Genomic DNA, 288,358 nt, shown 5'->3' on the forward strand with positions numbered 1-288,358 from the left:
GCGCATTTTTTACGCCACTGGTGCGTCACAAAAAGTGACGTACCGGCGGCGTAAAAATGACGCACAGCCTCATAAATGAGGCCCCTACAGTGCAGTGGCCGCAAAGCCATACAGACATCTCATGTGGCATTATTAGCCAGATTGGGTTAATGGGCAGCCTGCCCCCTACAGGCGAGCCATGTAAGTAAGTCACTTCTGCTGGGGCAGAGCGGTTTGCAAAGGTAGGCAACAATAAATGGTGCAGCCAGTGTGGCACCGGGTCCCACGGGTGTGAGTGAGAGGACCAAAGTGCCTTCAACTGCCTGAGGTGTATTTAACATCCGATCAAGTTTTGATCTTATGTGTGGCTGGCCCTGTCTCGTGCCTGAATCTGTTTATTATTTCCCAGTGAGGGACGGTGTATTAGAGCAAACTGTTAGTCCTGACTAGAAGAGTGCAGAGGACACGAGAGACTGTTCTGTATAGAATGTAATAAATGATGGGAAGGAATAGAGTTGAAGAAAAGGAATGAGAGCAAGCAGAGGAGAAAAAGAATAGCAAAACAGTAGAGCAGAGAGCAAAGGGCGGAAGGAAGGAGGGAGGGAGGGAGGGAGGAAGGAAGGAAGGAAGGAAGGAAGGAAGGAAGGAAGGAAGGAAGGAAGGAAGGAAGGAAGGAAGGAAGGAAGGAAGGAAGGAAGGAAGGAAGGAAGGAAGGAAGGAAGGAAGGGAGGGAGGGAGGGAGGGAGGGAGGGAGGGAGGGAGGGAGGGAGGGAGGGAGAGAGGAGTGAGAGAATTGATTTTGGAAATAGAGAAATGGGAGGAGAAAGAAAAAGAGAAGCTAAGACAGAGAATGGAAGTAAAGCAAAGTAACTGGAAAGGGACAGAAAGAAAGAAAAGCAAACGGATGGGAGAGGGACTTATAAATGGAATCTGCATGCAAGGACGGCCATGCTGTCAAAGCAAGTGTGGCACAGCCAAGCCCTCTGGCAGTGAGCAGAACACCTGCTGCTTTACTATACGTTGGCACCCTGACCTACATGGAGGATGATTAGGGGGCTGATAACGGCAGCAGAACTTCGGCCCCCCACCTAGATGGCAGAGGTAAAAAATTAATACTTTTTAGGGATAGAAATTATAAATACATAATAAATATTATAGTACATATAATAAAGTACACTTTATTAAGGACAGAAATAATTTCGCTAAATTTGCTCAAACACTCCTGGTCTTGGTTGGTAGGCATCAAAATGTAGATGGGGGCCCAATATGTCCCCTGTGTGCATTGGGTGGGGGGGGTTACACCCCCCTAAAAAATATATTATATGGTAAATAGTTGGGTACAGGTGCTTTCAGTCGGGGACGTGAAGTGTCTGTGGGATTTCACTCTGGATTTTAACAGTAACACGCAGACAAAAACACAGCCATGCACACTCTCTCTCTCTTGTCTCTGTCTTGAAACTTAATTAGTTTGAAAATTATTGTATTTCAAGTACCCTACCAATCCGCACTCCACTCTCTTTCCTTTGCATTGTAAGCCCCTCTCATGTCGTGCTTGTCCTATAATGTAGTTTAACATTATATTTCAGTGTGATTGTTGGGAAATCTGAAGCTCACCCCCCCCCCCAAATCCTACTGTCCAAGGTGCGCCCCTGCCCAACCTATTGCAGTCGAAGGAGAGCACCGACTGTCTGATGCATCTGACACGGTCTACCACTTTTGGGCCCCACCTTCACGCACCACTTCCAGTGCCTAATTTGAAATAGTGGTTGCGGGTTGGGCCCACAGGCACTATTTTTTGGGAACCAGCACTTATTTTTCCTCACTACACTTTGACCTAGAGAAAAGAGAGAGATAAACAGAAAAGAGGAGAACTAGAAAGACAGAAAAACAGTGACAAATTAAGAAAGCAGTGATGAAAAAGAACCTGCATGAGTGACATAAAGGGGATATAAGAAAGAGGTATGAGATGAAATCAAGGCTACACAGCCGTGGTCTTCAGCAATCCCAACATTTGTCAGCGCTGGCTGAGGGCTTCTGCGAAAAACTTTGGGTACCATCACTTACTATTTTATAAAATGAAGCACAGAGTCTGCTTCCTTTTATAACCCAATCCCTCTCCACAGCAAAAAGCAGAGAATACATTGGTTTAACACTAAGGGCCTCATTAGGATGTCAGGCGGACCACCACAGACAGGCCATCGGTGGCAGGCTGTCTGACATGCAGAGAAATAGTCCAACCACCGGATTAAGATACCGGCAGTCAGAGTGCAGCAGGCGGGGTGAAAGACCGCCACCTCTAACAAGCTCAAGGAGCCTGCCACGGCAGCGGTCGGACTGTAATCCTACAATGAAGGCAGTTCATGAGCAGGCACTGCCATAGGGATTAAGATGCTCATTTGCCATAGCCTTTTCATAGCGGTGCCACCGCCATGGGAAGGCTGTCGGAAAGGGACTATGGGGACCCTAGAAGAGGCCCCATCCCCGTGGGCCTCTGCTGTGTGCCAAACATTCATGCATCATGTGCCAGGTATTACATGGTGCCTGGCACATGGTGCATGGATGTTTAAAAACATTCCTTTTACTACTGCGGCTTGTGCTGCTACCCTTTTCCAGGCTGCAGCACAAGCTGCAATAGTGAAAGGCATGTTTATGACCGCCTACACAGCGCTCACGTAATAATATGGCGGGTGGAGCCATCGACTACTGGTCGACCGGTCTCCCTCCCGCTACGATGGCAGTTGGAAGCTCGTCTGACCGCCATCATAATGAGTCTAATGAGTCTCCTACGTCACAGTGATCAGCTGTGATTGCTAAATATGGCAAACAACAAAGTGGTTTTTTTCGTCTTAGTGTAGCAAAAGATTGAAAAATACTGGTTGGGATTCTCTGCATATATTTTCTAATGCTCATGAATGGAGAGGAGGGTGAGAACTAATTGGGGTGATTGTCTTAAAATAATATGCACCACTGTGCTAACGAAATTAAAAATATTTACTTTTTTAATGAATTTTTTTTTAAATAGGTCACTTTATTGGCCATTTGACCACAGAGTCGAAGAGTGAGACGACGCATCCTGAATAAGGTGCAATGCATTTCCTGAACCTCAATTTCTGCCATCATCTGCCTATGCCATATGGATGAAAGATCCACTCTAGTTAGGGATTGTGATTAAAAAAAAGTAGATGACCTAAGCTTAATTCACCGTTGACAACTGTTTCTTGGTCGAGCATCTGTGAATATCTCATTTACATATCCTTGAAGTATAGTTTACGAACTCGCAAATACATTAATATTAGGAGGAAGAATATATTTATGTATATTGAATATAAAATAGCATGAGGCATTTCCTCCTAAAAGAGGAAGTCAGCCATACTAAGATTGATAGAAGTATGTTATTTCTGCATCTACAAATCCAGGGAGGAATGAGAGAGACAATGGGGTTTCATTAAGCCTAGGGCCTAGTTTGCTACTCTATCCTTTATGCAAAAGTAATAATATAAGAAGAGCATAGCTATTTTGGATACTGGCAAGTCACATACAAAATCCTGGCTCCCTGCTGCCATGGTACATTTACGCTATGTTCTAACTTAAAAAAATTAAGTAGCCTCATTCCTACTTTTATTTTGGGGATCTCTTTACCCACATAACAGGGAAAGTTGAAAATCACACTAGCAAAGGCTGTTTGTATTTAAGCACCTGGCCAGATTCCTCTGATCCGCCATCCAGACCCACATTTCTCTAACACAAACACTCCTCTTTTGGAAGTCCCTAACATTGTCTATTTGCCTCAGCAATGACTTCAGTGCCATTGTTCTCTGATTTGAGTCCCCATGCCACATGATTGACGTGAGAGTTGGGTCTTCAGGAAGTTGAGAAAAAGCCTAGATTAACACTTTCTCTCTCTCACCACTGCTAATGTATCTTACATGCTATAGAACTCCCTCGCCTGATAGTGCCAGTAAAATTAATATGAACATTTAACAGAACCTATGGAGTTCAATCACATAACAACGGAACCTATGGAGATCTATCCGGTAAACTACTCATAAATCCAACAACTCACAAAGTGACAAAGTGATCCCAAGAGCTTACTAAGGAGGTCACATTTGTAGATAAATTCATGGACAATAGATAATAGATGTGAGGGGGGTGTTATGGAAAAACAAAGCTATTTATGTACGATGACAACAGCTTGGTTTGTGTTCTTTGGAAATAAACATTTGCACAGAAGCATGTCGGCATTCATTTAGATTAAAGAAAAGCACTCTAAATTATATTCATAGCTTATGCTGGAACTATGCGGAAATCACTAGGGGGTATGCATGTATTGTTTTACCAATCCAATTTTATAGGGTTGGAGTTAGACCATTTGAAGAAGGAGGAGGGAATTTAGGGGCTCCTTTTTATATATGGCCTAGCAATAATCAGCACTTGCCTGGTCTCATTATGGTCTAGGAAATACCCAATAGCTCTGCCCAGTTCTTCCCTCTGGGACAGCCAACTAAAGAGACTACTGGTTTTATTACCCCACTGAAAGACTCTTCTGTGTGAGGTCTGGGTGCCCTGAATGAACTCACGGAGTCAAACAGGTCTTCAAAGTAGTTTTTTTAGAATTTCCCTGAAGCTCATGAGTCAGCCTTTAAAGGTGACTTCGACATTAGGAGTGGTTTTTAGAGGAGCTTCCACTGATCCTCGTTTGTATCTAAATATGGCAGTCTCCATCCTAAGATATGGCATCCGGTGGTACTCTGTAGCAAGCATGCACTACGACTCCATCTCCATCTTCCCTCACAGCCCGAGCACAAATTACATGGTGGAATGGTAATAGAGGCCCCTAGCCTGTTTATGTACTCAATATTAATATTAATAGAATAGAAAGTAAATTCTTTACCATTAAAGTTGATGTGGCACCATATATTTCGGAGGCCAATGATTTAAGGAATCTGTTGTGTCGTAGTAAGGAGTTCCAGTAGTCTTGGTTAGGTTGCAGATGATAAGTTTATTAATCTTAGATCTTGACATGGGTTTTCCAGTATATAATCAAAGCCCCACCAGGAGCAGCCTCTCTGCTGCTCAGCCCAGGATCCAACTGACAGTCCCACTCTCAGCATACCAAACATTCCAGTGACATCACATTCCCACTAACATTCCACTCACACTGGCTGAACAGCAGAGGCAGAGAAACAGTGAAGATGTAAAGTAGAAACCTTAGATATAACAGAATCTGAGTGATAATACTTGCTTCTATGCAGAACTGTAAAAGACATACAGATGATTGACGGATTGCAGAGAAAATCAGACATTCACCCCCAGTCAAGAGATCTGGGTTACATCCATCGTTCTTTTGCTCACCTATGCAGAACTGCATTGTCCATTAAAGTCTCCTTTACATTTCATCCCCTCAGGGGTTTAGGAGCTGAGCCAGGACAGAAACAATATTCTCCTAGAACAGGGCAGAGCAAAGACACAGACAGTGTATAAACATTAACTTTATTGGTTTCCTATGTATGAGAGGTGACATAACTATGTGTCTTTTAGAAGAACCACATCTAGAATAGGAAAGATGACTCTCACTGACTGCTGGGCAAAATGGACTGAATTACTCGTGAGAGCATCTTGGAACAGGAACTGTTCCTTTAAGAGTCAATCAGTTGTCTTGCTTCAGAGCAGAGAGATCTTTTGCCTTTTGTAGTAATGTGGCAGCATCAGAAAACTCAGCAGACCAGTTGGAATTGCATTCTGAGAAACAGCCCTTGCTGAAGACAGACCTCATGTCTAGAAGTCTGCCCTGAGGACCTGCGGGCTGTAGAAGAAATAGGGAGTGACTTTCCAAGCATCGAAAAACCTTTTGTCTACATTCCAGAGGACCAGGACAAGGTGCTGAGGAGATCCCATGGAGGGTGTACCCTCGACAGGCATAGGTTTGCTCCCTTTGGAGCTTTTTTTCCCCTGCTGAAAAAGGACTCAAACAATTGGCTTGCTTCAAAGCAGGGAGCCCTTCTACTTTTTGTATTCCTTTGGCAGCATCAGAAAACCCAGAAGGGCAGTATTGAATTGAGAAAAACAGCCCTTGATGGAAAGATACCTGATTCCTAGAAGTATGCTCTGAGGACATGGGGCTGTAGGAGAGATCAGTAGGGACTTTCCTAGCATAAAGAAACTCCCAGGGAGGGTGCACCCTCGGCAGGCCAGACAAAGGGTCACTCCATTTGGAGCATTACCCTCTTGAAGAAAAAACTTCAGCTTGACCTCATGGTGAAGGTGTAGGGCCTTGTGGAACACTAAAAAGCAATATGTGGCAAGCGAGGAGTAATTGATACACAATATGGAGTGACAGAACTGTGTCAACAGAGCCACTGTAAGTGTGGGCATTATTATCAGTCCGCCGTAGGGACTGTTGCCAACTGAGGAGAGATGGCGTATTGTGCATTTGACTCAGAATGTACTTGATGTGGAGAAATATAGGGGCTGCCGTAGGGAATCGTTGTAACAGCACACAAATATGGCAGTCATATAGTAAAACATTCAGTAGAGGACAGCTACAGTCCTTTGTCGGTGGCGGTCGTAAGAAACCCTCCAATGGGAGTGATGTTGTGACTTTTTAAAGATCCAAACTTGTGTGTGGCATTTCGTATTTTACTTCAAAAGCCTTGAGAAAGACAATAAAGCCGAAATCCGTCTGCTTGAATTAAAGAAATTACTGTCTTACCCCGTGAGTGACCTGTAATTTTCTTGGGAGCGCACATACATATATAAATGCATATATATATATATATATATATATATATATATATATATATATATATATATATATATATATATATTTGCTCAAAAGATTCTCAAACCGCTGTCGCGCGGAAAAAGAGATAGCAGCACTCCAAGGGTATATGCACAAGGTTTATTTCAAGAACGCGCTTTCGGCAAAGCAAGCACCAGCCCACGAGTGCGGTCGGCAGGTGTACACGGAGCGGGAATATATATATATATATATATATATATATATATATATATATATATATATATATATATATATATATACATATATATATATATATATATATATATATATATATATACATATATATATATATATATATATATATATACATATGTTTGTGTGTGTGTGTGTGTATATTAAATATATGTTTCCAATGTGGTCCTAATGAAACTGGTGCGCTCATCTCAGCTGGTGCATGCGTGTGGGGTAGATCATCGTCCTCAAGGTTAAATTTAAGCAACAAATAAAATTCATTGGTGCAAGTAGTAGTAGTGGTAGATGGTGGTGGTAGTGGTAAATATCTCAAGTAGTGGTAGATATTTAGATATTTTACATTTTCCCACTACTCACTAGGTCACTTCCATATTTACTGCTAAAGAATATATGTACATGCATGAAAATCTCTTACCCCTTAGAGGAGATCTCTGAACAGAAAAAATGAGCGAGGTAGAGGTCTTGGCACTATTTGCTATTTCTAGTACATGAGTACACCTAGTGTAGTAGTACTTTACATACTCCCAAATGCAGTTTGTGAATCTGGTTCACAGTATCTGCAACAAAAAGTGTCAGCTTTCAAATTCAATTTATGAATCTTTAGAGGAGTCCAAAAACATTGCATGACAACATTTTTGGAGTGAATATTCTCCTAAAATTCTGGCTAAATTTTGCATTGTTCTAACAACAGTTTGGCCTAACTATGGTAGAGATATTAACGCCTTCCCAATCTAGCCTGTAATTTTTAGAAACTATGTAAATTACTGTCATTAGCACCTTTAAATATTCCAGAAGCTGAAGTTTTATAACACGCAGGATTACTTAATGAGTTTGTAGGGATATTTACCTTTCCCCTAGAACATGAGCTTTAGGGCCTTAGTCTGACTTTGGCGTGGCGGCGGGGTGGCAGCGAGTCGCCACACCAGTTCCCCAGTACCACACCTCCAAAGGCATTTGAGACCACCCGCCAGATTCCGACTGGAATCCAGGTCGGGCGGTCCTCCAGCGGATGGCCTGCAGCAGTGCAGTGCTAACGCTCATACGTGAGCCATAGCAAGGCATCGCAAGGGGAACGCCATTGCCCGCTCCTGCATGGACTTTTAAGTTCATGTGCGGGTGCCCCCCTGCATGCATCCCTGATGCTGAGGCCACATGGGGCCCTGTAAGCCCCCCTTTATTTCCTCATCTCCACACTTTTCATGGCGGGCTTACTGCCATGAAAACTGTGGCAGTGAGGAAACTCCTAATATGCTTTGTGTTGCCGCAGAGGCACCACCAGCATATTAGGGTCCTCAGACTGCTGCAAGACCACCCGGGATCACGGATCCCTGGCAGAAGCATCGGTTCCATGGCGGTCCGACTGCTCTACTTGTAATAGGATGGTTGGACTACCGGTGCGGAGGTAGCTGCACCGCCACTGTGGGTTTGGTTGTCAAACTCATAATAAGGCTCTAAGTCAACAAAGGTAGTAAAATCTTACAAACATGTTGAATGTTTGGACAAACATGACGTTACATCAAATGCGTAAATCTGATTGAGGCTAATAACCAAGATTGTACTTTAGACCTACAAGGCATGAGAAGAACCTGTAAGGGGTAATGGTTGATGCCTCCTTTTTTTGAAGACCCAAAAAGACCTGTGTTCATTTCTGAGATCTGAAAATCCAAAACCACCTTTATAAATGGTCATATTTCAGTTTTTGGACAATTATTACACCACAGTTTCAGCCCCGGGCAGTATTAAGAAGCAAGTATTCAAGAGTATTATAAAACATGTTGGTTGAATGGTAATTTCATGTTACTAAGGTGTTAAAGTTTGTATTAAAGGTTTATCTATACTGCATAATGCAATAGTCAAGAAAGCAAATAGCATGTGCCTGTTCCAAAGGCCTATGCATGTAGACAGAATACTGTCCCGACTAGGACAATATGGGCCATATGTAGGTAAATGACATTTACCGATTTGTAAATACCGAATTTTACCGATTCGGTATTTACAAATCGGTAAATGCCATGTCGGTATTTTTACCGAAATACTTACCGAATCGGTAACATTCGGTAATTACCGAATCGGTATTTACCGATTCGGTAATTGCCATTGATTCCCCTGTTGCACCCTGGATTCAGGCTTGTGTGCCATGTGACACACATACATGCCCTAAGGCAGGTATCTCCTTAGGGCATGTATGTGTGTCACATGGCACAGGTGTACATGCACAGATGTGCATGTACACAGGAATTCGTTATTTACCACCAAATAGAATTTGATGGTAAATAACGAATTATTGAGGGCCTGTGGCACTGTTTTCAGTGCCACCTACATCCCATATTACCGAATCTTTACCGATTCGGTAATTTACAGAGTCGGTAAATTTACCCAATCGGTAAATTTACAGATTCGGTAATATTTTGGCCACCAACATCTGAAACTCAAAATACCGGTCGGTAACGTCCGAAATCGGCTGTTACCGACCGGTATTTGGCCACCTACATATGGCCCTATATGTTATATTGTAGACCCAGCCACAACACATTTTTGCAACTTAAGTTCGAACTAGCCACATTCAACAACTAATTGGCAATGCCTAGGTTCCCCTTGTAAGCCATAAACAACATCTCAAACACCTTCAGTTTCAGTTGGTTTTTCGTTACGTCAAGGGTCCGACCCTTTAAGATTAAGACGCCGTTGCTTACGATTCGTGCTGGACGATGCTGTCATTACTGGTTCGTTGGTGACTTAGTGGTTTTAGAAGACTCTTCGGAGAGGTTTACCTACCTTGCCACGAACAACAGAACTTTGATAAATACTTGTAATTGGAGAACTGCAATAGCTGCTTTTACTTACTCTTTTGGTCTTAAAGAATCATCGTATTGCATTAGCCCTGAGGAAGTCCGTGGCTTATACCACTAAAGACGAAACACGTGTTGGCAGCTAGGATTGTTTGTGGAGAAGTGCTGTGAAATAAATGAAGACAAGAAGATCGTCTCAACATTGATTTACTAAGGACTTTAACTGTTGATGAACCAAGCTCAAGATATATTTGTGTTTTGTCCCTTTAAGATTGATCCTGAATCTAAAGAGAAGGCCAGGTGGTACGGAAGCATGGTGGTGGCATGCCGGCCGCTCCCGTAACTCCAAAACTCTTAATCAGGTCCTATGTGTGCAATATCATTAATAACTTAAAATGTGCACACATGCTCTTTCCCTTAAAAACATGTATCTTAATAACGTAGAGAATCGCAAGAAAGTGAACCATGTATTCAGAGCACATTGACTTATAATCTGTGAACATATGCTGCTATTTAAAATCAAAGAAGACTGTTGGAGCAGAAATCCCACGGTAATCTCTCTTTGGAAAATCTAGGAAATGTGGCACCATTACCTCTGATTACCGTTACCCTTGTTTCCACATAAGGTCAATAGATCTTTGCCAGGGTTTATGACCAGGTATCTCCTACATAAGCATGAGCAATTAATCATCAAATGCAAATAAACATTTTAACCAATAATGAGAGTTGTGAGCAGTTTTAAATTGATTTATTTTCCAATCAAAATGTAAGAATCTCTGACTCTTCACTTAGTAGTCAGGTATCAGAATTGATAACAGAAAATTAAGTTAGTACAAGCATAACATAATTTGCAAACAGTGTATTCCATAAAGGAAATAATTCAAATTCTATGACAATGAGGCACAAATGATGTCAGTCAGAACTCATGAAAAGTTCAAGAAGCAAGAGTGAATTAGCACAACGCTATATCAATCATTCATAATTGCAGAATCTCCCATGAAGAGAAATAATGCATACAGCAAATAAGCCTTGGCAAAGCCAGTTAGTCAAAGCACAAAGCTTGGGGATGTGACCAAAGTCAGAATGGAACTAAACCTACATCTAATCTGCCTACGTCTTCCTACGTTCTGGTCTCCGTCAAGGTCTGCCCTCATCTACAAATCACTTCTGCTCTCCTCCCTTCATTTGTACGTCGGAGTCTGAAACTCCTCTGCAGCCTTGCGTCTCTAAATCTTTCTGTCTGTCTCTCTGAAAGGGCTCCGAAAGTCTTCCTGCAAGTATTCTGAAAAGTGTCCTGAAACTTCTAACTTGGAACGTGTTTACCTAACAATAATGTTACAAAGCATGTAGCGTGACTTTGTCGTCCTCCAACTGGAATCCAGCATTCTCCAAAAGGATGCCTTCACCCAACAGCTTGTACTTGTCCATGAATGCGAAGTTGAGAGCCTGGGTTGGGAAGTACCAGATGACATTGGCCAGGTTTCCGCACCAGAAAGAGATGAAACCCTGCTCCTTGGGATACGGGTCACACAGTCCATGATTCCCTTGTATTGCTTGTCTGCGGTGATCTGCTTACTGGCATGTTGGACCTGCAGTAACAGCTTGACCCTCCTGATAGGTGCCACTGCGGTCTTGGAGATGGCTGCGGCCACTCCGCTGGCCAGAAAGTCCTTGTCAAAGGAAATAGCAGCATCTGCCATGGTGAGGGTTGGTGATTATTACTGAGTTGTACAGTACACTTTGTTCTACCCCGGATGGTTCGAGGTCTACAGGTCCAACGGCTGGGAGGAAAACTGGCGAAATGCAGCAGATTTCATACATCATCTCTCAGACAGGCAAAGATCCTTCCCACTGCAAACTCTGCATCTTATTTAATACAATTTCATCTCCTAACCTTCCATTAAAAAAGACATTTAATTTCTAACTGAACACATAACATGAGCTGCAAAAGAACCTTTTTAATTAAGCAAGAAACATTCAACATGGTAATGTATTTTTGAAATAGGTGTGTTTCCTATTTTCTATTCTCACTAAAGCAAAGAATTAAATGAGGCTTTGTTTAACATTTCCAGCAACTACAGAGATAAAGCTCCAACCGAGGTCACAGCTGTAAATTATGTCCCTGTTCTCTTCACACAGAGAGAAATTCCTTTGCTTATTTTTAAGGCCAAAAGAAACTAACAGAGCAACAGCTGAATCAGGAGCTGGTTCTGTTTTCTACATCATAAAATGCCGCTAATTCTAATACAAGCTATTTTCTACTAATGCACATTTAACACTTTCACAAGTTAGAGTCACATTTTCATAGTGAGAACAAAATCTAACTAAACACCTTTAAATCAAGCTATGAATTGTTTGAACATTGGTTACATAAATTGGTAAATGGAAAACGTCTGACTAAAGTCTGTGAATTTCAGAGCTCATGTTTTCACTTTGTGGCACAAAATGCCTGTGTATGTCACTTTTCAAATGCAGTTTCATTTCTGAAGCAAAGGCAGTTTTTCCATTAGTGATGACAGATTTTAAAGCACATGTTTAGGCTCTTTCAAAGACCTAGAGAATATATCACAAAAGGGGGCAATGTGAGATGTAGAAAGGAACAATTTATTATTATCAAAGCAGTAACCCTAATAGAAGCAATTGCATTCAGCACAATGGAGTGGAAAATACAGCGCCCACCTAAAAACTACATATTCCTTACAAAAAAAGTGTAAAGCGTTGCAAATTCATAAATTTACTAGAAACATGAATACCCTTCGTTCTCAAATTTGTCACAAAAAACAATGACAAAGAAAAACAAATTGCAGTACAAGACACAATTGTCTTCCAATTACCATCATGAGCAAAATGACATCACTCAACCTAAGAGACAGTCCAACCAACTAATACTCTCAAGTAGGCACAGCAGAAATACAGCGACCATTGCCATGGCAGCCAGTCAAAAGGGGGCTGAAGATTTCCAAATTGTGGGGCTGATTTATAGTTTTGCAGACAAGGTACGCTGTTACAAACGCAATGGAATACTCTACCAGTCATACCCTCAGCCTGTCTCACTCATTTACAGACAGGCAGACATTAAGTATTCCTTCATCTGATTCCCCATTGGCTCCATCATGGAAATATTTCCTCCCAATGCACAATGTAGAAGAAGCCATCAGAGGAAGGACATTACACTGTGGAGCCTATTTAGATTAGCCAGAGTAGTGTCTTTTGTGTCCTGTCTATCACTGTCAGCTCTGTGTACAACCCCATGCGAATGCTCTACCCTCGCTGGGTTGGGTGCATTGCCTGAGTTCATGAGTTATACGCAAACCCCTACAAGCACCCTATCTCCCACAGCACACAGCCTTCTGGCATCCGCAGCACTCAGTTGGTCCCACAGTCCTGCCCATACTCAGGCAGATTTACTGACTTTGTCAAGGAGTAACAACAGCCAAATATTAAAAGTGTGCCTATTGGCTATATTAAGGGGTGAGCATATCAATATACACAAAGCAGAACTATCATCCTTGTCCAAAAAACATCAATATTTGTAATCAAATATATATTTTAGTAATTCACACAATGCTATATTTAATAATAGTGATTATTATAACAATTTTTAATAACATTTTCATAAAAGAAATTACATCACATTATGTGGTTATTTGTTGTAAAATATTTTTTATGATAGCATTTTGTGGTCTGAAAAACATTGAAAAAAAGACTCAGAGAATTTTTTTTTATTTAAAAAATAAAAGCAAAATGTCTCTCAGTCTTTCTTCTGACATTTTTCAGCCCACAAAATGGAATCATACAAACAACCACAAAAGGGCTTTGCCCTGCAGTTAAAGAGCATGTAGCTCCAGCTAAGAGTACTTAAAACAAATATGGTAAGTTCTCCTGAGGTCATGGATTTAATGACGCTGGATACTTAAAAGTTTTTTTAAATATTCCTTAGTGGCTGCTGCACTCCTTGCAGCCAACGCCCCCACAATAGTTAAAAAATGCTTGGTGGTGCCCCTCCTAGGGACATTACAAAGCTATAATAAAATCTGCAAAGATCTCCCACGGCATTATTTAAGGAGCAGTAAATAATAAGCAAATAGCTCCTGATGCTCATTTAGTCACTTCTGTAAAGAAAATATTATTGTGTGTGTTCCAGTCCCCACCCAAGACACCAACAGTATAAATTTTGTTTAGGGCCCGCAGAGGAGCCCAACGGCCCCTGCAGCCCCAGCCGGCACCCTGGGTTGCAATTCAGTATCTAGGGTGGGGGTCCGCATGGCCCCTCTCCTAGATCCATTGAATGGCCCAGGTCACCCATCACCTGGGGCTGGCTCAGGTATGATGTCCTGGGAAACCCACCTCTGGGATACTGTCTTTTCCCTGCAAAACAGTGCGGGCAGGGTAAGAGTAATGTACTCCCACTGGGCAGGAGCACACATGTGCTCCTGCCCAATAGAAGAACATTACTCTTTCACTGTCTGCACTCTCAGGCAGCCAAATCCTGTGAATTGCTTCCACCCCACAAAAGCAAAGCCAAAACTACTCTAATGGGGTGGGAACAATGACAGATGCCGCTGCACCATCCATATGATTGCAAGCAGGGGAGCTGGTGGACTGCTGGGGCCATGGGCTTCCCCCATGGCGCTCAACATGGGACCAGCTGTGGGGTGCCCTGGGTTTTTAAAAAACAATAAGGAAAACTGCCAGCTCCTGCAGGAGCAGTGAGCCGGCTGAGCCACAGGGGCTTCCCAGGAGCTCCCCTCACATCCCCCAACAAAGTTGTTGGTCTGGGGTGCTCCAGAGGTGCACTGGGCCACACTTTTTCTAAAAATGCGCAGCCTCGGAATATTGGGCTGCTTGCAAGTACCAGTCAAGGCCGTGGGGACCCTGGGGCCCCACCCACAGCCTCCTATAAAAAAAAACTGTGGGTGTTGCAGAAGGGACCAAGACACCCATTAGAATTTTAACAAAAAGTGAATTGTAAATGAGCTGCCCAGCTGCTCATTAAAATTCACTGCTCCTTCAAGGAGCACCCGGTAATGCCCTGCAAGGGCTATTTACACATTTTCTGATTTTGGTGATGTCCCTGGAATGTTTTGGTGGCTACACTAAGTTCTGCAGCCCCCTGTCATTAGGAAAAAAACAGTAAGTCTCCTTGCGCAATGAAACCATAACTCCAGCAAAACTTATCATATTTTATTTTTAAAGCACTTCCTAAGCTAGTACTTTTGTTCTACAGCTGGACGTGCAGCACCCTCTAGAGGCTGATAATATGGCTACATTTTATGTGGCCTGACGTTGCATACGAAAAAGAAACAGATCCTTGTGGTTGTTTCTATGATTGTATTTTTGAGGATGAAAAATATTAAAAGAAAGTTCAGAGTAATTTTTATTTCTTTAATGATTGTTTTAAAAAAATATGTCTCTGACGATTTTCACTCTTTTTCGCAAAATAAAAACTATGTAACAATAAAGAATCACAATCATGCATTTTAATAAACTGTTAATAAATAGTAATCAATATTAATAAACATTGCATTGTGGGTATTATCGAAAGATATATTCTATCATATTACTGCCATTCTGAATCATGTCATTCAAATCACTCTCAGTAATATTTTCCAGTTTCCAATCTGTAAAATGCGTAAAATTAATTTTCATAGTTGATTATGTCTTCAAACTGGAAGAAAAGTAATACTAATGCAAGTAGTTTGCTGCATAGTTTCATTCAAAAAGATAATTTCTCTAAGGGTCATATACGCTGGAAATAAGGTGGCAACCCCATACATTTGACAACCGTTAGATGCCCTGCACACTTCTCATCAATATTCTCCTTCCAATCAATAAAGCCTTGTTCTCTAAAAGAATATATAAACTGTGGCGAATATCTACCCCAAATATGAGTGATCAAAATCTTTTTAAACTGTTCAGTTTCATGGAAATAATAATAAGCAGATGGGTCTTTATTATTAAAATAGGAAAGCTTGTTTTTAAAATGTTTAGTACTGTTAATTGGGGGAGTTCCACAGACTTCCATGAGTGTTTAATCAAATGTAATTGTGCCCATAATTATGAAAACAGAACAGTTCCTGGTGGTTACCTACATCAAGACAAAGATCTTCATTGTCCAATGAACTTAAATAGGAAGAGAGCTGTTTAACAGCATTGATGTCCCATGAACTTGTAAATGGACTTGGTGTGACAATGTCATTCATTAAAATTCTCAAAACTGTATGGAATTTGAATCATTTCTGTAGGGTCTAGAATAGGTAGCTAGTGAACATGAACTGATGTTAGTAGAAATAATGTCTCTTTTAGCTCTGTGCAATGAGTAGTGTGGTTCCATCTTTTCTATCACAGGTGATGGTGTCATACTTTCAAGAAGATAGTGCTCATGCACCATCAACAAACGAATAATTAGCATGGTAATACCCAATAGAAACAATGATATTGTGACGAATATAAAAAAAATAGGACCATGATTGGCAGATATATGTCTCATTGCCCCAGCAACTGGGAAGAATCCATTAGTAGCATCAAATAATTATAGAAGTTGGGTCAGAAGGAGGCAATATGGCCACCGCACTCGTGGTCGAGTAAGCTGGCTTCTAACCCCTGATCGATTCCCCCCTCCTACCTTCTTGCTTGGACGGGCTGGTGTCCACGGCTGAATTTCTCCTTGCCTGGCATGATCTGGAGGCTGTGTTTGAAGCGCTTCAAGCTGCCGGTGCCTTCAAGGTTCGTCAACGCGGGTCCTTTGTTTTCCTGGATTCAGTCGACTCATGCAGCACTCCCGATGCCTCTGAAGACTATGAGAGGTGTTAAGAGTCACGGACCACCCACAGTGATGAACACCGTGGAGGCAATAGGTGTAGGGGCTGGAGCAGGAGCCGGAGCTCAGAGGGCCGCCAGAAGTGTGTCTGTCGACTCTGGAGAGCCGATTCTGTAAACAGGCTCCTCCGTCCGCTGCAAGAAAACGGTGCTGGCATTCTTTCAGACCCAGACAGCAAAGACCAGAAAGCTACAGGTTGGCGAGATGGATGCTGATGAGACTGCAGCTAAGGCCAGCGTGATGACTGAGGGGACCCCCTCGCTGAACCCGGAAGTAACTCACCAGTTCACCTCTCCAATCTCTCTCTGTTTCAAAGAGGTGAGTGATGGAAGTGGGGTGACTGAGGAGGAGTGCAGGGGGGCTCCGAGCTTGGGGGAAACCCTGACATTGTTGTGGGATCTCTTGTTGGAGGGGGATCAGGGTATACTTTGCCAGTAATCCCCCACCCGAAGGACCTCTCTTGAGAGTGAATGCTTGCAAGTATCCCGATCAGAAATGGGGACCTTCAATAGATCCCCTGATGGTACTAGACCCAGGGGAATAGCCACATCAGGGAGCTCTAAATCCTCAATTTGGGGGGACAAAGCTTGTAGCTGGGACAATCCGGGACCTATAAAAGAGGTGGACTTTGGAGATAAGTTTTACTAAATGTCTGACTCCTCTAACTCTTCAGGCGATGAGAGCCTGGGAAAGGGCTGGAGAGGAGAAGACACAGTGACGGGAGTGACACAAGCAGCCTACACGTAGAAGAGGGGATACAGGTGGCAAATCCGCAACCAGCCCTTCAACTGTCCGAAAACAGAATAATATGGAGAGACGCCATGACTAAGTTGAAGGGGCCCGTTGGCTCGCTAGTATGGGACTACTCCTTTTCCCCTAATTAGGGGAAAGGTAGAGATGTGGGTTTCGGAGAGTTGGCTACCAGGATCGGGACGTGGGAAAATCCAGAAGAAATCTTGTGCTTCATCATCTATCAGAGCATTGTGGCTCACAGGGAGGAGACTCAGACGAAGAGCCTAACGACCCAAGGTGCGTGCCGCAAGTTCCAGAACTGTATCTGCACAGTTGCGAAGTCCAGTTCAGAATTCGGAGTAAGGATTGGGGAGGCAGAAGCCCGGATCTCAACACTGGAGGACGAGCTTGTCATCCAAAGAACCCGCACAAATTCTCTATGCACAGAAGGACAATACTATCTGGAAGTTCACTGACCTGGAAAATCGTGCAAGAAGGAACCATTTGAGAGTCCTGGGTATTCTTGAAGGCATGGAGGGAATGGACATCCTGAATTTTATTGTAGAACTCTTTACAGAGGCATTCCAGGAACTTACACAGTGGGACTGGAAGTTGGAGGTTCAGAGGGCGCACAGATTCCCTTTCAACCAGCATAAGAGATATGGACAGTCCATAACCAAACCCAGAGCTATCCTTATATGTTTGAATAACTTTTGGGCCCAGGAAGCTATTTATGATCTAGCTAGACCAGATAGTTTTTCACCTTCAAAGTCCAAGCAAAAGAATATCTGCAATCAATTTAAAATAGATAATAGGATAATGCATGTATGAAGTTGATCTGGCTCAGTAGATATCTACTCCGGGAGGCCAGATGTTTTTCCCCTCGCTTTTTTCTAGGGGGAGAAATGGGGGGTTTTCAGCTTCTCATCACCGAGGACCTTTGGTCCTTTGGCCACACTAAGTGGGGGGGAAGAGGGGGAGGGTGTCACAGAGGGTTGGGGGATGCTGGGAGGGGCTTGCGGGGGTTTGGGACAGAAGGAGGGGGTAGATTCGGGGAGAAAGAGGGAAAAATAAAAAAGAAGACATAGTGGAAGCAGGTGGAGCATCGTGCATTAATTGGGAATGGAAAAAGGGTGGGAAAATGTGAGAAAATTAATAATATGAAGGACGAGAAAATTCAGATGGAGAAGGGATTTGAGAGTATCTGGAGGGACAGCCACTGCTTTGGGAATGGGCAAGATAAATATATGTACCATCAATGCGTCAAATGATAGGATCAAATGAGCAAGGATTGCTGAGGTTCTTAGAACACAAGGGTCTGATTTAATTTGTCAGCAGCAAACACACATCCCATGGGGGGAGCAGGATATCTTGACGATCAAAGGCTATACCTTGGCAGCGTGCTCCACTCAAACCTGTAATATAAGGGGGGTCGCTATTCATATTAGAAATGGCATGGGGTCTGGCACACGGTATTGGAGGATAAATAGTGCAGATGGACGATTGTGTCACTACCCTTAGGATTGACAGTTTGCACTATTTATGGATCAAACCAGGATGACTCAAAAGTGTTTAATGACTTAGAAGTTGAGTTGCCATCCTAGTGAGAACCATTAGTCATTTGTGGGGATCTGAATATAAATTTGGAGGTGAGCAGGGGTTTAATGTCTAAATACAATGGGAGGAGGCCATCAGTATATAAAGCTTTCCGTGTCCGAAAAAGAAGTTATAATTTAGTGGATGTGTGGGCTGATAAGAACCCCACAGATCCGGGGTTTACTTATTTTTCATATTCCCATAGTAAATATGTTAGTTTAGATTTTTTTTATCATCTTCTATGTGTAATGTTGCAGGAATTAAGAAGCTACCTAAACTGCTCTCTGACCATAACCCATTAATTTTAGACTGGGCAATACAACCAGATGTACGAGCTCAGCCCAAGTTGACATTTGACAGAAAATTGCTTTTCAATGTCTCCTTCATACAGCACGCAGTGGATTGTACAATATTTTGATGCGAACCGGTATAGAACTTCTCGTGGTGTGGTCTGGGACAGTTTTAAGGCTGTCTAGCGGGGCGAAGTTATTAGTTTTGTTGGGAAGAATAGGCAATTGGAAAAGGATGAAATGGAGGGTTTGATTGATAGACTTGCATTTCTAGAAAAGGACCATACTCTAGCAATCAGTCAAAATCAACAGGCAACAGCATCAGCCCCGCAGCAAGAAATAGTGATGATTAAAGCTGAAATTAGAAGCTATTACAATAGGAGGTGTGCAGCAGCGTATCAGGCACATAAAAAAGTTAGCTATGAATATGGAGAATCTGTTGGCAAACTACTATCGATCCGCACAAAACAGAAGTTAGCTAGGATAATATTTCAGGAATTAAAGGGCAGGATGGATGGCATGTCGCAAGCTTAAAAGATATTATTAAAGTATTTGAATGCTTCTATCAGGATTTATACAGGCAGGAGGACACTCACCCTTCCTCTCCCAATCAGATTGATAGTATGGGGGACCCACACAGGAGTGATGATGAGATGCGACAGATTTAGAGGCGGAAATTACAGTGGAAGAAGTTGTAAAAGCCCTACATTCTATGGCCTCAGGAAAGGTGGCAGGTCCTGATGAAATCCTCTTAGAACTTTATAAGGTATTCCAGCTGGAGCTAGCTCCTTTACTCCTAGATTTGTTTATTGGGGTACAACATAGTGGGATTCCACTGGTTTCTTGGCAAGGGACGGACATAGTCATCTTTTTAAAAAAGATAAACCCTCAAATAATCCGGCTTCCTATTGATCTACATCGCTCATCAATTCAGATACCAAGCTTTATTCTAAAAAATAAGTAGGATCATAGCTCACCTATTTTCCCCCTGGCAACATGGTTTTATTCCTGGGAGGGGCACCACCAGATCATATTAGGAGCACTATTGCTTTTATTGATGCAACAGAAGTGCTGGGGGAGAAGATGGCCTTGATTCTCTTGGATTCAGAAAAGGCCTTTGACCGAGTGTCCTGGCAGCATTTATGGGGAATCCTTGCATATAAGGGGTTAGGCCCAGGTCTTATTACAGCTATATGAGCAATGTATTCTAGACCATACACCAAGTTGCAAGTCATGGGCCAAGAGTCAGGTTGCATACAGGTTGCCAGGGGGACAAGGCAGTGTTGCCCTTGCTCTCCAATCTTGTTTGCCTTATACATCGATCCGTTTACTCAGCAATTACTTCAAAACCGATGTATAAAACCAGTAGGTATCAATGGTTTTGACACCAAGGTAATGGCATATGCAGATGATATCACAATCGTGACTTCAGACCCTGAGATGGCGATGTTAGATATAGAAAGGTTGGCTGGGGAATATGGCAGGACATCAGGATACCTATTGAATGCAGGGAAAACGCAGATTGTCTACAATTCCAATATTATTTTTATGGATCCTATCTGGTTGGACGTAGCAGTTTATCTCGGGGTCAGAGTCAGCAGTAGGGTCAGTTCCGTGTGCTCAATAAATCTGAGTCCCATGTTTAATACGATCAGTACAGACACAAAAATGCCGGGACAGGCTACATCTCACGATAATTGGAAGATGCAACATTCTCAAAATGATGATCTTCCCTGAGATGTTGTATCTGATCGGCTCCATCCCTTTGGAGATTGAAGGGTATTTGCTAAAACATTAGACTCTATCTTTATCAGCTTTATCTGGCGATATAAGAAAACTTGGTGATCTTTAAAGTTATTAACTCTACCACAAGATCATGAAGGATGGGCGGTCCCCAATATGCTTTGTTACTATTATGCTACTTTCTTACAGCAGATGGATTTTCAACCTTATTATTCCGCCGGCTAAACTTTTTAGTTGGGGCAAGAGGGAGGACGATAAATGCCCAAGATGTGCTCATGGGCCAGCCGTTCTGATGCATATTTTTTGTGTGGGAAGCTGTCACTTCTAATAGAAGGGATTGAGGTGTTTCTGTATGAAGCATTGGGAAGGAGAGTTGGCAGAAGCCCATTACTGATGCTTTTGGGTGATGATAGTAGTGTGCAACTTGATAACCCCCGGTGAACTTTACATTTATTGTGGTTGTTGTTGCTCAGCTGCTTATCACCACTCAGTGGAAAGATGTTGAGCCCCCTACCCATCAGGCTTGGTTAGGTCACTTACTCGCTATTTATAATCTTGACAGAACACTATATAACTGTAAGAGTAGCCGTACCAGTAAGAGAGGTCATAAGATCTGGGTTCCAATGACCAAGTGGCTCAGAAGGCGCAGCGGTGGCAGGGATTGGTTAGACTCTGTTCTTTATGAGAGGGCTGACTGATCTAGAAGTTCTGGGAAGAGTACTGTGAATAAGATCTTGGGTAATAGCTATACCTATTATATGTTGCATTGGCCTTAACTATCTATTTCACTGTGTTGTCTTCTTCTTGTGTAAATGAAAAGTACAAGAAATGTATATCTTATTTATGATAAAATTTCCCACATATATTAATTTGCGATGCCCTAATGTTTGATTTACAATCAGTATTATTATTATTTTTTTAAATAATAATTGTAGAAGTTGACATATCTCCTACTTCTTGGAGAGAAGGAAGAAACACAGCTACAGTTTCAGGATTTGGATTGAGCTCATGTCAAAATATTGTAATTTTTTGCATTAATTGATAGAGGTTCTTTCTGTGATGCACATAAGGATCCAATTGTAGCAATAAAAGTTGATTTTGCAGCAGGTTCAATTGTTAAAGATGTTGCTTGCACAACATCCAGATAAGAACGTGATGATGGGTGTTAAGATGAAGAAGAGAGACTCAAGATATATCAGCTGTTTAGCAAATGTGGGGGAAACACACAAGAGTGTTAAAACTGCCCTTACACACAGCAAGCTGTGTCATGTTACATCATAGCCGTTACAAAAATGCGGTTTCCCAATACTGGTCATGGACCTGGGTTCAATGTGGTACAAAAGACAATGGTTCTAGACCTTTTATTTTATTCGATATGTATCAAATCTACACTTATTGTTGAAAAACAATTTTTTGAGCATGCAAAATGTTAGCTCACATTAGTAAATACAGTAAATAGACTAAAAGTGCAACAACCAAGGTATATTTCACCAAAAGTTTATTCCAAATTATAAGGTGAACAGGAGATTAATTACTGAACCAAACAAGGGGGGGAAAGGCGGGAAAAGGTTGCTCCAGTGGAACGTGCGGAAAGAGAAAGTGCTCTAGTGTGTAAGCAGTGAAAAATAATTTCAGATAGTGTGGTAGGGCACATTTAAAAACATTTTTATGCTGGACTGATAGACAATTCTCAGTCTTCGGTAGCCTGGCCACACAAGGATACATTTGTGTATTTGTAATTGAATGTAAAAGAACCTTGATTGTCTAAATGTGGCCAGGCTACCAAAGAATGAGAATTGCTATCAGTCCAGCATAAAAATGTTTTAAATGTCCCCTACAACACTATCTGAAATTCTTTTTCACAGCTTCCACAGTAGAGCACTTTCTCTTTCTGCACGTTCCATTGGAGCAACCTTTTCCCCCCACTTCCCCTCCTTGTTTGGTTCAGTGTGTAATCTACTGTTCACCTTATAATTTGGAATAAACTCTCAGTGAAATATACCATGCTTCATCATAGGGCTGCTAACACACCTCCGCGCAGACCAACGCAGGAGGCGGAGCAATAGGGAGGGGGAAGACAATACAACACAAAGTGACAATGATATGGGACCACAAGTGAAGAAAGGTGCAGATATAGTGATTAAAACTGGTACCAGGGAGTTCCTATTATAGTTTTAATATTGGGTACCCTGACCAGAGTAAAATAGTCACGTCAGGACCAGTGGATGGTGGAATGGGGAGCTTATAATGAGGCACCAACTCCTCCACTCCACAAAACCTTTGACATGTTTCAGATGGCTAAATGTAATACCCTGGCTTTCATCAAGACTCACAACAATATGATCCCTTGGGTACTAACCCTACCTCCTTACTTTTATTATTATTATTATTATTATTATTATTATTATTATTATTATTATTATTATTATTATTATTATTACCATTATTATTATTATTATTATGAGTATTATTATTATTATTGTTGTTATTATTATTAGTATACTAATTTGTAATGCTTCATAGAGAGATATTCTGTCTCCAGCTTTTTGGCTCAGATTGTGGTGATTACTTTATTGTAGCCCCAAAATGAACACACTGCATTGGCAACTGGGATTACACTCTGAAAAAGCAACAGTTGCAGGGCCCTCCCCTCTAGAGTGTGGTTGGTCTCCATTTTCTTTGAACAGTGTTCCTCTTTTTCTTGTTTGGGTCTAACCAGATTAAAGCGGATATGGCGGTTTAGCAAGGACAGCATTTGAAATGTACACATGGTGCTTTAATAGTCTAATAATATAAGATCCCATGCCTCTTACTATGGCTAGTATTACCTGGGTTCTTTTATTCCGGATTGACATGCAATGCAGCATCACGCACAGAGACTGCTGTGTACTAATGAGGTTGAAGATGTGTTACGGACACTTTTCTAGATTGGCTTTATCTGAATACTGGACAAGGAGAGGCCCAATATGGACAGACTGAGAGTGTTCTGCATAGTATTGTAGTTTGAATAACTTTGACCCATGCCTGTTACTTTGCCTTGTGTTTAGGGTGCTTGGCTTACAATGGATATAGCTTTCATGGTTACTAATTAGGACTTTGTACCTACAGCAGCTCTGCTGTAACATGTGCATGACTTGAGTGATCATGACTCCTATCACACTAATCTAATCATTACAAGCTTTAGTACAGTTTATTTTACACATCAGTTTATCCATTACGGGAAAGTGACCACGTAAGTATATGGTTCAAGTTCAGGTCTTACATAGAGTACATTCTATACACTAGTTTATGCATGTTGTTTTCGTTGCAGTTGTTGATATACATATGAACATTGAATGACATTAGTTAGCAGTAGACAAATAAGCCCTGAAATTCCTGAAGAGATTTATGCACATAGTATTACAACATTGAATGATTGTCTATACACTGCAGTTATGAACTGGATTAGGGCCCCTTTTTTATCAATGTTCTTCTTTCCTTTTTAGGTGCATAGACCTTAGTCCTGATAGGACCCATCAATCGGGCTATAGTGTGATTGACTCACCTGGGATACCCCTAAACACGTTTGACAAAATGTTTCCTGTTCTGAAGTATCATAGCAAGCAAGGATGTGAATATTTTTTTATGTGATTTTTGCATATAATATCTCTTGCACAAATCGAGGTAAATGATTTGAGACAGGCAGAAGGTCCACAGTATATGCTCAGCTTATATTTCAGTAAAGGTAAATGTCATTTTCACAAAGCCCGGGTAAGACTGGGAACCAAAAGCAGCCCTGGCAAATTCTGTCAGACCACCCCCATACTCCATGTGGCAAGCAGGCACAGCATGCGAGCCCAACCACTGCAAAAGGAGTTGGGGGTGGTTCTCCCCCAAGAAATGTTTAAAGTTCAAAAAGTTTTATTAGATTTTAAGGCAGTAAATAAATAGTAAAACATAATAAAAAGTGATACAGGTGATGAGTATCGATAAAGAGTAATATAACAATGGGGACCAGGTTACAAAAATTCATCAGATAAGTTGCATATAATTATTGTAAAAAACAAAGAAGTAGTGATCAGAATAATAAAAATCATCAACAGTATCACTATGCAATAGAAAAAGGAGAAATAGCAAGAGAAAGGAGAAAAAGGAGAAAGAAAAGATAAAGGAAAAGAGGAAGAAAGCAGGGAAGGAAGAGAGAGGGAAGAGAAGATAGAGAAACGAGCTCATCCTGTGGGGCTCTACAAACAAACACACAAGACACACTCAATCAGGTAACACAAAGGGATATTGAGCAACCAAACTTTTCGAGGCTAAATCCATAAATGCATCCAAAGCTCTCCAAACACCACTAGAAATCGAAGGAGAGAGATGGGCCTCATCAACCGAGGTGTGTGCACTTCTCAAAAAAGAAACCCATGCCCACCAGGTATGGTATGAGACTGAGGAAAAACACTTCCATTCCATAAGAATCACTTTGACAGCAACAGTTAATAGAAGATATAGTAATTGTAAATCTAAGGAATCTAGAGGCAACGGGATTGGAGAGGCCAAAGGACCCAGCATAATCATGGGAAAGGAGAGCTGGAATTGAACATCAAATATTAACATAAGATGCTTATGCACCATATCCCAAAAGGATTGCAGAAGAGAACATTCAAAAAACATATGTGGAAAATTATCAGCCGTTAAGCCACAACTCCAACAGAGGTCATTCTCCTTCAGAGACAGGGAATGCAAGCGAATTGGAGTCCAATGAAGGAGATTGATAGAAAAGAACTTAGACTGAATTAAAGAAGGGGCAATTTTATTACGCAGAGACAACTTCCCAATTAACTGCTAGGAGTCTGGTGAAATATGTTGTGTAAGATCATGAGCAAAATGACGCAACCATTTTTGTTGGGTAACAGTATGCTGGACAGAAGTGTTGGAAGAGAGAAATGTATACATTTTAGAAGCTACATGACCAGTTTAGTAGCCCAATAAGACATCAACTTGTGATCAATAACAATTTTTATCTTAGAATTACGCCAAATTGAGGACCATCGTGATTTGTGAAGAGGAATAGCGACTCTCTTGTCTACCAGCCGGACTGCAGCAATGGTATCTAAGATAATCGAACGAGAAAACGGAATAGATAAAGTAGAAGTGGTTAAAAACGAAGAAGGTGGCAAAGGGGCAGAGAGCTCCTGTTCAATTAACATCCAGGTAGGCATATGAGCAGGAACCAAAGAAAACCAAAGCGCTCCTTGAGAAGCTAAAAAAGCAACTTGGTATTTCTCCCAATCAGGAAAATTACAACCCCCATATCGTAAGGCTTTCTCAAAAACTTGTAAGCAATTCTAGCTCTCTTGTCATTCCAGAGAAATTTGGAGGTAATGACATCCATCTCATGAAAAAAAGAAGAGGATAATTTCACCGGGAGCGTAGATGATACAAAATTAATGATAGGTGTTATCATCATTTTCAAAGTTTGTAGCCGACCCCACCACGAAATATGTTTCGGAGACCAGGTGTCTAAAAGACGACGTACTTTGGTTATAGTCTGGGCTTCATTATACGCTACATTATCATAAAGGGTGCCACAAAACCAAATCCCTAAATATTTAAGCTGTTTAGATTGCCACTTAAAACCTGCAGGACCCATATGCGCAGGGAAACAATAAGCATTCAAGGGGAACATCTCTGTTTTGTCTCTATTAAGGGTATAACCAGAAACATTAGAAAAAAGAGAGATGGTATCAGTAATGGCGGGAATGGCCAATACTATATCCTCAGAGAAGATAAGAACATCGTCCGCATAAGCAGCTGTCTTCATACAATGGGAACCGAATTTAAAACCTTTAATGTCTGGGTGGAGATCAATCAATCGGAGGAGCGGGTCGATAGACAGTAAAAACAAAAGCTGGGATAAAGGACAGCCTTGTCTGGTGCCTTGGCAAAGGTTAAAAAAAGACGATATAGCCCCATTTACTCTAATGTTGGCTCTAGGTTGAGCATAAAGGGACATAACCATATGAACAAAAGAATCCCCAAGGTTATGCGCAAGTAGAACAGCACGTAGAAGAGGCCAAGAAACCTTGTCAAAGGCCTTTTCGGCATCAAGGGCCAAAGCTGCAGCCGGAAGAGTAGAACGTTTAGCCAAACCCAGAATATGGCAAAAGGTACGAATGTTGTCCCTGGCAAGTCTACCCTTGACAAACCCCGTCTGAGATGGGTGGACAAGCTTAGGGATATAAGACTCCAAGCGTCTGGCCAAAATCTTGGCAAAAATCTTAGCCTCCATATTAAGAAGGGAAATAGGGCGGAAATTCTTGGGATCAGAATGATCCTTACCCTCTTTTGGAATCACCACAATAGTGGCGTCCGCTGCCGAACCCGAAACCGACCCCCCTTGAATAAAGGCCTCAAAAACTGACTTAAGGCGAGGAACAACAGAGGGAAGAAAGGTCTTATAGAACAAAATTGGGAAACCGTCAGGACCAGGAGCTTTCCCAGACCGAGTAGTTTTGATTGCAGCAATAATTTCCTCAGAAGTAATCGAGCCACCCAATTTGCTACTATCCTCCACCGACACAGATTGTATAGGAATTGTCTTTAAAAATTCTTGACATTGTGAAAAAGATGCCTGATTAGTGGGAGTATAGAGCTTACTGTAAAAATCTCGGAATACATCAAGAATCTCTGTGGTTTGAAATTTTTTGATACCAGAGCTATCATTGATAAATGAGATCTGAGATGATTGAAAAGAAGATTCCTGAAACTTCAACGTAGCCGCCAAAATTTTACCTGCTCGGTTTTTTAAAAGTAGGCGTTTAGATTTCTGAGCTTGTACCCCTATATGAGCTCTTTTTGTAACAATAGTGTTGTAGGAATACTTCAAATTCTTAATGGTCTGTAAGCATTTGTTGTCCTTAGAATTGCGATAAAGAGATTCTTGCTTTTTGATTTCATCCTCTAAATCAGCAAGTTCCTTTTTGATGGCAGCATTTCTGCTCGCCATACGCTTAATAATGTGACCGCGAAGAGTGCATTTAAAAGCATCCCACAAGACTATTGGAGAAGAAACTGAGCCTTCATTATCAGTGAAAAAAGTATCAATTTCTTTGGAAATGACTCATCATGCAAAAGCTCAGTATTGAATTTCCAAGAGCGAGGACGCGATTTAGAAGCAAAGGACAGAAGAGTAAAGGAAACAGCCGCGTGATCAGAGACAAGAATAGGATGAATGTACGGGGAAGAGGAAGACTGCACAAGAGACGAATGGACCAAAAGATAGTCAATACGAGAGAAACTAGAATGGGGAGAGGAAAAAAAAGGAAAAGTCACTACCTGTAGGATTATGAAGACGCCAAATATCTTGGAGATGAGTCAAAGAACACATATTCGTCATTTGCTTATGAGCTTTAGGGGGACGGAAGTTAAATGCAGAACTTCTATCTAACAGGGGATCCATTGGTAAATTAAAATCTCCACCCACAATTAGATTACCCTTATGCGGTGTATCAGCTAATGTTTTAGTAATTGTTTGCCAAAATGAGGGGTCATCAATGTTTGGAGCATAGATATTCATAACATAAAGATCATCCGTACCATCAGAAAACTTGGATAGTAACCATCTGCCCTCCGAATCATGTTCAGTAGAGATCACGGATAGACCAGAATTCCTAGAAATTAACGTTATCACACCATTCTTTTTGCCCAAGGCCTCCGAGCAAGCAACGTCAAGAACCCAATACTTCTTCAAAAACAAGGCCTCCTTGGAGGATACTTTCGTTTCTTGTAAGAGTATCAAATCTGAAGATAAGGATTTACAGTAATCTAGAATTTTTGATCTTTTCACCGGATGATTCAATCCTCTAACATTAAGGGACAACACATTCAAGCCCGGCATATTCCTACCAGAAAAGATAAATCATAATACGTAGATAACAAAAAAGAGAAACGAACGACAACAGAAGACCACCAACGCCGTATTACAAACAACAAATAAGGAGAATAAAGTCTCCATCCGATATTTGGGGTATCAGAAGGTCTACAAAATCCAGCTAAGTTTCTAGTGTTCTATGCTATGCTGCTTGCGAGAAGGGAGGTATGCAGAAAATGGAAAGACTCTTCACTCCCTATATTTAGGGATTGGCAATCTTCAGTCTTGCAGACCTCCCGCATGGACTTGGCTAGATCTGGCAATCATAACAAAAGGGCGTTTTGATATCTACTTTCTTAGCTTCATTGATTCATCCGGGGTTTTTTTTTTTTTTCCCCGGGTCCTATGATTGATCTCCTATGGTACTTAAATATTTTATAGCAATGGAACAGCCGCTAACTGGTTCATGCCCGGCCCCGCTTGGCTGCTAAATTACCCCAAGGTTTGCCGCAGACCGGTAAATCATTGACTTTGTGCCTACCTGGAATACGGATGACAGCTGAGGGAAAAATGGCCCCCAGAAGACTCGTGTCCCTTCCAGTTTACGAAATAAACTGAGACAGCTGTTTTTGTAAATTCCTTTTGGCACTTTGTCTATATGGTGGTTATGAGGACAAAAAAAAAAGAAAAAAAAAAAAAAAAAATAAGGAGAACCCCAACAAGAAATTCATGAAGAGAAGAAAGAAGGGAAAAAGGAGAAAAGTGAAAGAAGTATTTGAAAAGAGAAAGAAAAGCATAGAGGAAAAGAAAAAAAGAGACTCGCTAGGGTAGGTCCATAAGGGACCAAACTCATACTGTCGTGTATTTCTATAGGTTCTGAATCGATCCCCCTATTCCTGACCCTATTCTGGTTAAACTACCTAGCTAGTTAACTAACAGTCAGCCCATGAGGCAAGAAATTCCCCATGATGCAGATACCGTTATCTGACGCAGTCACACTACGGCACAGGAACGTGTTATCTGATTAGGTCATAACGCTTGAGATCTAATTAGACAAGCGATATTCCTCCAGCCCCTGATAAGGCATACGACGTTCTCATAACAAATCAAACCTATGACAACCTGGATAATCCGTGCGGCCATTGTTTTGATTTCACAGAGAACTTTAGTAAAGAATGTGCTAACGAGCAAGTCGTATGACATCTTTATTGACGTACCTATGTCCATCCTTACGTCAATCCCGGCACCTTTAAGGTATAAATATTGCCGATCTTGCCCTATGCAAGACACACGCGTGGTGACAAGACGGAGCAGCCACACTTGCCGAAGCCGAGAGCAGAAGCAGACCCCGCAGGCAGCAGCCCCGCCTTCCTGACGCGCTGAGAGACGCGCTGCTATCTCAAGCCGAGAGACCCAGCACCGGCGCTTCCGGGTAGCCCTCGCAGGCAGCCTGGAATATCGAGAGCAGAGAAAGAGATACCATTCCTCATTCATCCTAAATTCCAGGTACAGAACTGAATAACCCCTCCTAGAGAATTCTTTAGTTATTCACTTGGCAAAAACAAACTTAACTTAAACTGTAACTTTCTATTCCCGCCCACGCATTAGACTTAGGTCAGGTACACGGGGTAGGCGTATTTAGAAACACCAGTTGAGTACGTTTAGTCAAATATATATGTGTATGTAAATATATTTTAATCATTTTAAACATCATATGGCTCAGAAACCATATCAATGTTTTTACAGTATTATTTTATACTATTGCTTTTAATGTATGCACTTTACTTAACTATAAGTATCGCAATAATATCGATCCATTTCTCTTGTACGAGAAAAGAGACTGATCAATAAATAACACCTTTTATTGAACACGCCCGTCTCTTCCTTTTCTCTACATTCTGATGAGACTAAGAACGCACGTACTGACTGAGTAAAATAATTGCCTTGTGCTCACACGACTCTCGAGATTGACTCTTGATTAGGGGAGAGCAAAGTTGTCATGTTCTATGGTTGTCAGAAACTAAATCCCTTCTTGTCTAATCAGGGAAGTTAATCCTTCCTTGAACATTCGAGAAAGTTTCTAGCGAACTCTGAGCTTAGCTGGCAAACCCAAAAATTAAGTCTAGTATCGACAGTAGTAGACCTAGTTAACGTCTGGCCTAGGCCTTTACTGCTGTAGGTACTATTCCAATGCGCAGAGCCTATTGGGAAAATAGGAACCACACTACATGGCGCCCAACGCGTTTGGAAAGGGCGATAAAACTAACGTAAGACATTTAGAGTAACTCAGTCGTGCTTTCTCACTCAGACCCCTTTTTCCAAAATACTCCAAAGACGTCTGGAGTGGGTGAAAGGTTATTATATCCTCCAAAACCTCGCAGGAGGGAACTCCTATGTATGGTTCTTGGTCTAGTCAACGTTGAAGGATAAAACAGTTCCAGAATATTGTGCATCTAATCTCTGTTTCCATAAAGAAACCTGATCTGCAAATAAAAATAATACCATCCTGTCAGTAAAATGGGAGACAGTGATGGAGAAAGAGAGGCAATTAGATTAGCTACTGAAATAGCAGATGCTGATGCTACCATGCAAACAGCAGACCCGGATATAATACTCATCCAGGTCGCCAAAAGGAGATCTATAACCTTAAAACTTATAGAAAATGGACTGACACCTAGAGGTGGCACAGTCATATTCGTAATTGAGGCACACGAATATCGGCAGACAGAGGTATACTATACATGGATACATTTTCCAGCAGCAAATGCTGTAACAAAGTACTTCCACTATTACAAAGTAGAGGAACCTCCTGAAACGTACACTCCTTTCGAGGAGGTGGAAGTACCACTCAAATTCCAAGAGCATTTGCTCTTATTTGATGGCGCCCTAAAACATAATAATCACATTACAAGGCTCGGTCCTTTAGGAAGACCAGGAGCAACGTGGCCGGTCTTAGCCGGATACACACCACATCCAGACATCGACGAGATGACTGCACCAGAGCTATTAATACAGCTAAAACAACTACTAAAAATTCACAGACAATTAGTTCAGTATGTAATGCGGACTTCTACAATTCAGCCAGCGATTAAACTACCACAGCTGACCTCTCACCAGGGGAACACAAATAAAATTACACCACAGAACATCCAATCCTGCCTAGGTAAGGTTCCAGCTAAAAGGGAACAGATACCATTCTGGTTGGCACAGAAAATCACCCAAATAGAGGCGGTGTTTCCTGACACCACCCCGCTAGAAAAACACAGGATTCTGACTATATGTCTCCCAATGGGAATCGCACCACACATTGAGGACTGTGACACTTGGGGTACAGTCTTTGCTTCCATCTACACAAAAACGCACGGTGTTCCATCCATTTCGGTAATACCAGATGTGCTAAAACAAATTCAAGATGAATATGGTCCAGAACCTGCTTTAACTCTTGGTATGAAATTACTGAAAGACTTCAAGCAGGTCTCGGCTATATTACTAGCCAACATAAAGGGTGAAGCAGCAAACGTGGCGATCCGCCAGAGGTTAAAAGAGACAGATATAGCAGACCAACCAGCTGAAATTGCCAGAATCATAGAAAAATCCTATGAAGAACTAGGCAGAGATAGTCTAGGTGGAATACCAGTAAAACCGCAACTGACTACAAGTCCAGAAAAAATGTTTTTTAATAATAATAATAATTCACCAAAAAAGAACTGGGATGGGAACAAACAATCCAATCCTAAAGAAAAGAAATTCCAGTCCAGAGGAAGGTCTCCTAGGCGAAGAGAGAAATCTCCAAACCCGAGACAAAGGTCACCTCAGAGTGAACCCTCTGGGAATAGATATAACCTTAGAAATAGGGATAATATTAAAAAACCTGATAGATATCAAGACATTGATACACGTCCCTCTCAATCTTTTCAGAATTCCTCGCAGAAATCGGAAAGAAGAGGACGATCAGAAGAGCACGCCAAGTCCAAAGACAAGGAACCTGCTCAACTGAAAAAGAAATCACAATTTCCAAAAAAGAAGGTAGCCAGTATCAAGGTAGTTAACAATGCCGAAAATACTGAGGACACAATTGAAAAACGGAGAGTGGGCCCAGACAATGCTAGACAGCGCAGCAGAGGTGAGCATAGCTCGCAAATTCCTTATGAATCATCTGGAGACAGTGGACACGAATGAATACCTTCAAGTGGAAACTGCAGATACCAGAGTTAGCAAGCCCCACAAAATATACGAGATAACATTACGTATAGAGGGAGATAAGACTAGGAAAATAAGGGGACTATTTTGGGATAACCTATCCAAGGGCTATGACATCCTTCTAGCTGAAAAAGACTGGCCACCGGAGTTTGTCAGGGAGTGCCCTCATGGCGAAGAAGTAATTATGCCTGCCTTCTCGAATCAAATACCGATTCATAAAAAATACACACTTGCTAGAAAGTGGGCAGTGGCCTTAGCACCTGCTTTATATAAAAATCACGTAGGATGGGATGAGGATTCTCCTCCTCACAAAGTCCAGTTAAAATCACAACCAACTGCACAAAGGCAGTACCCAATTAAGCAAGAAGCTAAAAAACAAGTAAATGAAATACTAGATCAGCTAGAATACCAAGGGGTGATTGAAACTTGCACCTCACAAATGAACAATCCTTTGTTTCCGGTCTCCAAACCAGACAATTCGTACCGTCTAGTTTTGGATTACCGACACCTTAACACATGTTGCAAAACTTTTGCAGTGCAAAACTCACACAGTGCTGCACTAATGAATAACATAGTGCGCAAAAAATACAAAACAACCTTGGACATCTCCAACGGATTCTTTTGTCAAAACATAGCACCAGAGAGCAGATATTTAACTGCATTCTCAGTAAATGGCACTCAAAAACAATTCTGTCGGTTAGCCCAGGGGTACAAGAATAGCCCGGGGGTATTCTCAGCGAGAGTAACAGAATTACTACAACAATATGATGATGAAGCATTATCTTATGTCGATGACATTTACTTAACAGATGATGACTTGGAAACTCACTTGAAAAGAGTGAACACCATAATACTTGGTTTCGCTGCAGAGGGTTACAAATTCAACTTCAAAAAGTCCAGAATTGCCCATCTGACGGTCCTATTCTTAGGATATGAGTTATCAAGTAAAGGCAAAAGCCTGGCAGACAATTTCCTAGAGAAATGTGCCGTAATCCAAGCTCCTAAAACACTAAAAAACCTACAGTCAATTCTAGGCTTCCTAAATTTCAGAAGAACTTACATTGCTAATTACGCAGAAAGGGTCAAGCCCCTTTACGATCTAATTAAACCAGACTTTAAAAGATCCAGTTGGACTCAAACTCACACAGAAATTTTGAGATCCTTACAAACAGACATGCTAATTAAAACAAAATTAGAAACCCGTGATAATACACGCAACCTTGTGATCCGAGTCATCCCAGGGAAATGCGGATACACATACCTGACCTCTAATGAGGGAGAAAAGGTACCAATTGCATTCAAATCACATTTGTACACAAAAGCTGAACAGAGATTCAGCAACAAAGGAAAAATGGTTCAAGCAGTTCAAACCGCAATAGCTAGAGAAAAAGACATAGCTGATGGTCGACATATCACAGTCAGAACAGCTGAATCAGCCTTCGAGGCATTAACAACACCGTGTAATTTACCAACAACAACATTGGATCCAGATTGGTTGCAATGGGTAAATTCAATCACAACGGACAAAGTATACTACTTCTTTGATCCAGAACTAGAAGAATTGAAAAATCTAAAATATGAAAAAACGTATCCTCTGCCAATCGACATTCTGCCTCTAAGACATTACGCCTGTGTAATCTATACAGACGGACATGCTCAACCCTCCGTTTGGGGAGAACATGCATACAATCCCACATGTGAGATTACAAAAGAAGTGTGGCACGGAGGTAAACTAAGACCTCTATTAACAAAATCACACTCAGTAGAAACTAATTCAGAACTGCAAACTGAAATATTAGCTTTGAAAATGGCGCTAGATAATGCGGATCGCGAATTCCCGACGCTTATAGTGTCAGATTCATATTTCTGCGTCAAAGCATATAACAAGGATTTGCAGACATGGATTCAGAACGGTTACAAAGATGACACAGATGCACCAATAAAGCAGAGACTTCTCTGGGAACAAATAGCTCTTTTGAAGAAAGAACTACCAAAGACTCACGTGACTCACTCACTGAGTCATCAACGTGATGGCGTTCACGTTGTGGGGAATTCATTGGCTGAGACAGCCGCAGCGGCAGCCACTAAATCGGCTCCCGTAGATCGAAAAAAGCGTACATTAAAATACATTGACGGCGAAACATTGCTGGCGGTGAAAACGTCATCAAAAGGCGACTGCTCAGCGTTACCGATCAACTATCCACTCAATTATACATACATAATCGATGCAAACTCCGTCCCTTTTGCTCGAATCCCTGGAGTGGGGGATAGAGTGATTCCAAACATGGACAGGAGAAACTTGTTAATCGCAGACGCACACATGGGCGAGGGTCACAGACACCTTAAATTAAAAGATTCTCTGGAAGAATTACAATCACGGTACTGGTGGCCAGGCATGAGCCTGCACTACACCATGTTTGTAAAAAACTGCCCAAACTGCAACAGAGATCGCAGTGGGGAGAGAAGCAGTTTAATACCTCGTCGTATCAAGGCATATAACATCTCCACTAAAAAGAATGGCTTGCGATTAACATATACAGGCTAGTTCCCACTTATAATGTAGATCCACAGCACTCGGCTGACGTCCGGACTGTTATACAAGATTTGCGAGTCTAAATGGCATATACGCTAAGAGCATGCTACGTTCGACCATTTTTTTTTTCTTTTTCTCAGGCAATCCAGCCTGGGGGGGGAAAGAATGGCCAAATGAGCACAGCCCAGCGGGAATCTTCTCACTTCCTTCCTGAGGGTATGGGATGGTGTAAAGAAAAAACCAAGACAGAAAGCAATCTATAATAGAAAGGATACTAGGTTCGGGAGCTTGGTGGGTCAAACATCTAATAAGTGTCCAACGTAGTCTAAATAACTTGCCAAGAAATTCTCTGAAGGGATTCAGTCCGTACGAATTATTATTCGGAACTAGGATGTTGATCTCTGACCTTGATAGTCAGACTTCAGTGGTAATAGAAAAAACCTTTGATGTCAAAGACCGTTTGGCTATTTTGCAGGACTTAAACAAAACAAGAAAAGACCTGAGCAACATACAGTTGAAACAACAGCCAACAACCACTGAAGAATCACCACCTGTCCCAGCAAGACCTGTCTGGATTCCAAAAGTCGGGGATCTAGTCAGGGAAAAGATCGCGGTAAAGAAGGAATTTGGGCCTTCTTACAGAAAAGCAGTTCCTGTCTTGTCTGTCAACGGGACAAGATCAGTTGTACTACCGCCACTTGCTGGAAAAAAGGAGAACCGAGTTGTATCCATCGACCTGGTAAAACCACAACATGTGGCCGATAACAAACAGTATGCCAAGTGGACTCCCAATAAGTAGCAGAACACCAAGGTTTGCTACCAGTACAGAGGTCCTATCAAAGAGGCTCATCACATTCGAAACGCCTACAGAAGAACAACAAGGACTATGCAACAATGCAATAGAACTTAGACCTCTGAAAACCCAAATAAAGACATTTAGTAGAGACACACCAATCTATACAGAAGTACCAAGTGAAAATGCAAGAAACAAAAATCCTGAACCAATTGGAACAATTGACAGAACTGCATCCGGTTACTTCATCAACTTCGATGATTCCTCTGACGGTTTCAGCGAACAAAAGACACAGCCATCATCAAAATCCTTTAAAGACAAAGCGAAGGAACTTTTGAAACAACTAAAAGAAACATATCTGATTTCTCCATGGATTGAATTTTGGGTGGGTTTTGGTGCATTTATCCTCATACTTTGGCTCATCATGGTATTTACCTTGGGACGCTTCATTGAGGGAAAATATGCTAAAATGGACACAGCAAGTTAGAACATCAACTTGGTCCTCAAACCACACACATCTTCACACGTCGAGAAACGAGAACTTTCTTCAGAACTTTCTTCAGCCAACTTCACAGCAATTCCAATACCTGGTGGGGTAGCCTGGGACAACACTGACTATGAAATTTATGGTCCGGTCGAGATCCTGAAATATCCACACCAAATCAAGATCTCTTTGAGTGACTTTGCAAAACCAAACTCATTTGCTGATGATTGGGACTTTGAAAGTATTAACAATATGATGTCTGACTTAGTAATGTCTGCTAAATTTACAAAACATGATTATTTGCAGGGTTCTACAAATTATGATAGTATGTATTGCTATAACCACTATGGTAACCATTTCTTGCATAAATCTGCACAACCTAGAAATGTTTTAAGTTATAATCAATGGGAACATTGTGCTACACCTCCAAAAGGGAGCTCTAGAACCGTATATGACAAATATTCATATTTTTCAGGTTTTAACATAACTAATGCTGAAACATTTTATTACAAATTGTCAAACAAGACAGGGATGAAAACCATGATAACCAACACAAAATTGATATATTCGGATTCTTTCTTTGAAAAAATGAATACTTTTGGATTTGATTATTGGGACAAACATGTTGATTTGAAAAGTGTTTGGGGTACAAAAGAATGGCAAGTACAGGGTTTAGAAGCTTTGTTTAGAGCCTGCATGATCCCAGAACAAATGATATTTTTAAATGACACCGTCCAACAAACCACCTGTCTTGGCCTAGCAAAAATCAAAGATTTAAATAACCTATCTATTCCAAAGCCAACAATGTTTAGCAATAACTCTGATACAGATGAAGGAATAGACATAAACCATATACTTAACCAAAACAGAACACATCCTGATTGGAAACAATGGTTGATCTGGCCCACAGATACAAATAACTGTCAAGATAGATTCCTGAATAAAACACAGGGTTTCAAAATGACCAGGCCAGACCCTAGATATCCCCAAAGACATCACCCAGGGATAATAACAACCTACAGTGTGGGCAAATTATGCCTTCAATGGCTACAAACTTCCACACTGCCTGAAATTAAGCAACACCTAACTTTACTTACTGATGGTGCTGACTTGCGTGATTTCATACTGGGACCACGCAAACAGCGTCATAAGCGTTTCATAGCAGCCTCTGTATATGCAGCATACAATGAGGCCTGGAAGGTTACTCAAATTGAGACAGCAGAAAGAATACGGGAAATTGACCGTATTAATTTGGAAAAATCACTTTCTGTAGTGGACAATGGGTTAATGACTCTGTCCTCCAGAATTTTTTCATTGGACAGCATTGTGTCTTCAGCAATCGATATATTATCGCAAGACTTACTATTATTACAACATGGTCAGTCACAATTGCGTTCTATTGTACAGCTTGGTTGGACGTTACAAAATCTGCGTTCAGGCTATGTGCCTTGGCGTTTAATCAACACAACGTCACTATTCCAAATCTTTAACCTTACTGATAGACAAATCGGTATGGCGCAGAAGGGTGCTGATTAGACAATCTTGAGCATTGAAAAACTAGAAAGATTACCAATGACAATGTCAGAACGACCTGTCAGTGAATGGATAATACACGGAATCATAAATATTCCAATCTCAACCTTCAGGTTTCAATACTGCCAAAAATATATACAGGCTGGCATGTACGAGAAATTGGGAAAAGGGTACCTTAAAACAACTTGGAATCTGCCCTATTCACATGCATGTGTCAGTAACAAAGGACAGAAAGTGTTTCTTAGTGGCAACAATTGTGCTATGTCACTGAGCGGCACGCTTCTGTGTAACGGTATTAGTTTGCACGGAGCCTGTGAAGGGAATTCATACAACCTTTCATGTCACCAGCAAGGCGCACCTGCAACTGAAATAGAACCATTCTTTCAAAGACTCTATAATGGGAGTTACATTCTTATTGTAGACCGCAGATGCTGTAGTCTTATGCCCGGGACTCCTTATCTCGTCACTACGACGGCGAAGGTCAAGTGCTGTGGACGTTCTTTGTTCCCCAGCTCCTTTCCAGACAGGGAGGCAAGGGCATGGCCCGGTCTGAAAATTACTTCTATTCGAATAGACACTTTAAGCAGAATGAAAACAGTGCTTCTTCAGACGCCTACAAGGCTCACGTCATCTAAAGAAACGTATGATCTACAAGTCGCAAGGACGACTGCAGAGATACATACATTATTATCAACCAATTCCCCCGTACATTTCGCGGAAATCCTGAGCGAAATCTTAAATATTTCTGATACCACAGGGGTCTCAAAGGTATTTAAGACAGTATTTTCGATGGCATTAACACCATTCAAAGCCATACTGGGTATTTTTCCAGACTTCGTCCATTCGATTTTTGGCGGACTTCCCCTGATCCTAGGACTAATTGCAGGAATCCTATTCCTAGTCCTTATTTTTCGTTATGGCAACCCATGTCACAGAACAAAATCTCACGACAATGGAAGATACGATCCTAGCCATTGGATACCGGGACCGGATATCAAAAATCCTGGGACTCTCCCGGCTTAGAGACCTAAACATGACTTGGTTTCTATCATTTCGACCAATGTGGCAAAGGTGTGTTTTACCTGTACTAAGGTGTCTGCTATGCGGAGAAGAATGCGTGTTAGACACCTGTCTGACGCTACAATCGGATGCGCCAGTGGATGCAGATACACTGTTGGTTCCTACCAAGGTTCACGCACTGTGCTGCCCTCAAAGGCTGCCAATTCTGATGACGGCATTCCTGGAATCTTCACCACTGCGATTGAAGAGTAGTGAAGTTCAAGATGAAAGCAGCATCGAACAGGTACGACCTTCTGTCAGCAATGCAAATCAGAATGTCAATGGAGACAATCATGCGCATGAATGCATGGTTACCCCTATTTCCGACTTAGTGGAACTTTCCCATGAAGCTGTTGACAGTTTTTTCGAAAGCCTGAATGATATGATGTTCTCTCCGGAACAGAAATAGAGACTTTTGAGTAAACTCGCACACGGCGTTCCCTGAATTCGGCCTTCAACTTTAAAAATAAAGTCACATGAACAATTACAATCCAGTTCACGGACAGCAACTTTTTTCAGCAAGCCCCTAAAATATTTTTCTATATATTTTTTCCCGGGACACTGATCTTCTGCTTAAAGTAAGAAACTATTCCTAGAGAACTAAGATTTCTATTTTTTTAGATTCTTTATAGACTTTATATAGACTTTAGCTGCCCACTGGTATGTTCACAATATATTTTATGTGATGAAATGGTTTCGACTTTTTTCTGTATAGCCATATTAAGAGCCATTTCATGTGTATTTATCATATACCAACAAACAATAATGCATAACAATGCGTGTTTACTTTTGCATTTGATTCATAGCTTAAGTGCATACGATATATATGACTGCAATTTTTCAGTATATTTGAAAATTTCAAAATGCATTTATGTATTTTGGGGTGGTAAGGTATACACTATACTCTATAGTATGTTGTACTATGTTATACTATGCATAGATTAGTAGATATGACCATAGTTAGCGTGGAGTGGGTGTCGTGTATTTCTATAGGTTCTGAATCGATCCCCCTATTCCTGACCCTATTCTGGTTAAACTACCTAGCTAGTTAACTAACAGTCAGCCCATGAGGCAAGAAATTCCCCATGATGCAGATACCGTTATCTGACGCAGTCACACTACGGCACAGGAACGTGTTATCTGATTAGGTCATAACGCTTGAGATCTAATTAGACAAGCGATATTCCTCCAGCCCCTGATAAGGCATACGACGTTCTATAACAAATCAAACCTATGACAACCTGGATAATCCGTGCGGCCATTGTTTTGATTTCACAGAGAACTTTAGTAAAGAATGTGCTAACGAGCAAGTCGTATGACATCTTTATTGACGTACCTATGTCCATCCTTACGTCAATCCCGGCACCTTTAAGGTATAAATATTGCCGATCTTGCCCTATGCAAGACACACGCGTGGTGACAAGACGGAGCAGCCACACTTGCCGAAGCCGAGAGCAGAAGCAGACCCCGCAGGCAGCAGCCCCGCCTTCCTGACGCGCTGAGAGACGCGCTGCTATCTCAAGCCGAGAGACCCAGCACCGGCGCTTCCGGGTAGCCCTCGCAGGCAGCCTGGAATATCGAGAGCAGAGAAAGAGATACCATTCCTCATTCATCCTAAATTCCAGGTACAGAACTGAATAACCCCTCCTAGAGAATTCTTTAGTTATTCACTTGGCAAAAACAAACTTAACTTAAACTGTAACTTTCTATTCCCGCCCACGCATTAGACTTAGGTCAGGTACACGGGGTAGGCGTATTTAGAAACACCAGTTGAGTACGTTTAGTCAAATATATATGTGTATGTAAATATATTTTAATCATTTTAAACATCATATGGCTCAGAAACCATATCAATGTTTTTACAGTATTATTTTATACTATTGCTTTTAATGTATGCACTTTACTTAACTATAAGTATCGCAATAATATCGATCCATTTCTCTTGTACGAGAAAAGAGACTGATCAATAAATAACACCTTTTATTGAACACGCCCGTCTCTTCCTTTTCTCTACATTCTGATGAGACTAAGAACGCACGTACTGACTGAGTAAAATAATTGCCTTGTGCTCACACGACTCTCGAGATTGACTCTTGATTAGGGGAGAGCAAAGTTGTCATGTTCTATGGTTGTCAGAAACTAAATCCCTTCTTGTCTAATCAGGGAAGTTAATCCTTCCTTGAACATTCGAGAAAGTTTCTAGCGAACTCTGAGCTTAGCTGGCAAACCCAAAAATTAAGTCTAGTATCGACAGTAGTAGACCTAGTTAACGTCTGGCCTAGGCCTTTACTGCTGTAGGTACTATTCCAATGCGCAGAGCCTATTGGGAAAATAGGAACTACACTACAATACCAGGGGGAACATGTGAAGGGAAACATAGGACCGTCAGGAAGATCAGTCGATAAAATTGTAGATCCCAGACTGAAGAAAAGGAAGAAACAAGCAAGGCATCCAAAAGCGAGAAAAGTAGGCCTAAAAATAAAATATAAGCCAGGGGAAGAAGAACTACAAGAAACAGGTAGAGAATAAACGAGCCTGGTCAATGACCGAATAAAGGCAAGAAAATACAATATAAGGCATATCAAAGAACAAGCTTATAAATAGAAGTTAAAATGAACTAGAAGAAACTTATCTAAGAGTCAAATAAACCAATGGAGATAAATATAAAATCCATACAAAAAACAGAGAAGTAAGCATGAAATGCATTAAGTGTTGAGAACCACAAGCTAGTAAATATAAAAATGGAGGGGATGGAGTACATGGTAAACGATGCTAGCAATAATTGTGAAAATTGCAATAAGCGGCTAATATATTAACAGGCAATAACATATGTGAGCAAGAATAAAACCTGCAACTTGAAAAAAAACAATACGGAGATAGAAACAGAACATAACCAATTGACAAGAAGAAATTACTAAGAGAGGAGCCATAAAGTAGTATCAATACAACCAAATATAAAAGAGGCAAACGAAAGGAGTGAGCACAAAGAGATAAATCTGACAAGAGCGGAACGATCGGCTGACAAAAACAAACAAAGAAGCATACACCATAAAAGGAAGAAACAAATATCGGAGAATATGAGAGGCAGAAACAAGGAGCCAGGAACCACCAACAACATGGAAGGTTACCAAAAAAGACTAAATAAAACGTACAAACAGCGGATACATCAAACAAAGAACATAAGTTGTTCCAAAAGAGGAAACCAAGCGGATAATAACAAGAATGAGTCAACATGACAGCTGACAAGTTACGGACAACTCAGCTGGAAAACGAGTATCGAATCGACGACCAACATATGAAGTGAAAAAAAAAACAGCGACACATGTCAAACAACAAGACGCATTAAACCACGTGAGGCAATAAAGACAGAAAGTTAAGACCCAGAGGGCCAGGATCTGGAGAAGAATCCATCTGTATCGGAGAATATGAGAGGCAGAAACAAGGAACCAGGAACCACCAACATCAAGGAAGAGTACAAAAAAAAAAAAAGACAAAATAAACACGTTTAAACAGCGGATACGTCAAACAAAGAACATAAGTTGTTCCAAAAGAGGAAACCAAGCGGATAATAACAAGAACGAGTCAACATGACAGCTGACAAGTTACGGACAAATCAGCTGGAAGACGAATATCGAATCAACGACCAACATATGAGGCGAAAAACAGCAACACATGTCAAACAGCAAGACGCACTAAACTACGTGAGTCAACAAAGATAGAAATTCAAGACCCAGAGGGCCCAGGAGTTGGAGAAGAATCCATCTGTGATTCAGATTGGTTATCCAGGAAAAAGGAAAGGTCAGCAGGTTCATCAAAAATCCGGTAACGTCCCTTGAAAGTTATGCGAAACTTGGAAGGACCAGCAAAGGAAAAGGGGATATTCATGTCTAACAGACGTTTTCGCAAATTGAGAAATCCTTTCCTTCGAATGACAGTGTCTCTGGCAAAATCCTGGGAGATAGCAATCCGATGACCTTCCCAGGACACCGACTTAACTTTCCTCATGTGAGCCAAAATCTGTTCTGAATGCTGATGACGCAACGGTTTAAAGATGACTGCCCTCGGATAGGTGGAGGATTTGGGTTTGAACGTAGGTACTCGATGAGCTCTCTCAATTTCAAAATCTCTCTGAAAGGAGATTTGTAGGGTAGAAGGAAGCCACTTGGCTAGGAAGTCAATCATTGAGGAGGCTGACTTCTCTGCATCTTCAGGAAGACCAAAAATACGCAGGTTACTCCTCCGATTACGGTCCTCCTGCTCGGTAAGGTCTCTGCGCAAAGCCACCATCGAACGTTCCATCTGTTGAAGAGATTTCGAGTGTTGGTGTGTAGTATCCTCCACCCCACTGATACGGGATTCAGCATTCGTAACCCTGACAGATAAGGCTTTAAAGTCATTTCTGATAGCAGCCACCTCCACTTGCAATAGGTCGGTATTAGTCTTAGTAGACTGCGCAATATCATGAACAACATTTAAGCGCGCCAAAATAGCCTTCAAAGTGGTGTTAGCATCTTTCTGAGAAGACTCAGGAATGGGGGACTGTTGTTTAGATCTTTTTAAAGTCCCTTTAGAGTCTTTAGCAGTGGGAGAAGGCCCCATGGTGTCCGCCATATGAGCAAAGCACAATAGACCGCTCCAAAAATTTACCACAATAAATATGTGACGTGAGATAAATAGCAAGGATTAAAAAAAAAAGCCAAAAAAAGAAAGAATACCTCACCAAATGTCACTCATATTAAGCTCCTTAAGCACAAAGTAAGCCCATGACGTCAGCTCACAAAATGGCAAACAGGAGCAATTGAGGGGAAAGAAGAAGCCATGAAAACACCCCCAGAGCGCAAAAAAAACCACCTTTTCCGAATATCAAGTAACCTAGAAATCAGGTAACTCAGCACAAATCCTCAGGTGAAGCAAGGAATTCCCATTAGCGAGTAGAGGGAGGTGAACACTGGTAGTCAGAGAGCAACATAAGGCAATAATCACATAATGCGCCTGTACGCAGGAAAAGCACTCCAGAGGACCACCAATATATAAAAATAACAATTGTCACCTCAGGTCATCCTGTCGTACTCGCTGCGCTCTAGAACAGTGCTCCGGTGTCAAAGAAACGAGCGACGCCACCGCAAAAACAAAATGGCGGCCGCTCACAGAAATGCCGGTACCGAGGTTCCAGACAAGAAGAAGGACAGTTCCTGTCGTCGTCCGCTTTTGCAGCTTAAATGACAACACTCACGGCACCTTCCGACACCTCATACTGGATTTGTGAAAGAAACAGCCTCGAGCGGTATCCTCAAATCGTCCCGACAGCCGCTGTCTCCCTGGAGCTCAAGCGCGACCCGCCATCTCATAGCGGCGCGCAAGCCACGCCCCCTCCCCAAGAAATGTTTGAAATAAATTGCAAATATAGTGCGTTTTACAGCACATATTTGTTTAGTATCAAACCTCATCCAATCATTGATTGGATGGATGGAGACTGGACTTAGGGTTGTGTGGCTCAATGATTGAATAGTTGATGGTGAAGAGTGGGTCGATTATGTCAAGAATTGAAGACAATGAACTAGGCCTTTTAGCTATGTTGAGCAAATGGCCTAAATGCACTGACCAAGGGTGGGTGCTCTGTTTTTCATTTTAGCTTCCACATTAAAACATCACCTTCACAACTACTACTACCAATCCTTAAGAAATATGCATTGCTTGGATGTATTTAACACTGTACACTAAATTAGCGCCTCAGAGAATAAAGCATACATTATTAGGATGTGATCTAAAATGGAAGAGAGAATGAGATAACAATGCAGTGGCTGAAATGCGCAATGATCTTACATCAATCCCTGCTTCCACTTGTACCAGATTGTGTGGTCCTAGGCAATTACTCGTTCCACAGTGCCTCCTTTTCTCCTTCATTACATGAGAGTGACTTGAAATACATCAGTTTAAGGTGTGTGAACCACAAAAGCAAAATACTATATTGTTATCCCATCTGTAGTAACACCATAGGCCACATTTTGGCAAGGAAAACAAGATAGCTTTCCTCTTTGTTTACTAATTGCATCGTCATCAGGGTGGTGGTGGGAGCTTGGAAGTTTATAAGTTCTTGATTACAAACTGTCACTTTCTACAACTGCCACTCAATACAATGATTTAATTTTATAATGTAAACTGAATTGCTTTGCAGAGACCACATTATAAAGAAATACACTCTTTTGAAATTTGAAGAGTCTTTTTCATATATGTACTGGACTCTCTGAGCTAAACAACACCAGCTCCATTACACGCTCTGCTTCCCAAAGCCATGAAGGTCAGCACTGCTCGTGGTGTCCCAGCAGGAGACAGGAAGCACCCAAATGCAAAAACAAATGGTTTTGAAGCACGCATTAAAACCAATTTATGTGCATTTTATATTTTCACAGAGCCGATGCGTTGCTGGTAGGAAACACAGCCAGCCTGTCCCCAGCATTAAAAGGCCCCAAGCAGCAGTAAAACCAGACCCCCCACCCCGTGCAAGCCCACTAGGAAAACGCCTGGTGGTGCCCAGTAGCGCCAATCCAGGCCTGCACAAAGTAACACTTGTTAGAATAGAAATAGAAAGCAAAGTTGGCATATTCCTGGTAAAATATCTCTGCTTGATGGGAATACTGAAGGAAAGCATTTTGGGAGAAGGAGTAATGTAGGGTGTAGGAAATGTAATATGCACACAGGAGAAGTGCTAAGTAGGTAAATCATCAACATGGAGTTAGACAATGTTTTTCCACCCATATTCAGTGGCAGTGGCAAATGACTCGCCACTTTTGTCCCACTTTCTTCACCTTGAAAACTTACTAATGAGTCGGCCTGGCCAAAGTTTTAGTTACGCTGATATAATCTTGTATACTTTGTGGGATTTTCCATTCCACTTGTTATGTAAAAATCCTGAAATTGTGGCATTTCGCCACGTTATGTCATTTTAAATCTGTTCAGGAAAAGAAATTACACGGGAACTAACAACATGAATGAAGAGAACGCGGGGGCGCTAGGTGGCGCCAAACCAAGATGGCCGCACTGGTGTGAGGCTCTCACCAGACCGAGCACCTATTCCAATCCTGCAGTGATCCTGACCGTAGATTTCGGTACTATCACCGCTGTGCTGTGTCCGCGGCACTTTGCGGCACCCGACAGTGCTTCACACACCCGAGAAATCCTGCTGCCCGCGGAGATAGAGGCCGGAGAACCCGGGGCGGGCTGCTGCGCTGGAGTGGAGCTTCCTGGGCGACGGCTCACCCGGGCACGACAGTCCGAGGCTTCGCGGCCTGTGCGGGGCTACCGGAGGAAGCCTGTTCCCCCTCCCGGGGATATCGACTTGCCTGAGGGATCGGAGGATGCTGAGGGGCTGCCGGAGGTGAGAGTCACCTGCATTCTGCGCCCCCCCCCGGCGCTGTAGTCACATTAGGGCGCGCCTGACCTGGTGGGGACGGGGGCCGAGTCTCTGCTTGCAGCCCTCCGCGTCGGCGGCCGAGCCGCTTCCCGCCTCTGTCTGTGGTACCGCACATCTGCAGCGCCGCGCGGGGGGGCCACGGGGGTCTGCCCGACCCGAGACGTTGCCCTCCTCACTGCCGGGCCGTCTGAAGGCTCCCCGATCTGCAGCCAGACCGCCCAGTGCAGATTACACGTGGCCATTGGACATCCTGCAGCAGCAGCACCGGGTGACCTACCCCTTCTGCGACGCCTTCACCGACCTAGCCCATGACCACGTGGGGCCCCAGTGTTCACTCCACCTGCAGGGCAGAAGCGCTGGCAAGGCCTGCCCTAATGATTAATACGCCTACAGCGCCCCTTCACCCCATCTGAGACGGACCGCAAGGACGACGTCCCCCCACCCCCACGCATAGTACACGGCGCTGGCCCGGCTGCCTCCCCAGACCTGGACACTGCGCATCTGGTCTCTACACCCCGAACTGCTGTGAGGGGGGGCGGATCGGTACAGAGCTTGAGCTGCCGGTGGCCATTGCGTGGGACGTCGGTCCGCAATTCAGCCGCTTTCCTAGTCCATAGTCCTCTGGTGTTTGGGACATCGTGCGCTTCTTGACCCGCGTCTTGCCACCCTGTTAAGTTGCAGCGGCCCCCTCCCTTTCTTTTCCGCCGGAACCCTCCTGTGCACTGGCGGCCATCTCTGCCACTGTATCGCGGACACCCAGACGGGACATGGGCCGCAATGATGCCAGACAGTCCAAAATACCTTTTGAGACCAAGAAAACGTCCAAAACTACGCCGGAGTCGGAGGGTAGTCCTACCGCCACAGCCCCTCAGGAAGAAGACTGGAAGACGCTCCTATTAGGCTTGAAGCAGAGCCTTTCAACGATAGACTCCAAAATTGATAACATAAATACGCGCATGGACAGTGTAGTGACCAAGCTGGAGCAACATGACACACGCATCAAAGAGACTGAAGAAAGGATCTCGGTGCTGGAGGACGGGACTACCTCTACTAGCAAGCAGGTCACTCAGATGGACAGGCTGCTTAAAATAATAGCTGACAAAAACGAGGATTTGGAAGCGAGGTCCCACCGGAATAATGTCCGAATTTTGGGCCTTGCGGAGTCCACCAACACAGGGAGAATGGAGATCTTTGTGGAAAACCTTGTAGTGGAACTGTTTGGTAAAGACTCCTTCTCCACGCACCTGATCGTCGAAAGGGCCCACAGGTCCTTGGCCGCCCGCCCTCCTCCCGGTGCCCAACCGCGTCCCGTTATAGCGCGTTTTCTTAACTACAGGGACCGGGATGCGGTGTTGAGGCGGGCAAGAGAACTGGGGACGGTGAACTATGGTAATACAGTGCTGTCCTTTTTCCCCGATTTCACCCCCTCGGTCCAGGAAGCCAGACGCAAGTTTGCGGGAGTGAAAAAGAAACTACAAGCACAAGAATTCCAGTATGCAATGTTGTATCCTGCGAAATTAAAAATCTCACACCAGGGCAAGCATCACTTTTTTCAAAACCCACAGCAGGTGGACGACTTTCTAAAGCAATGCAGAAAAGACCAGTGCAGAGAAGAATCAACTCGGCGACGATCCAGGTCGCAATCGCCCTTGTCACAACAGGACTAATCTAATGTATTGTTATGCTGGCCACTGGGTTCAAACTAGTCCCTGGTCAAAGGATGTTTGAGGACTGCTTCCTGCGTATTCTGGTGAGGTACTCATTTTTGCTTTAAGTCTTACTGGTCTACGGTTTAATTGAGTGCTCGATCACCCACCTCCGTCCCGCATGACTCGACCGGGGTATTCCTGGTTGATTGCGGGTGCAAGAAGGGAGGTGGTTGGCAGGTCTGGTGCCCCTAGTGCTGTCCCCCAATGGGTGATCCCCACCTTTCCCCTACCCTTCTTAGGGCAGGGTCTTCGATAGTGCCTTTTTTGGTTGTTGTATTGTTTTGGGTCTGGGAGGGCGGGTGGGTGCAATATGCCCGGCCAGTTGGGGATGCCGGTGTGGGAGGGTTGACACTTCGAATTCATCTTGAAGTTCTTGTAGAGGCGGTTCCACAAGTGCTGCAATGGGCTTGGGGGGGGATACTGAAATGGGACTGCTATTTCTTTGAAATCGATTGTATCATGATCTGTGCTGCTGCATCTAACTACTACACTAATCTTTACTGGTTTGAATGGGTGACGTAGCGGACTCTCAGCCGTCGCAGCAATTTTGGCTGGTCACATGGAATGTTCGTGGGCTGAATGACCCGCGCAAGAAGAGACAAATTTTGGGTTACCTAGATAGACAGAAGGTATCAATTGCTATGCTTCAGGAGACTCACTTAAAACCAGATGGTTCCCCTCTGTTTGCATCTAGATGGGCCTCGTGCAGAGTGTTTTCCTCTTATTCCAACTATGCTAGAGGTGTCACTATTGTGGTCAGACGAGGGATGCACTTTACTCCTGCTGGGACTGAGGTAGATTCGGCAGGCAGATACTGCATGGTCTGGGGGACACTACACTCACATACGGTCCTTTTTGCCTGCTATTATGGCCCCAATACGGACGATCCATCTGCACTCCTTACGATGTGGGGTAAGATTCAAACTCTTGGCATAGGCCACGTTATACTGGGAGGGGACTTCAATACAGCAGTGGACCCAGGCCGAGACAGATCCCATCCACAGACGGGACACTACACTCAAACCCAGCGTACGCTATCAGCTATTGTTGAAGACCACCATTACATTGATGCCTGGCGGCACTTACACCCCTCTCTCCGGCAGGGTACACATCACTCTGCGGTACACTCTACATGGGCGCGGATTGATTATGTGTTCCTATCGGCTGGCCTCCTCCCTTAGTTGACAGGTGCCCTCTTGCCAGGACATTCTCAGACCATTCGCCAGTCCTCCTCACATTTTGCATACCAGTCGACGCCTCTCCATTCTTAAGCTGGCGTCTGAATCCCGCACACCTCACTGATTTAGCCTTCAGGACAGAACTTGAACACGACATACAGGACTTCTTTAAACGGAACGTGGGGTCAGTATCGAACCTTACTACGGTGTGGGAGGCCTTCAAAGTCACGGTCAGGGGGTGGTGTATCGCGAAGGGGGGGGTGTCCTCAAGTCACTACGTGGCGAACTGCGCAGGTTGGAGACTGAGCTCCGGGACCTCGAACGAGATATGATTCGAGATCCGCTGGGGCATGCTTCTAAAGCTCTCCTCAGGGACAAGCTGAATGATTACGCGGAAGTGGCGGAAAAGGAATGTAAGTTCCTTGGGAAACCATACACGTCGCGCCTCTATGGCGAGGGAGACAGGCCAGGCAAGGCACTTGCCTTTGCTGTCCGACCCCGAAGATATCACAACTATGTCGCTGCTTTACGGGACGAACATCAGGTCCCGCAGAGAAACCTCAAAGACCAACTCCGCATTCTCACTGATCACTACTCCACACTGTACACCTCTCACAGATCTACACCCATCGACTTACAGATGTACCTCGAGGACACTGCTCTTGCGTGGCTTGGTCCATCTCAGCAGAAATTTCTACATCATGAATTAGAGCTGGACGAAATCAAAGACGCTATCATGTCTATGAAGTCGGGCAAGTCGCCTGGCTCTGATGGGTTGCCGATTGACTTTCATAAGGCCTATATTCACATACTCGCTCCAATACTGAAGCAGACTTACTATTCGGCCCTCGAGGAGGGAATTTTGCCGACCACTATGCGTGAAGCCCTGATAGCATCCTTATTGAAACCAGGCAAGCCTCCAGAACAATGTGACTCTTACCGGCCTCTGTCCCTACTAAATTCTGATGTGAAGATCTTGGCGAAGGTGCTGGCGACTCGCCTTAATCTACTCATGGAGCGTCTGGTATTACCTGACCAGGCGAGCTTTGTCCCAAATAGGGCAACGTCACATAACCTTCGCACCCTTCAAGCTGTATTGCAAGACATTAATCCTCACTGCGAGGCTGCTGCAGTTTTCCTAGACGCCACGAAGGCGTTCGATTCTCTTGAGTGGGACTACCTTCTGGCCCTTCTGGAACGGATGGGTATCCCCTTTAATTTTCTTGATTGGATTCGACTGCTGTATTGCAAACCACAAGCTTCAGTCCTCTTAAACGGCTCCCGTTCAGCACCATTTACGATCCACAGGGGTACCCGGCAGGGATGCCCGCTCTCCCCGGCTCTCTTTGCTATCGCCATTGAGCCCCTGGCGGCCAAACTCAGGCAACATCACAATCACCGCTCCTTGATATACCCAGAACGCCAGCTGCTCATTGCATTATATGCTGACGATATGACTTTATATGTACACAAACCGCAGGAGAACCTCAACCCTCTGTTGCGGGAAATCACCAAGTTCGGACCTATATCGGGGATACAGATTAACTGGTTGAAGTCGGCTCTTTTCCCCTTGACGGACTCGCTTCCCCCTGGATTACCCCCTAATATGGGAGGCAGATGAAATAAAATACCTAGGCATTGTGGTGACTAGAGACCGGGAAGCTCTCATTAGGGCTAATTATGGTACTGTCCTGGATAAACTGACTGACACCATCACTAAATGGAGTCATCTCCCACTATCAATGGCGGGGCGTATTTCCCTGATTAAGATGGTGGTTCTCCCCAAGCTCCTGTATCTTTTTACTAACATACCGTACAACCCAGGCTCCCACTTCTTCCGTTCCCTCAATTCCCAGCTCTCCAGACTTATTTGGGGAGGCAAGCAGGCTCGGATCAGCCTGAAGACACTCATGCTACCCTCTCACCAGGGCGGATTTGATGTACCAAATCTTCAGCGATATTACGATTGTGCCCAGGGGCACTTCGCGGTGTACTGGCTCCATCCTCCTCCCTTTATGGCTCATCTGGCGGTGGAAGACGGATATATGAGGCCCGCCCAACCATCGGGTTATTTATATGCCCCGGCCCGAGTCTTAGACCGGGACCCTACAACGGTGGACTGTACTGTGCAGGCTTGGAAGCGTATTGCCGCTAATATGGGAGTCCAGTTCTTATACTCTCCATGCATGCCCCTGGCGCATGATCCCAGGTTGAGTGTCCCCTGTGAAGAAATTGGTCGTAAAATGCTTGTGAAGTATGCGCTCCGTACATGGGGAGATCTATATCTCCAAGGGAGATTTCGCTCATCGGCGCAATTCTTTGGGGAAAATATCCCCTCTATAATGGATACGTTCCTATATACTCGGCTGCGTCAGAATGTCAAGGCGGTCACGCCTGATTTCCCTGATGAGCCGGACACTATGGCACCCCTTCATGCCCTCTTACAAACTGACTCCCCTAAACATGTAGTGTCCATGCTGTACAAACATGCTCAGGCCGCCCCATCTCCCCCGTCGCTAAGAGCGCGAACAGACTGGGACGGGGATTTGGAAGCACCGTTGACGGACGAGCAATGGGAAGAAAGCTGCTCGCACACCAACGCAGTGTCAGGCAACGCACGTCTCAGACTGGTTCATTTTAAATTCTTGCACCGACTGTACTATACGCCCGCCAAACTGTTCCGCTTTGGACTCCGGGACGATGACAGATGTCTGCGATGCAGAAGGGAGGGGGCGGACTTTCTCCACTTGGCTTGGTTGTGCCCTGCCGTAGCGACCTACTAGGACGAGATATTTAAGGCATTGTCTGATATGATTGGGGTCCACACAGAACCGTGCCCTAGGGTTGCCCTACTAGGCCAGTCGAATCCAGTGATTAAAACACATAGGAAATTTTTTGCACTGGGCCTCCTTTTAGCTAAACGGCACGTAGCATGCCGCTGGGGAAGAGGTCGTGCGCCCAAATTCAAGGTGTGGTTGACCACGATGTCTACTTGGCAAGAACACCTACACACATATGCCGAACTTCTGCCACAACAGTCCCGTCCTATAGACCTCTGGGGTCCCCTCACTGCGTGTCTTCTGCGCATGCAGGCTGATGATGGGTCGGAGGCAGGGAGTTACAGAGACATAGGGTAAGCTAGACCGTCCCCCTTCTTAAGGTCAGGACTTGGCTCTTGGCGGGCGGGAACAGACGGACCCCCCCCTCCCTCCACCCCCCCCCCTCTTTGCAACATCTACCCTTCTGGAAGCGTGCACGATCACCCCCCCCCCCCCCCCCCCGGGAGGAGGGCTTGAGCTTATACATTGATCGAACAATCGCAGAGGATTGGATTGCAGGTCACGTAGGCCACAACTCCTTGGCGGATGGCTTGGGTGCTGTCCATCGTCGTCACTAGTTAGTATATATACCACATTAGACCACCCCATGTGGCGCAGCATACAACACGTCCCACAGGTTGCACTCACAGATTGGTTTACTGACTACCCCCCCTCTCCCCCTCCCATTTCAGCCAGAATGGACAATTGGGTGCAGAATGCCATTCCTCTGGGAGTGGATAGAATTCTGATATGGGCAATGCTACATGTAGCTTAACTCCTCAAGATGTTTTTTCGCCGTGTTCTGAGTCTGATGGGAATCATGGGAGGGAACTGCCTCTTTTATAAGGTTTAGTTTGTTGTAAATGTTAAACGAACCTCAAGTAGCCGTCATTTGACAGTGCCATGCTAGCTTGCTTGCTAGATATTACGTCTGTTGACAGTTTACGTCACCTTTACATTGCGGCCGGCCCTGCTGGGTTGTAAGCGACATGCTGTGTTTAAATGCTTTCTGTTGCATCTTGCTGGATCTACATGCACGCATGGCTCTGTTCACGATAGCTGCCCGGTCTGCGGATGCAGATTGTAGGCGAGTAGCTGTGTACTCTTTATACATCACTAATAAAGGTTTAAAAAAAAAAAAAAAATGAATGAATGAAGAGAACGCGGCTGACTATTGTCTTTTTGTTGGTTGTATGTCCAAACATCTCAAATAGACCCAACATTTCACTCTAACATATAGCACTAAATGTCTGATTTGTACGTCCTGCAATTTCACCTATTTTTTAAAAAATTTGGCACACTTATACAAAAGGAAATTATGTTGACTTTGGACACCCCCTATTATTGAGGAGGGACGTTCATTGAAAGGATAAAATGGAAACTGATGTAAAAACGGCATTATTCTTTTCCCATTCCATTTAATGTGGTTAAAATGTTCTCAGTACATTCATACCCTAATGAAGGATAGTACACACTCCAAGAGCAGGACTGACATCATTTAACTCAGTTCAGATTTTCAAATGGAGCATATACTGACCCAGTTTCAGATCAAATCTGTGCACCGTGACAGAAAGTGTCTAGGAGCCAGGTCATGATCAGCTACGCTGTTTCATATACAAGGGACCCCTGGGGCCGTATCATGAACAGACACGCCCCCACAGATGTGCGCCTGTTTTTTAGTTCGAGCCTGGGCCGCGCATGTGCGGCTCTGCGAGGCATGCTTTATTGAGGTATGGCATAGAAGCCCTGCCCATTTCCTACCCATCTTTTTCAATTGGCTCCTGTCACTGTCCTTGCGAAATCGTTGCTTTTCATTTGTGAATAGGCCTAGTAGTCCCTCCATGGTACCGTCTGCATTTGTAAACTCCCATAACAACTGGACTTTTTACTTGTATTGGTACATGGTCTGCGTTATGTAGTCGGTGAGCACTATTTTCTTTAATGATCTAACCCCCTATTACACCCACGACATAGCAGCACGCCACACGTTTTCATATTATTAGTAATGTTTCTTTTTTTTTATAGCATGGCACGCCACAGTGGCAGCCGTGCCTTTGATTATTTGAGGCACCAAATGCGGCTGCATGTTACTTTTTTTACTATTAATTCACTTTTTGGTTGTTGTTTTCAAGCATCCCATGCCCCTTCCTTTAGACCATGGGTACTCACAAACTTTCTCAGGGGCCACATTTACAGTGTGGTTTGTGTCCAAGGGCCGCACAGGTGGGGGCGGGGTCAGGGGGAGGGGGCGGGGCTAGAGCAAAAAAACAACTGTGACCATGAGGTTGAACACAGGTCCCTGCAGCAGACGCCTTTGTCCACTGAGCCACCAGACTCCACACACACACACACACACACACACACACACACACACGCCTCTCTCTCTCTCTCTCTCTCTCTCTATCTCTCTCACACACCCTCTGTCACCCTCACTCTGACTGTCTCTCTCTCTCTCTCTCTCTCTCCCTCTGTCTCCCTCCCTCTGTCTGTCTCCCTCTCTCCCTCCCTCCGTCTCCCTCCCGCCCTCTGTCTCCTACTCTCTGTCACCCTCCTCCCTCTCTCTGTCTCCCTCCCTCTCTCTGTCTCCCTCCCTCTGTTTCCCTCCCTCTCTCTGTCTCCTCTGTCTCCCTCCCTCTTTTTCCCTCCCTCCGTCTCCCCCTCCCTCCCGCTGCCCTTCCCTCTGTCTGTCTCCCCCTCCCTCCCTGTCACCCTCCCACTGTCTCCCTCCCTCCCTGTCTCCTTCTCCCTGTCTCCCTTTGTCTCCGTCCCTCTCTCTGTCACCCTCCCTCTTTCACCCTCCCTCTGTCACCCTCCTCCCTCTGTCTCTCCCTCCCTCTCTCTCTGTCTCCCTCCCTCGCACTGTCTCCTCTGTCTCACTCCTCCCTCTGTCTCCCTCTCTCTGTCTCCCTCTGTCTGCCACCCTCTATATCACTCCCTCTGTTTCCCTCCCTCTGTCTCCCCCCTCCCTCTGTCTCCCCTCCCTCCCTCCCTCCCCCTCCCTCCCTCCCTCGGTCTCCCTCCCTCTCTCTGTCTCTGTCTCTTTCTCCCTCTCCCTGTCTCCCTTTGTCTCCTTCCCTCTGTCTGTCTCCCTCCCTCTGTCACCCTCTCTCTGTCACCCTCCCTCTTTCACCCTCCCTCTGTCACCCTCCTCCCTCTGTCTCTCCCTCCCTCTCTCTCTGTCTCCCTCCCTTGCACTGTCTCCTCTGTCTCACTCCTCCCTCTGTTTCCCTCTCTCTGTCTCCCTCTGTCTGCCACCCTCTGTATCCCTCCCTCTGTTTCCCTCCCTCTGTCTCCCCCTCTCTCCCTCTGTCTCCTCCTCCCTCCCTCTGTCTCCCCCTCCCTCCCTCTGTCACCCTGTCTGCCTCCCTCTATGTCTCTCTCTCCCTCCCTCTGTCTGCCTCTCTCTCCCTCCCTCCCTCCCTCTCCCTCTGTCTCCCTCCCTCTGTCACCTCACCTGGCGTGCGTGTGTGTCAGCGGGGGCTGAGACAAGACAGCTTCCCGGCCGCATCCGAGTACTTCACAGGTCTTTAAAAGACCACTTACTTGTTAATGAGGCTTATTATGACATTGCCACTACGATGCCGTGAACGGACACCACAGTGCCAGAGATGGATCCCCTTTTGAAGGAGGCTGGCATATATGTTTAGGTAAGGAGGAAGGGTTCAAGGATTCTTCTCCAGGACGCATTAGCCTTATATCTTGTTTTTAGAAGAGGTGAGTCTCGAAGTGTTGAACCTTTTGATACCTCAATTAGTAATCAGTAAGGAGTGAGCGAGTGCCTCCTCCACCTTTTTTCAGTTTATTCCAGACAAAGAAATGCTTGCAAAGTTCTGATTGTGGTTTTATATCTGTTTATTTGTCCAGTATTCATTGCAGACAATGAAGCTTTCACACAGCCAACACGTGTTTCGCCCCTATGTGGTCATTTGGACCAGGGCTTCTGCAGGGCTTAGTACAATTTAATATCTGGTCTTAGATTCCAATTTGGATTATACGGGTTCAACTGGTCTCTCAACAACGGAAATCAGTATGCAGTCTGTCTGTGGTTGAAATCTGTGTTCATAGTTCTGTTGGAACGCCAAGTATGTCTTGCCATGCCATGAATACTAGACAAAGAACAGATATAAAATCACAATCAGAACTTTGCAAGCATTTCTTCGTCTGGAATGAACTGAAAAAAGGGGGAGGAGGTATTAGCTCACTCCTCACTGGCATATATGTTTGGTAGCTCTTGGCACAAGGCATAGTTTCCTGGAAGTAAAACTGTTAGGGAGGACCATAATGCCAGACACACACACACACACACACACACACATATACACACATGCATGTTCACACACAGACTCATGTGTGAGGCTCTTAACTGTCTCAACTCTGGATCCAGATCCTCCTCCTCTTAGGTCCAGGGCTGATTCTGCACCCAGTTCATCCATTTCACTGCGGCTCCTGCAGTTCCACACTTCGGTGGGTCCACAGTGGATACTGGTAACGCTCTTCTTTTCTGGCCCATTGTTCACACACATAATGCAATCGATAGAGCAGGGGCTACATCCAGGCTAATCTCCTTGTGACTTTGCGAGATTCAGGGTCATGTTGCAGACCCTGTAAGCCGAATAGCGTGTGTTTGAATGTTATGATGATGCCCTAGCATTGGTTAGGCTGGATACCACTCCTGCCTGCTTTAACATGCTGTAGTGTGGTCTAGCCCTTCTACTCTCGTAATTATGGGTTCACTCCAAGCGGCTCATGTCTGTATGTTAATTATATACAATAACATGTTTGTATTTGTCCTGCGTCCAGTCTTCGAAGTTCTTTCTCCATGGTTTCCAATCCAACTCCATCAGTTGGAGCTGAGAAACACTGGAGGAAGGACTGGCGGGACGTGGTCTCCTTACTTGGAATAAAGATACCTTCTTCATGACATCTGCTGCTCCTGACTCTTTTCTGTGTGTACAGCTACCTGCTTCACGCATGCACAAACCCACTGAATTAGTTACTGGCTTGGCCTTATTCCTGAGAGCTGCTTCTAGGGTGCTGAGGAGCTGCCAGTAGCTCCATAGTTAAATGATGGAGACTACTGGGCTAGAAGGAAAGGATGAAATAAGGTACAGAGATTGAGAGGGTGGAACAGAGAAGAGTGGAGGGGAATGAGGGGTGGTTAAAGGGATACAGCCAAAAATTAAAAAAAGGGACAGCAAGAAAGAATGGGATTGAAGGGATTGAAGGGAAGGACAGCAAGAGAATGTGTGATAGAGAAAACCGGAGTGGGCCCAGAGACAATTTAATAGAGGGGGGAAAAAGGGAGGAAGCAAAAAAGAATTGGAAATTAGGGGAGTGGTCAGAGAGACAAGGTGGGATAAAGGAGATGGAATTGAACAAAAAGAGAGGTTGAGAGTGAAACAATGTGATAGAGAAGACGGTGGGGATAGAGAGAGAGAATGGAATCAAGGGGAGGACGGGAAGGGGGACAGAGCAAGTTAGGATGGGATAGAGTGATTTGCCTGAGAGAGGATGGGTGGGGAAGAGGCATCGAAAGAAAAGAGAGAGTAAGGGACAGATGAGAGAGCTCAGTGAGTAAGAAAAAGGAAGGGAAAGAGGGAGGGATTGCATAGAGGGGAGGGGAGAGGAGGGGAGAGACGTTGTGAGAAAGGATGGAACAGAGGGAAAAGCAGAGGGAGGTGGAAAGAGGTGAGAGAAGATGATATAGAATAGAGGAAAATATGGAGAAGGGGCATGGAAAGGAGAACTGGGCAGAGCAAGAGAGTGGATAGATGAGAGATTGGTGGAAGATGAGTCATGGCGGGAATATATGATAAGGGAGAGGGAAAAGAGAGAGAAGAAACAAGGAGAGATGGTGAAAGAGACAGCTAGAGAAAGAAGCAGAAGCGAGAAAGGTTGAAAGAATTGAATATATGGAAAGATTGTGGAGTGGAGAAAGGAATATATACAGAAACTGATATGTGGACAAGTGAGAGGGAAAGAGAAAGAAGAAGAGAGAATGGGATCAAGAAAAACAATGAGAAAGATGGAGCTGAGACAAGGGTGTCAGTTACAGCTAGTCAGGACTATCTTGCCCTTTGGTTTCCCTAATACTGTTTCTGCAAACCCTGGTCACAGAGGCCATGGACACAGCAAAGGCAACATAAAGTAATAACAACCCTAAAACCCCTGTTTATTTTCTGCTTTTTTACTTCTTGCCTTTGTCACTCAGCAACAAATATGAGGTTATTGATGGGAAAAGGATGCAACAAGCAGGCAACCCTGTGTCTCCCTCCCTCTGTCTGCCTCCCTCTCTGTCTCTCTCTCTCCCTCCTCTCCCTCTCTCTCCCTCTCCCTCCCTCTGTCACCTCACCTGGCGTGCGTGTGTGTCAGCCGGGGCTAAGTCAAGACAGCTTCCCGGCCGCTCCCGAGTACTTCACAGGTCTTTAAAAGACCACTTACTCGTTAATGAGGCTTTGATATATTTCACCTCTTGGCGCTCCTGCATCTCCACTCTGACCTTCACTGGATTCGCTCGACCGCATAGACCGTTGCTGCCACCGGCAGTGTTTGCGGACACAGGACACCCTTTAAAAAAATAATTTAAAAAAAAAAGACACGGGTAGGATGGCTGCAAGGCCTGCGGGCCGCCAAGGAAGGCTTGCCGGGCCACTGGTGGCCCGCGGGCCGTACTATGAGTGCCCCTGCTTTAGACGAAGCATGTCTAAAGGAAGATCTGCGGCTGCTATTAAAGTGAGAACGCAGCATAGAGCGCTTTTACAAAAAAAGCATTTGTTTGCCAACTTGACAAACAAACGCTTTTTTGGGTAAAAGCGCCCCATACTGCACTTTCACTTTAATAGCGGCTGCGGACCATTCTTTAGACACAGCTCGTCTAAAGAAAGGGCCGTGGGCTCTATTAACGTGAAAGCGCGGCAAGGGGTGCTTGTAAACAACAAGCATTTACAAAGCAATAGGTCTCGCATTTTCAAAACTTTGACTTATTGGTATTGTAAATGAAAATGTGTTTTATTATTTCAGGTTTTTTAAACACATAAATAATTAGCAATTTACAATGCTAATAGCTCAAAATTTCACAATTGCGAAACCTATTGCATTGCAAATGCGTTTTCTTTTTTTTTTTGTGCATGCATTTAACTCACAACTTTTCTGACTTTGACCTTGAGCTGTTCATAGCACATCTTGGGCTCAGTGAGCAGTTGTTGCACCTTTGTGTCCGAGGATTGCGGTTTGCAAACCATGCACTAACTCTAATAAACTCCGAGGGACATGTATGTGCTTTAGACAATGCAATGTTATGTTATGTTATGTTCATTTGTAAAGCGTTCTATCATCTGACGGGAATGTCCTGCCGCTGAGCAGGTGTGAGTCTAGCCTCGCTTAATTTGGGTGGAGGGTCAATTCGAGGGGCCAGGTCTTCAGTTTCCTGCGGAATTCAAGAAGTAAGGAGTAGGATCTGATGTGTAGCGGCAGGTTGTTCCAGGCTTTAGGAGCGGAATCGCATAAACTCACACACAGAGCTGTTCATGATATGTTCAGTGATTGAACATCCACCCACATCTCCCAGATAAATAACACTAGTCCCCTGGGATGGATTAAGCACATGCTTATAAAACATGGCCCACCCACGTATACAATAGACGAGATAGGCAAGTGTATTGGGGCGCCAGCAGTATATGGCACTAAATTAAAAGCCACAAATGTCTTTTTTGGGACATTTAGCATTTTAACAGCGCAATTATATTTTGATACCCCAACATTTAATGCGGTGTTCCTGTCTGAGCTATACACATTGCATGATTGTCTGAATATTTTCACTTTCTTCATGATTAAAAGCAAAGCCATTCATAAAGCGTGGAAAAGATGGATACATGACATGTATTTCCCTTGATATCAAGATAACGCTCAATAATAGGCTGGCGGACTGGGGGGAACAGCACTAAGATGTGACAAAGTGATTCATGAGGTTATTTGCTGCATGCCTTCAAGTACCTTTGAGACTATTAGGATATTAATAGGGTCTCTGTACCTGTCATCGCTAATTTCAAAGAGAGACGCAGACATGCTTACCCATGATATGAATGAATTTGTTGAATATGTTAATTGTCACTCATTATTCAGAACTACCAACTATTTTCCATTACAAATTAAATTTTGCAAATCGACCAACCTATGCAATTTTGCAATACGTGTTTAAAAATATTTGTGTCTTTATTAAGCCTGATATTATTACTTTCTTTGGTGTGCTCTGTGTGCGATGTAAATATCACCTCAACAATAACTGAAAACTAGAGGCCGGATTCACAAGCTTTTTGGTGCACCTATGTGAAACAAACATGCGCACAGATTTTGCTTTGATTTACTCGAGTTGTATTACGAGCTAACTCCTGAATTGCAGGAGTAAACCAAGAGTACTTTTGACAAAAAATCAGTAGCATGCCCATGGTAACATAAGAGTAAATCACACCTACTCATAGCAAAATACTTGGGGCCTAATTTACAAGAAAGTGCGGCAGCATGGCACCACAAGCCCTTTGGCTCTGCCACACTGCAGCACTTTCAAAGCACAGAAATTCGTCATATCAACAAGGATATGACGGATCCCTTTCCTCTCCCCTTCGCGGGTGCACAATTTGCTGCCATTCACCGACGCAGGCACCCTTGCACCATGGTGCAAGGATGCCTGCATCACGGTGATGATTGTTTATGTGGAAGAAGGTGTCCCTTCCTGTACATAAACATTCTGAAATGGCGTTTTTCAACTTCTTTGTGTGCTGCATTAGCACACATAGAACTTGCTAAACTTTTTATTTTAAAGATTGTTTGTGTGTAGGAAGGCACACCTTCCTGCACATAAACAATCACCAGAGGTGGTTTTCTCTTTCCATGGGTGCTGCATTCTGCAGCACACATAGAATGAGGACAAAAGCAAGTAGAAAGGAATATATTTCTCCGAGTTGTGCCTCCCTATGCCTCGCTTAGGAAGGTATAGCATTCAGTCACATTTCCAGGTTTACAATTTCTCGTAAATCTGGAAATGTGTCAGGTTCCATGGGTGTTGCGTGGGAGCTCCCACAGCAACACCCATGGAATGCCCCTTTCACACAAAGTGCTGCATGTAAAGGGGTCGTATTTACAAGGGCAGGAAAAGCCACGCTTGTCCTTGTAGATATGAGGCAGCAAAATATGCCGCCGCTCCGTCACAAAAAGTGAAGCGCAGGTGGCACAAGATGTTTGTAAAAAAGCCCCTTGTAATTCAGGCCCATTGTCTCCAACCTAACAAACACACCTAAAACTACACTTCTAAAAGTCAGGAGTAATTGCTTTTATAGGATATGAACAGGAAGAAAGTATATGGGGTTGGGATTCTCCACAAAGAAAATAATGTTATCCTCTGGAGAAAGAAGTAAGATAAAAATGTGTAACTACACTGGCTACACATTCTTACCATACACAGTCCAGCAGATATGCCTACTCTGGAGCAGGAATGCACCCGGAAATCTCTAACTTAGATTTCCATTTAGTTTAGTATATGTAAGATCCACACACATCTGACTTTGCTGAAATAGGTCATGAGTTGAGCCCTCAGAGTCAGGTGTAGCATTGCAGTACGCCCATACGTATTTATTGGTAACATGATTTTGTTTAATGTATAGTGTCTATTGTACTTTTATGATTTTAAATAATCGAATAAAAAGTGTTTTGACTGACTTACAGTAGGGAATAGTATTGCCACATACCATTAACACATAACTATTATGCTTAGCATTGTAATTTATAAATCAGTGGTGCCAAACAAATACTGATGTCTCAGTTTAGGGTGGGTCTAAGTGGTTACAACGGGCCGTTTCTTCTTGAACAGTTCATAAACCCAGTTTCGAGGACAGGCCACATACCCGAATTCAAAAAAATGAACACAATTATTGGATGAAAAGTTTTTTTCTCCTGCCATTCATATTGGGGGTGTGGATTCAAACTGTGGTCTGCTGACCTGACCTTTCCAATTGGCTAGCCACGACTGCAAACATTCTATTATGGCTGTATTTGCAAGACAAAGAGCACAGTCCCCCAGACCTGAAAAAAGGCATGTCATGGGGTAGGATGGGCATTCCCTGACAGTTAGGTCCATGTGGGGGGAGGATACCACAAGAATCTAAAAGAAAAAATGGTTTTCATGTGGGGTTCATGGACCTTGCGGCCAGGTCTGCAAGCCTAGCAGCATGTTTGGAGAATTTGTACAACTGGCTCTTGGGTGAGGGAACCCTGCTGGAAGACTGATGGTCCTGGAGCGGCCCGTGCTAATGACATTTACCTACCTGTACCCTTAGTTAAGAACTTGTGACCTGGTTTGGGTCATGCTTTTTGGTTCACAAATAAGGTCACTAACCCTGTTTGAGCACCACACAGTCACATACTCAAACCAGAGTTTCTGAACTTCAGAAACATTTAAATACCACATAAAAATGTGTAAAAGCACAAATTCCTAATTATATTTAATGCTTAGATTCTGACAAGGGTCAAATTGTAAAGCAGAGCATGGTTTAATAGAGACATTTTTACAAACAGACAGGGCCCTGAGATTACATTCTGGGTTCACCAACCTGTCAAGTCCATGCGCTTCCCAGCACCTTTAAAAGTATTTAGATGCTCGTATTGGTTGAAACTTTACATATCCTTCCACCTAAAAAGAAATCGTTTTTTTTTACATAGCTTACTGAGACAGGTGAATTTCAGGGTACTTTAAGCATGTTTTTAGTACATTTCAGCTATTCTTCTTAAACCTATGTTTATATGTATTGACCAAACCTAACCATCACCAATCTTAACTGTGTTGTTTCAGTGAATATATATATATATATATTTAAACACACCCGATTTGGCGTGTTCGAGCCACTCCTTGCGGCAGGCACTCGGCGGGGTCGCCGCCCCCTTAAGATACACACACTCCTGGTAATGTTGCGTGACGGATTCACAAAAACCAGAGCCGAGGCCCAAATGATGCTCAGTGCAGGATTTTATTGGCACACGAAAGACAAAACCCAACGCATTTCGAAGTACACAGACTTCTTGCTCACGGGTAATTTCGTAATGGCGGCCATTCTTTTTAAAGGTACATGATTGTGAATTAACAATGTGCACGTGATCAACAACATAAAAGAAATACTATGTTGCAATGCATTGCCGGTTTCAATAAAGTTGTAAGATATACATCGAGAGTGTTACATGTAATTGTAAAGACACCCGCATGAATCCATTTCAAACAACTTAATGTATAATAAATCATATTGGGACTGAAAAAACCTGGTGAGTCCAATCCGGTTTCATCACTGGTTATATATATATGCACCAATGCGATCCTCCAACTCCGTGCACTCTGTTACTGTTGCTCAGCGTAGGGGCTGGATCATGGCCCAAATTCATCATCTACACACCAGGGACGCGGCACTCAAGATTTGGATATATTCAGCTTAGTTTTATTTAAACTTCAAAGCTCGAACCGACGCGTTTCAGCCTGACCTCGACTTTGTTCACGGTAAGTGAGCCATCGTTTGTGTTTAGTTTTTATCCCATTCTGCCATTAAGGGGCATTCTGGGATACGTAGTTCATTTATACATATGTACATTTATACAATTATTACGGCAAGTAATGTAATTGCATTTCGGCATGTGTAGGATTAATTTTGCGTAGCAGTGTTAACACGCAATTTGAACAGTTAAATCAAATTTACATTTTTCAATAGAGATAGTGATTTTGATTTTCATTATAGTAATGAACATCGATTTTCTCAGGGTGGCGCTATACTGATATAGTATCCATAGCTGCCTGCTAATATTCAACCTTCTGTTACATTTGTACAGGAGCACTCTATTGTCTATCATTGTGGGTTTAGTACCCATTATTGTTGAGTTCATGTCACCATTTCACAGTTCCTGTTTACATTTTCCTGATGTCATTCTGTTGGCCCTTTATTCCAAGTGTACATAAAGCTCATCGTCATAGTTCATCCCTTTCGGTGGTTTTGTCTTGAGTCTAATTATGAAACGGGATTCAATCTGTCTTAGTTTTCTTTGTCTGTTTCCACCTCGTTCATCCAATCTCACCATGTGTATTCCAAAATATGTCATTGCTTTCCAGTCACTTTTCTGGCAGACTGCCATATTTTTTACCGTGGCATATGACAAATCCTTGTTTTTTACCGCCCTGATGTGTTCTAGGATTCTTTTTTTCAACATGCATGTTGTGCTACCAATGTATTGTGATCCACACTTGCATTCGATGATGTATACTACATGTGTTGAGATACAAGTTATTCTTTCCTCGATTGGTATTACTTTGCCGTTGGGTTCTTCAAACATGCTTTTATTTTGGCCAATTTTGCAGGCTTTGCAGACAATTGCACTTCCTGAAGCCTTTCTGTTGACTTGTGAGTCGTATCTCCGCGAGTCAAACCCATGTTGGAAGCTCCACTAGCTATAAGGATTCAAGTACATCTAAAGCACTGGTTCATAATAGGATGCCTCTTGCTAAAAAAGATATCCCAGCGGCACCTACTAGCAACCCTCCCAGTACTAAGCAGGGAGCACCGACCACTGGCACGTTAAGACAGAACAGGGATCAAGCGAAATCGAACGCTACTAGTTTTGACGGTCAACCTGAAATTCCCCAGCATCCTCCGTCTACTTTGCATCTCCCCCCAGCAGCTACACCCTACACAGTGGTTTTGGCAAATGTTCCCCCCCTTGTCCCATAATGGTTTTGAGCACTGGGTGGCATTAAGAAACAAATCGCTTCACCTCCTAAGTCTTAGGACTGGTTTACATAATTCTCTTTTTTCGAACTTTAAAATGGCTCGCAGAATGGGGTGCGTTGGCCCCTCAGTCAAGTCATCTAGTGGAGACTGCGTCGTGCTGACTTTCAGTTCTCCACCCCTTGTGCATACAATTTTGGAAAGGGGTAACAATGGGCCTTGTAATCTTGACGATACACATCTTCTACCTCTGGGCTATTTTTATAAACCACCAAACTGTCCAAAGCCCCGAGGGTACATACCTGGGGGAGGTCATTCCAAGGTATTTGGGGAGTCTTTTTTCTCGATTCCAGTAAACAATCGTTTTGAGGCCTTGAACTCTCTGGAGGAAATCGATTGACTCCCCATGGGGAATCTGGTGCCCCTCGATTCTGCTGTGAACGCGCTTATTACTGAGGAAACGTACGGTTACTCTATGATGGGTGTTGTCCATTCTGCCCCCACCATCACCAGGAGATGTGATAAAAATATGGGTAATAAATTGACAGATATGGAAGTAATAAACATGGTTGAATCCCAAGATACTTTATATCTTTCTCCCCCCCTTACAAAGAAAGTGTTGCCCCAAAAGAAGCAGCTATAGCCAGCAGGGCTGAGTGTGGTGAACAAGCTTTATGCAACGTTCTTTCTTGGAACATTGCTGGCATTTCTTCAGAGTTAAATAATCTTCGGCGGAGAGAATTTATTAATTGCTATGAGATCCTATGCTTTCAGGAAACCTGGTCCAAGGAGGTGGTCCATTTGAATGGATATAGGACGTACCATACCCCTGCAGTTGATAGTTCGAGTGGTAGAGCAAAGGGGGGCCTATGTACATACATATCAGCCAAAATAAAAATTTTAAATATATTAATGCTTGCTAATGCCAACTACTATCAGCTTGTTAAAATGGATATTGACTCGATGTACTCCATAGTTGTTACCAATTTTTATAATACTATTCCACCTGATAAAGTGCGAGTTGTGATACCAAATTTACTAAAGGTGATAAGAAATGTTGGTCACAGGTGTTAGGTTTTACCTCAATGCCCGTCACACTGCAGGAACGACGTATGGCCCAATCCACTACCCTTGCCCCTTAGCGACTCACTGGAAGGTAACACAGCGAGTTAGCTGGTGAGCACAGGGAGGGGGTGGGAAAGGGGAAAACAAGAAAAACAAGGGAACTGCTGTGTCGACTGGAAAACCCACCAAGGAGCCTATATCGCCAACGTGTGACAACACCTACAAAACAAGACACAAGATTACTAGGGACACTACAAATGACTAACCCTTCTCCCCTTTATCTCTTTGACCATGCTGCACCCATCATTCTTAAACGGTAAAAAGCCTCCTTACCGATGACATGGCTCATGACGCTCAAGGTGGAGTCCTTGCAGTCCTTTATTTGGAACAGATAGACAGCACTCCAGTATCACATACAGCAAAAGGAGTCGTTTCCGTTCGTCTCCATTAACGGGGGACAAAGTCCTTTATCGGCATAAAAAACCCCGTACTTCTTTGGGATGTACTCAAAGGAAGGAGAAAAGTAACGCACGTGAAGGACAAAAAACACTCGAGTGTGGTCGTAGCAGCCGCTAACGCCGTATCGGGGATTGACTTTCAAAATAAGCCCAAAACCTTCCCATAACGATGATGACAGCACATAAAAAATGCGGAAGTGAATCACCTAGCTTCAACACGCATCCGTGTGTAAATAAATAAACTGTAGCCACGATAATCACCACGCGCCTAACACAAAGTCCAATAAAGGCGGCTAAATTGAAAAGAGGGTACTGGGGCCCCAGTAACCTCCGTAGTTCTTGACAGGCACACGAAGAAACTCGCGACCAGGAGACAGGAACAAACAGCGAGGAGCCGCCAAATACTAATGCCCATGAGCCCGTGAGCACAAGGTTGCAGCCAGGGAACAATGAAATCCAAAATATGCCACGTCAGGACCTGGAGCAAAAACCCAACAAGGATAAGAAACCAAGCGTGGAGAGGAGGGCCTGTACTGCCTTTAACCTAAACAGGTAAGTCATGTGATGTGTGCAACATGGTCACAGAAAGAGAACTAGACCAGATCCTAACAGTACCTCCCCCCCAAGACCCTCCCTCCAGGACGGGGTTTTGAAGGATGCTGCAGATGGAATAACCAGACCAGCCTAGGAGCATGCACCCCCCCTGCCGGTTCCCAAGTACGATCTTATGGAGGGTAACCCTTCCAGTCCACAAGATAGAACAAGCAGCCCCTCCTTCGTCTAGAATCCAAAATAGCATGGACCTCAAACTCTTCCTGACCATCAATTATCACGGGGGCCGGGGGTGGTATCACCTGATCAGACTGTACATATGGTTTCAACAAGGATGTATGAAAAACCGGATGTACTCTATAATCCTCAGGCAATTCAAGTTTCATCGCCACCGGATTTATGACCTGAATGATGGAAAAGGGACCCACATATCGGGGCTGCAATTTACGGGGACCCTGCAATCTGAGGTTACGGGTGGCTAACCATACTTGCTCTCCCACTCTATAAGCTGGAGCAGGGGCTCTATGCTGGTCAGCCTGTGCTTTCATAGCGTCCTTAGCCTCCTGCAATTTGTTCCGTGCAATACCCCAGATATTGCTCAAAGTCCTGCATATATCGTCCATGGCTGGCACATGTCCTGTAGGCTGGATAGCCAGAGCTCTAGGATGATAGCCCATAGAGCAAAAGAAAGGAGTCATTCCCAAGGCGGAATGCAAGCTATTGTTATATGCAAATTCCGCCATTGGTAACGCCGTTACCCAATCACACGAAAGAGAAGACACCAAGCATCTCAGGTACTGCTCCATCGTCTGGTTGGCCCGCTCTGTCTGTCCGTCTGATTGAGGATGATAGGCGGAAGACATCCTTATCTCCACCTTCAACACAGAACAGAGCTCTGTCCAAAAATGGGACACAAACTGGGCACCCCTATCTGTAACCACCGGCAAAGGTAGACCATGCATTCGCACTACCGAACTCATAAATACCGTTGCCATCTCCTTAGCAGTGGGGAGCTTGGGAAGGGGAATGAAATGTGCCATCTTGGTCAATAAATCCACCACCACCAAAATAACCGTATACCCAGATATAAGGGGAAGGTCAGTCGCAAAGTCCATACTGACAGTATGTCAGGGAGAAGGTGGTACCTCTAGAGGATGCAATAAACCCACCGGTTAACAATGCGAAGGTTTACTCGCGGCACACACAGGACAGGCCGCTACGTAACCCTTGATATCCCGGGCCACTGAGTCCCACCAAAACCACCTTAAACACATTTCCTTTGTCTTCTGAACCCCAGGATGCGCCACCAACGCAGAAGAATGACACCACTGCATCACCACATCTCTCAAGTCAGGAGGAATAAACAAACATCCATCATAATACAACAACCCGTCCTGAACCAAGAACTGGGGTTGGGATAACCAAGGGGCCAAGTCGATCTGACTTATCTTGTCCTTTATGGAAGAGGTAAACTCATCTGCAGATGTTGCCCTTATAATCCGGTCTCCGTGTATCATAGGTCTGATTTCTTTCACAGGCCCCTCCCCCCTGTGCCCCACATGAATACGGGACAGAGCATCAGATTTAACCTGCTGGGCTGCGGGCCTATAGGTAATCACAAAGTCATATTCATTAAAGAATAGGACCCACCGCATCTGGCGCGGAGTTAAGGCCCGAGCAGATCGAAAAAACTCCAGATTTTTATGGTCAGTGTAAATGGTGATGGAATGTCATGCACCCCATAAATAATGCCTCCATTCTTCAAAAGAGAGTTTAATGGCCAGTAACTCTCTTTCGGCAACAGTATAGTTACACTCAGCAGGCAACAGTGTTTTTGAGAAAAAGGCAATGGGATGCATAAACCATGTCTCTAAATCCCTTAGGGACAACACCCCTCCTACCGCACGTAATGAAGCATCCGTCTCAACAAAGAACGTCAGGGCAGGATCAGGATGCACGAACACAGGTGCTGTCGTAAATTTCTCAATCAACAGATGAAAAGCCGCCTGTGCTTCAGTGGACCACACAAAGGGAACCCCCTTTCTAAGCAACCTTGTCATGGGTGCTACAATATCAGAAAGGTAGGAAATAAAGCGCCTATAAAAGTTGGCGAATCCCAAAAGGACCTGTATGTCTTTGGCAACAGTTGGTATAGGCCAGGTGACAATAGACTCAATCTTTCTGGGGTCCATCTGAATGCCTCCAGCTGACACAATGAAACCCAAAAATTCCACAGAAGGGGCATTAAACTGACATTACTCCAACTTGACAAGTAGATGGTATTCTTGTAACTTCTGTAACACTTGAACCACATGCCTCTGATGTTCTGCATCATTCTCCGAAAAAATCAGTATATCATCGATATAGACTATAACGCTTATATCGAGATATTCCCTGAGGACTTCATTTATGAAAAACTGGAAGGCTGCCGGCGCATTGCATAAACCAAATGGCATTACGCAATACTCGAACAGCCCAAACTTGGTTTTAAAAGCAGTCTTCCATCCGTCCCCGGGGCGTATTCGGATGAAATACGCCCCTTAAATCGAGTTTAGTAAACACAGTCGCCTTCTTTAATTGGTCCAGTAACACTGGAATAAGAGGAAGGGGGTATTTATTCTTTACAGTGACCTAGACCAGATCCTAACAGCAGGAAGGGGGAAGATATTATGTTTGTATTCGTTGGAGACTTTAATTGTACACTATGTGTGAATGCCGGGGACAAATTATGTGATGCCATAAATGAGGTTGGGGCAGGCACGTCCCATTTTAAGCGCTCAGGCCTGGGAGCACAATTGAACGAGATTATTTTTTCCCTTGATCTGGGTTTTGTAAATGAAGTATGCCCTGCTCCTGCTCCTATGCCCTGGACATTTAATAGCCGGGGTCTTCGGTCAATTATTGACTTTGTTTTAGTAACTAACAGTCATGCACACATGCTCCACTCTTTCAATGTCTCCGATGAGCCCCACAGCGATAATTTTCCTTTATGCCTAGCGTTCTTTCTTCCGTCCACCACAATTTTAAGAAATAACAAGAAAAATCAACAGCTAGAAAATATAGCCATAAGAAACACCAATGGTTACTCTTTATGTTGGTCTTTAGTGGATCAAGCTAAACTGGTTAAAACTTTGGTGGGGAAATGTAACCCAGCTATTGAAACATGTCTAAGCGAGTCCGCTACACCAGAAAAAATTCTAGCCTCATTTAAGGTAATAACTAGCATGATTAGCAACTCGCTCACTAGACAGAATAGCAGTAAGGGAACGGCAGAAGGGCTGGTTTGACACTAGATGCACTAAAGCTTACTCTTATTTAAAATCAGAGTTACATAAAAATCATAGAAATATAAGTAACGTAAGGACGGCTAGAGAAGCCTACAAACTCGCAATCAGGGACAGAAAAGCCACACTAAAGCAGGAGGCGTGGGACGCTTTGCACTCTGCCTCCCTGGCCAATGATAGTGTGGCTTTCTGGAAAATTATCAGGGCCCCTTTCTTGTCTTCAGAAGCTGGTCCTTCGCTTGAAATAGCAATAGCAGCAGACCAATGGATAGCCCACTTTGCTAAAGTATACCAGGGCGAGGGTAATCTAGACAGGTCAAATAGCTGTTTACTGGATGACCACAACTCTAGCTCTCTTATTCAACACCCCGCCCTGTTATTCAGGTTAGAGGAGGTAGAGGGGGCTCTCACTGTAAGTAAGGCTGGTAAAGCGTCTGGCCCCGATGGGATCCCTGTAGACCTGTTCAAATCTAATTTTCTTCTGTGGCCCCCTCTTTTAACGCAAGTTTTAAACGCTAGCTGTAGTACAGCTTTTCCACCTACCTGGGTAGAATCAACAATTGTACCCGTTTTTAAAAAGGGGGACAGACGAGATCCGGCGTGCTATAGTCCAATTTCCTTATTAGACGCCATAACGAAAATTGCGGGTAGAATAATACTAGAGCGTCTCCAGGACTGGGCGGAAGAAAATTCCGTCCTGTCAGATCTGCAACACGGTTTACGAGCTGGTGTAGGAACCGTAGAGCAGGGATTAAAACTGTCTCTCCTGGTAGGTAAATACACAAGGGCAAAGAAGGGGCACCTATTTTTAGCATTTGTTAACCTTACCAATTTGATTGCGTGATCCACAACAAACTTTGCTCAATTTTAGAAGCAATTCAGGTTTACAAAGAGATTATTTATTTTCTTAAACGTTTTTACTGCAACGCTAATGTGCGAGTGCGCTGTGGTCTAAAGGGTGATCGATCAGCCCCCATACATATAAAAAGTTTTTTTTTTTAATTTAATCATTTTTCAGATTAGCATACCAGTACATATAACTAATAAACAGTGTGATACACAAACAGGCGAGTAAACAAGTACTCCCCTCCAACCCCCCCCAAGTCTGCAGTACATGACATGGATAGCTGAAATGTGGCCTTAGGACACTAGATCCCACAATGTAACAAGTGCTTACAGGGGTCCAAATGATCACTCGGTTTGTTCACTGCTTGCCAGCAGATATTCTCACAGAGGGGCCCAGATATCTTTAGGTCGAGAGGTTGATGGCAGCTCCTCCTTAAATAGTTCCAGATGTTCGTGGCAATACACCATATCCGTTAGCCATTTGGATGCACAAGGGTTACGAAGTCCATCCCATGTGAAAAGTACACGCCTTTTGGCCAGAAGCAGCACCACTCTCACAAAGCGCCCCAGAGCGCCTTTTGTACCTGGCACATACCCCAACAAGTAAAGTAAAGTAAAGTCCACATTTGTAAAGCGCACAATCACCCGTAAGGGTCTCTAGGCGCTGGGGGCCGTCGGGAAGATTAAGCGAGCTATTGCCCAGAGTCACATGGTGCTGTGCTAACCTGCCGCCGGAGCCGGGGATCGAACCGTGATCCCCAGATTCCAGTGTCAGTCGCCCTGGCTGCGGCGCCACACCTCTTCCACAAGCAAGCAACAAGCATACCAGAGGCGTACACTCCAGCCTGCACCCAGTCATAGTGTAAATCAATTCCATCACCTCCACCCAGTATGAATGTACCGTCCTGCACTGCCAGGCTAGATGAAGGAAGTCTGCCTTACCCTGCCCACACCGCCTGCAGCATTCTTTGTCTCTAAGCCCCATTCTGTGGAGTTTCTTTGGAGTGTGGTATGTCTGGAGCAGGAATTTCAGGTGGATAATGCGGAGATTGCAGTTAGACGACAGCCTCCCGGTCACTGCACAGATCTGCTCCCACTCATGCGTTGTGACTTGTGAATCTAAAATCTTGTTCCACCGCCCCAAACTTTTATCCTCTGGGAGTACCGTCTCTTCCTGCACCACCCTATACAGTCTAGTAAGCAGGTGTTTCCGTGAAGCAGCTACCATGACCATCTGTAAACCCTAGACACCGCAAGCTCCTCTGGAAAGCAAGTGTAATGGTCCCTGACAGCCCTGCGTAATCTGTAACACATATATTGAAACAGTGGGGTACGATTTGAAATATATTCCAAGTCTGAGCCTGTGATGTATGTCCCCTCTTTGTATAAATCGCCCATAGTGGATATTCCCGCCTCACTAAGTGAGTTAATCAACCCGCGCTCGCCCGCCACTGAAAGAGCAGCCTGACCTTCGATGCACATATAAAGGCAGTCTACTAGTCCGCTTACCAATTTCCTGCCACGCTGAGACCGTGACATCAATTGTGTTGATTTCAGATCTGGGTGTTTGCCTATGAACATGTGTAACAATGTTCTTCAGCGGTATCCGGTCTGCGTCACCCCCCTCAACCGCCACATGGGGGATAAATCCATGTGAGCGGAACCAAAAATATGCATAATGTGCCTGTCCTCAAAGATAGTACGCGTAGAAGTCCGGAGCATTAAACCCGCCCTTCTCGAAGGGTAGTGTCAATGTGGACCATCTAATTCTTGGCGGTTTCGCCCCCCACACCAGCCGAAGTAATTGAGTCTATATTGTTTAAAAAAAAAAATTATTCAGCCTAATGGGGACATTGCCGAATAAGTACAAAAACTGAGGGAGCATCACCATTTTTATCACTGCAATGCGATCTGCCAGCGAAAGAGGCAGCCCAACCCACTGGTCAACGCGCTCCGTCAGGTCTGTATAAGCCTTCCCGTAGTTTTCATGGACCACTATCACAGGATCACGATGGATCCAGATGCCTAAGTACTTAACAGGCTCCTCCGTCCAGACTAAGGGATACTCCACCTGAGGTGAAGCCGTGGCAGGCGTAAGCGCGACCAGCACCAACTTTTCCCAGTTGATGTGCAGCCCCGAAAAGAGACCAAACCGGATATATTCTCGAATGACCTGCGATAGATATTTCTGTGGCTCCCGGACATAAAGGACCATGTCGTCCGAAAATGCTGAAATCCCCACCGGCCCAATATTAAAATTCAAAGCAGCTGCCCTATGAGACTGGCGGATCCTGCATGCAAGGGGCTCTAAAACAATGGCAAAAAGAAAGGGGGACAGCGGGCACCCCTGTCTGGTGCCCCGTTGAATAGCCAGCGGATCAGAGGTGAGCCCACCCACCCGCACCCTCGCCGATACATCCGTATATAAAACCTATATCCAGTGGATGAACACAGGGGGGAAGCCCATCCTGTGCAAGATGGATATCATGTATTTCCATTCGATCGAATAGAACGCTATGGCCGCGTCAAGCAGGACGGCCACGGCAGGCAGCTCTGGCTTTAGGACGTGGAACATAGCGAAGATCGTGCGGAGATTCCATGAAGTAGACCTATCTGGGATGAAGCCAGACTGGTCCAGTAGGACCAGTAGGGGCATCAAGGGAGTCAGCTTGGTGGCCCGCACCTTAGCAAGGATCTTCGCATCAATATTGTTGAGAGATAGAGGGCGATATGATTCACAACGCGTAGGCGTCTTGTCCTTTTTCATCAATGTGACGATCAGTGCCTGCCGCAAGGAGGGCGGGAGGTAGCCCACCTCATGCGCCTCCGCATACATCGCCAGGAGGTGCGGTGCCAGGAGATCCACATAATGCTTGTAAAATTCTGCCGTCAACCCATCAGGTCCCGTGGCATTTTTATTAGGCAGTGACAAAATAGCCTCTCTAATATCCGTCTCATCTATCGGGAGGCTAAGATATTTACGATGTATATCAGAAATCCAGGCACAGGCTGTATCAGCCAGGTAGTCCTGCAATGCGGACTCGAGCATGTCTCCCTTGGAAGTGTATAGAGTCTCATAAAAGGTGCGGAACTGGGCTAGGATATCGTCACTTGTGAAGTGGTCCGCACCCCGGTCATCCACTATATGGTCAATCTGCGGGACATCAATTCTATCATGTAAACAACTGGCTAACACCCTGCCAGGCCTACCCCCTCACCATAGGCCCTCGCCACATATCTTTTCGAGAGGTATTTTATCTCCGTGGCTGCTAGAGTGTTATACTCCTCAAGGTACTCCCAGATTTGGGTCAATATCACAGAAGAAGGTGCAGCATTATATTGAACCTCCAGCTCATGCAGTCGCTCTTCCGTTCGCTGTAATTGACCCCTCAGGTCCCGCAGAATTCCCGCCGTCGTGCTAATGCACTCCCCTCTTATCTTAGCCTTAAAAGCTTCCCATAAAGTAGCAGCACTGTCAACTGTGCCCACATTTAAATCAAAATATTGTATAATGGCCTTGCAGATAGTGTCTTCATAGACAGGGGTCCAGCAGGGAGGCAGCACAAAAGCGCCAAGTGAAGGGATGACGTGTATTAAGTGGAACAACTAATTGAAGCATGACAGGGTTGTGATCCGACAGGGTCTGCGGTAAAATGCAAACCGATTCAACCCACCCGTTAGCTTCTTCATCTAAGAAGCAATAGTCCAGACGTGACCAGGTATTATAAGCGGGAGTGAAATGTGTGCTCTGTAGAACCCCTACATCACTTGGATGCTAATGACAAGGGTAACTCGTCATGGAGTGCCCATTCATTTCAATGGAAATTACATTGAAGCGCAAGAATGTGCTTAGCATCCAAGTGGTTACGCCAAGCATCAATCAGACCCATCTCTTCCATAAAACCACGGACACACTGCACCACTTGAACCATGCATGCACTGGTGGAGCTAGATCTGTCCAATTGCGGGTTCAGACATTTATTAAGATCCCCTCCAAACATAATCGCTGTGTCTGGCCAGGAGCGCAAGATCTGAAACAGTTTTAGAAATGCCGCCGGCTCATCAACCACTGGTCCATAAACATTGGTTATTGTCACCAAGACTCTCCCCAGTTTCCCACGCACCACCGCCCACCGACCATCATCAGCAACACACGTGTCTATAGGCTGAATTGCGTCCCTCTCTTAATTAAAATAAGTACCCCACGTGCATAATCGGAATAAGAGGAAGCAAGTTGGAAAGCCACCCACCGCCGGGCCACTGCGTCCGCTGTGTGCTTAGTCAAATGGGTCTCCTGCAGGAGAGCAATATGGACCCCATGTTGATCCAGGTGCGCCAATACTTGCCTACTTTTCTGGGCGTGTTCAGGCCCTGGACATTCCAAGTGACGCATTTATACCTCTCTCCCCCATCAGGCATACAATGGCGACATTTCAGGCTGACAGTGAACCACCAAAGTACACATACCAGCACATGCAAGGCACACTGTAGAGCTATACACATGTCAGAAGTAAGACCAAGCCTGCAGAAAAGCTGACCCCCCACCACCCTCCCACACTTTTCAACAACTCCAAACCAACAAAATAATGATGCATCCAACCAATGCAATGCAGTAGGAACCATACAATACAGAGCAATAAGAAACCTCTCCCTCCCCCCACCCACTTCAGCAACCCCAAATCGCCAAAGGCCCATCGCACCCTCCCCCCCTCCCACAATCTCCCATACAGCATGCAACAAACTTTGTGGGTTATACCCATCTGGGGAGTGTAGTGGCCAAATCCACCCCCAACACTGGATGTGGGGGGGGGGGGGGGGGGGCACCGGACAGTGTAAATAGACACTCACCCCTGAACTCAGACTCCAATTCACAAGACATCGTCCAGTGGGGAAGTGAACGGGCGCATTCATAGGTGCCACATTATACAGAGTCATAAACGGAACAGAATCATACACCACATTTCCCTACATACCTAGAACGCAGCGTGGCATCAACAAACAAAATGAACCCAGTCTGCACACCAAGCCCGGACACTCAAAGGGCCCAGCGGGTATAGTTACATCAGGGATAGAAGAAAATTATAACCACACCATATCACCAGATGTGCAGCATTCGATCCCAAGCGGAGGTACGCATCTGCATCAAAGGTCAGTCATCAACATCCGACGTGTTGTCCGGTGTCTTTTGTCTGCGCCGTAGAGATCTGGCATAATCCATTGCCTGTTTGGGATTCGCAAAGATTTTGCCCCCGGCATGCTCCCCGATGCGCAGCCGCGTGAGGTAGAGCATGGCATAGGGTATCTGCTCTTTAGCCAGCAGCATTTTGACATTTTGAAACTCCTTGCGAGCCGCTTGCACCTGTGCTGTAAAGTCCGGGTAGAAGGAGAGGACATTATTTTGATAAGTAATCGTGCCTTTCTGTCTGGTGATGCGCAAAACAGTGTCCCGGTCTCTAAAATTCAGTAGGCTGGCAATTATAGGCCGTGGCGCAGCACCAGGAGGGGGTCGCGCCATCAGTGATCGGTGGGCACATTTAATCGCGAACATAGGAGAGAGCTCCTCCGTGCCGCATACCTCACGAAGCATCGTTTCTGTGTAATCTTCCAGGCGCCCCACATTCGTAGACGCCTGAAAACCGAGGACGCAAATGTTATTGCGCCTCGATCTCGCTTCGATGTCCTCGTTCTTGGCCTGTATGACAGCAAGGAGTTTTGTCATGTCCGCTGTTTTTGCCGCCACCTGTTGGAGGCCATCCTCCGCATCCGATATTCTCTGCTCAGACTTCCCTATGCGCGCCGCCTGCTTGTCCAACTTTGCAGAGAAGTGATCCATCCGGCCATTTAGTGCTTCTATCTTGCCATTTATTGCTTGCAGGCGAGCCTGAATGACAGCAAGTGATTTTTCCAAGGCCATAGATCCCTGGGGGGTCTCCTCCAGCTCAGAGTCAGCGACCACATTTTGTGAGGCCTTGCCGCCCTTCCGGAGCTCAAAGGTGAGGCGCGGCTGTGATTTTTCCGGTTTGCCCATCAGGAGGCCGTCACGCTACACCATCCACCACCCGAAGACCCAACACCTCCCGGTGGAACAGTGGCCAGGTTATATGTGTGTCCCCTTCTTGGTAGTCAAGTTGTTGTTGTATATACCGCCACCTCTCTACGCGAACACCTTCAGCCACTCCAACAGCGAACCTGCGTAGGAGGCACCTCAGGGGTAACACAGGGCCACCCAGCTGGTCAGCATATATGTCCCCTAGGACGATCCCGCAAGGTCAGCCCGGGTGCGCAATCAGCAGTGGGACCGCCAGGATCTAGCATTGGTGCCCTCAGGAATGTCACAGATCGGTGTTCACAATACCAGGTCAGGAGGGAGGGGGGACACTCTAGGCCAGCAGACGCCCCAAGACAGGACAGCAGCAATATCCCACACAGGGAGTGCGAGCTCCCAGCTCCACATCTCTCTGCAACTTCGAATCCGCTCAAATTAGTTCCCGCCAAGAGGTCCTCACCGCAGCAGCTCCAATAGCAACTGTAATGGCCACGCGGCCTACGCTACAGTAGGACAAGCACACCTACTTGCCGTCCGGGGGGGACCAACAGGATATCACGGCAGGCACTGGCAGTCTCAACATGCTGGTCCAACCAGTCGCGGCCCACCCGTGGCCCAACGCAGCTGTCTGCGCCGGCCGCTTGCATGTCTCCGCAACCCAGCGGGTCCAGCAAGGCACGGCCTGCACGTGGCCCAGTCTGGCAGCTCGCGCCGGCCGCTCACGTATCTCCGTGGCCCGGCGCACTCAGGCTCCACCCCGCAGACCGGCAGCGGCAAGCAAATCCCTCGCGGCTAGCCACTTATCTGGATGCCGCACGGGGCAGACGGTCACAGTCCTCCGCCACCCCTGGGATCAACGTTCGCTCCCTCGCAGCGATAGACTCAGTCAGGCACAGCACGCAGCGAGTCGGAGGATCAGGACACCGCCGCCATTACTCCACGCGGCCGACCGTCTCCACCACGAACAGGCACCGCATGCAATCTCCTTTGCTGCTAGCAGGGCAGTAACTGCAGCCAGAAGTCCGGCGCCACCACAGCAGAACTTCCCCAGCCTGGATTCACTGAGTCTGGCTCGGGACTGGTAGGATATTGAAGGATTATCACCGGTGGCCGGCAGAGCAGCACTACAGCGCTGCCATCTTGCGGGACGCCAAGCCATGCCCAGCCATAAGAAGTGGTGTTAGGCAAGGGGGTGTTCTTGCTCCGTTTCTTTTTAACTTGTACATAAACGAACTTGGGGAGGCCCTTTTAAACGATAATCATGACCCTCCCCAAGTTTCGAGACGCCCGATTCCAGCCCTCTTGTATGCAGACGATGCGGTACTTATGTCCCGCACTCAAGTAGGACTTCAGAAGGTACTAAATAATTTCACCAATTTTATGAATGATTTAGGGCTAAGAGTTAACTATTCAAAAACTTTATTAATGCGTTGCGGTTCTGGCAACATAAAATTCAAAGACATGTTTGTATCTGGACAAAAGAGAAGGCCTACTAAAACATTTTCTTATTTGGGCATCCTTTTCGCCAACAATGATTTATGGACACAGGCTGTGGCTCCAAAAAAACTAGTACTAATATGTAGTACATCTGCTATAAGTTCCTTTGCTAAAAAACTAGGCAAGAGGCCTGCAGAGGAACTTATTACGATTTATAAAGCAAAATGTGTCTCTGCAGCTGTTTACGGGACTAGGGTATGGGCGCCAGTTGACCTGCTTCCCATTCAAAGAGTTAAAAATTATTTTTTAAAATATATTTTATCCGTTCCAAATGGTACCTCAACATACATTTGCCATGCGGAGCTGGGCCTCACCTTTATTTTCGATTTGATTAAACTTGAGCCTGTGCTCTTATGGCACAGACTCTGGACAAAAGAAGAGGCAAAATTAAACAGAGATATACTCCTGGATTTCCTGAGTTTGGACAGGGCCCTGAGGATCCCATGGTTAAATTACGTTTGTAACTTTCTACAAGATCTTGGCCACCCAGAGTATTTTACTAATCCTAGCTCCATTGGGGACATAACTAGGTAGGATCTAAAAAAAATGGCCTTATCTATGTTGGATACTATCAGATTGACATCTGAGATAGTAAAGCCCACTGTCCTACACAATCAGACGATTTTAATTACTTTTAATATTCATCCCTATCTTACTTATGTCCTGGGGGCATAAGATAGGTTCCTTCTAATCCGATTTCGGTTAGGGATCTTCCATAGGCTAGTCATTTTTCCTACCATAAATGACTGGTCTCAAAACCTCCAGCCATGCCCTTGTGATAACATTTCTGAGCAAACTTTGCTCCATGTTATCCTTTTTTGTAAATTGTATTCTTCCGTGAGGAAAATGTGTCTGCTTCCTGTGCTGAAAATTCTTGGGTCCCGTCAGTGTCGTCCCGCCCTTTTGGCATTGCAATATCTAGATAATGTACACAGCGTTATAGGATGGCTTTCCTCCTGAAAAAGGTTCTTAGCTTAAGGAAACAAATCCTTCCCTAAATGTTCTTTCAACTTACAGTGGGAGCATAAAAATGTGTTTTAATGATTTTGATATGAACCTGTTTCATGTATAGTATCGTTATTACTTTTTACCTTGAGATGAACTGACAATTTAATAACGACTTATTCCCCATGGAATGCTAAACATTTCTTAATGTAATGAATTTTACTTTGTAACACACATGTAATGTTGTAGTAATTATATGCTTTATGTGCTTTTATGATTGCTTGTCAACAATCTAATAAAGCTTACTTTTGACTTTGACTTTAACTTGTGAGCCAATTTTCTTTTCCCAATTGGATACCTTTGAAGTGGCTTTTGACGAGTTGGTCTCTTAATGATGTTGTCTTTCTGTAACTCATCATCGGTCCTTGTCCTAGCATCTTCCCCATGTCAGGATCCCCTGATATCAAGTGCCAGTATTTTTTTTATTTTGGTTTTGATAATGCCACTTTCTTTACTGTATGTCGTTACAAATCGAGGTGGACATTGTGTACTTTCTTGTGTTGTAGTTTTGGGAGTTAATATTTCCACCCTTGGTTTCAATGCAGCTCGTTTTTTACTTTTTTCCAGTGTTGTTTCATGATACCCTCTTGATCTCAATCTGGTTATTGTTTCCTGTATTTTTTCCTCTGCATCTGACTCCTTCAAGCAATTTCTCTTCATACGAATAAATTCACCCTATGGTATACTTGCTAGTAGTGGTTGAGGATGGAAACTAGTCCCATGGAGTATACTGTTCATCGAGGTTTTCTTTAGGAATAGTGTTGAGTGTATCTGATTGTTTTCGATATATACTTTTAGAACTAGGAAGTCAATTTCTTTTTTATTAATTGCATAGGTGAATACCAGACCGACTGCATTGTCTCAGAGTTTGGAGTAGTACAGGTTAAAATCATTGTTTGTCCCATTCCAAATTTAAAACAAATCATCGATGTAACTGACCCATAGGATTATTCTATCCAGATCTATTTGGTTTGCTGGATCCCATGCGATTGTTTTCTCCCACCATCCCATTGTTATGTTTGCGTAATTCGGCGAAAAAGATATACCCATGGCTGTACCACATTCTTGCCTGTACAGCTGATGGTGAAATAGGAAAACATTGTTGATGAGACATAATTTGATCATATCCAGGGGCATGCAATCCAGTAATTGCATGCATTTAGACCGATCTCGTGTCTGATTGACGTATATAGGGATACTGCATCAATTGTAACCAATAGATATTTTTCGTTCCACGTGATTCCGTTGAGAATTCGTAGGAAATCACCAGTGTCCTTGATGTACAAACTCATGTTCTTTGCGATAGGTGCCAAAAATAAATCAACATATTGTGAGATGTTTTCACAGAGGCTATCGCATGCCGAGACGATTGGTCTGCCTGGGGGGTTGATGAGTGTCCTGTGAATTTTTGGTAAAAAATAGATGGTGGGGATTACTGGAAAGGCTTTAGGGAGAAGTTTCAGTTCATCGTCGTTCAATAGTCCTTTGTTCTGCTATTCTTGTTGGAGTCCATTCAATTGTAGTGTCATCTGATTTATCAGGTTGATCTCTATTTTGCTGTAGTTTCTAGAGTCATTTAGTTGACGCATTGCTTCTTTTACATAGTTATCAGGACTATGTTGCCCCCTTTATCCGCAGGTTTTATTATCAGATTCACATCTTCATTTAGTCTCCTAAATAACTATATATATATATATATATATATCTTACCTACTGGCGGTCGCCAGTGGGGAGTTATAGTTAGGACCTAGTTTCCATAGGAAATCCGCAACATTCTATTTGGAATAATTTTGGCCTCGGTCGACAAATCTTCGCACAATTCTCCAAGAAAGTTTCGGGGTGATTCATGAAGCGGGGGCTGAGAAAAAAGGGGTGTCCCAAAACGTGTTTTCCCCATGCAATTTTCCATAGGGACCTTTAGACACGGCTACAGCCCGAACTGCTGAACGGAATTACACCAAATTTGGCTAAAAGGTAGAGTTTGGTTCACAGATTACGCTTTATGTTAAATGGTATAAATCCGTTCAATAGTTCCTGAAAAAATCAAAAGTAAAATCATAGATATATCTAGAGATGAAGTACCGTACTCTGTACTGTACTCTGTACCTTCCCGAGCACAAGCTTTATGCTAATTGGCTGTCAACACTCCAAACCAGGAAGTTTTGACAGCCATCTTGTGCCTCGTAGAACCGAGGCACAAGAAAGCAGTGAAATAAACTTGCAAAACACGCAAAGGGGGCAGGGTAGAAACTCCCTGACCCCCTAGGCTTGCTCAGGGGGTCCCACAAGGAAAAATCACGGGGTATGCGTAGTTACGCGTACCCCGTGGAAAAAAAAAACCTGGTCTGATTTTTTTCAAATTACCCCCGGGGGGACCAAATCCCTGTGGCTTTATGAAAAAAGTGTGGGGGGGCCCCAATCCCCCCCACACTGCCCCGGGGACCGCCACAGTAAAAAATGCGAAGAAAACTTTATTGACTTGCTAGTGATCAAGCCTGCAGGACAGGCGAAACGCGTCTAGCATTACCAGCTGGCATTAACCTATTGCGCACAGACACGGTGTCGACTTCTTTTGTTTTCAAAAGTGTGGCGAATATATATATATATATATATTATATATATATTACCTACTGGCGGTCGCCAGCAGGTAGTTATAGTTAGAACCTAGTTTCTATAGGAAAAGCGTTTTTTGATTTGCTAATAACTTTGGCGTTGTTTGACGGATCTTCGCAAAATTCTCCAAAAGAAAGGTCTATCCAGGTTAGCTCCTATCCTGAAAGTTTGGGGGTGATTTGTTAAGCGGGGGCTGAGAAAAAAGGGGGTCCCAAAAAGTGATTTCTCCTTGTTAATTTCCATAGGAAATTTTATTACAGACTACAGCCCAAACTGCTGAACGTAATTACACCAAATTTGGCTAAAAGGTAGAGCTCGGTTCAGAAAGCGATCTTTTTTAATATGGTGTAAATACATTCAGTAGTTGCTGAGAAATTCAAAAATAAGAGTCTGAAAATCAATTTCCAATAGGAAACTTTAGCCAAGGCTACAGCCCGAACTGCTGAACGGAATTACACCAAATTTGGCAAACAGGCAGTGCTTGTTTTTTTTTTAATGGTGTAAATCCGGTCAGTAGTTGCTGAGAAAATCAAAAAATAAAAGTTTCGATATCTGGGGCAGCGGTGGGTTCGCAAACCCCCCCACCACGAGCTTCACTGTGATTGACTGCCAACACTCCAAACCAGGAAGTGTTGGCAGCCATCTTGTGACTCTGTAGAACCGAGTCACAAGAAAACAATAGAAAAAAGATTTTAAAAGAAGAAAAGGGGGTAGGCCTGCTCAGGGGGTCCCACAAGGACCCCAAGGCCCCCCAAAAACATCCGAATGCGCGCTGGGTGCGCAAATCCGGACAAAACATTTCTTAAAAATGAAGCAGGGGTTCCCCCACTTCATTTAAATGAGCCCCCGGGTGGGCCAGGTCCCAGGGGCAGCCCTATAATTATATTGCGGGGGCCTGCGGGCCACCCACAGCCCTGGGGACCGCCACTTTCCCGGGGCTATGTAAATTAGGTGCGGGAGGGCACATGGCCCTTCCGTAGCCCCGGGGATGGGTTTTCTAATTAGCGGGGGGCGCTGAGGCCCTCCTAAGCCCTGGGGACCACCACCCCCTGGGGCTTTAATTAAATATGCAGGGGGCCTCATGGGCCCCCTGAAGCCCTGGGGATCACCACCTCCCCTGGGCTTTGAAAATAGAGGAAGGGGGGCGCACGGCCCCCCTCCTGGAGCCCTTGATGGCCCTGGGGATCGCCACTCCCCACGGCCGGCTCCTGCAATGTCCTTGGGTACCCACCCCAGGGACATTGCTGTTTGCGGTGGGAGGGTGGGAGCATGGCTCCCGCCCTGTTATATCAAACCCTGCTTTGCTTCATTGAAGCGAGAGCAGGAAAACCTGCTCTCGCTTCAATGAAGCAAGGCAGGATTGCTTTGGGGCAAGGGGAGCTGCATGTTAGCAGCTCTCTTTGCCCAAAAGCAATACCGGTTCCTGCAGGAGGCGGGGAGCCCGCAGGACCTTGGGGGCATTGGGGCTCCCCCCACAGTCCCCAAAGAAGAGGCCTGGCTCCAGGGATGAGGTCCCCGGGGCCAGAAGTGGACAAGGGAAGGGGGACCACGCAGCCCCCCTTCCGTATGATTAATAAAAACATTCAAGTATTGGGCCTGCTCCAGGGGATGGGGTCTTCGGGGTGAATATAAATTAATGCAAGTGGACCGTTTTAAAAAAAATTATTTGGGGGGGGTCGATCCTAACCCGGTGCTCAGCACGGCCCCCTAGTGTGAATGTGCTGGGTGCGCGGCTCTCAGTGCGACCCCTAGTGTAAACGCGCTGGGTGCACGGCTCTCAGCGCGGCACCCGAGTACTTCACAGGTCTTTAAAAGACCATTTACCTGTTAATGAGGCTTTGTTGTGTTTTCACCCCTTCTTAGAGCCCCTGCATCCCCACTCTGACTATGACGGGAAGAATTAGCCCCCCCCCCCCCAAATTTTTATCAGCCTCCCCCGAAATTTGGCTCTAGTTGTGTCCCTGACTGGCATACGTCGGCTCTGCCCACTCCGCTTATGCTTACAGAATTCTGTACATTCTATCCAACGTATGTCAATGATCCAGCTGTGGAGCTGGGAATATCATGCAGACAGGCTTCTGGGCCTTTTATTACTGGTGCTCCATGTATCCAGCAGCTCGCTTTAGGAGATCCAGTGGAAGGGACTCCAACAGTCGGAATTCCTTGATCCACAGATCAACGGCCTGGGAGGGTATCCACTGAATGAGAATGCATATACCACAATGAGAATTCCAAGCTCCTGGACTCGGTGTTCCAGGCATCCGTGCGGTATTCCCGCTAGCCAGTGGCCAAGATTTTAGTAGGCGGGAACCCAGGGTACCAGAGCAAAGGCTGTGGGGATCCTGTAGCAAAGAAGGTGGGTGCCTCAGGAACTGGCGCGGTAACTACTTATGCTTCGTGCATAGCGTCGGCTCTCCAAAGGGGTTGGTTTGCAATCCTGATGCTTCACCGGGGTTGCCACTGGTTGGCAGCCAATTAGAGCCAAGCTCATGCTCGCGGTTAGGCTCCGCCAACATATGTACTTATCCAATCACTCCGCCAATCCCCAAGTACTTATAAATTCACCATACAATCTCCTTGCAGTACTCTAATCATTCAGTCTCTACACATGTACTCATAGAATGACCCAGACAAAGTTACATATAATGTAATGTGGTAGGGCCCAGTGCCATCATGCATACATAATGAACACACAGACACAGTTAGATAGATAGTGGAACTGGCTACAGGCACGTGGGCTCTGCCCCTTTTTATTACCAGGGTCACATGTCCAGTGACGTCTTTGCTGGATGCATGTGGGGTGAGTGTAAGCCAGCCCTCAGGGAATGGTTGGTGCTGGATACAACTATAACAGTGATCATCGGATCACACACAGAGATTCAATCGTAAAGGGTCCATGACTTGCGGTGCACAAAGGTAGGGGCACCAGATCTGAAATAACACACAAAAGATTCAATCGTAAAGGGTCCATGACTTGTGGTGCGCTGAGGTAGGGGCACCAGAGATGAGGGTGCTCATGTGAAGAAATTGTTAATGTCCCTTTGGAATATTCCTGCTCCTGAGGTGACATTGCTGCACCCGGTGTCTACAGCACAAATCATAAAGGATCCATGAGTTGTTATGTACAGAGTTAGTGGCACCTGAAGAGCTCAGCGTGTGCTCAGCCAGCAATGATGGCGTGTCCTTGCAGGATTGGATTGGATTGGATATGTGTGAAACCTGCTATCCGCAGTGGAGGCTGAAGGCAGTGGATAACAAGGTCCCACAACCACGTGGTGTTGACTTGTGGTGCACTGAGTTAGTGGCAACAGTGGCTCTCAGAGTAAGCCCAGCCAGCGATGATACATGGTTCGGCGGGCCGCACTAGGAGCAATGTCTTTTGCCTAATGAATTCTGCCTTAAAAGGCCATGTGGTGGTGACTTGTGGTGCACTGAGTTAGTGGCATCAGAAGCATTCAGCGTATGTGCAGCCAACGATGATGCATGATGTGGGTGGGCTGCACTGGGAGCAATGTCAGTTGCCTACTGGACTGTGTCATCTGCAATTGCGACTCAATCTGAATTGTGAGCCCTGCTGTCCACAGTGTAGATCGAAGGCAGTAGTCAGCACAGACATTGAGGAATTCTTTTTGTCACTTCCTCTTGCCAAAATCTGAGGACATAGAGTACAATTCACTTTGCGATTAATAAATCAAGACTGAATTTGAATTGTGAGCCGTGCTGACCGCAGTGTAGGCGTTTGGAACAAAAGATGAAATATGTATGGAATCCATTGTCAAAATATGTAGGTTTCAAGCATGTTATAATTAGTTGCCTACTGGACTCTGAAATGAATGAATCAAGACTGAATTTGAATTGTGAGCCCTGCTGACTGCAGTGAAGGATGGAGGCAGCGGTCAGCAAGGGCCCACAGGCATGTGGCATTGAGTTGAGCTGCACAGTTAGTGGTACCTGAAGCGCTCAGCGTGTGCACAGCCAGCGATGATGTGTGGTCCGGGCGGGCTGCACTGGTACTAATGTCAGTTGCCTACTGGACTGCGCCATCTGCAATCGCAACTCGATCTGAATTGTGAGTCATGCTGTCCACAGTGTAGACCGGAGGCAGCGGTCATCAAGGGCCCACAGCCACATGGAATTGAGTTGAGCTGCCAGTTAGTGGCACCAGAAGCATTCAGTGTGTGTGCAGCCTGCGCTGATGCGTGGTCCGGGCGGGCTGCACTAGTAGCAATGTCTGTTGCCTACTGGACTGGGTATTCTGCAATCGGGACACGATCTGAAATGTGAGCCCTGCTGCCTGCAGAGTAGATCGAAGGCAGTAGTCAGCAAAGACATCAGGGAATTATTTTTGTCACTTCCTCTTGACAAAATCTGAGGACATGGAGTACAATTCACTCTGCAATTAATAAATTAAGACTGACTTTGAGTTGTGAGCCCTGCTGACCACAGTGTAGGCGTATGGAACAAAAGATGGAATACGTATGGAATACATGGTTGAAAAAATCTAGGTTTCAGGGACGTTATAGTTAGTTGCCTACTGGAAATTAATGAATCAAGACTGAATTTGAATTGTGAGCCTTGCAGACCGCAGTGTAGGCCGGAGGCAGTGGTTAGCAAGGTCCCAAAACCACGTGGTGTTGACTTGTGGTGCACTGAGTTAGTGGCAACAGTGGCGTTCAGCGTATACCCAGCCAGCTATGATACGTGGTTCGGGCGTGCCACACTGGAAGCAATGTCTTTTGCCTACTGAATTCTGCCTTAATAAGGCCACGTGGCCGTGACTTGTGGTGCACTGAGTTAGTGGCATCAGACGCATTCAGCGTGTGCGCAGCCATCGATAATGCATGATGTGAGCGGGCCGCACTGGGAGCAATGTCTGTTGCCTACAGGACTGTGCCATCTGCAATCGTGACTCGACCCGAATTGTGAGCCCTGCTGTCCACAGTATAGATCGAAGGCAGTAGTCAGCACAGACATTGAGGAATTCTATTTGTCACTTCCTCTTGACAAAATCTGAGGACATAGAGTATAAATAATTCACTCTGCAATCAATAAATCAAGACTGAATTTGAATTGTGAGCCCTGCTGACCGCAGCGTAGGCATATGGAACAAAAGATGTAATATGTATGGAATACATTGTCGAAATATGTAGGTTTCAGGGACGTTATAGTTAGTTGCCTACTGGACTCTGAAATTAATGAATCAAGACTGAATTTGAATAGTGAGTCCCGCTGACTGCAGTGTAGGCCGGAGGCAACAGTCAGAAAGGGCCCTCAGGCTAGTGCCATTGAGTTGAGCTGCACAGTTAGTGGCACCTGAAGCACTCAGCGTGTGCACAGCCAGTGATGATGCGTGGTCCGGGCGGGCCGCACTGGTAGCAATGTCTGTTGCCTACTGGACTGCGTCATCTGCAATCGCGACTTGATTGAATTGTGAGCCCTGCTGTCCGCTGTGTACCTGGAAGGCAGTAGTCTGTCCAGTCATAACTCTGCGGTGCTGTGCCGCTGGCTTTTGTCGAGGAGGACGGCAGTCATAGAGGCAGCCTTGTGGCAGGGTGAGGGCCACCACTCTGGCAGACGCGTTGGCCTTCCCAGAAGTGAACCATGCCCAGAGCCCCTACCTAATTATTCACACTCCTACGCTGGAGTGGCGTACGTTGGACCAGCCCACTCCGCTTCCACTACCGATTACAGGGGGGACAACACAGTTACATGACCGAGATCTTCCCCACTGCCTGAGGTAACATGGTTGCGTCCACTGTCTACAACACTACAAGCACCAGTAGTATATGTGCACATAGAGAGGTCTGTGCTCCGCATAATTTAATTTAATTTAATTTAATTGTGGGTTTATATAGCGCTAGAATCAACTCCCGGAGGAGTATCTCCGCGCTTCGACCGCTGGGGAACCCGTCCTGGCTCACCCTGAGAGAGGGTCCCTAATGGGTATCTCTAAGGTGCGACCAAGCATCCCCGGCGGTCTGGGGGGCCGTTGTGAAGATGAGGCAAGCTAATGGCCAGAGTTGTCGAGTGTGGTCCCTGACTGGAGTAGGCACCGAGGCGAGAATTATCGAGCCCGCTGACCCTGGTCCACGACCCTGCCGCGTCGGGAATCGAACCCTGGTCCCGGGCCGTCCTCTGCTTACGGGTCTGCCGCCTCTAACCAGTGAGCCACACCACTCCACCATAGTGAGGTCTGTCCCGCACATCACTGATACACTTGGCATTGTGTGCATTCTTATTCATGGATGACTTGCCTCCTTCACACATACTTGGTTCCCACCTCTCCCAACATTCAGCTATTGTCTGGCTGAGGGCCCATGCCGTTTTCACTGATGACATCACTGATGACATCTCAAATGACATCACTGATGACATCACTGATGACATCATCCTTGTGAAAGAGTGGCAGACCTCCTCTCAGCGTAAAATAACCCTTGATAGACACATTCAAAAATAGAAACTAAAATGTTCCAAAAAATGGAGATACCAATTCCAGTTAGAACAACCTATTCAGTAATTCCAAAATCTACATACACATCCAGTCATTCACTAACAGTTCTATATGGACACTCATACATATACTCACTCATCATATGTACTCATACACCTATACATCTTATTACACACGGACACTCATCTGTAGAGTTACTCACACACAAACTCAGAAGAATCCTGTGGCTGCTGTCCGGCCATTTTGATATGAAAAAAGCTGAAACAAAGCAGAGATCCTTCTCTCAGGAAACCAAAAGAGAAAGTGAGGGAAGTGGGTGGGGTTTTTCAAGATTCTGGAAAAGAAACTACTATAAACCAATCAAAAGTGTTGTTTTGTTTTCACATGAATTTACGTTGTGCAACCGTCGCATATAAATGACGTTTTACCCGATTTTCGTAAAAGATTTTAAAAATGTGAAAAGGAGGCAGGGAAGAGACTCCCAGACCCCCTAGGCCTTCTCATGGGGTCCCTAAACGACCCCAAAGGGCAAAAAAAAATTTTTTAAAAAAAAGAAAAATCGCGAGGTACGCGCACGTTGCTTGCACCCTCGAGGCACAATTGAGTCAAAAATAATAGTGGAGAACGTGAAAAGGGGAAGGGTAGAGACTCCCTGACCTTCTCAGGGGGTCTCTGAAGGACCCTGAAGGGCAAAAAAACTATTTAAAAAAAAAAATCACGAGGTGCGCGCACGTTGCACGCACGTTGAAAAAAAAAATGTAATTGACAAATTTGACTGTTTATATTTTGATTGAAGATGTAGACTATACTGTTTAACTTTATCCAAATCATAAAAACTAGCTGTGCCGTTGCATATTACAGAATACAGTCAAGGTATTACAATATACAAAGGCAGTTTGTTGGAAAATAAATATATAAAAAATATAAAAATTGATACAGAAATTAGCATTTTAAAAACCTTGGAAATTCACTGAAAAAACCATAGGTTTCACACACGTTATATTTAGGAATTAGCACTTAAAAAACGTTGTAAAATCACTGATAAAAACATAGATTTCACACACGCTATAGTTAGGAATTAGCATTGAAAAAACCTTAGAAATTCACAGAAAAACCATAGGTTCACACACATCATAATTAGGAATTAGCATTTAAAAAACCTTGCAAATTCACTGAAAAAACCATAGGTTCCAGGCCTGATATAGTTAGGAATTAGCATTTAAAAAAACATTTGAAATTCACTGAAAAAACCATAGGTTTCAGGCCTGATATAGTTAGGAATTAGCATTTAAAAATCCTTAAAAATTCACCGAAAAAACTGTAGATTTTAGGGGTGTTATAGTTAGCTGGACATTTCACTCATACAAAACCATTGAGGTTCCTCTGATATAGTTAGTTGCACTAACTATATCTCGCGCGCCCGCAATCCACTGCTGATGATGTCACATATTACATCATTCATGACATGGTCAGTGACATCACTGATGACATCTCAAATGACATCACTGATGACATCATCCAGTGAATGTGGTTTGCTTTGTTATTTAAATATGTATTATATATACAGCAATTTGCATTGAAGAATGAGTGGATATATAAATATAAATATCTGGATGGAGGATTTAGTAGCAGTGTGAGTGACTGTTTACTTGACTAATTTAAAGTGTCTCTCTAAATATATTGGATAGTGACTAAACTGGGTGAACATCTGTATCACTTTGTCAGTTGTTGCTTTAGAAATACAACATGGCAATGCTGCTGGTACTAAATTTAAGCAAAAATTCTTAGAGAAAATCAAATGTGTTACGTGGGAAGATGATTGTTTACTATTAACCATGGACGTGAGTTCCCTATATACAGTCATAGAACACAAACAGGGAATTGAGGCATGTGCTAGATTTCTGAAAGGGAGAGATATAAAGTACTTGGACACACCACAATGATTCTTGACATGATCAAACACTGTCTTGAAAATAATTGTTTTCTATTTAATAACGAGATCTTTGTTCAGTCCCATCGAACCGCGATGGGAACATGTTTTGCACCTAGTTTCGCAAATCTGTTCATGGGGGCATGGGTAGCTGACATTAGAAATGGTGATGAATTCCAAGAAGACTTTGAGAGAGTCAAGCTGTGGTTAAGATATATTGACGATATTTTTGTCGTCTGGAAAGGTGAGAAAGACCAAGCCCTAGACTTTGTGACCAGATTACATAAGAATGACAGAAATATCCTACTCACATGCAACATCAGTGGTGTAGAAGTCGAATATTTAGACAGGAAAGTACAGATAAAGCAAAACAAGGTACAGACTGTCTTATTTCGCAAAACTACAGCAGGCAATACTTTAGTGCACGCGCTGAGTAGCCATCCTGAAAACCTTAAATGGAGCATACCTTATGGAGAACTACTCAGAGCTAATAGAAACTGTAGTAATGAACAAGACTACACCACAGAAGAGACAGTTATGACACAGAGGTTCCTCGCTAGAGGTTATCCCATGTGGGTAGTAAAATGAGCCATTAACAAAGTTAAACAAGTAAAGCGCGAGGAATTACTCAGAAATGACAACAACAAACAGGAAGATGATTCCGAGTGTAACACCACTAGAATCATCCTGAATTTCAATGGCAACTCCAACCAGGTTAGAAAAAGCATAGTCAGGAATTGGAGTATCCTCAGAAGTGACCCTACAATAGGTGATACCCTCCCGGATAGACCAAGTATAACCTAAAGTAAAAGGATGGAACTTGAGGGATATCCTTGTACATAATGACATCAGCGAAAATGCGATTCCCAGGGGTATAGACCTTCATGGATTTTACCCCTGTGGACATTGCAAAGCATGTGCCAACAGTCATATGGTAAAAGAGTACTGGAATCCAAGCATTAACAAAATGCAAGTGATAAACCAATTTCTGACATGTACCACCATGTTCGTGATATATGTGTTGGTCTGCCCATGTGATTTGAAATATGTGGGCAGCACAACACATATGGCAAAAAAACGCATTCTTGAACATACCCGAGCGATAAGTAAGGTGGACAAGCAATATCCTATAGCTCGCCATTTCGAGGTATTTTCATTTCTCAGATCCTAGGAAGTTATCTTACTTCATTTTTGATCAGGTAAATCTGAATCAAAGAGGTGGTAACCGTACTTTGAAATTAAGGCAGAGAGAATCCAGACACATCATTGGTTTATGTACACGTTACCCAAAAGGGCATAACATGGATGAATAACTGAATGTACATCTCCATGAGTAATAACTATACAGGTATGTAAGATTGAGAATTGTTAATCGATCTAGTTTTACCAATGTGTGAACATATATATTTTTTCTTCTTTTCTTTTGTATCCCACAGGCAGGAAGGAAGTGACATGTCTCAGGCCTGCGGCACCTGTACCCTAATCCTTTCACTGTGGTCATCTTCTACTCTTACTCCATCTATGTAACGTATTTGGATTTTTAACCGTGTTATTTTGTTGTGATTCTTATTTTGATTAGTTGCACTAAGTCACTAGAGCTAGTATATCACACAGGATGGAAGTGAAAGGCCTATTCCCTGAATCCTCTTTACATCACATATGTTCATCGTACAGTATAGATAGTACTAAGCTGACGTTGCTCACTAACCAGAGCCTCATAATTGTACAGTCATCGGCATTTTTGTCAGTCTCTTTATTGATACTGAACTTATTTAAGAGACATGACGTTTAACTTAAGAACAGACCGCTGTCACCTTTATCTTTATTCACCGAGCGGCTATAACGGGGTTACCATGGCAATGGATTACACTAGCCATGCCTGTCTCATCCGTTTACATGATGACCACACCCACTCACTATGCCCTGCACTTTTGTGGCTTCATGATTCAGACTACTAACATTATCAATGCAATGATGATTTCTAATTGTATTAGACGCATGATCTTACTCTTGATGCGAATCTCATTTTGTAACGTGAGTCGGGGTTAAGATTAGTTATATGTTTACTTTTCTACCTGTGGAAATGTGTTAATAGACTGCTATGCCGCGGTTATTAAACTGACGAGGTGACTTACATAAGTCATACACATAGAATCATGTATAACACACAGTAAACACAAAGGGTTTTGTAATGATGATATGTGTCACGGACTATTATGACTACATGTACCATGCCAAGATGGTGCCTATATTTTGGTTTGCTTAGTCCTCTTTTGATTACAATGAAACATGTGAAAGACTTGAAATACGATGAACTTTATTTACAACTTTGTGTGATTAAGCGCTCTATGGAGCGCGAAACGCGTCACGTTGGGTTTATGGCGTGAATAAACCTTACTGCTTGGATTATAATCATGAGCTGTTGTTATTTGACCCGAGTGCCCATTTTGGAACGCCGTTTTTGTTATATATACATATATATATATTCACTGAAAAAAACCATAGGTTTCACACTCGTTATAGTTAGGAATTAGCATTTAAAAAACCTTTGAAATTCACTGAAAAAACCATAGGTTTCACACCAGTTATAGTTAGCTGAACATTTTACTCATACAAAACCATTGAAATTCCCACGTTATAGTTAGTTGGACTCACTATAACACGCGCGCCCGCAATCCACTGCTGATGATGTCACATATTACATCATTCATGACATGGTCAGTGACATCACTGATGACATCTCAAATGACATAACTGATGACATCACTGATGACATCTCAAATGACATCACTGATGACATCTCAAATGACATCACTGATGACATCACTGATGACATCATCCAGTGAATGTGTGTTTCTGAAAAGTAAAAATATGTTTTATATATTGAAGAATGAGTGGATATATGAGTGTCTGGATGAAGGATTTAGTAGGTGCGTGACTGACTGTATGAGTGAGTGATTAAATGTGTCTTACTGAATGCATTGGTTAGTAACTAAACTGTCTGAATGTGTGCATCAGTATGTCTGTTGTTGTGTAAGCTGCTGCATGTGTTGATCAGTAGCTATATGAGTGGCTATATGGGTTATTGATTGGTTGCCCAAGTATTTGTATGTGAGGGTGAGTGTGTGTGTGGGTGGCTGGGAGGTGTGTGACTCTGTGCATATATGTGTGAGCAGTTGATTCACTTGGTATATGGGTTCAAGAGTGCATGTGGAAAGAGCTGTATGGGTGGTTGCCTGTGTGCATGGGTGTGTTGGTGAGTGAATGGCTATCTCAGTGCTCCATGTCCAAGTAAGTACATATGTAAAACACAGTGCATGTGAGAGTTGGCATATATAAATGACTATACATGAGAGCCTGTGATTGCGTAAGTGACTGTATGGATCAATGTGTACTTGTATCAGTGATTGTAAAAGAGAGTAAGTATGTGTTAGTATATGTTTGAATAAGTAAGGTTTAGTGTGTATAACTGTGTAGTTGAGGAAATGGGAGTGTGATTGATTCTTTGCATAACTGACTAGGTGTGTGAGTAACTCTGTGGATGAGTGTCAGCGTGTGAGTGTCTGTATAGGTGTATGAGTGGATATGATAGTGTTCTAGTGATGAGTGACTGTATGTATGAGTGATTGTATGAGTGAATGTCATCAGTGATGTGACGTCATCAGTGATGTCACTGACCATGTCATGAATGATGTAATATGTGACATCATCAGCAGTGGATTGCGGGCGCACGAGTTATAGTGAGTCCAACTAACTCTAACGTCGGAATTTCAATGGTTTTGTATGAGTAAAATGTTCAGCTAACTATAACTGGTGTGAAACCTATGGTTTTTTCAGTGAATTTCAAAGGTTTTTTAAATGCTAATTCCTAACTATACCAAGTTTGAAACCTATGGTTTTTTCAGTGAATTTCAAAGGTTTTTTAAATGCTAAATCCTAACTATAACGTTTGTGAAACCTATGGTTTTTTCAGTGAATTTCATAGTTTTTTTAAAAGCTAATTCCTTTGTATATCGACTTTGTAACCTACGATTTTTAATTTTTTTATTAGCTGTTTTTTACAACTATTAATTATATATATATATTTTTAAATTATTTGTTAAATGTATATTTATTTTTGTATCATTTTTTCCTGGTGCGCTCAGGGTGCGCGCACTGTTAAGCTTACCCGTATCATTTTGTCTTGGAGCGCTCAGGGTGCGCGCACCGGTAAGCTCTCCCGAGAGAGCAGCGAGAGCGCTAATTCTGCCTTCGTAAAAAAAAATATGTATGAAAACTAAATAATAATGCAAGACATTCAGTACCATACTTATAAAAGCAGTATTTTTGATTTTCCGAATGAAAATGATTTTGCATTTCCGTAAAGCTACCAAAACGTCACTCAGGCGCGCCGCGTAAGCGCCCCCGGAAGCTCCTACGTTTGCGACGCGTAAGCGCCCCCGGAAGCGCTCCGGTGCGCGCAGCGTAAGCGCGTCAAGTCATGTGACCTTAAAATAACAATTTTCATTGGTTGCTAACAGTTTTTTTTACAAAGAATGAAAACCCCACCCTTTTCCTTCACTTCTTCTTTCACTTTGGTGAGAGCAAGACCTCTTTAAAAAAGTAAATGCTCCAAAGGTGGAGTGTAAGATCTGCCATACTGTACTTTCCCGAGGAGACCCCAGAAGGAATGCACGCCCTGGATGGAACTTATGGGACTTGTAGTACCTCACGTCGCGCTACTGTTCAGTTGGTAACTTTTCAAGCCCACAGATGGGCCTCGCTGTGTGGAATTCGTGCAGAATCCATATGCTGCTGTCCCATGTTCTCGGCCCGTAGTCAAGACTGCATGGCCCCCGGTTCTTTCAGGGTGGTGCTCCTTCCGCGGCATATTCCAGCTCCAAAAGTACCCAACGTACAAAGGAGCACCCGGACCTCAGCTGCACACAAGGAGCCTTAAATGGTAAGCACGCCTCCAGAACAACGATATCCTTTAACTGTTCAAACTGCCCTGGATGCCCAACTGAACATTAGCGCGACGTGAGGCACTACAAGTCCCATAAGTCCCATCCAGGGCGTGCATCTAAGCAAGATGGGGTGTGGTGCCTCAAGCGCTCCTTCATAACTGCCAAAGCCTCTGAAGAGAAGTGGGGACACTTCGAAACACGTCAGGCATCCAGGGCAGTTTGAACAGTTAAAGGATATTGTTGTGCTGGAGGCGTGCTTACCATTTAAGGCTCCTTGTGTGCAGCTGAGGTCCGGGTGCTCCTTTGTACGTTGGGTACTTATGGAGCTGGAATATATATATATATATATATATATATATATATATATATATATATATATATATATATATATATATATAACATATCTGAGTGTTTTTACCACATAAAATGCTTGGGGATAACAGCAAATTGTTTACTAGGAATAGTGAAATAGAACAGTTTTTCAAAGTTCCCAGTGAAATATGAATTTATCATCATAATGACAGCCTGAGGCAACCCGGCTGACCATTACGGCTACGTTTCTTCTTTTTAAATTGGAAAATTGTTAATAAAAGCGAAGAAAAAAAGAACCTCCAGTCCTACTGAAATGTTTCTTCGAAGAATGTATTCAATGTTATTGTAAAAGATATACTGTGTGGGGTGCTGTACCATTGTGCTGCGGCTGACCATTAATATTGTTGGAGCTACTAGGATTAAATGGCATGAAGGATTAAATTATGCAGCAAAGTTATCAAACAAACCAAAGCATTCTATAGATTAAAAGTAAACTACAAAAAATGAAGTCTAAAAAAACATAAAATATTTTCGAACTTAAAACAATAATTTGCAGCCGAAAAAACAAGTATCTTCAACAAAACAAATACCCAAAACAAAACCTTAACAAACATCTCCACAAAATACAACTGCATAAAATCCGTAAACATACATTTAAAAAAATGTAATGCATGTTTAAATAAATACGGAACAAAGGGGCCTATTACAATGGCATATTTCCTGCATCCACCGGGCCGGCGGAAGCCACCGCCGGCCCGGAGGATGCGGGAAATCCGCCGCAGAGGCTTGAAAGACCCACCGCCAAATTAGGATGGCTGGTGGGTCTTACAATCTGTCCTCCACTTTTCCGCGCCGCGGTCGCCTTCCGACCCCGGCGGAAAAGCATTAACATGGATGGCGGTGTCTATCAGACACCGCCATCCATATTAGGATGGAGTACAAAGTATGCTTTTCCACGGCGGCATTTCTGCCGTGGAAAAGCATACGACCTTCACTTCGGGGGCCCGTTGCGGGCCCCCTGGGTTAAGGGGGGTGCATATGGGGGGTACCTATGGTACCCCTTTGCATTTGCGTGGACAAAGCAGTAGGCACCGCGCGGTGCCTGCTGCTTTGTGCACGCAAATGCCGTGCATGCATTTTTAACATTGCGGTGGGTGCAGCTTGAAGCTGCACCCGCCGCAATGTTAAGGATTGAGGATGTGACCGCCACCCTGGCGGTCACATCCTAATTGCACAGGGGGGAACTCCGCAGGCAATGCGGAGGTTCCCTCCTACTCTATGGTGGCTGACAGACTCAGGTCCGTCCGCTATCATAATCGGCCCCTAAATAACAATGATATTTAAATTAAATAACTAATGTATAATTTTTAAAGTCATATAGAAAAATGTCAGCAAGAGCCATATATATGAAATTGGAGAAAGGAAAACGATTACTGACTCTAATGAGCCATACTTACAGTCAAGAAAGTACAAGAAGTGAGACAATGCACTAGAAATGTACACATTGTATTATTCAAAAGCATACTTTTGGGAGGGCTAACATGAAATCAAAATTGTTGAAAACATTAGAGACCTTAATCATCCCAAAATATCAAGGTTGCAGTGCTCAATTTGTAAAATCATGAGTGCTGGTTCTCAAAGCCCATTCGGAGCTATTAAATTTCAGCTTACTGAATACCAAGGCTGCTTAGTCCTGAATCCACCTCGTTCCTCTTTAGTCCACTATCAGACTCTCCCTTAATCTTGTTGGTCCCTGTTTTCTCCCTTTTCTCCCTTGGTGATGGGTTTGCAGTCATTTTCTTACTCCTGCTGTCCCATTTGTGTGTTTTACCCCTATTGCTCTCAGAAAATGTCTGATGGGGAGAAATAAGTGCCAGCCCCCAAAGATAAGTGTTTGTGCCTTCACAGTAACCACCAGCTCAAATTAAGAACTACAGAATTTCTAGTCAGAAATATATTATAAGATCTCAGGGAAATTAGCATGAGCTCACAAGAGCATACAGGAACAATGTCAAACGTTTCTGACTACAGACCAACTCCTGGGAATCCCACATTTGAAAAGACTCAGCCGGAGCTAGAAAAGCAATGCCTGAAACACTTGATGCTCCAAAAAGATTTCATTAACCAGTTGTAACATACAGCAACACACCTTTTCTTTTCTTTTGTATTATGATAATACCAGTAATGACAGGAGAAAATGATGTATGCAATAGAAAAAAACCTTTAAATCATGCTCTCAAAATTCACAAATATCTACCCAATGCCCTGTGAGTTCCACAACACAAACATTCCATCAGCCTAAAGTAAAAAACAATATGCAAAAGGGAGTGCTTAGGAAGTCTAATATTTTACTGAGAGATCATTTAGTCCAATATTAATCCAAATTGTTTGAAAACATCAATTCTTCTTAAAGACCAAATATAATGCAAGAGCCATGAAATGGTATTCAAAACGTTTTTTTGGTTTATTCTTGACAACATGTAACTGCAGCCCAGCAGTGCGTTTCGTCCCGGCAAGGGACTTTATCAGGGCAGTGAATTAATAAACATATATAAAGCTAAATAACAAATATTTATTAAGACTAATAAACAATTGAATACTGAAATTACATTCTAAAACATACCTGGCTCCCTACATCCACATTTAATTCAAAACAATTCCACACAATCCTACAGATATTATTACATAAAATAGCATAAGTCAAAACAATATAATCACATATCCCACAACAGAGTTTCAACGCAGTTTCCCTTTGTATCATTTTGTTCGTAGCTCAACTAAAAGGGAATTATCCTATTTTGTGTTATCTTATCAGCGTGCCATAAGAGAGATAAAGTTCTCCTAATATGATTTCCAATATAGAGTCTAAAACCTCCGATTTGTTTATATTAAATTCCACGCACTTTACAGATTTCTTGGTATTCCCTTATGGATAATGTAAGGCAGAGATAGTAAAAGAGAACTAAAAAGCTGTATCACCAAAAGTTCAGAAAAAACATATAAAAACAATATTTTTTTCTATAACTAGTTCTAAAATACTATTATAGGCACAATCTATTGCCTAGCTAAGGTCAAGTCATATTGGGAAATGAAGAATACAATCCTAAAGTGTCACCCTAATGCATGGCCTATTTGTATAGCAGAATTCATTTCTCGCTTGTTACTCACATTAAGAATTAATTATTGATTCTTTCTAAAAACGTGTAATCCAGAAAACCGAGAGGGCTGTGTATCAGTATCCTTAGTGGGATCTAGAAAATAAAGTAGTTCTAAAGCTGTGTTGTAATCAGTGCCCTCAAGTCAACACTAAGGGCTTGATTCTGATGCGGTTAGGAAAGCATTCCCACCTGACGGCCTCCTAATGGCATTTGCTCCTTCCTTATCAGATTGGGAACAATTTCTTCCCGAACGAGGTCCCATTGACGATGCGGTAGGAACATAGGCTCCCATTTAAGTCAATGGGAGTCCAACCAAATTGTATCTGGAAGCATCCGGATGTATCCGGATGCATCGCACTCGGTCGGTCGGACTCTCCCGATCCGCTGGGTTGGAAACCATTTCCAAACCAATTTGGTCGGGAAGCTGTCCAAACCGCATCAGAATCGGGCCCTTAATGTACTAACCCTAAATGAACACCCCAACTAGTAAATACCCCAAAATGTTTTAAAATTATTTGTGCCTGATCCGGAGAATGACATGGAAGATTGAACAACCAAGAATGGGGTAAAAAGCCTTAAAAAAATATATAGTGGTTTAAAATATGGATGCTATATGATTTTAAAAAACGATTAACACTCCATAGTAAATAAAAAATAATAAATTGATGTTTTACATTTAATTTTGTATAAAAAAGTATGAACATTTTGCAAAGGTCTTGTTAAAATAATCAAAATGTACAAAATAGAAAAAGTTAACCTACATTAAAGATAGATGAATTTGTTGTCATTATTATTTTGCAATGCTTAACATATAAAACACTAAACATACATTTGTTAAAATGTTTAAGAAAAACATTTCTTTGTAAAAAGGGTCTTCTGTTTGTATATAATAAAATTGTAAAATATGTGAAAATGGTATACATGTGCAAAAACTGATACAATTTGTAGAAATATGAAGTGATAAGAATTGTAAAAATGTACCAATGTTTGTTTATAACAATGAATATCACCCAAAATAAAATATATATAAAAAATTACATAAAACACAAATGAAATGCTGTGTGCAGAAAAAGTGGTTCTACTGTAAAATTAAAACTGTTGATACCAAATTTATGGCACATTATTTTAAATATAGTGCAATGACACAGTTTTTATTTCCACTCCAATCTAAAACACATTGGAGAAAGGCCGAATTTTGAAGAGGTTAGATTTACTATTTCCACTCTAATCTAAGCTACCTTGAGAAAAGCGCTGTGCTTTGAGAGGTGTAGATTTAATATCCCCACTCCAATCTAAGGTAACCTAGGGAAAGTGGTATAATTTGAAGGGGTTAGAGTTACTATTCCCACTCCATTCAAAGCTACATTGGTTTTAGCAGTGGTCATTAGAGGGTATATTTACTATTCCCACTCCAATCTAAGCTACACTGCTGAAAGCATTCTACTTAGAGAAGGGTTAGACTTATAATTCTGGTGAAAAAGATACACTTTGAGAGGGACAGTTTTACTATTCCCAATTGAATATAAGCTACTTTGGAGAAAGGGTTGAAATTTGAAGAGGGTAGATTTACTATTCCTACTTCAATCTAAAATACATTGAGGCAAGGGTTGGACTTTGAGGGGGTGGGGCATAGTTACTGTTAAAGTTCCAACATAAACCACATTGCCATTTTTTCAATTAGTAATTTAAATAATTTTGATTAGAATCTTAAAAAAAGAAATGCATTTACATTTTTATAATTTTTAAATGTCATGATTATAACAAATATTTTCCAAAACTATATTGTATTTACAAAAATAAAAAATAAAATAATATTAAAACATTACCTTTCTAATTGGCAAAAAATTCACAAAATACAAACAAAAATAATAATAAAATGATTCTGATTATGAGATTGGTGGTCCATAGGACTGCCAACCCTGTAGTGGTGCGGCGGTCACTGCCACACTGGGAGATCGGTTGCCGAATTGAAACTTTGATGGTCGGACCTCCATGGGACCACTCCAAATGCCAGGGATCCGTGATCTGCTGCGGCACCGCCAAGCATATTACAACTTTCCACACCGCTAGCCTTTTCATGGCTGTGAGCCCTCCATAAAAATGCTTGTGGTGGGAAAAAAGGGGGCCTTATGGGCCCCCTGTGTCCCCTGTGCATGAAGGTGCATGCAGGGGGGCCACTGTCTGCATGCACCCCAGGTCCTGCACAGAATGTACTGCAGAGACCATGCCATGCAGGATCTGCCTTTTGCACTCCCATTGTGGTGTCTTTTTCATAAGCACCGACAAAGAACCGCCCAACAAATACGAGAATGCTCCTAATCTGGCAGCAGTTTTCACACGGCTTTGACAGTGTGGGAGTGGGTGGCTGCCTGGTGGCCCCGTTCCCACCCCTCCTAAGTCATAATTGGGCCCTTAATATCTTTTTAAGACATTAACAAAAATTATATTATAAAATAGTACACATCTTTTCCTATCTAAGCCCTGCATCCAATATTAAAAAACAAACAAAAACACTCCTTTAAAATAGAACATTCACACACAAAACAATCCAGAAAATATGAATAATATAAATAAGAATTGTAAATATATTTTTGATAGAATTACAATTTCCACTATACAATTAAAAATATTCAGAAGACATTTTTTTTAAATGTAAATAACTACCCACTCCAAGCAGAAAAGCAACATCCCACACATAAAATATTTGACGCTTTTAAACAAAAAATGAATATAATAAAAATTAAACATAAAATAATGCAAAATTAATTTTAAAAATTACATAAATCAATATAATATCAAACATATTTTTTAAACAATATTAGATAAAACTGTAAAAAATAGTACTCAAAATTATAATATTTTGGTTATGGCATAACTGCTTATGACATAACTGTAAAAATTTTATGGTCACAGAATATTCCCAACTTGATATTTTGGTAAAACACCATTGGATGATGTCATCAGTGATGTCATCATAGATGTCATCAATGATGTAATTTGAGATTCATAAATGATGTTATCAATTTTGCAATTTAGCATGTTATGAGTGATGAAATATGTGATATCACAAGCAGTGGATGATGAGGGTGCAAGTTACAGTTAGTTTACTGTACTTTAGCTGCTGAATTTCAGTGGTTTTCGTTTAGTGCACATTTGTTCTTAAATTGTTTCAACACCTCATGCCCTAGGGTAACTCTAGCTCACACCCTTACCAGGCACAGTTTTGTCATCAATAATTTAATTACACATATTGCCATGATATTATCAATGATGTCATAGATGATGTCACAAGGGATGCAATATGTGGGGTATTGAGCAGTGCATGGTGAGGGTGTGAGTTATAGTTACTTCAGATAGCTATAACAGTGGTTTCATACTTTGAAAATAGCATGTTGCTTTTCTCAGAGAATTGCTAGATTTTTCTTAGTGTTAAGTAATATTTTTTTTCCATACCTAAAGCCAATTCCCGGCTGTGCCTTCGGTCATGCACAGCAGGGAGTTGACTGTGGACAGCTCCTGCATCCAACTCTCTCCAACCCCACGCTGCACACGACTTTTGTGTAGCATGGGTTTTGCTGCAAGGCCTTGTGTCCAACCACTTGCAAGCAGCCAACCCCACTCACGGCCTTCTGGCGTGTGACGCTCCTCACTGCGCTCTGGTAAACATACTGACTTTGTCAAAGAATCACAACGTCAAAATATAAAAAGTGACCCTATTGTTATCTCTCTCAAAAAATCACTAACATTTGTAATCTCGTGTACATTTCAGTACTTCACACAGTGCAGGCCTTTAATATTAGTGATTATTATGAAAATGTTTAATAAAGTTCTACTACGAAATAAACATGTCTGTGACTTTTAACATCATTGTTATTATTGTAATGTGTGTGCTGAAAAATTTAAAAAGAAAAACTCAGATATATTACTTAAAAATAAATTAAAACAACATGCCTTTGAGACTTTGGGCCTCATTACGATGTTGGTCGAAAAGGCACCGAACGGCATTCAGATTTTCCTAATGTTTCCAACCGACTCGGAAACATTCCGACCGAACTACTACGATAGAAGTTAACCATTTGGTCTTTCCGACTCTGTTCTGACCGGCATTTGGAGACTCCGAGGCGGTCGGAGCCAAATCGTACATTTCTACGGATCGTGTTTTCGACCGACAATTTATGATGTTGGATTCGGACAGCCTTTCCAAATCGGTGTGTCTGAAACTTACTTTGGGGGCACGTAGCAGGCCACCCTTCACCCAGAGGCTTCCGGTTGGGGCCATAGGGGGTACCTATGCACAGTGTGGCAGGCACCATGGGGTGCCCGCCAATGGGTGCAAGGATTTCCACAACCACCCCTTTTTTCAATGAGAGCTTCTGTTGTCAGTCGGAACACAGTAGCCCTTTGAATTTAATGGGAGTCCAACTGAACGGTGTCTGGCAACATCGTAATCGTCGGTCGATTTGCCGAATCCGCATCGGTCGGAAACGATTCCGACAAGGAGTCCGTTGGATTGCTTTTCGACCAACAGCGTAATGAGGCCCCTAGTTTTGACATGTTTTTGCCTTCAAAAGGGAATCATAAAAACAAGCACAAGAGGGTCTTTGATACCAGCTGAAGGGCATAAAGTTTATTTATTTTATTTATTAATTTTTGTATAGCTCAAACAATCAAAGCACTTCACATTATAGGGTGGGTAGGATACAGTTGTAAGAAAAGGCATTTGTTACATATATGAGAGTGGCATGGTGACGCTGTATGTCAGAAGTCTCCCGAACCTTCGCAGGAGCAGTATGATGCTGGTCCCAAATGCCCACCTCCCAGTGGCTCCGCTAAGAAGCAGATACACTAGCAAGGGGGAAAAGGGGAAGTGGACAGAGAAGAGAAAACCTTGACAACTGCTGGTACCCTCTAGATCGTCTCAGGTGGGAATGAGGACCTCAACGACCAATCTTCAGGGGTAACTAATGCACAGAACAGGGGAAACATAAAACCACAATCTTCTCTACACTTTAGGCTCTATGAAATAACTGAAGCTGATCCTACCAGGAGTTCTCTAGGCAATTCTTCTCTTCTATTGATAGCTTTTCTACAGGAAGTGTAGTGCTGTAATAAAAGGGAATTTGGTAAGGGCTTAATCTAATCTAACTTTCTTCCCTACTAGTATATGTTCTAAATTGCCTATACCTGTAAACTCTCCTGTAGATACCTTCATACGGGGGTTCTTCTGCTTCAGTAAGTTAATGCCAGCAATGTACAAACTTGACTCGAAAGGTCCTCATGAAGCTCGCAAAAAGGATCAAGGGAGGAAAAAAGGAAAGGAAAAAGCAAGGGCAAGCGCAATAAGGAATCAGTTAGGGAGCAAGGAACATTGCTTAGCTTCTGGTGCGAAAGTCTTACTGTCTTATCAGTTGCTCTGTTCGCGCTCTTGCCTTCTGTGGAGCGGCAGACAACCAGGAGCACTGCTCTCAATATTTAGAAGAGTAGGAAGCTGGTTATAGTGTCTGTCCGGCTGACTGAAGACAAACGCTTCTGAAGGCACTGCACGAAATGCTGTGGAAACTCCTCAAACGCCGAGTACACTCAATTCTCGGTGAACTCGACGAACTCACTCTGTGGAGTCTCTAAAGATACTGGCTGGGAATACTCTGAACTATTCTCTCTCTCTCACTCTTCAGAAATGCTCCGCTACCTCCTGTCATTAATCATTGACACGGAGAAACGGAAAACTTGACTGACTCTAAACGAAACGTTGTTGAAGTGCGCAGTTAGTAGCGCGCGAACGTTCCAGGTACACTAGACTGCACTAACCTTCCGTGGAACTAGACGGCACTTACGGCGGCCATCTTGAGAGGGAATCGGGATCGGTGAATAAGGAAACCACACTCCTACCCTATTGGGTTTGGACAAGGAGCGTCTCCTAGCACATAGTTTAGCAGCACTAATGACGGCAAATCTGAGGTTCCTGACACTGTAGTTCATGGTTGCACATCAATGTAGTGGTCAATCAGGGCATCGGGATAGCGGGCAGGTGAGTAAACAATAGGACCTAAAGTCACTTATGGCAGAAAAGTGTTCATCAGTATTGTTTTTTGAATGAAGAGGAAGATGAGATTCGGTGGACATCCGGTGGCAGAGGTTTCCAGTTCTTTGGGGCGATGCCTGAGAAGGCTCTGTAACTTGTTCTCCTTACGTCGAAAATCTGTGGTCTCAGTAGTATTGAACTTGCACTCTTGCCTTCTGTGGAGCTGCAGACTTAACCAGGAGCACTGCTCTCAATATTCAGAAGAGTAGGAAGCTGGTTATAGTGTCTGTCCGGCTGACTGAAGACAAACGCTTCTGAAGGCACTGCACGAAATGCTGTGGAAACTCCTCAAACGCTGAGTACACTCAATTCTCGGCGAACTCGACGAACTCACTCTGTGGAGTCTCTAAAGATACTGGCTGGGAATACTCTGAACTATTCTCTCTCTCTCACTCTTCAGAAATGCTCCGTTACCTCCTGTCATTAATCATTGACACGGAGAAACGGAAAACTTGACTGACTCTAAACGAAACGTTGTTGAAGTGCGCAGTTAGTAGCGCGCGAACGTTCCAGGTACACTAGACTGCACTAACCTTCCGTGGAACTAGACGGCACTTACGGCGGCCATCTTGAGAGGGAATCGGGATCGGTGAATAAGGAAACCACACTCCTACCCTATTGGGTTTGGACAAGGAGCGTCTCCTAGCACATAGTTTAGCAGCACTAATGACGGCAAATCTGAGGTTCCTGACACTGTAGTTCATGGTTGCACATCAATGTAGTGGTCAATCAGGGCATCGGGATAGCGGGCAGGTGAGTAAACAATAGGACCTAAAGTCACTTATGGCAGAAAAGTGTTCATCAGTATTGTTTTTTGAATGAAGAGGAAGATGAGATTCGGTGGACATCCGGTGGCAGAGGTTTCCAGTTCTTTGGGGCGATGCCTGAGAAGGCTCTGTAACTTGTTCTCCTTACGTCGAAAATCTGTGGTCTCAGTAGTATTGAACTTGCACTTCATGAGGATCTGCATCCCCCTGATAACTCTAGCTTTTGAGACAGATATATCAGGGTCTTGAATTGTGGGCTTTATGAGTCATGCAAGTAATATTTCGCTGTATTCTTGCTTCGTACGGCAACTAGTTTAAAGTTTTTACTTCTGGGGATATGTGGCCATTTCTTTTTTGTACCGGTTATCAGTATGGCCACAGCATTAAGGGAAGCCCTTATCAGGGTCAATTTGTATTTAGGAAGACCACAAAGAGAGGAGCTTCAGTAATCTAGCGCCGGCAATATAAACGATTGGACCGCCATCCTGAAGTCGTCCTGAGGTAGGAAAGGTTTGAGTACTCATCTGGTATTTAACTCCCTTGGTGGCATTGCTTTTATATGAATCTGCATATTGAGTTGTTTGTCTAGTGTGATTCCAAGTGATTTCGCAGATTCAATAATGTGAGGAGAACGGTTAAGGCTGTTTGCTGTTTAATGCAGAGGTCGATCTTGGGAGAGTGGTTAGGGGGAGCGATGAGGAGGAATTCCGTCTTGGAGGGGTTGAGCATAAGGTGGTTATCAGTGATCCAATTTTGAGTGTTCAGCAAGATAGAGTTGAGTGAATTGAAATCTTCTGGAGAGGAGAAATTCAGATACAGTTGTTTATCATCTGCATACATGTGATAAGGGATGTTTACAAAATTCAGTGCATTAGCATTCATGAATTCTATGAATAAGTTGAAGAATGTGGGTGACAGTGCAGACACCTCTGGAACCCCCATATTGACTGCGGAGTGCTGGGAGAGGGTTTGATTTATCTTGACTCTTTGGGTTCTGCTGTGGAGGAATAAAGTAAACCATTGCAGTACAGGCCCTGATAGGCCCATTCTTTGTTCAAGAATGGAGAGTAAGCTGTCATGTTTAACAGTATCGAATGCAGAGGACAAGTCAAGTAGAATCTGGAGACAAGATTCATTTTGGTCTAGCATTTTTAAGGTGTCGTCCAAAATGTGAATGAGAGCAGATTCAGTGCTGTGCCCTCGATGAAAACCAGATTGATGTTGATCCAATAGTTGGCATTCCTCAATGTGTGTGCAGAGTTGAATTTGTACACACTTTTCTAAGAGTTTCGCAAGAGAGGGGATGTTGGAGTTATGTTGGAGATAGTTCCATCCAGGAGGGATTTAAATAAATCGTGTTAGCTCTCCAGGGGTCATGGTTTTAATGGCACAGGAGACCTTTGTTGAATGTTGCTGGGTGGTTGCTTCCCTTTCTGCAGCCCCCCAACAAAATAAAAAAAATGTTTGGTGATGCCCCTCCCTATTATAGGGCCACTACAAGCGTAAAAAATGTATAATCAAAAAAACCTCTTGCAGGACATTATGGAGCACTTCATGCTGGAGCAGTGAATAATAAATGAGTGGTTCCTGTTGCTTATTTAATATTCACTTGGTGTCATGATGCCCACCCAGGACAACCATTTGTAAAACAATTAATGGGGAGGAAGAGTGCAGCCCCCCTCGCTGAGCCTTAATGGCTCCGGGACCCCATCACCTGTGGCCGTTCTTTTTACTTAAGGGGAGGTGGCACCCGGCTAGCATTGGGTAGGAGTTTCAGAGGGACTGGAGTAAAATATATTACAGTCATCCCCAAGCCACTTTGAGCCAGGGGAATTCATAAACAGGGGCGTATATTTTTTAATTGGAGAGGAGAGTGCGGTCATCCTCCATGAGCTTCCTTGGGCCCGAGAACCTCAGCCTGACTGAATCCCAAGTCCTAAGATGGCTACCACCACATCCTTGTTGATGTAGTGCCAGTCACTCAGATCCCACCATCAGATCTGTTGGCCTGCAGATTCTCTGTGGTGTGAAATGTACAATGTTTTTGAACATTAATTGTAAACTGATTTACACCAAATAATAAAAAGGACTCTTTCCAGACCAAGATCTAGATTTCTGCTGAATTTGGTATAAAACCATTGAGTGGGTTAGGCTGTAGCTGTGTCTAAAATTCCTATGGTAAAATGAATTAAAAAACATTTTGGAGCAAACCTTTTTCACATCCCCTGTTTGACATATCACCTCAAAGATTTCTAGTATGGAGCTTAGTGGAACACAATTTTGTTTTTGAAAAATTCATGAAGATTGGTGAAGCCGCACCAAAGATATAAGCAAACCAAAAGAAGGATATCTATGTAAAATTCTATGTCATAAATGAAGATTCTGTATTGGTTGTTTTAAGAAATTATGTTTTGAAAAAGTTTACTAAAACTCATTTGTTGTTTTAGTTAAGATAATTTCCTTAAGGAAACTTTCTAGAAAGAAACTAATTCTCAAAGACCAGCTCACGGATTGCCTTCCGAGAAGTAGGCAGATTGGAATTAAAAGGAATTGCAGCACTGAACTACTGCACAGGTTCAAGTGCCACATTGAAGTTCTTTTTGAACTGTGGTCATTAAAGGCTTTTGGGAAAGTAAACACAATCATTCCCAAACTATCCATTTCTCCAATTATTTATTCTGTGTGAAGACATTAAGGGTGAATAATTTCAGCTGCTTGACTTGAGGAGTTATGCTGCTTGACTTGGGGAGTTCACAAAGGTCCAGTTTGAAGACTTACAGCAAAGGTATTTAAGAGCTAGGAGTGTAAAATGAAAAAATAACTTTGAAAGCTTTGTTTTCTTCTTTTTAAACACTTCAGGGGCATATCCCTTGCTTTGGAGGTTATTTAAAAGCATGGCATGTTTGTTTTAAAGTGAGTACAACATGTGACAATTATTGTGTATTTTTTTTAATCCCTGGCAAGTCACCAAAGTTTATTTTTGTTGGACTTATAAATAAAAAAGATGGTAAAGATGGCTGGAGGTGAACATTGTTAATGTGCAATTGCAACACTAAGGGCCACATGTATCAAAATATAATTTTGCAATTACCAAATAGTGATTTTCACCAAATCACTATTTGGTAATCACAAAATGCTATGTATGTAAGGAATCGCCAAAGATTTAGCAATGTCTTAATAAAACCAAATAGCAATTTGCTAAATAGTGAATCGCTATTAGGTAGCACTTCTCTATTCGTTCCTATGGCCTTATAGGCCCATAGGTATAAATGGTTTTGCATTAGCTGATTTGCAATTACCTAATTGGTAATCGCAAATTAGCTAATCCAAATCCAAGGTTGCCCAAGGGCCTATGGCCCCAGTGAAGCACCCCAAAAAAATGAAAATGAGCACATTGTGCATTTTTCAAAATGCATACATTGTTACCATCAACTTGAAGTTGATGGTAATAGCAATTTCCTAAATGCACAGTTTGCATTTAGAAAATGCTTGATACATGTGCGAAGGAAATCTCCCTGTACAGTAGCTCAGGAATTTGTTTGAATTTGTGACAATATTGTGAAGCCCTCGAATCCTTACCACCCGGGAATCATGGAAGCTGAGAATTCACCTCTGAAAGATTTGGGACAGGAATTATAAAGAATGCAAAGGGAAATATCAACGTTGTTCCACAAAGTGGATAGGTTATCTACTTCACAAAGTCCTGTCCCTGGTTCATCCACCAGTGCAGGGAACACTTATGGAGATGTCCCAGGTGTTTTCTCAGGAGTAGCGAATCAATCATTTTTGCCCTCAGCCACAATCCATTTAGCCCCCCTGAGATGTACTCAGGAGATCCTCAAAAGTTCAAAATTTTTCTCCACAATGTAGTTTTATGTAAACCACGATATGTTCCTTTGTTTGAGACTAAAGCAGCTTTTATTCTGTTTTATTTAATGGGTGATGCGGCAGGATTATCTATGCTGTTAGTGTTGCAAGACAGACCACTTTTGCATAACTACCTTAAATTTTGTAAGGGACTGAAGAAAACATTTGACAGATGGACAGTGACAAAATCTGTTGATAGAGAGTTGTTTGAGTAAAAACAGAGAAGGAAGGATCTTTTGAGTTTCTTGACTTAGTTTAACAGGTTAATTCTAGAAGCCTATTTGGACAGTGGAGAAAAGGAGTGTCCTGTTTTATCGAGGCCTTATTGATGAATAACAGGATGCTTTGTCTTTTTTTTTTTGTTTTTTTATTGAAGTTGTATTCAGATTATATACAGCATACATAAAAAATAAGAAAACACAGAAAAATAACAATTACATTTAGTTTCGACTTAACATAATGTTAAACCAATTTACTCAAAATAACATCCCCAAATTTGATCAAATTTTCTAATACCCCCAACTCTTTGAGCATATAAAAGTTCGCTTTTCCTGACCCTTTTCATTTTTTCCAACCATTCCTGCAGCGTCGGGATATAGGATGAAAGCCAATTCTGCAGTAATAAAGATCTAGCCACAGCCATTATAATATAAATCAATTTTGCCAGGTGACTGGAAAATATACAATCAGGGTCATATCCAAATAATAACATTGTTGCATTGCATGGGACAGATAACAAACAATAAGTCTTTAAAAAACTAATAATTTCTTCCCAGAAATGCTTAATTTTAGGACAAGACATAATAATGTGAGACCAATTGGCTTGTTCACAATTGCAATGTGAAAGGATGCTTTGTCACAAATTCCTATTCATCCAACCACTTTAAAGGGGGTAGTAGAATTGGTTTCACATATAGATCATAGGAAATGTGAGAAAAAGGGGAGTACAGGAAAAGTGAGATCAAAACGTATTTTCGCATTTCAGAAAAGGTTAGGAATAAAGTTTGCTTTTATTCCAATGAACCTCTGCAAATCGGTGCAGTTACGTCCCCTCTAAATAGAGATGAAAGAGGAAGAGAAATTCCCTAATGTCTTTATTGTGGATCTGACGAGCATTTGTAAGGAACTGGGCAGAGCAATCCAGCACTGACGAGAATACAAGTGCTGGAAGAAACTATAGATATTGCATCTATTTCTTGAACTGTTTCCCATCTCTATTTAAAAGTATCCTTAATAGCTAAAGATGAAAATATATATGAAGAAAAAGCCTTGCTTGATTCAGGTACAACAGGTGTATTTTCTGATTGGAGAATAGATCAAAGGTTGAAATGGTCTATACTAAAAAAGTTTTTAAAAAATCTGTCAGAGCTATTGATGAGATAACACTAATGCACGGATTCATAGCACCCTTTCATTCATCAAGTCAATTGAACATTCTGAAACAATCATTTTTTATTTAATCGATGCTCAACAATATGACATCATAGTAGGGTTACTCTGGTTGAAGAAACATAATCCAAGAATTAATTGGTAGAAATGTGTTTCTCTTGTGATTGTAAGGCAAATAACGTACAGGAAGCTCAAGACAAGGAATGAGCATTAGCAGAAATACATGTTAGCTAGGAAGATGTGAATTATTCAGACATAATTCATGCTGAATACCATGACTATAATCATGTTTTAGTAAGAAGGGAGCTGAAACCTTACTTCCACATCGTGAATACGATTGTCCTATTGACTTGATTTGTGGGGCTAAATTACCTTGTTGCTAAATGTATGCATTGACTGAGTATCCATGGTAGGGGTGTTCGGAACTCGTAGACTTTTTCTCCGTGCAATTCCGGAGGGTTACAAAAACCTCAGCGAGATTCCATAGAGCTCTAATCCCCTGCATTCATTCTGAACATGGCTTTGCTGGCTTCGTTTACCTTCACTATCAGTCATGGATAGTTACGGAAGTTCTAAAACACATTCTAAAGTGCTTCTTCACTTATTATTGCTATTTTAATGTGCACTGACAAGAGAGCAAAGATGGGCCAGAGCAAAGTCCACCTCAGAGTGACCAAGTATATATGCCAGACTTGGCTCTAAAAAGTCGCAGGAGGCCACTGTGTCATTTAAAAAACAATAATCAGCGTGTTCTTCTCTTAATACATGGCTTCTATTTTCGTAGAAATGGAAAGTAGAAGACAGTGCATTGATTTTTTGCATATTATAAACTCCATTTACACACCATCCGCAAATTCTTCTGCAAGGATCTTACCAAGTACTTTTTTGCAGCAGGGTATTACTGTAAAGAAAAAAGCGCACAGAGACTAAGAATAGAAAATGCACAATTATATATCAAGACAATGCAAAAGGTGTATTACTTTTTTTCATTTTTAGTCACAAGCACCACCAATCCCTCAGCAGTCCTGTCTGTTGAAGTACTCAAGCCTTCTCGCATCAGTTTGGGTTTCTGATTATAAAATCATTTAGCACCAAGCTTTTAATGTGTTAATTAGGGCTGTGCATCATAAACATGCTAGTACTACTGAATGTTTTTGATTCAAGTGTTTTGTAATGTAATCTATTAAACTAATAATCTGTTTTGTTACTTAAAATAAGTGTAAAACTGAGGACGGGTCATTTATGGGTCACTAAGGACTATCTTGTGGCCGCAGAAGCTGCATTATAAGAGGTTACTATTACTGAGGACTCACCTGAACTCCTGGATGTTGAGGAATCAGAGAGTAGCCCTTTCAGCTACCTTCTTCAGCACTTTCTACATGATCAACCCAGTACTTTCTGAGCTGAGGATGCAGTCAGTGGGCACGTAAGAACCACTCTGATGGGAGCATGTTCACATGTCCTTCTTCATTTTCTTTGGTGTCTAAGCTGTTGTCATGGTAGTGTCCCAAAGAAAGGTTTACTGATTCACATTGCGCAAGCAAGGTGCCAGTATACCTTGGGTACCTTGTTTATTGTTTTGTCTTGCCCACAGGCAGCTGCAACTACTTTTTGATTCAGAACCTACAGCCAGAGAAGATTTGATAACAGGGAGCTTCAACCGACGGAACACCACCACTCCGAGTCGCAACAAAGCAAGCTGCAGCCAAAAAATGGCTGTGCAGCTGTCTGTCATGAACAGGACATGACAAACTCACTCCCACCACCAGGTTCCATACTCCAAGCACCTTTATCAGAAACCCCACTCTCTCGCCATCCCTTCCACTCCTCTACATTCTTCTCTCCCATCTAGAATTTCAGATAGTAGCAGCCTATCCTAATCTACCAGGCCCACGCATTGGGTCAGTCCGTGACTAAATCTTTCAAGTCAACCGCCAATTAAAACCAATCCGCTTCTAACTTAGTGCCATGGGAGAATGGGGTTTGGACAACAGCATTTGCGGACTCACAACTAATCAGCACCAGGAATTGTGTAGCACACTACGATTGGCTAATTTGGCCTCAGAGCTCCAATCACAGATCACCTTACTTCATTAACAGTACCTCCAACTCTTGGAAGACTCACAAAATGTGCACCAGTTGGCAGAGTTTTTGCTGAACTCTGAGTTCCAAGCAAATCACGGTGTGGCAAAACTCTGCAAACTCTATTGGCAGTGTTCTGGATGTTGGGTCATGCACAAAAACAATATTTAATTTACTAATAAGTCCCCAGTAAAGTGCACTACCTGTGCCCAGGGCCTGCAAATTAAATGCTACTAGTGGTCCTGAAGCTCTTATTGAGCCACCCACTTAAGTAGCTTTTTAACCATGTGTCAAGCCTGCCTTTGCAGAACCTGTGTGTGCAGTTTACACTGCCATGTTGACCTGGAAAAACACACCTTTTGCCAGACCCAAACCTCCCTTTTTATACAATTACGTCACCCCTAAATTAGGCCCTGGACAACCCATAGAGCAGGGTGCAATGTATTTAAAAGGCAGGACATGTACGTTTAAGTTTTATATGTCCGGGTATAACATTTGGTTTACCTTATTACATTTTATAAGTGTAATTTCCAATTGAAAAGAGATAAAACCTTCGAGACTGGGTATCGGAATAACAATTTAAATTCCAATCTTATGCTGAAGTCGAATTTTAAATTGCAATTCTGAAAACACCACTTTTAGAAAGTTGTCCTTTTCTTGCTTTATATCAATTGCAAAAGAAGGGGGGAGAGGGAGCTAGGTAACAGATCAAGTACCCTTGATCCCAAGACTTAGCATGAAAACATAGGGGGGTAACTGTTCCTAAAGAAAAAGAAGTATCAGGGTGGATAATGATGAGGGGGAGCTCCCCTATTAGGAAGTGATGCCCTCACACACCTGCTAGGGTGTCATGTGTCATCATCAGGCTTTGCACCTCTTGGGTTTGCACCGCAATACCCCACGGGCCCCTCAAGAGGGCTCTTTGGCAGATATATTTTTAATATAGCTGTGATTGTGAGTGCAAGTGTGTGGGGTGAGCGGAGATGGTGAATTGAAAAATACCTCAGGGGTACCGTAAGATAAGTTTAATCAGGGGTCCCCTTGGTATGGATACAAATATGTGTGGATTGTAATTCTAACTATGAAGAATTGTAATCTTTTAGTATGTGTCGGTCGACATGTTTCACACCTCAGTGGTCCAGGAGGGGTCTGTGGCGTTTCTTCAGGACCAAAAAGCAGAAGTGCTAGGTATCCCTACCCTTAGTTAGGGATACCGTAGTTTAGTCTACCCTGCCAAGTGGTGCCACCCCAGTCCTTTGACCCTTTGAAGTGGGCCTAAGGTGCTTGTGCCGGCCGAACCGACGTATCTTCTATACTGAGCAACACATCCCCGAGCAGAACCAATGTTTCTCCTCAGCTGAGTGGCGCATCCCCCGAGCTGAACTGATGCACCACTGCTACTTCATGGATTGGACCTGTTGCAAAAGACTTGCATTGCCTCGACAACCCGCATCTTGGATCCTACGCATTGCCTTCAGAACTGCCACTTCACAATGCTTTCCTCACTGCAGGCCCTCGCATCTCTCAACGGCAGCCTCAATGGCTATGCTGAAACTCTGTATTACAGCTTCCCCATTTATCGGAATTGATGCATCACCTCAGCTGCGCATCGGATCCCTGACACCGGACTTCACATCACAACCTCCGTCGACAGGATCCTTGACGTCGACGCAACAGGACCTCGCACTGCAGCCTCGCTGCATCTCAGAATGGATGCATCACCTCGGCTGCTCAACACATTTTCGGCCTGGATCCTTGCAATGCTCCACAACTAGGATTTCAGATACTCTGTTCAGTGATTCTAACTGGATCCTTGTAGCCGGGGCACGCTGCAACTGAACTTTTGACTTTGTCCCAGTCTGGGGCAACCTGATATCCCCAATAGTGCTTTGTACTTTTTTGCGCGATTTCTAGCTATAAACCTTAAAATTCAATAACTCTGGTTCTACTCATTGGATTTTCTTTGCTCTGGTCTTCTTTTATTGATTAAACTAAGTATTATTTTTCTAACATGGTTTGGAATCATTTTGTGTGATGTTTTCACTGTTTTACTGTTTGAAGTATTGCACAAATACTTTACACACTGCCTCTAAGTTAAGCCGGACTGCTCTACCCCAAGCTACCAGAGAGTGAGCACAGGTTAATTTAGGGTTTGCTTGTCCCTTACCCTGACTAGGATTGTGGTTGCTGTTTGACCAGGTCTCATACCCCAACCAACCAGTAACCCTATTTCTAACACTCTGTAACCCCTGGATTGGGCATATGGCCAACTACCACAATGCACAGTTGAAGGCTTTGCCCAGCAGGCCTGACTAACTGCTGCAGCGGGCTCTGGCAGGGTTTGGCAGCAGGCTAGGTCTTTTGCCCAACTATTGAATGTGGTACATATGATCAAAATACCCAAAATTCACTGAAGTTAGGTTGGAGTTATGTTTAGTGATGAATTAGGACATTACAGTGAAAATGAAATTTACTTGTAAAACCACAGTTAAACTACAGTTATTGTTATGAATGAAAACCAAAAAAGCACGGAAAATTGCAAGTTATGGCTAGCAATGCATAATATGCACAACAGACCAGGAGCGGCCCGTGTAGGTAAGGGTGGTGAGGCGGGGGGGGGGAGATTCAACAGAAGACATGGGGAGGTAATTTATTTATTTAATTTTCCCTGGTCGCCATCCCCCCCACCCCACCGCTCTTGCGTGCACGGGCCACCCCTGCAACAGAAATGCAAACTTTAACTTCCACACCGCATGCAATGCTTATGACCTTAGAAAACTAAAATTATTGGTAGCAACACATAAAAGCACAACATAAATGCAGAACATTTACTCAAAAAATATATAGATCTATATTCATTGATATGCTAATGTGATAGATAATCCGACCTGTAGCATTGTTTATTATATTTTCGAATTGCATCCGTCACATCAAGGATGAGGTCATGGGCAAAGCATTTGCTGTATTGCTCTGTACAGCTCTTGTTGTGCGAGTTACGGATTGTGGAGCTAATCATAACTTGTGAAGTTGTTTAATTTGTAACCATAACTATAGGATGAACTGTGGCATATCACAGCTTATGGTTATGGTGGAAAAAACATTGATATGTTGGTTTTACATCTACAGTTTTCTTTCAAGAAAGACTAATCATTAGGAAAGGATATGGAGCAGTTAAAGGACAGCATGTGTTGGGGTTGGGACACCAATATAATATAGAACTTTCACTCAGTCCCAAGGCCAGGAATTCTGTGTACTACGAAATGAATGTCCCCTCACTAGTTTATCTATGTCATTTCTTGATGAAAGCCTAGATGCACCCATTTACGCCAGGAAATGGATTTTCGCATCATATTCAGTTAAAGAAAAATGCTGTGCCAATTAGACACAAATTATAGAAATGTAACTATCAGTTTACACAGACAGAGTGGTAAAAAAACAATTAAGGAGTTATGCGATATTAAAACCACGGACACATGCTATCATAAATGCATGTATTATGTCAAAAGCAAAGAGCTACTAGAAAAAAGAAGACATCGATTTAAACATAAAATCTGCCAGAACCATAGAAGAGCAATCCTATGGGCGACAAGCAGCTGGGAAGGAGCCTGCCTGATCGCTGTAGGAAGCGCTGTTTGTCAGTCTTTTAAAATTCCAGTCATTACCAGGTGCTGATCCGCGATAATATTGTGGTATATTATGTGATTACACTTACCTGATTGTGCCTGGCCGGCTATTTGCTGTCCCACTTCTTCTCCATGTATATTAAATGCAGGTGGTTTTATTATTCTGGGAGTTGGAAAGTGTTGACTGCTCTGAATATAAATGGGGATATTATATCACTAAGTTGCTCAGGAAGCAGTGCCATTGAGAGTGTAAATCGCATGCAATGTGCAGAGCAGAAGCAAAATACACCATAATGTCCCGAGAGAGAAAACTATTAGGAAAAGGCTAGGGAGATCAAAATTAAAGGCATTGTAAAAGAAAGATAATTTTCATTTTCCTATTTAGTTCTATCAAACTATCATGTGCTGATAATGTAACATTTTTATTTGAATATGTTTGAAGCACATTAGCATACATCCTCCACTCGGGCCGCGCAGTATGGGGCTGGCCTCACTTACAGCGTGAGCAGTAAAGTAGCAATATCACAAAGCCTCGGTTTTCAGTGAGACTTTTAAACGCATGAGTTTAATCAAGAATAATAACTTATGTTTTTATAGCGCTTTGTAGTTTTTGCAGCGTTTGAGCACTGTAAAGTAACCAAAGTTACCATTGCTTAATGAATTGGTCCCCAGTTTACAGTGGCGGCGGAGGAGCGTATCCCCACTGCCTTGAAGCAGTGACAAAAGGAAAAAATAACATGATAAGAACTAATGTAAATATCACTTTATTTTGTCCTCCTGCTACGGCAGCTTTGCACGAGGGGGAGTGGCTGCAGAGGAGAGGAGGAGTGGTAGCACACTCCTAAGTGTGCAATGATTGTGTGGTCAGCCTTCTCGGGCTGCTCAAAACAGTGATTCTTACTTTCCCTGTTCTCCATGCAGGCTGCATTACAACATGCATGGAGAACATGCTGAGACCACCAGTACCTGGCTGAGCGCCGAACTACGCCGCTCAGACCAATCACAACGCTGCAGCGTTGTGATTGGCCAGGGGACCCTGGGTGCTTTCCAATCACAATGCGGCATTGTGATTGATCAAGGAAGCCTGGCTGTGTTTCCTGGAGTCCGGAGGAGAGCAGGAGCGCAGCCACAGGACCGGCTTCAAGGTAAGCGTATTATTTTGTTTTTATTTAACAAAGTGCCCTGCATGCACACCCACCTCCTTGTCCGCCCCGCCACTCATGAGATGTGCCGGCCGCCACTGCAAGTTTATCAACCTCAAAAATCCGAAAGCTCAAGCTGGCCCACCAGAATATGCAATTGTGACCTGCAGATTACGCCAGCTAGCTGCAGTGAAACCATCTTGCCTTTTTCCAACACTGTTAATGACAAACTTGGGGGGTGACTCTCTGATGCTCAATTGCTGTGTTGAAAATGGGCAGTAATGCACTGGAATGGAGTTCCTGCAGTAAATCTTTACCTCCCCGCAACAGTTTGCATACAACTAAGGGTGCCTGAGAGTGGTTTTTATGGCTGACAACAGGTGTAAAAAAGAATTGGCCATTAGAAAAAAATAATGCATATGTTCATGTTTGTGTTTCTAGGCTACTAGAGGGTTGACACTAAAGGGGTTATTTACTAAGGTTTTGTGCTGATACTTAGGTGGCTAAAAGCGACCACTGATCACTAAATACATTTAGATACCATTGTAAAAACATGTGGGCGCATTGCAAAATTGCTCAGGGCCACGCAAACTCCCACACAACCCTTACAATATCTAGCCCAAGTTTGGTCTTGTGCCTGCCCCAGCTAGACTCCCCACCTCTCCTCTCCTAACACTCCCATGTACTTGGATTCCCCAAGTAAATTCTTTCAGTTTCCAGCCCTGCCTGGTGGCTATAATGTTAATCATGTTGGTTCTATTGACACGATTTGTCTGCCTAGCTGGAGGTCAGAAAACAAAGGAAAAGCATATATTTTGATTAAAAAAAACAAGTATCTCGTCAGATGTTAGAGAAATGGTGGGTTGTAAAAGTTATGAATTTCATGCATATTGACTTTTTAATTGTTTACCTACTTATTGCCGGAGCATCACATAGCACCATTGTGTTGCCCTGTTGCCATTTCAAGGCGCTTAAGACCTTCTAAAAGAGCAGGTGTAGGAGGAAATATGCATGTGGAATGGAAGTTGAGATAACAGAAGCAAGATCGAGAGAGTAGAAAAATATGGCAAAAGACGTCCATTGTCCGTGATGCCAAGTGCTGAGGTTTCCGAATATCAAGGGTGCCTTTTCTTGATTGCACATCATACCCCTTCCTTCTACCACCGACGACTTCCTGTGTCCTTATCTTACTCCTGGAGGTTGTTTAATCTATTGTTTCTCCCTTAGTCATTTTTTCCAATATGTCTCTTCCTTCCGTCTCCCTTTTCTGCATTTCTCTCACAGGCTCTGGGCCAAATTCCGATGAAGAAAAAAAATGCCCGGTCTCCAAACATTAATGCCTGGTACCACCACCTGAAGCAGTGGCACAGCTGAAGCAAGGGGAAGAAGCTTTTTCACAAGTTAGCTAATTCTTCTTTCCAATGACTGTTTTTGTGACTCATAGGATTAACAGAGGCTATGTCTTTGTTGGGTTTTCGATCAGATAAAATCAGAGAGAACCGATTACAGCTTTAGAAGCAATAGATCAATTAAATCATCACGCCCAGTGGCAATATCATTTGAAACACAACACTTCATCAAACCAAATCTCCATGCAAGAAATAAGCAGTAATGAATTCAGTGACTGAGGGAAATAAAATATTCATTCATTTACACATATCCTTCCAGTTCACACGATGATACTACATGGCCGTTGTGGAGCATGCCGCACTATCTTTATTTTTGCTCATTTTGTAATGCAGACACATGTTACTATGCAGTGAAAGACCCTGTGCAAAGGTTGCATGGTCACCTTTCTGTTGCTATATTTGGGTGTTAAACTGATACTTATGAAGTACAACCAATGCCCAGAAAGTGTTCACAAGTGTAAAAATGACAAAATAATGAATTAATACTATCACAAAATGTGCTGCATTACTCCGCATAGCTTACCTTTTCTTGCCACACAAGTTATTCAACCCTACCACATAATTTGACCCTCTCCTGCTGCATAATTCCAGTGGCCCTGGCTATGCTTTGTTACATTTAGTTAGACACCAAATATCACAAATTGCCTTGTGTGCCAGTTTGAGACGCAATTGCACTTCCCAGTCAATGATACCGCTGCCTGGACTGCCAAAGTGAATTCCAAGTTGGCTTCCAAAAGTTGGGGTCTACTTTGTTGGTTGATTCCATTAACTGGGCACCAGCATAAAAGCAACCAGAGAAGTAAACATGATGTATCACAAACTAAAAATGGAGCAGAATGTTACACTTCAGAAAAGAAAATTGGATGTAAAAAGTATGACTCGAATTCTGCTTTTTCCCACTTAACAGATGAGGTGGACAAAAACAGATGAATAAAGACGTTTTATTTATAACACCAATTCCTGGGTGAATTATAAATGCTTGCAGATCTCTTTGGTCCATCTTCTATCCCAACAGAGTATTATTTCAACATTGAAGATGGACATATTTTGTATACTTACAGGGGTCTCTGGTATTTAGAATGTACCCAATGATTTAATATCAATAGTGTCATCTTCCTAAGACATGTGGCTCATATTCTCAGGTGGTTTGTTGTTAACCTTGTTGGGGGTAATAGGTAGGGAGGAGTGATAAGGGGTGTAATATGTGCCTCAATAACAGAACAATAAAACACCATTATGCTCACAAGAAGGAAATTGTGTTCAGGGAACTGCAGAGGACAGAACTGTTAGCACAGAGGAAATAAACTGTTCAATGTAACAAGGTATGAGCAAAGTAAGGAATGTACTGAAATATGGAAAAGGGTGTCTTGGCAGCTTAGAGAAAGCCTTGATTGATGCCAGCAGATTTCACTTGACAGCATCATACTGCAGAGGCGCCCTTTGGACCTCTTGTTGTAGAGACGGCTGAACTCAATGTTAAGGTGGACGAAGACGGGCAACAACACTGAGACGAGTAAGCCTCCAAATGACCTGGGCACCGCAGCTGAACTCCTCCTCTTACCTGATCGGAAAGGAGACCCAGCCAGAGATCCCGCTGCATATGGGCGTGGGGCTGAAACAGACAGTGTACTGATTATGGAACGGAGCAGAAAACCAGAGTGAAATGAATAACCCGAATAGAGGATACACAAAGATCAAATGAAGAATACAAGACAATAGAAAAGAATAAGAGACAGAGACTTCGGACAGGGGCTACTCTAGCACCAGCTCTGGAACCACTGGATATGGCAAGAAGTCAGGGAGAAAATCAAGGTTAGAAATCTATAACAGGCTGTACAAAACAGACACTGAAACAAGTAATGTTCTGTTGGTACAGTGAAACATTACTTAGGATTCAGAACAAGGACTGCAAGGATGTAAGCAAACTGGCAATGGGAAAAGTAATGGACAGCTGGCACTTGGAATTTGGACTTAGGAATCAGAACAAACAATTCAAGCATTTATCTAATGGACACTGGGACAACCAATGCCCTGATGGCACAAAGACACTAGCACAGGAACATGGACCAAGAGAAATTGTAGAACACAACCTGTTTCATGTGGACACTTAATCCATCATGGTTACAAAGCTCAATGGTGATCCAGCATTTTGGGAATACAGACAGAATAAACTATAACCTGGACCCAATGTATTACCTGTCAGTTCCTTCCACACTGCATGAGTTTAGACCAAACTTACCAACTTGTTCATGACCTCTGGTCTTACCTAAACAATGGATCTTTGTAAGAAGGCAGTGATTGGTAAATAATATTCAGAAACTCTTGCAATACAATAATAACAACACACACCATTTCATTAGTAATAATCTTTATCTTGAATAATGTAATGCTCATTAAGTACGATACAGTCCATATCAGAGTTATTCACACAAACAAACATAAAAATCTATTAAAACAAATACATCTTTTGATCGGTGCAATGAGAGAGTGGTTAGGTAGAGAGACAAAAGAAGAGAAATCTCTTGCAAACAATTATGCAATTCCGATTGGTAATAATTATCTATTCATTCAAGTTTGTGGAAATGCTACCCTCTGGCCATGAGAGTAAGCAGGGTAATTCAAAGAAGAGTTTGAAATGCAAAGATTATAAGTCAGGAACAGCAGATCATCAGCCAGCCCATAAGAATAGGAAACAACGTCACAGTTCTCTCCTCTCACAAAGTCAGGGAAAATGCCAACAACCCCTCCTACTTCCCTAGGTATAATTATACCCCAAATTCAAACATGTCCAACAAGGGATGTCTCAGTCACACCACTCCAGGCAAGTTCTAATTTTCAAATACACTATTGACCAAGCTCAATACGTCTTACTCAGGCCTCGGTATCGCTCTCTTTCGCAGCATGTTCTTATTTCGCTATCTGTGAAAGTATCTTTTGGTCCACATGTCCGCTTCCAGAGGAACTCGCTCTCAGTAGCTTATTGTTTTCCTCCATGTAACCTTGGTCATCACCGGTACCACACGGAAAGCTGAACAAGCACTCTCCCTTCCTCACACCATGGTTAATACTTCAAACTAGATTTTTCTGAGGCCTTTCTCTTCAGCACAGAAAAACCATTTTCTAGGAAAGACAAATACAATTTGAAAATCATAACTTTACTTAAGTTTATTTCTAATAGTGTTTTGCCTAGCAATATTAATGGTTTGCCTAATATTCAAAAAGCATGAATGTGATTTAAACTTGCATCCCTTTAGTCATTAGTTTCTGCATTAGTCATGTGCTGGCTTTGCGCCTATCCCAAGCTTTCTTTTAACGTGTTCTTGTTCACGCATGTGCAGTTTAATTAAAACGCGGTTAGTAATATGCAGTTAGCTTTTTAATGATTATTCTACAAAATGGGAGATTTAATCTGAGCAGGTTTTGTTTCAGGAAAACCTTGCTCCATCAATGCTCATGTGTCCTTTGGGGACTCATACAGCACTACTGTAAGTGTGTGGGCAGGACCATCTTGCCTCCAAAAAGACACACCTTGATTTTAAGGGGCGTGTGACACATTAGGAAGAGAGATGGCATAGCGGAGTGTGAGAGGTGGGGAGAGTGAGAGCAAGAAGTGAATGAATGCAAAAAAAAGAAAGAAAACATTGTTATGGAGCCACTTCTGCAGAGGTGGTATGATAAAACAGCCAATAGTGTCTGCTCAGAGATGTGTACTCCTCTGGGCTGATCCAAGATGTGATTTAAAAAGTCTGAAAGTAGTGGCTGAGGGTGAGTGTCCCAAACAAGCCAATAGCTTAAAGAGGCTGACCCAATGGCTACCCCATTTGAAACAATATGTCTTGCAGGCATACACACAATAATACACATACAGAGAAACACACACACACATATATATATATATATATATATATATATATATATATATATATATATATATATATATATATATATATATATATATATATATATATATATATATATATATATATATATATATATTTCCTTAAAGGTAAAGTTATGGTTACGAAACAGAACAAGTTATGGTTAGCTGAGCAAGCCATAACCTAGTTCCTCGCCAGCAAACCATAATTCTCACAGTGATCCTTAGTTATGGGCTCATCCATGATGTGACAGATCACATCACTGGTGAAAGTACTTACTATATTAACATTGTCATTATTTTTTTTATTTTATTTTTTTTATTTTTTTTTAAAAAAACTTTATTTGAGCAAGCAAGAAGGTACAAGGATGGGCCTACAACCACACGGGCCAGCCGCTAAAAAGGAGTAGACACATATCATATATGCCCGCAGAGGTAACAGTCAATCAACAATGCAATACTCCACATTGTATACAGGACAAAAACAGGTTTTATGTATATAAAAGAACAAACATACAAAAAGGCGAGAGTGTATCACTGAAGGTCAGCCCAAGGGACGCAAGGGGGGGACAGCAACGGAAGTACAGTAGCAAAATTCTAAGCACTAAGGAGTTCGGAGGGGGGGGGGGGAGGGGCGCAGAGATCAGGAAGAAGGGGGGGGGGGGAGCCGGAAACACCAGCTCAGTCCCTATATGAAGATTCCGAGAACGCTAGCCTAAGGAGACAGGGTAATCTCGATAGTGTCCACAAGGGGAGGAGTACAAATGTCGCCACGGTATTCATTCCATTGACCCCACACCTTCACCCATGCCCTGGGTCTGCCCCTGGCCACATAGACAGTTTTCTCACGGAACATGGACCAATCCATGTTATCCTCCCATTGCGAGAGGGCAGGGGGCCTGGAGGCCCCCCAGAGTTGTGCAATATCTCGCTTCGCAATCATATAGCCCAGGGTGGCCCATCTAGTCTGTGCCACCGAATAGTCAGTGGGCTCCCAAACATTCAAAAGACAGCGACGAGGTTCCGGACGCAAGGACATCCCTGTCACCACAGTCATCAGATCAAGCACAGCCACCCAATAAGCAGCCACCATCGGGCACTCCCAAAGAATATGCAGGAAAGTAGCACGCAAACCACATCCACGCTTACACAATCCATCGGAGGAAAAGCCCATCACCATCAGTCGCGGTCCCGTCACGTACACCCGATGAAGGATCTTCAATTGGACCAGACGGAGTCGAGCCGGGATAGCCACCTCCTTCGGGGAGGAGAGGGCCGATTGCCAATCCTCATCATCAAGTTCCAACCCATCTCCCACCCACTGTTCCCGAAGTCGGGCCAATAAGTCAGTCCGATTGTTAATCAACTTTTTATAGATCAGGGAGATAGTGCTATCAGGAAGATGTTCGTCAAGGATACGGTCTTCAAGGGGGGAAGAGTCAGGCGGAATCTCACCAGGAGCAAATACCGAAACCAAAGCGTGCCTGACCTGTAAATAACGAAAGAATTCCCGACTACTCAGGCCGTAGTCAGCCTGGAGGGCCTGAAACGGGCGCACAGAACCCTTAGAGTACACATCCCCCACCTTAGAGATCCCAATCAAGTCCCAACGGTCAAAACCCTTGGAAGACCAAAGACCGCCCAGACGTTCTGAAGCATAAAGCGGCGTCGCCAACGTCAAGCGATCCTCCCAGCCCAGGCTCACATTCGCGGCACGCCACACCGTCAAAGCAATCAAAGTAGGTCCCACAAGATGGCGCCCAGCGGAGCGAGAATAGAGCACTCTGTTAAAGTCACCTCCCGGAAGCTGAAGTTTATCCATCTCAAACGCCGGATTACGACCTGGCGAGAACATAGCGTGATTAATAGCGGACAAATGGGAAGCCCAGTAGTATCTCTTAACATCGGGGAGCGCCATGCCCCCATCATACCACGGGATGGAAAGTTTCGCGAGAGCAATGCGCGGTCGCCCATCCCAAATAAGTTGCCTCTGAAGGCTCTCAATCTCCCGAAAATAGGCCTTAGGGATAGGATCATAATAATTCTGGAGAGCGTAGAGAAACCGCGGTAGTGACATCATCTTAAACAGGGCCGCCCGACCCAGGGGAGACAAGGGAAGTTTGCGCCAACGGGCAACGTCCAAACGGAGCCTAAGCAACGGGGGAAGGAGATTACGATCAAAACGAAGGGACGGGTCCAAGGTAACAAAAACCCCTAAGTATTTGAAGCCATCCCGGACCACCTGAAGAGGAAGTCTACTCGGCAACGGAGGCAAGATACCAGATAAAACGTATACACAGGACTTAGACCAGTTGATGACGAGGCCTGAGTTAGCGCCAAAGGACGCAAGAACGTCAAATAAAACAGATAAAGACTTGCGAGGGGAAGTAAGATACAAGAGGATGTCGTCCGCATAAAGCGAGACGCGGTCTTCGAAGTCCGGGGCCCAACGAATCCCTTTAAGGGATGGTTCCCAACGGAGCCAGGCCGCCAACGGTTCAAGAGCGAGCGCAAACAACAGAGGGGACAAGGGGCAACCCTGACGGGTACCCCTGCCCAAGGAGAAGGGAGCCGACACTCTACCGTTCACTACAACTTGCGCCAGAGGTTCCGCGTACAACAGTCTAACCCAGCTAATAAACTCGCACCCGAATCCGAATTTCTCAAGAGTCGCCCATAAATAGGGCCACTCCACAGTGTCAAAGGCCATGGAGGCATCCAGGGACGCCAAAATGGCCGGTTCAGTCAAAAGCCCCGCCCTCGCCAGCACGCCGTGGAGGCGACGTAAATTCAGAGCAGTGTTTCGATGCGGGATAAAGCCAGACTGATCCGGATGGACCAAATCCCCGAGAACCGAAAGGAGACGGGTCGCCAAAAGTTTAGCCAATACCTTAGGTTCAACATTTAATAGGGATATGGGCCTATACGAGGAGCAGAGGTCACGCGGTTTACCCTCTTTGGGGATGACGACGATTGTCGCCAGACGCTGATCATAAGGAAGTATGTTCCGCTCACGAGATTCTAGAAACATGGCGCGAAGATACGGCGCCACCTTATCGGGGCGCAACTTGTACAACTCAATAGGCAAACCGTTCGGGCCCAATGCTTTGCCCGAACGGAGCGAACGAACTGCAGTGGCTATCTCATCATTCGTAAAAGGGGAGTCCAAAGCAATACGGTCCAAGTCGGTGACACAGGGCAAAGTGATATCACGCAGAAGAAGGCGGGAGTCGGCAACATCCCTCACAGACACGGGAGCATATACCACACGGAAATATTCCGCAAAACGATCAACAATGGCAGTCGGATCAATCACATTCTCACCACTCGCAGACTGAATCACGGGCACCACACGATTAACTCTTTCTTTCTTGTCCAACCACGCTAGGAGTTTGCCCGCCTTGTCACCCACATCGTACAATCTGCCCTGTTGCTCACGAAACATCACCTTCGCAGCGTCAGTGACCAGAGATTTATATGCAAACTGTTTTAGACCCAGGGCATGGAGTTTCTCAGGCGTGACACCAGACTCCAACTCGTCCTCCAAAGCAGAGATCTCCCCCTCAAGGTCCACCACCTCCCTCCTCCCAGCCTTCTTAGCTTCAACAATCAAGGAAAGGGCCTGTCCACGAATCACAGTTTTAAAGGCTTCCCACAGGGACACAGCCGAAGCGACCGACCCCTCGTTTTCCAGGAAATATGCATCCATGGACTTGAGCAAGAGGGTACGAGTCTCAGGGGAGGAAAGATACCAAGGGTTAATGGGAGCCACTCGGCCCGCCGCCTCTACCCCAACCTCGAAACGAAGCCAGAGCGGCGAGTGATCAGAGATACCCCTTGGCAAATGTAAAATCTCACGAACCGCCGATGATTGGGCCGCGGGCATCAGGAAATAATCCAGCCGAGACAGACTGCCATGAGCCCCAGAATGGAAGGTGTATTGGAGCTGAGTAGGATGCAACAGTCGCCAGCAGTCCACAAGGCCAAAGGTATCTAAAAACCCACCCAACCACTGCTGAGCCTGCGGGGTATCTCTAGGGGGATGGCGATCGTGAAGGCCGGAAAGCACCGAATTAAAATCACCGGCCAGAAAGAGAGTACTATCAGGGAGATCTAAAAAAAAAACGCCGCAAATCAGTAAAAGTAGAAGCCTGCAAACCCGGGGGAACATAAACATTGAAGAGAGATAGGGTGCGGCCTTCATATCTACCCACCAAGACAGTATATCTCCCACGATCATCTTGAATCACCTCATCGATCGCCAGGGGGAGGGAGGTTCGAACAAGAATACCCACACCCCTAGATCCGGAGGTAAACCCCGAGTGCGCCACAAGGCGGTAGCCCCATCTATTCATTGCATAACAAACATTACCAATCAAATGGGTTTCTTGCATGAAAACAATGTCCGGTGACAAACGTCGTATACATTTTAAGACCACACTGCGCTTAATACGATCTCCCAGGCCATTAACGTTCCAGGAAAGAAATTTCAACCCTCTACCCCCCATCCCAGCCGCCCGAGCCAAGACCCCTCGTCCATGAGCTAGACATCAGAAACAGCAGCAAATACAGGAGCAACTCGCCTTGAAAACAACACACAGAAAAGAAAAAACTTCCCAACCCCCCTCCCCCAAACTGAAGAGAAACACCCCCCACCCTGCACCCCTGCAAAAAGCTAAAGAGCCACCCCAACCTGCAGTGTGCCTGTCGCCCAAGAACCCCTATTCTACACAAAGACCCCGGAGGAGGAAAGGTCTCCGTTCCACCCTCCCCCCGACCTCAGCAAGAACAAAAATAACAAACGAAAGACAGAATAATCACAATGTAGAGGGACGCCGGCCAACACTCCTGATAGTGTATACAAAATAAGACATAAGAGCCGAACAGTTAGATCTCCACACCACCTTCGGCACCACCCGGGTGAGCGGCGGAGTCAGTCTCAGGAGGACGATCAGGCAATGAGTCCAGCCAGTCATTAACAGCATCTGGCCGATCAAAGAAAAGGGTACGCTCATTGTATTCGACCCGAAGTCTGGTGGGAAAGAGCATGGCGTAACGTAGGCCCCGATCCAGAAGACGTTTTTTGGCACCACGAAACTCCATACGTTGTCTCTGAACCTGTTGGGAAAAGTCCGGGTAAAAGTTCACCGTAGCATTCTCAAAGGCCACCGGGCCCTTCACCCGCGAGGCCTGCAGGATAGCGTCCCGGTCTCTATAATGAAAAAGCTTCGCTACAATGGGTCTCGGCGGGGCTCCCGGCTTGACTTTGCCCCCTGGAACACGGTGTGCGCGTTCCACCGTGAAAAATTTTGTAAGACCAGAAGGGGCCAGATGGTTCAAGACCAGATCCTCAACCAGGAGATCCACCGAGTGGGGTTCAGGGTTCTCCGGTACACCAACCAGGCGAACATTGCAGCGACGCGCCCTATTTTCAAAATCCTCCAGGCGACGGGTCATGAAGTCGTTCCCCCGACGGAGATTTCCGATCTCTGTCTGGAGCTCCGAGACGTCCTTCGTAAGGCTAGACGATTTAATATCCAATGATTGTACCCTCTCATTCGTCTTGCCGAGATCAGCACGAATCAGATTCACCTCAATAGCCACGGTGTCAAGTTTATGGGCCAAGGCCTCGTACTGTAGGCCGATGGATTCCCTCGCACCCGAGATGGCGCCCATGATATCCTGTAGGGAGGGCTCCGCCGACTCTTCCAAAACTCGTTCGGACGCTATACTGGAACCAGGCAGGGCAGCTCCGGGGGACCCCTTAGAATGGGTATAACGGTCCATGACATTCGATTGAACTGGAGCTCCGCGCAGAGGTGTTTTCGTCTTGCGCGTCTCTCTGTCCCCTCTGCCCGCCATTTTGAAGATGCGTCACAGGACAAGCCACCAGGTTCGACGGGCCCGACACCCAAAGTACAGGATCAAAAGTACACTAAAAAGGGGGCACAACTCGGGTAGAGGTCGCCAAGCCAGCAAATAGGTCACATGAAAGTCCAGCAGCCGATCTGCCTCCAAGTCTCAGCCGCAACACGATATCCACACCCGTGGCCCAAGTCGGAACAGAATCGAAACCGAAACTTAGGAAGGGGGGACCCACAAGGCCAGATCTCCTGCCGTTGTTGTTCAATTGCAGGACGGCTACAGAACCGCACCCCGTCCCGGGCGCACCTCAAGGGCGGAGCCCAAAAGTTCAGAGCACCATATCTCAGGAATACGAGATCCAAATCAATTTCCGAGAAGTGCCAGGGTAATCAGCCAAACGTCCCCCACACGAATTCTTGCAAGAAATCAGGATTCAGCCAGGATAAAATGCCGGGAGCGGCGAGGGTCCGGAGAGCGCTGTGCTCAAGCGGCCATCTCGGATGCCCGCCAAGCTCCTCCTCAACATTGTCACATTGTCATTATTGATAGCATCAATATGGATACAGTATTATTTTTCTGTTTGGATATGAGTTTTTGTTGAATGATGTTATTAAGTCCTGTTAATTATTGATATTAACATTATAACAATGTCAGAATTTACAAAAGGCGCTTTCAGCGAAAGGCAACATTTGCAAATTATTTGAAAATATTTAGTGGGCACATTGCTTATGTAATATCAATCACAAGTCAACACACTCAGAAAGGTACATTATGGCACTGAACAACCCAAGTCAATACACATGCATTAACACAAAACTCAAACATAAAACTAACACGTCCAACCCGCACAAAAAATAAAATAATCCCTCACAGCGATAATCCCAATAATTACATTTAATTAAAAACACTTTTAATGTACCAACACAACACCAACCCTGATTAGATGTACACAGAGGAGTATACTGCATGTGCATACATAGACAGTTACATGCATTAAAATTGCACTTGTTACAAAATCCTTTTCCAAGTAGGTCATGTGACCAGTAAGTGGTGTGTGACATCACTAGGCTACCACTCATTCCAACAAGTCCCATATCCCTTTTGTTTTCTCTTCCTTCCTCTCCTGTTTTTTTATCTATGCCATGTGCATCTACAAATGTAGAAGGAGGTCTCTGTCTACTGTGCGTAGCCATAAGTTAAGTCATTGAAGATCAAAAACAGTCATGCCTCCACCTTCCTTCGAGGGTAAATGGTTGAGACAAGGGAGCGTGAACGCCAACTTCAAGACTTCAATGGAGGTCATGAAAGAGAAGTTGCTCCAATATATCCTGTATGATGAGAACAGATACCCAGATGGCAAAGAATGCCATAGGAAGACATCACCAGGAAATACACTGCCCAGGATTGCTGCATGCACTGTGAGGACCTTCAACGCTGGGCCTCGACTATGGCCCTTGACATCCGAGAGTGGTCCCCTATGCCCCATACCTTTTAACCCCGTCTTTCCCCACTGCAAAGTAGGATCTTTGAAATGATGTGTCCAGACTTTCATCAGCGGATGGATGCTCTTCAGCAGCAACATCGCTGTGAGTAGAGCTCATACGTCTTGAACTCCAGTGTCTGTTATGTGAAGTCTAAATAAATATTTTTTTCTATATCTCACGCAGCACACAGCTCCATGAATGTTGGCACACAGGAGACAGGAGACTAGTCTTGGCAGAGAATGAATGAGTGAATACATGATTAAAAATGATTAAAAATCATTACAATATTCAAACAAATATGACAATATCAATATATATTATTGTTAAATTTGTTTCTTAAAAGGGTGAAGGAGGAACAACTCATTGAGAGCATTAGAATGTATCAATACAATATAAATCATTTACAGTGTGAGTCTCATGTCTGCCCTTCATTACAGAAGCCAAAAGCAAATTACTCAAGGCGTGCAAGCCACATCAGTGTATACTGTTGATTAAGTTTATTCATTTGATATACATGTACTTATGTCTGTGGTAAATATACATCCTTAGGACTGCATGTAATAAACATGACACCAAACAAGAGGGAATGGTCTCAAAAACATCCAAATTTACACTTGTAATCTGAATTACATTAACAAAATGTAGTGTTTAATAACCAGGATGTACAACCATATGAGTTGGTGCTGTGAATTATATTTCTGGAATATAACAAGACCACTGACAAATTGCATAACAGAGCAAATAAAGCAGTACGAAATTGCTTTATGGTAATTTCAAATTCTAATTTGTCTCAGTGAAAATTTAAAAAAGATCTGTTTCTCTTTAAAAAGTGGACAGCGAACAATAATGTGAGCCAAATTGTCACAAGAATACCCACAGAACCTACAGACAGCATTTGTCTTGTGAAATTCACCACAGAGGTTTCCAAGAATCATAGTCTCCTTCGTAGAAGATGGGTTTGCAATACAGGTCCTCCAATGGTGAAAGAGACATGGTGAGAAAGACTGTCAGTGGGGATGGGTTAATGACATGTATTCTAAGCGTATCTAGTGTTTGGCAGCTGACATTTCCTTTATTTTGTATGTCAATCCAACCATTCTATTTATTGCAAATGTGTCCAGAACACCTCCATTTTATTGAATATTGCCCTGAACGCCTCCTTTTTCGTGAACATTGTACAGAAGTCCTCCACTTTTGTGAATGTTGTTTCTCAATTTTTAGTTTAAATCTCTAAAGATCCGCCACCCGCAGTTTTTTCAATTTCTGTATTTCATTCATTGTGTATGTGTGGGGTGTATGCACATGTGCATTAGTGTCCGGCAATTTCCTTTAATGTTCCAGCATTGTTTCATCGGGATTGTGGTGGCCTACCAAATGCTGGTGCTATCCTGTCTCATGCTATGCCTTTAGAAGTTCAAAGCAGGTCACCCCTCCCACCGCAGATACCTCTGGGTCTTTACCAGATCTCCTGAAATCCTCCAGACAAGAAGGCTCAAATTTCCTTCTAGCACTAAAGGATGCTCCTTTCCTTCCAGCCCTTCTAAAAATACCTGGACGCCCAGATATAAGACAGGGGATTCCACAGGTAGTTCCATTACTCCAGGGTACCAGACTTTCCAGAACGATGCTGCACCGTTCCCTCCGGACTTTTCATAACAACCTCTGGATCAGTGCAAATTAAGGGAACGCATATCAATTCTGCCCATTCCAAGACTGTAGCAAAGTGCCCACTGCCAATGCCCTGGGATTTGGCCTCCAGCTGTAATACTAATATACCTGAAATGTCAATCTGCTGGCAAACAGATTTTTCGGAAAAGGACCCCACAGATTCTGAATCTTTTGGAAATATACTGGACTCAGCTTTGAGCCACTGGTGTCCCTCAGAAAAAAGTTCCAGTCTGCTCTCTTGTTCTGAAGGAATTTTCAAATTCTATCAAAAATACTAGATTTCCCTGGCTAGATTTGCAAGTTGGTTTAATCTTGTTCCCCCTAATCGATTGATTTAGGATACTGCCGTGAACTTGCCCATCTAGATCAATTCCACGCTGCTTGCTAGAATAGACCTAAAACTCATCAACGCTTTCAGCCCTGCCAAAACATCTCAGAACAATTTATGTGTAAGTATAGTTTCTCCCTGAACCATATTTCTCCAGTTTGTATTTCTTCTAATCTTGCACCCAACCAAGGTTGCTTGCATCCGACTCTACAGTAAATGCTGGAACATTCCCAAATATTGCTTTGCCTTTCCAGCTCTCCATGTTGCTCAACCACCTTTGAAGGTCCTCCTGAGCTTCCTAGGACAGGGGAATTGTATCTGCATACCACAGACATTTCCTCAAACCCTTGTATTTCAGTCTCTGAAGAGCCCTGTAATGCAACAGTCCTGGGGAAGTGGCCTGAATGAAGGATAACAAAAGTCCTATCACTCTTGCTAGAGTTTTCAAAGTTACCACTACCTTTAATAGAACATGAGCTACCTCCTTCTTGATCTTTGATATTTTTTTCTCAGGGAGACAAAGCTGTGTCCTATAAGTATCCAACTGAAACCCCAGAAATGTGAAATTCTGTGTAGGTGTCATGATTGACTTCTCTACATTGATAATGAACCCTAAGGCTTGTAAGAGATCAGTTGGCCACTTCATGAGCTTTAGCAATTCCCCCTGATCCTGAGACATTAGTAAAATGTCATCTAGATAAATCAGGTAGAGTACTCCTGTCTTTCTCAAGAAAGCAACTACTGGATTCAGGGCCTTGGTGAAGCACCAATGGGCTGATGACGGACCAATGGAAAGATAGGAAAACTGGTACATAATACCTCTCCAACAGAACTGCAAATACTGCTGCAAATCTAGATCCATAGGAATTGAAAGGTAGGTGTCTTTCAGATCCAACTTCACAAGGAGGTCTTTTTCTTTTAAAATGCCCAGCAGGAGATGGATCCCTTCCATCTTGAAGTGCCTGTAAATCGTAAAACGTGTTCAGTTCCTTTAAGTTTATTACAGGCCACCAGCCCTTGTCCTTCTTCACTGAGAAGAAAGTACTTATTAAACCCTTTTCTGAGTCCGTGGCCTTGCAAAATGCCCCTTTGATCAATATTTGTGCAACCACTGTATCTACAAGAATCCTTTGTTATGGCAGACTAATTTCTGGGTGAAAAAACGTAACCTTCCCCCTAACTTTGAATGGGAAGAACCAATTGGAGGATTGAAGCTTACCTTGATCTCCAGCTCCCTGGAATCTGCCCCTGCTGCCTCGTGAATGAGAGGTTTGTCCTAATTGCTGGAAGAAACTTTTGTTTGCATGGAAACTCCTTCCGTATCCAACCTGGTCTTGATGGTACTATTGGGACCTCTGTAGCCCACAGCTGACAGCCAGGCACCTTCTGTCAGCCCGTCCAATCATTTTATTATTGAACATTCATCTCATGTTAGTTTGGGCCTTACTGAAGGCAGTGAAAGTTGAAACATAGTTTCTGAGGGTTTTAATGAAAGTTTTCCCAAAAAGTTGGCCATTCTGGTCCCCTGCTGCTTCTTTCTTTGTGGCAAAATTTCCCAACTGTATAGAGAGTCCGACACTGCCTGCCTCATACCTGGAAGAGATTCACCACCGTTGGCCCGGAGAACGTCCCGACCTGGAGAGGGAACAAAAGAGGTAATCCCATCCCAACCTCTCCCATGCAGAAAGAAGGAGTGGTCCAGTCGGAAAAGCACAAATCAGCAAGCCTGCAAGGATGAGAAGACCTCACCCCGGAACAGGTTGCGTCGGAGCCAGTGGTCGAGAGCCGGGACCAATGAGCACCAGAGGACGCTGAAGAGGAAGGCCCTCATGGGACACCGACGAAAGAAGGAGCTGAACGGGAGATATATCCTGGGTTTGAGGAGGAGCTGATCAAGGAGTAAAGCGAGGACCAGTGGGTCCCCCCAGGAGAAGTGCAATAGCCGCCATAACTCCGGAGAGTTGAGGCATGGGTGGTGAGTGACTTGGGCACTCCTTATACTAAAATCAGGAAGGAAGTGAGCAGGGTAGTGCGGACACCTGCGGGACCTGGGGGAGGGAGGGGGAAGTCGAGCGGACTCACGCATTGAATACAGAGGTAGCCACCTGGGCTTAAATAGGTGAATTATTGAAATGAGCACATACAGGCACTGCACACTAATATTTATAATAAGCTGCCTCTCTTTTTGGGCTCGGTTAAAACCCTTGAAACAGAGGGCACGATTCTAGGAGCCCAGCAGAATTGAGCAAGAGGTTTTTGTTCTTTTCTTTTCTCTTTCTTTTCTTCATGCTCTTGTATGACTCCGTGTGGGGAAGTTGTCTACCACTATTTGCACTGTCTACTATTACACAGTATGAGGGAGAGTGAGAAAACCACCTCCTGACAAAGACCTAAATACTACTCGTACCAGAGTTTGTGGAGCTCACTTATGACACATTTGTGGGTGTGGTTAAGGTCACTATCATATATTTCAATAGATCAGCTGTGGTACTCACCGTACTTCTGCCTTCTTCTCCCAAGTATTCTGGGGTTCCCCACCTGGAAGAAGGAGCTTGTAAAAGAAATTAATGAAAAAAGAGCGAACAAGCTTAAGAATTCCGGAACCCAGAGAAAGAAAATAAATCATAATACATATATGTATCCCCTCTGATCATTAATAAATGCCAAAATTGCGGAACACATAAAGCCTCCTAGTTTCTTATTGTGCCCATCCCTCCCACACCAACTTGAGGTTGATCCTCATCAGGATAGCTCTCCTTGTCTCTGCAAATAAACCAGCTTTGGCAAGCAGGCATAAAGTCCACTGGTTCCAGCCTCTGTGAAGTTCCACATCTACAGGCATACTCTTAAAGGAAGCTTCTTCAGGCATATCCAAAATCCAGGCCAGTGATCCCAGAGTGTCTAATAATCTGTCTTGGCACTGCTTAAGGCAGCATTCATGACCTTTTTCTAGAATCCTTTCCAGACGTAAAAAGTAAAGTTAGGAGTTCCGGTTCTGGGTCCAAATTAGGTGTTATTCCTGATCTGATATCCAGGAATGGTCTGGGACACACAACTCTCATCAGATTCTGGGTCTCCTTATCAAGAGACTTACGAATTCAGAGTTAATAAAGGAGGTCACGTGGTTCATAGGCCACCAGTTCGAGCCCCTTGAGTGCGTAATGTGGGTAGGATTGAACTTTTCCATGCCCGATGGGTCTTTAATAGCCTTTGGACTTGAAGGCTGGTCTAAAACCTCATCATGAAAATAAGTTTCTAGTGTCCCCAGAGGATGGAACACATTTTCATCCATCTCGTCTTCTACCTCATTACCATATGAGTAATCATCATCAGTATCAACACTGTGGTCCCTTGTGCCATAAAGGCCACTCATTCTCTTCGTTCGATGGCAGATACCGATATCAATTGGGCCAACATGGTCATTTCTGCTAATTGTGCCTCTATGAACACCACAGTCTTTTTTAGCACACAGGCTACCCAGGGAGTGTTCCTCACTCATGAGGTGTTCAGTTGTTTTAGTTCCCTTACCTCCCTTCTTAACTAATAAAGGGGTCTCTTCCCCTGAAAAAGAGAAAAACTCTTCATCAGAGGTGAATCCCTTTTCCTTTTAGTGAAAATGGCACCCACAGTCTCCTTCAGGGAAGATTTGAATTCCCTATCAAAAAATGTTTAAAAGTATCCTCACTGAAGGCAGGGTTAGGGGTCCCCAGGATACCGGTATCATGCATTGCCACAAATTACTTCACAAAAGAATTGGCAAAAGGGCTATCATTTTGTATTAGCCTTGCCCTTGCAAATTCTTTCTTCCTATTTTTCTTTTAGATAATATCCCAAGTATTACACAGTCGACACAAACACTCTGTCTCAGTTTGCGTCTGCAAAAGGGGAACCGTTGGCAGGAGCTTGCATTGCTGTACGCATGGTGAGCACAACTAATGAGTGTTCTTCAGTAATGTAGTGGTTGCTCAACTTAGTGGTTGCTTTTTTGCATCGGATATTGCTGCGTTGCTCCCCAATGTGCTATTTAACTCTGCGACAAGTCATTCCAATGTCATTTAAATTACAGGGGCATGTGATATGACTCAGTTGGTTGAGTTGAGTGAGATGGCAAACTGGGCTCGAGCCGCATGGATAGTGGCCAGTGACTGGGGTCAAGCCCCAGGTGGAAAGTACGGTATCTCTTACTGTCTTTGTTTGTGGTGGTCTAGTGTAAACTAGGATATCACAAATATTTGTACTTGTTCTGTTGGGGAATCCTGGTTTGGGCCACTGAAGAGTACATGAGTTACGTATGCACCAATGTTTGTTAAAAGCTTGTTTTACCCGATCGGTGCAGCTGCTGTATGTGCTATATGTGAACTAACCTGAGGTTACACTTAATGTGGCTTAACATTGACTTGTAAATAAGGCCCTCTTTCATGTTATGCTTATCGTGAAAGGGGAGGGCAATGGGTGTTGCTGTGGGCATTCCACCGCAACACCCATTGATTCTGACGTTGTCTCCTATTTACGAGGGATGCGTAAAAAGGAGTCAGCTCCAGAATCAAGAGCAATGAAAGCCTGGTCTTACCCTGGCGCAAAGAAGAGAAATGTTTAATTTCTCCTCGTTTTCTGTTTTCATGTGCGCTGCATTGTGCAGCACACATGAAAACAGCAAAAGGCCAATGATTGTTCATGTACAGGAAAGTCCCCCTTCCTGCACATAAACAATCATTTTTCAAAAATGCCGTTTTGCAACTTCTATGTGTGCTGCATTAAGCAGAACACATAGAAGTTACAAAGCAGCATTTAAAGATTCTTTATGTGCAGGAAGGGGGACCTTCCTCTACATAAACAATCTTCCCCGGAACACAGACACCCTTGCACTATTGTGCAAAAGTGCCTGCATTGGCGCTAGGCTGCTAAACTTAGCGCCAGCGCAGGGGGAAAACGCAGAGCTGCACCATATTCTTGTAAATATAGTGCAGCCCTGCATTTCAGAAGTGGCAGATTGTGTCATTAAGCCAAGGGGGCTATCGACACGCTCCACCACTTCTCTGTAAAAATGCCCCTTAACCCCTTGTGCAGAATTAGCGCCGCAGGGAAGAAGTTAATGTATGGGAACACAAAACCCAACAGAGAGAAAAAGAGAAGTATCAGCGGACATGTAGGAGAGCCATAAGTACGCATGCAGATGCTTGGTAGAATGCACAACAGAGAGCCTGGAGAGCTGACATTTCTGCTGGAACAAGAATGTACCCTCTTATGGCAGTAGGAGAAGACGATACAGGTGAACAAAAGTTAAAAAAAAGAATTTAGAGACAGACAAAACTGACACAATGACTGACGCTGAAAATAGTAAAATACATGGTGATTTCTTAAGTGATTTATTGTTGAATCCATCCCCATACAATGAATCACAACCTGAATAATTGACAACTGTAGATTCAGAGACTATTCCAAATGTGCCTGTTGTACCTGTGATTCCAAATGAACAAACGTTTGCTTCTCCCATAGCAGGAGATACGAGAATGATAGCTCCTTTGACTCCAAGTGTTTCAAACTCTCCAGACACTTTGTTCTGTTACAATTGGCCCTGTAGTACCTCTTTACAAATCTAGGTGGCAGTGTAATACTGTTCACCCATTAGTTGTTCCTACTGTCATGAATACCTCATCTAGTACTCCTATAGATTCAGTTGTGAGACAAGTTCTCCAAACTCCTTTGATTCTGAATTAAACAAATGTTATGCTTTCTGAAACTGTGAATTCAGTGTTAAATCAGACACACTTTAGCACAGCTAACAGAATAGGCCAGAGTTCCCCACCATTCTACATGACTAGAACAGGTAAACCTCCACTAGTAACTTATTTATGAAATGACAGTGATAATGGGAACATCAAGCTCTGATGTTTCTTTATTACAGTCATCATGTGAATGGAGTAAAAATTTGACCATTTGAGAAATTAGATCTTAAGAATTCGATGCCTGGCTTAAAGGGTTGAGTACCGCAGTTACTATTAAAAATCCAGAGACTACACAAGTCTCAGAGAAAGCAAAGGAATTGGACGTGGCCAAATTTAAAGAAAAATTAGAAGAACTCATCATTAGATCTCTTAGCCCATCACAATTGAATACCTATCCGTATGAGGACCTACTGTTTTTCTGTGAAGACATTACAAGATGTGCTAGACAAACTCATGAAAGATTAACTGAATTTGCACAACAATTTGAGATAATTGTGCAGAAATCAAACGTTTTACAAAGAACCTACCAAGAGATTTAGTTAACATGAGATCAGCTGGATTGAAACTGCAGATTGAGGAAATAATGACATTACTCAATTCAATTCAATTCAAAAAGACCTTTATTCGAATTTGATAAAATTCATAAAAGTACCGAACACAGCAAAACACACATGTACTTATAATACAAAACAATTATATAAATAACATTCCATAATAACAAGAAAGTTCATACAGTAATTAAGCAGTAAATTTCATTATCTAATAAAGTTTTTGCAGTAGTATCATTATGACTGATTCTGATTTCAGGGACTTTCCATTGACTTGCGAGCACGTATGGCTAATCTTAAAAAAGAACTGGTACGAAAGGTCAGTTCATCAGTGTCCAGGGTAAGCAGCAACATATAGGATTCCTGAAGTGTGAGAGGTCTGACTTTTCTAAAATATGGGGTTAAAAACCATTTAATATATCTCATATAAAATTTGCAGAAAAACAGAAAATGCAAATCATCTTGAGTACTTATACCATCACAAGGGCAGGGGGTAAGATCTATACAATATTGGTACCCCAAAGGAAAAGACAGCAAAAATTTCACAGTTCCTGCCCTTAGACGAAATAATAAAGATCGCTCCCAGTTTGACATGGGAAGGGAGAGGTAGGGTGGCATAATTTGCATACAGAGACCATTTCCTATGTATTTCTTGACCCTGGATTTCTGAGATTCTCTTCCAAGCCGTTCATTACGATAAAAAGCATAAAGTGCCTTTTGGACCTCGAATTTATCCTTTAGTTCGATAGCCGTTGGGTCAGTGAACAAAATACCTCTACCAATTTCATTTAGTGTTTTAAAAACTTCTTTAAACCAGTTAATCTTCATGCCATTTTCACAATTTAAGCAATCCTTAATGATGTTTTGTGTAAGGACAGCAGCGTCGTTCCTCCAGATTCTGATCCAGAAGAGAACTGGTCTTGCTTTGATAAAATCACTTATGAAGGGGAGGTTAAGTTCATTATGGCAGATAAAATTAGAAGAGGAGATCGGTACACCCAGTAATTTTCTGCAGAAACGGTTTTCCTCTCTTTGGACACTGATACTGCTAACCGATCCCCAAACTTCGGCTCCATACGTGGCAACCGGAGAACATTGTAATTTAAAAATTTTAACAATGGCCTTTGTGGCGCCAATTTTCTTTGGGCGGGGGAGACTCAGGACAGAATTGTTGGCTTTCGAGAACTTGCTCGTGGCGTGGGCCACATGCCCACTCCACGAGCTGTTCGCAGCGAAAACCAACCCCAGATAAGGAAACTTATGGACAGATTCTAATTTATCTGTTCCAATTCGAATTGTGCTGAGTTTCCTTTTGCCCGGCCCACAGGACATAATAAAAGACTTTTTAAAATTTACTTTCAAATCCAGTCCCTCCATAAAATTTACAAAACTATGTACAAGCAGACGTAAAGCATTGGGTGTGCGTGCCATGAGGACAGCATCGTCTGCATATAAAAGCACGGGTAGTGGGTTGCCTAGAATTGTTGGGACATCAGGGGTAGCTTCCTTTAGACAATTGGACAAGCCATTAATATAAATAATAAACAGCAGGGGTGCTAAAACGCACCCTTGTCTCACCCCCCTCCCTATCTCATTACTCATTAAATGGAGGGAATTAGATAAGTTGGAAGGTAGATAGTCAAAGAAGAAGGAAACAAAGAAAGTTAGAATGCAGATGCCTCGGTTTGTAATTGATGGAGGAGATAAAGAAGTACAAATGATCCCTATGCAAGAAATACCTGGAGGCGCAATGTACTTATACCTTGGAGTAGGGCTGATATTTTGTCATTCACAAATGAATTCCTGAAACTGAGAGTAAATCCAGTAGAATGGCACAGACAAATTTTGTGAAAATCTCAAAAGTTTGGTTGACCGATTTGAATACCTTGTTTGATATTGTGGTTCCAGGAGATATATGGATGGAATGTAAGGTATCTGTAGATTGGCCTTATGTAGAACCAGAAAGGGATCCTGAAACAGGTGCCTCATCTCCAGTGGTATTGAAAAAGTATGACCAGATGATTTTAAGGCAGTTGTGTTTTGTCATGGTGCCAAGTCCCACAAGGGTATACATAGACCCCCTCTAATAAATACTCAAAACAAATCTTGAGTTATTGGTAATGCCTTAACATTCAGTTTTTTTAAATCTAAAGACATTGGTCCCTAGACAAGGATTAATGAGAGCAAACAATAAATATAGACCCAATCAGTACTATATTTTACAGCTCTCCAGCCGGACAGGTGTTTTTCATATATAGTTGCTAAAAAATACACAAAATTCAGCAAGAAACAAATAAAGTGGGACACAAGCCTGTATCCAACTTAGTGGGAAGGACGTACAACATGAAACAAAAAGGCTCAGGCAGAGTAAATTGTTTGTATGAGACACCTTTTGGTAGGACAAACAAATTATAGTGGAGACACCATTACACATAATTAGTATTAAATAAAGAGGTGTATATGGCGTACAACAAGTCAACGGCGTTTTGATCCTTAAATGATATAGGATCATCATCAGGACATTAACAATGGTATGCCTGTATACATTTTGCCTAGATCCAGTCTCTAGTGACAAGGAATGGGGTTGAGGCCAATCTGTGAACAACCTCTGTTACAGCATGTCTTGCCTGTCGGGATCGGGGATATGAAGGTGACATTCAGTTTTAGCACAGTACACTGGCAACCTGTTGGCAGCCTCAAATACCCAAGAAACCTAGAAAAAGGATACTATTGCCTTGCTAAATCACATAACTAGAAATGGACATAAAGGGGCCTATTTAACACAGTTACAATTTTGTCAAACTGAAATCCTATACTTATGACATCATATTGAGAAAGGAGCAAGGAAAGTGTCACAAGAATGAATCTCTGCAATTCTTAACATGAGTCCGCCAACTACACAGAAATAAGTTTGCATGTTCCTGGGAATAGTGGGCTACTGTCAACAGTAGGGTCCCAACTTTTCCCTGACAGCTAAACCTCTTCAGGGGTTGACACACAAAGAGGTGTCTGATCAGGTACCATGGGATGAGATTTGGATGGATGCTTTCACAGAGCTGAGTGAAAGTCTCTGTTGTGCCCATGCTCTGGGAATGCCTGATTACAATAAATACTTTGTGCTATTCTGCATGGAAAAGAAGGCTGCGCTCTTTAAGTGTTGCCACAAATGCATGGAAGTGCTTCGTTGAGATGTCTCACAGCAGCCAAACTGTTGTTGAGAAAGTTAATTCCGAGGTTTGGTTTCCCGACTTTTCTTGAATCTGACCAAGGAAGTGCAATCTCTCTTAGATGCAAATGTATATATGCAGGAATATTTGTTATTGTTGCCCTAATGCTAGTTGCTTTACTTTTTATTTTGAATTTGCCTCACTACATATCTGTAGAAGATTCCAAGCATACGAATACTTTCAAGGCTACATCAACTACTATTTATATTTCATTAGATAACAAAACTTTACATCTAAATTCTTCCAAAGGTGATTACTCGCATAATGTATATACTAGGTTATTATAAGAATATATTAATACAATGTATGCTGGTGATTGCTACGTATGTGTGCATTTACCAGCATCAGTTTCTGAAGGTATTCCTTTTCATAGTATTTCCCTAACATATGGTGTTTCTGTAGCTTATTAAAAAGTTTATTTTATGGTAGTGATCATTTTCAATAATATTATTCAATTTATCACTTGGCCTTTTCAGAAATTCCTGTGCTGAAATGCTTAAATCCGCATACTGAAGCTTCATTTACTGAGACAATGTGCTATTTATTTAGAACAACTCAGTCTCTGGACATGGTTTATGTGCATAGAAATAACCTAATCTGCATTTTAGAAGAAGCAGAAAAGAAATTCATGAACTCAGTAGAAGATAGACATAGAAATACAATGATTGAAGCTATCGCTCATTCAAAGCTAAACTTTAGGTGTTGCAAGAAGAGCATAGCATAGTGGGAAATATGGCTGTTTTAGCTCTAGGATGGCAAAATAAAGTGAAACATGGTATATACACAAAAAGTCTTCCACTAACACAAATTTTGTAGGTAGTAGTGACTGTGTACACACAGGTGGAGAAGGGTGGCTCACTGGTTAAAGGAGGCAGACCCTGAAGCAGAGATCAGACCCGGGACCAGGGTTCAATTCCCGACGCGGCAGGGTCTTGAGCCCAAATGTCCACGGACTCGATAATTCTCGCTTCGGTTCCTACTCGAATCATGGGTTCACACTCTGCAACTCTGGGCAATAGCTTGCTTAATCTCCACTACGGCCCCCCGCAGCGGGATGCCTGGCTTTCACCTTGGGGATGCCCAGTAGGGGTTATCTCACAGGGAAAAGCCAGGACGGGTTCCCAAAGCAAGCGCCTTGAGACCTTGCGGTGATAAGGCGCTATATAAGAACCTTTGACATGACATGACATGACATGACATTTGAGGTTTATGAAAATTAGGGACGTTATTTGGAAGGAGTGGATCCTGTGTTTCCCAGACTCTATTGCATCTATGGTAAGAGTGCATTTTATAGGTCACCAAAAAGATGGTATGGAACTTGTCTTATGGGAGTTGGGTTTTCAAAAATGTATCATGTGGAACAATTTGAAGGACGAACTAAAGAGCAGCATGGGAGAATGAAGAGCGGTGCAAGTGCAAGTGAAACTGTGGGAGGTACTTTTGGAGCTTAAATACCATCTATAAGGGTAGTACTAAACTCTCATAAAATTAGAAAGCTTTCAACCCTAATTGATAGACTAACTACTAGTGCAACTGGAGGATTCTCAGTTGTAGATACTGAAATGATCTCAATAAGATCTATGGTGATGCAAAATCGACTTGCCTTAGACATCGTTCCCATGAAGGAGGGCGGAGTCTGCCAGTTGTTAAAGGTTCAACAATATTGCACCTACATACCTGATTAAAGAAAAGACCTGAGAAGTTACATGAAAAATATTACTGATTTAAACAGACCTGAAAGGGTCAAAGACTGATGGTGCCGGGGATTTGATAGAGAAAGACTTGTCTACTGTTAGCAACTGGTTAGGAAACTTAAGAAGTTGAATAGCGATAAAAATCTTGAGACCTTTTAGGGTTATCTCTTTGTGCATAATGCTGATGTTGGTGACTATCAAATTATGTAGACATTCACGACAAAAACAAGGCATGAAAATATCAAGGTCTGATGCAGAACTAGAAGACAAACAGAGGCAATACTATGATGAAATAAAAGCTCTGGAGGAATCCAGACGCAAGACACTTTTGCACATTGTGCGCTGAGATCATCATATGTGTTTCAAATGACAGTGGTCTGACAACTGATGTCCTCTCCTGACTTGACGGATTATAATAGTGATTTCCCTTAGTGAGGGGTGTGCGACTCAAGAGAGAAGCCAGCAGCAGGAATAGCTGATTGAACACAAGCAATTTCTTTCCCCTTTCATGTGGCCTTTCCCATTTGCCTTTTACCCATGGACGTCTTAATGATGTACTCTTACCAAATCCTATACTTATGCTGATAGAATTCTTTGAACTGACTCCTACCCTCACTGGTGGTAATTACCCATTGTCTAAAGAACTCTCTATGGACTGATTAGCTGAACTATAGATTCCCAAAATGTCTTGTTGAGGTTATCCTTGGTTTGTCTCTGCTAAATGTGTAGTTTGTACTACTTCTGTGATTGCATATTGAGACTCATGACTGAATTTGCTGCGAATGCTAATTATCTTCATGACTACATTATTTATTTAATACAAATGACTAACTTAACATAAATTGTCTGAGTCATTTTTTAGATTAATAATAATGTTCTTTCCACAGAGACTGTGCATATGCTAATTGGCCTTCTAATGCATAATGGAGATAGTCACAGATTATATCAGAACATCAAATTCTTTTATTACTGTTTGTATAGCAACTGCAGAAATATTGGTCGGTATGATATTGGCCTGGTTAAATTTATTTAGGAGGTTTGGACTTCCTACTGCCATCCTATATATCTATAGCATGGTCTTGAAGGCGGTATACTTGATTTTAATATCTAAATTGTAAATTGGTCACCAATTATTGGCCTCATTGTGTGACCAACATTCAACACCCTGATTCCTCACCCGACAATGTGGCGAGGAAGGTCCATTGGAGGATCAAAAGCCGCTATGGGTGTGTTTAGGTATTGAAATCTGGAAGAAAAATATATACTTGTGAATGGACACTGGTTAAATGCTGGTTCAGAATGGTCCAATAGCCATTCCAGTAATTCTGCTCCTCCAGGCATTACTGATATCACGTGTACCAATACCTTGAGGGGGATTACAAATTAGACCCTAGGAGTCCCCCTAGAAATTAGAAATTAACAGCAAATTGGCATCTCTGGGTCTGATTTCCCAGTAATTCCTCTTTTACATCCCAGATTTTCATGTGTAATGTTTCCTTGGAGCTTCCAAGTACAAAGAGACCAGAAACGTCTGTTATGGCCATTCTGAATTATTCAAGTGTATACATGGGTATCCACTGTATTTATAGTAAGTTTCTACCTATTTAAAGTTGTTATTCCCCATCGAATGGGTACACACAGGAATACACTCTAATAGGGGCAGATGGTGAAGACAGGTCAGACAGGACATCTGCAGATTAACCCCTCAAATAATTCTATACAAATTGAAGAATATTTAGTTGGTAGTTGCAAGCACTAAGAGATGGATATAAAAAGCTATTAAGAGGTCACAAAGCCTACTATTCACTAAATCTCAGGGTTTGCAACGCTAAATGGCCTTTATAAATGTGCTAAACCCATTTTGTGATTCGGTTACTGATTACTGAATCGCAAAATGGGTTTAAAAATTAATGTAAAATCCCAAATTGGAAGGGGAGTCTTTTGGGCATCCAATGTCCATTGTTTGCAACTGTACTTTTGGTCGCAAGCCATATGTTTCTGACTACTTAAAACGGTAACCCATTGACAAATGGGAAAGGGATTATGAAAAAATGTTTTTTGCTACAGTGGGCATTGTTCCTGGAAGCACAGATATTTTGTAGACAAACTTTTTTTAAAAGTACTTTTTTGTGACTTGAGGGACCACTTTCCTTTTAGGAAAACGGGCTGCATTTATTTAAAAAAAAGTACTTTATTTAAATAAGATCACAGACATGGTGATCTGCTGACCCCAACTGGCTACCATACATGTGATAGCATACAATCATAGTGAATCACAATTTGTGATCTAACTCATAAACATTGATGAGGTAGGTCAAAGAGGGACCCACATCAAATAGTGATTTTGCAAACCCATATATTATTAAGTAGGTCAATTTACAAATCAAATCTTAGTACATCTAGTGAATCACAATTTGTGATCTAACTCATAAACATTGATGAGGTAGGTCAAAGAGGGACCCACATCAAATAGTGATTTTGCAAACCCATATATTATTAAGTAGGTCAATTTACAAATCAAATCTTAGTACATCTAGCCCCAAATGTTCCAATGTTACTGTCACATTTTAGATATTTTTCAAACTAAAAGTTTCAAACCATTCACACATATGCCAAATGTTAGCTCACCATTCAGTATGAGTAAACATTCTCTTTTTGTGTGGAAAACTTGTCAAAGACAAAACAAGTATTAGCAAAGCCAATATGTTTCACCTATGCAAGATCTATTGACTTTGTCAATGTTTTGTTTTACATGTTGCACAGCAGTGCGGGCTGTTATACTACATGGCTTAAAGTGAAAAACAGAGCTATGACACAGCGAGCATTGACCACGTAACAGTGCTTTTTTCCATTTAAGTCATATTGTACAACAGCAGCCACAGTCCGTGCAGATAACAGAGGAGGGGCCGTGGGCCGGGTAAGGGGGGATTTCGAGGAACGATGCCGAAGGAAAACTAGGGCTAGATGTAGGTAAGTAATATTTACCGACTCTTAAATACCGAATTTTACTGATTCGGTATTTAAGAGTCGGTAAATATGAAGGGGGGACATGTAGGGAAATCCAGATGTTTTTTTACCGAATCGGTAAAAATCGGTATTTACCGATTCGGTAAATACCGACCGGTAATGCCCATTCATTCCTATGGGCTTTGAAGCCCATAGGAATGAATGGGCATTACCGATTCGGTATTTACCGAATCAGTAAATACCGAATTTCACAAGGGTGCAGGGGGTGTCACTTTGACACCCTCTAGCACCCCCAAAACAGGTTCGGGTGCCATGTGGCAGGCATACCTGCCCTAAGGGCAGGTCTGCCTGTCATATGGCACAGGTGTGCATGCACACATGTGCATGCACACCGGAATCGGTATTTTACCATCAAATAGAATTTGATGGTAAAATACCGATTCGGTAAGGCTTGTGGGACTCAGAAGAGTCCCACCTACATATCAAATTTTAAGAATCGGTAAAAATACCGATTCGGTATTTTACAGAATCGGTAAATTTACCGATCGGTAAATTTACCGATTCTGTAAAATGAATGTCCCTACATCTCAAATTCCATTTACCGGTCAGTAACGGCCGAATTCGGCCGTTACCGACCGGTAAATGCCTACCTACATCTGGCCCCTAATTATTTATTTAATTTTCCCTCTGCATTGACCCTCAAAATCCCCCCTTACCCTGCCCCACTGCTGTTGCCTGCACGGACCACGGCTGTACAGCAGCCCGCACTGCTGTGCAATATGTGTAAAAACAACATGGGGGGCAAGCAACACGAGGGGTGGTGAGAAACGGACGGTGGAAAGAGAACAGGGGTGGGAATCAAAAAGAATTAAACAAGGAACATGGGAGGAGTCAAAGAAAGTGATTAAACAACAAACAGGGGAGGAGGATGGGGTAATTAAACAACGGACATGGGAGGAGGGCTGGGCGGGGTGAATAAACAACGGGCACAGGAGGAGGGTGTGGAAGCAACCAACATAAGAGGTGGGTGGGGGAACAACAGACAACAGCAGGAGGGTGGGAAGATAAAGGATAGCATGGAAGAGGGGACAACGAATAGTGTGGGAGGAGGGCAGTAGAGAAGGAGAGGAACTGCAGACACATGCACCACAAAAGACTGCATGTGCAAAAGTAAAAAAAGAGTACCTGCAGGAGGCTGTGTGGCCAGTGGAAGGACACTGGCCGCAGACAGGGAGCTGCACTTCGTCCATTCTCCATGGCAGGGACTCAGACGAAGACCCAGGACGAAGCCAGAGGTGAGGAAAATTAATAGAAAGCAAGGAAACAAAAGCAATGCGGAAGCAAACCAATGGTAAACATAGGTAAGAAATGGGCTGGCTTTAAGCCCCTTTAAAGTTTTTTTCCCTTTGCCATTCGAGATTTTACCACTGTGCAGGCAACCCCTAAACAATTGACAGACTTTTACTATAAAATGATTCCAGGTGAAAATACAAAAAAATCTATCTTTAAAAAGATGATGAATATCCTCGAGTGAAGGTATGTTGGCACCAATGTAAACTAAGTCATAAACCTCACAGATTTTACTTTTAAAGGTGAGTCTGTTTCGAGCGAGCCTGTGATAACACTGATTAAACACCATATTCAACAGAATAACTAGTACCACATTGGCAATGTGATTTGTATTCTAATAAGGAGCTGAAGGGTCTTGCTTACTTAAATATTTTCAACACAAAAAGATGTAGTTAAACCGGAGCGCAGCAAACAGAAATCTAAGAAATTAAATTTCTTCTCTTAACAATGAGAGAAATTGCATTCCATTAAAATAAAACGCCGCTTTATAGACTGCAGAATCTTTAAATACACAAAAGAATAAAATGGAGGGAATTAATTGCCTATATATGTAGCAAATTATGGCAATTTTAAGTTTGGACTCTGCCAAAAAATACATTTGAATTACAATTAAAATACAGGGCAGTCTCGTGGCACAAACCGTTTTCGTTCACGAACTATAAACATTTATGGCGAGGTGCTTTATGAGACAATTTAAGCTGTAAATACACCGTGGTTTCAACTTTCTTGTCCAAAACGCAGCGTATGAATGGAGCTCATGAAATCAAGCGGCCCAGCCTTGCGTTGACACAAATGCCAGACAGCAATAAAGGCAACAGTCGCTATTTAATTTTCCGGACGGCTGACATTGTTCGTGAGGATTTTACGCGTGACCCTGACTGGGCCTATAAAAGAATGCAAAACAGCTTTTCTTCTCCTGGAAAAACGCCACATTTCAAATTACCGTTTTGGCAAGGAGTTTAATAGTGCCGCTGTGTTGCGTTGTCTATGGATATAAAAATTATGGAAAATTTAAGATGAAAAGATTTTTTGTGAAGCATAAACACTATCCTGGTCATTTATGCTAGAGCAGAGTACACATTTCTTGTCCATGACCTAAATATCTAGGTGCTGTTTGTTAAATCGTTTCAGTCCCACAAAGCCATCTCTGAGAAAAAGCGTTCACCAGATCTGTAACTCCCCCCTCCCCCCTCCACCCTTAAACTCTACAAATGGCAAGCATTTACCATTGATTGAAGAATATACCATATATTAGTAAATTGTTGAAAAATGCATATAACTTTAGAAAAAACATTGGAAAGGTTACTTGGAAATCATGTTCCAAAGATAACCATAATGCTCCCTGTTCACGAAAAATGATTTTCTTCTACATACGGTTGCAGATTTTTTACTTTTGGAATTCACCACCTCAAGGAATCCGCATGGAAAGCTTCGCCTGCTGTAAGTTTCCCTGTAGATTCCTTGATAAATCATGTGAACTTGGGAATTCGTCGTCTCTGTACAGACCCTCTCCATGGCAAAGTCCTTTGCACAGGGGAAATTGATTTTATTTCATTTGCCACTCCTGCAGCACCTTTAAAGAACTTTAAAACAATTCAACACAATCTAGAATTAGAACACAATAGGCCATGCACATATTAGTCCTCCTCTTTTAATTGCTGCTCCTGTGTAGATAAGTATACCTTTAACTTTACAATATTTATATAGGTATTATTGAATTTGATGTGTTTGAGTTTAGTAAAATTGAGAAGTATTTAAGAAAGCTTCTAATTTATAGCGCATGCACATTTTTTGGGGTACTTTTTTCCTCGAGGTAAACATACTTTTCGCCTTGGAGAAACTCTTTCCCCCTACAAACCTTCCACACTTGGTGGTGATCTCTTCATCATACCACAGAAAGGGAGTCATACCAGCCCTTTGCAGGAGTAATTGTCTGATTTTTTTCCAGAGTGGGAAGGTGCCACATCCTAGTTTGGGAATGCAGACTAACTTCTATGTTTGTGGATGTTCCCAAACGTTCAAGGCAAGCCATGCTTTGAAACGCCCACTTCCCACCCCTTAATTTCTGCCCCTTAAGAGGACACCTGCATGGAAACCCTTTGTGAAATCCTTGCGTGAATAAAAAAAGATTAATCTGGTTGTAAACAAAAGCTTACAACAAGATTTCCCTTTGTGAAAAGGACCCCACGGGCCCTAGTTACACAATGATCTGAGTCCAATGGCTCTGTTAGTTAACCTAAGCTTGTTTGGTTTCCCCTGGACATCGTGCAAGTTCTTTAGGGCTAAGGGAACTCAGGGGTAAGAGGCCAATTCTTTTAAGAAGTATTTCTGTTGTCACTGGAATTTAAGGAACTGGATAGAACTTTAAGTTCACTCAATGCCAAGAACCTCAGTACTGAACTTTGCCTCTGAAGCCCTAGAGAAGCCTAATTGTGAAGGCTTTGTTTTATAGTGTGGCATGGGGTACAACGTGCAGATGTAGATGATACTAGAATGGTGTGGAGGTAATTTTATGTCCTGGCAATGTTATTGTGAGGAAATTGCCAAGGGCATGGTGGCAGGGGTGAACAGTGCAGAGACAGAGATTGAGGGAGCAGTGACTTGCTTGTGTGCTCCATACTAGGAAGATGCTGCCAAAAGGGCCTACAATACACGCTTTAAACCCAGTGTCTTTCGTATCCGAAAGATCCAAAACACATGATCATCATGTGTCACCAAACCTTGGGCATACCTAGTAACTCTGGTTTGAAAGGATGCCTTATGGGAGGAAGCTGCGCATAGAAAGGGAGGATGTCTATCTTGGGAACTGTCCAATCACCTTTCTTCCAATAGTAGTATGCGAGGTGTAGTCTCTAGAGTGGGGAGGTTTCTGGATCCAAATTTGAATATTTCTCTGAACTGATGGGGATATTGTTTGTCTGACAGGCACCCAAAAAATATCAGTTATTCACCATAAGTTCCAAACAAGGGGAGCTTGTAGTTCTGGAATAACAGTTCTAGAAGAGACTCTGTTACCTCCCTAACATAAACTCAGATGAAAAATTCTCCATGGAATAACTTTTTACATCTACTCGTTGTGGGCCAGCAGCTGTCGAAGTAGAAAGCCAGGGTAGTGTAAGAGCTACTGAAACAGGCCTATGAATCTTGTGAGAACCTTAAAAAAAATAGACAACTATCAGGCTCCAGTGTAGAGGAGATTCCGGCTAAATTGCACAAACAGCTTCTACTATCTTCTTTGCCCCATTCAAAACTATTATGAATTCCTATTTGCTACATGTAGTAGAACCACTTAAACCAAAAAAGCCAGAATTCTAAATCTCCGAGAGAAACCACCGTTGGATCCAGACTGTTTCAACAACTACAGCCCACTCTCTCAACTTCCTTACATATCAAAATTATTTGAGAAGGCTGTATTCAACTAACTCTCAATTTAAGTGGAAAACTAAAACGTGCTGCACTCAGCTCAAGCTCCTTTTGGGCAGTATGTAGCACTGAAAGTATGGAGACTACAGTCTTAAATCAGATGCATTTGTACACGGACAAGAATATACCAACAGCATTGATAGTGCTGCATCTGTCCACATCATTTGATACAGTGGACTACCAGGTACTATTATAACACCTGCTTGAATGCGGTATTGCTGGAACATCACTAAACTGGTTTCAAAGGTTTCTGACTGATCTGTATAAATTGAACTAGGTGAAATCTTTTAAATGAAAAAGCCATTTTCTGTAGTGTACCATAGCGGTCTGTTTTGTCTCCTATGATATTTAATCTTTACTTGATATCTTTGGTTCAGCTAATTGAGGAAGATGGGTTTGCAACTTTGATGTTTGCTTAAGATGCCCAAATTCTATTTGTAATAAATGGGGATCCTAAGGTTTGTGTTTCAAACTTACAAAATGTCCAATTTCAAAGATGGATAATGGAAAAGCAGCTCAAGGTTAATCGTGAAATACTGAAGAAAAAGTAGAGAGTCCTCACAATAGCCTGTGAAAGGACAATAAAGGGAGACCTGCTACCAACTCCTCCCATCACTGTAGAGTGAGGTGTATGTTGTACTCCTCATCACCTCATTCTGCAAATTCCACCTGCCAAATGGACATATGAGAGAGCATGGGAAAGACTTCTACCCCGTCATGGCCATTTTGTGAAGTTATTCAATATTCAAAAAGCAAGAGGGGCCCCACCTGTCTGAAGAGCTCATTCCAGTGTGATGAGACCACAGTGATTGCATTCATTAGCTAACAGCTATTGTTTGATAGATCAATGGGCCTGCAGCACCCAGACCCTTATTTGGATCAATGCTATCACCACAAAAGCCCAACCAGGGCACAGCTGCAAAGCAGAAGTGGCTGCCTGGTCCTCTGAGCAAAGTGTTCACAACAAGCCATGGAAAACCAGGCACATAAGGACGCTTGTTAAACATGCTCAAATTGCGCTTTTGTTGTCAGATGGGGAACCAGTGGATGTATTTGGGGATGCCCAGCAGGAAGCCACAACACGTTTCGGAGCCTTTTCATATGAAAGAGAATTGGAAGAAAACCAGGGAAGGTATTGTCTCCACTTCATTCAAGGAACCAGACTGGCATTTGAAGCAACAATTTTTGAGTCAGTGAGCCCAACTATTTTTATCTTCAGTCTGACCACTGGTTCTTTAATTAGTGGACTACAGTAAACCAGGAGCCCCCTATACAGGCAAGGTACTTCAAATGTTTTTATGGTGAGCAACATAAGTTGTACAGTGTGAGCCATACCACCTAAGTGCAATGATATAGAAATACCCAGATGATTACTGTGTCTCTTCTAATAGAGTTACCTTATAAATGCTTCATGGTGAACTTGATAAATGCCTTGGAACACTTCAGATAAATAATGATAAACTTAGTATTAGTAAACTACGCCACTTGGTGTCTATTTCAATCTACCACCATTGATTTCCATTGATTTTTTTCTGCTTGCGACTACCAGGAAGAAAAGAAAAAAAGAATGCTTAGGGGGCCACACCAACATGGTGACCTGCTTTGCACGCACTGTGGTCAAAGAGCAGCTGTCAGAAAGGCGGATGTACTTTCATCACATAGATCTCTGTGATATTTCCAAGCACCAGACTCCGCTGCCTACAATTCATCACCGCCAACTGCTGCTGCACCTCTATTTTGGACACAGTCATGCAGAGAACATCCGGGCCCGTCCCTTCACTACAGAGGAGCTGTAAGTCCTGGTGGACGAGTGAGGTCCTTGGCCAGTACGGGTGGCTATATAGTGCTCTAGAGGTACTGGTAAGTGTATGAATAAAGTTTTGAGGGTGCTCAGAATGCTCACATGATGTTACTGTACACTAGTATGTTCCTGCGAGTGCAAGCCAATGTTCATGCATTCAGATTTTGCTAACAGCATGGTCCATACATGACCTAGAACTTTTTGCACCTCAGTATGTGGGGAGGATGGCAACATAGACACTGGTGCAGCTCTATTGAAGCTACACATCACACATGTTGTTCTGAGACTGGGTAATGTGTAAATGTGTGAGACACTGCCTAGCATGATGACTTCTCGTCAATGGGGTGTATAGCCTTATTCCCACAGATCCCTGACTGGATGCAATGATGTAATGGATATACTGTGGTTTAGCAGTTATACAGTTACACTGCTGATTTGAGAAACTCAAACTCTGAACACACAATCCCTGTGCCATGTAGTGTCATAGTTCATTAAGTGTTCATATGCTCATTTGTGACATTTCAAATGTAGATTGGCCAGAGGGTACTGAATAATGTGTGTACTGCTTTGAAATTGACCCTATGGAGATGTGGCCATTCTGCACAGGAGTACAAGGCCTGGATCTATCACTATTTGTGATAAATCACCTCTGACACATCTTCTAAATGTACGGTGCCATGTCATCCTTCCTTTGATTCCATAATGTGTAGAGTCTAGCATGTGCATGCACTGTTTCACCATTCTCATTGTAAATGCATGTGATTTTTTGTAATGGACCACGTTTTTCCTCAGTGAAAATCCCTTAGGCATGCCTAGTAAATGCACAATGTTTCAAGGACCCATCACTAAAATGACTTAGAAAAACATATGTGTTATAGGCCTGGGGAGTACACAAGACAGGCCTTTACCTTGTGACAAGAGTGTGAGAATGTAAGATCAGGTACCTAATTGTGAACTCAATGACACGTGTAGCTATGCAATGGTCAAGGACATTAAGGGGTGTGTAGTGTAACATACAGAGAATCTGACCACTACACAACATTTACAGTGCATCGTATGTCATGCTCACTCACATAGTGCATCATGACTGAGGCCCATTTTCACATTGATTTCTGTGATGGCACCCTGCATGTGTATGAGATGGGCATGTAGTGTGTCCATCATCATAGATGTATACATTGCAATGAAATGTCATGATACAAGTGTACTATGTGGCATGGTCTATGGGCTCTGCACTCCATTGATGTATCTGTGTGCTATGTGTTTACATGCTCCTGTACTGTCACACAGTGGTACACAACACAGTGTTACAAATATACCTCTTCTTGTCTCCCATGCCTACAGCTCAGGGTCCATCAGAATAAGGCCATATGGAGGGTCATTGCCCACAAGGTGCGGTCCCTTGGGGTCTCCAACCGATACCATACACACTGCCACAAGAGGTAGAATGACATCTGCTGCCTCAGCAAAAGAGTCACAGAAATTACAGGGGGGCTGATCCCTCAAAGTGGCTGGTTGGCGCGCAGGAGCATGACACCACTAATGGCCCGTATCCTGGCAGTGACACAGCCAGAGCTGGATGGACACTTGAGGGCCCAACATAAGCAAGTTGCGGGTGAGTATTGTGCTAAGTGTGACTTTGCACATGAGTGACTGCATGAATCCCAGACCAGAACAAGTGCGGACCTCTGTGATGTCTCTAGTGTGATACAATGGCTTCTAAGTAGCCTCAGTGTTGAGTGCAGAGATTCTGCATGTGCACATTTTGTTTCTCATGTGGGAAATCCATGAACGTTGTCATAGCACATCACCTTGACATGTTTTCATCTAACATTTTGTGAATGTTGTCTGAACTGAGATCTTCCTATACAGGAAAATTCATTGTGTGAAGTGTGTAGCCCAGTACACTTGTCAGGCTTATGTGTGCTATGTGGCTACCACAATAGTGTGCTCATGTGATATTGTGTAAGTGGCTAGAGACATGCACAAATGTGGACTCGGAGCAGTAAGTTGGTAGATGTCACACCTGTCCCATGGGTTGTGTTTTTCATAATGATACAGATGACAGCATCACTGTAAAACTTATTAGCCTAATAGCAGCATGGCATCACATGATGTAATTTCCTGCCACAGTGAAAGCAAGTGCTGATAGGGTAGATGGTGATGATTGCAGTGATGCATTGGCAGATTTGCATTTGCCAGTTTTGCACATGGCAACATGCCTGGGATGGTTAGACTCTGGAATTTAAATGCAATGTAGCTGAACCTGGCTATTGTGAGATTGTTTTGGCACTAGGGTTTAACATGGTTAGATGCGATCAGTGGGTATGGCAAATTGTGATGTAACTGAGGTGTTGTACTATAATTGTATAGATGAAAAGAAGCAAATGTTGCTCTGAGTGTCAGTTCTCAGTGTGTGTGCATTGTGGAGAAGTGTTCATGTGCATCAGTGCATGGTGAAGTTGTGGCTACTGCTTTTAATCAGTGAGCGAATTCTTGGCACATTGATGTGTCATCGATATCATCAGTCAGCACAACATAGGGATGCCATATGCCAGACCCTAGGTATTGTCACACATTAGCTGTCCTAATGGAGGCCACTCACAACTTCATCTACAGAAGGCACTATCATGCCTTGGATCAATGAAGGCCTGCCAAGCAATTAGAAAGATGTTGGTATGTGACATATCACAACACATAAAGGCCTGGCATTACATAGACCTTATCATGCTATTGTGCATTGTCTATGTGACTACATTGGTACATGGGGCTTATTAGGACTTCATCCCCAAAACATATGTGCCTATGTGACATATGCAGCAGTGTGAGTCTTAGAGACATCAACTGGCAGTAAACAACAATGAGCATCATCTTAGTGTGCATTTAGAGATGTGTGCTGTGCACTTCAAATAAATTGATACATCTACAAACTTGACACATATGTACAACTGTAGTTGTGCTTCAGTGTCAAACATGGCAGATTTAAGGAGGTAATATCACTTGCAAATGGATAGGTTTTACTTTGTATCTGTGGTGTTCTGTGAAATATACTTAAAGTGTGACTGACACAACATATTTGGATGTGTAGCTATCTTACCTACAGGCACATAGGTGTGCCTACAGTTAATTGTATGTGATGTTGAAATGTAGGTACATGCACAGAAATGTGGCGGTATCAACGCAACATGGAGCATGACTATCGACTAAGCATGTTTCCATGCATCAGCTGATGATTGCATACATTTAGAATATGTACAACTGTAGTTGTGCTTCAGTGTCAAACATAGCAGATTTAAGGAGGTGATATCACTTGCAAATGGATAGGTTTTACTTTGTATCTGTGGTGTTCTGTGAAATATACTTCAAGTGTGACTGACACAACATATTTGGATGTGTAGCTATCTTACCTACAGGCACATAGGTGTGCCTACAGTTAATTGTATGTGATGTTGAAATGTAGGTACATGCACAGAAATGTGGCGGTATCAACGCAACATGGAGCATGACTATCGACTAAGCATGTTTCCATGCATCAGTTGATGATTGCATACATTTAGAATATGTACAACTGTAGTTGTGCTTCAGTGTCAAACATAGCAGATTTAAGGAGGTAATATCACTTGCAAATGAATAGGTTTTACTTTGTATCTGTGGTGTTCTGTGAAATATACTTCAAGTGTGACTGACACATCATATTTGGATGTGTAGCTATCTTACCTACAGGCACATGGGTGTGCCTACAGTTAATTGTATGTGATGATGAAATGTAGTTACATGCACAGCAATTTGGCTGTGTCAACGCAACATGGATCATGACTAGTTAAGTCAAGTCAATAACACTTTATTCGGTTACAGAAGAATATAACCATAAAAGCACATAAAAATAATCATACATTAAAAATAGAATATCTCTATTTAAAAACAGAAAAATACAAAAGTAGAGAAGGGCACATCATACACCAGCATGTATGACGTTACATCGCATGCTTTTACCACGCATGCTGTTACAACGCAGTTTTTACAACGCATACCATTACAACGCATAGCGCTTTGGGGTGCTGGATAGTGAATAGTTTAATTTACTATTCCAACTCCAGTCCCCGTGGACACTAGGGAAGGTGTTGGATAGTAAATTAAATCTATTCCCTATCCTAGAGCACCCCCCAGCGCAATGCGTTGTAATGGTTTTCGTTGTAAAACCTGCGTTGTAATAGCACAGCGTGGTAAAAGTTGCGTTGTAAAGGATGTTTCCCCATGATAAGCGTGGCTCAAATCCACCGAGTGACTTACAGCACTCACCTATAGTTACCAAATAATAAGTCAGCCGGACAGTGGAGAAGAATAAAACAAATAGTTTATTAGGCCACAAGCTCCCATATGAGAGGGCCCTGTTCGACCTCACCCCTAAGAGTGCGCCGAGAAGGACTGACTAACATCATTACAGTAACACATTATAATACGAAAAGCAGAGTAAGGCACGCCCATTTGTGGAAAAGTACTGGACCCCTGAGATGGTGAACAATGGTCTCATACAGTAGGCATCTGCACCTGGGATTGCAACATTCTCTTATCAACCTCCAAGGACACGGAGCCAGGCTTGAGCATCTCCAGCACATGAGAACAGAGTGATAAGAGGTTTCGCTAGTAGTTTCAGTCACAGTGGGCTGAGAGGCAAAACTGCTGACATAGGAATATTCCTATTCCTACGGGAGGGGGATGAGCAAGTGCAACTCGCACGAAAAGGAAGATGCTTCAAAATGGTGGCACACAGGCTAAGCTAAGAACGATCTGAAATAATGTCTCACGCATAAATGAGCAACTAACATTAGAATATAAACGAAAATGCATTAGTGAATATATCATTTGTTAGACACACTCTGCTAACTTATAGGTATAATTAGAAAGTGGGCGGGGTATGGAAACTGAAACCTATCAGACCCTCCTTTTAGCAAGTGTGGCTAACATAAATGATACCTTTATTAGCCAAAAGGAGAATCTTTACATCAAGTCTAAGGGCCAGTATAGCATGCTAATCAAGAACATCATCATCAATAAGCATCAGCCAGCGGGGATCATAAAGTTCAAGATCGTTGGAAACAGGGAATTGTTTTGTCCGTCTTTCTTCTGTTAGAAAATCGTATGTTACTGGCACACATAGAGCAGCAAAGAGGAAGGCAATACACACAAAGGCAACATGTCAGAAGGACTCCAACTACTCCCACTGAACCCATCAGTATTTTCCAACCCCAGGAGGAGAAAATACCCCACAACCATGTCTGCAAGGACCAGGTACCGGTGTCCTGATGGAGTTCGTCTGCCAACCGATGGAGTTTCTGTACAGCTAAATTAACTGTCGGGGCGGAGTCAGGGATATACACACAGCAAGAAGTCCCGATGACGCGACAAGCTCCACCCCTATCTGCAAGGATGACGTCAAGCACCATCCTGTTCTGGATGGTAAATAACCTCATAGCCTGCATCTCGAGAGACATATTGGCCGCAATATCAGCCTCCGTAGTCACCACCTTTTCCATCACCCTCGACAGACGTCTAATGGCTCTACTGTTAAAGATGGGACCCCAGAATGGTAACAAACCCTTCGAGAAATCTGTGAATTGCTGCCCAGAAGTGTCAGTCTGATCCACGTCCTCCACCTGGAGGTCCCTCCTTTTGCGCAGTCCTTGCATGATGGCAAATCTCCGTTGGGTTTTATGATAATCTGAAGGTGCCACATAAACAGGTGGAAGTAAGTACGCCAAGTAACATGTTCCACCCCAACCCTCAGGCAACCACAAATACCCATTATTTCCACATACAAAATAGATATTCGGGGGAGTAACCATTGAAGGACTGAGAGGCAGGCGAATCGAGGCAGTCACATTGCAAAGGCTGTCACCCACTTTAATCGGACCTCTACCCTGGATACAAAAGTAAGGTGAAGGCCCCACCGCCGCTAAGTGTACCAACGAGTGACCACTACTGTTTCCTGCAGGAGGATGTCTGTATGAGAGAGAAGAGTTCAACTGCAAGAAGCTTTCCCTCACTTTGTCAGTGTCGTTAGGCATCCTAAATCGTTCTACCTTCTTTGAGCATGTCTCTAAGAATGTTTGGTCAAAACGTCCGTCAGTAAATAACCGTCCAAGGGATGAAGGTGGCAATGGGCGTACTCGCATTGTCAGTGTCGACCTAGTGCCAGGGAGCCGGGGAGTCAGAGAATCAGGCTGCTGAAAGAACTTTACCATCCCAATCAGAGTATACCAGCCCACACAGCTATTCACAGGAGTCAATTGAAGTGCCAGTAACCTGTCCTTCTTATATACAGCAGAAGGAAGCAACCCACAGACCCAGCAATCTGTCACATTATACACAGCATGAGCATGATGTAAAGTTTTTATGAAGACATTATCACGGTAGCCTTTCCTCATGCATTGTTCACCATAATCAACAGTAATCATATTATGCTCTGGTAAGGGAGAGGGAGTAGGAACCAGTTTGTGGACAGGATAAGCTTCATCTAGAAAGAACAGTATTCCAAGTATTATCAAGAATATAATAATGAACACCACAATAACCACTATTTTGCCTTTTTGTGGTAGGGCATACCACGGTGAATCTGGTTCTGGTCTGCGAGGAGCAGCGAAAGGCTGTTCCTCCTCGGGGATGGGGCAGCCGAAAGGATACATTCCACCTACTGAACGAACCAAGGGATATCCTAAAAGTTCCAAACACTAAGGGGGGCACTTCTAAAATGTTCCAGACACTCCAAAACTGGCCAGAGGGGTGCTTCACCCTTCAAAAGGGCTCTTCTTCCTATGTCTGTTAAAGCCTCATAGGCAGGCTTTCAGTCTCGCAAACCCTAATCCCTCGACGGAGTCGCACAACTGCAGCAACTCAGGAGCACTGAACCTGGGCCCACACACAACTCTAGCGTCCCGTTCAGCAGTGTCTCAATAGTGCACCAGGGCTCTTTCATCAGTCCATCCCTATCGCTAGACTAACCTGTTCAATATAGTCCACTCCTAACCTCTACCTCAGCCCTTCTTCCAGTGCTCAGTTCTTTCGCCTCTCTTTCCTGGGCCGCAAGTTATAGCGAGTGCTCCCTCGCACTTCAGGATCTGTGAACAAAATTGGGGAATCACTTTCAAAAGAAGTGGCTTCCGTTGTTTGTACAGTGGGACCAAAAGAAGCCTCGCTACTTGTACTCAGGGCTGGCCTCCGCGCGTTCTCTTTGTGTTCCTCCTCCGTCAGTAAAGCATCAGAGAAGGGAAGATATCGAGGAACGCTTTCGGTCTCGTGATCTGCAACGCCACCTCGTACCCACGCATCATAGGGTAGAGGAAGGGGCACCTTCTTCACGTGAGAGGCATGCGTCCACGCCTTCCGACCCTCCACTCGAAGTGAGGTGCGGGTGGTGAGGAGCACCAACTTCGGCTCGGACCACCTAGGCTCCAAACAGGACTTCCGCTGGTATTTCTTCACCACGACCCAGTCCCCTGGGTTGATGTCATGACCAGGCCCCTCAGGCAACGGCTTCAGTGTGTCTGCTACCTGCTGATGAATAGAACGAAGATCTTTAGTCAAAGCGTACAGATAATCTGTCAACAAAGGATATTCAATCTCTGAGAAACATTTGGGTCTAGGAACACCCCACACATTGGCGGGCCTGCCAAATATAACTTCATGGGGGGAAACTCCTGTCTTAGAATTCACTGTTACGCTTGTGGAAAGCAAGGCAAGGGGAAGCGCGTCTTGCCAACGCAGCCCTGTACTCTCCTGTATCTTGGCCATTTTGAGCTTCAATGTACCGTTAAATCTTTCAACCAAACCCGCCGCCTGGGGATGTTGGGCTGCATGGAATTTTTGAGAGATTTGTAATCCCTTACAGTTCTGTTTCATCAGTTCAGCATTGAAGGACGTGCCGTTATCACTCCAGATCACCCTGGGTAAACCATACCTACTGAAATACTCCTTGATCAGCATCTTAGCTGTCGATATGGCTGTACAGTCCTTTGTTGGAAAAGCCTCCACCCACCTACTGAATGAGCATACCACCACAAGGACGTATTTAAGGTTATTCACCCTTTCCATTTCAATGTAATCCATCTGTATCACTTCAAAGGGGTAGGATGGAGGTGCGAAATTGCCTACAGGGACGGGTGTTCCCTTCCCAGGATTATATCTTAAGCAAACCATGCACTGCTGTACCAAATGTGTCGCTACCTTGGAAATGTTTTTATTATTCCACACCGGATCTAATAATTTACATATTCCCTTGGCACTTATGTGAGCTGGTCCATGAGCCATCGTCACTACTGGAAGGACGTATGCATTCGGGAGCAACCATCGTCTTTTGTCTGACACATCCGTCCAACATTCATCCGAGTCCAACCGCCCCCTCCATCCTTCCATTGTTTCAACTCCTCCTCAGTCGCTTTCTCTTGTATGTTCCGCACACTCTGTACAGTGTCTGCAAACATGTTAACATCTGGTACCCACCTAGCTGGTCCTGCCACAAACATTCGTGGAAGTTTGGTCCTAGCAGTTTCTTTAGCTGTTTGGTCTGCAAATGCATTTCCTCGTCCTACATCATCCACCACTGCCTTGTGCGCGCTACACTTGATCACAGCTAATCGTTTGGGAAGTGTCAGAGCTGTCAACAGTCGTAATATCAATGGGCCATTTTGAATTTTCTGTCCATGTGATGTCAAAAATCCCCTCTTTGCCCACAGTCTCCCATAACTATGAGCCACGCCAAAGGAGTATAGGCTGTCCGTGTAAATGTTCACATCCAATCCTTCACTTAATTCACACGCTCGCATCAATGCTATTATCTCTGCAGCTTGAGCTGAATTGTACGGGACTCTAGAAGTCTCCACCACTGTTTTTAAAGTCGTAACTGCGTATGCTGCCGTTGTGGTACCATCTGCTAATTTAAAACAGGACCCATCAACATACAGCTCCCCATCAGGATCATCGAGGGGCTTATCTGTCAAATCTACTTTTCCTTTTGTTTCCTCCTCTGTCCGAAACAAGCAATCATGGACTTCATCGTCTTTCTCATCTGAAGGGAGGGGTAATTGCGTGGCTGGGTTCAGGGTGGCACATCCTTTTATCGTTACATGTGGTGCAAATAATGTCATCTCATAACCCGTTAGACGAGCACTAGTTAAATGCTGCGTCTGTGTCCTGTTTAGCAAAATGTCCACAGCATGTGGTACCATTACTGTGAGGGGTGAACCCAGTACGAGCCCTGCCGATTGTCTTATCGAGACCGCAGCAGCCGCTGTAGCCCTTAGACAGCTCGGCAATGCTCTTGCCACGTTGTCAAGCATAGCAGAGAAGTAAGCACAAGGTCTCTGTTTCCCACCAAAACTCTGAGTTAGGACAGACAGCGCGCAACCTTCCGCCTCGTGCACGTAGAGTACAAAGGGCTTCCGGTAATCGGGTGTCCCCAGGACAGGTGCAGAACATAAAGCAGTTTTTAATGACTCAAACGCTTCCTGACATGCTGGAGTCCAAGGTAGGGGTTCGCGCACTTCTTTAGTAGTCAGATACAGAAGGGGTTTTGTTAGTAAAGCATAATTAGGTATCCACTGGCGACAGTACGATGTTATGCCCAAAAATGCGCGCACCTCTCGCTGCGTGTTAGGTACAGCCATGTTAGTTATCGCCTTGATGCGCTCCGGCGTCAGCCTTCTCCCATCATTTGATAGGAGATGACCGAGGTAGGTAACCTCCTGTCGACAGTATTGGAATTTAGGAAGAAACACCTTGTGTCCCTTACAGGCCAAATGGTGTAACAATTTAACAGTAGACTCATGGCATCCTTCCTTTGTGTCTGAGGCAATGAGAATATCATCCACATATTGCAACAAGACATTCCCCTGTGGGAGCTCCAAATCATCCAACTGTGCTTTCAGAGCTTGACTATAAATACTGGGACTTTCCGTATAACCTTGGGGAATTCTACAAAATCTAAAGCTGCGACCAGCCAATGAGAATCCGAAGAGATAACAGCTATCTGGATGCACAGGGATGCTAAAGAAGGCATTCTTAAGGTCCAGTACAGAAAAATACTTAGCTGTGGAAGGTATCATGGTCAAAATAGTGGTGATATCGGAGACCACCGGATACTGAGGCTCAACCACCTTGTTAATGTGGCGTAAATCAATCACAAAGCGATATAGATCAGGTGTACCCTCGCCAGCATCACCTGAGGGTCTCTTAAGGATCGGAAGGATGGGACTATTGCAACTGTTAGAATCTGTTTCTTCTACTACCCAAGACCGGATCAAGTCCTGTATTATTTGCAGCAAAGCCCTCTCCCCATCCCTAGATATTTTACACTGGGGTATCCGAGGCAACTTCGCTCCCACCTTAACTTTTATGGACACTGGGTCAATGTCCATTTTTCCCACATCAGTATCGCTGCTGGCCCACAGACTCACAGGCACACCCTCCAACTCAACCGGGAGGGGCTCATCTTTCGAGAAACACTGCTGCGCACGCGCGACAGAAGGACCCAACGTGAGGTACACACCGTCTGGAGAACAGTAAATTGTAGCATTCAATCTTTTCAACAAATCCAAACCCAGTAAATTCTCACCACAATTCGATGTTAAAAGAAAAGGAGAGTCAACAGTGAAAGGGCCAATCGTGAGTGCAAGAGGCTTAGAGATGGGCTAACCACAGGGGTACCGGAGAATCCCACGGAAATATTAGTCTTGCCAGACAGAGCCGCCCCTGGGACCTGGGAATGTGCCACAGAACTTTTCGTAGCACCTGTATCCACAAAAAATTTCTGAGGGGATCCCGACAAGTCTGCCGTTACATAAGGCCCACGTTGATCAACATCCACAGAAACAGGTCCCTCGCTCTGCCCTACGCTGTCCTAGTTATAAGAAAATCCTGTCAAATCATCCATAGCGTATGCATCGTTATAGTACTGCCTATCTCTGCAATCGTCACCCTCCTTTTGAAAGTGTTGCCTGTCTCTTCCCCCGTCAAAGTAATTCCCTCCCGGTCTCCTGCCTTCTTCAGACTGTCTACCATCCTTATTCGCGTCTCCCCTTCCCCGTCCCCTGCCCTGTCCGGCAGCGGACCGGAGCAGTGGACAGTCTTTCCACCAGTGCCCCTCCTGTTTGCAGTTGGCACACTGGTTCTGTCCCAAACGCTCTCTTTTCTCTCCCCTTCCGTAACTACCTCCTCCTCGACCAGCCGCCATGGGCGGGGCTCCACGTCCCCGTCCCTTCGCCACTTGGTGCAATAGCACCTTCGTCTTCAAATCTTTCGCCTTCTTTTCTTGCCTGTCCTTATTTTCATTTTCCCTATGCTCGTAATACTGGGCCATACTCAAAGTCCCAGAGGGAGTGGATGTCGTCCATGTACTCTCTGACGCTTGCAATCGGGTTGATATTTCTGGCAACAGATTTGTTACGAATCTGTTAACAAAAAGTCGCAACCCGCCATCTTGAGATATATCCTGCCCGCTAAAATCCATGAACGTTTCCTCAAAACGGGTGAAGAAATCTGAAACTGCCTCATCCTTCTTCTGTCTGCAGGCCGTCAACTTATCCCAATCTACCTTTTTAGGTGGGATGAGTGAGTGCATATACTTTATTATTCGCCCTGGCAGCGCTAGTATCTCAGCCTTCGGTTTCTCTCCTGGCTTTCGCTCCTTATCCCAATCTTTGAACGCTTCCCAAGTTCCACCCAGCTCTTCTACATGATCTGAACCCTTCACCTGTCTCCACACATCCACGGGGACCAGTAATCCGAAAAACAATTCAATATCTGCTAAAGTCATGACCGTCGAGGAAGCAGCCTCTGTCAATTCTTTATAATAAGCTGTCGGATTCTTTCTAGAGTCAGGCAACTGAGCCTTCAAGGCTAATACCTCGCTCCTTTTCCAGGGCGTATACACCCACTGTTCCTGGAAATGAGCCTCGATATGAGCTCGGGTCACAACCTGTGTTGTCGGGTCTATTATCTCGGGTACCTCAGGGTGAAATATCGGATGCACTTCACGCATCGGGTGTACCCCAGGGTAATGGGGTTCTCCCGCTTCTGGTAACTCGTTTCTATATTCTAACAAGAACCTCAGACTACGGAACACATCCTTTATTCCAGTGTTGGCCCTATAGGCATTATTCTTGATATCACGGAGAATCGCTGGTGCCTCCCCACCATATCCCTGTTCCCACAGCGCTATCAATGTCGTCGACATATGCCACAAAGCAAGTTGCTGCATCAAAGGCTCATAGTCTTTCATGGTAGACCAAATGTCTTCCAATGAATAAATGTTATTTCTGGCCCATTGACAAGCTTGATTGGCTACCATTGTCTTCTCATCCATCCCAACAGCAGAACGTGTAAGTAACTTCCGTACCTGAGTAAACAGTCCGCCTCCCGCTCCTCTAGTGGGAGTCAGCAGCGCGCTCTGAGGAGTAGTACTGGCTGAAACAGCTGGAATAGCGGAACCAGTAGAGAACACCGGGGAGAGCACAGCAGGCACAATTGGGCTTGCCGCGGAGAAAGAGAGCAGGGGTGCAGTGACAGAGGGGGAAGTTCGTTCAGCCACAGAGGAAGCAGGTGCACCGGACAAGGGAGGGGCACCCATTTGAGGAACTGAAACCACCGCCGAGGAGGTGGAATCCACCAACACGGGGTACAAGGACTGCGGGGCATATGGGGGAGGGGGCCGAGTGTTCAAAATGTCCTCCATCTCATTTTGGTCATCTTCTCTCACTACATAGCTCTTATTATCCAATAGCCTAAAACGTCTATCTGCGCGTTCAATTCGCTGCTCATTCTCTTTCTTAGTGTGTTCCCTGGCTTTCTGCGCCATCGTCTGTGCCGCTCTCTTTTGAGTCACCTTCTCTTCCCTCATTTGCCGTTCTCGTACCTCCTTCTGCCACATCCGCAAAGAATCGAACATACTCTGGCGGCTGCGCCTAGCAAACAATCTATCTTGTAAATAATCTACCTTGGCTCCATCAAAAGAGCCAAGCAAAGGCCACTGTAAATCCACATTATCTTTGGTGTATTTATGCCACAAAGTAGAAAACAAAATCGGGGGTAAGCCATGCTTAACGTACATGTCGAAATTCGGAGAGCCCTCCACCGGGGCAGGTTGGCTCTCAGCCAATCTAACGTCTGAGACATCACCACAGCACCCTAAACACCGTAATTTACTGAAACACGGCATCCTGCTCTCACACAATCACACACTAGCAGAAAAACTCACACTTGCACACTTACTCACTTACCGGTAGATCACACTCACAACTTCAGTATACACTACCTCAAATCCGTACCAAAACACGTGTTACAAAATGGGACAAGGCCCGTCGACCAAGTCCTGGGGAACCTGGATCCTACCGCAGACCAAACAGCGTACACCCGCTATTCCGAGACTGGGGAACATATCCGTCTCCTGGGCAACACTACAGATCGGCACGCGCTACACCACGCGGGACTCAGTGCTCATCTCCGCGAACCACCACCCTAGGGGTTCGGGTGAGCCCGAGGTCCCTCCGTGGCAAGCCACCCGCCGACTACAGTATTATCCAGTCGGATGACCACAAAACAACGTTCACCCAATCTCCGCCAAGTCTGTCAGAGCGCCACTTGCACTCTGAGTTCCCCGGAGCACACTAGCCCCAGGAGCACGCCGGCTCCTCCAATCACCAGAGACATACCGGTCCCTCGGAGCACTCCGGCTCCTCCAAGCAACAGTCGGACCACTCACCTTCTATGCGCGGTACCAACTTCTACCATTCTCCACCTCCGGCTGCCTGGACCAACACGGTCAGCTCCAAAGTTCCGCCTTCTGGACTCCTGCGTAGGACCATGGACCGGGACCACTTCCGATCAGCAGGGCGGGGCAGCGCTGCGATAACCAAGCTCGGCATCAAGTGGGTACCCGGGCCCACCGTGCCGACCAGAGGGTCCCCGGCCTTCTGCTACCCCCTTACGGGTGAGAAAGGTCCTAATCGCGGAGTCCCTGTTCGGGCGCCATCTGATAAGCGTGGCTCAAATCCACCCGAGTGACTTACAGCACTCACCTATAGTTACCCAATAATAAGTCAGCCGGACAGTGGAGAAGAATAAAACAAATAGTTTATTAGGCCACAAGCTCCCATATGAGAGGGCCCTGTTCGACCTCACCCCTAAGAGTGCGCCGAGAAGGACTGACTCACATCATTACAGTAACACATTATAATACGAAAAGCAGAGTAAGGCACGCCCATTTGTGGAAAAGTACTGGACCCCTGAGATGGTGAAAAATGGTCTCATACAGTAGGCATATGCACCTGGGATTGCAACATTCTCTTATCACCCTCCAAGGACACGGAGCCAGGCTTGAGCATCTCCAGCACATGAGAACAGAGTGATAAGGGGTTTCGCTAGTAGTTTCAGTCACAGTGGGCCGAGAGGCAAAACTGCTGACATAGGAATATTCCTATTCCTACGGGAGGGGGATGAGCAAGTGCAACTCGCACGAAAAGGAAGATGCTTCAAAATGGTGGCACACAGGCTAAGCTAAGAACGATCTGAAATAATGTCTCACGCATAAATGAGCAACTAACATTAGAATATAAACGAAAATGCATTAGTGAATATATCAGTTGTTAGACGCACTCTGCTAACTTATAGGTATAATTAGAAAGTGGGCGGGGTATGGAAACTGAAACCTATCACCCATACACCAGGATCACATTATAATTGATTTTCGTATTCTAAAAACATTTTTTAAAAAGACCACAATTGAGAATACCACAAAGACTGTCTCCAATTGCTGAAGTGCCACAAATGCGGGACGACAAAGCCTCAATCCTAATTCTTTTAAGAGTGGTTCAATCCATTTTTTCCTCTGAAGTATATAAAATTTGCGAAAAAACAAAACATGTATACTGGATTGCTCTGAAACATCATCACAAGGACATTTACATAAATATTTTGTCCAATCGTTAGCTTCCGTGAAAATTAATAATCTTTGAAGGGAACCCAGGCGAAATCGTGTTAGCAGGAATCAATCGTAATCCTTTATTGGAAGACGTAAATATGGCTGAAGGCAAAATGTTGTTAATGTAAGATTGTGTGCCTGAACCGTAGTTTTACTTTGTTCGGCACACTGTCTACGGTCTGCTAAGCAATTTAGACAAGTGATCTTAAGAAATTTTCTGCTCATATCAGCCATAGTAGATGAATTATCATAGAATTCGGGCAGTCCTACATCATACAAGAACTTTTTTAGGTAAGATAACCACCCAATCCTTTTTACCCCTTCCAAGACCTTGCTATCAACTAAAATCCCCCTATTAAAATGAGTCTCCTCAGTAATCCATATCCTGTGCCATATGAGGACTGGTTGAATCTTTATTATATTCTCTATGTAGGTCAATCCTAATTCAGTATGGCACACAAAAGAGGAGGTACTTTTGGGGACCATCAATAAAAATTTTAAAAACATATTTTCTGCTGCCTGGATTGAACCTACTTCTGCATATCCCCATATGCCCGCCCCATATGTAGCTACGCTAGCACATTTAGCCTTGTAAATTTCTAGGAGTTCCACAGGAGGCCATCTACCCAGTCTCCTACTAAAATTTGAAAGTGCAGATAGAATTTTAATATGAAGTAGCCTCCTTGATTTAACGGCTTGCGCCCATGACCCTGTAGCATCAAACAATATACCCAGATACGAGAATGTCTTTGTAGAGTCTATCCGATTCTGGTCGATAAAAATAGATTTTTTCTTAGAGCACCCCGGTCCACAGTTCATTAAAAATGTTTTTGTGGGGTTAATAGTGGGATCTCTCTCTGACATATAGTTTGCAAAGCTGGTAACCACCCTTTGGAAACTCAGTGGAGTGCGCACCATTAATACAGCGTCATCTGCATATAATAAGGCGGGGATGGGCCGCTTACCAGCATCAGGGAGATCGTTACATCCTTGGACGAGTACTTTCTCAACATCATTTATATATAAAGTAAAAAGAAAGGGTGCGAGGACGCACCCTTGCCTAACCCCTCGTTTCACTTCAAAGTGTTTGGTGCATTCACCCCCTTTCCCATAACGGACCGTGCCCTAGCTCCTAAATAAAACTCTCTAATAAAACAAATCAGTGAGGTACCTATGCCCATTTTCTCTAGAGTAGACCACAATTTATTGTGGTCTACACAATCGAATGCCGAGGTTAAATCGACGAAAGCCAGATATAAGGGCACATTTTTAGCCTTAATTAATTTATTTAATAAAATATTCAAATTTAGGCCCTGCTCGATGGTACCTAGCTTTTTCCTAAAACCAAATTGTACATCGCTAATTACTGTCCCTGCTTCAGCCCAGTCTTGCAGCCTGTTCAGTAAAACACGGCCTAATATTTTTACTGTTGAATCTAATAAAGATATGGGCCGGTAACAGGCCGGGTCATTTCTATCCCCTTTTTAGGTTTCGCTGGAGGGCGGAGCTCTTAGCTCCGCCTCCAGAGAAATCTCTTGATTCCAGTAAGGAAAATGGAATACGCCCCCCTGTCCCATTGGCTAGCTCCATAAATGGAGGCTAGCCATTGGAACAGAGATCTGTCCGTCAAGGCCGGACCAGATTCGGGGGCGTTCCCGAGATTTTTTCCCAGGGCGGAGTTACGTTTTTTCCCGTTCCCTCCCCTTTCACTGAAAGTCTGTCCATTCCCGCCCCCTCCGTGTGCCTTTCCGCCCCCCCTCGCTGTCCTGTGCACGTCCGTGTCCTCTCCCGCCGTCCGTGTCCTCTCCAGCCCCCCTCCTGCCGTCCGTGTCCTCTCCCGCCCTCCTCCCGCCGTTCCGTGTCCTCTCCCGCCCTCCTCCCGCCGTCCGTGTCCTCTCCCGCCCTCCTCCCGCCGTCCGTGTCCTCTCCCGCCCCCTGTGTCCTCGTAGGTGCTTGTCTATGTTAGCGTTTAATTTCCACCGGGTCTGAGAATCAGGATTTCTCGGCCCTCTAAAAGCTCTGGTGGCAGCGCCTCCCCTCTCTCACTGTGTGCTCTGTGCCTTGCCTGCCTCCCCCCGCCCATGCCCGGCCTCTTTCATCTCCCCCTCCCTCTGCCCATCCATCCATTCCCAGCCGCCGCCGGTCCAAGAGAAGCCGCTGTCTCCGGAGCTTGGCCGTGAGGGAAGCTGCTGTGCCCGGAGCTCCCAGAACTGCTACTGCGCCCCCTCCCCAGCGACTGACCCCCCCTCCTCCCCCCACCCACCTCCTGAGTAAGCATGGGCGGATCTAGCGGATCTCGCGTACGCGAACTTGCGGATTTACGGATTCGCAATCCGCGAAGATCCGCGAACTCTAGCGGATTTGCGGATTTTCCCGTTTTTTGTGTTGGCGCGCGTTCGTGCCGATTTTGGGACAAGTTCGCAATTGCGAAGTTACTTTTCGGCTCGCAACGGCCGCGACTATGTTGTTTCAACGTCTGGTTTATCATCACAGGTTCACAGCACCCTCTGTTTCACCACTGCCACCCTCTGGGACACCCATGCCACCCTCTGGTACATCCTCACTGCCACCCATTAGGTTTATTTATCACTGTAGATTATGGTGGTTGAAAAAAGCAAGCACACCTGCCCTTCTTCAACTGCCATCAATTAATTTGTGTTTCATTAATGTGTCAGTTATTTAGAAAGTTCCAGTCTGGCTGGCACCTGCTTCCTTCCTTATCTGTAATTTGCTTTTTGTTGCAGTGAAATTTTTTTTTCACAGGACCTTTATGGTCTACTTGTAGCTATTCTATGAGCCTGCTGTTTGGGTCATAGCAGGGTCATAGAATAGTTGCAAACTTTGGAGGGGCCCATCAGGAAGCACTACCTTGAATGTTACTAATGTTAAGTTTGAACTTTTGCACCTGCTCATTGCTTTCAGTTTAGCTAAAATCGTTTTTTTCTGCAATTTCGCGCGTTTTTTGGGGCGCGAATCCGTGCGAGATCGATTTCGGAAGCCGCGAATACGTGCGAATACAAAATTGTTTTTTTTGCGACGTGTATGTTCGCGTGATCTTGCGCGTGTTCGCGAGGCGCTTCTAGCTATACGTTTGCCAAGTTACCCTATCGGTCGTACACGGGCGCGGCCATCTTGTTGGCGTGACGTAATTCCGTTTCCGCCCGCTATGTGTAATCTCGCAAAGTGTGCTGCTCGCTAGTACAATTTCGCGCGTACTCGCAAGGAAAATCTCGCGCGAACTTACCCACGCGGTCGTGAACGGGCGCGGCCATCTTGTTTCTCATTCATTGCTATGGTTCTGGGCATGCTTTCTCTATCCTCTCTCAATCTCTGCCATCCTTTGCTTGTTTGAAGTTTTTTTGATCTAATTTTACTTATTATCTATCCCTCTATTTTTCTAGCTCTATATTTTTGTGTTTTCTGCAGCTTTTAGTTACTTTTAAACTACTTTTTTAAACTCTTTTCTTTTCTTCTTCACTATTCTATTTCTTGTTTATCATTTAACTCTATTTCTGCCCAGACCATGGTAAAGGGAGCCGGGAAGCACCCTGAGAAGGGGAAGGGTCCCGCACCCCGTGCCCGGCTCCCGTGCGGGCGTTTAAGGGGGGAGCAAGTGGTCCCGAGGGAGATCTTCAGCGCGGAGGAAGTGGCGGCACTGATCTTCCATGTCCAGCGCCGCCTCCCCAAGACGATCCTGGGAGGCGGCAAGATCGCGACTGGCTATGGCATCCGGGAGCGTCGCAAGCGGTGGGAGAAGGTGTGCCGGGCCATGTACAAGATCTCTGGGGTCCGGCGCACATATAACCAGGCCACCCACCGCTGGACCGATGTCATGGACCGGGAGCGGGACTTGCTGGACGCGCTCGGCGTAGAGGTCCCCGGGCTTAGTGAGTAGTAGTAGTAGTACATTTACTACTCTGTTTTATCCTGCTCTGTTATTTGCAAATCTTTGTTCTTTACCAAGAGCGATAATGCTGCCGATTACATTGAGGTAAATTATATTTCAAAATCTTCTATGCATTTCAGGTGCACTGCTCTCCTTCTCAGTAGCCTTGCTTGCTACTATGCTTCTTTGTTTTGTATGTTGTGTTCAGAAGCATTTCATTGGCCTGAGAAATTATGTATGAGTGTAGTGTAAAGAAAAGAACTGCGTAATGCTAGACAGTAAGGGTCATATTTTCAATTACCGGCGCATCCCTGCAAAGTAGCAGGGATGCGGCAGTAATTGTGTGCCATGCCACCACCACCCATTGGCCCAAAACGTCACAGAAGCCTTACGCATCTGTGCCGTAAAGGCAGCGCATTGCTGGAGTTGCGTGCCAACGATGGCGCAGCTCCAGCAATGCTCTGGGGTACCCTATCTCCCCAATGCTGCATCAAGCCGTACGTCGGCTTCAAGCGCGCAGGGTTTGAGTCATGCATCATTGTCCTAAAAGTGACTGATTGACATCTTGTAGATTTCCCTCAGCCACTTTTAGGATTCGTTCCTGCGCAGGTACGCCCTCCCTTGCGCCGGAACGCCCCCTGATGGCGCAGGGCTTTACAACGTGATGCATCGCCCATATGCCCATATGTGTTTTTTTTTAATATATACGCCGCACCAACACCATGGCGAGTCTTTTGTTCTGCCGCTGCGTCAGAAAAGGCACGCAACAATGGAGGAAAATGAGCCGCAACTTCCGCAAGGGACTTCTATCAGCCCCAACAGACTGAAGTCCAGTACTTCCTTTAGACACATGGCTATAAGAAGAAATAGTGGCGGTGGTGGCGGGTGGATTGATAGTTTGAGTATTCACTGATCTGCAAGCAGGATGGACTTTGTCTGTCACGTGTTGCGCACTGCTGCCTGCAGTGCCAGGCCTAGGCAAACCTCTTTAGTAGTCTGTTTATTGAGTTACATAGGAACTTTCTAAGTCAACGTTCCGCAAATCAGGCAATACGAATAACGTAGTATACCACATGAGATAGATCCCGTGGAATAGTTGTCTATCTATTTCCTATTTTTCCAAAATATGTTGTTATTGTTCTTTTGAAATGTTTGATTTGGTTGAAAAATCTCATCCATGTTTTCTGGTTTTTCTTTCTTTCATGTTGTACATCAGCTCCCCCCAAGGGCAAGAGGACACAGGAGGAGGGTGCTGAGGATGCAGGCCAGGATCGGGCAGGCGAGGGCTCCTTTGCTGGCCCCAGTAAGTTTACATTTTAATAAACAGTACCTATTTTTTCCTAGCGTTCCTCATTCGATTTTTTCTAAATCGTCTTTGATCTTCTTGTAGACTGGATATAAATTCTTATCCTGCCTCGAATATGACTCCCTGTGGTATTACTAGACTATTCTTATTAGTCTGTCTGTGTAGCTAACTAAGATTGGACATTTGGCAATTCCATTGGACTCCCATTATATTCACCAATACCTCTATGCACTGTCTCCTTACTGACTAGATAGTGTGGCAGAGTCATTCAGCTCCCGAAGTCACCGATTATAGATCCCCAATGATCTCTAGATTATCGTACGCAGGACAAGAGAGTAGTACGGAGTCACAGCACAGTCAAGAAGTGTCAGAGGCACTCATGCTTGCAAAAATTCCAAAACCTTTAGCTCATCCACTCTAGTCTAGAGGAACAAAAACCACAGAGTCTATTTAAGTTTAAAAGCTTTATTAAAAGTAAACACATTTATTAAAATCTACTTTGTCATAAAACTATTTAACTGAAAACGGAAAAGTGGTTAGTGCTGACGATTAATTGGACACATTTCTTGTGGTCGAGCCGAGCTCTCACCTGGTTTGAACTTGATCCTGGTCGTGTTCTTAGGACTCAGGAGTCAAGCTTCTGTCTGTTAGGAGAAAAAGTGGTGCGTGTTAAAAATCAAAAGCAAGCATTCATCAGTTGTGCATAAAAGTGCAGCAAGACAACAGCCTTCCCTGGAAAATGGGACATTTTTACTATGGAGTAGACAGTCACAAATTATTACATTGTATTCTGTTTTTTTAACATTTCTCTTAGACCAAATATTATATAGTAGTGAGTGGTGTATTCTAACATTCTTAATGTACTTTGTAGGTGTAACATCTGGTGAAGGGGCCAGCGCGGAGGTGGCTGTGTTGGACCAGGACTCGGAGGCCTCTTGGGGAGGAGGCGGTACAAGAGCCGGCGGACGTTCCTGTGGGGGATCAAACCGAAACGGTGGTGGCGGAAACAGGTAAGCTATATATTCCTTACTTATTGAGATTGAAGACTGCATAGTGTGCTTTCTGCACGGGTGTATTACAATTACAAATCAACCAGGTAGTAGCCTCCTCGAAATGTACTTCGACTTAGCTGTGAAGTTTTTGGTGAGAAGAATCCCAATAAGTTCTTAGACGAACGTGATGGATGGGATGAACGAAAAGCGAAAGAAGGGTGTAAGTAAGTGGGACGCGAACTTGTATGATGGCTGGCAAAGAAGAACGATATGTGTTTGCTTGGCCCCCGAGGTGGCTGGGAAGGAAAGAATATGGTATGGTGCATGGCTGGGTCAATGATGAAGCAAGGATGGGTGGAAGGACAGCAGCCTGGGTGGGTGAAACAGAAACTGTATGTGTGCGTATACTTTGACTGAATGGATGCCTGGAGCATGGTATTCTCTGACTCTTAGATAGCACATGTGTATCTAGAGAGAGTAGATGGTCGCCAGGTGAAGTAAGTGTTACCTTGAAGAGCATGTACCACCGCACCCGCACGTCCGTTCCAGTGCAGGGAAGGCAAGGAAAGAAATTGTAAATGTGTCCAATACTACCATGAATAGTAGCAGTACTTTGTATTGCGTTTGCATTCACAGCATATATCTGGTTATTACGGTGGACACTCCGTACCTCTCTTAATAACTTTAGTTTACTTGTAGTACGTCATCCATGTGTGGGTGTATCACTGTTCACTCAATATTAAGCAAAGCACCTAAAGTAATCTCATCTGTCATTAAATACGTCCCATGTGAAGTGATAGATAATCAAATTAGTTAGCTTCTTCATTTTCCTTTTCTAGTACTCATTTGCACTGTAGGGTGAAAGGTAAATTAATTAAGCAGTAGCCCTTGTAACAGAGTATTTCTCAGTGCCACCCGTAATAGAAAAGTAATAGCTTCACCACCTGCATGTACTGGACCGGTACAGTAACGCAAGTCTGTCTCACTCATCATGGTGTGCAACTTTTTTTCTCGGGTGCAAGTTCACTGTGCTGTCCATGTCATTCTGCCGGCTTGCATAAGATAACGTACCCATTTCCCTAAACAAGAGAGAAGAAGAAGAATAAGACTGGTGTACTGTCATAGTCGACTGTAATGGAAGTCCATAGTGGTCGTAGAATTAGTTCATTAAACTACCACTACTGTTAGAGCAAGGATGCAGAAGTGGGAGGTTACATAGATACTGTCCTCAATAGTTATGTACTGTGCTTTCAATTTGCTACTTGTACTCTGTGACCCAACTTTCGGCTCAATCACTTTGTGTTATTAATAAGGAGCATTGGTTACAGACTATGTCTTTCTTTCTTCATATAGTTGCTCCTTCCAAATCAACAACAAGGAGGGAGCAGGCTAGATTGGCCCGGCAACGGAGGCTGGAGGCCACAGTCGCCGAATATCGGCGGCTGGTGGCCCTGGAGGAGGAGGAGGAAACGCAGTCGAGCGGGGGTGCAACAACGACATCCTCGACTGTGACCACTGCATCCTCCTCCGTGACTAAGCCAGCGGGACCGAGCCGGGCTAAGAAAGACGACCGCCACCGCCAAGCAACCGAAATACCAGCTGCCCCCCACAGGAGCTGCAAGGACCGCCAACGCCGCCTACGAGTCCGCATGTCCAACCTGGAGCAGGAGGTCCTGAGGTATAAGAACTTGGTTAAGGGCCTCCGCTCCGAGCTTGCCACCCTCCGCAAGGAGTATTATGCCCATGCCGCATCATGCACCAGCACCAGCACCCTCCAGTAGTGGAGTGTCCCTTGCCCTTTTTTTATAGACTTTTGGGGGGTGGGATTTGGGAGTTGGGATCGTTTTGGGACGTTTCAGAGACAATCGTTGGGGTTAGGGTGGGTGAGGGAGATTATTTTGTTAGGGCTAAATAAATATATTTTTCAACTTTATCTGACCATACCTGTTTTTTACTGCTTTTCAGTCTGGTGGGTGGGGGGCGGGGGTGTAACAGTAACTTTGTTTTCCTGAACAGTCGTAGGACTTTAGTAGTACAACCGTCAATCTCTTGTCTACTCCGAAATAATACTCCATTATACTACCTCCCACCAAACGCTTATCTTACCTGTAATTTGTGTTAGAAATTAGGACTAGGCCCAGGGCTGGCTCCAGGTGAAATGGGGATTAACGTTGTCAATCCTGGGCGGGTGACATTTCCTCATTGCGGTGGTACTAGTGGTGTGACACAGTGGCAGTTGCATGCCTATGGAAAAAAAGAAAACGAAACCTTGTTTGTCCTCCTTACTGTAGCATTACAACGGTTACGGTACGATCGAGAAAATAGCAGGTGACAGTACACTAGAACAGTGCCATAATGTAGCCTAACAAATGGTAAAGTATTTGCTTGCAAGTATAACTAGTACTTGCGTTGAATTTATTTGACATTGGCTACTACTACTAGAAGATATAGTACTGAAGCTGAGTAAGTCTAGAAGATATCCTCGTATTCCTTCACCAGCCTGTTGCTGCTATGACCTTATCCTCCCCAGCAAGTGTGTGGAATTATTGATGTCATTTTAGTCAGACATCAAGCAAAACAACACAGCCCGGGGGAAGAGGGTTAGGGTTTGTAAAATGGATGGGAATGGGGGTTTCTTTTTGGGTAGGTTTTGTTGAGAGAAGAAAAAAAAAGCAGAGCATGGACAAACAATAATTGAAGATACAGACAATCTTTGGTTACAAACTAAAGGTAAGCACATGCAGTCACACTCATAGAATAAAAGACAACAATGGATACTGTATCTGTATTGCGTATGTTGTTGGAGTTGTCCTGTTGAATTTGGTAAGTAATAAGCATGCAGCAAACAATTCCTCTTATTGGCGGCACTCCTCCATTCCAGCTGACGCTTCGTCCATCAATGTGGTGACCACTGACAGAAGACACCCTGTCCACTGCCTGCCTGGCGGATGTTGACTGAAACCCGGCCTGTAATTATTGAACGGAAAACAGGAAGTGCTATTACAATACCACTGATAAATAAATAAAAGGTATGTACGCTGTGTGGTGCAAAAAGTCACACTTTGATTTCCCTAATAGACAGTACAATATTTTTGAAATTTCGTGCTCTGTCTGAGTCACCTTTTTAAGGATCAATAAGTATGGCCAAAATATTATAGCGGATCTTTCCCCTCAAGGTAGGTGTACTACTGTGTTTTAGAACAAAATTTGACCTTGAAAAAAAGGCTGTTCCTTATGGATTTTGTCCAAAACACTTCTATCCGGTATTAGACCTTCCCAGGAATGCCCCAGGCAAGACCCGCCAACCCACCCGCAAAAAACCACCCGACAACACCCCCAAACAGCGAAAAAGCTAAATCTCATACTTACAATATCTCTCGGCCTTCTGTCCAAATGCGGCGCTGTTCAGCTAGGTCATCATCATCAATCATCATAACTCCTGTTTTCCACCACGGATTTCCTGAAAAGCAAATGCAATCAAGATTAGACTGTCGCAGCAGTGCTTCGACAGAGACCCCGGCCGCAACCCACCCACGAACAGCAGGAAGCCCCCCAAAACGCTACATTGAGCAAGATGTCAGAAGAAATAGCAAAAAAAAGGCTGTTCCTTATGGATTTTGTCCAAAACACTTCTATCCGGTATTAGACCTTCCCAGGAATGCCCCAGGCAAGACCCGCCAACCCACCCGCAAAAAACCACCCGACAACACCCCCAAACAGCGAAAAAGCTAAATCTCATACTTACAATATCTCTCGGCCTTCTGTCCAAATGCGGCGCTGTTCAGCTAGGTCATCATCATCAATCATCATAACTCCTGTTTTCCACCACGGATTTCCTGAAAAGCAAATGCAATCAAGATTAGACTGTCGCAGCAGTGCTTCGACAGAGACCCCGGCCGCAACCCACCCACGAACAGCAGGAAGCCCCCCAAAACGCTACATTGAGCAAGATGTCAGAAGAAATAGCAAAAAAAAGGCTGTTCCTTATGGATTTTGTCCAAAACACTTCTATCCGGTATTAGACCTTCCCAGGAATGCCCCAGGCAAGACCCGCCGGCGCCAACCCACCCGCAAAAAACCACCCGACAACACCCCCAAACAGCGAAAAAGCTAAATCTCATACTTACAATATCTCTCGGCCTTCGGTCCAAATGCGGCGCTGTTCAGCTAGGTCATCATCATCAATCATCATAACTCCTGTTTTCCACCACGGATTTCCTGAAAAGCAAATGCAATCAAGATTAGACTGTCGCAGCAGTGCTTCGACAGACACCAAAAATTACCCACCAACCCCCGGAACCCCGCCAAAGAGCACCTCAAAGGCAAGCAAGTCAGCAAAAACGGCAAGAAATTTCCACCTCATATTTGGTCCAAAACACTTTTGTCCATTATTAGAGCTTCACAGCAATGGGCCCAAATCCGTCAACTCACCCGCAAAGAAGTACAACACCCCCACAAGTGCTGAGTCTTTCTTCATTGGGCGTGATCCAGCACTCTGCTTGGAGGGAAATCGCAGTCTGGAGGAGGAGGATAGAGGAGCATGTTCTTCGGAACTTGTGAACCTGAGGAATGTAGACTGCGGCACCTTCAAAGCAATAAGCAAACAAGTGAAGACAGTTCTGATGATGGTCTTGTTTTTGGGATTAGGTGATTAAAGTTTGAATTTAATTAACTGTGCAAAACAAAGAAAGAGAGACACAAAGCACACAGGAATAAAAGTGAATAAGGACGAAAAAGAAAGTTCTTGATTGATTGTCTCATTTTCAGGGCTCGGTGTCAGGGAATAAGAACAAGATTTCATCATCATACTCTGCGAATTCAGGCTGGATGAGGTCAGTGCCACCGAACAGAGAAAAAATCCCCTCATCTACGTTGCCGTCCTCCTCGTCTTCATGCGGCGTGCTTTCTCGTACTTTGTAATCTGGTGGTATGAGGTGCTGATTCATCATGATCATTGTCAGCCGCTCCACATTTTTGGGCGAGAGGCGGCTCCGTTTGGGAGTTACAATGCCACCAGCAGCACTGAAAACACGTTCAGAAGACACACTTGCGAGTGGGCAAGACAAATAGTTTATAGCCAGGTTGTAGAGCTGTGGCCACAATTGTTTTTTGCCATGCCAATACTGCAATGGCTCCTCATTAAGAAAGACCACTGTTGAGTCATTCATATAGTCCTGCACCATCGACTCAAGGTCATCAACGGTTCCTCCACTTTGCTTAGTTTTTGCTGTGGCTGTGACATTTTTTCGAGAACCATACCCAAGCAAACTTAGCCAATCCTCTACAACAGCCACTGTTTTTGTTGTGTGTGGTGCAGATGATCCAGTTGCCGGTGTCTTTAACGGCTGAGAGGTCACTTGTGCCCCAGCCACAGGTGCAGAAGTGGATTCTTGTGACTCGGGATGGCCTGCTGATGCTGATGCTGATGTACTGGCTTCTCCTTCAATAACCTGCCGTTCTTTTTCAAACCTCTTGGCTGACAAGGCTAACCAATGTTTGTACTTTTGAACATCTGCATCATCAAAAGGAAAGAATGCTTCGCCTGCCAGCGCCTTTTTGTAGCGTGGATCCAGAATAGTAGCACAAATGTAATGCTGATCTGACTTGATCTTTTGAAGACGTTCATCACCACGTAGGCGCTCTAATAATTTCTCTGACAAAATGAAATGGTTTTTTTTTTCTTCATCTTCTTTTTCAAACTCAGAAGACACCGCCATCAGTTGGTGCTCCAGCATGCACAACAATGGGATAGCTTTTCCCAAATTACAGTCCTCCTGGCTGACTGCACGCGTGAAGAACTCAAAAGGACGAAGCATGTCTGTCAGGCTTTTAACTATGTCCCATTGCGCCGCACTCATCCGCAGGTCCTCCTTCTGAGATGTACCCTCTGTGAAGAAATAGTGATCGAGTACCGTATACTGCTCATACAGACGCTCAAGCATGTAGAAGGTTGAGTTCCAACGTGTTGCCACCTCCTGGATGAGTGCTTTCACTGGCATTCTACGTTGAAGTAGCAGTCTCCGCAGATGCTTCCGGGCCTTAAAAGAATGGCTGAAATGGTTGCACATTTTGCGGCAGGTGGCCATTACCGCGAACGCTGCACTGTCTCTATCACTCAAGAATTTTTGAACTACCAGGTTGATACAGTGCGCCAAACATGGCACTCTGAAATAGCCACCCTCCGACATGGCCTTAACTACATTGGAGCCATTATCCGTGGAAACATAACCAATCTTGCGTTTTAGGGGGGATAGCATTGTCAAGACCTTTTTGTTAAACTCTTGCAAAAGGTTTTCTGCTGTGTGACTTTTCTCCAAGCCAAACATGGCTAGTGTTGCATGTTTCCGAGCAGCTTTGAAAACTTGGTCCGGGTCAACACCTGCGTTTAGCTTTGCTTTAACACCTGAAAAAGAGACCCAGTGTGCAGTGATGCACATGTAATCATGGCCTGGGCCACTGGTCCACATGTCTGTTGTCAGATGTATTGTGTGAACAGCACTCTTCTGCAAAGCTGCCCCAATCGCCTGCAGCACATCTTCATGTAGTGCTGGAACCGCAACTCTGGCAAAATAGAACCGGCTCGGAACTTTCCATTTAGGGCAGAGCGTTGCCACTAATTCAAGAAAACCTACCGCTTCTACAAAAGAAAAAGGTAGAAGTTCCACAGCTAGCATTTTAGCCAGCTTAGTGTTATACAGACGCGTCAGTGGGTGGTTGCGTTCATATGGCACGTCTGAAGTAAGCATTGTTCTAATGTTGGCCTGGACCAAGCATTTACGGGCTGATAATGACTTCGTTGACCCAATTTTGCTCGCTGGTGAACTTTTGTGCGTTGGTGTCTCACTCGCTCCAACACTCTTAGTGTGCCTCACATTGGGTGTGCTGCTGACAGGGGTACTGGGTGTAAGGGACGTGTTTGACACGTCTTCTTCCTGCTCGTCATCATCAGATGAAACATCAACGTTTCCTTGATTTTGGCCTTTCTTGATCGCATCTAGGTGCGCAAACCATTTGACAGCGTGCTTTCTCTCAAGATGACCACTCTGGCCGCCGGTACCATAGTTGGTACCTGACTTACCACGACTAACTGCAAGCTTACAAAGGGTACAAATGGCAAACTTTGGATTTTTGGGACAAACAGTAAAGAAGTCCCAAACTGGGGACTTGAAGTGTCTGTGGGACCTGGAGGAGGCGGCGATACTGGTGGTGGTGGTCATGAAGCTAATGCCAGATGAAGTGGAGGATCTGGATTGCCCAACATTTGTACGTTTTGCACTTTCACCGCCACTAATTAAGGTCGAGGTTGACGGAGGTCTCTTCTTGCCAGAAAGAAATATGGAAGCGGGACGAGTTGGTGTACTACTTAACTCCAATGATTGTGGTGTTTCCACTGCCTCCTCATCGACAACATCATCATCATCATCATCACGCGCAGCAGCTCTTCGGGCTAGGGTCAAAATGTCTGTTTGCTGCATGCCCGCTGGGGCTGCAGTGACCTTTATGATGACTGGGTCGTCGTTGGCAGAGTCTTCATCAGCAGCAGTATCCGCCACTTCTTGTTGAGCCTCATCACACTCCATAACTCTGAGACTTTGGACGAGCTTCCTTTTACGCTTAACTACCTTTGTTGGATCATGGTGTGCCTCACTCTCAGACGGCTGTGGTGCTGGTTCCCAAGTTTGATCCGTATCATCAGAAGGAGGTGTGCTTGAAGAGGATGTAGACACCACCCTTGATCTCTTCCTTGCTAGGGGTGTGGAAGACAATGAAGGATCATCAGGAGGAGTGGCTTCCTCAAATGATACCTCGCCTTGATTGTCGATTTCCTGATGTGCCCCTACTTCGGGAGGAACAACTATTGTGGGCACTTGTGACCCTCCATGCACCTCTGCTTGCGCATCTCCTTGCGCTGCCTCTCCTTCCACATGTACTTGGGCTTGTACTTGCACATGTGATTGTTGTTGCGGCTGTGGTTGTTCAACACTCGTCAGATGAGCTACAACAACCTGTGTTGATTGAGGGACATTGCTGCTGCTTTCTTGCGATGAGCCAACATCACTGGTCGATGGTGATTGAAGAACTATACTGGCTGCCTCTGCAGCACTCAAGGGCTTGGACTTAAGTTGGCGTGGTGGTGGTGGTGGCACTGAGCCCAATGGAGCGGGGGTGCTGCTGCCAGCTTGGTCCCCAGCAGATCCCGCTGCTGCTGCTGCAGGCATACTTTTTTTTTTACTCCCAAAAAAAGGGGCGGGCGGCACACCAGTCTCCTTGGTAACTTGCTTCTTCTGCTCCTTACTGGCACCTTTCTTGCTAGAGGAGCTACGGGTTACTTTTTTTGGGGCCATCCTCTTCAGAGCAGGTCAGCAGGCAGCAGTTGCACGAGTTGCAGAGGGTTCTGTGTCCAGACCTGACGTCGCGTGACGTTATGCTGCACACACCGCTGCAGGACTTCTTCCTGGCACTGGTGGTTCTCTTGAGTCTTCTTGTGCACCTAAAAGCAATGGAAGACAGAGGAACATCAGTTCAGTTATACACCCCAAAAAATCGACAAAACACAGAAAAATGAGCACAATCCCATGCCATCCTTGATGTTTACATTGAAGACACCCCACAGAAAGACTACGGACATGCAAGTATGCAACACTCACTACCCCTGGGCATAATGGATGAAAAGTAGGCAAAATAAGTGCAGGCCTCAGACACTGCCTCTCCTCAAAATGGCCCCCTTACACCCCAAGCACATGTTGCCTGTACCAGCCAGCACTCAAGATGGCCACCACCACCACCCACATGGCCAGTCCACATCAACAGTACACCCCCAAAAAACAGAAAAACAGCCAGAAATCACCACAATCCAATGCCATCCATGATGTTTACATCAAAGAGAGTGAGACCACACCACAGGCACACTCAGTCCATGCACCACCACCACCCCTGGGCAAGCAAAAGGCCACACCAGCAGCCCCCCAAAAACGACAAAAAAACAATAAAATAAGCACAATCCCAGCCCATCCATGGCCTCAATTATGTTTAAATTCAAGAAGACACCACACAGAAAGACTAGGCCCATGCAACACTCACCACCACCCCTGGGCAAAGGGCCACACCAGCAGGCCCAAAAAAACGACAAAAAACAATAAAATCTGCACAATCCCAGCCCATCCATGGCCTCAATGGTGTTTAAATTCAAGAAGACACCCCTCAGAAACACTAGGCCCATGCAACACTCACTACCCCTGGGCATAAGGGATGAAAAGTAGGCAAAATAAGTGCAGGCCTCAGACACTGCCTCTCCTCAAAATGGCCCCCTTACACCCCAAGCACATGTTGCCTGTACCAGCCAGCACTCAAGATGGCCACCACCAACACCCACATGGCCAGTCCACATCAACAGTACACCCCCAAAAAACAGAAAAACAGCCAGAAATCACCACAATCCAATGCCATCCATGATGTTTACATCAAAGAGAGTGAGACCACACCACAGGCACACTCAGTCCATGCACCACCACCACCCCTGGGCAAGCAAAAGGCCACACCAGCAGCCCCCCAAAAACGACAAAAAACAATAAAATAAGCACAATCCCAGCCCATCCATGGCCTCAATTATGTTTAAATTCAAGAAGACACCACACAGAAAGACTAGGCCCATGCAACACTCACCACCACCCCTGGGCAAAGGGCCACACCAGCAGGCCCAAAAAAACGACAAAAAACAATAAAATCTGCACAATCCCAGCCCATCCATGGCCTCAATAGAGTTTAAATTCAAGAAGACACCCCTCAGAAACACTAGGCCCATGCAACACTCACTACCCCTGGGCATAAGGGATGAAAAATAGGCAAAATAAGTGCAGGCCTCAGACACTGCCTCTCCTCAAAATGGCCCCCTTACACCCCAAGCACATGTTGCCTGTACCAGCCAGCACTCAAGATGGCCACCACCACCACCCACATGGCCAGTCCACATCAACAGTACACCCCCAAAAAACAGAAAAACAGCCAGAAATCACCACAATCCAATGCCATCCATGATGTTTACATCAAAGAGAGTGAGACCACACCACAGGCACACTCAGTCCATGCACCACCACCACCCCTGGGCAAGCAAAAGGCCACACCAGCAGCCCCCCAAAAACGACAAAAAACAATAAAATAAGCACAATCCCAGCCCATCCATGGCCTCAATTATGTTTAAATTCAAGAAGACACCCCACAGAAAGACTAGGCCCATGCAACACTCACCACCCCTGGGGAAAGGGCCACACCAGCAGGCCCAAAAAAACGACAAAAAACAATAAAATCTGCACAATCCCAGCCCATCCATGGCCTCAATAGAGTTTAAATTCAAGAAGACACCCCTCAGAAACACTAGGCCCATGCAACACTCACTACCCCTGGGCATAAGGGATGAAAAGTAGGCAAAATAAGTGCAGGCCTCAGACACTGCCTCTTCTCAAAATGGCCCCCTTACACCCCAAGCACATGTTGCCTGTACCAGCCAGCACTCAAGATGGCCACCACCACCACCCACATGGCCAGTCCACATCAACAGTACACCCCCAAAAAAAAGAAAAACAGCCAGAAATCACCACAATCCAATGCCATCCATGATGTTTACATCAAAGAGAGTGAGACCACACCACAGGCACACTCAGTCCATGCACCACCACCACCCCTGGGCAAGCAAAAGGCCACACCAGCAGCCCCCCAAAAACGACAAAAAACAATAAAATAAGCACAATCCCAGCCCATCCATGGCCTCAATTATGTTTAAATTCAAGAAGACACCCCACAGAAAGACTAGGCCCATGCAACACTCACCACCCCTGGGCAAAGGGCCACACCAGCAGGCCCAAAAAAACGACAAAAACAATAAAATCTGCACAATCCCAGCCCATCCATGGCCTCAATGGTGTTTAAATTCAAGAAGACACCCCTCAGAAACACTAGGCCCATGCAACACTCACTACCCCTGGGCATAAGGGATTGAAAAGTAGGCAAAATAAGTGCAGGCCTCAGACACTGCCTCTCCTCAAAATGGCCCCCTTACACCCCAAGCACATGTTGCCTGTACCAGCCAGCACTCAAGATGGCCACCACCACCACCCACATGGCCAGTCCACATCAACAGTACACCCCCAAAAAACAGAAAAACAGCCAGAAATCACCACAATCCAATGCCATCTATGATGTTTACATCAAAGAGAGTGAGACCACACCACAGGCACACTCAGTCCATGCACCACCACCACCCCTGGGCAAGCAAAGGGCCACACCAGCAGCCCCCAAAAACGACAAAAAACAATAAAATAAGCACAATCCCAGCCCATCCATGGCCTCAATTATGTTTAAATTCAAGAAGACACCCCACAGAAAGACTAGGCCCATGCAACACTCACCACCCCTGGGCAAAGGGCCACACCAGCAGGCCCAAAAAAACGACAAAAAACAATAAAATCTGCACAATCCCAGCCCATCCATGGCCTCAATGGTGTTTAAATTCAACAAAACAGTTGTATCATGCACCCATAACCAACCCTGGTCCTACTGGATACTGTGGCTACCCACAATATAATTTATTTAATTTTCTGAAAAAGTTCAAAAATTGTACTTGCAGCAACTGTAATGCCCCAAACAAACTTACTTGTGAAAGTTGATTTCTAATCCAAAAGTGATCCAAAGACAGTCAAAAAGGCCTCAAATCCAAATATCCAGCAGCACCCACAAAAAGTAATCCTTCCAGCTCCAGATCCAAATGAAAGTGACCAGGAGATGGACAAAGCACTGGGAGGAGCCTGCTGGACAGGAACAGGAAGTTGGAGACTGTGGGGCACTTCCTTACTCCCCCCCCCCAAAATGGACTCCTTGCAAAAAAAAAGGCCATGCAAATGTCAACCTGAGGAGTGATTCTGATAAAAATCATAATTTTCTGAAGGTTTATCCTGTTTGCTGGTGATTTTCTTGTGCGAAATTGCAAAATCTCTATTTCGCAAGTGCGAGATTGTTCCTTTCCGCCGCAACTACGTGTTCGCAATTGCGAACTCTCGCGAGGTGTGCTGTGCAAGGTGGCAAGCCGCGAGTACGTATTCGCGGGCGACAAACTCCCGCGGGAACACGCAGCAAGATCTAAAATGGCGCGTCACTCGCAAAGAAAAACAACTCGGCAAACGCTAAAATGACGGAAAGTGAACACCGTGCACCACGCCGCGCGCCGCAACCAAGCAAAAAATCCGCCGCGAGCGGATTCACGGATTTTCGACAAATTCGCGAGCGTTCGCGGATTGCGAATTTGCCGAAAATCCGAAAAATCCGCGAGCGGAGCGGATTTTACGCCCATGCTTACTCCTGAGGGGGCTCCCGGGGGGGCAGCCTTCATCCCCGCCTTTGTGCGCTGCGCGGACGCCGCTCCGAGTCTTATCTCTCCTGCAGCCGGCTACCTGGTGACTCCAGGGGCCGGGGGCATCTTCAGCGCCACCGCCTCCCCCCACCGCCTCCATCCATCCATCATCTGAGCAAGAAAGAGCCGAGAAACCACCGCCCGCAGCACTTCCCACAACTTCCAGGTCGGAAACGGATCCTGAGGGAGATGACCAGCTACTTTGAAACAATGTATATAGCGCCAACTGTATCCCAAGGCGCCGAGAGGCGCTTTGTTGGCCGCCGCAGAATGAAAAGTTGCGCCGGATTCCACTCTGCGGTTGCATCGGCCCCTCCGCAGCAGGCGTAGCAACCCACCGAGCGCCCGCATTGTTTCCTCGCCTGGTGATCCCTTCTCCTCGCCGGAGGGGTGGCGGACGCTCTCTGTTGGACTCCCTCCCTATCGATGCTATATTAACTTTTTGCATTTTGGAAGTTCGGGAGGGGCTTTGACTCCTGTCAGTAGTACTTAACTGGAAGAGAAAACATTAGAATTGTGTTTGCTGTGAAAGCTTTTGGAGATCTTTGTATTTCCAAACTGCGCTATAAACAAGGCGCTCCAAATTCTGCACTGGGTCACCCCCGCTGACCACACAGAAAGTTGAGGTAGCATGGTTCTGCTCTTTGCCGATGAGCACAGCTAGCAGCAGGGTTCACCTAAAGTAATGGAGTGGAGCAAGCGGTCGCATCTCATCACAGTCCCCGACTTCTATGCTTTCCGTCGCTCGTGTTATTATACATTTGTGCAGTTTTGTTTCTAATCACACTCCATTGCTGCATAATTTTTTACAATGAGCCTCCTTTCAAAGGCTGTACTGCACTTTTGCTTTCAAGTATTAAATCAGCCATGTTAAGCATAGTCCAATAAAATAAAGCGGACGGTCGTTGTACTCTTTAAAATATATATATATATATATATATTTTTTTTTTTTTTATAGTGCGATCACTGCGTCTTCTAGGCGCTAAAGGTGAGCATAAGCGCATCCCACTGCAGCTTGCAATGGCTTTCAGTTGATGAATGAGAGACAAACTTGTTTTTATAGTCATATTACCGGATGTCTTTCTTCTGATATGCTTTACTTTCTTAGAATGTTTGGTATTTTTTTTTTGCAATTTTTCACAAACTGTTCCAAGGACAGAATGGTGGATATCGGCCTATTATAGATGGGCATGTGTGGATCTCAGGTACCTTCTTACAAAACAATGTCACCCAACCAATATTTGCTTTCATGTATGCACTGCTAAATGATGAAAGTGTGGTATGCAGCTGAACACCCGAACACGATCGTTCATATGCTGTGGCGGCTTTAGGGCTCCGGGCAGGTTGGTGGTGTTGTTTCCTAATGATATAACTGGTTTCCTCTTGTGTGGCATTATTCAGAAATAAGTTGACGCTGTCTCTGTCAGTTGGCATCCACTGTCCATTGTGTGTTGGGGGCTCGCACACCTGTTCCTCGTTCAGGCGCTGTCCTTCAACAAAACTAGTCTTATTCCCCGGAGGGTGTTGTTTTAGCAGTGAAGCCATAGACTGTATGACAAATCACTTTGTATTCTGGCAGCTGCAACACACGTTTCTCTTCCTTTTTGTTTTTCTGAAAAATGTGTTTTTGTTAACCCTTGATTAGTGGGTGAAAAACAAGCCTTTTCACACCGATAGAGATTCACCGATGCAGAAAGCTGACAGCTGTGTACTCCATCTAAAAGTAGGTACCACAAGTCCAAGGTCTTCCTAATTTCAGTGAAATTGTTTACTGGTCTGGCAATCTCCGTACCTCGGGGGCAACAAAGTCGCACTGGACATTTTGCAGCAGTGGCTGGTTTTGATGGGCGTGAGCGGCGTCGACCCTGCTACACACCCGAGAAACAAACAAAGGATTAAGAACACCAAGCTGCAGAAAAGACATTTCCCTTGCTGCTCGATGACAACTCTCTGAATCTGTGAGTGTTTCAGGGGAACGAGGAGGTTTGCTCGTACCCTTAGAGTGGCCTCCTGTGCGGTGCGCATTTATTGGACCAGGAAGGTCGCCTTCACCCCAGTGATGTCGCGTGGTGGGGGCAGAGGGCAGTTGCCCCGGGCGCAAAATTCTTAGGAGGGCATCATTTTAAAAGAAACGTGGAAAGATACGCAGTTTCCTGCAGGACATGTTCTAGAGCTCAAGAGTATGAGGTAGTACACTATACACCCACCCAGCACTGGCGTCACTGGTCAGGTAACCCTGATAATGAAAGGGGCCAGGCACACGTGCCTTGGGCCAGTTCCAATACCCTACTCCCTGTGTCTGCGAGCCTTATTCATCAGCATAGGGTCCCACTGCCTTGCCCTTGAGGAATTTGTCAGGGCACTGGTGACATATTACTGGATGTGATGGAATTCCTTGCCACGTCTGCAGTTGGTTTTTGGGTGTATATTTGGTCCCCGCTAGTGAGCTATCTGTCAGAAGGGCTTCCACTGACTGAGCTCCAGGGCATGTGTGACTCTGCCTCCAGGGCAGGGGGTTGCACGTGGACAGAGAGGTAGGTCAGTGTGTGACTCGGCTCCTTAGGCAGGTGTTAACTGTGACCAATGAGGTAGTGGTGAGTGAGCTCCCACGGTGCAAGAGTGCCCTAGGCTGGTGTGTGCACGAGCTCTGGAGGCACGTGTGCGTGTAACTGGGACTGACACGCGAGTGCGTGACTCAGCTCTCAGGACCAGTGAGCCTGCATCTGGGGCTCCCACGCCGGGGTTGAGTTTACTGGGCTCCTGGATTGACAAGTCTATAAGACGGTCTCCTTGGCAGGGATAGTTGAAACTGGTCTCCCAGCCCCGAGGTTAGGGTTAGGGGGGTGTCTATGTGAAACTGGGACCCCTGGAAAGAGTTTGCAGTCATGACAGCTGGGGGGCTTGACAGCTGGGTGGACAAACATTGAAAGCTGAAGCATCTCTCTCACACTCTAAGCTTTCACCCCCCTGGCTGCTGAAGGAGCGGTTCCAAGTTTAGTTCCATAAAACAAAACAAAGGCTCTTCGCTAACACGCCCCAGCTGTCTGTCTGGTTGACATCAGGATAAATCCGGTGTTGTGGGAACGGTAGAAACTGTCTCACCTGCTCACTTGAGTCTGAGAGTGCTTATTGCAAAAATGAGCAGCCGGTGAGTCACAGAGTTTACTGACAGGGAGATCCCTTGCATCAGCTGGGGAGCCAGGCTCTCTCAGACTGTCTGCCAGAATCACTGAGTGAATGACCATCTGGATAACTGAGCTCACAGGATTTAGCGGCTGCCTTCACAAGGAACAACAAGCATTTACAATGCAACGGTTTCGCCTTTGGAAAAGTTAGAGCTATTGGCAATGTAAATGACTGCCATTTATTTATCTGTTTTCTTAACCAACACATAAATACAAATTTTGTCATTTACAATGCCAATAGCTCAAACTTTTCCAAAGGCGAAACCGTTGCATTGTAAATGCTTGTTTATATATGGGTACGAGGATAGACTCTTCCCACGTGGTAATAAAACCAGATGAGACTGAGGCATTGAATACTTGGGTAAGTAATGGTCCCCATAAGGCAATATTGGCTTGAAATACATCGACCGGAACACCGTCCGGCGCAGCGGCCTTCCCTCCCGAGCTCGAGGCAATCCCCATATTAACCTCTTCGAGCATAAAAGATAAGGCATTCCCTGATTCCGTAATAAGCCCTGTTCTTCCCTCGCGTCTAGGTTTAATGATTTTAACACACCCTCTGTATGTGTTGACTCTAATGGTTGTATATTTATTTTATCTTATAGGAGTGTGAAATGTTCAACCCATCTATTCTCAGGAATAGCTAGTTCGATTGCTGAGGTAGTCTTATCATTCAGAAAAGGGGCATTTACTGCCTTCCAGAAAGCACAGGGATCTTTTGCAATTGATGCATCATGAAGTGCTGTCCAGGCCTCTACTTTTAAATCTGCCTTTCTCTCCTTGATGGCCGTTTATACTCTCTCCGTGCCAAGCATATTTTCTCTCTATCTTTAACTTCATGATGCAAAACATGTTTTAAATTTCTATATGCTCTGGTACAGTTTGGATCAAACCAGCCCTTTCTACTTTGATGATTATTCTTATTCTTAAATGTAACTGCTAATGTGCTTTTAATATGGTTTGTAATTGTAACAAAGTTATCAAAAACATCCTTCGACTTATCATTTTCCTGCAGACATACCATAATCGCATCATAACAGTTAATTACCACTCCAGCAAGAAAATCTGCGGGTATTACCTTTTCCCAACTCAGGCTATAGCCATTTTGTCTAGATAATACAATGTTTTCTAAGATATCATCAGGGCTATTAATTTTGCCCACATTTTGTCCAGATAACATTAATCCTACGTTCTGAGGGAAGTGGTCACTCAACGCAAAATCGTGTTGAGAAAAATTGACAACAATGGACCCATGGCAATTAGAAACCAAGATAAAATCTATTATGGAAATAGAACCTTGCACATTAAACGTAGGACCTAAGGGGACTGCAGGGCAACTTAAGGTGTTGGCAAAACCTAAATCCAACTCAAATATTAAATCGTTTAGACATTCACCATATAATGTATGAGGGAAGTGGGGGAGTAAAAGTTCCTTATCATAAGTAAGACCGCAGTTAGCATTATCCGAGTGTTGACACAGGGCAATATTAAAATCTCCTACCTATAACACCATCACATCTTTATTCCCCATGTCCCGCAGTTTATACATATAGCTTTGAATATCCTTCAGCACTCCTTCTCGCATATGACAGGCGATATTGTTATAATATTTCAGAAGTATTACGGAGCAGGCAGTATTGACCGTCATGCGAATTATTTGATAGAAACTATCCTCCCCTAGCATATCTATTTTCTCAAATGAAATTAAGTTAGATACATACGTACATAGGCCCCCTTAGCTCTACCATATTTGGACGCTATAGCATCGGTATGGATGGTCCTGTAGCCATTAAGGTGAACAGGTTCAGTAACCCAGGTTTCCTGAAGGCTAAACACATCAAATTGAGAAATGAAGTCAAACCATAGTACATTATTAACTTTTGATTTTAGGCCGGCGATATTCCAAAACATGAATTTACATATACCCTTCTCGGCATGTCCTCTCGTTGACGTCATGCTTTCTGCAGTTCCCGTCCCAGATAAACTTTGTCTTGCTGCCGAGTGGGTAATTGCAACCATTGTACAGCCTCCAGGTTCAGTACACCTTAATGTTTCAACTACTGGAAGATTTACAGATGCTATATCTTCACGGTTTACCACGTAATCAACAACCTTTATACCAATATCAACCATAGAATTCATAGGTGTACTATCTAAACAAACTACATCCTTAAATTCACGAATTACCCTTGAGGTGGCATTATTAGGCAGGCTTTGTCAATCCACCTCTTCCACGTTCTGCAGCATATTAAAACGGTTGAAAGTCGGTATTCCATAATTTGTACAAGGTGGTGACCAAGGTGTGTCTTTTCTCTGCGGAGCACAGCCAAATTGTCTTGGTTTGGAAAAATAACCTAGTGGGACTATATTAATCTGATCGTTTCTAGATGGTCCATTATGCGCCCTACTCAAAATTCTTTCTAATAAGAGCAGAGTTTTGAAGGTCAAAATAACACAATCTCCCTCATGTACTTTGTATGCCCTACCTATCCAGCCCGCCCTCCTGGCCATTTTAAAATCATTAAACAGACTATTAGTCAGGCCTGTGCTATGTCCCAGCCATGAAAGTGATTTATTTCTCAGGATTTCCCATGTCTCATCTGTCCCTTTATGAAGCTTTGGCATATTAGTAAGTATCACAACATAGGGAGTAACATCCGGTGGGAGATCTAAAAATGATACTATATGCTCAGGTTCGGAGCTTTTCAACATGTCCACTGTACTAGTCACACCATGCCCCTCATGCTGATTTAGATCACACCCGTTCTGTGCCATGACACCTGCTCCTCCTGTCCTGTCCACAGCCCTGCTTCTAAAGCTACCCTGTTTGCTTGGGTTCAAGGCTGTAGTATTTGTACTAGGCTCAGAAATTACATCCGCAGGTGGGTTTCGTTTAGCCTTAACTTGCCGTTGCTGTTCACTATTCTCATTAAGTTCTATCAACTTATCTTCTATTGAGCCCAATCTGTCACTTAGTTTGCCTAAAAAGTCCCTGAGGAAAGAATCTAATGCCTCTAGTTTATTTTTAACTCTCACAACTTCAGACTGCAGCCGTACATCGGTGTTAACTAGCGCTTTCTCCCTTGCACATGTCTTATTCTGTGTCAATATCCTACCCTTATTTATCACTTTAGCTTGGTTAGTATTTGCTGAACCCCCTTTATTTATAGTGGATACCGTAACCTGATTATTCGACTTAACAGGATTTCTAGATCTTTTTGTGGGCGCCTGCAAATCACTTTCTGAGTCAGAACACTCAATGTGGTTGGAAATGTTAACCACACAATTATTTCTAGCTTTACCACTGACTATACCATCTGTATCGACCGCTTTAGGATTAATAGTAATTTCAGTATTTATGCTAGAACTAGTGGGAGCTGTAGAACCTTCAATACTATTTGATTTATCAGAGATCATAGCCTCCTCCACGTTTAATATTTTTTTTTCAATGGCACCCATTGCGCCAGTAAGATAATTCATAAGTGATAAAGATGCCTTTTCCTCCGTTTTCCCTTGGTTCTCTTTGGGTGGGGCAGTGACAGTTTTTCGTTTCCCCATGATAGCTTATCTATACAGAGACAAGTTATATCAATATTACAACCAACAACTAGCAGTTAGTCCAATGGGGGACCGGAGTTTATCCTGAATTAATAATTCAACCTTCAACAAATTCCCCCCATCAGGCAACAGGCACAGTACCTTCAGTAAATGTCCACCACAGGCAACCAAGAGCCTTGGCCCAGCCCAGCCTCCTCCTGCCGCGGACGGGCGCAGATGGGCCCGCCCTTCGCCCGGGCATGCCCGTGCGTGTCACACGCTATGGGAGGGCCGGGCCGGCTTTGAAGGCCTACTGTGCCCTCCTCTGATGCGTGTCAAATGCGCCTCGCACAGCCCTCTGGGAGTTGTAGGCACGGGGCTGCGGGCGCGGATACTCGTTGGCTGTTCCCCTTACGGCGGCTGCAAGGAAAATTAGCAGGTTACAGGCAGCAGGTAAGTTCTAGCGTTGGCCGTTCCCATCACGGCTATGTCTCCATAGAACAGCGCATCCCGCGCTGCGGGAGAGCCGGGCTGGCTTTGAAGGCCTCCGGTGCCCTCCTCTGACGCGTGTCAAATGCGCCTTGCGCAGCCCCCTGGGAGTTGTAGGCACGGGGGCTGCGGGCGCGGATACTCGTTGGCTGTTCCCCTCATGGCGGCGGCAAGGAAAATTAGCAGGTTACAGGCAACAGGTAAGTTTTAGCATTGGCCGTTCCCCTCACGGCTATGTCTCCTTAGAACAGCGCGTCCCATGACTATCGACTAAGCATGTTTCCATGCATCAGCTGATGATTGCATACATTTAGAATATGCTGACAGTACATGGAGTAGTTAAATGTGGGAGTTTCAGTCAAAGTATTACTGTTTGTATTGCATATAATGTTAGTGAGTATGCCGCTTTACTGAACCTATCTCTCTGTCTCGTGCAGCATCTACAGAGGGCAAGGAAGGAAAGGGGCCCTACACCGTTGGGGAAGCTACTGGCAGAACTGGTACACAGGAGTTCAGTGACACTAAGGGGACCAGCGCCTCGGAGTGGGACAGGAGTGCCCTGGAGGATTCCCGCCCGGAAACACCAACTTCCACATCTTCCAACTCCAGCAGTGACTCCTCTGTGCTGGCGGGCACAGGAAGTTCAAGATTTGCATCTTCGTCTGCTACACCTCATCCTGTGCCCACCCTCCCGGATGCTCCCCAAAGTGCTATCCGTGCCCGCAGCCCTAAGAAGGGTAGAGTCTCCTTCCCCTCAGGCACCGCTGCCCCTGCCCCTGTCTCCCCTGTTGCCTTCAGTGTGGAGGCCATAGACATTTAGCGGCAGCTGTGTGTGGGTCAGTCTGCACTCCTAAGGGCCCTCCAGGATCATGGAAACAAGTTGTCACAGGTTGTTGCGTTCATGGAGGGCATTCATTTGGACATGGGTGGCCTACACCGAACTGTCCTGTCTTTGTCCTCCACAGTCCTCCGCAGTGACGCCAGCCATTCAGCAGCCCCAAGCTCCCAGTCCATCTCCTGTTCCTTCTGCAACCACTCACTCCCAGTGCTCCATCTGACCAGAGCGGACACACCCCAGAGCACTCAGGCCCCCAGTCATCCACAAGCAGCACACAACAACAACACTCCAAGCGAACAAGACACCATACACCATCACCACAGCACACAAAGAGCACACATGACCGCACCACAAAAAGCCCATCACAGACACTCAGAGACATAAGGACAAAAAACATGCATTCCCAAAAAAACATGTATTCCCCATTCATTCCTATGGGCCTGGAGGCCCATAGGAATAAATGGGAATTACCGAATCGGTAAATACCGATTTGGTAAAAGGGGGAATGGGTGCACATGTGGCACACATACATGCCCTAAGGGCATGTATGTCTGCCACATGGCACAGAAATAATTTACATGAAATTCTTTTTTGGGGGTTTTCGTTATTTACCACTAACTTGTAGTTGGTGGTAAATAACGAATCCTAACATGGGAAAAGCACTCATTTAAGTGCTCCCTACATTAGGAATTCGGTAAATTACCGAATCGGTATTTAAGAATTCGGTAATATACTGATTCCTTAAATTACCGATTCAGTAAATTACCGAATCCTTAGATTAGGCCCCTACATCAGAAAAGCCTAATACCGGTCGGTAATGGCCGAAATTCGGTAATTTCGGCCGTTACCGACCGGTATTAGGCTTCCTACATCTGGCCCTATGTTATGTGTGTGTTTGAGAAAAATACTTATTTAGATAAAGCATTGGTTGAACATTGAGATATTAAATTGTATTTGTTGTCTTATTGAGTTCTGAGCCTCTAACTCCTTGCCACGACCCTAAATATGCCTTGAATGGCTCAACTTTATTACCCTGACAGTAAAGAGCTAAAGGGGTGTACTTTGTGCCAAATAGTAGGGTTAAGTCCCAGGACACTACTGGTAAATGGCTCTTATTGACAGAGTGGGAGCCCTATTACCCCACATTGCCCTAGGATTCCAGAAAAGTTTACCAAAGGAACTCCATGGGATGCAGTGATCTCATCAGGTCTAAACGGAGGCAATGATAGACTCAGGTTACGCCCTTGTAAAAAGGATCAGACACAACTAAGCACCGTGCCCCAACTCCTCCTTCACAAAAATGGTGGACCAAGATGTCATTGGCCACAGTATGAAGCACAGTATAGAGGTCAGAGAGGATCACTCCCAATGTGTCACCATCATCCATACTTCTGGTTTTATCTAGGGAAATAACTAGGGATGACTCAGTTCCCCCCCCAAGACAAAACCCTACTTGCCAAGCAACAAATCCCCTTGAAGCAGTTCGGCCACTATGTTCTGCTAATTGGAGAGTTACAAGCCAGAAGTTAATAAAATCTTTAGGTTAAATATGTGGCTTTATCAGAAAAGGAGTAACAACACCTCACTTAAATTGCCCTGATACAATCTTGTTGCAAAGCAGGAGTTAATTATTTATGTTACTCTTGAATGATGATTGGCATTCATTCCCTCACAAACTGCACCAGACAAAATTATCAGGGGAACTAGACTGGTTGTTCGCCATACTTTTGAAAATGTTGTCTGGAAAAGGGGACAACAAGTATGCCTTCTGGGTTTTTCCTGTCTGAAAAGATGGTAGCTCTAAATATAATCACTTTACTGGTAAGTCGGTGCTGATATGTTCATATACAATTTTAGGTATTGAGTTCAAGTAATTGGGAGGTATTTTACAGAAATCCTGACTAGCAGGAACATCACCACAAAGGCATAATGGGTAATTAACTCCTTCCACGCTCATGACGAGCTCAGCTCGTCATGAGGTACGCCTGTCGTACGCTCATGACGAGCTGAGCTCGTCATGTAACGCGATATTTGCGAATCTTTAGCGCACAGCGGGAAACGCTTAGCGCGGATGGGGTTAAAGGATTTCTGTCAAGGCTTACAGAATTTTTCCTGAGAGAAATGTAAACTTTGCTGTGATTAATGCTTTTTTTGTGTAGACTTTGAGCTGAGTCCTAAAGGTATGTCTATCTGTCTCAGTATACATTTTCTTCCAAGCTCTTTCAATCTGTCTGGTAGATAATTTCATTAATTTCAAGCTACTTGAAGGCCACACTTTATGAGGTGTCCTCCTAGCTAATTTGTTTACATGGTACATTTTCTAAAAAATGTATATTCGGTTCTCTAAACCTGTTTTAGGACCGTCAGGGTTTTTGATGTTTTTGAGATGCACACCCACTTCAGACTTAACGGCTTCCCCTGTTGGCTTTCTGCCACATGCAACAAGACGGTCTAAGAACCTTGAAACTAAGGGGCATATTTACAAGGGCATTGTGACACAGGAACGTCACTTTTAACAACATTCCTGTGGCACAATGCTCTACTCCATACTTACAAAATGGTGTTCAGATACTTTTTGTGGCTTAACGCCACTTTGTAAATATGGTACCCTTTCACGCAGGTATCTGCATGAACGGGGCGTTCCACCACAACACCCATTGCTTTTTAACGCTGCCCCAGATTTACAAGGATGTGTAAAACACTGAAACTTGCAGCTCCGTTTAGGCCAGTTGCTGGGTTAGACACAACGTTCTGCTTCACCACACTCATGTCGCCCACCACAAGCAGGTCTTGATGCCCTATTCAACCCACCAACACAAAACACTACTGCACTAAATGCTGTTGTCAAGCGGGTGCATTTTGCTACATGAGGGTGCCAGTAGGGGGACTGGCCCAACAAACAATGGCAACATTATATTTTTTAACATTTAATTTTTTCTTGCTGTATTCTTTTCATTGAAATGGTACCGATTTCAGTTGTCTTACTTTCGAAGCACCCTAAGACTTTATCGATTCCTAGCTTTGAGTTCTTTTTTGGGACATCCAGTCTTCATTCTCTCTTGTCTTTCCTTGCTGTTTTCCAATATATAATCTACTGATTCCTGAAGAGCCCTTGCGGCTCTCGCAAGCAGGTAGGCAGTAAAATCAGCACTATGAACGACACTGGCACTGTATGGATTTTATTTCTCTGGAAGTGTTCCAAACGGTCACCCCAGCATTTATTTATACCTTCGGCCCGAGCCCGGCCCTCAGGATGCAGTGGTCCTAGAATGTATAGTAGAGGCCAGGTGACACTCTGCATTTCCTGATGGATGTTGTCGCTCTATAGATTGCAATATTGCAGCAAAAGTGCAAAAAGGGTCTGTTTTAGTCTAGAGTGCAATTACTGGAAACAGCTTGAATAACTGGAGTACAATGCTTCCACCAGTATTGGTGGCATTCATGCAAGAATTTGCCCCATCAAAGTCGCTTGTGTCATGCTAGATGCAACCACTTAGCAAAAAAACTCTGCAGCCATGTCAAATGTTCATAATGTAGCAGAATTTCCACTGCCAGAAATTCTGCTAGGTAAACTCATGCGCTTTTTGTTTTTTAAAATATTACATATTTTGGTAGTAGCAGGCGCGCAACGAGTCCCGAACTTTGGGGGGGCTAACACTCCCAGCCAGGGCTGGCCCTAGCACTGGTTGCACACGGTGCAACATTCTTTTTTGGCGCCCCCTCTGCCATTTCCTCCTTCCTCAAGAATTCCCTCACTATCACTCACCAACAATGCACCTCATATCTCTATAGCACCTTTCGGACAAAAGTTTCACTTTTTTTATAGCGCTACTCATAGTTTACTCACACTCAGTTCTGTGATCTGCATGGTACATGTTCTTTGTAGCAGATACATTAACCCTCCACCCTGTGTGGGTGGCAACAGTGCCCATGTGAGTGTACGGTGAGAGATGCTACAGTGTGAGTAGGGTAAGAGGAGTGACTGCAGTGTGAGTGAAGTGACCATATGAATTTGGGTGCAAATGTAAGTGCAGAGTGGGACGAATGAATGCATGGTTAGTGATGGGCTTGTTTGAGTGAGATTGCAGATTGAGCAGTCAGGGGGATAGGTGAGTGAAGTGTCACATAAGTTTAGGGTGAGAAGTGTGCTCGTGTGACTGCAGGGTGAGGTACAGGGTGAACAGTGCAAATGCATTGTGTGTGCAAAGTGATCACTGTGAGTGCGGGGTGAGCAGGTGAATGGTGTGAGTGCATGGTGATCAGTGTGTGGGGTGAGGTGACTGTGTAGAAATGGAGAACATTTTGATAAAGGAGAACCGGCGTTTATTCAGTGAGAAACAATCCGCAGCATCATCCTTCACTGTCATCCAATGACTGTCAAGGAGGGGTGGTTTCTTCATTAGGGTAGCAGGGCTCCACCCGCTGTAATTTCTGTCTCTATTGCTAGTTCTTATTCTTTAAATGAATGTTTAATGCATGATTATCATGCATTAAACATTCAATCAAAAAATAAGAAATAGCAATTACACCTGTGACCCTCACTCTGCACGAGGGTCAGATAAAACAAGGTACTTTCATTAGTGCTGGGCGTCGCAGGATTTTTTAGGGCTGACCTGATTTCAGCCCTGGCCCTGGTGGCTTACAACACTGTAAGGCACCTCCCTCTGGTGACGCGCTGCAGCCTCGCTGATTGCAAGCAGCCTGGGCGCTTTAAGCATAAGCACTTGGTTTTCAAGGCTGCTTGTCAATCAGTAAGGGTGCTCTGTGTATTACTGCCCCCGCCCTTTTCATAACTCGTCACAGCATGGGGTGGCGAACAAGCCTCCATGGCCCCACCCCATCCTGGGAAGCGCTAGGAAAGGTCTGAGGTGCACACGAGTCTGTCTACGACATGATCTGTAGCACTTGCCGCGCTTCATAAACAGCTGGCAGTTGGTATCCCAGGCAAGTGCGGGAGGGGACACATAGCAGGTTTTTAATGGAATGTAAAATTAAGGTGCTAAGCACCCTGGGGGAAAACAGGCCTGAAAATGTGCCCTTCCAGCACTTATTTCTTACTAATAAGCCCTTTGTGCCGGTGGTGGTTGAGGGAAACAGATTTTTAATAATTTCTTTCCTACAGTCTTTCCGGTTTTAATTCCTTCCTTTTCTTGTCTCCCTTTGTTTCTTATTTCCTTCTCTCACTATACTCGCTCTGGGATTGTTTAAGAAATTCAGCATTCATGCTGTGATTTGGCTTTCGTTTCCAGGTCACTTGTGACTGAGCAACACAGGACAGAAAAGACACACAGTTCCCTGCGTGCTCAATTGCTTTTTAAGGCTACCAGTGTGCCTTTCTAGATAGAGTTAATTACAGTGCATGTCGGAACTTGTAGTATAGATTCCATAATAATTTTTTGCCTCCAGTGGTCGTGTGCATTTTAAATCATTTATTGGACCAATTCCTGCCCTCCAGTGGGCCTGAGAGCTGGAAGCTTGTTCCACAATCCATAACATGGATAACTGTATACTTGTAATAGTGATTTTATAACACACCAAGTATAAGTTACTATCTAAATGAATAGATAAAGTGGTGTTTGTATAAGTGTATAGCTAAGTAAAGTATGACCCATTGTTTGCATAAGTGAATAGGATGACTTCATAAGTGAATAGGATGTGTGCTGGTGTGTAATGTCGATATAGGTGTATAAGTATATTTGATAGTGTTCTATTGATCATTGACTGCATGTATGAGTGAATCTGTAGGTAAGTGATTAGATGTGTGTATAAATCTAGGAATCACTGAGTGGGTTTTTAGAAACTTGTATTGGTGTGTCAATGGATTCAAATATGGTACTCTGTATTTTACAGTGAGTGATGAAAGGTTATACTAGTGTATGATGAGGTGTATCTGATTGTCACGTGGATGATGTAATCAGTGATGTAATCAGAGATGTCATCAGTGATGTCAGTGACCATGTCATGAATGATGTAATATGTGACATCATCAACAGTGGATTGAGGGTGCGCGAGATATAGTTAGTACAACTAACTATATTGGAGGAATTTCAATGGTTTTGTACGAGTGAAATGTCCGGCTAACTATAACCCCCCTAAAACCTACGTTTTTTTCCAGTGAATTTCTAAGGTTTTGTAAATACTAATTCCTAACTATATCAGGCCTGAAACCTATGGTTTTTCAGTGAATTTCAAAGGTTTTTTAAATGCCAATTCCTAACTATATCAGGCCTGAAACCTATGTTTTTTTTCAGTGAATTTTAAAGGTTTTATTAATGCTAATTCCTAACTATATCTGGCCTGAATCCTATGGTTTTGACAGTGAATTTCGAAGGTTTTGTAAATGACAATTTGTAAATGTATTAATTGTTATATTTTTTTATAAAGATTTACTACATTTTTTAAACTATTTATTTTTAGATATTTTATTTTTTAAATTACATTGGAATTACATTATACATTACATTATAAAATATACTTTCTCAGAATGAATTACTTTAGTTTAAATACTTTGCAATAGGCAATAGACTTTTAAGTACAGTAGTTACAGTTGTTGCTATGGGCAACACAATTTCAAACACAATGCAACATTGACCTCAATGTGTTTTTCTAGTTAAATGCAATTAGTTACTTTATGGATTACTTTTCTAACTACAGGACTGGATCCTAGATTCAGCCCTCGGACATCTCCTGTAAACAGTTGAGTAAAAGTGTTTTAGTTACAGTAGTGATTTTTAAGGAATATTATTGTATTTTAAAAGTTAACACATCATTTTTTTCACATAGAATCACCAATGTTATCCTACGGGAGGAAATTCACTTAGCAGGTAAGTAGTGTTATCATTACTTTTTCTTACTCAGTGGTGGATAGTGGATCCAGCACTGGTGCATCTCCTGTAAACAGTTGAAAGAATGTGTTTAAGTCATACAGGCGATTTTTAAGGAATATTTTTAGTTTGTGAAAATAGACACTTAGAAAAATTTCCATGTGAAACCTGTCAATGTTAGCCTATGGAAGGAAATTCAAGTTACTGTAACTACGATTATAATTACTTTTCAGGGTCAGTGCTGCGCTAAAAGATGCAGCACTGGGTTCTCTCCTGATAACAGGTGAGTCAATCGGAATTCATAGTTTGGCTGATTTTACAGGAATATTTTGCTCAATAGTGAAGGAAGGGGGCGGGGCCTGAGGACACATATGTCCAAACATGCCCTGTGGCGCGTTTTAGATTGGGGAATATATTTCTCTTCAATCCTGAGGTCACCTGTGAGCCAACTAGCCCATCAGGTACCTCCAGTTTGCGCCAGAGAGCTGCGTTGTAGAGAGGTGTTCAGAGGGCACACCACCCTTTTTACAACACTCTGCAACGCAGCTCCGTGGCACTTACTAGAGGTACCCGTTGGACTAGTTGACCCCTAGGGGACCGCTGGATTGAAGAGGAATATATTCCCCAACCTAAAACGCGCCACAGGGCATGTTTGCACACATGTCACCTCAAGCCTCGCCCCCTACCTTCACCACTGCGCAAACATGCCCCGTAATGCGTTCTAAGTTGGGGGATTAAGTCCCCTTGCATACTGGGGGTCCCTGGGGGCCAACTAGCACACCAGGATCCTCCAGTATGCGCCAGGGGGCTGCGTTGCAGAGAGGTGCAAAAAGGGTTTGTGGCCTCATTACACCTCTCTGCAACGCAGCCCCCTGGCGTGTTTGCAGAGGGACAACTAATTCCCCTTGCATACTGGAGGTCCCTGGGGGCCAACTAGCCCACCAGGAACTTCCAGTATGCGCCAGGGGGCTGCATTGCAGAGAGGTGTAATGAGGCCACGCCCCTTTTTGCACCTCTCTGCAACGCAGCCCCCTGGCGCGTTTGTAGAGGGGGAACTGGTTCCCCTTGCATACTGGGGGTCCCTGGTGGCCAAGTAGCCCACCAGGAACCTCCAGTATGCGCCAGGGGGCTGCATTGCAGAGAGGTGTAATGAGGCCACACCCCTTTTTACACCTCTCTGCAATGCAGCCCCCTGGCGCGTTTGCAGAGGGGGAAGTAATTCCCCTTGCATACTGGGGGTCCCCGGGGGCCAACTAGCCCACCAGGAACCTCCAGTGTGCGCCAGGGGGCTACATTGCAGAGAGGTGTAAAGAGGCCACGTCTCTTTTTACACCTCTCTGCAACGCAGCCCCCTGGGGCTTTTTCAGAGGGGGAACTGATTCCCCTTGCATACTGGGGGTCCCTGGCAGCCAACTAGCCCACCAGGAACCTCCAGTGTGCGCCTGGGGGCTGCGTTGCAGAGAGGTGTAAAGAGGCCACGCCACCTTTTTACACCTCTCTGCAAGGCAGCCCCCTGGCGCATACTGGAGGTTCCTGACCCCCTAGGCCTGCTCAGTGGTTCCCATAAGGACCCCCAAGGTCCCCCCAAATTATTTAATTTTTTTTAAAATCGCGTACCCTGCTGATCCTAAAAAAAAACATTAAGGCACCACTCTGCAAACGCACCCCCTGGCGCATTTGCAGAGGGGAAATAATTCCCCTTGAATACTGGGTGTCACTGGGGGCCAAGTAGCCCACCAGGAACCTCCAGAATGCTCCAGGGGGCTGCCTTGCAAAGAAGTGTAAAGAGGCCACGCCCCTTTTTACACCTCTCTGCAAAGCTAACATGCTGCTCCCCGTACAGAAAAGCAATCGGCTTTGATTTTTGAAAGAGAGAGCAGCTTTCCTGCTCTCTCTTTCAAAAATCAAAGCAGTTTGCTGTGGTAGGGTGGGAGCCGCGAAGCTCCCGCCCTACCACAGCAAACTGCAGTGTCCCGGGGGTGGGCACCCCGGGGCACTGCAGGAGCCGGCCCTGGGGGGTGGGAGTCCCCAGGGCCATCAAGGGCTCCAGGAGGGGGGCCCCGCAGCCCCCCTCCCAACATGTACAAAGCCCTGGTGGTGGTCCCCAGGGCATGTGGGGGGGCTTGAGCCCCCCCACACAGGTTTTTTAATTAAAACAAAGCCCCGGGGGTGGCGGTCCCCAGGACTCGGGGGGCCTTAGAGGCTCCCCATCATTAATGTATTTGCCCCGGGGGGTGGCGGTCCACAGGGCTGCGGGGGGCCGTGTGCCCCCCGCTAGCATACTAACTTTGCCCCGGGGGTGGCAGTCCCCGGGGCAGTGTGGGGGGGATTGGGTGCCCCCCCCCCACTTTTTATAAAATATGCCCCCGGGATTTGGTCCTCCTGGGGGCTAATTTAAAAAAAATCACACCGGGTTTTTTTGTTTTTTTCACGGGGTACGCGTACGTACGTGTACCCCGCGTTTTAAAAAAATATATATATTTGGGCCTTGGGGGTCCTTGTGAGACCCCCCCTGAGCAGGCCTAGGAGGTCAGGGTGTGTCTACCCTGCCCCCTTTGCGTGTTTTGCGCGTTTGTTTTCAGCTTTCTTGTGCCTCGGTTCTACCGAGGCACAAGATGGCTGCCAACACTTCCTGGTTTGGAGTGTTGACAGACAGTTGACATTCAATCAGCATGCAGCTCGTGCTCGGGAAGGTACAGAGTACATTAAGCTTACCGTAACACCTCCAATATATATCTGATTTTATTTATGATTTTCTCAGGAACTACTGAACGGATTTACACCATTTAACAAAAAGCGTGATCTACGAACCGAACTCTACCTTTTTGCCAGATTTGGTGTAATTCCATTCAGCTGTTCGGGCTGTAGCCCTGGCTAAAGGTCCTATGGAAAATTGCATGGGGAAAACACGTTTTGGGACCCCCCTTTTTTCTCGGCGCCCGCTTCACAAATCACCCGGAGCAGGCCATTTTCTTGGAGAAATTCGCGAAGATTCGTCCACCGGCGCCAAAGTTATTCCAAACAGAATGTTGCGGATTTCCTATGGAAACTAGGTTTTAACTATTACTACCTACTGGCGACTGCCAGTAGGTAATATATATATATATGACAGAACGTATGGATTACTTAAAAGTGGCTGGCGTGCAAGCGTGGTGTGAGCAGGCATCTGAGGAAGACATTTACGTCGAAACGCGTCATGCCTTTGCGAGTTGTTAATAAATGCCTTACCTGAATTGCCCGCTTGGTTTCCTCCAGTTCTTCTTCATGCTGAGGAGTTTATGTCATATATATATATATATTTTTCACCAAAGTAAGCCCGTTACAGAGGGCACACTTCACACAGCTGGTGCGAGAGTCAGGGACGGGTGTTCCCTGTCATTAATTCTTCACCAAACCAAATAAATCTCGCACTCCACCAGGATACTTTTTCAAAGCAGGTTTAATGCTCACCAACGCGTTTCAATCTTACGATCTTGCTCACGGTTTAAACATTTGTCCTTTTTTGCTTTCCATATTTATACCAGGAAATCATGCTAGCATTACAATGATGCATTCTGGTTCTGGTATTTCTATTATCACTTTTTGCATTTATCATTACCAGAACAGTCTTACTAGCATTATTACAATGCATTATGGATCTGGTAGTTATGTTGTCAGTTTCATTTTATCGCATTTTCTCAGTCTCGGCATAGAAGAGGTTTGACAGCAATTTGTTGTTAACTAGTATGTGTGAGTACAAATATGTCATATATTCATTGCGCTTGTTAACCCTTTTTCCCCCAAACCTTTTGTCCTTTTTTTGGGTATGTAATCTCGAAGTGAGATACATTTTGTAACTGTTCATTTATACAATTGTATTTGTATAATTTACGTTGGGTTATGCATTTATAATTATTACGCAACATTCCATTTTATAGGGACTAAGTGCCCTAATATAAGTCACACATTTGTATCTATCACATTATTGCCTTTCTATTTCTAATTCCCGTTCAGAATGTCTGTTCGGGTGTCAGGATACATTAAAGGTGCACATGAAGTTCTTCATCAACATTTAGTCCTCCAGGAATTTTTGTCTTAAATCGGATGATTAGTCTGGATTCTAATCTCCGTAAGGTCATCAGTCTATTTCCCCCTCTTTCTTTTACTGGGATTGTTGCTAGTCCCGAATACGTTATATCCTTCCAAGTCTTTTTTTCTTTGGCATGTGTTAACATATGTTTAGCCATTGCATAGCTTGAATCATGATTCTCTATGGCTCGAATATGTTCCAAGATTCTTTTGTGTAGGGGACAGATGGTACTTCCGATATACCTTTTTCCACAATAGCATTGCAATAGGTATACCACATGTGTTGTCTTGCATGTGATTTTACTTTCTACTGTGAAGGTCTTGCCTTTTGGATCCTGTATTTTGGACAGATTTCGTCCTACCTTGCATGCTTTGCATTGCATGCATTTTGTGAATCCATGACGTTTTCCATCTAGCCAGTTTTTGATCTTTTTCTTTTCTTCAAAATGGCTATTGACCAATTTGTCATGTAATGATGGTGCCTTTCTAAATGTCATTTTAGGAAACAAGCCAAGTTCTTTTCCTATGTCGGGATCTTTTAGCAAAATATGCCAATATTTCTATAGTGTTTTACGTATTTTTTGGCTTTCTTTTGAGTAGGTCAATATCATTCTAATTGGTTCCTTTTGGTCTCCTTCCGTTTTTCTTTCTTGTTGCGGTAACAATGTTTCAATTCGATCCTTTTTTCTCGCTCTTGATTCTCCTAGATCTATATCACATTTTTGGTATCCTCTGTTGCTGAATCTTCTAGCAGTTTCTTTGAATTTCTTATTCATTTCACTCTGATTAGAACAATTTCTCTTCATCCTAATGAATTCACCATATGGTATATTCTTTTTCAATACTTCAGGATGAAAACTTTGTCCGTGCAACAAGCTGTTCGTAGCAGTTGTCTTCCTGTAGACAGTGGTTTCTAGTTGACCTTTGTGGACATAGACCTTTGTATCCAGGAATACCACTTCCTTAGTACTTATGTTGTGGGTAAATTTCAACCCAATCTCGTTCTCATTTAGCATTTCCATATAGGTCAGGAATTCATCATTCGGTCCATTCCATATCAGGAACAAATCGTCAATAAAACGCAGCCAGAGAACTACTCTGGCTGTGAATTGATCATTGCCTTCTCTCCAAGCTACCAGTTTTTCCCACCAACCCATAACTAGGTTGGCGTAGCTTGGAGAGAAGGAAACTCCCATCGCTGTTCCACAGGTCTGGGTATAGTGTACCTTGTTGAATAGAAATACGTTGTTACTAAGGCACATCTCTACCATTTCAAGCAGCATGTTGCAATGTTTTAATTGATCTAGAGGTTTTTGTTTTAAGAAATATTGTATTGCTGTCAGCCCCAGTTTGTGATTTATGGAGGTATAGAGCGATACGACATCTATGGTTACCAGCCGGTAACCATCCATCCATTCGATGTTCATCAAATTTCTGAGGAAATCCCCTGTATCTTTAATATACGATGATAAGGTGGGCACAATTGGGGCTAAAAAATAGTCAACGTAATTTGTGACATTCTCATACAGAGACCCACAACTGGAGATTATCGGTCTCCCAGGGGGTTTATTTAATGTCTTGTTGACTTTCGGGAGAAAGTATATTGTTGGAGTTATTGGAGTCTGATTGTTGAGGAACTGCACTTCATTTTCATTCAATAAACCCAAATCCTGCCAGTGTTTCAATCGGATTTCCAGGTCTTTTGTCATTTCAGTCAATGGATTTTCTTTTAGCCTTTTGTAGTTTTTTGTATCCATTAATTGGCGCATTGCCTCCTCAATGTAATCAGACTTATTTTGGATTACTATGTTCCCGCCTTTATCGGCGGGTTTAATTTCAAGATTTTCGGCTGCCATCAGATTTTCCAGTGCTTTTCGTTCTTCAATTGTTAGGTTTTCTTTTTGTTTCTTATTGTTGTTACTCATTTTGTCCAATTCCTCATTCACCAGATCATAGAAGGTGTCAATTTTATTTCCAGGATACAGAGTGGGACAAAATTTTGACTGTTTTTTAAAGGCTGTACATGGGTGACTGCTCGTTGTTTGTCCCATTTCATTTAGTATTTGTGTTCCTGAGACATTATCTTCTGTTGTTTCATGTGCTAATTCGTGGGCAATTATTAGTGCTGGTGCATCTTGTATGCTCCATCCAGAGTTATCATTACTTGAGATGTTCTCACTTGTGGAATCTATGTTCCGTTGTCCACGCTTTTTGAAGTATTTAGCCAGTTTGATTTTTCTCACATACTTATAGAAGTCTATTTTGGTTTCCACTGGGTCCCAATGTTTTTCGGGACAAAAGCTTAGGCCTTTATTTAAAAGGGTTTCCTCTGCTCTAGTAAGTACGTGTTTGGAGAGATTAATGATCAGGTACGGTTCCGTTTTCTTTGATTCAATTATATGTTCGTTGTTCTTTTCCTCAGATTGTATCCTAGATTTCTTCCTTTGACTTCGTCTGGTTTTACGTTTTTTGCCCCCGATGCTTGGGATGCATTCCCTCTTCCTCGTCCCCTCACAAAGCCCCTTCCTCTGCCTTGGCCTCTTCCCTTTGGTAGTTGTTGGTCGAAGTATACCAACTCCATTTCCTCTAAAAAAGATGGTTTTTGTCCTTGTGGTATTGGCGCTTCGTTATCACTGAAATCTGTGTCTGATTCACTCGGGGTTCCACTCATCGTTGCTGATGGAGACTTCTTATTTGCTTGTAATTGTTGTTTCAAGTTTATAAAACGTTTTGCCAATGTAAGGATGGTCCCTGAAGCATAATCATGTTTGTCTCTTCTATATTTTCTTTCTTTTCTTTCCTCTACCTCTTTCTCATGTTTATCTAGATTAGTTTCCATTGTTTTTCGTAATTTCTTTGTTTCATCTTCTTTATTTATTTCCAAGATTTTTGCTTCAATGTCTTCCACCTTCTGCTTTATTTCATCAATGTCTATTTTTGCATTTTTGACAATTATCATCATCATGTTGTAGGAACATTGCATGTTATTATTCCCCCATTCTATCAGCATTTCAGGTCGTGTATCAGGATGGTTAGGGAGAGTAAAAATCCTCAAACCTCTTGGTACCATTTTTTCTTCTAGGTACTTTTCCATTGTTATTATTTCCCAGGTTTTTGTTATATCTTTTTTTAGAAGCTTTTCTAGTTGGAAAAATAACTGCTTCAATGTCATTTCCCCAGTTGTTTTTGATAACTCATTGCCATCTTTTTCTATTTGGATCGATGTTGTTTTCATAAACATTGCCTCCGCTCTCTGTGCACGTTTAAGGGCTCTCTCTTCCATTGTATTCTTGCTCTAAACTTTTCTATGCCTGGCTCTTTTATGCAAATTTAACTTAGAGACAAAACGTTTATTTTTGGTTTTCACACAATTATTTCCTGCTGTATCCTGGTTAGTTTGTATATCGTTGGGTAATTTACGCGGTAGTTTGCAACCTGTGCTGTCGCTTCAATTGCCCAGAAACACACGCTGCGACTACATGCAAGGCAGAGAAAACATTGGCACAATACAGGCGTCGCGCTCTCACCTCTGTCTGGGCCTGCATCTTATTTCATCATATGTGCCACTGTCCTTTGAGCTGCCGAGCACTTTCTTTGGACTTTTTAATCCGCTTCCGACTCGGGGAACAAATTACTTCAGTTCTTTTTGTAGATAGCAAGTTGCCGCGTTCAGCTCTCCTTCGCGGCTTCTCCTAATTTCCCCAATACGTCGGGGATCCTTGAAATGCGGCACAGTTCTCTTGCACAAGCTCACAACCCGCGGAGTCCGTTATCACACGCAAACGTGTTTACCGGTCTCCGCGGTTTCCACTTGTAATGCCGACAGTTCCCAAAGATTGTTGTAGTTCTGGAATCGATTTCACACAAGCCCGCGGTTTCTGTTTACGTTCACTTCACGTTACTTAGAGATCCGCTGTTTACACTCGTGTCAGTCCAGATGATGGAATGTCCAAAGACTCGTCGGGTGCTCCTCTGTATTTTTTATATTTTTCACCAAAGTAAGCCCGTTACAGAGGGCACACTTCACACAGCTGGTGCGAGAGTCAGGGACGGGTGTTCCCTGTCATTAATTCTTCACCAAACCAAATAAATCTCGCACTCCACCAGGATACTTTTTCAAAGCAGGTTTAATGCTCACCAACGCGTTTCAATCTTACGATCTTGCTCACGGTTTAAACATTTGTCCTTTTTTGCTTTCCATATTTATACCAGGAAATCATGCTAGCATTACAATGATGCATTCTGGTTCTGGTATTTCTATTATCACTTTTTGCATTTATCATTACCAGAACAGTCTTACTAGCATTATTACAATGCATTATGGATCTGGTAGTTATGTTGTCAGTTTCATTTTATCGCATTTTCTCAGTCTCGGCATAGAAGAGGTTTGACAGCAATTTGTTGTTAACTAGTATGTGTGAGTACAAATATGTCATATATTCATTGCGCTTGTTAACCCTTTTTCCCCCAAACCTTTTGTCCTTTTTTTGGGTATGTAATCTCTAAGTGAGATACATTTTGTAACTGTTCATTTATACAATTGTATTTGTATAATTTACGTTGGGTTATGCATTTATAATTATTACGCAATGTTGCCAGCTGTGTGAAGTGTGCCCTCTGTAACGGGCTTACTTTGGTGAAAAATATAAAAAATACAGAGGAGCACCCGACGAGTCTTTGGACAATCCATCATCTAGACTGACACGAGTGTAAACAGCGGATCTCTAAGTAACGTGAAGTGAACGTAAACAGAAACCGCGGGCTTGTGTGAAATCGATTCCAGAACTACAACAATCTTTGGGAACTGTCGGCATTACAAGTGGAAACCGCGGAGACCGGTAAACACGTTTGCGTGTGATAACGGACTCCGCGGGTTGTGAGCTTGTGCAAGAGAACTGTGCCGCATTTCAAGGATCCCCGACGTATTGGGGAAATTAGGAGAAGCCGCGAAGGAGAGCTGAACGCGGCAACTTGCTATCTACAAAAAGAACTGAAGTAATTTGTTCCCCGAGTCGGAAGCGGATTAAAAAGTCCAAAGAAAGTGCTCGGCAGCTCAAAGGACAGTGGCACATATGATGAAATAAGACGCAGGCCCAGACAGAGGTGAGAGCGCGACGCCTGTATTGTGCCAATGTTTTCTCTGCCTTGCATGTAGTCGCAGCGTGTGTTTCTGGGCAATTGAAGCGACAGCACAGGTTGCAAACTACCGCGTAAATTACCCAACGATATACAAACTAACCAGGATGCAGCAGGAAATAATTGTGTGAAAACCAAAAATAAACGTTTTGTCTCTAAGTTAAATTTGCATAAAAGAGCCCGGCATAGAAAAGTTTAGAGCAAGAATACAATGGAAGAGAGAGCCCTTAAACGTGCACAGAGAGCGGAGGCAATGTTTATGAAAACAACATCGATCCAAATAGAAAAAGATGGCAATGAGTTATCAAAAACAACTGGGGAAATGACATTGAAGCAGTTATTTTTCCAACTAGAAAAGCTTCTAAAAAAAGATATAACAAAAAGCTGGGAAATAATAACAATGGAAAAGTACCTAGAAGAAAAAATGGTACCAAGAGGTTTGAGGATTTTTACTCTCCCTAACCATCCTGATACACGACCTGAAATGCTGATAGACTGGGGGAATAATAACATGCAATGTTCCTACAACATGATGATGATAATTGTCAAAAATGCAAAAATAGACATTGATGAAATAAAGCAGAAGGTGGAAGACATTGAAGCAAAAATCTTGGAAATAAATAAAGAAGGTGAAACAAGGAAATTACGAAAAACAATGGAAACTAATCTAGATAAACATGAGAAAGAGGTAGAGGAAAGAAAAGAAAGAAAATATAGAAGAGACAAACATGATTATGCTTCAGGGACCATCCTTACATTTGCAAAACGTTTTATAAACTTGAAACAACAATTACAAGCAAATAAGAAGTCTCCATCAGCAACGATGAGTGGAACCCTGAGTGAATCAGACACAGATTTCAGTGATAACGAAGCGCCAATACCACAAGGACAAAAACCATCTTTTTTAGAGGAAATGGAGTTGGTATACTTCGACCAACAACTACCAAAGGGAAGAGGCCAAGGCAGAGGAAGGGGCTTTGTGAGGGGACGAGGAAGAGGGAATGCATCCCAAGCATCGGGGGCAAAAAACGTAAAACCAGACGAAGTCAAAGGAAGAAATCTAGGATACAATCTGAGGAAAAGAACAACGAACATATAATTGAATCAAAGAAAACGGAACCGTACCTGATCATTAATCTCTCCAAACACGTACTTACTAGAGCAGAGGAAACCCTTTTAAATAAAGGCCTAAGCTTTTGTCCCGAAAAACATTGGGACCCAGTGGAAACCAAAATAGACTTCTATAAGTATGTGAGAAAAATCAAACTGGCTAAATACTTCAAAAAGCGTGGACAACGGAACATAGATTCCACAAGTGAGAACATCTCAAGTAATGATAACTCTGGATGGAGCATACAAGATGCACCAGCACTAATAATTGCCCACGAATTAGCACATGAAACAACAGAAGATAATGTCTCAGGAACACAAATACTAAATGAAATGGGACAAACAACGAGCAGTCACCCATGTACAGCCTTTAAAAAACAGTCAAAATTTTGTCCCACTCTGTATCCTGGAAATAAAATTGACACCTTCTATGATCTGGTGAATGAGGAATTGGACAAAATGAGTAACAACAATAAGAAACAAAAAGAAAACCTAACAATTGAAGAACGAAAAGCACTGGAAAATCTGATGGCAGCCGAAAATCTTGAAATTAAACCCGCCGATAAAGGCGGGAACATAGTAATCCAAAATAAGTCTGATTACATTGAGGAGGCAATGCGCCAATTAATGGATACAAAAAACTACAAAAGGCTAAAAGAAAATCCATTGACTGAAATGACAAAAGACCTGGAAATCCGATTGAAACACTGGCAGGATTTGGGTTTATTGAATGAAAATGAAGTGCAGTTCCTCAACAATCAGACTCCAATAACTCCAACAATATACTTTCTCCCGAAAGTCGACAAGACATTAAATAAACCCCCTGGGAGACCGATAATCTCCAGTTGTGGGTCTCTGTATGAGAATGTCGCAAATTACGTTGACTATTTTTTAGCCCCAATTGTGCCCACCTTACCATCGTATATTAAAGATACAGGGGATTTCCTCAGAAATTTGATGAACATCAAATGGATGGATGGTTACCGGCTGGTAACCATAGATGTCGTATCGCTCTATACCTCCATAAATCACAAACTGGGGCTGACAGCAATACAATATTTCTTAAAACAAAAACCTCTAGATCAATTAAAACATTGCAACATGCTGCTTGAAATGGTAGAGATGTGCCTTAGTAACAACGTATTTCTATTCAACAAGGTACACTATACCCAGACCTGTGGAACAGCGATGGGAGTTTCCTTCTCTCCAAGCTACGCCAACCTAGTTATGGGTTGGTGGGAAAAACTGGTAGCTTGGAGAGAAGGCAATGATCAATTCACAGCCAGAGTAGTTCTCTGGCTGCGTTTTATTGACGATTTGTTCCTGATATGGAATGGACCGAATGATGAATTCCTGACCTATATGGAAATCCTAAATGAGAACGAGATTGGGTTGAAATTTACCCACAACACAAGTACTAAGGAAGTGGTATTCCTGGATACAAAGGTCTATGTCCACAAAGGTCAACTAGAAACCACTGTCTACAGGAAGACAACTGCTACGAACAGCTTGTTGCACGGACAAAGTTTTCATCCTGAAGTATTGAAAAAGAATATACCATATGGTGAATTCATTAGGATGAAGAGAAATTGTTCTAATCAGAGTGAAATGAATAAGAAATTCAAAGAAACTGCTAGAAGATTCAGCAACAGAGGATACAAAAAATGTGATATAGATCGAGGAGAATCAAGAGCGAGAAAAAAGGATCGAATTGAAACATTGATACCGCAACAAGAAAGAAAAACGGAAGGAGACCAAAAGGAACCAATTAGAATGATATTGACCTACTCAAAAGAAAGCCAAAAAATACGTAGAACACTACAGAAATATTGGCATATTTTGCTAAAAGATCCCGACATAGGAAAAGAACTTGGCTTGTTTCCTAAAATGACATTTAGAAAGGCACCATCATTACATGACAAATTGGTCAATAGCCATTTTGAAGAAAAGAAAAAGATCAAAAACTGGCTAGATGGAAAACGTCATGGATTCACAAAATGCATGCAATGCAAAGCATGCAAGGTAGGACGAAATCTGTCCAAAATACAGGATCCAAAAGGCAAGACCTTCACAGTAGAAAGTAAAATCACATGCAAGACAACACATGTGGTATACCTATTGCAATGCTATTGTGGAAAAAGGTATATCGGAAGTACCATCTGTCCCCTACACAAAAGTATCTTGGAACATATTCGAGCCATAGAGAATCATGATTCAAGCTATGCAATGGCTAAACATATGTTAACACATGCCAAAGAAAAAAAGACTTGGAAGGATATAACGTATTCGGGACTAGCAACAATCCCAGTAAAAGAAAGAGGGGGAAATAGACTGATGACCTTACGGAGATTAGAATCCAGACTAATCATCCGATTTAAGACAAAAATTCCTGGAGGACTAAATGTTGATGAAGAACTTCATGTGCACCTTTAATGTATCCTGACACCCGAACAGACATTCTGAACGGGAATTAGAAATAGAAAGGCAATAATGTGATAGATACAAATGTGTGACTTATATTAGGGCACTTAGTCCCTATAAAATGGAATGTTGCTTAATAATTATAAATGCATAACCCAACGTAAATTATACAAATACATTTGTATAAATGAACAGTTACAAAATGTATCTCACTTAGAGATTACATACCCAAAAAAAGGACAAAAGGTTTGGGGGAAAAAGGGTTAACAAGCGCAATGAATATATGACATATTTGTACTCACACATACTAGTTAACAACAAATTGCTGTCAAACCTCTTCTATGCCGAGACTGAGAAAATGCGATAAAATGAAACTGACAACATAACTACCAGATCCATAATGCATTGTAATAATGCTAGTAAGACTGTTCTGGTAATGATAAATGCAAAAAGTGATAATAGAAATACCAGAACCAGAATGCATACCTCTTTCTCATGTTTATCTAGATTAGGTTCCATTGTTTTTCGTAATTTCTTTGTTTCATCTTCTTTATTTATTTCCAAGATTTTTGCTTCAATGTCTTCCACCTTCTGCTTTATTTCATCAATGTCTATTTTTGCATTTTTGACAATTATCATCATCATGTTGTAGGAACATTGCATGTTATTATTCCCCCAGTCTATCAGCATTTCAGGTCGTGTATCAGGATGGTTAGGGAGAGTAAAAATCCTCAAACCTCTTGGTACCATTTTTTCTTCTAGGTACTTTTCCATTGTTATTATTTCCCAGCTTTTTGTTATATCTTTTTTTAGAAGCTTTTCTAGTTGGAAAAATAACTGCTTCAATGTCATTTCCCCAGTTGTTTTTGATAACTCATTGCCATCTTTTTCTATTTGGATCGATGTTGTTTTCATAAACATTGCCTCCACTCTCTGTGCACGTTTAAGGGCTCTCTCTTCCATTGTATTCTTGCTCTAAACTTTTCTATGCCGGGCTCTTTTATGCAAATTTAACTTAGAGACAAAACGTTTATTTTTGGTTTTCACACAATTATTTCCTGCTGTATCCTGGTTAGTTTGTATATCGTTGGGTAATTTACGCGGTAGTTTGCAACCTGTGCTGTCGCTTCAATTGCCCAGAAACACACGCTGCGACTACATGCAAGGCAGAGAAAACATTGGCACAATACAGGCGTCGCGCTCTCACCTCTGTCTGGGCCTGCATCTTATTTCATCATATGTGCCACTGTCCTTTGAGCTGCCGAGCACTTTCTTTGGACTTTTTAATCCGCTTCCGACTCGGGGAACAAATTACTTCAGTTCTTTTTGTAGATAGCAAGTTGCCGCGTTCAGCTCTCCTTCGCGGCTTCTCCTAATTTCCCCAATACGTCGGGGATCCTTGAAATGCGGCACAGTTCTCTTGCACAAGCTCACAACCCGCGGAGTCCGTTATCACACGCAAACGTGTTTACCGGTCTCCGCGGTTTCCACTTGTAATGCCGACAGTTCCCAAAGATTGTTGTAGTTCTGGAATCGATTTCACACAAGCCCGCGGTTTCTGTTTACGTTCACTTCACGTTACTTAGAGATCCGCTGTTTACACTCGTGTCAGTCTAGATGATGGATTGTCCAAAGACTCGTCGGGTGCTCCTCTATATTTTTTATATTTTTCACCAAAGTAAGCCCGTTACAGAGGGCACACTTCACACAGCTGGCAACATTGCGTAATAATTATAAATGCATAACCCAACGTAAATTATACAAATACAATTGTATAAATGAACAGTTACAAAATGTATCTCACTTAGAGATTACATACCCAAAAAAAGGACAAAAGGTTTGGGGGAAAAAGGGTTAACAAGCGCAATGAATATATGACATATTTGTACTCACACATACTAGTTAACAACAAATTGCTGTCAAACCTCTTCTATGCCGAGACTGAGAAAATGCGATAAAATGAAACTGACAACATAACTACCAGATCCATAATGCATTGTAATAATGCTAGTAAGACTGTTCTGGTAATGATAAATGCAAAAAGTGATAATAGAAATACCAGAACCAGAATGCATACCTCTTTCTCATGTTTATCTAGATTAGGTTCCATTGTTTTTCGTAATTTCTTTGTTTCATCTTCTTTATTTATTTCCAAGATTTTTGCTTCAATGTCTTCCACCTTCTGCTTTATTTCATCAATGTCTATTTTTGCATTTTTGACAATTATCATCATCATGTTGTAGGAACATTGCATGTTATTATTCCCCCAGTCTATCAGCATTTCAGGTCGTGTATCAGGATGGTTAGGGAGAGTAAAAATCCTCAAACCTCTTGGTACCATTTTTTCTTCTAGGTACTTTTCCATTGTTATTATTTCCCAGCTTTTTGTTATATCTTTTTTTAGAAGCTTTTCTAGTTGGAAAAATAACTGCTTCAATGTCATTTCCCCAGTTGTTTTTGATAACTCATTGCCATCTTTTTCTATTTGGATCGATGTTGTTTTCATAAACATTGCCTCCGCTCTCTGTGCACGTTTAAGGGCTCTCTCTTCCATTGTATTCTTGCTCTAAACTTTTCTATGCCTGGCTCTTTTATGCAAATTTAACTTAGAGACAAAACGTTTATTTTTGGTTTTCACACAATTATTTCCTGCTGTATCCTGGTTAGTTTGTATATCGTTGGGTAATTTACGCGGTAGTTTGCAACCTGTGCTGTCGCTTCAATTGCCCAGAAACACACGCTGCGACTACATGCAAGGCAGAGAAAACATTGGCACAATACAGGCGTCGCGCTCTCACCTCTGTCTGGGCCTGCGTCTTATTTCATCATATGTGCCACTGTCCTTTGAGCTGCCGAGCACTTTCTTTGGACTTTTTAATCCGCTTCCGACTCGGGGAACAAATTACTTCAGTTCTTTTTGTAGATAGCAAGTTGCCGCGTTCAGCTCTCCTTCGCGGCTTCTCCTAATTTCCCCAATACGTCGGGGATCCTTGAAATGCGGCACAGTTCTCTTGCACAAGCTCACAACCCGCGGAGTCCGTTATCACACGCAAACGTGTTTACCGGTCTCCGCGGTTTCCACTTGTAATGCCGACAGTTCCCAAAGATTGTTGTAGTTCTGGAATCGATTTCACACAAGCCCGCGGTTTCTGTTTACGTTCACTTCACGTTACTTAGAGATCCGCTGTTTACACTCGTGTCAGTCTAGATGATGGATTGTCCAAAGACTCGTCGGGTGCTCCTCTGTATTTTTTATATTTTTCACCAAAGTAAGCCCGTTACAGAGGGCACACTTCACACAGCTGGCAACATTGCGTAATAATTATAAATGCATAACCCAACGTAAATTATACAAATACAATTGTATAAATGAACAGTTACAAAATGTATCTCACTTAGAGATTACATACCCAAAAAAAGGACAAAAGGTTTGGGGGGAAAAGGGTTAACAAGCGCAATGAATATATGACATATTTGTACTCACACATACTAGTTAACAACAAATTGCTGTCAAACCTCTTCTATGCCGAGACTGAGAAAATGCGATAAAATGAAACTGACAACATAACTACCAGATCCATAATGCATTGTAATAATGCTAGTAAGACTGTTCTGGTAATGATAAATGCAAAAAGTGATAATAGAAATACCAGAACCAGAATGCATCATTGTAATGCTAGCATGATTTCCTGGTATAAATATGAAAAGCAAAAAAGGACAAATGTTTAAACCGTGAGCAAGATCGTAAGATTGAAACGCGTTGGTGAGCATTAAACCTGCTTTGAAAAAGTATCCTGGTGGAGTGCGAGATTTATTTGGTTTGGTGAAGAATTAATGACAGGGAACACCCGTCCCTGACTCTCGCACCAGCTGTGTGAAGTGTGCCCTCTGTAACGGGCTTACTTTGGTGAAAAATATAAAAAATACAGAGGAGCACCCGACGAGTCTTTGGACATTCCATCATCTGGACTGACACGAGTGTAAACAGCGGATCTCTAAGTAACGTGAAGTGAACGTAAACAGAAACCGCGGGCTTGTGTGAAATCGATTCCAGAACTACAACAATCTTTGGGAACTGTCGGCATTACAAGTGGAAACCGCGGAGACCGGTAAACACGTTTGCGTGTGATAACGGACTCCGCGGGTTGTGAGCTTGTGCAAGAGAACTGTGCCGCATTTCAAGGATCCCCGACGTATTGGGGAAATTAGGAGAAGCCGCGAAGGAGAGCTGAACGCGGCAACTTGCTATCTACAAAAAGAACTGAAGTAATTTGTTCCCCGAGTCGGAAGCGGATTAAAAAGTCCAAAGAAAGTGCTCGGCAGCTCAAAGGACAGTGGCACATATGATGAAATAAGATGCAGGCCCAGACAGAGGTGAGAGCGCGACGCCTGTATTGGGCCAATGTTTTCTCTGCCTTGCATGTAGTCGCAGCGTGTGTTTCTGGGCAATTGAAGCGACAGCACAGGTTGCAAACTACCGCGTAAATTACCCAACGATATACAAACTAACCAGGATACAGCAGGAAATAATTGTGTGAAAACCAAAAATAAACGTTTTGTCTCTAAGTTAAATTTGCATAAAAGAGCCCGGCATAGAAAAGTTTAGAGCAAGAATACAATGGAAGAGAGAGCCCTTAAACGTGCACAGAGAGCGGAGGCAATGTTTATGAAAACAACATCGATCCAAATAGAAAAAGATGGCAATGAGTTATCAAAAACAACTGGGGAAATGACATTGAAGCAGTTATTTTTCCAACTAGAAAAGCTTCTAAAAAAAGTTATAACAAAAAGCTGGGAAATAATAACAATGGAAAAGTACCTAGAAGAAAAAATGGTACCAAGAGGTTTGAGGATTTTTACTCTCCCTAACCATCCTGATACACGACCTGAAATGCTGATAGACTGGGGGAATAATAACATGCAATGTTCCTACAACATGATGATGATAATTGTCAAAAATGCAAAAATAGACATTGATGAAATAAAGCAGAAGGTGGAAGACATTGAAGCAAAAATCTTGGAAATAAATAAAGAAGATGAAACAAAGAAATTACAAAAAACAATGGAAACTAATCTAGATAAACATGAGAAAGAGGTAGAGGAAAGAAAAGAAAGAAAATATAGAAGAGACAAACATGATTATGCTTCAGGGACCATCCTTACATTTGCAAAACGTTTTATAAACTTGAAACAACAATTACAAGCAAATAAGAAGTCTCCATCAGCAACGATGAGTGGAACCCTGAGTGAATCAGACACAGATTTCAGTGATAACGAAGCGCCAATACCACAAGGACAAAAACCATCTTTTTTAGAGGAAATGGAGTTGGTATACTTCGACCAACAACTACCAAAGGGAAGAGGCCAAGGCTGAGGAAGGGGCTTTGTGAGGGGACGAGGAAGAGGGAATGCATCCCAAGCATCGGGGGCAAAAAACGTAAAACCAGACGAAGTCAAAGGAAGAAATCTAGGATACAATCTGAGGAAAAGAACAACGAACATATAATTGAATCAAAGAAAACGGAACCGTACCTGATCATTAATCTCTCCAAACACGTACTTACTAGAGCAGAGGAAACCCTTTTAAATAAAGGCCTAAGCTTTTGTCCCGAAAAACATTGGGACCCAGTGGAAACCAAAATAGACTTCTATAAGTATGTGAGAAAAATCAAACTGGCTAAATACTTCAAAAAGCGTGGACAACGGAACATAGATTCCACAAGTGAGAACATCTCAAGTAATGATAACTCTGGATGGAGCATACAAGATGCACCAGCACTAATAATTGCCCACGAATTAGCACATGAAACAACAGAAGATAATGTCTCAGGAACACAAATACTAAATGAAATGGGACAAACAACGAGCAGTCACCCATGTACAGCCTTTAAAAAACAGTAAAAATTTTGTCCCACTCTGTATCCTGGAAATAAAATTGACACCTTCTATGATCTGGTGAATGAGGAATTGGACAAAATGAGTAACAACAATAAGAAACAAAAAGAAAACCTAACAATTGAAGAACGAAAAGCACTGGAAAATCTGATGGCAGCCGAAAATCTTGAAATTAAACCCGCCGATAAAGGCGGGAACATAGTAATCCAAAATAAGTCTGATTACATTGAGGAGGCAATGCGCCAATTAATGGATACAAAAAACTACAAAAGGCTAAAAGAAAATCCATTGACTGAAATGACAAAAGACCTGGAAATCCGATTGAAACACTGGCAGGATTTGGGTTTATTGAATGAAAATGAAGTGCAGTTCCTCAACAATCAGACTCCAATAACTCCAACAATATACTTTCTCCCGAAAGTCGACAAGACATTAAATAAACCCCCTGGGAGACCGATAATCTCCAGTTGTGGGTCTCTGTATGAGAATGTCGCAAATTACGTTGACTATTTTTTAGCCCCAATTGTGCCCACCTTACCATCGTATATTAAAGATACAGGGGATTTCCTCAGAAATTTGATGAACATCAAATGGATGGATGGTTACCGGCTGGTAACCATAGATGTCGTATCGCTCTATACCTCCATAAATCACAAACTGGGGCTGACAGCAATACAATATTTCTTAAAACAAAAACCTCTAGATCAATTAAAACATTGCAACATGCTGCTTGAAATGGTAGAGATGTGCCTTAGTAACAACGTATTTCTATTCAACAAGGTACACTATACCCAGACCTGTGGAACAGCGATGGGAGTTTCCTTCTCTCCAAGCTACGCCAACCTAGTTATGGGTTGGTGGGAAAAACTGGTAGCTTGGAGAGAAGGCAATGATCAATTCACAGCCAGAGTAGTTCTCTGGCTGCGTTTTATTGACGATTTGTTCCTGATATGGAATGGACCGAATGATGAATTCCTGACCTATATGGAAATCCTAAATGAGAACGAGATTGGGTTGAAATTTACCCACAACACAAGTACTAAGGAAGTGGTATTCCTGGATACAAAGGTCTATGTCCACAAAGGTCAACTAGAAACCACTGTCTACAGGAAGACAACTGCTACGAACAGCTTGTTGCACGGACAAAGTTTTCATCCTGAAGTATTGAAAAAGAATATACCATATGGTGAATTCATTAGGATGAAGAGAAATTGTTCTAATCAGAGTGAAATGAATAAGAAATTCAAAGAAACTGCTAGAAGATTCAGCAACAGAGGATACAAAAAATGTGATATAGATCGAGGAGAATCAAGAGCGAGAAAAAAGGATCGAATTGAAACATTGATACCGCAACAAGAAAGAAAAACGGAAGGAGACCAAAAGGAACCAATTAGAATGATATTGACCTACTCAAAAGAAAGCCAAAAAATACGTAGAACACTACAGAAATATTGGCATATTTTGCTAAAAGATCCCGACATAGGAAAAGAACTTGGCTTGTTTCCTAAAATGACATTTAGAAAGGCACCATCATTACATGACAAATTGGTCAATAGCCATTTTGAAGAAAAGAAAAAGATCAAAAACTGGCTAGATGGAAAACGTCATGGATTCACAAAATGCATGCAATGCAAAGCATGCAAGGTAGGACGAAATCTGTCCAAAATACAGGATCCAAAAGGCAAGACCTTCACAGTAGAAAGTAAAATCACATGCAAGACAACACATGTGGTATACCTATTGCAATGCTATTGTGGAAAAAGGTATATCGGAAGTACCATCTGTCCCCTACACAAAAGTATCTTGGAACATATTCGAGCCATAGAGAATCATGATTCAAGCTATGCAATGGCTAAACATATGTTAACACATGCCAAAGAAAAAAAGACTTGGAAGGATATAACGTATTCGGGACTAGCAACAATCCCAGTAAAAGAAAGAGGGGGAAATAGACTGATGACCTTACGGAGATTAGAATCCAGACTAATCATCCGATTTAAGACAAAAATTCCTGGAGGACTAAATGTTGATGAAGAACTTCATGTGCACCTTTAATGTATCCTGACACCCGAACAGACATTCTGAACGGGAATTAGAAATAGAAAGGCAATAATGTGATAGATACAAATGTGTGACTTATATTAGGGCACTTAGTCCCTATAAAATGGAATGTTGCGTAATAATTATAAATGCATAACCCAACGTAAATTATACAAATACATTTGTATAAATGAACAGTTACAAAATGTATCTCACTTAGAGATTACATACCCAAAAAAAGGACAAAAGGTTTGGGGGAAAAAGGGTTAACAAGCGCAATGAATATATGACATATTTGTACTCACACATACTAGTTAACAACAAATTGCTGTCAAACCTCTTCTATGCCGAGACTGAGAAAATGCGATAAAATGAAACTGACAACATAACTACCAGATCCATAATGCATTGTAATAATGCTAGTAAGACTGTTCTGGTAATGATAAATGCAAAAAGTGATAATAGAAATACCAGAACCAGAATGCATCATTGTAATGCTAGCATGATTTCCTGGTATAAATATGGAAAGCAAAAAAGGACAAATGTTTAAACCGTGAGCAAGATCGTAAGATTGAAACGCGTTGGTGAGCATTAAACCTGCTTTGAAAAAGTATCCTGGTGGAGTGCGAGATTTATTTGGTTTGGTGAAACATATATATATATATATATATATATATATATATATATATATATATATATATATATATATATATATATATATATATATATATATATATATGCGCCAAGGTGTATTGAAGAATGAGTGGGTGTATAAGTGTTGGTGAGTGAATGGATGTCTCAGTGGTACATTTGTGAGTAACTATAAATGTGAAAGGCAGTATATGTGAGTGTTGGAGCATATAAATGACTATATGTAAGAGTGAGTGATTGTGAGAGTGGCTGTATGGAAGAGTGTTTGCAAGTATCAGTGATTGCATAAGAGAGTAAGTATGTGTTAGTATATGTATGAATAAGTTAGGTGGTGTGTGTTTAACTGTATAGGTGAGTAAATGGGAGTGTGATTGATTCTTTGCATGACTGACTAGGTGTGTGAGTAACTCTGGATGAATGGCAGTGTGTGAGTGTCCGTATAGGTGTATGAGTGCATATGATAGTGTTGTATTGATGAGTGAATGCATGTATGAGTGACTGTATGGGTGAATGAATGGATGTGTATATAGACCTAGGAATCAGTGAGTGGGTTTGTGGTAACTGGTATTGGTGTGTCTATGGTTTCAAAAATGGTAGTCTGTATTTTAGAGTGGGTGTATCAAAGTTTATTAAGGTGTGAGTAGGTGCATCAGATTATCACGTGGATGATGTAATTTGCGATGTCATCAGTGATGTCATCAGCGATGTCCTCTGTGATGTCATCAGTGATGTCACTGACCATGTCATGAATGATGCAATATGTGACGTCATCAGCAGTGCATTGTGGGGGTGCGAGTTATAGTTAGCTCAACTAACTATAACAGCCGAATTTCTCTGGTTTGGTACGAGTGAAATGTCCAACTAACTATAACGTCCCTTTCTATGGTTTTTAAATGCTAATTTCAAATTATAATGTCCCTGAAACCTATGGTTTTTTCAGTACATTTCAAAGGTTTTTTAAAAGATAATTTCTAACTATAAAGTCCCTAAAACCTATGGTTTTTTCAGTGAATTTCTACGTTTTTTTTAAATGCTAATTTCTAAGTATGCCTGCAGAGGTAGGACAGGTGAAGAAAGAGGAAGAAAGGCACAGAAAGAAGCAAGAGAAATGCAGAAAGAGGCAACAGAAGTCCAGAAAGACAAAGAAAAGTGCAGAAAGAAGTAAGAGATGCGCAGAAAGAACCAACAGAGGTGCAGAAAGAGGCCTTGTTTCAAAATCATCCTGTGCCCCCAACTTTTACTGACTGGTACTGGTGGTAAATGACTCTGACTAACTAGACCCGGAGCCAGTGCTATGCTGAAAGACACTTAGAATACAGTGAAAACACCTACATACACTAGGGCACACTATGGGTTGGGGTATCCTGTGATTGGCATTACCTCCAGTGTAAGGCCCTAGTACATAATAGGGCAGGGGGAATAAAACTACCTCTAACTCAGAGGTGCAGAAAGAGGCAGGAGAGGTGCATATCCAGGCAGGAATGTGCAAAAATAGGGAACAGGTGTGCAGAAATGAACCAACAGAGGTGCAAAAAGAGGCAAGAGGGGTGCAGAAAGAAGGATGGGAAGTGCAGAAAGAAGCAACAGAGGTGCTGAAAGAGGCATGAAGGGTGCAGAAAGAGGCAAGAGAAGTGCAGAAAGAACCAAGAGAAGTGCAGAAAGAAGCAACAGAGGTGTAAAAGGATGCACAAGGGGTGAAGAAAGAAGGAAGAGAAGTGCAGAAAGAAGCAACAGAGGTGCTGAAAGAGTCACGAAGGATGCAGAAAGAGGCAAGAGAAGTGCAAAAAGAAGCAACAGAGATACAGAAAGAGGCAAGAGTGATGCAGAAAGAGGGAAGAGAGGTGTAGAAAGAAGCAAAAGAGTTGGACAATTGAGGAAGAGAGGTGCAGAAAGAGGGAACAGGGGTACATAAAGAAGCAACAGATGGGTGCAGAAAGAGGCAAGAGAGCTGCAGAAAGAGGCAAGAGATCTGTGGAAAAAAGCAACAGAGTTGCTGAAAGAGGCAAGTGAGGTGCAGAAAGAAGCAAGAGAGGTGCAGAAAGAGGCAATAGAACTGCAGAAAGAAGCAACAGAGGTGCAGAAAGAGGCAAGAAGGGTGTAGAAAGAAGGAAAAGAAGTGCAGAAAGAAGCAACAGAGGGGCTGAAAGAAGCACGAAGGGTGCAGAAAGAGGCAAGAGAAGTGCAGAAAGAACCAAGAGAAGTGCCGAAAGAAACAACAGTGGTGCAGAAAAAGGCACGAGGGGTGCAGAAAGAAGGAAGAGAAGTGCAGAAAGAAGCAACAGGGTGCTGAAAGAGGCACTGTGGGTGCAGAAAGAAGCAAGAGAAGTGCAGAAAGAAGCAACGGAGGTGCAGAAAGAAGCAACGGAGGTGCAGAAAGAAGCAACAGAGGTACAGAAGGAGGCAAGAGTGGTGCAGAAATAAGGAAGAGAGGTGTAGAAAGAGGCAAGAGAGATATAGAAAGAGGCAAGAGAGTTGGACAAATAGGGAAGAAGGGTACAAAAAGAGGCAGGAGTGGTGCAGAAAGAAGCAACAGAGGCCCCAAAAGAGGCAAGAGAGGTACAGAAAGAAGCAAGTGAAGTGCAGAAAGAGGCAACAGAGGTGCAGAAAGACGCAAGAAAGGTACAGAAACAAGCAAGAAAAGTGCAGAAAGAGGCAAGAGAATTGTTGAAAGAAGCAAGAGTGGTGCAGAAAGAATCAACAGAGGTGCTGAATGCGGCAACAGAGGTGCAGAAGGAGGCACGAGGGGTGCAGAAAGAAGGAAGAAGAGTGTTTCAAGAAGCAACAATGGGGCTGAAAGAGGCACAAGGGGTACAGAAAGAAGGAAGGGGAGTGCATTAAGAAGCAACAGAGGTGCTGAAAGAGGCAGGGGGTACAGAAAGAAGGACAGAAGTGCATAAAAAGCAACAGAGGTGCTGAAAGAGGCACGAAGGGTGCAGAAAGAGACAAGAGAAGTGCATAAAGAAGCAACAAAGATACAGAAAGAGGCAAGAGTGATGCAGAAAGAGGGAAGAGAGGTCTAGAAAGAAGCAAAAGAGTTGCACAAATAGGGAAGAGGGGTGCAGAAAGAGGCAAGAGAAGTGCAGAAAGAGGCAAGAGATCTGTGGAAAAAGCAACAGAGGTGCTGAAAGAGGCAAGTGAGGTGCAGAAAGAGGCAAGAGAAGTGCATAAAGAAGCAACAGAGGTACAGAAAGAGGCAAGCGTGTTGCAGAAAGAGGGAATAGAGGTGTAGAAAGAAGCAAAAGAGTTGCACAAATAGGGAAGAGGGGTGCAGAAAGAGGCAGGAGTGGTGCAGAAAGATATCAGAGAGGTGCATAAACAAGCAAGAGAAGTGCAGAAAGAGCTAAAAGAATTGCTGAAAGAACCAACAGAGGTTTAGAAAGAAGCAAGAGACGTGGAGAAAGAGGCAAGTGAGGTGCAGAAAGAAGCAAGACCAGTGCAGAAAGAATCAACAGAGGTGCTGAATGAGGCAACAGAGATGTAGAAGGAGGCACAAGGGATGCAGAAAGAAGGAAGAAGAGTGCGGAAAGAAGGAACAGAGGGGCTGAAAGAGGAACGAGGGGTACAGAAATAAGGAAGAGAAGTGCATAAAGAAGCAACAGAGGTGCTGAAAGAGGTACAAAGGATGCAGAAAGAGGCAAGAGAAGTACAGAAAAAAGCAACAGAGGTACAAAAAGAGGCACAAGTGGTGCAGAAAGAGGGAATAGAGGTGTAGAAAGAGGCAAGAGAATTGTTGAAAGAAGCAAGAGCGGTGCAGAAAGAGACAGGGTGGGTGCAGAAAGAATTAACAGAGGTGCCAAACTTCTTTATCTAGTAGTCGCATTTATAGAGTGGTGGAGAAAGGGTGCTGGGCCTCCGACCAGCGCTCAGGAATTCCGCTGCGAAGGATTTACAGGAGGTACCAGAAGGGCTTCTTGGCCCCCAAAGTCCCTCAGGAGTAAAGCAGACTTCATCACCCATCCCGTAGTCTTGCAGGAGGCACGTTTGCAGAGTGCTGGAGAAAGGGGGCATGGCATCCGAAGACGTCATAGCAATCTTACTGTGTGGGACTTTCTGGAGGTAACAAAAGGGGTACTTGGCCCCCAAGGACAGCCTTGGGGGCCAACTACCCCTCCCCTTAGTCCGGCCACCTCCCCATCTCCTGCAGGAGCCGGCATTGCTTTTGCACAAGGAAGCTGCTGACATGCAGCTACCCTTGTGCAAAAGCAATGCTGCTTTGGTTTTTGGAAGCTGTGCTCCCGCCCTGCAATAGCAAACAGCAATGTCCCTGGGGTGGGCACCCTAGGACATGGCAGGAAACGGCCCTGGGGGATGGTGGTCCTCAGGGACATCAAGGGCTCCAGGCATTTGTGAAGCCCCAGAGAGGTGATGGTCCCCAGGGCTAGGGGTCTGTAACAGACCCATGAATTTAAATATACAGTGCCCCAGGAAGGTGGTGGTCTCCAGGGCAGTGTGGGGGGCTCGCCCCCTCACACTTTAATTTTGAATGTAGCCCCAGGAGGAGGCGGTCCCAGGGCTGCGGGGGGACGCATAGCCTGCGCATTTAAATCAGGTAGCCCTGGGGAGGTGGTGGTCCTAGGGGCTTGGGGTCCCACAAGGCCCCCCAATAATTAAATGCCTCGGGGAGGTGGTGGTCCTTTGGGCTTGGAGGGGCCCGTGAGGCCCCCCACCCAATTTTAACAAATCCCCAGGACGGTGGCAGAGTCCAGGGCTTGGCGGGGCCCACAAGGCCCTCCTTTATTTAATTAAAGCCCCAGGGAGGGGCCGCACTTCTGAAACATATCACCACAAGTGGACCTACAGGCATTTACATTGATGCTAGACCCATAACCACTACTTCTTTTATTGATCACAATGAGGTCCACATCCCCACAACATGTAGGGGCGGTAACTATTACCAATCTACGTTTGCCACAGTGGCCCTAATAGCTAGTTGCACACTACAAGATGGCCGTTACCTAACGTGAGCAAGCCACTTCCTGTGCAGTCCTGTTAGCGCTCCAAGCACGTCGGCTGCTAATTGGACACCTGCCCTTCCCCTAACCAGGAACGGATGAATATATCTGCAGCTCTGAGGCACTGCACTTTATCACCCGGTTCCGGCGGCGAGGAGTAGGTTGTCTATTCGAGTAACATGAATTTGAGGTGAGTATGGCAGTGACTAAACCACGAGAAGCCACGGCCCAATCTTCAGCAACGCTGAAGGTGAGTTTGTGGTTGGCGAGGCTACTGACTGCAGAGCAGATGCACGCTGCCTCTATGTGGAGTTGGTTACCCGCTCGGCCCCTCATTGAGCGCAGAGACACTGCCTTGTCCCGCCCGCAAGGTCTCAGACTTTGAATACCGCTAGGTCATGACCTGGTGGGCGGTAGGGGTGCTATCATGTTTTCAGCAGCTTGGGATTGCGGATACCTATGTGCTTTGTAATTGGTAGCGTGCGTTTGAGCAGACACACCGTTTCCCCTTACTCTCCCCTTGAGCATGCTAATGACTCTGGGGTTGTGGGATACTCCGTGAGTAAATTTTTTCATGCCTAATACTCCTGATCTTCCCTATAGTCGTTATGTTTCCTCAGAACACAATAATTAAATGTGTCTCAGCTTGCCGAATACTGATGAGGCGTGGCTACTATAGCTATTAGGTGAGTCCATATGTCCATTACCCTTTGCTACCCCTAACTTGAGATAGAGATCTCCTAAATGGATAGTCTTTATTTGATAGTTTCTAAACCACATGCTTGTTTTAGCCACCATTGACACTATGTGTGACATTGCTAGCCACTTCTGCACACCCTATGGGTCACTGTGTCAATTTAATCCACAGAGAGTTGCGCTGTCAACGACGTTTGTGTTTTTTGTCTTTTGTTACCATTTGTCTTCTTTTAGGTCATCCTCTGCATCTGTGGGTACATTACCTGCAGAGATACAACGTGGTAGGTAGGTCTGTTCACTTTTACCACGATGTGTAGATAGTTTTATTTTAGGTCCTGATGAATTGCTGCTTGATCCTCCAGACAATTAGGCAAGAAACATATCGACCCCTTAAGAGAAGAGCAAAGTTATCCTGAACTATCACTTCAAATTGCCGCCACTCTTACTTTCATTTTACTCAGGTGGGAAGCCAGCCAGAATAAATTGCTCCTTTGGACTTCCCAACCTGTTTTATTCTTTCAGCTTCACCGCACCACATCTACACCTTTTTAGGCCCATCACTCCCACTGCATCATACGGCAAGGAACAAAAGATCTCCACCAAAGAGCCCCACATTGGGTGCCCGTCGGGTATTGCAGCGCCGACCCGACGAGAAACAGGCCTAATGATGAAGCATGGCACCTAGCTGGCTGGATGTGTGAGGACCCTAGTTCGGAAGGGAGGAATCCTCCCTCCCGCCCATCACTTTAGGACTTCCTTTAGCTCTATTGACAGCATCCTGCAACTCTCACTCCTTTTCCGTACCAGTCAAGCAACTGCATACCTCTTTCTCTAGAATCTCTCTGGGCATGTGTACTGCACCTTACAAAAAGCACTGTGTCCCCCATTTTGGGTGATATTAAGAACGGAGCCTTGGACTATACCATTTCCCGCTGAAAGGCAATACTTCTCTCCATGTCTTCCTATACCTGACGTGTCATGCAGTTGGGTGCTTACTTCCCCTCCAGGTTAAAGAACAGTAGATGTTTCAGCACCCATGCTAATGTGCTGCATAGCTAAATACATATAAGGTCCCAAAGGCGAGACCGATTTAATTGCAAATGCTTGTTCTTATTTTACATGTACTTACCTTACGTTGTAAAGGCATGCGTGGTAAAGGCATATGTGTTGTAAAGGCATGTGTGGTCAAAGTATATGCATTGTAAAGGCCTCCGCTGTAAAGACAATGCGTGATAAAGGCATTGAGTGGTACTGAATGTGTGGTGAAGATATGCATTGTAAACACATGCGTTGTTAAGACATACAACTATCCATGGAATTTGAGGCGTATCCAACAATATCAAGAGACATAAGATACCAAGGTGTAACCATGGATTCTGGACCTATACCTGATACCATATCAACAAGGTCACAAAGAACAACTTCTACTTAATGAAAACACTATGTTGCATCTTCTCATAGCTTCAAAACCAACAAAAGCCACATGCTATACTCACACACGTAATGTCCAAGCTTGACTATGCCAACATCCTATACTTTGGCACCTCCAGTTTCAGTATATGCAAAATATAACAGAGCTAAAATGCTGTGGCCCTACTATTTGCCCACTTTCACCAAAGAGAACGCACAACTCCAGTCCTGCAATCACTCAATTGGCTATCTATAACTAGTAGAGCAATGTTGAAGGTACGCTGTGTTGTCCACGGAGCTGACCTTGGAAAAGGGTTGTGATACATAGAAGTTAAATTCAAGAAACTAAAACAAAATAGGACACTGCTATCCAGGCTTGTACTGCAGATCATCATACCTCCTTGCTATATGAAATCCATAGGAGGCATTGCTTTGCAGTACAAGTCACCAAGCTCTGGAACTCAATACCGTTCAAGATTTAAAGCATACAGGAGTACCTACACTTCAGAAGAGAGTTGAAAACATTGCTATTATTAATAAAAGTGCATTGTCTCACACCCCTGGGAAAAAACATGGAATAATAATCACACCTTCAAGTACAATCTACAGACTCCAGTGCACAGATATGAAATAGCCCAACCAGCACACAACTTTGTATGTCAAGGTAAGTTATGAAGAGGTAACCTATGTTTAGCCTGGGTATTATATATTCATCTTTACCAGCACTAATACTGAACTAACACTCAACTGCTGGGTAGTCGATTGTAATTCCTATAGGCTGCATAATAATTCTATTACACTGCTAGACACTCTTACTCTCACAGAAGAGGTCATGTCCATCACCCAGTACTGTACCAGTTCAAGGCAATAAACTTCTCATCACCAAATGAACAGGCATGGAATAACTGAGAGATCGCCCACAGATTGCAGGCCAACATCGGACTCTATCTTAGTCCACCTCGGGTCCCCACTAGCTACATACTACGATCACTTTTGGACATCTCACTGTAAGAAATTTGAATGAGATGAAAGTAACAAAGTCCACCCCAGCAGATCTCCCCACTATTTCTCCCTTCAAACTATGCCTGGTCAGGACCATAAACATTGACAAAATATCTCAAAACGGAAAACCACGTGCAGAACGTGGTTAAATAGACTTTGATCATAACAAATACCATAAAGGAACCTGCGAAGCTACTCAAAGCTGCCAGGATACTAAAAACCATAAACTTTGCGCATCTCTCACGCTTCTTCATCCATCGCACTACAAAGCAGTACATCCCATAACACGATAACGGCAACTCGATGGTCATCTGGCAAGACATGGAAAAACTTCCCATACAGGATTAAAAAAACACCACCCTACCAACCACAGCCTTAAACAGTGTAACATGCTGCCCATTTAGACAAGCACTTACTTCACTGCCCCACATAGGATTGGTAAGCACCATATACATTTTTGTAGTACGATAAAATACAATTAAATCAGCCTGAAAGATCAATGCGTGACAACGCACAGTGAATCTTTTGTTAATTCTGCTTGTCTGTAGTGCGACATGAAACTTCTCACAATTGTAAGAGTATATGAACCCTCTGCTGTTGTGCATGTTTCCTCACAAAGGAGACCACTGAGTTTTACATACTTTGTGCAACAAAGCATATGCAGCATGTCTGCAGGGAACACCATCTCATAGAGAATTAGTTACAATTGGATCAATTATGCCAGAAGGATTTAGCACAAATCTCTCTATCAATATATCAGTGTTAATGTTAAATCAGCAGGGCTCGAGGACAAAAAAAACACATTATGTCCAGTTTTTTTCTGCCTTTTGCCACTGGTGCTGGGGAAAGTCCTCGTTTTACTTTTCAACTAACTCAGAAATGTCCTGAGTCAATAAATATCCACGGTTGTAATTTGTCTGTTTAATTGCAGTGTTTATTTATTTAGTTGTATCGAATGCATTGCATTAGGGGGTTTATGTGGCCGGCATGGAAAGAGTTTGAATTGTTGCTTTATCAAATATGTCTCCTGCAGGCTGAGAAAAAAAGAAGCTGTCTCTTAAACTGATGGAAATGAAAGACAGAGGATGAATCATTGCGGTAGGAAAGCAATTTATTTAGTCACTGTGTGCTGCTGAGTTATTTATTACTTGTCAGCACATGCTGTTAGTTCAATTAAATATAAAAAAACAGAAGCTCGTCTCATTTCCAACCTCACCGTCTCTGATCTGACAAACACCTCCTAGAAGAAACATTAGCAGTTCTTCAGATCTTATTCAGAACTTTTTGGGTGGGATATTCAGTTTTCATGCTTAATCAACCAAGATTTATCAGTGGCTGGGAAGAAAATTGCAGTGCTCCAGTGGCAGGAATCACATGGGATTCTACAACATCTGCTGTAAATCTTAATGGAAACCAAATGAAGCCAGTCGAAGAGACTCCTGCAGTAAACAGAGGGGTGAAGTTCAGCGTCTCCTTATAAATTACATGCCGGCAGAGATGCTGGGCTCCCATCAAATTGAATTCGGGTGATGCAGAGTGGGCAGAAAGCGGCAGTATGCAGCCTGCATCAAAATACAGGGAGAAGGAGCAAATCCAGAAGGGGAGGAGAAGAAGGTGCTGAATTGATCACCCCTGACAGCACCCAAAAGTGAGACGCAATGCCATCCGATAAAAAATGTTGGACTGCAAGTGGTTCAATGCACTGCCTGACTACCTAGGGGCGTAGGGTGGGACCTGATAAGCGATAGAAGAACAATTTTAATGGCCGGCACTATGTAGCAATATTACCATCAAGTCTTCATTAGAATTGACATCATTGATATTGTGGTACTGTTAGAGGCCGGAGTTCCCACAAGCACCGTTGTTGTCAAGTGCGTGACATGGACCTCCCCACTCCCACGTTAGGCCAAAAAAGGACACCGTCCGAGACAGCCCTGCTAACCCCCTTAGTAGCTTGACACGATCAGCCAGGCTTATCTCCAATGCACGAGTGTTCAGTATGTGCAACCACGCCCACAGCAATCCCAATGATGTCACCACAAATGGACTCCACACGACTTTGAATAAAACGAGTATACTTTATATAAAAAGATATACGATATGACCACACAATACAACTCCCACATGTATACACTGGGTAATATTGTGTTCGGTCGGTTGGGCGGTTCTAATCCCCAACCATCACTTCTAACCAACAGTTACGCTGACTTTTAACGTTCTCAACAGGTTAGGTACATTGTATCACTAGATTCACACACGTTGCAAAATACAATAAATACTGCAATACTTAACGATGGGTTGCTGTACAGTGCCACAGTGAAACAATGCAATGCGTAGCGTCAAGGTCATGTACTGAGTCAGCAAAAGATAACGCAACTCGCTTTGCTACCAGCATGCCCTGTTCAAGGAAGAAATACAGCAATGCGTCACGCTGCAATTACGTACAGTGCGACAGGAAATCAATGCAATGCGTATCACCACCAGCATGCCCTGTGCAAGGAAGGAATAAGGTAATGCATCACAGTGCAATTTAGTACAGTGCAGTAAACAGATGTACAACAGTACAGCGCGATCATTTTGATCACGGTACTTTACATCGCGGTTTTCACAACGCAAGTCATTACAACGAATTGTGTTGGAGGGCACTGGATTGAGGATTAATATGATTTTCTATTCCAACTCCAGCCCAAGTAACAGTAGGGAAGGTGAAGGAAAATAAAATTAAACTATTCCTTAACCAAGTGCGCCATCCAGCACAATTCGTAGTAATGACTTGCGTTGTAATGGCTGCGTGGTAAAGGTCGTGCGGTGTAAACATCACGTTGTAAATGATGTTTCCCCAGTAAACAACCAATGCAGTGTGCTACGCTATGATCCTGTATCCTGCAAGAGAAACATAACGTTTGGCGTAGCGCACTAACCCCTTAGTTTGTTAAGCACCTCTAGTGTCAGACTTTGTTCAATAGTTCGATAGTTCATTAGCAGCAACTATGGAAAGAGTTATACAACTGTTTTTAGAAGTTGTGCGACCGGTTGCCCCCAACATGGATCAACGATGACACCCAACTTCCACTCCGGGCCCTGGCCCCTGTATTGCCCCTTCTGGGACCAGCACGGACCGAGATCTGGGCCAAAGCAACAGGCGCACACAGCTGCCGGCAGCGACAGGCCAAGAGAGTGTCCCTCCGGGCCCGCATCTCGCCCCTGGCAATGATCCACTTTACCTGGGTGGGCGCAACCCCACTGTCCTCTCCTGCCACAGCGGCTTGGCCTCACTCCAGAACCTTGTCACCACGGACAAGGCGTGCTCAGGCCGGTAGTTCAGCTCCTGGGGAGCTGCCGTTTGGGGCTGCCAAAGTTCAGCACAAACTCCTTCCACGAAGCCTTCCACACGACTCTGGTGCTACCTCACATCGCCTTCGAGGGCCTAATCAGTTGGCTCACCTCTCCATCGCTGTTAGAACTTCTTCGCTCCCTGGTGCTCACCGCTCCCTGGTACTCCTCAGCAGCACCTCCGGTGGCACCTTCAACACACAGCCCCAGCGCGTCCAAGACTCACTCCGTTGCCTGGTGCACATGGTCTTCTGGCGCTCTCCACTAACACCCGGGTCACACCATGACACGCACACTGTGCGTCTGAGTCTCCTCTCCGCCACACGCCGATCCGCGTGTCGGATAGTCACTCCTTCTTAGTGCCCACGATGTCCTGGAAGTCTTCACTAATGCCTGGACTGCACTACGACATGCACCCCCTGTGCGTCCCGAATCTCGGCTCTCTTCCATGATGCCCACAATCCACAGGTGCTCCGACACCTGTAGCTGCACCAAGACACCCACCCTGCGTGTCTTGATTCGCCCCGGGTGCCCACAATCACTTTAGGCACCCCTTCGGAGGTCTCAGGCTGCCACGACATGGTCCCACCATCGCGCACTTGAGACTTCCTGGAAACTTTTATGTTCCTGTGTTTCCAAACAGGGAGCCAGCTCACCTTGGACCCTTCGGGTACAGGTCATAGCACACAGCAAAGTCCTGCTCAGTAAGGAGGGGCACCACCCACTGCAGCGCCCCTTCAGTCTCTCCTCGGTCAAGAGCTACAAACTGCCCACAAGCCCCAGATCACGAAGCAAGGGTCAAGTGTCTCCCGCCACCTATTCAGCAGCTCTTCCTGAGGCAGAGGTTTTCTACCCGATCGCGGACAGGTCAAAACCGCCAGAGGCTCGACCAGTCCACGGCGTCTTCAAAGCGCTCCCAGCACTTCTCCAAACGATACCGAGACCGTTCTTGATGACATCGTCAACATAACCACACCAAATTCTTGGGTTTACTGTTCTTCCAGTTATACCAGTTATACCCCTCATTGTCTTTGAAGTTTCCTTGTGCTCAGGGGTCTCCGACCTCTCCCTAAATCAGTCTTGCGTATCTTCCCCCCAGTGTCACCATCCTCTCTTTGATACTGGGGGCCTGGATCTTTAATCATTGTTTTATGGCTCTGAACCAGGCCTCTTCACCTCACAAAGCCTCTCCTTCTCCCTGCTCCAGGTGCAGGGCAGCCTGGCGCTATCTCCACCCCTCCCCTGGGGCACGACCTCCCTCAGCCTTTCCCACCTCTCCCAGATCCAGGCAGGCAATTCACATTCTGCTGAGACACACAAAAAGGTCTAAAGCACAAACTCGGCCATTTTATCAAGCAGCGGTTTCTGGACACACAGCAGCAAAACCATCTACCCAAAAAGATACGTTATGACGCTGTGAGTTCAGACATACCAAACTTCACTGTTCCATTTCCAATTCTTGGGAAACTAGGCTAACAATACTGCACCCAGACTCCCCCATTTTGTCCTATAGGCAGGATGGCCTTTCACCAGCGAAAATAAAATGAAGCATTTTCCACTGTCAGGGCCTAGCACCCACACTGGCACTGGTCCTGCCTTTTACCTACACTGCACCCTGCCTAGTGGATGCCCAGGACGTCCTACAGGGGTGCCCCATTTGTTTGCAAAAGGGAAAGTAAGGCCTGACAAGTGGTAGCACTTGTCAGGACAACATGCTAATTTAGCATAATGCGTACAGGCCCTACACTGAAGACCTGTGTTCCCTCTCTGTGTATTTCCTTATTACTAACTCTGGCACACACAGTGCACATCTCTTAGGGATCTTGCCAGTAAGGCAAACATACCAATCAGAGACAACCAAACACCACAACTATTTATACAGGGACCATCTGTACTTGCACACTGATTAGTAGTGGCAAGTACCTACAGCATTTAACTTCACAGCTCTCTGTCAGGAAAACAGTTAGGAGAAAAGCAAAAAGTTTAAGTGAATTTTAGCCAACAAGGCCAAGTTCAACAGGTACCATGGTCAAGAAAGAACCCTACAGGTTCTTAGCAAAACTGTCTGCATGCAGCACTGTGCAACGAGAAGTGGACCGGAACCCAACATAAAACACAGTGTCCCCTGCAGGACTCTGCAGGTGCCTGTCTATCAAAAACAAGACTTCCGAGAACTGTTGCCTGCACTGTTATATTTTGTCAGTGGGTGAGCCCACTGTGTAATAAAGGAAAGGGTGATCCTGAAACAAACCCTCCAAATATGTTCCCCATGGTCCAGGCCGTGACATGGGGACAAGAGAAATTAAAGAGGCCCGAGGTGGACACCTTGTGATCATTGTAACCCTCCACCGGTATGCCCGTGTATTTGTGCCCATGAAGTCTCTCTTTGCATTCTTGCTGGCTGCGATGCATTTAGCATGCAGCAACTGGTGATGGGTTGGACTAACCCGCTGCCTCACCTCTCTCCTGTTGTGTCTCCTGCCTCCCGCGGCTCGTAGTGATGGCAGCGCTGCTCCTTGGCTCTCTGCGTCACGGCACACAGCCCATCGGTCTGTACTGCACTCCGCGGGTCCCGCTGTGGTTTCTGACTCCCTGTGGGCCCACCACCTGTGCACTCTTTGGTGCATTGCCTACGGGTGTGGTGAGCTCTGCTGCCACCTACTGGTGCTAGAGTGACCTCACACCTTTAGCTGCAGTTGTCTGTGGCCTGGAGGAGAAGGTGTTCTGTAGCAGGAGGCCACATCTGTGACATTGGGGAGGCCAGTCATGTCAGCACTCCTCCCAGTTGTCTATAGTTCTTGTTTATAGGAGGATAGTCCGGAGTGCTTCTTTATCTGTGTGCTAAATGTTAAGCCCTGCACCCCCAGGTTTGAGCCATCTGTGCCGGCTCAGAAGATTGATTGACTTTGTTGTTTTGATTGCACATGTGAGGCCTATTTTGCATAAACATTGCCTTCTGCAAGGCAAACAGCCTTTACAGTGGTGGTAGGTTTCCATCCTGAGGATAGCTGGTTGGGAAGGAAAGCACGCGCCGTAGCTCATTGATCAAACCACTGTAGCAACTCATAGAAAATGCGATGTCAGCCATACCCCCCATGGAGACATTTCTAGTTGATGGTCCCCTATCTGCTCAAGCTGCAAAGTGGAAAGAATGGGTGGATCGTCTTGAGACCTATTTTGCAGCTGGGGCATTAGAAGATGATAGAAGTCATCCCAGCTCCTGCATTTTGGAGGTGCAGCCATCCACAAGCTGGGAAAGTCTATCGTAGAAGCCGGACCACTGTTCATGGATGGCACACTAAAAAGAGCACTAACAACACACTTCGAGCCACTCGCAAACCCTGACTATGAGCGGTTCTTGCTACGCCAAGCCAGACAACTACCTGATGAGTCAGTAGGCACTTTCTACGCATGCCTGTGAGATCTAGCGATCATGTGCACGCTACCAGATGAAAACGATGAAATTCGAGCACAATCCATCCAGGGGTGTTCATCTGTAAAACTGAGAGAAAACATTCTTCAGGTTCTAGGAATGCCCATAGCGGACATGCTGACAATCAATATGTCCAAAGAGCTGTCTAAGGTGTGAGCCGCACATATGAAGGCAGCATTGCAATGCCAAGTCAAGACGGAATCCATCAACGCAGTTGCTGCCGGAACCCCTGATAATAGAAAAACGTGCACCAAGCCCAATCCTGTGCTTGAATATTTGACATTACAATGCAAACAATTGCAACGCATACCTTTACATCGCAGTTTTTACAACACAAATACCATTACATTGCATTATTTTACAACACATTTTTTAAAACTAACATTACACCGCATAATATCTTTTAGGGCAACAGTAGGGTAAGTGTTGGATAGCGTAGGGGTAAAAATGACTATTCCCCCTCCAGTGAGTGCAACCGTAGGGAAAGTGTTGGATAGCGTAGGGGTAAAAATTACTATTCCCACTCCAGTGAGTGCAACAGTAAGGAAAGTGTTGGATAGCGTATGGGTAAAAACTACTATTTGAAAAAATATATATATATATATTTTATTTTTTTTGGAACCCTACTATTACCACACGATGGTTTGTTGTACATGTACCACCATATCTCAAGAGAACCTTACAGTTATAAACCACATTTAATGTTACATATGATTAAACAAACAGAAAACTTTTTATGCATTTTTATCATTTATTTCATATTACATAGATTTATACTAAACAATGACAGTGCCTAACACAAATAAGTGGATCTTAAAAAAAATTTTTGTATACATGTACATCATTCATAGTATAATACAGTTGATTCCGAAAACAGTTAAAAACAAAATGTCTGGCTAGAGACAATTAAAACCAAGTTGTCACAAGGGACAGTTAAAACCAAGTTGTCGACGCAGCGTTTCGTTTTTTTTTAAAATGACACCTTCTTCAGGACAGGGTTCTTATTAAGTCAAAGCTTATCATTTGGCTTTCAACTATGATCCTCAATTTTCAATTCCCGAGGTTTATCATTCAATTTTCAGGATGCTTTTTATTCATTTGGTTGAGCATATTTAGACAAAGGATCCTCTCTTTGTTTGTGAGATATATCCTCTATGATAGAAGGCAAGGGAGCCACCGTAATATGGAATTGGGTCTATATTTTCTCTGTGACCAATGCCTTAACAGCAGGGATTAGGCTTACAAGGCTGCACGTGACTGGATTATCACTGTGTCCCTCAGTTGTTCTTATGGGCGATTTCTTCAATTTACCGTCTCTTCGTTGTGAAATTCGGCCTCCCTGCTCCGCTTGCCCTTCGTGTATTCAGCGTCTCGGTACACGAAGGGCAAGCGGAGCAGGGAGGCCGAATTTCACAACGAAGAGACGGTAAATTGAAGAAAACCGCCCATAAGAACAACTGAGGGACACTGGTCACAGAGAAAATATAGACCCAATTCCATATTACGGTGGCTCCCTTGCCTTCTATCATAGAGGATATATCTCACAAACAAAGAGAGGATCCTTTGTCTAAATATGCTCAACCAAATGAATAAAAAGCATCCTGAAAATTGAATGATAAACCTCGGGAATTGAAAATTGAGGATCATAGTTGAAAGCCAAATGATAAGCTTTGACTTAATAAGAACCCTGTCCTGAAGAAGGTGTCATTTTTAAAAAAAACGAAACGCTGCGTCGACAACTTGGTTTTAACTGTCCCTTGTGACAACTTGGTTTTAATTGTCTCTAGCCAGACATTTTGTTTTTAACTGTTTTCGGAATCAACTGTATTATACTATGAATGATGTACATGTATACAAAAAAAAAATTTAAGATCCACTTATTTGTGTTAGGCACTGTAATTGTTTAGTATAAATCTAAGTAATATGAAATAAATGATAAATATGCATAAAAAGTTTTTCTGTTTGTTTAATCATATGTAACATTAAATGTGGTTTATAACTGTAAGGTTCTCTTGAGATATGGTGGTACATGTACAACAAACCATCGTGTGGTAATAGTAGGGTTCCAAAAAAAAATAAAAAATAAAAATTTTTCACTTATTACTCCTTGTCCCTAAACAGAAACGTAAGGAGACCTCCCTTCCTTTTTTATAATCTATAAAAACTACTATTCCCACTCCAGTGAGTGCAACAGTAGGGAAAGTGTTGGATAGAGTAGGGGTAAAAATTACTATTCCCACTCCAGTGAGTGCAACAGTAGGGAAAGTGTTGAATAGCATAGGGGTAAAAATTACTATTCCCCCTCCAGAGAGTGCAACAATAGAGAAAGTGTTAGATAGCGTAGGGGTAAAAAATGACTATTCCCAACTACCCCGAAACCCATACCCACCCTAAAACTTTAAATTCTCCATTAGTAACCTTGCAATGTGTTGTGTTGGCATGCATTGTAATGGCATGTGTTGTAATGACATGCGTTGTAATGGCATGCGCTGTAAGTGCGTGCGATGTAAAGGCACCTGGGTTGTAAAAGTTGCATTGTAAAGGCAATGCAATGTAATTCCTGCGTTGTAATGGACGTTTCCCCCCTATGCTCAAAACATACTATAGGTGTGGAGGTTCGTACCCACACCAAGGGTCATGTTCAGCACAAGGAAAGAAATGCTACGCGTGCAACAAACTGAACCATTTTGCAAAGGTATGCTGCTCCCCAAAGGCCCAGCAGGGTCAGAAGACGAAACCTGCCAACACTCTACATGCGTCAAAGTCCCAGAGGACGTGGGAGACATGGATGACGATGACATCGAAGGGGCCGTCCACATCATTCATGCCTTGTAGCCAGAGTGATACCCCCAGAAACACATCCCAAAGTGTAACATACTCTTTGATAGTCATCAAGTGCATGTGCTGATTAACACTTGAGCATCCATCAACATCATGGCGCAGTCAGTAATGCAGACACTTCCGGTGCAGCCCACATCTACGCAGGTGTTCGCATATGGGTTTACAATTCAACTCCCACTGGCCCGAGTATTCACAACAGAATTTGACCATGAAACTCACGCCACTCATACCAAAATGTATGTCACCGTAGGGGGCTCCGGTATGTTTTTAAGCTGCCAAACTGCAGAGCGTCTTCATCTCGTTGCTTTTGCTTTCAGTGTGCATCAGGACCGTGTGGATGATCTGGTAACCAAATTTGCACCTCTATTTGAAGCCATAGGGTGCCTCACAGACAGAATGATATGCCTCCATGCCCAAGACTCGATCCAGTCTTTTGCCTTGAAACACCGTAGAGTGGCTTCCCATCTGAGGCCGAAGGTAGAAGAAGAACTGAATAACTTGGAACAGGCCAACATCATTAAGAGGGTCAACAGTGCAATGCCATGGGTGTCCCCGTTTGTTTAGCGCAAACCCAAACAACCTGGGGAAGTTTGGATATGTGTTGATATGCGCCTACACAATCTGGTCGTCAAGCGAGAGACCGTCACCTGATGCCCACCCTGGACGACATTGTAGCAGAAGTAAGTGGTTCAAAGTGAATCCCCTAGATGGATTTGAGTGCCGGCTATCACCGGCTGATGCTGAGTTCCGAGTCTGAAGCCATCACTACTTTCTCCACCCATGTGGGCCTAAGAAGGCACAAGTGACTCTGTTTTGGTGTTTCAAGCACAGCTGAGGTATTCCAGGACACAATAAGGAGCATGCTGGGTGGTCTTGAAGGTGTCCTCAATGTCAATGGCTACATCTTGGTTCATGCCCTCATACTGGAAGAACACCTCGGTCGCCTTATAGCCACATTCCAACTCCTGCAAGACAATGGTCTCACGCTTCACAAAGAAAAGTGTGCTTTCCTTCACAAGGAAATAGCATTCTTTGGTTATCGATAATCTGAGAATGGAGTACTGCCTGACCCCATGAAAGTTTAAGACATGCAGGCAACACCGGCCCCCATTACCATTACGGGAGTGAGAAACTTCCTTGGTATTGTCACATACTGTGGACGGTTCATTTGAAACCTGATGGACCTTACAGCCCCGTTGAGAGCGCTAACGTAGACCAACACCACCTGGAACTGTGGACCTGATCAGGAAAAGGTCTTCCAAGCAACAAAGTTAGCATTGTCACCTTGGTGTACTTTGATCTCGCCCAGGAATCAGAACTGTCAATGGATGCAGGCCCTACTGGCCTAGGAGCATGTTGCAAAGTCATCCTGTGCCTTGGGCACCCCCCCAACTTTTTGCTGACTGGTACTGGTGGTAACTGACTCTAACTGACCCTGGGCTCTGCCTAACCAGGCCCAGGGCCAATGCTATACTGAGAGAGACACTTAGAGAACCGTGCAAATACCTACATGCACTAGGGTACACTATGGGTTGGGGTACTCCTGTGATTGGTATGACCTCCCCTATAAGGCCCTAGTATACAAATTAGGGCAGGAGGATTGAAAATACCTCTAAGTCCCTAGTATATAACAGGGGGTGGCAGTTTAGAGGACCGCAGCCTTTTCGGCACTTGCTTGTGTGCACTGCTGAAGCCTGAGGTCAGTTTAAAAGTAGCTCTGTGTTGTAGGGTTGCTTTGAAAAAGTAAATTGTGCCCAAACTCGATGTTGGTCTTTGTGGCACTTACAAAATGGATAAACTACAATGTTTGGGCATATTAGGTACCCCCAGGGTCTCCCCTAGGTATCCCAGGGGTGGGGGGTCAGGTATCTATGAGGAGGACCCTTATAAAATGAGTTTTACATGCCCTGGGTTAAGTGAAATTTCACATTTCACTCCCCAGATTCTGATATAGTGCTGCACAAAATCAATGTTGATGCTAGGAGCACTGTGGAGGGAGGATCTGCAATGTTTCTACATATGCAGAATCCTTAAAGTCTCCCTTAGGTGTTCTAGGGGTTGGGGTCCTGTAGATATAGGGTGAGTACTTATAAAATATGTTTTTATAATCCCTGGTGCTGGAAAAATGCCTCAAGTCGTTTTCCCATTGTAAATCCCCTGCCACATAGGTTAACTTGGGAAGAAGTGATTAACTTATAAATCCTGATAGGAGAATGATAGAAATCGCGTGCAAAGACTTCCCAAAAAGGTATTAATAAATTCAACAATATATTTTTTAATTTCTCCTAAAATGTACAGACAAGAAGTTTATAAGACTTTCTTGTCTGTAAGCCCAGATTCAGCCTTTCAGTGGTCTGTCCTTATTGGTTGGAGTTAAGTGGATTAGCCAGGCTTCGATGAAGAGGTGAGAAAGAGCCTCTGGGGTTAACCAGCCCTCCTGGGAGGGCAGTGTTCTGTCACACAGGAATGCCAGAGCAGGGACAGGAGTCATAAACAATGGACTTCAATGGAAGGGGAAGATCTTTTTTTGTCGGATGTTAAACTTTGGGTGTTTTTTGGGCGCAAAGTCAGTGGCGAACATGGATTATTTCACTTTTTTAAGGAACTTCTTTTGCACATTTTCCTTTTTCTCTTCTGCTCCTGTTCGTTACACGGTGTTTGTCGTTGGTGAGACGTTTGTGTGTTTCTTGCACTTGACTTTTCTTCCTAGTTGTAATTGCATTATTTTTTTAAGTCCAGTGCATTGGTTTGGAGGAGGATAGTAACATGATGACACTTTATTAGGTGTTTTGGATGCGGCACACTGCGTTGCAGGATAACTAGAGTTTATAAGATTATGCCTATTAATTGGAGCTTTTACATTTCCAGATTTAGATTTGATTGGATCTATACCCTTATCCTGGGTTAGCATCTTGTGTATACATCACTGGATTGGACTACGGTGGGTACCTGGCTTTTAGGACTGTATGGTGTGAATGTCTAGCCCACGATGTGTGCAAATGAACGTATGTGTTTTGCACCAGTGACATCTTCAAGTAAAAGTATTTCCAAAATGTTTGGGACAGTGCCACTAGGACTGATGATAAGCCACCAGGCTCCGGTTTGATTAAAAAGAGGGGGTCCCTATTAATGTCAATGAACAAGTAATATGTTTTAAGGAAGAAAATACATGTATTTATTATTTGGCTTATGAACAACTTGAATTAGACTAGATAGGGGTATGAAATACTTTGCTTCCAGGTTGGTGGGAGAACTTTCCATCAGTGACCCCTTACTTTAGTAATATTTGTTTTCCCATAGTTTTATCTTTTCTGGTCTTGGTAAAGCAGTGGTGTGCATGGTATACCATGCACAATACGAGTCTTATTGGATATCTGGGTCTGAATTTGCCAAACACTATTTCTATTTGAACGTACAGACATGTGTTTTTTCTGGATGACTCACCTATGGGTAGAACGATGCTTACCTCTTAGTATCGACCTTGTAACAAAAATTCAGTTGTGAAGAACAAAATGATGTGCTATAATTGGAATAATTATGTTGTTTTTTATGATTTGAGATCTAAATGGAAAAGTACTATTGTCTTTATATGTGTGTTTCTTATATATGTATATATATGTGGATTAATATTTGTATCTATGTATATATAAATGTGTTTGAATCACACACAATAGGCCAGATGTAGGTCGCCCATTACCGGTCGGTAACAGCCGAAATTACCAAATTTCAGCCGTTACTGACCGGTATTCGGCTTTTTAGATGTAGGTGGCATTTGTTTAGGATTTGGTATTTTACCGAATCGGTAATTTAAAGATTCGGTAAAATACCGAATTCTTAACATACCGATTCAGTAAATTATTGAATCCAGGATGTAGGGAGCACTCAAGTTGGTGCATTCCTCAGTTAAGGATTCGTTATTTACCACCAACTACAAGTTGGTGGTAAATAATGAAAACCTTTGAAAAAGCATTTTTTTTGCTTTTCCAACAGTGCGATGTGGCAGTCATACATGCCCTTAGGGCATGTATGTGTGCCACATGTGCACCCATACACAATTGAGGGGTGCAACAGGGTGTCAAAGTGACACCCTGCCACCCTTCAATGTTTTTCCCCTTTTACCGAATCGGTATTTACCGATTCGGTAATTGCCATTCATTCATGGCAATTACCGAATCGGTAAATACCGATTCGGTAATTACCGAAACTTACCGATTCGGTAATTTTTAACAAAAAATTACCTACATCCAATTTACCTATTCTCAAATACCGAATCGGTATGATTCGGTATTTAAGAATAGGTAAATTGAGAGTACCTACATCCGGCCCAATATGTTGTCTGTATGTGTTGGGACAGTATTGTCCTGTTATGTTTACAGCCCTGAAGAAGCCCGAATGGGTGAAACGTGCTGGTTGTTGGCTGTTTTGTGTAACCCACATGTATAAAAATAAGTGAAGAAGTAAATGGAAATTTTACCTTGAAAAGAAACACTTGGTCTCTGTCATCATGATTGCGTTGCTTTATGGATTTTTCCAATTATTATGCTCAAGTGTCTCTATTCATGCGCTTCTCTATTCCTGTGTCAGCATTTCCTAAGGCCTGCACTCTGAGGATTGCTCCTTCTGCCCTATCTGGAACTAGAGCCCTGTGGATTACCTTGCTGGAAAAGGACTAAAGAGACCTTTCGATTTCTTTTATCAAAGGCGCCAGATTGGAGCATTCGCCAAACATGTGGACTATATCTGCCTCTATGCATGTTATTTACATGAAAGTTTGAAAAACACTATTAAAAGCAAAGCTAAAAAGCCACCTCATTACAAACAGAATGGCTTTAACTTAAACGAGGGCAAGATCTATTGCATTTTCAATGCCTGTTTACTTTGGTTCCATCAAGAAGGCATTCAGATGTGTCACACATTTGCCATACATTCTGAATGTTAGCACTCAAGTTGCTCATTATATCACTGTAGTAAAGCTACTGCTCACCAGGGAAGTCTGCTGCTGGTATTCAAAGTGCATGTTTCAGTCTGCATGTCAGAATTCTTTTAATGAACTAGAAGAGGATTTGAGAAGTCACCCAAAATGTGCCCTAATTTTTCTTTCTGAAGCACTAATCATACTTTCTATGGCAAAATGAACCCCCTCATTGTGTTCCTTTTTAAATTAAATGTTTTAAGAGTTACCACTTCATTCCAATCAAGATGGCTTCTGTTGTGCCATACTTTTGTCATAAGTAAGACTGTTAGCGCTCTAGTTGTTCTTTAGAACACTCTGGGACATTCTGTCATTGGGCTATACTTGGGCTACATCTGGGTGATATGTGGGCTACATTTGGGCTCTTTTGTCTCTGGTGGCCATCTTGGGAGACTGCATGTCAGAATTTTTTAATGAAATAGAATAGGATTTGAGAAGTCACTCAAAATGTGCCCTAATTTTTCTTTCTGCAGCACTAATCATACTTACTATGGCAAAATATATCCTCATATTGATCCTTTTTAAATTAAATGTTTTAAGAGTTACCACTTCATTCCAATCAAGATGGCTTCTGGTGTGCCATACTTTTGGCATAAGTAAGACTGTTAGCGCTCTAGTTGTTCTTTAGAACACTCTGGGACATTCTGTCATTGGGCTATACTTGGGCTACATCTAGGTGATATTTGGGCTACATTTGGGCTCTTTTGTCTCTGGTGGCTATCTTGGGAGACTTGATGTCAGAATTGTTTAATGAAATAGAAGAGTAATTGAGAAGTCACTCAAAATGTTCCCTAATTTTTCTTTCTGAAGCACTAATCATACTTTCTATGGCAAAATGAACCCCCTCATTTTGTTCCTTTTTAAATTAAATGTTTTCAGTCTTACCACTTCATTCCAATCAAGATGGCTTCTGGTGTGCCATACTTTTGTCGTAAGTAAGACTGTTAGCGCTCTAGTTGTTCTTTAGAACACTCTGGGAAGCTGCAGTAGAACACAAAGGAATCAACTGACAGTCTCTGTCCTTGTTGGATGTACATGTTTTACTGAGAATGTCAGACTTCATTCTCACATGACTGAGAAAGATAATGTGAATTTACAGAAAATATGCTTTCAGTTTAGCTTATAGAACCCCTTCCAAACCACTGTGGGAAAAGCATGAGATAATAGTTTTCTTTCAAACATGATTCATGATATCCCAGCAGAAGGCTTTTTCACATGGTAAAATCACCTTAGAACACACCACAATTCCTAAAATGAGTATGGTACCATCAACAAATGATTTATAATTTAACTAAAGTCCTAAAACCCTCTATTAACTACAATGCTTTTTAATGAGGTGCTATCATGTATATTGGTCCCAAGATGGCTGCCAACACTTCTTTGATGAAGAATTTGAATTTTGAAAACATTTTTTTTTTTTGCCTTGGGGGTTCTTGTGGGACCCCCTGAGCAGGTCTAGGGGGTCAGGTTGCTTCTACCCTGCCCCCTTTTTGGGTTCTACACGTTTGTTTTTCTGCTTTCCTGTGCCTCAGTCTACTGAGGCACAAGATGGCTGCCAACACTTTCTGGTTCGGAGTGTTGACAGACATTGGCAGCCAATCAGAATGCAGCTCATGCTCGGAAAGGTAAGCTTACAGTAAGCTTACACGTAAGCTGCTATAGATATATATATTTTTTCTCTTTTGATTTTCTCAGGAAATACTGGAGGGATTTTCATCAAATATAGCAAAGGCACATCTGCATACCAGTCCCTACAATTTTGCAAAGTTTGGCGTAATTCCGTTCAGCGGTTCGGGCTGTAGACTTGTCAGACCGTCCTATGGAAATTAACATGGGGAAAACACGTTTTGGGACCCCCCTTTTTTCTCAGCCCCCACTTCACGAATCCCCCCGAAACTTTCAGTGAAGGAGCGCAGCAGAGCTAGCCAAAATTTTGGAAAATTACACACAAATTCCTCAACCAGCGCCAGAGTTATTCCCAATGGATTGTTGCGGATTTCCTATGGTAGCCAATCCTAACTATATATACCTACTGGAGACCGCCAGTAGGTAATATATATTCACTGAAAAAAACCATAGGTTTCACACCAGTTATAGTTAACTGAACATTTTACTCATACAAAACCATTGAAATTCCCACGTTATAGTTACTTGGACTCACTATAACTCGCGCACCCACAATCCACTGCTGATGATGTCACATATTACATCATTCATGACATGGTTTTTTCAGTGAATTTCAAAGGTTTTTTAAATGCTAATTCCTAACTATACAAGGCGTGAAACCTATAGTTTTTTCAGTGAATTTGCAAGGTTTTGTAAATGCTAATTCCTAACTATATAAGGCATGAAACCTATGGTTTTTTTAGTGAATTTGCAAGGTTTTTTAAATGCTAATTCCTAACTATATAAGGCCTGAAACCTATGTTTTTTTCATTGAATTTCGAAGGTTTTTTAAATAACAATTTTTAAATCTATTAATTGTTATTTTTTTTATGCTGATTTACTACATTTTTGCAGGCAGGTGTTCAGAGGGCACGCCCCCTTTTTTCAACGTTCTGCAGCGCAACCCCTGGCGCGTTTGCAGAGGAGGAACTAATTCCCCTTGCATACTGGGGGTCCCTGGGGGGCAACTAGCCCACCAGGAGCCTCCAGTATAAGCCAGGGAGCTGTATTACAGAGAGGTGTAATGAGGCCACACCCTTTTTTACACCTCTCTGCAACGCAGCCCTAATTCCCCTTGCATACTGCGGGTCCCTGGGGGCCAACTAGCCCACCTGGAACCTGCAGTATGCACCAGGGGGCTGCATTGCAGAGAGGTGTAATGAGGCCACACCCTTTTTTACACCTCTCTGCAGCGCAACCCCTGGCGTATTTGCAGAATAGGAACTAATTCCCCTTGCATACTGGGGGTCCCTGGGGGCCAAGTAGCCCACCAGGAGCCTCCAATATGCGTTAAGCGGCTGTGTTGCTTTGCCCCGGGGGCGATGGTCCCCGGGCAGTGTTGGGGGGATTGTGGACCCCCCACACTTCTCTATCACTATGCCGCCGCGATTTGGTCCCCCCGGGTGGTAATTTTTTAAAAAACAGACCAGGTTTTTTTAAAAAGAAATGTGGGCCTTTTTGGTCCTTGTGGGACCACCTGGGCAGACCTAGGGGGTCAGGGTGTATCTACCCAGCCCCCTTTTTGTGTTATTCACGTTTGTTTTTCTGCTTTCTTGTGCCTCGGTCTATCTACACGCACACATATACACATATATATATATGCATATATATGCATTTATATATATGTATGTGTATATATATATATATATATACATACATATATAAACATATATAATCTGCATATCTATATAAATACAAATATAAATGCATGCATACATATGCATATATGCATACATATGCATGTTATTTTTTTATTTTTATTTTTTTTATATTTTTATTCAAAAAAATTTAACAACGTTTATTCCCCTAACTCCTCCCCCCCCCCCTGCACAGGACATGAAAAAAGCAACCAAAAAAATAATAAAATAATAAAGAAAATACAATCAAATTTCCACAACATTTCTATATCTCAGGTTACAATAATTCAACCTGGCAAATTGTACTAGGTAAGCTAGAGCGTCAATCAAAACAAAACAAAACAGCTGGAGAGAACCCGTAAAGGGCAAACATCTAAACATAACACCATCAATGCAGCTTGATTAATATTCCTGATTTTCATTACACACCCCCCTTAAGACCCTATGGAGATTCTATGTTTCCTGCCATCCTATTCTTCCAATCTGCTATTGGTTTCCAGATCTGCAAACCAAGGGATCTGCCCTTCTTCCCTTTTCTGGCGTATAGCGCTTTTTCCATGTTGTATATATATAAAAGCCTGGCCAACCATTGCTGCATAGTAGGGGGGAGCTTATCTCGCCATGCTGAAGCTATGCATAGACGAAATACTGCCATGGCTACAAACAAAAAGTTCTCAAACTGTGATTGCTCTCCAGTCCCGTCCAGTCCCATTAATATTACTTCGGGTGTCATCATTAACTTACAATTCAGCGATCTATCTAAAAACCTTTCGATTTCTTTTATCAAAGGCGCCAGATTGGAGCATTCGCCAAACATGTGGACTATATCTGCCTCTATGCATGTTATTTACATGAAAGTTTGAAAAACACTATTAAAAGCAAAGCTAAAAAGCCACCTCATTACAAACAGAATGGCTTTAACTTAAACGAGGGCAAGATCTATTGCATTTTCAATGCCTGTTTACTTTGGTTCCATCAAGAAGGCATTCAGATGTGTCACACATTTGCCATACATTCTGAATGTTAGCACTCAAGTTGCTCATTATATCACTGTAGTAAAGCTACTGCTCACCAGGGAAGTCTGCTGCTGGTATTCAAAGTGCATGTTTCAGTCTGCATGTCAGAATTCTTTTAATGAACTAGAAGAGGATTTGAGAAGTCACCCAAAATGTGCCCTAATTTTTCTTTCTGAAGCACTAATCATACTTTCTATGGCAAAATGAACCCCCTCATTGTGTTCCTTTTTAAATTAAATGTTTTAAGAGTTACCACTTCATTCCAATCAAGATGGCTTCTGTTGTGCCATACTTTTGTCATAAGTAAGACTGTTAGCGCTCTAGTTGTTCTTTAGAACACTCTGGGACATTCTGTCATTGGGCTATACTTGGGCTACATCTGGGTGATATGTGGGCTACATTTGGGCTCTTTTGTCTCTGGTGGCCATCTTGGGAGACTGCATGTCAGAATTTTTTAATGAAATAGAATAGGATTTGAGAAGTCACTCAAAATGTGCCCTAATTTTTCTTTCTGCAGCACTAATCATACTTACTATGGCAAAATATATCCTCATATTGATCCTTTTTAAATTAAATGGTTTAAGAGTTACCACTTCATTCCAATCAAGATGGCTTCTGGTGTGCCATACTTTTGGCATAAGTAAGACTGTTAGCGCTCTAGTTGTTCTTTAGAACACTCTGGGACATTCTGTCATTGGGCTATACTTGGGCTACATCTAGGTGATATTTGGGCTACATTTGGGCTCTTTTGTCTCTGGTGGCTATCTTGGGAGACTTGATGTCAGAATTGTTTAATGAAATAGAAGAGTAATTGAGAAGTCACTCAAAATGTTCCCTAATTTTTCTTTCTGAAGCACTAATCATACTTTCTATGGCAAAATGAACCCCCTCATTTTGTTCCTTTTTAAATTAAATGTTTTCAGTCTTACCACTTCATTCCAATCAAGATGGCTTCTGGTGTGCCATACTTTTGTCATAAGTAAGACTGTTAGCGCTCTAGTTGTTCTTTAGAACACTCTGGGAAGCTGCAGTAGAACACAAAGGAATCAACTGACAGTCTCTGTCCTTGTTGGATGTACATGTTTTACTGAGAATGTCAGACTTCATTCTCACATGACTGAGAAAGATAATGTGAATTTACAGAAAATATGCTTTCAGTTTAGCTTATAGAACCCCTTCCAAACCACTGTGGGAAAAGCATGAGATAATAGTTTTCTTTCAAACATGATTCATGATATCCCAGCAGAAGGCTTTTTCACATGGTAAAATCACCTTAGAACACACCACAATTCCTAAAATGAGTATGGTACCATCAACAAATGATTTATAATTTAACTAAAGTCCTAAAACCCTCTATTAACTACAATGCTTTTTAATGAGGTGCTATCATGTATATTGGTCCCAAGATGGCTGCCAACACTTCTTTGATGAAGAATTTGAATTTTGAAAACATTTATTTTTTTTGCCTTGGGGGTTCTTGTGGGACCCCCTGAGCAGGTCTAGGGGGTCAGGTTGCTTCTACCCTGCCCCCTTTTTGGGTTCTACACGTTTGTTTTTCTGCTTTCCTGTGCCTCAGTCTACTGAGGCACAAGATGGCTGCCAACACTTTCTGGTTCGGAGTGTTGACAGACATTGGCAGCCAATCAGAATGCAGCTCATGCTCGGAAAGGTAAGCTTACAGTAAGCTTACACGTAAGCTGCTATAGATATATATATTTTTTCTCTTTTGATTTTCTCAGGAAATACTGGAGGGATTTTCATCAAATATAGCAAAGGCACATCTGCATACCAGTCCCTACAATTTTGCAAAGTTTGGCGTAATTCCGTTCAGCGGTTCGGGCTGTAGACTTGTCAGACCGTCCTATGGAAATTAACATGGGGAAAACACGTTTTGGGACCCCCCTTTTTTCTCAGCCCCCACTTCACGAATCCCCCCGAAACTTTCAGTGAAGGAGCGCAGCAGAGCTAGCCAAAATTTTGGAAAATTACACACAAATTCCTCAACCAGCGCCAGAGTTATTCCCAATGGATTGTTGCGGATTTCCTATGGTAGCCAATCCTAACTATATATACCTACTGGAGACCGCCAGTAGGTAATATATATTCACTGAAAAAAACCATAGGTTTCACACCAGTTATAGTTAACTGAACATTTTACTCATACAAAACCATTGAAATTCCCACGTTATAGTTACTTGGACTCACTATAACTCGCGCACCCACAATCCACTGCTGATGATGTCACATATTACATCATTCATGACATGGTTTTTTCAGTGAATTTCAAAGGTTTTTTAAATGCTAATTCCTAACTATACAAGGCGTGAAACCTATAGTTTTTTCAGTGAATTTGCAAGGTTTTGTAAATGCTAATTCCTAACTATATAAGGCATGAAACCTATGGTTTTTTTAGTGAATTTGCAAGGTTTTTTAAATGCTAATTCCTAACTATATAAGGCCTGAAACCTATGTTTTTTTCATTGAATTTCGAAGGTTTTTTAAATAACAATTTTTAAATCTATTAATTGTTATTTTTTTTATGCTGATTTACTACATTTTTGCAGGCAGGTGTTCAGAGGGCACGCCCCCTTTTTTCAACGTTCTGCAGCGCAACCCCTGGCGCGTTTGCAGAGGAGGAACTAATTCCCCTTGCATACTGGGGGTCCCTGGGGGGCAACTAGCCCACCAGGAGCCTCCAGTATAAGCCAGGGAGCTGTATTACAGAGAGGTGTAATGAGGCCACACCCTTTTTTACACCTCTCTGCAACGCAGCCCTAATTCCCCTTGCATACTGCGGGTCCCTGGGGGCCAACTAGCCCACCTGGAACCTGCAGTATGCACCAGGGGGCTGCATTGCAGAGAGGTGTAATGAGGCCACACCCTTTTTTACACCTCTCTGCAGCGCAACCCCTGGCGTATTTGCAGAATAGGAACTAATTCCCCTTGCATACTGGGGGTCCCTGGGGGCCAAGTAGCCCACCAGGAGCCTCCAATATGCGTTAAGCGGCTGTGTTGCTTTGCCCCGGGGGCGATGGTCCCCGGGCAGTGTTGGGGGGATTGTGGACCCCCCACACTTCTCTATCACTATGCCGCCGCGATTTGGTCCCCCCGGGTGGTAATTTTTTAAAAAACAGACCAGGTTTTTTAAAAAAGAAATGTGGGCCTTTTTGGTCCTTGTGGGACCACCTGGGCAGACCTAGGGGGTCAGGGTGTATCTACCCTGCCCCCTTTTTGTGTTCTTCATGTTTGTTTTTCTGCTTTCTTGTGCTTCGGTCTATCTACACGCACACATATACACATATATATATATATATGCATATATATGCATTTATATATATGTATGTGTATATATATATACATACATATATAAACATATATAATCTGCATATCTATATAAATACAAATATAAATGCATGCATACATATGCATATATGCATACATATGCATGGTATTTACATGAAAGTTTGAAAAACACTATTAAAAGCAAAGCTAAAAAGCCACCTCATTACAAACAGAATGGCTTTAACTTAAACGAGGGCAAGATCTATTGCATTTTCAATGCCTGTTTACTTTGGTTCCATCAAGAAGGCATTCAATGTGTCACACATTTGCCATAAATTCTGAATGTTAGCACTCTAGTTGCTCATTATATCACTGTAGTAAAGCTACTGCTCACCAGGGAAGTCTGCTGCTGGAATTCAAAGTGCATGTTTCAGTCTGCATGTCAGAATTCTTTTAATGAAATAGAAGAGGATTTGAGAAGTCACCCAAAATGTGCCCTAATTTTTCTTTCTGAAGCACTAATCATACTTTCTATGGCAAAATGAACCCCCTCATTGTGTTCCTTTTTAAATTAAATGTTTTAAGAGTTACCACTTCATTCCAATCAAGATGGCTTCTGTTGTGCCATAATTTTGTCATAAGTAAGACTGTTAGCGCTCTAGTTGTTCTTTAGAACACTCTGGGACATTCTGTCATTGGGATATACTTGGGCTACATCTGGGTGATATGTGGGCTACATTTGGGCTCTTTTGTCTCTGGTGGCCATCTTGGGAGACTGCATGCCAGAATTTTTTAATGAAATAGAATAGGATTTGAGAAGTCACTCAAAATGTGCCCTCATTTTTGTTTCTGCAGCACTAATCATACTTTCTATGACAAAATATATTCTCATATTGTTCCTTTTTAAACTAAATGTTTTAAGAGTTACCCCTTCATTCCAATCAAGATGGCTTCTGTTGTGCCATACTTTTGTCATAAGTAAGACTGTTAGCGCTCTAGTTGTTCTTTAGAACACTCTGGGACATTCTGTCATTGGGCTATACTTGGGCTACATCTGGGTGATATTTGGGCTACATTTGGGCTCTTTTGTCTCTGGTGGCCATCTTGGGAGACTGCATGTCAGAATTTTTTAATGAAATAGAATAGGATTTGAGAAGTCACTCAAAATGTGCCCTAATTTTTCTTTCTACAGCACTAATCATACTTGCTATGGCAAAATATATCCTCATATTGTTCCTTTTTAAATTAAATGTTTTAAGAGTTACCACTTCATTCCAATCAAGATGGCTTCTGGTGTGCCATACTTTTGGCATAAGTAAGACTGTTAGCACTCTAGTTGTTCTTTAGAACACTCTGGGACATTCTGTCATTGGGCTATACTTGGGCTACATCTGGGTGCTATTTGGGCTACATTTGGGCTCTTTTGTCTTTGGTGGCTATCTTGGGAGAAAGCATGTCAGAATTGTTTGATTAAATAGAAGAGTATTTGAGAAGTCACTCAAAATGTGCCCTAATTTTTCTTTCTGAAGCACTAATCATACTTTCTATGGCAAAATGAACCCCCTCATTTCGTTCCTTTTTAAATTAAATGTTTTCAGACTTACCACTTCATTCCAATCAAGATGGCTTCTGGTGTGCCATACTTTTGTCATAAGTAAGACTGTTAGCGCTCTAGTTGTTCTTTAGAGCACTCTGGGAAGCTGCAGTAGTACACAAAGGATTCAACTGACAGTCTCTGTCCTTGTTGGATGTACATGTTTTACTGAGAATGTCAGACTTCATTCTCACATGACTGAGAAAGATAATGTGAATTTACAGAAAATATGCTTTCAGTTTAGCTTATAGATCCCCTTCCAAACCACTGTGGGAAAAGCATGAGTTAATAGTTTTCTTTCAAACATGATTCATGATATCCCAGCAGAAGGATTTTTCACATGGTAAAATAACCTTAGAACACACCACAATTCCTAAAATGAGTATGGTACCAAAAACAAATGATTTATAATTTAACTAAAGTCCTAAAACCCTCTATTAACTACAATGCTTTCTAATGAGGTGCTATCATGTATATTGGTCCCAAGATGGCTGCCAACACTTCTTGGATGAAGAATTTGAATCTTGAAAACAATTTTTTTTTGCATTGGGGGTCCTTGTGGGACCCCCGGGCAGGTCTAGGGAGTCAGGTTGCTTCTACCCTGCCCCCTTTTTGAGTTCTACACGTTTGTTTTTCTGCTTTCCTGTGCCTCAGTCTACTGAGGCACAAGATGGCTGCCAACACTTTCTGGTTTGGAGTGTTGACAGACATTGGCAGCCAATCAGAATGCAGCTCATGCTCGGAAAGGTAAGCTTACAGTAAGCTTACACGTAAGCTGCTATAGATATATATATTTTTTCTCTTTTGATTTTCTCAGGACTACTGGAGGGATTTTCATCAAATATAGCAAAGGCACATCTGCGTACCAGTCCCTACAATTTTGCAAAGTTTGGCGTAATTCCGTTCAGCGGTTCGGGCTGTAGACTTGTCAGACCGTCCTATGGAAATTAACATGGGGAAAACACATTTTGGGACCCCCCTTTTTTCTCAGCCCCCAATTCACGAATCCCCCCGAAACTTTCAGTGAAGAAGCGCAGCAGAGCTGGCCAAACCTTTGGAAAATTACACACAAATTCCTCAACCGGTGCCAGAGTTATTCCCAATAGAATGTTGCGGATTTCCTATGGTAGCCAATCCTAACTATATATACCTACTGGCGACCGCCAGTAGGTAATATATTCACTGTAAAAACCATAGGTTTCACACGCGTTATAGTTAGGAATTAGCATTTAAAAAAAACTTGCAAATTCACTGTAAAAACCATAGGTTTCACACATGTTATAGTTAGGAATTAGCATTTAAAAAACTTTGCAAATTCACTGGAAAAACCATAGGTTTTACACATGTTATAGTTAGCTGGACATTTCACTCATACAAAACCTTTGAAATTCCCCCGTTATAGTTAGTTCAGCTAACTGTAACTCGCGCGACCGCAATGCACTGCTGATGGTGTCACATATTACATCACTCATGACATGGTCAGTGACATCATTTATGACATCACTGATGACATGTCAAATGGCATCACTGATGACATCATCCTTGTGACAAAGTGGCAGACCTCCTCTCAGCGTAAAATAACCTTTGACACACACATTCAAAAATAGAAACTAACATTTTCTTAAAAATTGAGATACCAATACGAATTACAACAACCTATTAGGTAATTCCAATATCTACATACACATCCACTCATTCACCAACAGTTCTATATACTCACTCATACATGTACTTACTCATCATATGTAGTCAAACACCTATACATCCTGTTACACACTAATACTCATCCATAAAGTTTCTCACACACATATTCACACATGCAAAAAAATATCAAAAATCCATTTACTTGATTATACTGCTATATACACACCACTACACGTACTTCTGCAGAAATGTACACATATTTACTCTCTTAAACAATAAATTATAAAAACACATACTTATTTATATAGGTACTCTTCCAAACTATCACTCTCACATATACTCAATTATATACATCAATACTCACATATACTAGTTTAAAACATATGTAGTTACTCATGAATACACTATTGAGACAGTCATTCACTCACTAACCCACCCATACACACAATCATCCACCCATACAGTCTTGCACACATGGTGTCTTCAAAATACATACAAATAGTGAGTCACTCATTCATGCATCTGTGCGCTAAGTAATATCCCCCACCGAACCATACAGACACTCATACTGATACTCCAAAAAAAAACATATACACACTCATTTAGCTACTCACCAACCCATGCAGCCACTTATACACAAAGTGAGACACTGATACATATATTTAAATATTTAAACATTACTCACTAATACATGTATTCACTAAGATACACTTAATAAGTCAGTTAACCAAACATTTTACCAAAAAAACATCCATTTAGACACTTATTTACCCATTTATTCTTCCATCGACCTTTAGATATACACATATAAAAATTATTTATTTTTCAGAAAGACACACATTCATTGGATGATGTCATCAGAGATGTCATCAGTGATGTAATTTGACATGTCATCGGTGATGTCATGAGTGATGTCACTGACCATGTCATGAGTGATGTAATATGTGACATCATCAGCAGTGCATTGCGGTCGCGCGAGTTATAGTTAGCTGAACTGACTATAACGGGGGAATTTCAAAGGTTTTGTATGAGTGAAATGTCCAGCTAACTATAACATGTGTGAAACCTATGGTTTTTCCAGTGAATTTGCAAGGTTTTTTAAATGCTAATTCCTAACTATAACGTGTGTGAAACCTATGGTTTTTTCAGTGAATTTGCGAGGTTTTTTAACTGCTAATTCCTAACTATAACGTGTGTGAAACCTATGGTTTTTTCAGTGAATTTGCAAGGTTTTTTAAATGCTAATTCCTAACTATAACGTGTGTGAAACCTATGGTTTTTTCTGTCAATTTGCAAGGTTTTTTAAATGCTAATTCCTAACTATGACATGTGTGAAACCTATGTTTTTTTCAGTGAATTTCTAAGGTTTTTTCAATGCTAATTCCTAACTATAACGTGTGTGAAATGTATGGTTTAAATACTAATTCCTAACTATAAAGAGTGTAAAACCTATGGTTTTTTCAGTGAATTTGCAAGGTTTTTAAAATGCTAATTCCTAACTATGACGTGTGTGAAACCTATGGTTTTTTAAGTGAATTTCAAAGGTTTTTAAAATGCTAATTTCTGTATCAATTTTTATATTTTTTATATATTTATTTTTCCACAAACTGCCTTTGTATGTTGTAATCCATTGACTGTATCCTGTAATATGCAACGGCACAGCTACTTTTTATGAGTTGGATAAAGTTGAAAAGTATAGTCTACATTTTCAATCAACATATAAGCACTCAAATTTGTCTCTACCCTGCCTCCTTTTCTTGTTTTTAAAAGTATTGACGAAAATCGGGTAAAAGGTCATTCATATGCGACGGTCACGCAACGTGCGCACGCCCGTGCACGCACCCATGCGCGTACGTAAAGTCATGTGACTAGAAAGCAACACTTTTGATTGGTTTATACTAGTTTCTTTTCCAGAATCTTCAAAAACCCTACCCACTTCCCTCACTATCTCTTTCACTTTTCTGGGAGAAGGATCTTTGCTGATTTGTTCCAGCTTTTTTGGCAAAATGGCAGAGCAACAGCAGCCACAGGATACATCATCATCTGACTCAGATGTGGAGTTTGTTGAAGAGTAGCCACGTGGTAAGAAGACCAAGGAGTCCTTTATCTGGAACTTTTTCACCTATCCTGAGGGGCAGAAGAAAGTAAATGCACTGAAGGTCACCTGCAAAAATCTGTCGTAGTGTGCTTTCTAGAGGAGATCCAAAGAAACACTACTCTTTTAGTATACACACAATGATTAGGCACGTGAAAATGTGCATCCTAACAACTATGCAAGGGCATCTACCCAAGCCCTGGCATCGAACCCTCCAGCTGCTGTCCCCAGCACTTCATCTGCAGGAGCATCTCCTTCATTGACTGCTCTGAATATCCGGCCACTTTTCGCCAATGTCCACCTCCGATGCAACTTCTGCAATGAGATTCATTGTTATGGAGAGCAGAGTCTTAACTTAATGGAGCTGAAGATTGCCCAGTACCCATGCTCCCGCCAATAATTTTTTTCATTTAATAATTTTTGTTCCTTTTGAGCAGTTTTTTGTTACTTGTTGTTACCTGTTTTTTATTTTCTTTCTTAAAAATCAAAAAAATACATAAAATTGTTAAAAAAAACTATTAAAAAAATACAAAACAAAAAAGACAAAAAACTGTTCTTTTCAGAACTAACTTCACTTCTCCAAGAAGAGCTATATCTCTTATATACTGTGTCATACTTTTTTTGAATGAATGTGTAGTGTATAAATGAATGACTGAAATGACTGAGTAAAGGGGAGGAAGGGACTGATGGAATAAGTGAGGAAAGGGGAGTCAAAGAGAGACTGAAACAAGGGAACTAAGGGTAGGGAAGTGAGGTAAGGGGAGAGAAAGAGTAAGGGAAGGGCAGTAAGGAAAGGAAAGTGAGGGAGGAGGAGTGAGAAAAGGAGAGCATGGAACGGAGACAGGGAAGGGGAGTAAGAGATGGAAAGGGAGAAGTAGAGCAGAGTAAATGGAGTGAAGGTAAGAGAAGTGGAGTGACGGTGAGGGAAGGGGTATGAGGATGAGAAAAGGGGAGGAAGGGAAAGTGAGAGATGGGGAGTGAGGGTGAGAGAAGTGGAGTGAGGGGATGGAGGGAGTTAGTAAAGGGAAGTAAGAGAAGGGGAGTAGGGAATAGAGGAAGAGAAGGAGAGCGAGGGAGAGTGAGGAAAAGGGAACTGGAAAGTGAAAGGGTGAGAAATACAGACAGGAGGAAGTGGAGAGGGGGAAAGGGAGTGACGGTGAGTGAAGGGCAGTGACAGTTAGGGAAGGAGTATGAGGGTGAGGGAAGATGAATTAGAAAGAAGGAACAAAATTAAGAGAGAGAGAAAATGAGTGAGGAAGAGAAGAGGAGTGATAGAAAGAGAGAGGAAAGGAGTTTTAGGGTAAGGGAGAGAGAGGGACAGAATGAGAGAGAGGGAGAGCAAGGAACTGAGAAGCAGTGAGGCAGTTAGAGTGAGTGAGACAGAGGGAGACAGGGAGAGAAAAATGGATGAAAAAAAGTGAGGGAAGGAATAAACAAACAGGAGTAAGTGAGATGAAGTGAGGGAGTGACAAAGAGGAGTGAAGGAAGGGGAGTGAGGATAGGTGAGTGAAGGAAAAGTACTGATGGTGAGTGAAAGGCAGTAACAGTGAGAGAAGGGGTATGAGGGTGACAAAAGGGGAATGAGAGGAAGGGACTGATGGAATAAGTGAGGAAAGGGGAGTCAAAGAGTGACTGAAACAAGGGAACTAAGGGTAGGGAAGTGAGGTAAGGGGAGAGAAAGAGTAAGGGAAGGGCAGTAAGGAAAGGAAAGTGAGGGAGGAGGAGTGAGAAAATGGGAGCATGGAACGGAGACAGGGAAGGGGAGTAAGAGATGGAAAGGGAGAAGTAGAGCAGAGTAAATGGAGTGAAGGTAAGAGAAGTGGAGTGACGGTGAGGGAAGGGGTATGAGGATGAGAAAAGGGGAGAAAGGGAAAGTGAGAGATGGGGAGTGAGGGTGAGAGATGTGGAGTGAGGGGATGGAGGGAGTTAGTAAAGGGAAGTAAGAGAAGGGGAGTAGGGAATAGAGGTAGAGAAGGAGAGCGAGGGAGAGTGAGGAAAAGGGAACTGGAAAGTGAAAGGGTGAGAAATACAGACAGGAGGAAGTGGAGAGGGGGAAAGGGAGTGACGGTGAGTGAAGGGCAGTGACAGTTAGGGAAGGAGTATGAGGGTGAGGGAAGATGAATGAGAAAGAAGGAACAAAATTAAGAGAGAGGGAAAATGAGTGAGGAAGAGAGGAGGAGTGATATAAAGAGAGAGGAAAGGAGTTTAAGGGTAAGGGAGAGAGAGAGACAGAATGAGAGAGAGGGAGAGCAAGGAACTGAGAAGCAGTGAGGCAGTTAGAGTGAGTGAGACAGAGGGAGACAGGGAGAGAAAAATGGATGAAAAAAAGTGAGGGAAGGAATAAACAAACAGGAGTAAGTGAGATGAAGTGAGGGAGTGACAAAGAGGAGTGAAGGAAGGGGAGTGAGGATAGGTGAGTGAAGGAAAAGTACTGAGGGTGAGTGAAAGGCAGTAACAGTGAGAGAAGGGGTATGAGGGTAACAAAAGGGGAATGAGAGAGAAGGAAGGATATTAAGAGAGAGGAAAGGGGACTGAGGGATAAAGTAGGAGAGAAGGAAACAGAATTAGAAAGACAGTAGGGGTGAGGGAGAGAGAGAGAGAGAGTGAGAGAGAAAGAGAGGGAGAGCAAGTGACTGAGAGGGAGTGAGGCGGTTAGACTGAGTGAGACAGAGGAAGAGAGGGAGAGAGAAATGGAGTGAAGGGGAGTGGGGGACTAAACGAATGGGAGTTAGCAAAAGTGAATGGGGTAAGGGAAGTAAGGGAAGAGGATTGACGGATGGAGTGAGGGAAAGAGAGTAAGGGGAGTGAGAGAATGGAAGCAGGTGAAAAAGAATAGGAGTGATGCACAGAGAGAAGAATATGAAGTATGAGAAGAGGAGTGAGATTGAGTGAAGGGCAGTGACAGTGAGGGAAAAAGATGCATATTAAGATAGAGGAAAAAGTAGTTAGTGAGGGAGAAGAATTTATGGAAAGAGAGAGGATAGAAAAGGAAGATTGGTGGAAAGAGAGGGAGACAGTGAAAGAGAGAAAGAGAGGGAGAGGGAGAGTGAGGGACTGTGAGGGAGTGAGGCAGTTATAGTGCCTGAGACAGAGGAAGAGACAGATGGGGAAAGGGGAGTGAGGAAGGGAATAAAGGAAGGGGAGTGAGCAAAAGGAAGTAAGGTAATAAGAGAAGTGGAGTGACTGAAAGTGAGTGAGAGGTGGTGTGAAGGAAAGAGAGTGAGGGGGAGAGAGAAAAGAGCGAGGGATAGAGCAAAAGAAGGGTAGTGATGGGGAAGAAAGAAAAGAGAAGTAAGGGTCACAGAAAGGAAGGAGGGAGCAGGAGAAGGTAAGTGAGGGTAAGAGAAAGGGTACTGATGGTCAGAGAAGGAGTGTAAAGGTGAATTAAGGGGAGTAAAGAGAGTGAGGGAAGGAGATTAACATGAGGAAAGGAAGTGGAGTAGGAGACAAAGTGAAAAAAGTGAAAAAGATTAAGAGAAGTAAGAGAGTGATGAGAAAGTATTTTTTGTTTCTCATACTCACCTTATAATTAGTGAAAAGTTAATAATCTATTTTTAATAAATATAGAATCTGTGGAAGAGAAGAAAAAATTGAGTTATAATATATATTTCACAATACAAAATAATATGTACAATATGTTATGTATTTTATTTTGCTGTTCTCAGAATATATTGAATTTCACTGAAAACAGTGAGTTAAATACTACTCATCATATAACAGCGGGCAAAAAAAAGACAATCAATAAGATTGTCTTTAAAAAACCCATTCAACATTTTCATTAAGAATGTAACAATTAGAAAAAAACATATCTTAAATGTCTTTTTCGAACAGCAATATTTTACTTGAGTAAGGGATATCACCAACAATCACAAAGTAACAAAACATTATTACTTCTTTCTTATACACTCTAAATAAAGTAATGTACAAACATATGCTAACAACATTTACCTGGAATAGACATTTTTTGTTTCACATATCATTCTTCATGGCCAAATAGCATGTGTGAAATCCTTAGTTTGGAAGTTACTTAATAGTACTCTTAAGCCTCCGTTTCTCAACCTTCTGAATCAAAAGCACCAACATCTTTTGGACCATCTAACAATGGTTATACCTCCACCCGATGCTATTTATCATGTACATAGAACCTTAAACAACTAGCATGCTATCAGAACCTCAACATCATCTGGTATGCCGATCACACTCTGCTCATCCTTTATCTTACCAAGGAGCTGTATACCATTAAAAGAAATCTCTACAAGGGAATGAAAAATGTCAACAACATCTCCAACAACTACAACAAATCTAAAACACCTCTGCCTCACTTATGATCAACATCTCCTGTGATAGCCGCATCACCCACTATCTGATACACTCACACTACCTCTACGTCAACTACAGGAATTTTTTGAACCTCATCACCCTCACTCTCAAAGTACTTTTCAACACCAGACTACCCTTTCTTAACATCAGTAATTTTCCCAGGCCAATTATTTTCCCTAAAATTTGGGTTGTAAAAACACTAGGTAAGAATTTGGTAAGTCATAAGGCAAACGTTGTTTAAAAATCAATTGAGTATCATTACAATGAGTCCAGCCTTTCGTACATTTTAAATAAGCTGTGTAATGTCCTGATGTTGTAGAAGGACCATCATGGAAAATAATTGCTACAGTTACAAAGGTTTTTTCTGATATTGATAGTTGAGAAGCCACACATTGTTTTATTAAAGTTGTCAGTTTTCTTCCATCAGGTCTGCATTGTTGCAGCATTAAAATTACATACTGTCCATATCTTTGTATAAATAATGTTGATAACATTTGAGAGTTACATTGGGTACAGACCATGTTTTGATTTGCTTCTCTAACTAGATTATTAAAAGACAATGATTTGCAGTCTGGTAAAGTCAAATATATAAATCTTTCAATGTCTATTTCAGTACTACTTGAAAACGAACAATTGTCACAGTCATGTTGCCATTTATAAGAAAGGCCAAAAAGATTTTCAATTTCTATACCTTCATCTTGCAATACAACAAGCATATACATTAGAAATTCCTGACAATCTTGCTGAATATTCTATGAAAATTGATTTAAACCAGAATATATGTCTAAAACATTTCGAATATCAGAAACACTTTCTATTTTAGTTTTATCACTACTACATTTCTCAAACACAGAATTCAACAAACAACAAAATCTTTTGTCCCGATTTTCAACAATTTGTTGTAGTAAAGTTTCAAGAAAAAAACAACATTAGCCACTACATTAGCATAGCAGTTGACACCAGAACTGTTTTCAAACTGAAAACCAACAACCTCTTCAATAGAATCCTTTTTCTTTTTGCTTACTATCACTGGTTCACCTAGTTTTTTTTCTTTTCTCTGCAACCTCGCTACAATTTTTCTCATATCTTCTTTTTTGATTTACCACACGCTTTTCAAATACTGGATATTGAGGTAAATTGGGAGAATGCTCTCTTCTTAACCTATTATACTCTCTTACACAATTTACATCTGCACTAATCTTTGTGTCATCAAAATCAATCAGGTATAATCCAGATAAAGTTCTGACTCGAGATAAAGCAACATATGCCATACCCTCTTTAAACACAGTACTTCCAATATTCACCAAAGCACTATCTACACTTAAACCTTGAGATTTATGAATAGTCACCGCATATGCCAAACAAACAGGAAACTTTTTTCGGCGGACATATAAATCTTTTACAAGCAAAAATCGAGCTGAGAGGGGGCGTGGCTTCGGAGGCAATGGAGTGAGCTGTGCCTTCGGAGAGAGCTCCGGTGCCCCACTGCCTATTAGCGCGATCTTGAGCGGAGTTTGGGGGCTACATATCGATCCCGGGTCTCGGGGAGACCCTTGGACAGTTGGGGTGCTGCAGGAGTGGCGAAAAGGCTTTAGCACGCCATCTACGGAGCCGCGGAGTGTCGGCGGAATCCTCGCCCGCCATCTTGGTTGACCGGGTGGCGGCAGACTCTCGTGGCCGAGTCCGGGCTGCTCCCGGTTTGTGGTTCTCAGCCGGGATCTGGCACTCTGCATCAGTGCCCCGGAGCGTGCCGTTGCTGAACTACTGGGTGGTCCCGGCCAACTAGGCTGCAGCGCCGGAGCCTGGTGCGGCCTGTAGCGGCCCCGGGCGGCGGGGATCTCGGCGCCCCGGGGTCGGGCTGGGTGGCGGGCCTGGAGGCGGGCTCCCCCGCGGGAATCGGAGAGGCCCTTCAAAGCGGAGACCCTTACCGATGGCATGCCTGGGGGTCACAACAGCGGCGACTGCGTGAGGGGAGCCTGGAGCAGGGTAGCGACAGCCATCTTGCGCTCCTGCCTGGCACTGTGATTGCGAGCGGCGGTGGCACTGCCCGGACGTGGAGCCCCGAGTGGAGGAGGTGGTGAGCTGCGCCTGCCGAGGTCTGCAGGAGCTGGAGCTGGCTGCTGGGGGCGAATCTAGGCCTCCGGTGCCTGCGGTGACTCTGCTTTGGCGGGCTGTGGTCGGACTTGCTGCACCCCCCCCCCTGCGAGTTGAGGCCTTGATTGGAGGCGGGTGATCGGCGAGGGATTACAGAGACTGTGTGGCCCTGCACCGATGGCAGCTGAGTTGCCTGCTATCCGCTGTTTCGTGTCCCTTGCTGGTGCGGCGGGCCACGGGGTGCTGAGGTTGTCGCGGGAGGCCGGAGTGCATAGTGAGCTGTGTCGGCTGGGGGCCCTGCGATCCGGCCTGTAAGGTGAGGAGTAGCGGAGAACTGAGAGCCTCCCAGGAGGAAAGTGTGGGTTGGTCCGGGGCCCCTAGGACCTGTGGCAGCCTCTGTTGGGCAAGGAGCGTTATGGTGTGAGCTGAGGTCCAGCCCCGGGCTCGGCTCGGCCTCGCTGGACTGCGCCCTGATCCCCTGGCTGGCGGCGGGAGGTTGACGGAGGGGTGCTGGGGCCCTCTGGGCTTTTAGAGCTGACCATAGCCGCTGTGTGGTGGTGACCGGGGGTGCTGCCTGCTGCTGGGGCCTGTTCTCTGCACTGCGCCCTGGGAGCCCTATACTTTGAACAATGGTGTGGCCGCTGGACTGATTGGGTGGCGGAGATGGCCGGGGAGCGTTGAGGCACTGTCAGTTGGCGGAGGGGCTGGACAAAAGTACAAGCAGGCCTTTGCGTCTTTGCGGGGCTGAGGTGTGGAGCTGACCTGGGCCCTCGAAGGTGGAAGTGGCCCACATCCGGCCTGAGGCGCGGGCTATGGTGCATTACTGGGGTGTTGGCGCAATGATTCACCTGGGGACTTGATTCTATAAATGGTGTATGCTGTTGCGCACTGAGCCCCCACCTGCTGCTCCTTTACCCCCTGACATGGTGGCTTGATCATTACTCTGTGCTCCTAAGCTGTGTCCCGTGGCTGTACTGTACGTGCGTTCCCTTGAGTCACCCTCTCTCTTGGACTTGGGGTGAGCTGGGAGGTACTGGGCCCTGCTCCCTGTGACGCTGCCAGCGGGGGGGTTCGAGGCCTTGACCCATTGCTAGGGGGGAAGGAGACCTGCAGTGCCGCGGGGCGGAGTCCTTTCTCTGTCTGCCCCCTTGAGCCAACGGTGCTGCACCCTGCACGTACCAAGTGACACGAGCTGATAGATCTCGCCTGCAGATCTGGCGATGACGAGGTCCAAGGGGGGTAAAACGGACCCGGCGGCGACGGCCAAGGACACGTCGGTGATGTCTATGTGGGGCAAGACTGGAGCGGCGGCGCCGACTGACAGTTCCTCTCAGATGGCTGCAGACTCGCCGCCGGTGACTCAGGCCTTTAAGGCCTCCTTCATGTCTTAGCTCAAGACGGAGATCGGCTCCTTGCGCTCGGAAGTGCACTCGTGCGTCAAGGAACTGCGCAAGGAGGTCACCGAGATGGGCGACCGGGTTGATGGACTGGAGAAATTAGTTGACGCGCGCACGGAAGACCAAGAGCAGCTGTGGCAGAGGGTGGCGGCACTGGAAGAGCAGAACATTGAACTGCAGGTGAAGCAGGAGGACCTTGAGAACAGAAGCCGCCGGAACAATCTCCAATTCGGGGTATTCCACTGGAAGAGGAGGGGAAAGACATCCTGACCTATGTGGCACAGCTCCTGCATGAGGTTTGGGGGGACGAAGATGCCTCCCCCCCCCAACTCTGGATCGTGCACATCGAGTATATGGGCCGGCGGGTATAGCGGGACTTATTCCGGATATCCTGACGCGCGTGCACTACTTTGCGGAGAAAGAGGCCATCCTGAAAGCGGCAAGGGACAAGCCTGATCTTACTTATGGAGGTCACAAGATACAAATTTTCCAGGATCTAGCCCCCAACACCCTGCGCCGACGGAGGGCTTTCCGACCAGTGACGGAGAAGTTACGAGCTCTCAACATCCCCTACCAGTGGGGCCACCCCTTCGCCCTCATCTTTTGCTGGGAAGACAAACGCAGGGTCATACGGTCTTACCATGAAGCGGCCCAGCTTCTCAAGATGCCGGAGTCATCGGTGCGCAGCCCCTCTCGACCACGACAGCAGGAGAGGATTCCCGCCCGCCCGGATTGGACCAAGGTTCAGCGACATCGCCGCTCTCCCCCGGTGGATGAGAGATCCTCCTCGCAGGCCAAGCATGACATCATAGCGCACATTCGATCTCTTGAAGGTGACCGAGATGGCCAGTCGTCGCAATCGCCTACCCCGTGACCCGGAGACCACTGGGGCATGATGTCTTCATGGTTTCTACCGCTGATGTAGGGTGCTTCCATTTCACCCGTCTACAGTAACACGCTAGCCCGTTGACTGCGATGGCCTTCCCTGCAGTGCCTGGACATCTACTCCCCGCTACTACCGCCGGAGGGGGCACTGATCCCCTTGCAACATGGATGCTCTGTACCCTTGGGTCATCTTGGCCCTCCCCACACAGGTGGCTGCAATTCCCCCAACTACAGCGGAGGGCCCCCTACTGGTGCCATCTGTGTGGGAGACCTGGATACATGGGGGGGTCTGCCTTGGTTGCTGCGTCTGGCTCGCCTTGGGGGGGTTAGTGTTTGACGCTGTCATGTCCTATCAATCTGTGCAGCTACTTGGTGCCCTCGACTCCAGATTAAGCAGTGGCGCTACCGGGCTTGAAGTCTCCTGTGCTTTCTGTGGGTACCCCCCCAAAACTGCCCCATAGGGAGTGACATTCCTGAGTGCGTCCAAACCCTTGGGTAGAGGATGCCCGGTGATTGGGGCAGCCCAGTACGGCCCTGTTGGCCTTTGTTGCCCTCGATAGCTACGAGGCCTGTTTAGCTGCTTATTGTTCTCCTTCTCCTTTTTCTCTCTTCTTATTTCTCATTCTTGCTTTTCCTTTTTCGAAACTTCTCTCTTTCCATTCTCTCTGGTTCAGTGGGTGGTGGGGTAGGGATGGGACGGCTGCTGTCTTATGGATGGGAGGAGGGCTCCTGCATTGGTGGGAGCGGGGAGCATGGGCGGATCTTGCTAGCTACATGTTATGGCTGCGACTGTGCCTAGGCCCCTGAAGGTCTTGACACTCAACGTCAAGGGCCTGAATTCCCCTAATAAGCGCAAGCAGGTCTGGCGCTATCTCCTCCAACAACAACCGGACATTAATTATTTTCCTTCAGGAAACCCACCTACTTCGGGGAGACACACACCGCATGGCGCACCCCAAGTATCCTATCCAGTTCTGGGCAGCTGCAGACACTAAAACTGCGGGGGTGGCCATATTGTGTAGAGCTGGCTTCAGGCGGGGAGACACCAGGCCCTATAAGAGTGGGGACGGGCGCTTTCTCAGGGTCACAGTGCATCTGGAGCGGCGCAGGTTCACTCTGTGTAACGTGTACGCACCCAATCAGTTGCAGGACCGATATCTCCAGATACTCCTGCGGGAGCAGGTTCCATGTGGTGACCCGCACATGATATTAGGAGGGGACTTTAACTTAGTGTGGGATCCGGACATGGACCGTGGAGATGCCGCTTACAATGCCACTGGGGCGATGTCCTCTACGCTGCGCAAACAGATTACAGACCTAGGGTTAATAGATGTGTGGCGTTACCACAGCCCGGATCTGAGAGACTACTCATTCTATTCACATGCCCACAGATCCTACTCCCGTATAGATTTCCTCTTTATATCGCTGGAGTTGCTCCGGGACACGTTGGGAGCCTCCATCTCAGACATATCACTGTCGGATCATGCACATGTGGAGATACTCTTCAGGATTCTGTTGTATGTCCCCTGCGGGAGGCTCATTGGTCTTTCCCGCCGAGTGTCCTTCGGGACGCTGACGACGTGGACAGCATTCGGGAGGCCATAGACTCCTACTTTGCTTCTAACGATACCCCGGAGATGTCTTTTTCAGTGGTATGGGATGCCTTCAAAGCCACGATCCGGGGACACATCACCTCTTTGGCAATCGCACGGAGGCGTGCTGCCTGCAAACTGGAGACTGATCTGGCAGTGGACATTAAGAGAGCTGAGGTGCAGGATCGGGTGCGATCATCGCGGGAAACTAGGAGGAGATTAGCCAACCTCAGGGGACAACTTCGGCTTTTACGCACTAATAAGGCGGAATGCTCTCTGTTGGCCCTGAAACAAAAGTACTTTGAGGGTGGCAACAAGGTGGGATGGCTGTTGGCAGGGAGGCTGCGGGCGCGTGTTGCCAAGGCTCACATAGCCAGTATCCAACTGACGGATGGGTCAAGAGTAGTCTCCGAGAAAGCCAAACAGTCCGCATTTGTGGACTACTATGCCTCTTTGTATGGGAGGGAGCCCATCTCGATGGATGCGATAGCGACTGTCCTGGACGACTATGAGGGGACGACGCTATCTGCGGGGAGTGCGGCGGAGCTGGAAGGCTCCATTACAGAGGAAGAGGTAACGGTGGCGATCAAGGACCTCCCTTTGGGGAAAACGCCGGGTCCGGATGGCCTGCCCCTATCTTTCTATCGCACATTTCAGGCCCAGCTTCGACCCTACCTCCTTCGATTGTTCAACTCCTTTTCTGACGATGTGGGACCCTCTCCTGACATGGGCATGGCAGAGATAGCGTTAATACTGAAACCCAGAAAAGACCTCACGTTGTGTGCGTCCTACCGCCCTATTGCCCTGTTGAATACGGATCTTAAAATATATACTAAACTCCTCGCTAAACGCTTAGATCCGTACATGCAGTGGCTTGTGGACCCTGATCAGATTGGATTTATCCGTGACCGTCAGGGAGCAGACAATGTACGTAAAATCGCGCATCTCGTGGGGAAGGTGCGTCATTGGAAAATCCCGGCTTGCCTTCTCTCCCTAGACGCGGAGAAGGCGTTTGACCGGGTGGACTGGACCTTCCTTAGGGCGGTACTCCGCAAACTCGGATTGGGTCCGAAGATGGTCGCAAGAGTTATGGCTCCATATATAGGGCCCCAAGCTAGAATTCGGGTCAATGGAGGCTTAACGCCTCCGTTAATGGTTCATAGGGGCACTAGGCAGGGGTGTCCCCTCTTGCCCCTTTTATTTGCCCTCGCAGTGGAACCGCTTGCTCAGTTGATACGGCATGAATCGGACATCCACGGGATAGCCCATGGTGGTCGGGTCAACAAGGTGGCATTGTTCGCGGATGATCTGATTCTTACTCTTACAAGTCCGCGGGAATCTCTACCGGCTGTTCATAGGGTGCTTTGCCTCTTTGAGAGGGCTTCCGGCCTTAAGATCAACCATGAGAAGTCCTGGGCTCTTAACCTCACTATCCCCGCAGAGGAGATCCCCTATCTGAAGGGGACCGTGCCCTACCAGTGGGCTGAGCGCCACATCCGATATTTGAGCCTCACCTTGACCCCCTCCTTGGATGACTGGACATCTGTGAACTGGCGAGACTGCCGAAAAGAGGTCTTGGAGGATCTGCAGCGATGGAAGCCCCTGATGTTATCGTGGTTAGGCCGACTCAACGCTGTCAAAATGTCGATCCTCCCTAAAATTCTATACGTATTCCAATGCCTCCCTACTCCAATCCCGCTCCACTGCGTACGAAGCCTGCAACGCGAACTCACGTCCTTTATATGGGGTGGTAAGCGATCCCGCTTTTCACACAAGATCCTTATGGCTCCGCGAGACAGGGGGGGTCTAGCCTGTCCCAACCTAGTACACTATTATTGGGCTGCACACCTCCGCTTTGTGATAGAGTGGGGGGTGCGAGAGAGTGAAAAAGATTGGCTACATATGGACAGGGCGGTGGCGGGACACTCCATTTGGGATCGGCCGTGGCTCCATCGGGCGGCTCGCTCTAGGAGTGCATACCTTGCGGTACCCTGAAAAACGGTGTTGGACATCTGGGACGCCGTTGCAGTGTCTAGGGGACTTACTACGTTCCCGTCCCCACATACTCCCATAGCGGCGAACCCGCACTTTCCGCCGGCCCATCAATCTCGGCGTTTGAGAAATGGGTGCAAGGAGACTGCCGGGTGATCTGCGACCTCTTTGAAGGGGGCACACTTAAATCGTTTGATCAATGCCGGGAGGAGTTCCACTTGCAGCCAACGGCACGGCTGCAATATGCTCAGCTACGACATTGGGTCTCTGATGGAGACATGCGCCAAGCGGCCACGAGGGCCTTCACCCCTTTTGAAAAGCTGGCACGTTCCCTTGGGGGTTTAAAACGGCTGGTCACCCAGATCTATCACATCCTGCAACATCCGCCACTTGTACCCACCCATCCGTACCAGCGCCAATGGCAGCTAGCAGTGGATACGGACATTGAGCCCTCACAGTGGGACGCAGTGTGGAGGGACATCCCCAGGGTGTATCGGAGTATCTCGCAGAGGGAAAACGCCTACAAGCTCCTAACTCAATGGTACTACACTCCCTTGCGACTACACAAGATGTTCCCCGCCGTTTCACCGCTGTGCTGGAGATGTCGGACTGCAACGGGGGATTTTGTTCACATATGGTGGGCGTGCCCGCTCTTAACTGTCTTCTGGAAGGAGGTCCTCAGTCACATTAGGGGGGTACTGGGGTTTCCCTTGCCTGAAGCCATAGGTACGATTCTGCTGGGTCTTAGGCCCCTAGACCTCAAGGCCCTTACCCGTAGTGACTGGGTTGTGACACTACAAATGCTGGGAGCGGCCAAGCAGCTCATAGCCCTGTACTGGAAAAAGACTGAAGCACCCCCCATAGCTTCCTGGTTTGTGCGGCTTTGGCACGTCATAGCCATGGAGCTCCTCACAGCGCGACTACAAATGCGCGACACTCGTTTTGGGGCAGTCTGGAAGCCCCTGGTGCGCTACCTTTGCTCAATAGAACATGCACGACACATGCCCACTAGACTCCGGACTCTACACCTCTTTGACGACGCTGTCATCCCTGCAGACCCCACCAGATTGCTCCCATAGCCATCCTATACGTCGTGACAGCTTCCGAGGCTGGCTCTAGTTATCTGACGCTGTCCCTCTCCCACTGACCAGCACACACATCCTGCTTGCGCGATGTCCCTCCCACCTCTTGTCCTCTGCCTCCTTATCTGCTCTTTTCTCTCCCTTTTTTTTTTCTTTCCCTTTCTCTCTAGGTCTCTTCTGTGTTTGTAGACCCCTGTTGGGTAGTCCATGAGTGTTGGACTTGTTGCCTGTCCACTTGCTTCCACTGACCTGGCGTTGGGGCCCTCTGTACACTGAATAGTTTTAGCAGCGAATCCGAAGCCACGCGGCCGGCTCCCATGGGGTTGTAGGCATGGCGCTGTGTTAACTTGTTTTTATATGTATGACCTATGGCCCTGTTGCTATTCCTCCGTGGCCGGCCTCGGTTAGAGGTTGTAGGCTTAACGCTGTGTATATGTGCCCCTGTCAGGGGATTTGTTCTAAAATAAAAACAGACTTGATATATCAAAAATCGAGCTGAACAACGACTCAATTGTTGTACTTCATCAATTTCATCAAATTTGATTTTCAAAAATTCAATGTCATCTCTATTTGGGTAATTCACAAAATCAACATTACCCATTGCTCCATTTACGAAACCTCTTGCCACATGTAAATTACGTCGTAAAATTATCCGACAATTTATACATGCATATAGCTTCTTTTCTAAACCAGCAGTTTTAGATACTGATTTTTCTAAAGAATCCAATTTTGACTTCAACTTTTCTGACAAAATAATAGTAGCTCCTTCATGCTCTATTCTATCAATAGCTTCCAGTTTTATAATTTCTTGATTTTCTAACTTTAGCATTTTTTCATTGAATATTGAACATTCTTGCAGAGTTGGCATCAAGCATATCACTGATTTCTTTTCTGCTATTTTTCTATATAAATTCTCTGGGAGAATATTTTCGTTTGGAAACAAATTTGTAAGTAATCGTGGTTGTAAAGCTTCTTTGCCATGTTCACTCACTTTTCCAATTCTTATATCTTCAAGAATACTTTTATAATCAGCGTCCCATTGCCTGTCGCATATTTGTAATGAGTTCCGAATATTCGAAATATGACCAAATATTAACATTTCCAATGCTTCCCAGGCACTTTCTGGTGTCTTCATGTGTAACTGTTTTAAATACTGGCTGTCCTTTCACAGGAGTTAGTTGTAGTAGTTCTCCAAAAACTATGACTTGTTTGCCTCCAAATAACACATCATACTCTGTTTTAAGGATTTGTTGCATTCTTAAATGCACAAAGGCAAGCATTCAATTTGATACCATGCTTACCTCATCAATAATGAGAAGTTTCATTTTTTTCAAGACTCTAGAAACTTCACAACAAGCTTCTCCAGATAGCTTGTGGTATTCTAATTAATTTTCATGCTCTACTGACAGCATCAATAAACGATGTAAAGTAATCCCTTTATTGTTATGTGCTGCCAACCCAGTTGGAGCAGTAACAACACAAGAGAGTGACGACTCAGTTCTTTTCTGTAGATAAGTTGCAATTGCTTTAATTAGAAAACTTTTTCCAGTTCCTGATTCTCCACTCACGTACAGTCGGACAGGTTTAAATGACGTACATGAGCACTCTTTTTTCTTGTGATATAAACCATGCTCAATCTGTTCTGTCACTTGATCGTATATTTGTCTTTGCTCAACATTTAGTTGTTTTTCCAATTCTCCTAAGTTTATTATATCCTCTTGAGCTTGTTGCATTGCTGTTTCCACCTCATCCATGGCATAATTGGTTCTCCTAGTGGATCCTGACTCAACGAAGAAGAACTTTGACTGTCTTGAGAACTGTCTCTAGCAATCTCTGCTGCAATTGTAGCTTCTTGCTGTATTTCGTCGTTCAACATTTTCAGATAATTAGTAAAAGCAGGACATTCTATAGTATTTTTAGTTGCATTGAATGAATCTTCATAACTGTCAAAATCTGCAAGTGGTTCCAGTTCTGTTCGCCATGGCTTAAAGAGTTGCAAAAGAGCTAAATAGTAAAATTCCCTTTTGTCAGCAGTTTCGCAACTCAGTTTTCGGTGATTAATCAAATGTCCTTTTCTTTGTTTCACTAAACATCCTTCAGATCCAATCACAGCATATACTCCTTTATTGATATCTTCTGTAATATTCATCTTAAAAGTATAGCTTTGCAGTACTTCATAGAGACAAACGTTCTCAAGATGATTACTTCTATTTGGATAGTATATATCCAACATATTTGTCTTCAAAATATCTGTACTGTCTGGTTCTCTCCCTGCTAAATACTCAATTTCTTGTACAGATTTCAAAACTCGGTTTCGTGTTCTTGCAAGACCTAAACTCACCCAAATGATTGTTCTAGATTTGGAGTATAGACTTGCAGATGATAAACGATCTGAACATTCATATGCTCCGATTTCTCGATGAGACAACATCTTCAAACTGTAGCTGTACAATTTCTTACTTAGGCTCTTTTCATGAGAAATTTCTTCCCACATTTCCTTTAGTTCCATCTTTTCAGATTTAGTAATGTAAGACGTTACATATCGAGCCACAGCAATGGAGTTGTCTGCAACATATTGAATATCCATGTTAGCATTCCACATGGCCAAAATGACTGAGTTATAGTCATTTATGTATTTTGACTCTTCATTTCTTTTTAAGTTGTAGGTATTTTTCGGTGATTTTCTTGTGACAGTATGTCGCAAAGATGACATACAATTGTTCACTCTTCCTTTTGATAATACTGGACGTGGAAATGCAAATCGACCTTTTGTGTAGAACTTATCCTTAGATTTGTACTTTCGACGACAGTATTTTCCACAACGATGGGTTTGAAACCGTAAGACTTGATGTCTTAAATTCTTTTCTACTGTTCTTTTGGGTACAGCACATGTAGAATATTGTTCAATAAAACTCATTACTGTGTCATCTGAATCTGTTCCAAATGTGGGGGCATCTTTGATCCATAGCAGCATATGTATGTGAGGAGCACCTCCTGCTTGATACTCCTTCCTCCTTCCTCCAAAAGAAATCCAGAACCTCTCCAAGAGTAGGATTTTTTTTGTTTGTGATAAAATACATCATAGCTTCAAATCTATGATTGAAATACCTGCATACATTAAATGGATCCAAAGAGCACAGTTCTCCAGGTGACTTGTATTCTATATTTTCTATGTTCGCATTTGCCTCTCGAAGAAATTGAAGCAAATCTTCCCAAGCATACTCTGCACAGCTTAGAGTAAGGAACCACGTAGGAGTTCCTGAGTTTCTTAGCATACATTTCAATTCCCCATGACGACGGTACCAATACTCATTAGTACCACGCTGACATGCCATGAGATTAATTAGCTGAGATTCCAAAACAATATCTTTCTGTTGGACTTTATCCATAAAGTCCTTTGCCGAAACATTTTGCAAATGTACTCCACATTTTAGTATATGGTTCACTGCATAAGAAAGTCCAGACAAGTCACTCTCAAACAGAAGATTAAACAAATATGGAATACATTGGCGAAACCTTGGATCTTCTGCATATAATCTTGAAGTCCGGTATACAGATGCAGGAATCTGCACAGGTCGTTCATCATATCGTCCACCTTTGCCTGTTGGAAATAACTGAGGGAAGCAACGAGCTTCCAAGCTTTCTTCCCATACACTAATGGGACTTCCTTTCGCTTCTTTCATTTGAAATAACTCAATAGTATTTCCCATCACTTCTTTAGAGTGAAGTGGATGCACACTATAATGTTCATACATTTCTTCAGTTCTGGACACATCCACTTTTTCAATTTGTGCAGTTGGCAAATCACTCTCCTCTTCTACAGTTGTTTCCTCTTCTCCTACATACACATTGTTATAGTATTGATTATTTTTCACCAAATACAACGTTGCCTTTTTCCAGGTTCCAGGTTTTAAAGTCTTTATTTCGATATCAAAATCATAAAAGACAATATTTAAAACACATTTCATTGTAATTACATAATTCCTTTAGAAAAACACTAACGCCAACGTTGCCTTTTTCACTTTCCTAACATCCACTAATTCTTGCCAGATTTTCTTACTCTTCGTAGGAACGCCATTAACTAGAATAACTAGAGGTTCCTATTCCATCTTTTCTACACCAATTGTTTCAATATTTTTCTTTAAATTTAGAGGCAAATATACAACTCTTCCGTTTAATCCTCTCTGTAAATCTGAAGGAGGCAATTTCCCTCTCTTAGGCTCCATGCGAACAATAGCCTGCAATGGATGCACACATTGAATGAGAATAGACTCATAAGTATTTAAATCCATCAGTTCAGAAGGAATATTTACCAACTCAAGATTATTATGAACAGCTCTAGCAGGCATCTTATTCTCATCTAATTTATTATAACAATATTTACAAATACGTTGATCAGAACCCAAATCAAAACAATTCTCTACCAACAAATAAGTTGCAAATTCCTTCCACTCATTATTATTCTCCTTTTCACTTTTAAATATAGATCAACTAACCTGGTCTGATTTTTATAATGAATTCGTCTACAACAAATACAAGAAAAGTTTGGCTTTTCATCTGAAATTACCTTAAACCTTGTAATTTCTTGCTCAAATTTTCTGTACTAAAATTCTGTAAATTTTCTTCCACATTTCCTTCTATTAATGTATCTGTTTCTGCACTTTCCTCTTCAGGACCAAAGTAACTAACCTCAATTTCTTCACAAATGTTGATCACATCTAACACAGATCCATGCAAAAGAGTACAACTTTTTTAACATTAGTGCTGGACTTTTTGCATAATACAACCTTCTCACTAATTTCCTCACTTCAGTATGATGCACTGCTAACATCATAAAATTGTGAAAAACACTCTGACATACTTTTTTAGAAAGCCGAGGCCAAAGAATGACCTTGCAAACCCGTTTTTTCTCTCACTCTGCAGGTGTCTAATTCTTGCAACATCTTAATCTTCTGTTTAACACTTTTCTTAGTATACTTACGTAAAAAATTGCGAAAAAAATCAATTGAATCCTGTCGTACACTACAAATACTGCTACAATTCCATGTGTACACTGGAGCCTTAGGACGTCTCCCTAAAACTTCATCAGCTAACACCTCTTCTGCATTTCTAGGGACAATTTTCTCTTTTTCAATCGGACTACCATTCTTAACCTCATAAGCTCGACCACTGGTGTCAATTGCATGCAACAAATCATTACTCTGAAAGTAACTCTCTTCATTAAAAAACGGCTCACAACTTGAACTATGTTTCCATTCTCCAGAAGAAACATTACAAAAATTAGTTCTATTAATTAGTCTTTTCCACTTACTTTTGACCTTCATAACATTGATTGGCTTATCTAGTGTTCGAATCCTACTGATTACTAAAACAAACACATTTTTTTAATTCAAAAGCTTTGTCAACAATTGTGTGTATATGTTTTTTTTCTTATAAAAAGCTGTTTTTTCTTTTATAATTCTTTACATTTTTTAACAAAATTTACAACAACTCTGTTAGGAAACATTCGCTTCCGAATCTCAACAAACTGATTTTTTTGTCTATTACTATAAAGACTATGGGGCATATTACCAACAACTAGCGATAATTATGGCTATGTTGGCTTACCGGCAATAATTTTATCGCTGTGTTGCGGCGATTTTTATCGCTTAGGAGCCTTGCTATTATCAAGGTTTATCTCCTAAGCGATAAAAATCAGGCGAAAAGCATGAATATCGCTGTAAAGTCAGCGATATTCATGCATTACCGAGCTAATGCTCTTAGCCTTGTTATCCACGTCCCATTGGATAACATGGCTAAGAACTGCTCAGGGCAGGTGTTAGCTTTTGGAGATATTCGCGCTTAGCGCGAATATCTCCAAATGTTGGTAATAGGAGATAGCGATGTTAGCGACTGTTTCCAGTCGCTAACATCTTGGCACGCCCACTTTGCATGTCATTAGTGATAAATATCTCTGAAATGCAAAGCGGGCCCCAGATAGTCGCTATCTCCTACTAGCTGTCACTAACTGGTGTTAGCGACAGCTAGGTAATAGGGACATAATTTTATCTCCGCTTTCTTGGCTTTTAAAGCCAAAAAAGCGGAGATAAATCCCTTGATAATATGCCCCTATGTTTCCCACATATTTTTCCATCATTTTTCATTTTTTTCTGTTTTTTCTTTGTAGTTACAGATATATATATATTTTTTCCTGATTGTCCACAGTTTTTTTAAATTGTGTTATTTTCCTTATAAAATCCTTTGTTGACTTACCAGGAGCTTTCTTTGTTTTTCCAGACATTGCTCTGTAGATAAATCTTGTACTTCTTTTTTCTTGGAAATGTAAGCCTGTTTATATCTTTTTCTTCTCTCACTCTTAGACGGCATATTATTTTTTTTTTTTGTAGATAATTAAAATCTGTTGTGAAGAAAAAAACCATATTTAATTATGTTTTTTACAATTGTAGACCACTACTAGAATACTACATAGCAATTAGAAGCACTATATGTTGTTAAGTCTGGTTCACTCCATAAGTAATTTTAAGGCACAGCAGCAGAGTTCGGGCAGTGTAGGAGATCATGCAGGGAGTGCTGTTTCAGGGTTTAGGACAGTGCAGTGGTCTTTGAACATTATTGGGGAATTTGCTGAAAATTATGTTTCAGGGTTTACAGCAGTGCAGTAGTGTTGAAAGAGTTTAGCAGGTTTTGCTAGGGATGGTATTTCAGGGTTTAGGACAGTGCAGCGGTGTTCAGGCTGTAGAGGTTCAAGGTGGGACTGATAATTCTGAGTTTAGAACAATGCAGTTGTGCTTGGGCAGTGTATGGTATCATGTAAGGGCTAGGAGTATAAAGCACTGTATGTCCTAAAGCCTGACTCACTCCATGAGTACATGTATTCTCATATCTGCAAACACATGCATCGAGCAAGTGATTCTATGACAATATTCCCCAAAACACACTGACTCACATTCTGATTCTAGAGAACTCAAAATATCCCTTGCAATTCACTGAAATGATTACTGCATGCTACAGAGAGAGTTGCAATGGCATTTCTACAGCACATACAGGATCTTTATTACACAGCATGGAGAATATTTGGGAATTAAGAAACCTGACACACATGCTGCATAGGCCTTTGTAGCACTACATGTACACAGCCGGGAGAAATCGCTCGACACCTGTTTTTAAATCACTGTGTGTGCTGTCATATTATTTGAAACTGATACTTACCCTGGGCATTCTTCCCCTGTACTCCAGCCAAAATTCTCCCGCGCAGCGGATCTTAGCGCTGCCGCGGGTCAAGAAACTCACTGCCGCCATTCCGCGCCAAACCCCTGGCCACGCCCACTTTCAGGAGGCCACGCCCACTCCGCCCCAGCCCACATAAATTCGAGCTGACAACTAGCGCGCCATTGGACTTGAAACACTCCTGAGGCACAGCCGGGAGAAATCGCTCGACACCTGTTTTTAAATCATTGTGTGTGCTGTAATTTTTTTTGAAACTGATACTTACCCTGGGCATTCTTCCCCTGTACTCCAGCCAAAATTCTCCCGCGCAGCGGATCTTAGCGCTGCCGCGGGTCAAGAAACTCACTGCCGCCATTCCGCACCAAACCGCTGGCCACGGCCACTTTCAGGAGGCCACGCCCACGCACCCTTCATTAATGTGTAACCCCCGGACGCGCAGCGGACGAGCGCAGCGGGCGCGCCGTCAGCGCGCCAAAGGCACGCCAAAGGTAAGCCCGTCTGCGCCCGTCCGCGGCCGACCGGGGCTAGGGGCATCTCACTCTGTCCATCTTATTCAATACTCCGCTACCGATTTGCTCAACCTGCATGCCCCTTGGCCTCTCGCTCTAACTGCCCGGCTACAGCTTGATCAACTGGGCTTGGGACACGCCCGAGATGTTTTCCCTGAGCTTGACTCCTGCTTGACCTTCCCCCTCTTCAGCCCATTATTCACCCCCCCTACCCTCACCACCCTCTGACCCTGAGCTTAAAGTGAGCTATCTCAATACCCGCTCGCTTGCAAAACATCAGACGGAAATTTTCCATCTTCTACAGACTGACAGCCCCGATATACTGTTTATAACAGAAACGTGGCTGCATGACGGATCCTCTCCTGACATTCTGGCAGCCATTCCGCCCGGCTATTACATCATTCAAGCCAACAGGGCCTCTGGCAAAGCCGGAGGGGGAGTGGCAGCCATTATTAAGCTCCCTATTAGATTCTCCGCACTCTCCGTATCCAGTATTCCTCAGGTTGATTGCCTAGCACTCAGGTTGGAATCATCTTTACCACCCCTTATTTGCATCCTGGTCTACCACCCTCCTCAGCCCCATGCCTGACTTTCCGACCATGTTCGGAGACTTATTATCTCAGGTTGTGATTAATAACTCAAAATTTTTTGTCCTCGGTGACTTCAACTACTGGCCCCTAGACGAGAAGGAGAGTGCTTGCTCTGCGGCCTTCTCTGATCTTTTATGTGGCCTGAACTGCTGTCAACATATTAATTCTGCCACGCACACTAAAGGCCACATACTGGACCAGGTCTGGACCTTAAACCTAGAGATCTCGGTCCCCCTCATATTGCCGTGTGCATGGTCTGACCATTCCCTTATCTCTTTTACCCTTAAAGCCCCTATTCGCCCCAGTAGGCCTCTGGAGGTGAACTTCGCGGCCCGGAATTGGAATAGAGCTGATATTTGCCAATTTATCGACTTACTCAGTGCCTCCTCTCCCCCCAAATCCGATTTAATAGACACTCAAGCTTCTGACTTAACCCGCTGGCTTGAATCGGCCAGCGATGTGGTTGCCCCTCTAAAACGGGTCAAAGTCAGGCGCCCTCATGACGCCCAGAAATGGTTCACCGATGATCTCAAAGTCCAAAAACTCGCACTTAGACAAGCTGAGCGCCGCTGGCGTAGAAATTATACCTCCGAAGCTAGGCTAGAGTACTCTACGTCACTCCAAGGGTACAAGGCGTCTATTGTGTCAGCCAAATCTTTATACTTTTCCAACAAAATCTTGGAGTCAGCTAATAAAGCTAAAGATATTTTTTCAATCGTGGAGGAACTATCTCATCCCGACAGGGTCTCCATCAAACCCCTCCCTTCACAGGGGCTTTGCGATTCCCTCAATCACTTCTTTGTCGAAAAGATTGAAAAAATTAAAAACAGCATCTTGGTTTTGCCCTTATCTGACCCACTTGGGCTCCTTTTTGACCCTTTTAACCCCCACTCTCTCACTCAGATCCCCCTCATTTTGGAGGCGGACTTTCCCGCTCTTCTAAGCAAAATCACCTCAGGATCTCCCACTGATTGCGGTCCCCCCAGAATCCTACGCGAGGCCTTCATTGCTTGCCCAGTTCCCCCCTTGGCACTCCTGAATAATTCCCTCTCTCTTGGCTTAGTCCCTAGCTCTTTTAAGGCAGACGATGTAGTGCCTATCTTAAAGAAACCCAGAGCCGACCCCACGATCATGAGCAATTTCCGCCCTATTTCCCTCCTCCCCTATCTTAGCAAGGTGCTCGAAACCCACGTCACTAACATCTTGAGCTCGTTTGTTGAGCAATCTCACTTCTTTGACTCTCAACAGGCCGGGTTCAGACCCGCCCACTCCACGGAGATGGTCATACTCTCTGTCATGGAAGAACTGCGTAGGGGGGCCGACTCTAACACCAGTCAGGCCCTCGTGCTCCTGGACTTGTCGGCCGCCTTTGACACGGTCGACCATGCCATTCTGGTCGACCGTGTCAGGCAGGCTGGCATCGGGGGCACCGCCCTGGACTGGGTCCGCTCGTTTCTCACCAGCCGCCAACAGGCGGTCCGGCTATCCCAGTTCTCCGCCGACAGGGTGGGGCTGACCTGTGGCGTGCCGCAGGGCTCCTCCTTATCCCCACTTCTCTTTAATTTATACCTTCCCCTCTGATCCGATCTCTCCGAGACAGGAATGTCACTGCGTTTAACTACGCAGACGACATTTAGCTGGTCTTTAACATCGATTCCTCGGACCAGTCGGTCTTAGAGTTTCAAACCACCCTCTGTCATATTAGCAACTGGATGGGGGCAAACCATCTTAAGCTTAACCCCGACAAGACCGAATTGGTTCTTGTCGGGGGGCCCTCCAAACCCCTGGAACTCCAACTTTTGGCCTGCCAGCCTGGGTCTTCCCCCCCGTCCAGCTGACTCAGCCAAAAGTCTGGGGGTTATCATCAGTAAAGATCTTTCGATGAAGCCCCAGATAAATGCCACTGTCTCTGCTTGCTTTTTCCAACTGCGCAAAATCCGGAAAATCGTACGCTTTCTCACCACCGAGGTGCTCACCTTAGCCCTCTTGGCGTTAGTCGTCTCTAGGATTGACTACGCCAATTCCATGTACGTAGGCATACCAGACTATCAACTTAAACGCTTGCAGCTTTTTCAGAACCAGGCAGCACGCCTCATCTTCCACCAACCGAGGCACCACCATGTCCGCCCCCTATTAAGATCTCTGCACTGGCTTCCTGTCTCTGAACGCTGCAAATGTAAGCTGGGCTGCCTCGTTTTTAAATCCTTGGCGGGCCTAGGCCCCACCTTCATCTCCTCCCTCATTCATCCCTATGTCCCCTCTCGCAACCTTCGCTCGGCTCACTCGGCCCTACTCCAAGTCCCGAGAGTTAAGCGTAAGAAGTGGGGAGGTTTAAGATTCTCATTCCTTGCTCCATCTTTCTGGAATGCCCTCTCACTGGACATACGGCTCGCTTCACCCTACATCCATTTCAGATCCCTCCTTAAGACTCATCTGTTCCGCATTGCATACAATTAAAATGCTCTCTTCTCTCTGGTCCTTTTTTCACTCTTCTTTTTCCCTTTTTCTGTCATGGCTTTGCACCCCCGCACCCTGCTCAGGTGGTGCTTTTCGTCCTTCTCTACCAGCGCCAAGAAACTGTATAGTGTAGGCTGCGCTTTATAAATACTTTTCACATCACATCACATCACAATAATGATTTAGAGTGTACTGTAGAAGTGCCATAGCAACTCTCTCTGTAGCATGTACTAATCATTTCAGTAAATTTTAATTTCTACATTCTCAGTCCCACCTTGACCCCCTACACTGCCTGAACTGCACTGCGCTGTCTTAAACCCTGATACACCATCCCTAGCAAAACCTACTAAACTCTTTCAACACTACTGCACTGCTTTAAATCCAGAATCACCATCCTCAGCGAATGCCCCTGTAATGTTCAAACACCACTGCACTGCCCTAAACCCTGAAACAGCACTACCTGCAAGAACCCCTTTCACTGTAGTAATAATTTTACTAAATTTTAAGGGATACTGTCATGTGTCTAAGGTCACATTGTGAGTTAGTATTCATTTCAGATAATTGTGGCAGAATAATTTTCTAACTTGATGTGTTTAAAAATATGGGAATACATGTACTTATGCAGTGAGTCAGACTTTAGGACATGTAGTGCTATAAAAATCTATGCAGCATGTGTGACAGGCCTCTTAATTCCCAAATAGTCTCCATGTTGTGTAATAGAGATCCTGTGTGTGCTGTAGAAATGCCATAGCAACTCTCTCTGTAGCATGTAGTAATCATGTCAGTGTATTTTCATTTCTATATTCCCAGTCCCACCTTGACCCCTTATACTGCCTGAACATCACTGCACTGTCCTAAACCCTAATACACCATCCCTATCAAAAGCTGCTAAACTCTTTCAACACTACTGCACTGTCCTTACATCTGAAACAGCACTCCCAGCCTCTTTCACTGTAGTAATCATTTTACTGAATTGCAAGGGATACTATCATGTGTCTAAGATCACAGAGTGAGTCAGAATTCATTTCAGAAAAATGTGGCAGAATAATTTACTTAGTTGATGTGTTTAAAAATATGGGAATACATGTACTCATGGAATGAGTCAGGCCTTAGGACAATTAGTGCTACAAAGTCCAAAGCAGCATGTGTGCCAGGCCTCTGAATACCAAAATAGTCTCCATGCTGTGTAATAAAAATCCTGGGTGTGCTGTTGAAATTGCATAGCAACTGTCTCTGTAGCATGTTGTAATCATTTCAGTGAATTCTCATTTCTACATTCTCAGTCTCACCTTGACCCTCTACACTGCCTGAACACCACTGCACACTCTTAAACCCTGAAACAGCACTCCCAGCAATACTCTCTTTCACTGTAGTAATCATTTTACTAAATTACAAGGCATACTGTCATGTGTCTAAGATCACAAATAACTTCATTTTTTACCACAGTGCATACAAATAGACATTCTCTTGAATACCTCTGTACAATAGGAAATCAACAATCACAGAGACTTTGCTAAAAGTCAAACAATATACACCTGGAAATAAAAACTATGCTGTAAGACTCAGTTTATACCACAATAACTTGGCTACTAGCTCAAAGATTACAATTGTACAAGAAGACTCTCTCAAACCATTTTTAATTTTTAATCATAAATTTATTCTTGTGACATTTCATATTGGAATAGAACATCTAGCATGATGTTATCAGCAATTTCAGTAACATCTTCATCAACTTCTGAACTTGACACATTAAACTCAATATCATCCAATGCTTCAATTAATTCATTATCTAAACTTTCATCCAAAAAATCACAGGTTATATCTCCTGCACCAATAGGTTGTTCTTCGTTGCTGCTGTCCACAAAAGGTACATTTAAGTCCTCTATCAGAGTGTTAGAAATTTCAAAAGTGACTTCAATGTTCTTCTGATTTTGATCCATAATTCATTGTATTATGTTGCTGTACCTAGCAGAAAAATATAAACACTTCATTTTATCATTTTTACTAATAGATAATACAAAAGTAGTTTTATCAATTTCATGAGTACATGTATTCCCATATTTTTAAACAAATCAACTAAGCAAATTATTCTGCCACATTTTTCTGAAATGAATTCTGACTAACACTGTGATCTTAGACACATGACAGTATGCCTTGCAATTCCGTAAAATGATTACTACCGTGAAAGAGAGTCTTGCTGGGAGTGCTGTTTCAGATTTTAGGACAGTGCAGTGGGGTTGTATGACGTTACAACGCATACTTTTACAACACACACCTTTACAACGCATTTTTTACAACGCAACATCCATTACAACTCATTTCATTACGACGCATACCATCACAACAAATTTTTAAAAAACTACCTTTGCAAAGCATTCCATTACAACACATACTACCTTTACAACACATACCATTACAATGCATGACATTACATTGGATGTATGGTAAGTATTGGATAGTGTAGGGGTAAAAATTACTATTCTAACTCCAGGTGGTGCAACAGTAGGGTAAGTGTTGGATGGTAATGGTATGCGTTGTAATGGTATGCGTTGTAATGACTGCATTATAATGACATGCATTGTAATGGTATGCGTTGTAGTGTCATGTGTTGTAATGATTCCATTGTAATGGAATGCTATGTAATAGATGTTGCGTTGTAAAAGTTTCGTTGTAATGGTAGTGCATTGTAAAGATTGTGTCCCATGCAGTGGTGTTCAGGCAGTATAGGGACGCAAGATGGGCCTGAGCATGTGCAAATGAGAATTCACTGAAATGATTTCTACATGCTACAGAGAGATTTGGTATGCAATTTCTACAGCACACCCAGGATCTTTATTACATAGCATGGAGACTATTTGGGAATTCAGAGGCCTGGCACACATGCTGCTTTGGACTTTATAGCATTAACTGTCCTAAGGACTGACTCAATCCATGATTACATGTATTACCATAATTTAGAAACACATCAACTAAGCAAATTATTCTGCCACATTTTTCTGAAATGAATTCTGACTCACACTGTGATCTTAGACACATGACAGTATGTCTTGCAATTCCGTAAAATGATTACTACAGTGAAAGAGAGTCTTGCTGGGAGTGCTGTTTCAGATTTTAGGACAGTGCAGTGGGGTTGTATGACGTTACAACGCATACTTTTACAACGCACACCTTTACAATGCATTTTTTACAACGCAACATCCATTACAACTCATTTGAATACAACGCATACCATTACAATGTATTTTTAAAAACTACCTTTACAACGCATTCCATTACAACGCATACTACCTTTACAGCGCATACCATTACAACGCATAACATTACATTGCATGTATGGTAAGTATTGGATAGTGTAGGGGTAAAAATTACTATTCTAACTCCAGGGGGTACAACAGTAGGGTAAGTGTTGGATAGTGTAGGGGTAAAAATTCATATTCTAACTCCTGGGGGTACAACAGTAGGGTAAGTGTTGGATGGTAATGGTATGCATTGCAATGGTATGCGTTGTAATGACTGCGTTATAATGACGTGCATTGTAATGATATGCGTTGTAGTGTCATGCGTTGTAATGGTTGCGTTGTAATGGCAAGGTATGTAATGGATGTTGCATTGTAAAAGTTTCATTGTAATGGTAGTGCGTTGTAAAAGTTGCGTTGTAAAGGTTGTTTCCCGTGCAGTGGTGTACAGGCAATGCAGGTGCTCAAGGTGGGACTGAGAATGTAGAAATGAGAATTCACTGAAATAATTTCTACATAAAGTTAGTATGCAATTTCTACAGCACACCCAGGATCTTTATTACACAGCATGGAGACTATTTGGGAATTCAGAGGCCTGACACACATGCTGCTTTGGACTTTATAGCACTAACTGTCCTAAGGAATGACTCACTCCATGACTACATCTTTTGCCATATTTTAAAACACATCAACTAAACAAATTATTCTGCCACATTTTTCTGAAATGAATTCTCACTCACACTGTGATCTTAGACACATGACAATATGCCTTGCAATTCAGTAAAATGATTACTACAGTGAAAAAAAGTCTAGCTAGGAGTGCTGTTTAACATTTTAGGACAGTGCAGTGGTGTACAGGCAGTGCAGGGGCTTAAGGTGGGACTGAGAATGTAGAAATGAGAATTCACTGAAATAATTTCTACATGCTACTGAAAAAGCTGGTATGCAATTTCTACAGCACGCCCAGGATCTTTATTACACAGCATGGTGACTATTTGGGAATTCAGAGGCCTGACACACATGCTGCTTTGGACTTTATAGCACTAACTGTCCTAAGGAATGACTCACTCCATGACTACATATTTTGACATATTTTAAATAATTTCAACTAAGCAAACTATTATATCATTTATAACAACAGCACTGTACTGCAAACAAATATCTCCTCAAACACATCAACATACCAAATGCTCCTTTCACAATGTTTTTCCCAAAACAGACACTTTCAAAATCAGACTCTGTACAAATAAACTCCTGCTTCCACATTAGAATACATTTTTCAATTTAACTTAAACTGCACAACATAGATCCACTTACAAATTAACAACTCACCTTTAAAATTGATTTTGTAGTTTTAGAACAGTGTCAATCACACACCAGATTTTCTTAAGCATAATCTCTGAATTGTGCACCAGTCACTGGAATCATAGAATGACATAGCTTCCCTCTCATTTTACACTCATATCCTTGTAGATAACCAATCAAATATCTTCCCACACAAATTCAAAACCAAACTAACATTTTAATCTGTTCTACATTGAAACACTTTCAATCTCACATAATATTCAACCTTCCCCCACTGCTCTCTCTGCCTGTTACCATGGTAACACTCCATAGAACACCTAACTGAACACACAGGTGAAAAGTTCATCTGCAAAGCAAACCAGCAAGGGTGTTTGACTTTTCAAAACAGCAGCGAATCCTGTGCAATGTTCCTTTCAATCATTTTCTCTCAACCATTAGCATTTCTCTTTAAAAAAAAAACAGTAGCATGCACCCTAGTTTTCAATGTTGAATTTACAGAAACCACCAATCATTTATTCTTTTTCAAGTGCACGGAATCTCATCCACATTTTGTTTCTAAACTCCAACTTTTCAAACTGCCATTTCATTTCCAGAGCCCATCTGAGTACAACCAGA

This window comes from Lissotriton helveticus, chromosome 2_1 (assembly GCF_964261635.1).
Source record: "Lissotriton helveticus chromosome 2_1, aLisHel1.1, whole genome shotgun sequence".
Classification (NCBI taxonomy): Eukaryota; Metazoa; Chordata; class Amphibia; order Caudata; family Salamandridae; genus Lissotriton; species Lissotriton helveticus.